General features: G+C 40.6%; 2 protein-coding genes and 2 long non-coding RNA genes across 18 annotated transcripts; 1 reads left to right on the plus strand and 3 right to left on the minus strand.

Annotated features, from left to right (window-relative positions):
• Positions 1-1,021: 1,021 nt before the first annotated feature.
• Positions 1,022-18,734, minus strand: LOC136360933 (uncharacterized). Its single transcript, XR_010743549.1, has 3 exons — positions 18,042-18,734; positions 2,615-2,686; positions 1,022-1,112 (listed from the first exon to the last, which is right to left on the minus strand). It is a non-coding gene; the product is annotated as an uncharacterized lncRNA (long non-coding RNA).
• A 24,066-nt stretch (positions 18,735-42,800) lies between these two features.
• BICD1 (BICD cargo adaptor 1) lies at positions 42,801-209,966 on the minus strand. Of its 8 annotated transcripts, XM_066319749.1 has the most exons (11): positions 209,681-209,966; positions 125,378-125,590; positions 92,872-93,024; positions 89,304-89,741; positions 82,404-83,498; positions 76,073-76,224; positions 69,062-69,379; positions 67,913-68,103; positions 59,930-59,938; positions 54,482-54,557; positions 48,426-48,605 (listed from the first exon to the last, which is right to left on the minus strand). In XM_066319749.1, the coding sequence occupies exons 1-11, from the start codon at positions 209,891-209,893 to the stop codon at positions 48,518-48,520; spliced, it is 2,946 nt and encodes a 981-aa protein (XP_066175846.1). In that variant the 5' UTR covers positions 209,894-209,966; the 3' UTR covers positions 48,426-48,517. The 8 variants fall into 8 exon arrangements, 7 of the variants coding, with proteins under 7 accessions (XP_066175846.1, XP_066175840.1, XP_066175844.1 ...); XR_010743673.1 differs by lacking the exons at positions 54,482-54,557; positions 59,930-59,938 and adding an exon at positions 42,801-44,442 and having other exon boundaries at positions 44,478-48,605; XM_066319751.1 differs by lacking the exon at positions 59,930-59,938 and having other exon boundaries at positions 48,524-48,605; positions 54,482-54,567.
• Positions 209,967-241,946: 31,980 nt separating this feature from the next.
• On the minus strand, positions 241,947-267,085 carry RESF1 (retroelement silencing factor 1). 8 transcript variants are annotated; one of them, XM_066319740.1, is made up of 7 exons: positions 266,944-267,085; positions 258,592-258,769; positions 252,534-252,629; positions 252,231-252,335; positions 245,112-250,441; positions 244,285-244,359; positions 241,947-243,134 (listed from the first exon to the last, which is right to left on the minus strand). In XM_066319740.1, the coding sequence occupies exons 5-7, from the start codon at positions 250,399-250,401 to the stop codon at positions 242,992-242,994; spliced, it is 5,508 nt and encodes a 1,835-aa protein (XP_066175837.1). In that variant the 5' UTR covers positions 250,402-250,441; positions 252,231-252,335; positions 252,534-252,629; positions 258,592-258,769; positions 266,944-267,085; the 3' UTR covers positions 241,947-242,991. The 8 variants fall into 8 exon arrangements, with proteins under 8 accessions (XP_066175837.1, XP_066175835.1, XP_066175833.1 ...); XM_066319738.1 differs by lacking the exon at positions 258,592-258,769 and adding an exon at positions 266,378-266,483; XM_066319736.1 differs by lacking the exon at positions 258,592-258,769.
• LOC136361679 (uncharacterized) lies at positions 259,238-260,447 on the plus strand. The gene is made up of 2 exons (XR_010743674.1): positions 259,238-259,747; positions 260,055-260,447. It is a non-coding gene; the product is annotated as an uncharacterized lncRNA (long non-coding RNA).
• Positions 267,086-288,358: the final 21,273 nt, after the last annotated feature.

A 288,358-nucleotide genomic window follows, 5' to 3' on the forward strand; every position in this document is an offset into this window, starting at 1 on the left:
CGCTTCCCTGAGCAGCCTCCAATGCTTGATAACCCTGTCAGTGAAGAATTTTTTCCTGAAATCCAATCTAAACTGCCCCTGGTGGAAACTGAAGGCCAGTCACTGGTTACCTGGGAGAAGAGCCAGAACCCTACCTTGCTATAACCTCCTTTCAGGTGGTTGTAAAGAGTGATAAGGTCTCCCCAGAGCCTCCTTTTCTCCAGGCTGAACACCCCCAGCTCCCTCAGCTGCTCCTCACAGGACTTGTGCTCCAGACCCTTCCCCAGCTCCACTGCCCTTCTCAGGACTCACTCCAGCACCTCAATGTCTTTCTCACAGTAAGAGGCCCAGAACTGAATGTAGTATTCGAGGTGCAGCCCCACCAGTGCCAAGCACAGGGGCACAAAATTGTCATATATTCCTTTTAGCTCCAAGCCATCCAGTGCTGAAGAAGTGCACCTCATGGGAAACAGAATTTTTATACTCTCAAAAATTTACATTTTTAAGAGTATAAAAGCATGTATCTATTCCTGTAAGCAAGCATAAAGATTGAAATTTGCAAAATTTCTTCTTACTTTTTTAAAATCCCAAGATTTAACGATTTTTGTGATAAGCACAGAAGGGTCAATGCTTCCACACTTCCACTGCCTCTCCTGCCTTATCTCAGCTGGCTGTTTTCTTAAAAAGCATGGTACTTAGCAGCAGGAAAGCAATGAATTGAGCGCTGCAGACAGCCAATGACTCCTCAGCAGCAGCTCTGAAGATGCAGGAGGAGACCTCAAGCCTGGGGAGCTGCACTCCTGTTACTGCCCCCGTGCTCCTCAGTGCCACAAAAAACAAGACTGTGGCATTTATTTTTCTTCCACAGGGTGCCCTGAGAGGAGATGTGTGCTGGCCCTGGAAAAAAGGGCAGCTGTTTTGCTTTTGTTCTTACAGGCAGCGTTTGATTCGCGTGATGTCAGTGATAAACCTTTCCCTTCCAAACCGCTACTGTTTACAGAAGGGAGATTTGCAGCTGAGATGAACTATCTCCTTCTCTCCACCTCAGTGACGCTGTCTTTATCCCCTGCAGCAAGCCTCCTTCCAATGTTACGACAGCTGTTCCTGTGGACGTTTATTTTTGGCAACTGTCACTGAAGGACAACAAAGAAACATGGACAGAAGTTGTATTCGGCCATCTGAGTGACCTGTTTGATCCACAAGCCTGGAAGTTGTCCTTCCTTCTTCGGCAGTTCTCCAGAATAACTTTCAACAGCAACATAAGAAACAAGACTTTTACTTGTTATGTCTTCAAAGACTGTTATTTTCAGATCAGGCACAGAACCAGCCTGATACACTGAAACGCATTCTGTAAACCAGAGTTCCTTTCATTTCCAAGCAGTTTGTGGCACCTCTCCCACTGAGCTGTATCAGTAGCGCTTTCGAGTTACTAATGCCTGTAGCAAAGATACTGTTTCTTCCTAAAGCCAATACTAAAGCATATCTAGAGTTATCCAGGCACACCGATGAATATAGTTTTCAAGTATTATGGAAAGTAAATTATATAAAATCTAATTTCAAGAAAATCCAGCCGTCGAAAGGCTCTAGATTTCAGCCCCTTCCTCTAGTAAAGAAAATGCTCTTGCTAACTGCTGATAATAAAGACACAGCTAATTAACAGAATTTAACGTTATAAACGCTGAAATTTTTTTTGTCAACAGCAAAATGCAGTGCATAGAAGAATGGTTAAGGAGAATGGACAATGGTCCAGGCTGCCTCAAGAGCACAGTGCAGCTCAGGCACCTTGCACATGTGAGGCATGAAACAGCTCATACTGGTGGTACCTACCCAGAAGTGGTGGATCTGGTTCTGCAAGTTGTGCATGAACAGAGAGAGATGGAAAGCCAACATCAAGAGGTTTGCCTCACAACAGCAGAATAAGCTGTCACACTAATGCATTCAATTAAAAAAAAAAAAAAAAAAAAAAAAAAAAAAAAAAAAAAAAAAGAGAGAGAGAGAGACAAGAGGTATGATGACAAAAGTAGAGCAGATTTCAGCTAAAAACTCAGTCTGTCAAGGTAGGACAATTCAGTTCACTGTCTGGAAGCACCCAACAATAGGGCACAGCAACCAGCAGACGTGCCTGATTATTTCTGCAATCTCACAGAGTGTTTCCATGGAAAAGCAGCAGCCTCCTAGGTTTGACATTCAGCGTCTGACAGCTGAGCCAGCCAAAGCTCAGACTCACAAGGCTCAAAGAGAGATCACAGACAGCTCTTTGGATGTGGGTCTGAGCAATGCAAGAGTAAATCCAGCTCTGGGGAAGAGCCCAACCCCAGGGGTTCTGCTCTGTGCTTTTTATTTACCAGTTAAGTTCCCAATGAAAGCAGAGCAGACATCAGAGCAGCACATGGGTGGGAACTGTGCCCACGGGGCTTTCCTTTCTCCTTAGGCTTCACTAAAGAGTTCATGAACAGTCTGTACAGGAACTGAAGGACTGCTCTTGGACAGAACTGGCAAAACAAAGACAGAAATGCTGGAAAATGAATAGCCTGTGCATTGCCTCCTCTATGAATTATCCTACAGTACTGACCAAGATCGGTAGGAGAGTAAGGAAATGTAGAGAAACCAATGCTACCACAATGAAGTAACTCACGACATTATGGGTATTCAGTGAGCTTGTCTCCTCCATGCAGATACAGGAAGCTCTCATACTTCATCACTCAAACTTGGAAAGAAAGAAAAGTTGTTATAACGTCAGAACTCAAAGTTAGGCTTTGCATAGGTCACGTGAGGTGCAGCAGGAGCAGTGGTATTTGAGCAGTACTAAATATTACATCATGCTTTAGCCCACTGCATGTGGATAACTTCTTCGTGGCAAAGAATGCAGAAAAAAATTCATAAAATGCATTTAGCAGATTCACTCATATAATACACATTGATTTGATTTAAAATCCTCTCTGAACTCAACAGGCACCGCTTTGCCAGGGGTTTCTAAGGTCTGGAGACACAGGTGCCAGATCCAACCCAAACAAGCACTTTTCTGGGCAGTCTGTAACAGCTTTCAGAACAACACCACATTCATTTTACAACACACTTTGCCTTTCTCTACACAAGTTCCTTCCACAGGTTGACTGAGCACAAAGCCATCTAAAGAAACCTCATTTTGGATGGTATTTGATAGGACAAACCTGGAGCATGCCCACAATTGACAGCTCCACTGACAAGAGGAAGGAAAAGCAGCATCACAAGATTTACTGATAACTGATGAGACAACACCAACAAAACCTAAAAATTCCACCCACCTCCCATGGTACCTTACACAAGAGAGGTAGCTTTTTTACAACCCAAATTTACAGGGCCACTTAAGCCAACAGTAGCTGTGTGTTCCACTGGAGCCACTCTGGGTGGCTCCTGGGATTATATTCCCAGGTTTGATTTTTGGAAAATAAATTTTCTGGAAAATACTCCTGAGTTTTATTTTTGTTTATATTTCAAAGGCTCAAAGAATTCTTTGCAGTCTACCTCCCCCCCAGAAGAATATGCAACCAGTTTCACAGCTGGAGGAGAAAAAAATAAAAGGAAAAGGAGGTTTTGCCAGAAACTGCTTAGAAAATCCTGAGGAATACTGGAGGTCTTGGTCACAGTTAGGGCTTCCAGGTGGACTCCTGACAAATATATGGCACTAGAGGCATACAGTGGGTTATCTCTATTTCAGATTATTTTCTGTAAAAGTAATCCGCCTAGTACAGCCTATTGCTGTACAGTATTGCTGGCAGCAAGCACCTTGTGAAGGTGTGTATTATTATTGCTATTAACATATAATGCAACAAAGAGGGATCTTGCAAGGATTTTATTAATTAGCTACAAGGAAACACAAAGGAGTTTAGCACGTGAGTCACTGCAGTGCCTTGAAAGTCTAGAATGTTCATCGTTTGCCTTTAATTGCACTTACTACACAGAAGGATAAGGAAAAAAAATAAGCAGCATAAATCAAGACACATCGACAAAGAAAGACTCCACACATTCTGAGAAATGAGCAAGACTGACACATGCAGAAAACAGAACAAATAAACTGATCTTGTTGGCTAAAAAAAAAATTTTGGAGACACTTCTGAAGTTTCAACTGTCTTTGGACTGGTGAGAAAAACGAGTCCAGAGAATGCAATACGAGCAGGGAGGAATAATTAACTGCATTTCAATGTTCCTTAACGAATACAATATAGTACAAATGTGGATATATAGTGTATCTATGAACTACAATAAAGCATTTTCTATCCAGTCTGCCTGTAGTTACATTTTAAATAGCTAGGATATATTTTATATTTATATATATATAAATGTATATAAAAATACATGCTTATATACATGTACAACACTCTAGTAAATGTGTCCCCTAAACTTTGCCTTCAGGAAGATAAAACCTTTGGCAATGCAATGCAAGGTAATGATGTGAGGGGGAGCTATAATGACACTCACCCATTGTCTCCCATCCATAATTTCAAAGATCATCACTATTCTCAGACAGCATGTGACAGAAAAATAGGAAGGAAAGCTCAGGAAGATGTCAGAAGCCAAGTTCAAATTTAAAGACAAGTCTGTGGTGTACAGTGAGGAAGGTCACAAGCCTCTATTTCTCTTTGTAGGGGTTACTGCCTTGGATCAACACATTCTTGGTCTGTTCCTGCTGCTGTTCTCATCCAAGCCATGAGAATTCAGTTTAGTGCAAGTGCCCTTGAACGCTGGCAGATGACTTGGTCCTCAACAGCAGCAAGAAACAAGATTTCTTTCTGATATCAGCAGAAAAACTAGATCTAGACCACAGATTCACTCTTGCACAGAAAAGTTTGGTCACAGGCTACTTAGAGAGGTTACTGCCTCCTGCTGATCTCTATTTCTTCTCTAGAGATCTATACACTTATCAGCTACAGGCCAGGATGAGAAAAACTGTGTATGTCTTGGTTTTCAAATATTTCTGAGACTCACCCACAGGACATCTATTTACCTCTAAACCAGTAACTGTTAAAGAAAAACCCCCACAAAAACAAAAGACAAGTACTTACAGCTACCCATGCCTTATAAAGGAATGCCAGTGCCACAAGCAGAAGTTCTTACATTCCAGTGATTTTGTGCAAGTGAAACTGCTTATTTGGGGGACAATGCTTAAACTGGACATAGAATGAGCCTTATCAACTCATTCTATGAAAAGGGAAGTTCTGAATTTCATAACTTAGTGACACAGCTCAGGAAATAAGAAACAAGAAGTATTTCAACACAGACTAACAGCAGATTGTGTTGAGTGGGTACCTATGTCAAAGGAAATGTATCTTCAACATTTTTCTTTAACAAGAAAAAAAATCCTTTCATGTCAGGATTCGTTTGTCTCAGTGGCATAGAAAAAGAAAATAGTTATTTTCTTTTCCACATTATGGAAGCCATATTCTAATCTCACCTTTAAGGCCTTCTGGGAACCCTCAGTTCTTAAGAAAATAATGACCAGCTCTGGTAAAGCAGAATGTCTGTCACTCTGTAGAACAGCAGTCCTGCATTTTAGTTTGTTAAGAACTAGAAACACATTTATAAATTCAGAGAAAGGATATCTATAAATTACTTTCACTTGTAGCCTCACTATTTTTTTTACAGTAATAAACTGTCTAGTAGTAAGTTATAATTTTCCTGTAGCAGGAAACCTGTAAATGAGACAGGTCTTGTAATTTCCTCCTCCATTTTTGCTTCTCATCCTTGTAGGTTTTATATCCAGTTCAGCAGGAGGCCTCCAACCCTTCTACTGCTACATATTTGCACCATGTAGAATTCAGCACAGAAACAATCAAGCCCTGACTGCCAAAAGCTCCTGAGTCCTTTCTGCATTGCCTGTTATATTATTGAAATGGTATGAGATAATTTTCAGGCAGAATAAAGAGACTTGACAATTTCCACCACATCTCAATTTAAAAAAAAACCCTCTAAAGATAAATCCCATAGCATCAGGCATGGATGATGCCAGCAGCTTTCTAGACAGCTGGACACTCATGTGCTCATGTGTCACTCACTCCATGCAGCTTCTTTAGAAGTCCATTCCTCAATCTGATTTTTTTAAAAACAGGACAAACTAAGAGTTCTAAGAAAAAGGGGGGTATGTGTCTTCATGAAGTGTGAGAAATACACGTCAGAAAATTAATATTTAATGATCAATGAGAGTTCTATAAGTACATGAATAGAAGACATAACAGGAGACTACATGGTCCAACACCCAGCCCTGAAGCATAATTGGCTTGTCTAATCCATCCTGGGGGGATAAATATGAGAAAACCACATTATCTGAAGTGTGCACTATACCTCTCTCAGCTTAATAGAAGAGAAAGAAGAATACAGAAGAATACTTTTTAACAGGCTGATGCTGCCAGTGTAAATCAACTGCTCTCATTTTCTCCTAACTACCAGCAGGGCAAAGATCCTCAGCATTCTCATGAAAAAAAAATGGAGTTTAAACATCATCATCTCTCAATACTGTCCCTTATTTCACACAGAAACCCTTCTGACCCTTTTATTCAAGCTCTGAACTTATAATTTGAAAGCTCAGTATGAATTATAACAATCTTTTTGGTAATATTACTTCCTGCAACTTTAAAAGCACAAACATTAAATTTTTACACTCTTTCCTCTCAAAATTTCAAGTTACAAAAGCAAGTGAGAACTCAACAGAAACTAATGAAAGCAAAATTGTAGTTTTCAGAGTTTGTGGTTTGCAGAATTACCTTTGACTTCAGCATTATAACCATGAGGACTGATTGCTGTCATCCACAGGAAAGCAGCTGCATCCCACAGGCTGCAAAGAGCACTTACTCATCTGGACTACAGTTACTTAGCATTCAGTAGCAATATATCATATGTTACCTCGCCATCTATTTAAACTTATGATATTTTGTTTAAACTTCCATTAAGCTTTTTATGACAAATAATTAAGGCTATATTGTAAGACTGGGATTTTTTTTTTTTCTCTTGAAATAGTCTGTTTCCATTGGTTCAGGAAATTGTAATCTAATATCTAATTTTAAGGCAATCCCACAGTATCATGGAACAAAATAACAAAATCTGTAGTCAAACAGTTTTCAGATTTAGCTTTTAATCAGTCCCTCTCTTCCATTACAAGTAGAAACATTAGTAAGTTTTGACATTCATATCTGGAAGCTACAAAATTAAGACAAAGCACCCCAGAAAAGACTTTCAGTTCAGTCCTACGTGATCCAAAACAACCAAACTCCAAAATGCATCCACTCCCCAACTCAGAAGAAATCACATTCAAATTTAAGACACGCATTTGTCACAGCAAAGACATCTACATATGTGATTTATCAGAAGTGATGTTAAAAGTGGATATAAATACTCCAGCTGACTCAACACAGCACAGCAGCAGTCTATGGCTGCCAAACTGACCTCGAGTATGTTCCTCTGAACACAACACACATCCTGTACCTCTGCCACCTCCCTCTAAAGCAGCAGCTGGCTGCTGGAAACACCTATGTGCCCTATTCAATCGGGAGACTGTTTGCTATTTTACTCTAAAAGGGAAAATTCAGCCATTTTGTTTTCACAAAGAGCTTGAGAAACACTAACGATACAGCTATAAGAGATTCTAGTCACAATTATTTAGACTATGAGGACACTGTGAACCACAAGAAGCCTTACTGTCTTCCTCAGTGATCTCCCTGGGGATTTGAGGGATTATGATGCTTAGATTTGGAAGCAAAAGGATCTGACAAGTTCTTTTGAGATATACAGGAAGCCTACGTACTAAGCGCAGTACATGATGGTAAACTGCTTGCTTTTTACTCTCTCCCATTTGACAGCAAGGATCTCCACTGAATGCTGATTTAGAAAGGCTGCCAACCTCTAACCCAAAATAAGCAAAAGTGTTATGTGTGTTCAGAGGAATGTTGACTTGTTCACACTATGGTCTCTCCCATTTCCAGGAATATAACAGAACAATAGCTATGTTTGATTATATTCAAAAAACTTTAATTTTTAAATAAACAGCCAAAATTTATGTGTATTTTGGGGTTAGAATTGTTGCTCATACACCACATCACAGCAAAGGGACAAAGCTTCAGACATTCTGGAAACAGTAGCTTAACACAATTTTACCCTCATCTACTCAATGTCCAGTTTCAGTAGAGCAGCCAATAGGAAAAAAAAAAGTGTTAACTCCTTGAAACAGAAAAAATTGATAACAAAACTGAAACTCCTCCAGTCCATAATTTGGCTCAGATTTGGAAGCAAGAAAGCAGAAGAGGAGCTGCTGGAAAACACTGACATGCACATAAGCACAGAGGTTCTTTAGTATTAGAGCAGGTGAGAAGATGGGGGGATGGGGTGTTGGGGGTGAGGCTGTTTGGCTGGTTGGTTTGAAGTCTATAAACAAGCCAGGCCCTGCAGAATTATTATGAATCATGATCAAATCACATCAAGTTGTCAACATCTGATTGCCCTTACACTTGTACATTCTGTACATGTCCCTCTGAATTAAAATGGTAAAATATTAATCAGCAGCGGCAGCACACAAGATATTTTCATGCAGGAAGAATCAAATAAAGTGGAAATTACTCACAGAGCAAAGCAAGAACAAAAGCTCTTTACTCAAAGTTTGCTTTGTGCCAAAATCTTCATGCAATCCATATTATTATTCAGCCAGTGCACAGTGGATTTTTTTTCTGAATTTTCTTTTAAATAAAGATGTGTTTACATGAGTAATGCCATAAAAGAAAAAAAAAAAAAAAAAACAAAACAACGAAGTACACCTACACAAAAAAAAGAAGATACACACTTTAATTTGGGTCATTCTCCTTTTACTGCAGATTATTAACAGCTGCCCAGCATTTTGCCAAGTCCATGGCCACATGTGCCCATGACTCTGACTCACCATTTTAGCCTGCAAACACTGCTACATAGTCTCTTTAGTGCTTCCTAATCTTTTTATGGTTTAGGGCATCCTCATTGTGACTCTGAAATGAGTTGCACAGAGAAAGACACACTGAAGCCAGAACAGCTCTGTGGTGTACACTTACACCGTTAAAAACTAAAAATAACAGAAGGGTTTACAAACCACAAAAAAGAAAAAAAAAAAAGAAAAAGAAAAAGAAAAAAAAAAAAAAAAACCCAACAAACAAAAACCCCCATCAACCCAACAGCAGTTCAGTTTTGCCTTCTCCAAGGACTTCTTTGTCCTCTTCTGTACAGGGCTGGAACATCTTCATTATCTTGCAACATGTCCAAGGCATCCCTCAGAATTTTTTGCTAAGCTTTTCTATCAGCTACCATGACTGACATGACACAGGGTGGGTGGAGTGGAAGTGGGGGTGGAAATAATGACTTTTTACCTTTTCCAGAACTGAAACTATTAATATGAATGATGGTATTCTCATAAGACTTTCAAAGCAGGTGTATGAAGCTGGGAAATCAATTCAAAATCAAGGAAATAAATACCCAGCTACAACAGGCATGTATTTGCTGCTCCACCTTGAGGAATACACTTTTGCAAGATTTGTATCCTAGAGCTCATTATCACCTTATCTGTTGCTTTTATTATGTACCTGAACTCCTAGAAGGAAAAATGAAAAAATGACTATTCAAGAATAAATTCTATCTTAAGTCTATAGTTCCTTCAGGACAGAAGCTCACAGTAACTTAAAAAATGAGGAAGATGTCTCAAGATATGATATCACATATTATATGATATATTTCATGAGGATATAACTTAAGTTCTTGCATCTATGGAGCTGAACTGCAGGAAGCGGGAATCATGACCAAAACATGATTTCTTTTGCTATCCAAGACAAAGCAGTTTGTGCATATTTTTCTCCTTTAGGGGGCAAAACAACTACTTTATTTGCCTTACAAAGAACAGCAACCAACAGCAAAGATTATTTCAGTAGGCCCATGCTTTGGGCCAAACAGCAAAGCATCTAAACTCTTACAGGAACATTTGCAGATAATCTAACATTAGATTGCAGGCAATCTAACAAGTGTTGTCAGATGCTCTCTGGGTGAAGCTGCACCACCTGCTGCCTTAACTCATGCAGTAGTCTAGTTTTGAAGGAATCATAGAAAGTTTGAGTTGGAAGAAAACCACCTTAAAAACCACCTGGTTCCAGCCCCCTTCCATGGGCAGGGACACCTTCCACTACACCAGATTGATCACAGCCTCATCCAACCTGGCCCTGAACGCTTCCTGGGATGAGGCATTCACAACTTCTCTGCGCAGCCTTTTCCAGTGTCTCTCCACATTCACAGTAAAGAATTTCCTCTTAACATCCACCTAAACTGGAGGCAATACTCCAGATGTAGTCTGACCACTAACAGGCTCACTTTCCATGACCCAGCACAGCACAAAGACACATTATTGTCTCATAATCTCCCCCTGTGTGCATTGCTCTCCAAGCACCAGCTTCTGCTATTGCACAGAGATTTTTCCAACAGGGACAGTAAAATTTTATTTTGCCCATAATGAACTGCATGGAGGTTTTCTCAATCCATTTTCCCAATCTGACAAAATCCTTCTGAAAAGCATCTCTACCCATATCAATTGCTCCCCCTCCATGCAATATCATCCCCAAAGTTGCTGAAGATGCTCTGCTTTCCATTGCCCAGGTAGTGCACAGCAGTATGGAACAGTATCATGGTCAGGGTTAAGCCAGGAAAAAAGGGATTCCTTTTCTTTCCCTGTCTGCCATTTGGCTGGCCTCATACCAACAGACCAGTGTCTTCCAAAGGACTACTGAAAGTGCTTTGGGAGTCAAAGCCACCTCCACAATAACTGTCTGACCACGTTGTTCATATCCAAAGGGCAACATCCCATAAATGTAAGTACAACAGCGTAAGATGGCTCCTACTCTAAGCTCAAATACCAGTTTACCTCTGGGCAAATTGCTTTACTTCGAGCATAATTTAAACTAAAAGAATCTCATCAGTAACTGTTAGTCTTTATCTGTCGCCATCTGCTACTTTTCAAGTGTTTAAAGTTCTTTCCTGTCCTGAACTGTTTGTGTACAGGACAGAATGAAAACATAAACAACAAAGGAGACAAGAAGAACTTTGCAAAGCTCTTCTGGTGGGTTTCTTTCCCAAGGGTCCTTTGAAGACCTTTTGAGTTCAGTAACTTCATAGAATGGAAAGCATGTTTACATTTTTGGTGTATGAAGGCATGGCACAACTATTTGTATAAAAATAAATGGATGTAATAAATGTCAGAATAACATGTTAGGTTTGGGTTCTTTGGCTGTTTTTATTCGGAGAGGGGCAGGGATTAGGAAAAGGCAGGAAAACATAATAGCAATATCAATTTATCATTATTCACAGGGAAAAAGTTTGCAGATCATTTCCATAGATGAAGTGCAGCACCACTTTGGACCTTGCTAAAGTCATATGCAAACTGGTGATACATATGGTGCCCCAGGGGATTTAGAAGCTCACAAGAACAGCTGCTGAAATATCCCTTCAAACAATGCAGTTCATACCACAGGAAAAAACCCTATTTTGGACTCTTTCACTAATCTGTAATTTTTACTTTTGGCTGACTATGAAATCTTGTGGTTTATTTAGGGTGGAGAGGAGCACTCTGGGGAAATAGAGAAATTAAGTTTAGATGAGAGATTAAGTTTAGTCAAGAGATCATAGATTATCAAGAAGACACCATAGAAACACGTAAAGTTAGTTTAATAAATCTTTCCATTCAGAAAAGTGGCTTCACCTTCTGTGAGATAAATGAGCTCCATTAGAATCTAGGACGTGCTACTCCTTTTCAAAGAAGAAAATTCACTCTCACCACTGTGTCCTTCTCACATTCAAGAGCAAAATCAATTTAGAGATATCTGCATTTGTCACAGAGATGCTTTGAAAGAAAAGAAGAAAAGAAACAAAACCAAACCCAAACAAACTATTAACAAAGAAACCTGGGAAATATGGTCATTCAAACAGGAAACAATGATGGAATTACGATGATATCCTGCATGGAGAACTTAAAACCTAAAAATTCCTATGGTAAGCTACTGAATTGCTTCAAGAAATCTAAATTCAAAATCTTTGTCTCTACAATTAATTTTTTTTTGTCCTCAACATATTCCTCAATTCTCTGCGCAGGCTTCTATGTGCACAACCCCAGCATTAATAAACCCACTGGCCAAGAACACAGGAGGAAGAAACAGTCATTAATAACTTGAGGCTGTGCAGATATTTTTAAGGCAAGGAAAATGAACATGAAGTTCTTGATGGCACCCATGGTGTTTCTAGGCAGTCATACAGGAGAGGAAAAAAAAAAAAAAAAGGGAACTCAGGAATCAAAATAAAAATCGGAATTTGTTCTAATACGGGATAAAGGAAACTGCTTTCCCATTAGAGGACAAATAAATATCACCAACTGCCTGACACAAAAGGGAAGAGGAAAACAACAGGAAAACTTGCCAGCTGAGGAAAGCGGTAATCAGCTGCCAAGGATCATTTTAGGGCTGCAGCTGCTTGTCTCTGCCAAGTTGAAAGAGTTCGCTACTCTAAAAGTATATTTAAGATTGCCACTAGGGAGTTTAAATACTGACCTTGTATGGAAAAATTCCACTGAGAAGACAGCAAATTTCCAGGATCTCGGGAATTTTGTTAAATGTCATCTCATGATTTCCCAGGTTCAGCATCAAAAGAGCTATTCCAAAAATGCAACCAATGTTGCTTTTTTCCCCGCTCACATCCCTACCCACAGGGTTGCCAGTCTCTCATGTGCCTGTCTGGATTTAGTTCTGCACATCCCACTCCAAAGGGAACAACTTCCAGACTGAGAATTTTGCTGCTACTATATCATCAGTAATCTATTTTTACTGGGTGATGCACAGGGCTTCTGGGAAGACAGCAGATATAACATTTCTCTCGGTATTTTAAGATTATTCATGTACAGGGCTCTCAGCAATACTCCTTGTTGATATTTTAGAGAAGCATTGCCGATAAGCTCACAAGTATTTTAGGATTTAAAAGGGCTAAGTATAGTGAAAAAACCCAAACAAACAAACAAAAAAACAAGAAAAAAGCAGCAAGGTTTTCTTCATATAATGGTGTGCCTCAAGCTAAACTACTTTCTTCAGATTAAGTATTTTTAATGGAAAAATCTGTCTGTATGGGACAGCACTGATATCAAGAGACATGAAGGAAGATCAAACCCCCTTTGTGATATTTGAGAGTTTAACAGAAACCCCCTCAAACAGGTGATGAAGGAAGAAGTGATGTAAAGGTGCACAAACCCCCAAAAGAAGTGATTCATTATATAACATCTGCATCTAGGTTTCAAACATATCACATAGCATATCAGCTGGAAAAAGCATATAGCAAAGTCAGCTGCAGGAAGAAACCCAGATCCATAAGGACAGTGTCACATCCTTTAACACCTCCACAATCAGCTGACATTTATTTTAAGCACTCAAGACAACCAGGAAGCATTTATTCCAGATTACAAACTTTTAGCCAGGAATTCTGCCACCCTTTCTCTTGAATCAGAAGCAACCAAATGACCTAAAATTTACTACTTTTGAAGGAAGAGACAGATGCAATTTTGTTCCTCTGTAGTAACAAGGTGAGTAGTACCCAATGTGTGTGGGGAGCTACTCTGCACTGAAAGTGATTATTTGCTAAAAGACAAGATGACTGTCATCAGGTATTGCTAAAAAAGCTTAAATACCTATGTAGCAAACATGACAAAAAAATAGAAGCCACTGGAAACCACGAGCATTATACTAAACAAAGAGCAGAATTCTACTGGAAGCTGGCAGTTCATAATTTTGTAGTACTCCCCTCCACCATTATCCCAACAGCAGCAATTCAGTCATGGTTATTGTATTTCACTGCTGTTTCAGAGCAATCAGCATGGATGTTACTTTCAGTGACAGATAAATCTCTAAGGCAGTATAAACTTCCTGATGAAAACGTGGCCAGCCAACCATTTACTGCCCTATTTACAGAACAAACTAGTCCATGAAACAGGAACCTCAATATCCTACTTCAGCCTCAAAAGTCTTACCAAGGAACACAGAAGGAGAGAGAAAAACTAAATACAGAATAGGACATCACAGAAGCTTTTTGTAGGTACAGAGTAGCTTGATGACGTTTAAGAGAAATTTTTAAAAAATAACATTCACACTGCAAAAGTCAGTTAAAATGTGCTTTCTTAAGAAAAGATATGTTTCTTAACCTATTCTTTCCACTGTGCTAATACATGTACATCAATGAAATTTAAAAGTTCAAGTGTCAAGAAGTGTAAAAGTGCAAAGAAAGTTTATCAAGTTTACAATTATCTATCAGATGCTCACTGGATCTTCAGGAGGCATGAAGATAAGAACATATCTGGAATACATTCAAGAAAAAGACAGAAGTTTTACAAATAAACCTAATTTTAGACACTGCCACTGGCTCACCAGTTTCATTTTGACTATTTTAGAGACATAAAGTACTAATGAGGAACGCTTATTTTCTTTTTGTTGTTTGTTTGTTTTGTTTAAAAACGGACACAAGTTTCATAAAAGACCCCAAGCTGTTCTCTGAGATACCTGAGTGATCACTGGGAACTGGGAACTACATAAGGTCTGTATTTTATTAAATTTGATTCTCACCACAGTTACAGTGGTGTGTATCACAGTCCTTATGTTCCACAGATCTTACAGTTATGGTGCAGTCTGACTTAAAAAAAAAGAAATAAAATAGAATTACCATGAGCTATTTCTGGACAATATCAGGATCCTAAAGACAAAAATTCACAGGAAGATCACATATCGAGGCAGTAGAGAAAAGAGCACAGAGATAGGACTTCTTGAACTGCTGCAGATATCTCAAATAAGAGGACTTCCAAGAGTCCCAGGAGAGAACAAAAACCTGTATGGCCAGCTCAGATCATTGAGGAAATCAGAAGGAAAGAAGAAATAAGAGTGAAAAAGAGCACGTGACAGAACCACTTTAGCAGACTGAACTTTGCAGAAAAGGTGTATCTAGGAGAACCTGAGAGACATCAGCTGCACAGGAGCAGCCCTCACACCTCCTACATCAGCCTCCGAGGAAAGGCTCAGGAACAGCTGAGGCTGAGAATGGAAACAAACACAGCGAGTCTAAAACCCAGGTAAACTTGTTATATACCCCCACCGTGTGTAAATTACAGTTCTCTGACTGTAGTTGGCTTGGTTTGTCTTGGTTACTTTAGACATACAAGAGGAAGCTTGTAGGAGGATGAGAAGGTTGTTTTTTTCAAATGTGTGACAGACAACACTTCAGCTAGAAACAGTAAGTGCAGCAGTCATCTGTGCTTTGTTTTTTTGGATTTACAAAACCAAAACTGGACTCTCCTACCCCAGCCTGGCTTCTGTAAAATTTACAGAACTGAAATGAGCAACATTACTTTAATATACTTTCTTATAAGCACGCAAGTGGAAATATAAATCTGAACAGCAGCATTCAGTCTTGGTGGTGTTCAGTGTACTCAAAACCTTGACTTCCTACCCTTTTTACTCTCCCCAGATGTACCAATGTAGAAGACACTGCCTTTCCTATGGCTCTGGCCTGGCTGAAGTCTTAACCCCCTATTTTTGAGCACAGAAGTGATGTTTGAAGTGGGCTCCACATTCAGGTCCCACCCCACTGAGTTTAGTGCAGAAAATGTAAACGACTGTGAACACCAGTACATAAATCGTCCACAAGGAAAACCATTGATAAAGAGAGGTCAACAAGTGGTTTCAGTATACCTCCAGGTAAAACCCACTTACGTTTATGTGGCCATCTTGCAAAGACCACGGCAAAGAAGTTTTAAATGTCTATTGGATTAGATGGCAATCTAAAACCCACCACCAGCACCAGTGGTCTGTCACTGACCATCCTGCAACTCCTAAGTTAGAGCAGTCCTGACAGAAGTCACTTCCAAAAAGACTTTTCTATTTCAACAGTAATGGAAATTAGGACATTAAGTGTTCATCGTTCCAAATATAAATTGAGAAATAAAATATTTTCAATAACTGAAGCATTTTTAAAGAACAAAAGAAGTCAATCCACATAGGTCAGTGCAGGCTTCCAAGTGATAGATTTGGGAATTATGAACATTGTGAGCCCAGGAGTTAGCAGAAGGAAGGAATGTCTTACTCTATGCAAAGCAGCTCTGAGTACTGTGAGATATCAGGACCTTACCCAGCATGTTTAGAGAGTGCTGTAAGAGCTTCTGAGAACAGTCTTGATCACTACCAAATCATGTTACTAAGTATAAAAAGCATGAGGAATTGAAGAAGCAGAATCTGGGGGGTGAATATACTTGTTTTTCCTGTGCATGGCAACATACCTACACTGAACAAAATTGGTTAAAACAATGTACTAACATTTCATAGAAGAATTCCCAAAAGTTGTCCCTTTCATTTACCTTGCTCTAAAAGAAAATAAGTCGTAGTTTTGCCTTTTCATGGGAAAATGAGCAGCTCTCCATCTTTGGTATTTTCTCCCATAATTGTGGAACTAAAGAGCATAGCAGAGACCTCAGTGACACGTTCTTCATCTTAAGCCAGATTTAGAATAGCCTTGAAAGGAATGCCACGCAGAAACTCGTTTTCTAATAGAGCCCCCTTTCTCCATCTTTGATCCTCACAAACTCACTCTGACAGCTACAACACAGAAGAGGTCAGCACCACAAGCTGGCTATTCTGATCACCTCCAAGAGGCTGGCACCCCAGGAAAGATTCAGGAAAGCAGTTCATGGGAACAGCACAAATAAAGGAGCAGACAAAATGGAAATTCAAGAGCAGTGACATGCCTGGCTACAGCACAGTCATGTCATACAGTTAATGGAATTATGTGGCAGCAGTCTTTCCCAGAGAAGTAAATCACTGAAATATTTCTGAAGCATGTCTGCCAAACACCTCATATTTCATTTATTATCCTTTCACAGCAGCAAGCTGTTCACAGACTAAATTTCTCTCATTAAAGTTACACATGAACCCTTTAGACTGATCTATTTAACAAAAATGAAAGTCACATTTTAAAAAAATAGAGAAATTGTCCTTAAAAGGCCTCTATTGGAACTTGTAAATCCCACCAAAACCTCTTGCAATTGTAGACACACATTATGTACCCATACACCTTGCAGTCTCAAGCACCTTCCATCTTTCCTGGCCTATTTCCAGCACTTTTGGAAAATAGGTTATTTATTCTTAAAGAAAGCACGTCCTTTATCCCATGGATGAGCAGAGGGGCTGCTGCAGCAGGTCAATAAGGCACTGCAGGAAGGGCAGCACTGCTCTGCTCCCCCTTCAAAGACAGATCAAAGCACTGCCTTCGTTAGCAAGTATTGACTGCCCTCTCTAATTACTGCATTCTAGACCTCGCATTTTCATTGCAGAACAAACTTCAGCTGCCCACAGGAGCCACTTGCTCAGCAGCTTACATTTAGCTTTTACTGACAATTTCACATGCTGAAAAGGGGCACAAACCATTTTTTTTTATACAAAAGCACTTCTGGGTTTCTAAAAATAGTTAAAATACCTAGAAATGTACTTGCTGATATTAATCCACCAAATTAGGCACCTGAACCTCTTGGTTTACGCGTCTAAAGTTAGAAATAAAAATCCAGTATTCAGACTTGTAAATTAATGAAGCAGTTTTCAGAAGATCTCAATACCTCAGAAAAATAGAATATTTAGCTGTTACATTTGTACGTAAAATCCTGGCTGCAGAGTGGAAAACTTTAAACTTGCTCTTACAACTCTGATTAAGCCCACTGAGTAATACCTTTGCTTTTTCCTATGCATAATTTAGCAACAGACAATCAACCCCAATTAACTGCAGGCAGGAATTTAATTCTGAATCCCATTGTTGTCAGAATAGAATACTGCTCTTCTATTTTTCCCCTCGCTTTCTTTTTGTCCTTCAGTGTTTCTCAGTAAACAAAACCCTGATTACTTTTCCCTTAAATATTTGCTGCATTAAATATTTGCCTGAAGGAAAGAAGGTCTATAGAAAATTATGATATCCTCACCCTACCCTATTTTCCTGAAGGATTACTGTCTACATAGAGCAACTTAATTACTTACCAGTGAAGATATCTATGAGCATTTGGTAAGAAATCAGGGATACACATTTTTTCCTTCGGTCAAAAGAGATACTTTCTACACCAGGTTTCGTGCTATATCCTCAGAACTACCACCTAAGGTGACTGCACAACCTAGAGACTGAAGGGCTCGCTGTCTCTTTCACTTCCTTTTGTGGTTTTCAAGGCCAAAATGAGAGGGAGAGTTGTTTTTTCCACCAGAATATTGCACCCTTCACTTGTTTTATGAATATGTGAAAAGGTTTTGAAAGTGAGAGCTTTATTCTTACTTTTTGCTCTGATCTGTGGATGCAGAAAAAGATGGCAAAACCTCACACAAGCTCAGAACACCTCCACTTTATGCTTACTCTTTTGTCTGCATGCACAACCTCCTCCAGAAAGCAGACACTTCAGTATCTGAATAGTAAAACTCTACCCAGACAAAAGGAAAGCACAGCACTGTGGCTACCACAGGAATATATTGTTAAGACTACACTCATTATTCCCTGCAGAGCAGTATCATTGCCTGCTGAGCATTTCCTACCCTTTCCACAGGAAAGAGTGAGCTGACAACTATAGAAAGTGGGATTTTTGTCACCCATACCCAATCCTTGCCAGTTTATCTGCAAAAATCTAAAATAATTACAATATGGCCATAAATGCACTTCATCTTATTCCAGCCACTTGGTAGAAGGAAGAAGTCTTTTTGTTGTTGTTGTTTTTGTTGGTTTGTTGGTGTTGTTGGGTTTTTTTGGGGGTTGGGGTTTTTGCTGGTTTTTTTGTTGTTGGGGTTTTGTTTGTTTGTTTGTTTTTTGTTTGTGGGTTTTTTGTTTGTTGGTTTGGTTTGGTTTTTGGTTTTGTTTTTGAGATACAGGACATCAAGAAAGCTCAGCTTATAGCAATTGCTTCTCAGTTTTGCAAGTATATTCATGAGCTCAAATAAACAGTTTTGGAATAGTCCTGCAGCTGAAATATTCTGTGTTCATTTCACACTGGGTCAGTGTTTTGAAAGATGTCTCTTCATAACACTGCTCTCCAAGCAAACTCAGTATCAGCAGAGCAGACCAAAAGCAATAATCTGATAAGTAGCTCTTGTATCTCTAATTTAATAGTCTGTGGTATAAAAACACCCTAAAAATATAGAATCATCACCTGCAATCTTTCTGTTCCATAGTCCTTTCCAGTGGATTATACAGCAATATGATGCTTCAGTGATTATTTGTGCAATAAGATGGAGATATCAATCAAAAAAAACCCATAGTAGCTGCCTCCTTTTTTTGCAGGGAAATGGAGTTCTGGTCCTTTAAACCTTCTTTTGCAGAAAACACAATTCTGAAGGTAAAACTATACTTATCACACAGACTAAGATAAATAGGTCAAAAATATTTTATCAAAGGAAATACTTTCAAAACCTTTGAAGGCTGATGATTTACTCCTGAGATGAAAAATACATATACAAATGAGAACATTACAAATGAAAACATTATGGGTTTGAAGAAATAGGTTGTAAAGAACCTCAATCCATTCAAAACTGTATTACTTGTTATACAGGGCTGCTTGAAAATAAAATAAAAACATACAAAAATGTGATGGTAACACAAAAATTTTCTAAATTTGGGACATGATATAGTACAGGATCTAGTGTTTTGGCTTACAATTTGACAAAACAGTCCCAGGAATCCTTTGTTCTTATTTAGATGGAAGCACACTGGACAAGTACATCTGCCTCACATATCCAAAAAACTACAGCAAATAACTTGTATATCATTTCTTGCCAAGCAGCTCAGTCAAAAAGAGGAGGGACAGGGAAGAAAGTTGCCGAGACAGATTTTGTCAACCATCAGCAGAGTCACTAAGGGATTTAGAGAAGCATTCAACAGGCTCTTTGAGCAGTCTCTGAAGGTGAATGTTAAGTTGCACAGGCACTGGGAAAACGAGAAGTGCATCTGTACTTACTTTCGGGATTTTTGGTTTTGCTTTTTAGAGCATCTATTGCCATGGATGCAGAAAGCAAAACTGAGTTTTAGAAAGGTTTCACTACCCAACATAAGTAACCACACTGCAGATATGAAAAGCATAGTGCAGGAATTACAGTAAAACCACTAAAATGTTAAGAATATTTTACCTTTTATCCATTTCCATAGGCAATTTATCCTCAATTGCAAATTTTCATCATTGATCCCCAGCTCACAATTAGCCACTTTTAAAGAAAGAAATATGCAGGTGAATTGCTCTGGTTTCATACTAGACTTTGAAATAAGGATAGAAAACTATCATGTTCAGCTATTGGTCCTCGTAACCATTTTACAATTCCTCACAGATTGATCTGTCAAAGAGAGACCTTTTGAATGAAGTCTGTGGGAAACAAACCTATGTTCTACATGGTCATATTTCTTTCACCTGACCATAAAAAAGACCAGACCTGATTTTAGGTAAACATGCATCAGAGAGGTCAGAAATCCCCTCACCTTTCATGTGACATGGCCAATTTACTCAGAATAACCATTTCTACTGAATTACAGCATTATGAGGTGTCGCCCTGATTTTCAGCCTTCTGATTGTTTTCTATTCTTGTATTAGAGCTCTCACGCATTGAAACATAAACCAAGTAGATTGTTTTCACACTCCTCTCTGTGATAAACTGCTGGTTTGACCACTGGGTGATGGTCAAAGGGGTGCTCCTCTTGTCCCCCAATCCTTGACCAGTCCCAAAAACTATGCAAGTTAAGATTCCCAAAATAAAGTCCTTTTTTCTCACTCTCAAGGTAACAAGTAAGTGTCTTTCTTTTTGTGTCATCTTGTGACAATGAGGGACAGGATATTTGCAAACAATTCACAGTTAAACAATACCTTAGAGAAATTAACCTGATTTACTAGCTGTAGGTCAGTACTCAACACTTTCAAAGAGAGTTCAAGAAAGTTCAGTGTATGAACATCCATAAAATCATAGAATGGTTTGGGTTGGAAGGGACTTTAAAGATCATCTAGTTTCAAGCCCCCCACCATGGGCAGGTACAACTTCCACCAGACCAGGTTGTTCAGAGCCCAAACCAAACTGGCCTTTTGTGTTGGCCAAACCAACACAACTTCTCCAGGCAACCCGTGCCAGTGCCTCATCACCCTATGAATACATAATGTGTTCCTAACATCTAATCTAAATCTCCTCCTTTTTTAGTTCAAAATTGTTCCCCTTGTCCTACCACCTTGTGTATTAAGTGCTCTCCCATGTAAGTCAGCTCACTGTTTTGATAAAAACGGTGCTGAAGTGAGGAGCTGCATCTGAAGATACCTATAAAAGAAGATAGAAGAAATAGAAGAAAGGATATACAACTAATGCTGTTATCAGTTGGCCTTTTTTTTTTTATTATTTTCTGAATATGAAAAGCTCAAGACCTCTAAGGAGTTCAATATTATACCCCTACACACTGTTAAATCACAGCACTGTCTGTAGCTCAAGCCTGTAATGGCTAGTGCAGGAAGGAAAACCAGACCAGCTTTGCTGTGCCACAGCCAGCTGGAGAGTCACAGCAGTCCCTGCTGCCAGAACACAGCACTGCTATGGCCCAAGGGATCCAGCAGGATGGAGAACTTTGATAGTCTAACCTCTGAATCCTGCCATCCCCACTGCTGCACATTCACAGCTGCTGTGGTGAACGTGCTGTAGCCTTCCCTTCCTGGTTCCAGCACAGAAGCAATTTATTATGCTTTTTTTAGTAAAGGTTAGTGGAGAATTCAGTGAGATACCATGAGGGAAAGAAGGTTTTAAATTCTATTACAATGTAAAAAAATTACTGTGTTTATTTTGACTGCCTGTTTCGAGCCTATCAAGAGCAGGAATCCCTACTCAAGTCTGTATGCAAACATGGAGTTAAATATTCATCTGTCAAGACTTGCATGTTGTTTTATTGATATTTGTCAATAAAGAGCAATATGCAGCTGCTCATATCTTAAGCTTACCTAAGTATCATATACTAGGATGTAATATTCACATTTTCAACACAGGGCATAATTCTGTGTGTAAACCAACATGGGTAATGTTTTGAAAGATACTGAAGTAGATTAAAGTTATTAAATATAAATTACCTTATTAACTTTTTATTAAAATTACCTTAGCAGAAGTAGAATAAAATTCTGCTTTAGATTTCAAAACTTGTATTCTTGTCATAGATACGATGTTGTTAAAGTTACCTCCCTTTTAATCTCTGAGAAGATGTAAAATACCGGTGTGCTTTTATCTTATTTTTTAAATTCAAACACCTGAATTAGAATTAATAGAAATAATTCCTTTTTTAATATTAAATAAATGAATCAGAGAAGCCATGCAGCCATTCCCCACAATCTACTAATCAAGAAATAAGCATTATACATCTTTTCAGAAAGTTATTTTGCCTTTATATTCCTAAATGTATCTGCTAATTAGTCCTAAGTAGGGAAGAGAACAGCATTTTAAAATAACAAACAAACACACACACACCACAAACCCAAAATCCCACACCCACTAAGTTAAAAAATAGAAAAGAATAAAAGAGTTGATTTTCCACACTCAACAACTAATTACTTACACAATCATAATTTAAACTGCAGATTGTTTAACGTTATAACATCCACATATAGAAAAAAAAAGGGAGGAGAAGCATACATCCCACACAAAATTTGGTTCTGTATTTGAACATATGTAATTCAAAAGTGTATGGTAAAAATGGAAATACTTCTTCATGACCAGAGTTTCATTATCTAGTCATTTCCTTAGTTACTGAATAGCTCCTGCTTTTCTAATCCCATCCTTTGTGTACTATAACTGAAAAAAACTCCATATCCGAAAGCTGATCCTGCTTCTATATCCTGTGCCACAGAAAATACTGTATTTTAACTTCAAACAACCTGCTCTTCCACACATATAAATAAATAAAATAAAATAAAAAAAAAAATTTAAAAAAACAAAACAAAACAAACAAAAAAAACCAACCAACCAACAAATCCAAGAATCCAAGTGCAGGACTTAAGATCCCCTAGCTCTGTGTACTTCAGTTTCCAGCTCTGCTAGCCTTACCCACATTTAGTGTTGCCTGTCAGCTCACTGACTATAATAAGCATGTGGTCCTTGTCAGTCTCAGGAAGGATAATATATTCTCATTTCTCATATTTGAAAAGCACTTTTCCTTCCTGAAACTGAAGCTAGCGTTTGACAGCAAGCAGCTACTTTCTTTGACTTCCTGAAAGAGGAAAAGTACTTGGAGAAATTCCTCCGTTTCCATCCCAAACTATAGATTCAGAGTGCTAGAGGAGCACAAAGAACTACCTGAGAATCCTGAGAATGAACGTATGGGAAGTAGAGAGGGGCAGAAGTAATTCTTTTCTTCCATAAGTACTTTTGTACAAGCAAACGGAGCCCAGTGGAGTACTGTTGAAAATGATGATTACTAAATATATGTACTCTCATGGTGTCCACAGAGAACAATTCATCTACTTCTGTGCAGGTCTCTAATCTCCTTCCCTGCAGTGAGAGGAAGGAAAGAGTGAAAGATTTTTTTTATTATTATTATTTTATTTTTTTTTTTGTTAAGCCAGCAACAGTGTGAGCAATAATACTGTACATACAGGGCAGCAGACGGAACAGAATTATTTTTCCTGCAGAAAACTTTCCCCAAAAAAGCACTCTAACACACAATTCTGTAAATTTTTTCCCTGATATATTGACCACCTCTATCTCTAGGCAAAAGGAAACAACTGGAAAGGCTGGTGCTGCAAAGGAACACTTGTGACACTTTATGGGTCTCAGCACAGTAACTGGAGTTTTGGCTTGCACTGCTCTAGAATCACCTCTCTGCAAGGGAGAGTTTGGATCGTGTAACTTCACCATATTTGAGTATTCATAATATCACACCTAAACAAATTAACTGGAAAAGAATTATAAACTGTTGTGCCCTGGAGCTGTTCCCTATTGCAGCTACTTTAGCAGAATTACCAACCCAGGCTTCTAGACATCAGTCATTTTCTCTGTGTCAATTTAAAACCTCTTTGTTATTTGAAAGGACTACATTATCATTTTCTAAGAAAAACATTGCGAAAATAATGAGTTTTTAGAGAATAAGATTCTGAAATATCTGCATCAAAGTAGTTTTAGAAGACTGTGAAGGCTTTTTGATGTCTCCTATACCAGAATCCTGGTCCTGCTCACCATTGTCATATACTGCATGCTATTTCAGATAAATGCTGGTCACAGATACCTTGACCTCAGCAGAACACAAGCAGTAAAGGGCTTGGCAGATGCCTTTGATCAACATGGTTTAGCCCTGTGGGGGAGAAAAGTAATGTGACAATTTAAGATGCATGCCACACCCCTAAAACACTCCTGTTTTCTAAATGATGTAAGCCTTTAAATCAACAAATCATAAGACATGCACAGTGAAACTACTTGATCCCTTTTTCATTTAGAACCTACTGCTGTCCTATCTCAACATTTTCTGTTGGCTACATGAGGCACAAAACTCAATTAAGATTAATTTTAACCAGCATCCAGTCTCATGCAAGACCTAGATGGCACTTGGCGCCTAGCAAAGAGGGCACAATATTCACAGAGATAAGTTACATGACACATGCCATGTTATAACACCCTGATGATACTCAGGTTATAAAAGGGTGAGCCTACTTTTCTCCAGCAGCTCAACTGCAGCCCCGAAAAATCCCTTAGAAAACCAGTGAACTGTACAGTTGGCATTGGCCACCTGAGAAAAGCAACCATAATAATATTAAAAGGTAACAATTGTTAAAACCAGGAAGTAATAATTCTTCACCGTTATGATGAACAGACACTTGTTTGCTTAAGCTCCATGAAAATCCTTTGAAGAGGTAACTCACTTGGGTTTTGAAGTTCCTTTAAATTCCTTATTAACACACACAATGTTAATATTGTTCTCATTTCTATGAACAAAAAGCTTTTCATATATCCCATGCACAAGCAGCCCTTATACAGAAAATAAATAAAATGAACAGTTGAAGGGGGAATTCTCCATGCTGAAGTTGAAGACCAAGGGCAGCCCATGCCAGCACCAGCCAGGTCTCCTTCTGGCTATCCACAGCAGTTGGGTATTTCTCTCACCCTTGAGCACATGTCAGGAATGTTGTTCTAAAGACACCCTCTCTGCTTGATCCAGGACAGGGAAAGGATGTAGGGGAGTTGAGGAGCACGTGTACACCCCACATCTTGGGCTGCCGTGTTTTGACTTGCTTACATCCCTCCACAAACACGAAAGCCAGGGCAATTTCCCCCTGCAGCCTCACCTACCTTGTCAGGCTTAAAAAGCACCTCAACAGCCAGCTCAGGCACCTGCACGTCCTTCACTTGCAGGCCTGGTGAGCCTGTTTGTCCCCAGGATCAGTTACAGATTAATAGATTAGAAGAACACTGTTTACTGCACTATCATGCATGACTCGAGAGCACAAGGAGGTAATTCCAGAGCAGCAGTTGGATCAGAGTACCAGAATGTGGTCAACTCCTGCAGTGCTGCTGCACTACAACCACTCTGCTTTCTAAAATGGACAACGACTTTGAGCAGCAAAGTGATGCAACTTGCTCTCAAGTTTAAAGTACACCTTAATAAAAATCACACTCCTCTATATTTATAATTAAAATAAGCCAAAATACAAATGCTGAATAGTTTTATGCACTGATAGCAATTCTGATTTTATTGTGCATATCATAAAAACCAGATGTTTTGCAAAGCCTTCACCAGAACTACATTTTACGCAACAATTTCCAAGCTTTTTATTTAAAGACATTAAAGGCCTCTTTTAAAGTTTTAAGAATTAAGATTTTTTCAGGCTTTTGAAAGCCATCCCCAGGTACCTCATCTCATGAAACTTTCTTGAATGCTCTAGTACTGGTAATTCATAGGAGAATAACTGAAGTACAAAAGGATTCTACCCTCACAGATGAAATGCAAGCACTTAATAAGGAGAGTTAATGTCAGACTGAATGTACAGTAAGTTTGTATTAAGTCATGGACATTTTGGCAAGAGTCAGTTGAAGAAAAGGCTGATAGCAGTATAATTCCATAAAACTGAGAAAAATTTCGATTCTATCAAAAACAATTTACTTTTTCTGTGTCGCTGACTTGGCTTTGATTCTTAACTCACGAGTTCTGAAGAGAGGCCTAATTAGCCAGTAAGTTTCATTTCCTAACTGAGTTACTGATGTTAATATAAATGATGCATATGGACTAGTATTCAGTTAGGGAAGTGAAATATCACAAGATAGTAAATGATGGCAAGAGATGGCAAAGAGGAAAAACATTTTAATAACTCACTGCAACAAGTTGTCATCAAGCCCTTGTGATATAGGAAAAATGCTTTAGAAGCAACCTATCTTCAAATACTATTTGCTTTAACAATTTTACAATTCAGGGAATTTATGGAATTTGGAGTTTTTGAAGTCTGCTGTAGACACTAACTATGATTTTTGATTTAGAATACCTGTTTCATGGTAGAAGAGAAACTAGGAGCCTTCTCTCCTGTAAGCTGGCAATACTACATGGCATTCAAAAAAATTATGTCGCATAGGACAGACTCCTGAGCTTAAACAACCAAATAGCCTAGTAGGAAGATGAAGCCTTAAGTAAATAAAAAATCATCCTGCCCCAGCTTTCTAACTAGAGCTTAAAGACTGGGCAGCTCCCACAAGGAGCAGCAACTGGTCAGGTCAGGATGCTCAGCCAGAAGCAGCAGCAGTGCCAGGGAGCTCTACACTCTAGATCCCTTTATCTTCTACCTTGAGAAGCCACCAGGAATGGGCAGGGGGATCTGCTCTCAAGTTCTCCTTGAACTTGAGGAGCAGAGCACGAGGCTGAGGCTTCTCGTGCTCCACAGAAACAGAGGACACACTGAAGATGCAGTTAGAAGCTTCTCTGTTGACTTCTGCTTCTAAAGTGCCCCAAAGTCCCCAACAGTGACCAGCAGAGTCAAAAGCCTGGCACAGAAACATCATGTGCTCAGCTAATGGAAGGGCCAACCCTCAAAAGGGCCAGAGGAAATTCAGACAGTGATTTTTAATCACTGTTCACCATTGTCTCTCTCCTAGCCTTATCTAATTCTGGACACACCAGCATCTACGTGAGAGGGAGGGAAAATGCCCGCAGTTACCCATGAGGGGAAGGCTACACATCTAAGCTATAGTATTGCCTGTGCTGCAAGACATTTGTTCAGAAGTCATTAATAGATCGCAGAATTTCACATGTCACACTACAGTTCCACCACATTTTTCCTTCTTTACAGGCTATTTAACTTGTTTCACATTAACATCTGACATACTTAGCATTAATACTTATAATGAATGCTATTTCATTGCTCTGACCTACCTTCCACTCAGTGTCTTTTGCCTCTAATTTTAACACATTTAATGCTCCATTTTACTGAGTTTCAGTGCAATCAGAGGTGTCAAATTGCTCTGAAACTCATTAGAGATACATTTCTTTACATGCCTAGCTTTGCAGACTACTGTAGCAATAATTTTCCTTCTCTCCTGTTTTTTACTCAATTCTCCATGTGTTCTGATATCACCTTACTGCTGTGTATCTGCACCCTGGGACCACATCTGATATCTACATTGCTTGCCAACCTTTCAACAGAACCCCATCCTCCCATCCCTACATTTACTTCAAAAGTCTTTTCTTCTGCTAAAGGCTTATCTCTGTTAAAATGCTATTTCCAAGGCAGCTAGTTGAAGAAACTATTAAAAATTCCTCTCTCAGTTTCCTCCTCTGTGCTCAGGTTATTTACACAATCTGGTGCTCTGGGGATACACTCCCTAAGCAGCATTCTCTCTCTCTCTCTCTTTCTGTCAGGAGTACAGAGGTTTGTTGACAATGGCTTGAATATATCGAGCTGTCCTCTGCTACACATTTGATTAAAATGTTTTGACCATCAGTAGCCAGAGGCAAAGTTTATTCACAGATTTAACACGATGAAAAGGATCATTCTGATCACCTAAGTGTAAATATTCATCCCAGATCGCTTTATATTTAGGACAGCTAATATACACAGTATCCCATTATGGAACAGATCCATTTTTCCCTCTCATAGAAATGCAGTTTCAGCTACAAAATTCACAGCAATTTGATTAAAAACTGACAGAAATGTTTTGAAGAGAATCTACCCAATATATAAGAGAACTAAAGGAAAAAGTCCACAAGTGCCTAATTTTAAAACTTCCTTGCTTTGTATTTTTCCTTTCCCTCTGAAAAATCCTTCATCCTGGGAAGACAACTTACCGTATACATCTAATAACACTACTTTGTAACACTACTTTAAGACACAACAGTGCAAAACACAGCAGTTGGAGGGCTTCATCACAGATCTCACTGTACCCAAGACATGCCAACAAACAGTGCCAAATACTGCCCAGTTATGAACAGGATTTTGACTGGAATGCAGGAGATTAAATAGCCTCTCACTGGAACTTAAGAAGTGGGGGAAAAGTCTGATAACTGTGGTGTTGACAAAAAAAAGGAACAAAATAATAGCCAAAGGCAAATCACTTTTTTTTTTTTTTATTAACAGCTTCCTTTGTCAGTATTTGATTTTACTTGTTACCCAAAAGTAACACATTCCTTGAAAAAGCCCTCCTTTTCCAATCCAGGAATCTCCCAACCACATTTATTAATTTATCTACAAAAAGAAACCAATTCCTATGAATCTGTACAACAAACTAATTGTACTGGGTGTGCAAATTATTACTTTCCCAGTTTCAGCAATGCTTAGAAGCATTTCAGTAATGGTACTTACCAGAACCTCAGTGATTTGGCCTCTCAGGCTATACATAAAAAGCCTCTAGAGCAAGGAGCAGACAATTTTCAGCAAACCCATGTCAAATTGCACCTATCCTTTGAAATCTTTTGTGCATTGTCACTTGAAAGTCAATCAGTGAACACAAATTTAACTTATTTCAGGAAATCAACATCCAGATCACCAGAAAGTCAATTACAAGTCCAACAAGAATTATTGGGTAAAGTAGGCATTGTCAGACAAGAGTTAATTAGAAACATCACGCCAACTCAAAATACATATAGACATGACTGGATAGTGTATGGACTAAACAGTACTCTCTTACTGGCTATAAGGGGATTAATTTGATCCTAAATGTTTGGAGGAGAGGTGGGGGAAGAAACAGCAAAAGAAAAGTTGCATTTCTTGTCACTTTCCCATGTTTACTTCAATAAGAGGCAGAGGTGATTAATTTGACCCACAGAAACAGGAAGCTTTCTAATGAAAGAAAAATGTATTTTCATGCAAGTTCTGCATAAAGCAAATTGTTCGTGCTTTACTTTTCCTCATTTTTGAAGGAAGAAGAATATTTGGAAGCAGTTTCTTCCTATTCACCTTCCTCTCTCAATATTTTAAAGTACCAACTCTCCTTGATAAAGCTCAACTTCAGTAAAGCATCAAAAAGCCTCCAACCCAGGAAGGCTTGTAAAACAGCTATTTTTCTTTGGCAGGGTTCTTTAATGCACCTAGAAATGCAAATCACTGCCAAGATTAGCCCTAATGATTGCATAGGTTTTCCCTGAACATGCTGCATAGCAAATTTTCCATCGCCGCAGACCAGTCAACAAAATGCAGTGGGTTATTCAAAGCCAGGAACAAGAAGAATCAAAATCCAATGTTCATTACTGTATTTTCACAGGTAAAACAACAACAGTGAGAAGCTGTCAGGCGGGGCATGGTTGTCCTTCTGGCATTTAAAAAATAAACAACAAAGACATTTTTCAAAGACTAGAGCAGCATGCTATTAGTGTCTCATTTCGCTATCTCCTACTGCAAGGTGGAAACCCAAAAGATTACTGAAGTTTCTTTAACATAATCTCATCATTTCATACTCATTTACAGGCAGAGATACCACAGCAGCAGCGGGGAACTATTTTTTTTACTGTCAGTGCTAGAAGACACCTTGCTGCAGTGAGTGCTGTCCTGAATGCAAATCACCTCAGCTTCCCACGAGGCACTCTGCAATGTCTGAGACTGCCAACAGACAGCACAGTGCCAGCAGATGTACATTTAGAAGTGGTGGTCAGAGGAAAACTTTCCAGAAAGGGTGAAAATTTGCACTGCAGCGTGCAAAGCCAGGGAAGCAGTGCGAGATTTGAATGCTGCAAAAATTAATCTGGTTGATGTGCAGCGAGGCCAGAGGTGACTGTGCTGAAGACAGGAGGAAGCTATTTAAAGTGAGTTACTGTGTCCCTGTATTCTGATTGATGGCTTCACACCTTAATTAAGTCGGCTAAGTGGAAACAGAAGCTCCTAGGACGTGATCCTCTGCAGAGTCAAAGTGGTGCCACACTCACACCTTGCAGAGCTCTCAGCTGGTCAAAGTGCTGAATAAGCAAGCTGTGGCCTGCACCTGTTTCTTGGCAGGAGGCTAATTTTGAGTTAACATGCACACAAGTTTGAAGTAAAGATTTGGTCAAGTGACACAAACTCTGAATACTAATTTATCAGGAAGGAAAAAAAAAAGACACCAAATCCACAACTGTTATTCTCTTCAAAAACAGATTGTTAATCACGTTACTCCACACAACGCCCTTCTCTAAACTGTCTCCAGATACCAGGTTTGACATTTTCCATCCATTTCAAAGTATATCTGAAAAATCAAGTACTCTTTTGTCTAAACTTTTAAATTAATGTCAACTTCTAACAAGATAAATTTTGCTTTGTCCTGTAGGCAGTTAAACGCACCAAGATTTTTCAAACTCACAGGTTAATAAAATGTAATTGCCACTTTTCACATGACAATAAAGGTGAATTTGGGCTATAGTATGTGGAAGAGCAGAAAGGTTTTTCTGTTACACGTGAGACACTGATTGCAGTGCACAACAAAAGGCTGATGCTGTAACAGAAAACTTCAGCAGCTCATCTCAGCATCACGCATGTTTTCAAGCAACACCAAGAATGGAAACACTCCTTGATCTTCTGCCTCCCAGCACATAAAAGCTTTGACATTCCCTCCTTCATCAGTCCAATGTCAAAAGGTGTGAGGCGGCTATTGAGTGTACAGGAGTTACAATAGTCTTTATTATGTAGTTGCACTAATTAAAATACAATTTACTAGTTTGAGAAGAGTTTTGATATTCTTGCCATATGCATCATCCAGGATTGTTTCAAGTGCATTTACAGCTTGTAAAACAGATCTACTTTCTCCAGTTCCTTTCCAGATAGAGATCTGAGACAACTGCCTGAGTAGTGTCCCCCAGGCAGTATTGTCAGTAATTCTCATATTGCACAACACTTGGCAGAGTCAAGGATTGGAGATGGGCCACATTAACTCCTTTCCTGTAAGATTTTCAAGCAGGTCAAAGGTGTAGTGCTGCATTAGAAAACCCTTTTCAGTATTTTACAAACCAGAAAATCATTAACACCCACCTTCCTTTTTTAATAGAAGAAAGAACACATCTAGCTTCATGTTGCAACTGTGAATTGCAGAATCAAAGCAGTCTGGTGAGCTTTTGTCAGCCACAGAAGTGAGTGCAGTCATATTCTGACTACAGAGAGGGAAGCTGCAAAGCTATCCTGGGTTTACAGGATGCTAAAGCACTTGCTCCAGCAGTTTCTGCAAGAGGAAGAGAAGACTGGGAGCCAAAGTTCCACTCTGAGAACAGAAGTCATGTTCAGAAGGTTTCTTCATCTCATTTTCTGGGAGAAATGGTCTATGAATGGGGAAAAAAGTGAGGCTTTATGCACTTACATGGAGAAATCATCACCTAATCTCCCTTTCATTTCCCACATATTTGGAATTAATTTCCTGATCTTAATTTGTGAGGTTTTCATACTCAGAAGTCACAAGAAAGTACTGTGAGTTTGGTTAGTGCAGTGCAGGGACAGTTGATTAGCAGGATATTGTTCCTGTCATGGCTCTCACAACCTTCCTTCAACTCAAAAGCCGACAAGAATGGTCACACTGAAAGGCTACATCTTGCACAAGTGTTTAGTAAATAAGTCACCTGGTGGCTTTGGTGTGAGCACAAACGAAAGGAGCGACAATAAACAGATTGTAGATGAATATAAAAACACTATCCAGGAGTCTAAGGTAATAGAGAGCAACTGCAGCAGACTAAAGAAACTGAATTACAAACTAACAGAAAACACAGAGTCCTGGTTGCAAGTACACCTCTATTTGAGGAGATTAAAAATCCAAGCGTACGTGCTGCAAACACAATTACCAATTCCTCTTTCCCAATGGAAACAAACACATAAAGCCTCAGGAAAAAAACAAACAAACAAACAAAAAAACCCCACACACCACCAATAAAAAAATTGTGGTTTCATGCACAAATCCAAAGTCACTACACACTGAAGCTAAAACAAAGGATCCCGCGAACAGCTTTGTGATAGTCTGTTCTTCTCTGCGTATACTCTTTGTTAAATTAAGCAGGCCTCTTGCCCAGGAGGTCATGGAAAGACTGTCTCCAAGCAAAATATCCCATCCTAGTATTTGGCATGTCGTCATTCCCAACACCATAACAACCATATGGCAGAGATTTCAAGCTTCATTTCACCTGCTTTGCCCTTACACAGCCATAAAACCAGGACGCTGTGACACCACAAACACGAGGCCAGCGCATCGCGCTTGTCACACGGCGGAGTTCAGACCCAGAACTGCGTGCGCCTTCACCTGCTGACAAAGGACAACTCGAGAAAGTTCAGATTTGACCACAGTACTCCTTCAGGGTGGCCGAGGTACCAGAGGTAGCCGGCCTAAGCCGGGCTGTCCCTTGCGACATTATGCAGCCGCCTTCTGAGGCGGAACGTGTCAAACGAGTCTAGCACGGGCCAAAGGGGGAAAAGAGAGAGGCACTGGGGAGGGGCGGCCGCAAGAGCCGGTCTGTGACGGGGGGAACATCGCTTTCCTGCCGTCCGAAGAACTGCCAGTACTAAAGTATTTTAGATATAAAAATGTAAGTATACGTTGTAATACTCTAATGCGTAACAATGTAACACGCATGGATAGGAATAAAAAGTACAACTTGAGTACATTTCGTGCTGAAGTTATGACCTCCGAAGGCCCGGGTGGGGCTTTCTCCTCATAAGCCCAGAGCTGACCCCTACGAACAGCGGCCCGCAGCCCCCCAGCCACAGCCGCGCACGGCAGAATTTGGTAGGGGAAGGTGCCCCGGCTTCGGCAGGTGAGCAGCAGCTTCTGTCCGTCCCCGGGAGCGCAGCGAGCCCACGGAGGAGCCCGCCCCCAGCCCGGGCCGGAGCGATGCTCCCCGCCGTCCCGCCGCGCTGTTACCTGCGGCCGTGCTCCGGGCCGAGGGTCCCGCGGCGCCGCCGGGCGCTGCTCCGCCGGGAGCGGCGCTGGATTTCCTGCGGATCGCCACCCTGCTGAAGTGCGCGCCCTCGGCTCCGCTCGTCCTCGGGGCGGCGGAGAAACGGAGATAGGCGGATGGCGGGAGGCGCCGGGGGGTCCGCAGAGCCCCCCGCTCTGCGCCCAGGCCAGCGCCTCCCTCGCCGCCCGCCTGCATCGCTCGGCCTCACCTGCCGCCGCTCCCCGCTCCGCCCTGCCCTTCCCTCGCCGGCGCTTGGCCGGGCACCGCCTCCCGCAGCCCTGAGCTGCTACCTGCCCAGCGGCCGGGCGAGGCTCCCCGCCTGCACGGCGAGTCACAGCCCTCCGCGCCCGGCCCGGGGATGCGCGGAGACTTTCTCCGAGCGAGTTCCCCCCGCGGGCACCGCACCTGCTCCGCTTCCTCCCGGGGCCTCGCCGGGACACCCCGGGCCCGTTCCGTTCCCGTTCCCGCGGGCGAGCTCCGCGCTCTCCCCGCCCGATGCCTGCCCTGCGAGGGGAGGCCCTACTCCTGCCGGACGTGTCAGGGTACATCGGACAAGCTGGCCGTAATGCAGTCCCCCGTGAATTGTCCGACGAGAATATTCTCAAAGGCATCTCGGAGTCCCAGCGCTTAAAATTGGGTTTTGATGCCAAGGATGGAGCTGCAATACTTTCATCAACAGTAATTCCATCCAGGCCAAAGCGCTTGCCTCTTTGCCGAAGTCTCAAATTTTTGTCAGTGAGAAAGGCAATCAGCTGGCTGTGCTGCTTTGAGATTACAATCACTTCTACAGCAACAGTGTCTGAAAGCACCTGTATACCGGTTCAAAACATGATGCTCAGAGGAAGAACATCTCCACCTGTGCCATTGTGAGAGCTGTTAAGAGTTTGAAGTCTGTGAGAGAACTTGATGAGGTGCAGTTTGGGGCAAACCAGTCGATAAGCAGTGCTCCCATTACCAAGGGATTTCCTCACCTTTAGAAACCCAACGTTTTAGGGCTTCCCTAGAGGTAACCTGTTTTGGAACATGCTGCCTCATTTGCCATCAGCTGTTGAAGGTTTTCCTCATAAAAGAGGAGCACACTCAGTTACACTCCAGGATTGATATCCCTTTGCCAGCAGTCCAACACGACCTTTAGTAGCCAGGAAACACATGAATTGCTGAGGCTTGGGAGAATATTCTGGGGAAGTACCTCTCTGTACTTACCCTGCTCTTACATCTCTTTTTGACCACTGTCAGAGATGGGAAGTGGGCAGGCAAGACCTTCCACTTGACACATACAGCCACTTTTAGGCGTTTTACATATTCCAACATGAGATTTTATGGATTGCTCAGGCAAACTGCTGACTTCACAACTTCCTTGACTCCCAAGAGACAAGGATACCTTTTGTCAGCACCCACAGAGTCGTGTACAGTGCAGCCACATCTGCAGGGGGGAACACGACATGGGGCATCACCTTCCTCCAAGTCCTGTGCTACAGGGTGAGGCTCGTGCTGAGTCTTTTCCAGGAGGCTTTCTTGGCCTGCAGGACAGTAACACACCACCTGCTAAAGCACAAGCAGTGTCTGACCCCTGGGAGGCATGGCAGGAGAGAGAGGATGACGTGGCTCTTCCCATACCACAAATGCAGCAGTGAAGGATCATGAGGTGGAAGCCAAATAAGTGCATCTTCTGCTTTCAGTGTCAGCAGTGAGCAGGGGGGGGAAGATGTGCAGCTGGGACGCCTGCCACTGCGTGCCAATGATCTCATGAAGCAGCTTGATATCTTACAGCCACTCCCTCCAGTTCCTGATAAAATGAAACAGCCAGATCACTTCCTGGATCTTTTTTGTCTGTTTGCAATTGCAAACATTAGGTTTGACTTCTGTAAACATGAAAAAAAAAAAAGAAAAAAAAAAAAAAGAAAAAAAAAAAAAAAAAAAAAAAAAAAAAAAAAAAAAAAGCAGTGACTCAGAGGTAAAAGACCAATTTATGTCCTGCCTTCAGTCACCTGACTAGGGCTGGGCATATGGATATGCATATATCACTCATTACTGAACTTTGTACTTACCTCTTTAAACACAGAGCTCTGCTAGAAAGACAGCAGCTAAGGAAGCAAGGGCAAACACACCCTACAAACCTTAACCAAATGGTAGGAACTGTGCTAATTTTGTTTTCTGTGATGTTATCAGTGAGTGGTAACTTATTACAGTGTCACTCTGGAAAATAAAGGTCACCTCAGAAAAGAGAATCATGCCAACTCCGTGGAATCAGAAAAGTGGGCACAAAAGCTCCTTTCCTTGAGAAAATCTCCCTGAAGCACACTGACGTACTTTAAGTGGTGAGGTGACAGCCTGTGATAGAAGAAACCCAGGCAGAGAGTAAATTCACAGTAATTGCAGAGCATTTGTATGCTGCAGTGTGCTGCAGGGTTCCCAGAGTAGCTTACTGTTTCCTTTTCAGTTACACACAGACCTGGAGCAGCAGGTTCAGGCTGGTTCTGAGCTGCTGTACACCAGCAACTGCTCTGTTCCCTTGCTCTGACAGGGTAAAAACTTCCGCCCCTTTTGGCACGACCTTCCTCCTTTTCTGTACACTCTCAATCCCTCTTGTTCTCCATCTCCGGGCACAGACAGAGAGCCCTTTGGCAACATCAGCAAAAGGAAAAACATTTTAAGAGTAAAAGGTCAATCAGAGATAGGTATTATCTTGGAAAATATCACCCTAAATGATTAAAAGATTAGTGTAATAACTGGAGAAGAGATCTGAGAACAGAAAAATAAGCTCACATGTAGACAGTACTGCCAAGGCTACTTAAAATATATCAAGGTCAGAAAACGGCAGTGCTTGGCTAAGAGCCTTGCAGCACACCTCCCACTCCAGGGAAAGTGCAGGAGGAGTTACATACTCCTCTGGTGCCTGGTCACCAGCAAGCCACAGCCAATCCATCACATGGGCAATAGCTGGGCCATCTAACGCCAAGGTTTTTGTGGGAGTGGTGAGAAATGCAGTGGTGGAGACTTGATTTAACTGTACTTTATTTGCACGTGGGAGGAACAACAGGAGCCCTGCAGAAGCACACAGAGGTGGAGAAGGAGAGCAAGGAGAGCTGGCAAGACAGCCTCAAGGAAAAGTTTAAAGAGCCCTTCTGGTGTGTGGAAGTCTTAGAAGCATTCATCTCGTGCTGCTGGAGACCTAAAGCATCCAGGGAAACGGGGCTTTATGGGCAATCTTTGTTTAGTTTTTGAGAAAACAAATGCATCACTTTGCATGTAAACCATTGTTCCTCCAGTAAACCTGTTTGCATTAACCTTTTACTAATGGAAGCAACCTTCAGAAGACTTGATTTTTACTAATTCCTTGAGTGAGACCATTTCTGTTGTTGCCATTGGTCAAGATTCTTTATTTCTGCTGGAATTTAACTTGACTTTCTCCATAGTTGCACTATAAATCTGTTTATGATCCTTTGATTTCTCTGAGTACTGTCTTGTGCTGTACCTCACAGAAAATCTGTGTAGTAACATTTTTTCAGAGCATTAATCCACAGGACTCTGAGAAAGAAGTTGCATGAACTCAGCACCTAACATGAGAACATTTACAAAATTTTCTAAACATCAAAAGTATAAACTTGTTTAGAGTTTATTTCAAACTGATTTAGTACCTTCTCAGAGGTCTGAGAGAAAGCTGCCTTTCTGTTTCAGTATGAGACTCCAAATAAAAACTTAATTAGAATGTAGGATATAATATAGAAAATTCATATTAAATACATAGATAACCAAGCCAGGTCCTGCCTAAGTTACTGCTTAACTCATCAAACAGTTTGAATCTTCCGTGAACTGCATTTAAGCCACAGACCAGTTCTGCCAGCAGGGAAGTATAATGAAGAACAAGAACCGGTGGAGCAAAAGACTGAGTAGGATACTAATTAGAGAAGAATTTCACTCATCTCAGACCCTCATGCACATTCCAGATCAAAAGTCTCTTCCAATAGCAGCAACAATGCACAAAGCCACTGCAGTGTGTGAAACTGATACACAGACTAAGTTAGTGAATTTGAGGCAGATAACTCAGCCTCCCTCAAATCGTGATGCAGGCAAACACGGGACCCAGCACTCAATGACATAATGTGACTTTCAGCCTAGGGCTGCAGGCTCTGCTTCTTAGCCTGGGGAGTGGCTTACAAAGAGGAGAGGGACTCAGGCCTGGTGCTTGTTCCCTGCACAGCAACCCAGTGTGTGTGTCAGAGCAGAGTGAGGAGCCTCACTGTGTGGCACTGTGCTGGTTTCCACCAAAAAATGCACTTGGAGCTATTTAGTTCCTGACTGCTGTATCTCAGGAAGACGCTGCAGGGTCAACAGTGGGAATTGGAGTTAAAGATCAGAAGTAACCCACAACAAGCAATCTAAGAGGGGTCAGATAAATCCCAAGTATTAACTGCTGGAACAAAATTGGATGGGTAGATAGCCCTTAGAAGAAAATCCATGGCAGGCTTCTTTCTCCCAAACAATGCTTCTAATAAAATATAATACAAATCTCTATTCTGCTGTGCATGACTGTGTAAGAACAATATTGTGCTAAATCTCCTTCTCCCTGTTGTCATTTTGGGCCCCAATGAAAATAATGATAGGGACAATCCAGCAGCAGGTTTTGTCCACTTCCATAATAAAGAATCCTATTTAAATCACTCTAGAGCCAAGGTTTCTCCCTCTATCACACAGATGGGTGCTAACATGTGGCTTGCAAGAACAGCAGTAGGATAATTAAAGGAAGAAGCATCCCTGCTACCTATTGACTTGTTGGTAATTTTGTCTCACCCCTCTTTTTGTGGCACAGAAGCATTTGGTCTACTGCAAGAAAAATCTTGGAATTTACTGAAAATACGTTGAGATAAAGGTATCAAACACCTCCTTTAGTTTTACTGAAGGATTGCTGCTTAGAGCGAATAACTGGAACTCTAATCAGTTTTGTTAGATAAGTCTTGCAGAACAGCACTCATTTAACAGAGGCTGATTGCTTTTAGAGGTTGGAATATTCTTCATTATCATCACCACATATTAATGAAATGTGTCTCACTATCCAACTGATGTCAGTCATTTAGATACCATTAGCAACAGTACTTAGTTTTGATTTGCATTAACTACAGGTGAAAACAAACTTCTATAACGTCATGTTAGCAGAAAGGAGAGAGAAAGCAAGCAGCAAGCCACGCCCCAGAAAATGTTCTACTTTTCTATTTCATCTTTTATTCTGTAGTGACAACCAACAGACACATAAAAAAAAAAAATTACAAAGACATGGTAGTTTGAGACACTTCAGTGGGGTTTAGCGGGGAGATGCTCTAGGATTTCCTTGAAGCCTTCTGCCCTCCAGGCTGAACAACCCCAACTCCCTCCATCTGTCTCCACAGGAGAGGTGCTTGGATTGAAGTGATTTACTGCTAAGGTGCTGGATGCATTAAATATTAACCATTGTCCCTCAGTGAATGCTTACCTAAACAGTAAAGCAAAATGTTTTGGTTCTCTGCTTAGCAAATCAACACAGACAGAGCATATGACTGATAAAACATGTTGTGAAAATAAAGGCCTAATTAAAACTTCCAGCTCCAGAAGAAAAGACACCGATGTTGCAATACTGCTTTAACTTTTTTCCTTGTTGTAAAAACCAAGCTGTCAGGTACTTTGTATTATTTCTAAAAAGGCATATGGTACATGCACAGGAGTTTCAGCATGCTTCTTAATAATTTATGGTGACTTAAAACAAAGACTTCAAAGCTGCTGGCTGCTGCTGCATTTGCAGACTCCTCTTAAGTTTTCCTCCCTTGTTTTCCTCCATTCTGTTCTGCATTCCACAGACTCCCTTGGAGGTTTCTGGGATGAAATGATATTATTATATAACTTTGAAAGAATATAAATGCTGCTTGTATTCCACTTAAAATTGCTATTTTATCCTGGAAAAAACCATTCTATTCATACTTACAGTTTTTAAAACTTATTTTTACCCTCAGAGATCTAACATTGTCTAATTTTGGAACTTTGTACTTCAAACAATCTTTGTAATGTATATCTATGCAAGGCTTTATGGACTGCAAATGGCTGTACCTTTCCATACTGAAATGTGCCATGTACTTATATTCCAGCAGAGATAAACTAAGCACAACTGCACAGATGAGGGGTCTGAAACCTCAGAACCTCCAGAATCTTCATTTGTGCTTTGTCACAGATTTATATTAATGGTTTTGAACACCCTTTTAATGGGTTGTAGTAATGTTGTTCACTTAAAAGGAAATTTGTGTTCTTAACCAGAATAAGAGCATCTATATTTTACTGAGCTAACATTGTTGGGGAAAGAAAAGTTTTCCCACGTCCAGGCACTATTTTTGTCTTGGGTCTGGTGAGTCAAATTGCCATTTTGGTTTACAAGCCTAGCAGACAGTCAGAAGCAGGGCATAGGTCCACAGAAATTAAAACCAGCAAGAGGATGTTAAACTCCAGCTATTTATAGTGAGGCTTTATTAATACTAAGTACTGCAGAAACAGGAAACAAGCTCTGAACCAACTCTGGCACTTGGGTAGTGCAGGCTCTGGGGCAGTGTATGTACTACATGGAGTAAATACCTCACCTTCCCACCCACATCTAAAACCACTTCGGTATTTCAGTGACTGCAGGGTGAGGTATGTGGAGAGGTGAAGGATTACACGTAATCACTTTATTTTGATGTTTTCCCATCACACACTCCCTCATTTGTCTATCTGTAGGTGAGAGATAACAGCACCCAATTTGCAAAGATGCTTCGTGAAATAATTAATATGCAGAGAGTGCTGTGAAGATAAAAAGAGTTATTCTGCATTTGTCTAAGATAACAAAAACCTTTGAAAGCCATGGTGGCTTCACAGAAGCATTTTCTTTTTCAGTAGTGTAGGACTTTGAGATTGTTGGTATTTGTATCAAGTGTGTTTATATAGGTTTTAATGTTATGGCCTGCAAGGCTGAAGTTGAATAACAAACTGGTCACCAAATATTGGGCTCACATCCTCTACATTCAGAATTTGCTCTTCAAGGGAGTTCTGCACTCAATGTCACTTTCCATATCACATTTCCAATTGGAATAAATTACTTCAGTTTTAATACCTCAACCAATATGACAGCAAAAATCAATTTCCTTGAGAGACATAATCAATGCTTAAAAATACGAAAACCCTCCACAGGTAGGAAGTCCTATGAATTAATTTAAATGGATACAACTGTCTCCTTATTTATTTCCAAAGTTTCCTCATAACTCACTTAAAGGATATGAAAGTCCTTCTTTCCCCCTCTCATACAAAACTTTCTCACAAATAATATTTTCTCAATCATAATTTGTTATTACAATAAATTAAACTTTTTTTTTTGTCTAAAAGAAGCCAAGAAATCATACTTTTGAAGTATCATATACTTCAACTATGACACAAGAGAAGATATAAATAACAATGAAGGAAATATGTGCTTTCTATTATACCACCCTAGTCAAGAAGGAAAGAAGAAAATCCTTCTTGCAAAGGTCAATATTTTTACTGGGTTATTAAGCTTCTGCTGAGTTGACAACTATAGCACTGAGCCTTATTTTTGGGCAAAGTTAAGACTTTCTTCTTCCATCGAGGTAATCACTCAAACTTTCTACTGAGAAGAAAGCAGTTGTGCCTGTGCCTTTACCATAAACAAACAGATGAGAACTGGCTTTATTCCAAATAATTTTTCCCAGGATGCACATAATTATGACTATCTATTTTAGCTCCATCTTTCCCCTCTATCTTGTTCTATATATAAAATCTATGTTTGTCAGTCATAGGCTGCTAGAAGATGTGGCTGTCAGGTCCTCTTCATAATTAGTATCTCTGTTCTTATTATTGGTCAAATAAAACCTGGCTTTCAACGTTGTTCAAAATTATGCAGTAATTTTTTTCCTGCATGCCTCACTTACCAGTGCCCTGTCAGTGTTTTATAGTGTTGGGAGAGTCAAACCACAGCTCCTGCTGCCTTTAGGTACAACTGGAAGTGCTCTGTATTTCTTTATGTATAACTGCAGGATTTATTAAGGAAGGTATCCAGAAACCAAGACTTGCTGTGACAGTCACTGTAAACTTTAGCTTCAGGAACTTTTCCATCAAAATCTGGCATATACATAGCTGAAAACCAACAGTTCAATGGTCAGAAGTTACCTCCTGCACCAGTATATGGAGTAATGGTTCTTCCCAAAGCAGAAATTACACAGACCTTTTCTTTGGAAAAAAAGTTACATTTTTTGAGGGTTTTTTTCAGTTTGTTGGGTTTTTCCCCCAGTTTATTTTAATGACCTTACTCATACTATTGCCTCTCAGAGCCCTGACCAGCTGAAGGGATGACACAGAGGAAGGTGAAAGGGAAGGAGCAATATGGGTTAGAAGTTTCTCAAAGCATCTTTAAAATCAGAACATTCCCACAAGAGGTCGTCCCCTGTGAAACTGCTTTCAGAACACGCTGAAGACGTTTGAGAAGTCAGCTTTCCCCTTCTTTTTTCAACTCACAGAAGCTCTTAATTCAAAACTGAAAAAAGGAGTACCCAGTGTAAAAGTTCTAGCAGTCACACTTCTTCTGAATGATTGTGGAACACTTGCTCAAGGCATTTTTGCAATGAGCAAAGATTATATGGGAGAACAACCCCTGATGGTGAGAAAAAGGAAGAAAAGAGACAAGTGGGAAGAACCTAGGCAAATAACAGCTCTCAGACTCCATTTCTGTCACCATGCACAATTTGTGTTACTATCCAAAGCACCTCCCCAGCCAGCCAAAAACCAATCCAGCTGTCCAGTATTTCCCATTGAACCAAACATCACAGCAGGCTTGGAGATGCAATCCTTCCTCCATAATCTTCCTGACCAACTTCTAAAGCTAGACATCTTCTACCCCTCAGGGACCCTGTGAACAGCAAGGTACACTGGAGGAGCTGCAGCAGCCACCCTCTTGCCAGGGCTGAGCTCCTGGATCAGTGCACGGTGATTTTCACCTCTTTGCTCTCAGAACGTGGCTCTTCTGCATGGGAAAAGGATAATTCTTACTGTAAAAAAGCAGGTATGGTACAGCTTTTTCAAGCCACATTCATGTTGATTACAGCTCTTTTGCTTCCACATCCCCTGAGGATGGGGGTTTGCATCTTACAGAGTATTCTTGCACTGAAAGTTTATGCAGATGTTGCAGCATTTCAGAGATCACTCAAATATGCTGGAAGCACTATATGGGGAAACTGTATTTTAGTATCTGCCTCAAACTCAGAAAACAGAGGAAGCATCTTGGCTTTAATTGATTCCCTTTTCCTTCAATGTTGATTTCCCTTCTTTCCCTTTTCCTCTTTGATACCTTTAAATTTACAATCATTTTCTCTGAGAGCTAAATAATTGTGAAAGTCTAAGCCAAGTCGAAGCACTGCAAACTGTTGTAAATAGAAGCAGACCAGACAGAATTGTGTTAAATGAACAAAAATGGCCAGTTTATTCACTGGAACAGTTATGCATTACACTGTAATTTTAATTGGAACATAAAGATGTAAGAATCAGTATATCAGCTTCTTTTAATTAGTTTCTTCAGCACTAGAGTGTTTTTCCCAACCATTTGACTGCATGATCATATTACACATGTACAAGCACAGACTTTATGAATCCCTCACAAGGTATTAATCTAGGATTGTCTACAAGGACAAGGAAAAGTTAACATGAGAATTACTTCAATTTTAAAAATAAACAATGCATTTCTGGAAAGAAGAATTATTTTAACTTTTTTGCCTTTAGCATAAAGTAGCAACAAGAAGAGTTTCCAATACTCAGTCTTTAGCAAATGAACATAGATACTTTTATATTCTTCACGACCTAGAAACACTTCATCATTTAACCCCAAGAAGGCAGGACAACATAATGTCAATTCAACGTAGGAGTAGCTGAGTTATTACAGCAATAAACATACAGTATACAAATTTGTGTTTATCACAAACTCCACCAATGCTAAAACTCTTTTGAAAGGAACACAGCAATCTGTATGGTTCATTAAATACAGAACATCATGCAAATGGAGACATTCAATAGATTACAAAAGTCACAAAACATCAGTTTTTTCTTTTTTTTTTTTTTGTTTACAAAGGATCGAGTTAATTAACCCCTTAACAGTCAAACCACAGGGCTGAAAATCAACAGGGCAATAAGTAATAAAATGGACTTAATTTAACCACTGGCACAGTCCACACAGCCATATCTGTGAAAGAAATAATAATAAAATAAGCTAGATTACTCTTATTTCTTGTTCATAGCTGTTAAAATACCAACTAGCTAGCAAGCCAGTCTACTTGAAACTTTTATCAAATGCTTCTGTTGACTGATTTTCCAAAATATTTTTGAAATCAAGTAACCACAAATTCAATAAAGACTCAGATCACTAACACTGAGAAAAAACATGGACTCTTTCCACTCTTTTATAGCAGATCATGATAATAAAACAAATAGAAAGCTTTGTAGAAAGATACTTTTGAAAAACAGAAGGCTCCATCACCCAGAGTCTGCCCACACATTAACTCCTGTAATGAAATATTGGATTTGTCCTTTACCTTTTGTCACTTTGTCACTTGGTTGCCATTACATTTTACAAAGGGGATTTTCACGAACTCCACAGGAAACAGATTAAAAACCAATAAGGATTTAAGCTGTGTGCCTCCAAATGAAAGACATAGACTCTCTGTGGTAGTTCTCTTGCCCTTCTAGCAAGAGGAATATGCATATCACACAAGAAATAAGAATTTTCTAGCTAAGTTATGGATATGGATAAGCTACACGATGTTAACAATGTCATGCACACATTTTCCATTGCATATTTGATGTATTTGTGCCTGAAGGCAGAAGGCAATTGCTTTTTTAAATTCTTTTCCACAGGATGTTTAATTACACTAAAAAAAAACCCTTAATGGTTAAAAAAGTCTGAATAGTATCTGTCCCTTTCAGACTCACTGCACACATAGCAAAGGAAAACTGAAGAAAAAGTGATGACTGGAATTTTTAAAGAGGTAACTATAGCAATTATCCTACTTCAAAGGTAAAACATCACTCCCTGCCATTCTCAAACTAAGATTTCTGAGGAACAAAAGAAAGAAATTTACCGAAGATTTCTGAAGAACACAAGAAAGAGATTTAGTGTAACCTCAGTGGATATGCATCTTCTGCCAAAGAAAGGAACAGACCTCAGAAAAGCTGATGCAATCTATACCTTATGATGACGATGATCAATCCAGCTGTAAGTGGAGCTGGCAGCACAGCTACTGACTTTGGCATTGCAGGATGAATGATAAGGTTGGTACCAAAATTGGGTTCTGGACTCTGGGTGTCGCTCCCAGTGGGATAAGGACTGGGTCAGATTTTACTAACAAGTAAAATTAAGTATTTCCAACATAATTATGGTGAGCAGCCTTGAGAGGTGAGGTCATATTGCATAAGTGAGGTTTTATTTCATAACATAATCTCCTTTATGTACACACATTAATATGGTAAATGGCATAAACAACTTCGTCACTGTTTTTAAAGTTAAAAAAAACAAACTGAAAATCAACTTGGCATTAAAATTTGGAAAATTAGTTACAGTTTCATTCTACGAACTCTGCTGTATAGCTATGATTACATTAATTTGCTGTGAAAAATGTGGATAGAGAAAGCACAGAGATGCCAACCTGTCAATCAGATCAATCAGAAAGAATATCACTATTGCCTCTATTTCGAAGGCAGAAAATTCTATATGATTAGCATGAAAAATGGTTATGTCCTCTTTCTGTAAAACCTCCATATATGTTCTGATCGATAGAAAATATATTTTCCCATACTATTACATTTTACAATTTATTTTTCATCTTTTTTTTCCTTTATATTTGTTTTTATTTCTATTTCTTTCCTTTTCTTCTTTTCCTTACACATTTCCTATGAACTGGATTTCCACAAGCAGATCATTTCACTGAACAAGGAATAACTTTTCACTACATCAGAAAACAAAACCCAAACCAAAATGCCTCTGTTTTTACCTAAATGACTCTATTTTGAGTAGGCTGTTTCAAATCCAAAGAAACTTCAAGGCCATCATAAAGAACAAAAGTTGTGCTTCAGACACAAAAGTCAGAGCAGGATTTGAATTGCTTCCTTACGGAGTAGAACACATCATAGTGTTTCTAAGTACCCTCAACCATTACAAATATATGTATCATTTTTTCTTAATCCTTAAAAATCTGAATTGATATCAACACAACATTAACTAATTTTAAATGGGAAAAATGTAATATTTTGCAACCCTTAATAACCCCCAGACTTTTGTTTCTGGTTTTGTCGGTATGCAAATATTTCCTACAAAATCTCTCACAGTTTTATGTTATCAATCAATATATAATAAAGAAGAAATTTTCATCTTAAGTTCAAGGTATGTATTTTATTTTATTTTATACTGGTTAACTGACAAAAGTTGTCCCAGGGACCTACAGAGTTTTTTAACTTACAATGCAATAACAACCATTTGTACATCGATATTAGTTTGTTTCTAGTTCTCTCACATTTCCAACAATTACATTTTATTACATATTTAAAAATGTAAATTGAAAACTTAAAACTTTAAGAGAATAAAAAAATTTATTTCTATAAAACAGGGCCACAACTTCTATATCACTGAATGTTCTTTCATAACTCTTGATCCAGATGGACATGCATATGTTTCTAAACTGTCTTGATACCCTTTTTTTTCCCAATAAATTTGTATCTATATAGAAAGGAAATGTATTTCGCTGAACTACTGCTTAACTAAAGTTTAGGAAAATGCCTTTGATTTGGATATGAAAATAGGAAAAATTATTCTGAGTGCAGCCAGTGGTAACTGTATTCAAAGTGCTACCCAAATTCCTTCTCTTACTATCACTGTACTGTAGCTGTCTTTGTTGGATATTGCAGATATTCATTCATACACCAGTCAGACAAGGTCAGGAATCTGGAGATGCTTTCTGAAAGCTGAATTTGCCTCAGACGAAATAGTGTGGGGTTTTTGTAAAAAAAAAAATCAAAATAGCAGCTAAACTCATTGTCAGACATCATGACAGAGCTGAACAAGGTTTCACTTGACCTTTCTATGACAAGACAACAGGCAGTTTTATTATATACTGAATGGCAATGTAAAGATATATAAAAAGAATCATGTGAACCTCATGGAAACCAAAGTCAAAACACTGCTGAGTGTTATCTATCTGATCTGATCAGGACCGGGTATCAGTTTGTTCCTATTTTCTCTATCTCTGAGTGTTTTGTTACAATAGCTCAGCTGCTTTGCCAAGGTTACACGACAGACATTGTTGATGACGTTAAATATTATTATTTACAGCACCTTTGTTCTTGGTACTATGGTAATAATGATTTGTTAGGCACACTGAGTGGTCACCGATTCTTTCCGCTGCTGATGTTTTCTGTATTGTAACATTTGGTAAGCACTGTTACTAAAAAAACAGACTTAGTTTTCTCAGACTCAGGCAGAATTTGAAAGAATTGTTCCAGCCACACCTGCAGCATTATTTTTTTCCCCCCAGCTGCCCCATACCTTAGGCTGTACTGTGTTTCCCACTTGTTTGTCACACTTCTGCTGCAGAGAAGGAATAAAGACATGTGGAAATATCTAAGCCTCTCTTCTGTAAATAAATTAAGGCCACCAAACAAAACAAGGAGCCTGCTAGGTAGCAGCAAGTAGGCAGCACTGCAGCACTGTTTCTCTAGCTGACGACAAGATGGGAAACCCAAAGATGCTGAACCACAAACCTCTGCTTAGCCACTTGCCTTGCTGCCAGGTACCGTGCAAAATGAATTCCTCTATTCTTGATTTTGTTCTGAAACTCACTGCTTTTAAGAAAAAAAAACCAGGCTTACTCAGCTTTTACAGGAAAGAATCTTTAACTAGGAACACTGTGCACTGTTGCGATAGAGTCTGTGTAGTGTTGATCACCTGAGTATTTGTCATAAACTGACATGAGCTAAGGTTCTGTGTCTGTTGATTTTTGGCAAGGAAAAAATGCACTACAGTAAAGTCCTGCTGACTTTGATCCACACCATCAATCCTACCTGCATGAGTTCTTTCACTACAGAATAAATAATAGTTCACACGAAATGCACACGACTTCCCCATTCAAGCTAGCCTTTCCTGGTAAGGCCTCGAGCTAGGATCCTGAATATGGGAGTGAGAGGAAAAAATGTTTTTAATTAGCACACAGCATTTTACTCGTTTTAGATTTTCTTTCTCAGATACCAAATAGAAAGTAATCCCAAAAAACAGCACCAATTCATGATGCAAGAAGTATAATTACAATGCAAGCAAACAACTGAAAACAAATCAGTACATTATCCTTTCATCTCCTTCTTAGGCTTAATAATTATCTTTCAGTGAAGAGCTAGAACAAAACCAGAAGCTAGTGTAATAGGAATTAAAAAAACAAGTGCATAAACAATATCAGTGCAGTAGCAAAATATACAGTCATTGTTAACATTCCAATTCAACCCATTTCCAACATTTTTGTGCAATAAAAAGTGGCCATATGCTGGCCAATGCAACAAGCCTCTTTAATATTAACACAGTCATTCTTCACTGAAGCTATTTCTGCTTGGATTTTTAAAATAAAATTTGTTAAATACAACTCTCACAGAAAAAAAAAAAAAAGACTATTTTATAAACACAAAAATCTGGTGCAAACGAAGAAAGAAATAAATATCACACCCTTGAAGACAAAAGGAAATTTGAACTGGTTACTATGGCTGAACTTAGAGGATGTGAGGGTAGGAGTTTTGTAACATATATTTTTAACATTGGCTTAAGTCTCTCATCATTCCAGAGGTAAAGCCAAGCAGCTGGGAGGAACAGTTTAGTCGAGATGTTAAATTTCACTACACTTCAGTTGTGATAGCACAGTTTTGAGTACAATCAGAGGAACCATAAAAAGTCTTCTCGATAGGTTGGGCTCTGTGCTTTGTGTTCTTCTTCTCAACCTTCCCTCAGTTGCCAGAGCAGGGGATATGAATCCAGACTTGCCAATGCAGCAACAAGGCAGGATTGTCCACCCGCCTGCTGGGAACAACCCCAGCCTTTGTTGCGTGAGCTCCACTCTGTTTGCATTTTCTCTTACGTTGCATATGAAGATTAGGGGTAAGGAGGAGGCTTAGAGAGACAGTTGAGAGGGGCACACTGAGAGCTGGAATGTGGCTGCTCTTCTGGAAGAGCATTAGGACTGAAAATTAAAAAGAAAAGAGAAAAAGTGCTTAAAACACAAGGCAAACTTTTTACAAGCATGTAAATAGTACAGAGCTGGATATGAACTTTTAAAGGGGGTGAAGCCTCATCTCTAAATCCAAATCCTCAGATGCACAGGTTACATCAAGAAAGCTCTCAGTTCATAGCAAGTCAGTGACACCTGGATGCATTTATGAGGTGGTCCAGATCTCCCACTTCACAGCTCCTGTATACAATGGATGTTTGTATGCTGGGATGACAAAGATCATGTAGAGAAAAGATGTGTCAGTGAAATGGGGCAGCAAATCTGAAGGACAATATGCAGGTGCCATTTTTACATGAGTATTCAAGATTTTCTATATGCAGCTGATTCACTGTTGGAAATGAAGGACAGTGCCAGGCTGGAAATCAGGTTTCACAGCTTTGTGAAAATGTGATGTCCTACTGAATTTGATCTATTTAATATTTCATTTGTACAAATACAGTGTAGCTTTCATCAGTCCCCTTAACCATTACATATTTTGTAACTGACACTCCCGAAGTGCAGGGATTTCTTATGCTTTGTTTTCTTTGGAGTTTTGTGCTCTTTGAATAATTTTGATTCTGTCATATACTTTTGTCATTTGACTGTTTTTCATGTACAATTTTTCTGGTAACAGCATTCACCTGTTAAGGATGCTAGAGTGCATTTGTAGCATTCACTGGCATAGAGTGCCATATAGATCTGAACCAGCTTACAGGGGCTGGAGTAGCAGCAAAGAAAAGGGGCAGCTAACACAAACACACCCCAGTTCTTGGTGCAGAGCTGTAGAAAATCAAGATACCAAAACAAATGCAAGAAAGTGTCATTTATAAAGAGAAGGGGGGGGGAAAGAAAAAAAAATAAGGAAGAAAAACACCACAAACCCCAGTTCTTTAATGTGTCTGGGAAGAGGTTTTTTTTTTTCCCCTAATGCTTCAAATGTTCTACAGTGTTGAAGTTATTCCAGGCTCAACAGTGTGATGTGTGATAAAGCACCATCATTTATATCTCTGTCTTCAAGAAAATTTGCCTTGTCTGTTTTCCTTCCTTAGAAACTGTTCTTTTACATATTATCTCTGCAGCACAGACTATTGGAGTGCTGGCTGAGGGAATGCAATTAGCCTATTGCTGGAAACGAATCAATTTGAAATGCCAGAGGCGTTTGGAAAACTGCTACTGGAAATGCCAATGGTACTGAAAATGTCTCTTTAGTTTCCACATGTAGCATTTACTTAAGGAAACAAAGAGATGACATTGTGTTTGACTGAAGAAAGAAAGAAGTGTGCACCATCACCATTAAGTAATTTGATGGCAATATCCGTATTTTCAAATCAGAGAAATCTGGGAGGCTTTGACCACAAATATACAGGTATTACAATTCAGCAGGAGCTACAGTCCTTGCACCTCTGGGCTTATTTGGAGCTGATAGAATCAGCTTTAAAAAATCATTTTTCAAAGCATGTCTTAAGTTAAATTCTGTTTCCCATTTATGCTCCTCAAGATGAGTTTCCTGATTGCAAAGTGGATGGTGAGAGGGGTTATAGAAGCTCAGGATTCCACAAAAAAAGTTTTATGCTCAGCTATCTAATAGTTCAGTCTCGCAGTGTGTAGTGCTATGGACCATGATCCCCCAGAAGAAGTCATTCTTTCCATGGCCATATCCATCCTTTCCTTCTGTCATATTCTGCCACATGCAGATGCAGCATCCACAGAGAGATCTCACTAAGATCTTTACCTGTTCCACACTAATGACTGTGTCAGGAGGGACTGCAGATTGACCCAAAAGGTCTGTATTTACTCTCAAATTGAGCTACTCATCAAGAGCCAGCTCCTGGCTTCAGCAACTCCTAAGTTTTCAAGATAGGCTTAAGAGAAGCACTAGTCTTAATTCCTTCAGAGACAGAAAACTGAATTATAATCTTAACATCACTTTTGGGGAAGATAAACAAGGAGGTGATTATACAACACTACCAAGACTGGCTTACTCTTCTCCCTTGCTGCCTTGTTTCTTTTTAAACAGGACTCCTATAATTGCCAGAGAGGAACAGAAACTCAACACACACATTCCTTGCTCGTTAGCAGAGATGTGTTTGTCTTTTGGGGCTTCCTTCCTAACTTTAAAAAAAGGCAACAAAAGATGCTCATGCTCTGAGGGAGAGGCCTGGTGAGGAAATGGCTGTAGTTACAACTAGTTATGTATAGCATGAGTGGCCTCAAAGAACCTCTCGGAGACACGTAAGATTCTCCTCTACACAAATATAAACAACCATAATAACTTTACTGCATGACCTTCAGTATAAAGCCAGCCATGACTGTAAAAACTGTATTACAGACTATCTCAGGCTATGCTCAGATTAGCAATTCTAAGCACTGTGCTTAGAGTTATAGTCATTTTCTTTCCCCAGTAATTCTGCACTGCTTCTTACTTTGAAATACAAGCACACGTTGTGCACAGAAGAAATAGAAAAATTTGTCTCGCTTTTCCTTTTCAACCAATAATAAATATTAGGGGCATTTGGAAGAGAAAAAAAATTTCAAGGCTATCAGGCACCACCTTTATAGCAGCATATATAACACATCACCTGCAGCTCCAATAGATTTAAATCTTTTTCTAAAACTCTGCTGTTATACCTTCCTCTCTTTAGAAACAAAATTCATCCAGTTCATTAATGCAGATTACTGTAGCAGTACATAAGCTAAAAATACATCAGAATCAGCAAGTGATACATGGCATTCAATGTGCTTTTTATGGCAGTAAAGGTGCTGGTGGCAGCAGGTCCTGGAGCTGAGCTATCAGACACATTGACAGTCACAGACAGCAGAGGATGGCACAGCAGATTAATAACACAAAGCAAGAGAGAGACATTGAAGAACTTGAGTTTTTGATTATAAACAGAGAAGAAGGAAGGACATTGTTACATTCACCCAATGGGATATGTATAGTTTTAAAAACATTTGGTTTTTTGCAGATTTTTTGTGAACATCTCTTTAAGTGCCAGTATCATTTGGGGATGTATTCATTCTATTAATGAATAAAGTCTGTGCAATTTTTTCGTGTTAGTATTATTGTCTGGCTTTATGCAGCTCTTTAATTTTTTTCCTGGCACTCAATACATTAATCATGTATTTCTAAAATTAACTAGAAAATAGTGTGCAAGGCCTTTCAGTGTTTGCAAGTACTCTGTTCTGGCTTAGAGATGTCATTCACATGCAACATTGTCTGGCACTGATTGTAACTGTAACAAATCAGCAAAGGAAAATATAAACAGACCAATGATATTTTCACAATGCAGAAAATTTGCATGCGTTAAGTCACATATTTTACCTTTTAAAAAAGATTATTTCCTATTTTATAAAAGTATTATTTCATATTAAAAGGCAATATTAATTTAATTTGAGGTACTGGGCAGTTGTGGTTTGTTTTTTTTATTAATAGATAATTTGGGCCTAGAGTTTTGGGCTCAGATAATGAATATGAGGTTTTTACTGCATTCAACAGAATTTTTAATCTTTGTAATATTGGATAATGATCAATATTTTAGCCTTGTCCAATACTGTCCATCAGACAGGTAGCTACAGGTGCTGGGAAGAGGGAACAGCATCCAGGAATTTTCAGGGCAGGCCTGGATTTGGTTGCTTGCCCCATATCCCTAGACCTAGAAATTGAGGTAATGCATGGAGGGCAGAGTGAGACTTTCATGCACTGTTGCATCAGTTTAGTTAAAAAAATCTCTTAAAGAAAGTTCTCACAGATCCTCCAACCAAGTTTCAGTTAAAACATGCAGATTCAAGCAAAAAAAAAACCCCAATATAAAGATAAAATAAATTGATGAGACCTGCCCTGGAGTCTCATTTGGCTTGAAACTGCATTGCTTATCTAGTGAGATTTACAAAAGCCTATACACTGGAATCACAATTACTAAAAATGCCAGAGTTACACAAGTCCCACTTAAAATCCATCGTATAGATAACGAATGAGGGAAAGCTTTCTGTGAATCTACCTGTGCTGTGGTCAGGTATGTTAACTGGTTTAAACACAATTAGACATTACAGCATGTGGAAAACATCTGTGTGAAGCACATGCCTTAACCAGCTCTTATTTAGTCCTGAGTGAAATGCCAGAGATGACATTACTGCAGGGATTGTGTCAGAGAGTTGAAAAACAAGCACAGCTCTCTCTTAAAAGGGGTGATTTCAGGGCTGGGCAGGGTGATGCTCAGTTGGCATCACTCTGTGACACAAATCATATGTGCCATCCCAGTAGGGACCGTGAGAGGACAAGGAAGGGTTGGACAAGCTCCTGGCTTTCTTCTCTGCTCCATTTAGAAAATCCAAACCTCAGTAAGTCTAATTGGTCCTTAAATGCCCTCAAATTTTACTCCAGATTCCAATTACTTTATTTAAACAACTCAGCAATTTATGTCATCATGCTGACTTGCATTAAATCCATTGTTATGCTTCACTGTTTTACAGAGCTGGGCAGGCAAAGTGGCTGAGGCAAGTAAGGCAGCAGTGTGAATATATCAAAATCAGTGTTGTTTTGACTTCACCAGATGAGTACAAATCTAGTGGTAAAAAACAGTAGCCACTTGAAAGTTAATTTTTCAGCTAAGCGTGTAAGATGCGTGTTGCTCATAGGATGACTGACCCGAAGTTTTTAAAATATTAACCACATTTTACATTATCAGAAGAAGGAAATGTTTGCAGATAAATGTACACCAGCAGGAAATCAGGAGGCTTTCCATTCTGAGATGTTTTAAAATTACAGAAGCAATAGTTGGCTAGCATTTAGAGAGGGATGGTAGTTGAGCATATTCTCCACTAGGAGAGTAGCTCTGGAAGGAACAGAATAACCTTTAATTTAATTAAATAGGGTTAAAATAAGACTTGTTGACATTAACCTTCCATGTTTCCAAAGCACCTATTGCTAATCTGAAATTACTCTAACATCTAAAATACAGCAGCATCATTTTACTGGTGGATTAAGGATTTAAAATGTAACTTGTAAACTTTTTTTCAGTGAGCTGTAGAACTGCAAACTGCACATCAGTAAATTATACTTTTCAGTTATAATGAGTTTACACCAACTTCTCAGTAAAATTTTCATATTGCTCTTACATAGTAAAGAGGATAATATTACTTCCACTTTGTAGACAATAAAAGAGAGGTACTAGCTTGGTCACTAGAGTTCAGGCAAAGGCCTAAAAATTATGTAACTTATTTCAAATGAGAGCATAGACATAAGTGAATATTTGCACAGAATACACCAAGAACAGATAAAATTATTGTAACGTCCTTTTGCTTTACTTAGGTTTGGGGTTGTGCCTTGATGAACTCAGCCATCCCCAGAAGCATGATGTGGCCTTTGCACCACCTATGAGCAAGGGCACCAGGAGTTTGCTTTTAAAAACAAGATTAAAAATCCACTGCCTTGGGTCTGACTTTCCAAGCCAGGGAGTAAAATGCCTTTAAAATGCCCCCTTCCCAAAAGGGAAGCCTACACCTACCCCTGAAATGAAGAGTCCTCCATTTAAGTAAACCTTTCTAGCAAGAAAATAAATTCATTGCTATTTTGGCATCCTTGAGAAACTGCATAAAATTTCAAATGAGAGCTGTATGATCCAGCTTTGCCTTTTTTCCATATTTTTACAGGGAAGCAAGTGCATGAATGCTGTGACTCATGTTGGTACTGTCACTGCAGAAATTACCACGATTCCTCAAGCTGTTAAAAGTTTGCTGTTAGGAAAAAGTGAAGAGCTTTTTTTCTGAGGAGGAGGAGGAGGAGGAGGAGGAGGAGGGTGGCAGGCGTGCATGCAGCTATGTGCAAAGAGAGGAGAGTTAGTGGAGTTTACCTGACAGTCTGGCAATCTGGCCCCCTGGCTAGTTGTGAGCCGTGTGGCGGTATGGAGGCAGCAGGCTGCTGACAATCTACAAGAAACTGATAAATTAGACATATATACAGAGAGATTACAGAGCAAGGGGTTAGTAACGGCAGTACACAGGCTACGCATCTCAGGGAGAGATTTAGTGAGGAATGTGCTCTTGGTGCCTTATCTGACAGAAACACCTTTTTCTCTGATCGCAGTGACATCGGCTGTTGCCTTTTTCTCCTGTTCAGAAGAAGCACTGGAAACATTTTTGTTTGTTTTTCCTTAGCACTGACAAATTTTTTGTTTAAGCAGACAGCAGTAACGGGCTGTATTCAGGATCTGGGTTTAAACCTTGTACTTCTCATTCTTCTGCTCATCATGAAGTTGTTTTGCTCACATCTAACATGAAAAAAATCAATACAGCTACTCAAAATTTATCCAAAAACTTCTATCTATATAAAAACAATGTCATCTCATTACAACATACAAGAAAGAGCTGTAAGAAAGTCTTTTCAATTTCTGAACAATGCTTGTGAGATTGGGGCTTTTTGTAGGGAAAAGGGAGAACTTGATACGGTCAGTTTCATTGTTTTGTCTCAATTATTTTATCAATTCTCTGTCAAAGAAGTTGCCACATTAATCACTGGCAAAGTTGTGTTATGGTTATTAATTTATTAAATAACAGTAAAGCCAAATAATCCCTCATTGCTGTGTTTTCCTGTGACATACAAAATATGAAGACAGCTTTAGGCTGGATAATACTTGTGGAGCTTCACGAAAGTAGTTCAACAAGACAACCCTGCTTTCTAAGTCAGTAGTGCTTACTGAGATTTACAGATCTCAAGATTTCCTCATTTTCCCTGGAGCACTCTGGCCTTTCATTCCACTGTGTGATTTCAGATTGGCACACAACAGAGTCATCAGGATCTTTTCAAAACATTAGAATCAGTGAGTGAAATTCTGACCCAACAGAAAACTACTGGAGATTACCTTTTGTCTCCAGCAGGATTTGCAGACCTATCATCCTTCCTGCTTGCTTCAACCTGATTCTCAACCTGTTTGGTGGAATAGGGTTATTTTTCCCTAAACCATAAAAACAAGACAAGGGAGCTCCATGTACCTGGAAAGAATTGGATTTTTTTTAAACTGGCTGCTACTTCAAGCTCAATGCCAATAATTAATTCTCTTTACAATGTAGATGTCTCAAACCCCCCTTCTATTCTTTGTCTCAATCAATAGAAGAACATGCAAGTAATTTGCTGTCAAGGGTGTTGAGATGACATCAGATACTGTAGAGCAACACACTTTCATAGCACACTGAGCTTCATATCCACTATTATAACATTTCCCTTTCACATCAGCCCACAGGGCTTCTCCCTAGCTCCTGTGAAGATCTGTGCTGACCTCCAGTGGGTAAGAAGCATGTGTACCCAAATCACTGGTTTCTTCCTGCTTCAGCAAAGAGGAGAAGGGTTTGGACCTACTGTCTAGTACATGGGTTAGAAAAATACATGCAGAGTTTGTGCCAGCACTATTGTGTCTGGAAGCAGAAATGGAATCAGAAAGAATACTCTGCCACTCTCATTTAGCAGGATTGTCTCTGCAGAGGAGTGCAAGAGCTGGCAATGTGTTTGAGTCACAAACAGAAGGGTCTGTCATTTCAGCACAAAGCTCAACTAAAATAAGCAGCGTCTGAGCAACAGATAGATCAGGCTAACTGCAGACACAAAATGACAGAAAAAAAAAAAAGAAATTAATGCTTTATTCTAAATAAAACAGTTTGCAGAAGTCCAAAGTAAAGTGAACCTTGACAGGTTATAAAAGGTTGTCAGTGAGGAAAGAAATAAGGATAGAATGCTGTGTGATAAAAAGGTACGGAAAGGTTTCACTAATTCAGAAGAAACTGTTCTGACAGGCTTTTCCAGAACAACATAAATGCCTGATTTATGATCCTGTTCTAATATCTCAAACATGGTGCAAACATTTTATGATGCATCTTGATCTGCTACATTTGGCAGAATACTTGAATAGTGAGCCAGGTTCTGGGAGGATTATGCAAAATGAGTAATAACTTCTGGTGTGAGCGCACTCCCTTGACTTTGTGTGAAACACCATTCTAGCTGGCATCAGCAAAGCTCATGGAGCCTGGCTCATGTTCAGATCAGGACCAGATCTAGTGATCCACACGTCTTAGGATGACTGAATTGTTCTGCATCCTCCAGGAGTGAAAATTCTGAGGAATATGCTAGGAAAGAGCTAAGCAGAATGCATAAGGCTTACATAGACACATTTCAAATTCAAAGGAGCTTCTTATCTTCTTATGTCCTTATGCTTAGCTGTGCAAGAGCTAACTTTATTCCTTCTATATTTAATCCTTTTAAGTATTTTGGAGGATTTATAACACCCTTCTCTAATGTCATGACAATCATAAAATGACTTCTTTCTACTAAGGAACTCCTGCGTGTATTAAGTAAATGTTTGTTTCTTTTTGAAATACTCTGCTGAAGGTTAAAAGTCTCATAAAAGTCTTTACTAATTCAAATGCCACATGCTATATAGGCAAGGTAAGAAAGACATGTTCTCTTGTACTAGCAAAAGGAAAAACAAATTTTAAAATCACACTGAAAGAAGCCTGTTACCTGTACTTTTCAAATATCATGGCCTGTCAGTCAAGCTACAGAGTGAAAGGACAGCGTGTCATTTATGTAGAAGGTACTTGGGGTACAGACAGATTACACTTTTTAGTGTGTCTTCTGACACTACCAAGAAAATCATCAATAAAGTCATTAAATACAGACTATCTTATTTTTCCACCACCTTCACTTGCTGCTAGGAAATAGAACACTTTGGGGCAGGGGATGAGCTGGCTGATCTCAAGTTCTTTTACAATTCCATGAACCCATAACAAAGAAATTAATTTTAGCGCTCATTTCAACCAGAGATGGCAAAGAGGAGCTATTGTACACAGAAATTCACATGCCAGTTTTCACTGAATTCAGCAGGACTTGTGTTTGCAGAGTGTTGTGACACTATCCAACAACACCTACCACTGGCTCTATAGGAAATTTGAGGTTTGACTTGTGCTGTATGTTAGCCCTGTTTCAATTTTTCATTTCCTGACATTTTAGCCACTTGCACAATGATGATGTAAAGGGCTCAGAGATCTCCTCTCTCACAGATTAGCCACTGCTGATTTTCCTTTGGAACCTAAAGCCTAGTCCTAATCAGGCTAATCGACTCCTGATGTAAGAGCATTAAAAAAAAAAAAAAAAAAAAAAAAAAAAGGCTCAGAGAAACTACATCTGCTCACATGAGCACTGAATGTGCTGCTATAAATTTTCTGCTGAGAGCAAATCTCACCAAAAAGAGAGTATTTTCCTGTGCCTCCCTTTGGCTCAGCCACAAAAACAACAAATTTCCCTGGTGTCACAAGATGTGCTCTGCCCTCCAGTCTGTGAACTGGGTGACTCTAACCAACACAGGTCTGCTTTACTGGGTTATTTGTGTCTGAGATGGGCTTGCCTTCTGTTGACATCAGCATTGTCCTCAGTGAAAAATCTACACGCAAGCATTTCCAGTCCCACCTGCTCAGAACCCATGAACATTTCAGCACATTTTGACTCTCAGTAAATTCCTAATCTCTACTCGGTGCTCTCAAACACCAAAACTACTCAGAATCCCTAGATAAGCATAACAGACTTTTAACTGCATTTGGTTCAGTTAATCAATGAAAAAAAAATTTCCCCTTTTATCTGAAAGGGTAAAATTGAGAGCCAAACAGCAAAACAATCAGCAGGTACTGTTACATACTTCGCATTTCTGATATGAAAACATTGGGGAAAATCTGTTCTTGACAAATGAAAATCTGCCAGTAAATGTTTATGACCAAATGTGTGATTGAGGCTTTTTCAGTCTGTTAAAACAAACCTTTCCTAGCATCCCACTGATCACTTGAGGCCAACAAAACTCCTTCTTTCCTGGGCAAAATTTTTCAGGCTATTTGTCTTTGTGTTATGCTACCCAATGTCAACTGAACTTGCTCCACCAAGTCTGAGGAATTTGATAACGTGTCTATGAAGCGGTTATTGACTTTACTTGAAAAGAGAAGTTGTCTCCATTAATATGGTTATGAATTGTTTTCATCCATGAAATGTTGATTTAATGGGAAAGAATGAAGGGTTAATAGCATGAGTTGAAAGTACTGGGCAAAGAACAGAGCAGTAACTTTCTAGCTGAGCAGATTTGAAAATGTATTACATCACAGAGCAAGATCTACGAAGACAATAAATCAATCCTCTCTGCTCAAAGGTGAGGAACAAAGAAAATTTCCAAACCAAAAGACAAATGTGAGATGTCAAGAAGAATGGGGCAGAGGGTACTAAGATGCTTGCCCTCCTTGCTGAGATTTATAGAGATGCTTTCAAGTTGCAATCTAACAGGATGAGAAAAGGATGAGAAAAGTCCCTGAATTGTTTATATACAGGAGTGACAAGGACCAACTTATAAACTTAATTTTATACAATTATTTGACAGTTGGTTTCACTTGTAATTTATCTTCATTTTTCCAATGAATGCCAAGAAAACTTTGACCTTCCTCAAGGCCAAGAGGAACGTTAAGAGGTAACAGTTATCTCAAAGAACAGCTGGTGAGACAACAGCTGTGATTTACCTTTGGAAAAAGCCAAAAACAATGGCACAAGTCAAAGATTAGAAGAGTCTCTCCCTTCTCCTGCTTTCAGGGTCAGTTTGAGTCTGTAAATAACAGTTACGTCTGCCCTACACACAGCTCCAGCACACTGGTCTGTCAGCTGAAAACTGGACACAGCTCCATGTTCCTGCAAGCTGCCCTGGAAGGAGAGGGGCAGGGTAGAGCAGCCACTGGGGTTCCATCTGGAGCCTGGCTGGCCTTATTAACCCCAGCTTCCTCAGAGCAGGATCAACTCAGCTTGTTCTGGCCTGTGAGCAAAAATAGCAGTACAGGAGGACTTGTGCAGAGGCAATTTACCACTGCATGAGAGCCAGCCCCATCCTGGCACAGCTGCACACTGGCAGCCAAATAAAGTTCACCAGGTGCTGCTTAGTTCCTGTACATTTTCCAGCACCCACATTATCTGCAATTTCCCACTGTCTGAAATTTTACCTCAGTTCCATTAAACTGAATAATCAATCATTGACTGCAGATAGAGAAATGTGTCAATCAACTATCATTTTCAGCTTTTTTCATGGTAAAGGTAATCTACTATGAAATGCCTGCATTGAGAGTGCAAGTACACAGGTAACTCACATCTTAGACTTGCTATTCAGGAAACTTAATAGCTTAGATTACTTCTGATTGGAGAAGTTACAAGAACAATTAATTCTTCCACTACATATTTCTTAATCTTCTTAAAAACTGTTTGAAGAACAAGAGATGTGAGCATGTTCCTGAACTCCTCTTAACTACCACTACCTATTGCCCTAAGATACAGTAGGCCTGCAGTAGGATGCATCTAAACCCCTCATCTCCTGTCATCTCCCCATGCCCATCTTCTTTGTCTTGGAAAACAGGCTCAGGAATGTCTCACTGTTTCTACAATCACAAGCTCCTCCTCCTCTGAGCACTTTAGGACAAGGTGAGGCAGACTAAACCTAACAGAGGGCTTGCTGTTAAATGCTTCTCAAGAGTAAGAGCAGGTAGGGAGTTTAACTGCTGTTTTCTTATGGCACTCAGGGAAATACTGTCTGTCTTGGCGATTTCCACAAACAGACTTGTGGAGCATCACTGACAACTTCACACACACAGCACGGACAGCCATGATTTTGTAGGTCACTGATTCAGGGAGTTTCCAGAACATGTCAGGTTTCTTGGCTATGTCCTACTGAGCTCTTTCATCTATACAGCAACTACACTATACAGAGTGCTTTTACCCTTCATTTCCTTATTCTGCATGACTTCACCTGTATTTTCTTTTTGGACCTGAATTATGCCAACTCTAGAGAGCTGCTGCCCCATCAGTCTACATGTTTCAGTGGTAATGTGCCTGCTAGCTAAAAGCATAGTGATAAAGCCATATCCCAGCCTTGCCTTTTCCTGTAGCTCATATTAAGAATAGCTTTTAAAAAAGAAATAATACCTCATCATTAACAAAATTCGTGAAATGCATTTTTCTCCAGCTACAGACTCAGAAAGTTAAGAGGTTTCTTGTCAGCTCCATAGGCTTTTTCACTCTTTCTATATCATGAAGTGTTTATGTTATTTCTCAAATGGTTTCTGCGAATGCTTCAAGTAATTCCTCATTAAATCTACTGAGAAGCTAAATAATGGGTTAGTAAAACACCAGAAATGGAAATGGCATAAGCTGAAAAATATATCTTCAGTTCCTTTCTTTTGCACACAGTTCATAAAAAGCACATTTAGAAAGGTCTGATGATTCATGAAACACTAAAAGACACAAACATTTGAAACATTTCAAAAGAGGAAAAGAAAGGTCTTAAAATTACATAAATCATCACATTTCAATCTTGTTGTTTACCATGGAAACATAAGGATACATTTCAGATCACAAAATCATCCAGAGCAAAAATACTTGCACTATTATACGGATAAAGAAGAGCCTGATCCAAAGTTTGAGGTCAGTGGGAACAGTAACTTTAGTAGGCTTTGGAAGAAACAACATAAATTATGATTATAAGGTTCTGTGCCCCTAAAAAATGCAGACAGGGAGATAGTTACAAACAAGGACACTAGTCATGATAAAAGAACTGCTGTGAGCTTCCTCCAGACCTCACAACATCCCAAGGAACTGCTCTACTAGAGAGAGCTAAAGTGTCAGCCTGTCTAATTTAAACAGAGACTCACTTTTATTTTGCCTAATTTATGAGGTAAAAGGCACAATACTTAACATTACTGTGCATTTGATGGCAAAAATCAGCAAGTCGTGGAGCCACATTAAATCTTGTCATAAAAGATGACTTTTGGCACCGAGATTGTAAGGATATTTCAATCTGTTTTAGTTAACTGATAGGACTGGATTCCAAAGCCCAAATTTTTCAGAGAAAGCAACAAATATGTGGTAAAATGCCTTAAAGATTTGATGTGTCACCTCTACACCTGTTTAGCTAGGAAAAAACAGAAGTCTAAATAAGACGTTACTGAAAACTTCAGCAAATTATGCTAATGTAAACCACTCCTTCCAGCAATGATGTCACAGCTTAGATAGAGAGGAAAAAACATCAATAATCTTTAAATGAAAATATACAGCAGAAAGGCATGGATTTCACTGCAATCTTTTTTTTTTTTTTTTTTTTTAATGTTTTATCAAACAAATTATGGCTTCTATGAAAAACTGATTTTGTTTCAGTTATAGTGAAAAAAAACCACCTAAACTTGTAGATCTGCAGTGAATTCATGCCATAAGAGCTAAATCATATTGAAGTAGCTAAATTATATTGATCAGCATGAAATGTATGGATTTGGTCTCATCAGTGGCAACTGGAAAGCTAATTGCAAGAGAGGAAAAGCACAGAGTGAAAAGGTCCTGTTCACAGTGGCACCAAGAGGTAAAAGTACATTTAGCCAGCTGAATTCTTCATCAGTTACAGCCAACCAATGCCCTTGGCAAGGACACTGTTCCTCAAATTCAAAACAGCCTCCACAGGGACAACACACCATGCTTGAAATGGCATAAATATGCAGTGCTCATTAAGCTGAGATAAATGAGCACATCAGATGCAGGACACAGCCCTGAGAGCAGGAAGATATATACATGTATCTGTATATATGCACTGATACTGCTCATCAAACAATGAACACACACAGACACACGGCATGTTTACAGAACCCACAGAAAATAGGACAATGCAGAACAAAAAAAAAAAAAAAGAACACAGATAATAAGTAAATAATGACTGAATTATCCCTTTTGTGAAGAGCATCATATTCAGGTTTAAAAAAACCCTTACACATGATTTTTAAAAAAAAACCTACTAAAAACATATAAAATCCATTTTTCATGAAGAGCAGAGACAGATTAAACCAATATTGCATGAGTCTGAAAACAGCCAGTGGCCTGTCTGATTGCACAAGCTCAGAGACATCTTCCAGGTACAGGATCATCATCAACACGAGTATATTCCCAGTAGACAAAAATGCAACATACTTCCTCAGAAGAATCATCCATGGATCTCTAATGAAGTAAAGTGCAATTTGTATTCAGACTAAATTTGTGTTACTGGAATAAAATTGTGGGATTTTTTTAAAAATAGTGGTTCTGCAGAACTTCCATGCTTTGAATTGCTTGGATAGAGGAAATCAAACTTTCCTGAGTGAACAATTCAGAACAGACCAGACTAACAAGTTAAATACTATATGGCTGCATATCTTATATAACAGTGGTGGCTTGGTTAACCACCTCTCTTCTCCTGCCTTTCAAGAATAATATCTTTCACTTAATGTACAGAAAAATACACATTGTGAAGAACTCAGTATAAAAGTATCTAGCTTAAAATCAGCACATAAAGATGTATTAGATCATGTTGATTTTCCTCTTCATCAGTCTATAAAATCCCTTCACAAAGGAGAAGAAATATTTAAAACTCTTCACTGTGTGACCTGAGCAATCACAAAGATCTAAAAGGCACTGTCCTGACAAAACTTGTTCCTGAGCTGGGTGCTCCTCAGAGAACTTCCTCCACAACCATTTTTAAAAGAAGTTGTGCCTTCTGTGTTCAGATTTCTAAAAGTCCTTCTGTTTCAAAATTGAGAAGTGCATAAAAGAGCAAATTTGAGATATTGAAGTAATACAACAGCAAGGCTTAGAAATTTGTGAGGTGCTTTCTGACATTGGCACTTCAGCTCAAAAGCAAAGCTGGAACTGTTTCTAGCAAAATATTCCTAAACAAACAAAAAATGTGCAAAGCTAAAGACCTTAAATTGCAAACGTTTTTCATCACAAAAGGAAAGTAGACACAAACCTGCTATCAAAAATGTATTTCTCTGACCTTTACACAGGCACATCTCTCCAGACAGCCTCCTCTGAGCAGAGAGGTGTCGGCCTGAAAAATCTCTGATCCTTTTCCTAACCCCTACATCCAAAAGGGGAGAGTAAGGCAGCTTCTACTCACAACACACCTTTTGAAGAGGATTTTCCATATCTTCACATTTCCTAAACAAGATGAAGAAGCAACAATCTTGCCTCACATGCCAAGTTCCACTTTAAGGTTATTTAAAGAAAAAATCCAGAAGGAACATGAGCTTCTGATTACACACAGAATAACTTTTTATAGGATATCCCGGAAAGTCACATCTAAAACACTGCACTTTAAAAAAAGCTCAAAATCTAGAAAGAACAAATACTTTAGAACAGCATGAGAGTGTATTCCTCATCCCTTGAGCCAAGAGGGGTTACTCAACACTTCACATGGCCTATCAAAAGCCCTTAATTCTGTATAACACTTAGAACCACTCTGCTCAGAACATCCGCTTCTCCATGTTTGTGCTACTTCAAAGAGATCAATGCATTCCCAGGTTTCTTACCTATTCTTCATATTTTAAATTACTTTCAGTGTAAAGGCAAGGAGCAAAAACAACTCTTCAGCAATTTCCTATGAGTTCTAGCTTAAAGATTTAATTATAAGACTTCTTAGGACCTCAATATTTGAGTCATTGAGATTTTTTATTTTCATTTTCCTTATTAGCTTTAAAAAATACTTTCCTACAGATGTTGTAAATTAGGTCTTGGTGACACTCTAGGAATAGAGAGCCTTTGTGATAGAGTTTTTACGAATGAAGTTAAATTTTATGGCAAGAATGCAAACCAACAAACAAGAGCTAGTTATCTGCACCATATAGTGATTCATATTTGATTTACTGTAAGTATAGAACTATGTCAGAAATTAATCTTGGATTATTTTTTCAGTAAGAGTAACTATTATGTACTCTTAATTACCTATGGTAGGTGGTGAGCTTAGTGCCTGAGCAGTTGCTATACTATTATGTGCCATTCTTTGTGCTGTCTTTATCTTCCACATTACTTTCTTCTTGTGGGAATTAAATGCCAGGCTGTAAATCATTATTGAAAGACAGCTGAAAAGCAAGCATGCCTTCAGATTTAATGTGCTTTCAGAAATGAGCAATCCTACAAACCCACCTATTTTTGCAGGTGATTTTTTTTTGTTTGGTCGGGGGTTTTTTTACAGGTTTTTAGAAGAGCCATTTTATGAAACAGTTTGCAACAATGAAGAACAAAAAATACAAACTTTGGATCACAGCAAACTAGCATAGTTCTGTTGAAATCCATGGGTCTATCCTGGCTTGGATCTACCAAATATCTGACCTCAGCAGAATCTGAGGCTTGAAACTTGAGGGAAATGTGTTACATTTAAGGCTGCTACCTTCCTGTGATGGTTTTATTTTCTTCCATTGTGATAAAATAAAATAGATATGACTGTAGAGATTTCTCTAATAGGATTGCGCATTATGATCTTGTGATGTGTATTTCTTCAAAATATGAAATACTTTACTTTTGACAGTGTTTTCCTGAGTGGGATTTTAAATACTAAGCATAATAAACAGGAGAAAGAAGCATCCACCACATTTTGTTTGGAGAGCGCTCCAATAGAGGAGATTCTCGCGTAGTTTGGTGTTAATTCTGAGTGAGAACTTCAGCCACTGGTTACTGTCCTTTTCATAACCTGTTGGGAAACCTTTTACTTCAGGTACCTCTTCTACACAAGGATCTTGATTTAATTTTAAGCTCAACTAGCAGAACTTTATATTCAGTTTTTTGGATTAAGAGGTACCTAATGACTTCGTATTCAAGGAGTTTGAACGCAACTGCAAAGGGAAAATTTTTCTGGACTTTTTCATGTATTAGGAGAACAAAAAGAAACACTTCCAAAGGTGGGCTGGGGCTGGAATTGTGCTGGGCACGTACTGGCTGTTATCAGAATAAAGACTTGAAAGTGTAAAAACACGTGTCAGCAGAATAGAAGCAAAGAAGAAACAAACAACAAAGCTAAATGCATGCCATTACCTAGGAGAAATAGAACATGATACTTTGGAAAAGCACCGAGGGGTATTTTTAGCCCCTGCGGGCAGTTCAGAGCTATTAGTTCAATTAGAAAGCCCAGATCAAGTCTTGCTGTCGCAGCTTTGTGTCAGAGGTTCCTTCATACTGATCTACAGCTGAGGGCATCCAAATGGAAATCGAGCAGGACATGACAATTTCTAGCTTAAGAGGTCTTCAATTCAGCTGGTGTTCCTCTGCAGAAGGCTCCCAAAAGCAGTCCAGCGTTCCCTCTCCAGGCATCCAGCAGCAAAGGCAAGGCAGCCTCTCCTGCCAAGCACCAAGCCCAGAAGGAGCAGGAGAAACACAGCCACAGCTTGCCACTGCACGGGGCTCATGGGCAGAGCCACCTGGCCTGTCTCTCCTGCCACCAACTTCAGCTATTTCGGCCCTTGGTCTTCCATCTCCAACCAAATACATTCCCAGTTACATCCCCCCGGTCCCCACATCCCTGGGAGCTCATGAAAGGACAGGGAAGATCTCACATCACGCAGGTGAAAAATTCTTGTGCAGGAAATAGCTCACAAATTTAAAGTAACCAAACCAAAACGTGCTTCCATTTAATGTAGGTTTGATTAATTCTTACTCCACTCCTGCGGATTCAGCCTCAAGCCAAGCTACATTTTCCTCCACAGCGTTTGAGTTTGGATGCTTGCTTTTTTGCACCCTCTCTGACAAAGAAGCAAGTGTGGGTTGCTACACTTCACGCTGCCTTGCCTGACTGCACAATCATCTGGGAACAGAAGCTCTTTGTGAGACAAAGCTTTTAAACATTCTCAATAAAAGCAGCAGAATAATATTCTTCACTGTACCTTACTTTCAGGAAACAGATCATTAGAGAGATAGCAAAAAATTCCTACTTGGTTCATGATTCCTTTCATTTGTTAACAACAGTAAGAAATCTTCCAGAAACTGGTAAAAACAATGATGAATAATTCCCTGCTTAATCCTCAACTTGGTGGTTCTAACCTGGTCCTGCCAAGACTGGAATCTGAATGCTCAGAAAAAATCTCAGGTTTGGACCTGTCAGTGTCACAGGCTGAGACAAAATTCTGACAAATGCATTCAGAAAGCTGAGATTGTTGCAGATTCATAAGTACGACTGTAACATAAATCAGTTACCCTGTCTCAAGACCCTTATACTCAAATATGTAGAGATGTACCTAATGTGACAGGTAAGCACCAGAAAAACATAATTTTCTGGACAATTCTACCTTTCAGACTGCTTCTTCCTTTGGTCTCTGTTACTGGACAAAAAGACTGTCAGTATTTCTCAATCTGTGGTCCACACATCTGTGATATTCCGTGAGATATCAGATGCTTCTTTCCCCCCATTCCCATGTTTTTCTCCTCAGGAGACAGCTCTTTGATTTATTTACTGCAACACACCCTAGGAAATTGTCTTGTTTAGACTCTCTGCAGTTTTACACTTGTCCTCTGAGTGGGTGTTACTTGCATGGCACTACTCAAAGGCAGCTCTGTCACTGATGGCACTAGGTGAGAAATATAACTGCCACAGGGTACGGCTCAGCTTCCCAGAATAAACACTTACTCGAGCAGAAACTACTTATGGGGTTTAGCTTTCATATTTTCTACTTATGCTTTATGTGTACAACACATTTCAAAACAAAGAATGAACAAAATTACCACCAGGCAAGACTGTGCCCAGTTAAAGGCTAAAGGTCCTGCTCAGGTGCAGAAAATAAGATAGAAGATCTTATCTCAGGTGCAGAAGATAACAGCTAAGATGATTATTAGCTGTTCTCTCAGGAGAAGAAAGTTATCACACCTCTGAAATGTCATCCCTGTTTGCATTTCCTTTCTACGCCTCCTTCGAAGCAAATGCTACATTTTGGCAGGAAATTAAGAGCAAAGCCTTCCTGCAGAGATTAACTTCATGACTCAATTTGTATAAACTAAGCCCTTGGCGAGTTGAACATGGCGCTTTGGAAAACCCTGACCGAATGCTCCAGGGTGAGAAGACAGGTGCTGCAGAGGCTCCTGCACACTCCCAGCCCCTCCCTCACTGGTCCTTACACATCTGACTCCTCTATCCTGTGGGATTTGTGTCTTCCAGGGGACTACCAATGCCACCACCAGGCTAAGCTCCACCCAGGCACAGGGGTGCAGCCTCTGTGGATGCCAGTGGGACTGCACCCACATATACCACAGCAGGACTTTCCACACTGCATCTGAAACCAGTTTGGGCCACTGCCGGCAGAATGTCATCTCCTGCCACCTTCGACACAGGAGGAGACATTATGCTTTTCAAGAAGGTGCCCAAATTAAATCGCATCTGCAGTGCTGGGAGGGTCCCCTGCTCTGCTAGCCACTCAGCACCACATGCACCCAAGGAAAAAGTGTTTACCTGGTATGGCCACGGTTAACCTTTTTTCCTTGCTGAGACGGTGCCCATGGATGAATTCACTCATGGAAGGGGGGCCCCTCAGAAGGTATGATTCTGTAGAGGCGGGATGAGGGGGGGCTCTTAATAATTTCTGGAGGTAGGTCCCTGAAGTCCTGGGATGGCTCTGATCACAAAGGGAAGGTGAGAATAGTCTTGCAGGAGATCCAAGAAAAATACATATGGAAACAAAAGAGTTTTACTTTAATTACCTTTCAACGCCTCACAAATGACAATATCAACTTAACTCGCTTAACAGGTAAAAATCAACTATCGTTGACACCCATGTCATTTCCAGAGCAGGACACCTTGCCTGCATTGGAAATCCCTCATTCACCTTAGGGAAGGAGGAGATGAAGTTGGGTTATATCTCAGCATCCTCAAGTCAGCTTGTGCAAGGTTCCCTGATTGTTCTCTTGGTTTTGCATTGTGATTAGAGCATACAAGAAAAGGGGATGATTATCTAGGACTTCTCTAAGAGAGTCCTCTTCATCTTCAACACCATGGAGATGCCCACACCTAGAGAGTTTTAGCAGGGGCAGGCACAAGACATGAGCTCACTGCTTGAATATTGGCATTAGGTTATGAATGGCAGCCATCCCCTTCAAAAGGTTTCTTGCTCCCATGTAGAAAAACTGATCTAAGTGAACACATCCATATTCTTTTCACACTGAAAAAGAATAAGTGAGCACCAGAGCTTAACAAAGAAATGCAGTTTCTTTCACGTTAAGCACTAAAATGCTCATAGAGCACAACCCTTTTATTTCAGATGCTCATTACGGAAAACCATAGGGAAAAGTTAAAGAAAACTTGTTAAAAAAATACATTCACACTTAATATTAAAGACATACAAGATGCACTGAGACACTGACAGAATATAGTTCAAAACACTGCATTCAGAAGGAGGAAATAACAGTGAGTAGGTGAATCAGAACCACATGTTGCCAGGCTTTGAATTTCATACTCATATCCTCCCCGCCTCCTTCTCCCCAGTCAAAGTACGGAAAGAAAAAATAAAACTAAAAAAAGGAATCATTATGTTTATAATTCAGTGAACGACTTTAATGCAAGTCTGGCTACTGCACTGTATTGTAAAGATCACTGCATGCATACCTTTTCCTCTGAGTGCCACTGCTGACCAGTAAGTTTGGTTGCTGTGGGCCCTGACTATGCAGGAGGAAAGTGTCTATGCTTGGCACGGTGGCTGATGCCTCCTCACTTACTTTAGGGCTGCCGATCTTGCTCTTTCCCAGCTTGCCTTTGCTGCGTCGGGATTGCTCGTGGTCGAACTCTAAATCCTCCAGTCGCTGGGTCAGGGCAAGTTTTTGCTGGATAGCCATGCGCAGCAGAGAGTTCAGGGTCTTCTTCTCATCCTCCGCAGCCGCCAGCTGCCTCTGCATCTCATCCAGCTGCGTGACGTACTCATCACACCTGCAGAAAAACAGGGCAGGAGTCTGGAGAGACAGCCCAAGAACTGACTCTAGCACTGAGCACATTCCTGGGCTTCAGTTACAGAGCCGGACTCAGATCCCAGCTTTTGCTGACCCTAATCCTGGCAGCAGGCAGCCTGAGTTCTTCTGTTCCCACTTGGAATAAATTTGGACTCGGATATGAATGTCAACACTTCCCATTCAGCAAGACAACCTGCGCCTACATTAACACAGTCTATGACAATGTAACATGTTTCTGATGCAGATAAAAAGCAATTGGAGGGGAGGTATGGGATTATTTCCAGTTTAGACCACAAATAATAATTTTGGGTGCTGCTTCTCCTAGTAGCTCACCATGGATAACAACATGTACCAATTAGAAAATACTATTTTCCACAGGCAGTAATGTCCACTTCAAGAAAGTATAACAAAGGAAGACTGCAAGTAGTTTCAACACTCGACCCATCAGATTTTGTGAAATGAGAAACCTTCAGTCATTTACCCTTGTTAACCATTTATTAGCATGATTACCTTTAGGTACCATTGATTAAAAGGATACTATTCAGGAAACCCCACACCTGGAAGCTATCTCACACTTATTGTTGAATCTCTTGGAGGTGTTTTCATTGCTATGGTCACCCACTCCTTTTTAATCCTCAGCCTTTTTTACCCACATGAAAAATTATCTTTTCATTTGCTTTAGATCTCTGAGAACTAAAACCACCTTTCTTATGATTTTGATAAAATTAAGACCAAATTCAATTTCTTTTTGCTTTTAGCAATACTTCCCAAAGTTAAAAGGAAAATTAAGGCATTTCAAAATTGTCTTAAAACACTTCTTGAAGTGAAACAGCTTCAGTTTGATAGCAATAGACCATCTAATCAGTAAGAACAAAGAGTAATAAAAATAAATGTATCCCAGCAGTGAGATGCTTCACAGACAGCAGTGCTGCCTGACCATCAGACATTTGTGGAAATACCCAAGGATTTTTCACGCTGAATGCGGCAGCTTTCACCAGGTCCCCTTCCTACAAGAGCTCGGTGAATCTAAGCAGCTTTGCTGTGTAATTGCAATTGTGTAGGATGTAACTTTATCAGTATCACTTACAAAAAGCAAGCACAGAAAAGTATTTTAGTCTTCCTCATCAAAATGTGCGATGCAGGAAACCTTTGAATTATTGCAAATTGAGGGACAAAACTTAAATTTCACTGAAATTTTAATCTTCCCCTTGGGAAACAGAAACAAAGTATACTTGAAAATATGTAGTTAGTTATTCTTCTGACACAAATACTTATACATATATAGTACTCCCCTTTTGAACAATTCAGGCACTGCAAGCAAAATTACTAAGTCAGATACAGGTTCATCTACAGTATTATCTTTCTTCTACAGGACCTTAATAAGCATGATTGTTGCTACCTAAGCCTTGAGGAAAAGAGATACTTATGAAATGCCAACTTGCACACCTATTTCTGCTCCAAGCTGTGCGATGCGTGTTGATGCCTGACAGAGACATGAAATCAGCATTCTGAATATTACAGTAATTCCTGTTCCTAATTAATTTACTTTAATGTCTGTGCCATCAGAGTTTTAAAGCCTCATTCTAGTAACCAGATGGGTCCAATTGTATCCATGCCCTTTATTCTCTCCTGCTTTCCTCTTTGTCCAGTAGACCTCTTTTGTTTCCAAATATGCTTCCCGTTGAAAATTTTTAGACGTAACACCTGCAGCAACACCTGTAGCACACTGCCACTAGAAGAATGAACTGCCTTCCTTTAATATGCTAATAAATCCATTTTGGTTTTGGAAAAAGATTGATTTTTTTCAAGCCTTAGGAGGTGTTCTTTGTATTTGCACATCTGATTTGTAAAACAGCCCAAGCAAACAGTTAGGAAAGCAGTGCCATGAAGGTGGATATTACTAAAGCAACCTTAGACAAATCTGTATGAGAAATCTGGATATACTAGATGCTGTTAGCTGGTCTCATACTTGAGACAAAACCAATCTCCTAAACACATTTTCCAACTGGTTTGATTAATTACATGTCTTTCCTAGAAGTGTCCCAGTAAGAGCAAACCCCCATTTCTGAGAGTTCACTGCAGTGTTTGGGTGGTTTCAGTCATCTGACCTCCACCATGACTTGAAGTTTATAATTATTTTTCACAAACACATGCTCTATTGTCTCTGGGTTCTGCTGCTCTAGCACCTTTTTTGCTTTTTGAGAAACTGTTCAGAAAGGTTAAATCTAAATCACCCAAGTAAAGGCCTTAATTAACTTTAGAAACTGCTGAATTAACAGCCTCACATCTCCTAGAATTTTGCAGCAGTGAAGGTTATTCCGTGTAGAGGGAAGTAACTACTGCCTGCAGCCACAGCATTTCCCTTCACTAGAATATTCCCAGCTTTGTGCAAGTAAGGGATAAAAGGAGAAGTGTTTCCAATTAAAAAAGAAAAAAGCATTGCACACATCTATACTGCCTTTTGCCCACACATTTGATAAACTCCTCAAGTCTCACAGAATGAAGAAAAAGGTTAAAGATCTCCTAAAAGAAAAAGGTAAAAAGCTCCTACAAAAGATGACTTCTGGCATGGCAAAGATCATTGCAAGGTTCCAGGATACTCTAGGGCTTGGAATGGGTCTTACAGGAGGGTTCAAATAGTGATACCAAAAGTTAGATTATGTCCTTCTGAGTCAGAACTCTTCCCCAGTTTCCCTCTTGCCCCAGGACAGGTTTTAAACTGCAAGTGACTATTAAATAAACAGCACTGTTTTCTTGCCGTCTGCTGGTGTACTTATAGTTAGGGCAAAAATCAAGGTTTCACCTATTTTTCATTTCCCTCATCTCAGGAAGGAAGCAGACAGACACATAAGCCCACTTATTTTTTATGAACTGATCCGAGAAGCTTATATAGGATTTTAAGGGATTTCTGGTTCCATCTATCCCTCTCGTCTAGGAACATAAAGCAAATACCAAATCAGGCTTATGTGTAATTTAGGAAACATAAATCATAGCAGAGCTTGAGCTAAAACCTGGTGACACTGACAGTGACAGGTCCCTGCTCTAACCATATAATCATAATTCTCTTCTGTTCACAAATGTTTTCTCAGCTCCAGGATCTGCCCAATCTTCCTACTCCATCTCTTCATCACAGATTTTTCTTCAAAAATTATCATAAGAAAATATTTTGATGGATGAAGAATAAAATCCATGCATGCAGTGTCAGGACTATGGCAATACCACAAGCAATATTTCCTGCTCTCTCCTGTTACATATCTCTATACAGGCTGGGAAAGCAAAGCAGTGTAAGGACTCAGTGAAGTTTGCTTCCTAAACCACATTAGGATCGTGTTTAAAAGTAGTTCTTTCTCTCCTTCAGCACAGGACTTCCCCTCACAGGGCAACACCTGCTCTAGACTAATGTTTCAAATAATTATTTATTGTTCCTCTGGATGAGGGATGCTCACTGCTTCACACACCCACAGCTCTCACCCTGAGTCAGCAACTCAGGGTTAGAGTGAGGGAAAACAACAAGAGGGGCAGAAAAGGCTTCTCTGGGAATTCCTCATTTTCTCTGGGAATACCAGAAGCAGGCCATGACAAAATAAGCAGGTTAAAGACGGCACACGGCCCTGGCATCTAACAAAAACTTCAGCTCTGCTTTGCCAACCCCTTGAAAACCACAAGAGATTTTATATGCTGTTGCTTTCTTTTTCTAAGAGAGGTGCTCTGGGAAATATTCTTGACAGGTCCAAAGCACATAAATCCCAGAAAGGGAGCACAAGGCTAAAGAAAAGGGAATGAGGAAGCTGTAGAGATCAGAATCTCAGAGATTTTTGGGTCAAATAAGCTCCAGAAGGAAAAAGGGCAAAAGTAGAGGGACAAGCAGAACAGAAAGACTTTTGAGACAAAGAACTGAAGAAAGATCTTAAGGAGTGAAGGATGAACAAATGCCAGGAAAAACACAGAAAAAAGGAAGGCAGGCTCCTGCTTTCTGCACAGGGGAGCTTTGGAGGAAAGCGACAACTTTGCTGTTCAGACCAGAAATGGATTTGCTGTGCTCTCTTTATAACATGTGCCATGACCTTTATCCAAGTGTATCTGAGGAAGGAGCCATACAGTTCAGCACCAGATGAACATCCACTTGGGGACCAAAGTGATGGTTTATGGAAAGAGAAAGGATATTGTTCTATCAAACAGTATAAGCAACCATTTCTAGATCTATAATACAATTCTACTATGATGGATGATCTTCCCATGGTAGAAATTCAGGAGTAAGTACTATGTGATGCATAACCATGGAAACCACTTTTATTCAGCTAAAGACTAAACAATTGCTTTTTTATGCTAAAGGTTGCTACTGCATCTAAGGTTACTGCACAAAAATCTTACAGCCTTGTATTTTCAAACAGATTTCTCTTCTTCAATAGACTTTTAGAGTATATCAACTCTGTCATTTAAACAAATGCTCTTCCAAATGGACTATTTGGAATGAGTCAATGATTTGACCATTTAGGAAGATTGATGTAATTATAAAGGCCATTAAACTCCATGACAGGGAAGAAAAATGAATATTTTACAACAGAAAAATCTATAGGAGCATAATGATGTGGAAGACCTCGCAGTGAATAATTTTTTATAACTGTGCTCAGAAAACACTGGGCAAAACTTAGGACCTCAAGTACAGGGATATATTCCATATACATTGAGTGTTTAATACATGGAGCTTACCAACAGCAGTAAATTCTTTGGGTGGAGTTTATCTCTACTAACATTAGAAAATTTTAAACTAAAAGTGTGTAATTCAGCAGGTCACACAGACTCCCTTTATAGTTCATAGAAGAGGAACAGAAGTTTCTTTGTATCCTACACACCAGGCACCTAGAAAAGATACCTGGATGAGTGGCATCAGTGAAGCCTAATTTTCATGGAGAGGATGCTGCTGCCTCCTGTCAGCTCTAGTATATGCCTTGAACTCAACAGAAGTCTGCACTCAGGATGCCCAAACTGGGAGAGGAGCATTCAGTACACCAACAATCTAATGTTTCCTTTAATTAACTTCTAAAGCTTTGCAAACTACTTTTACCTCGTATGTTCATGACTTATGGCCCATGCAAGAGCCTTGTTTGCTTTATGCTCATGATGCCATTCCTCTGCTTTGGAGCTACGTGCCTCCCATGAGCTTTTACAGAATTAGAACGTTCCTGTGGCTCCTAGAATACAGAGCTAGCAAGAAAAGGTCAACACACGCATTTGCAACACACACACACAACTCTTTTTCCTGGAAGAAAATCTTTAGAGGCCAATGAATTCAATCAGGCTACCTTGGTTCACACCACCTCCTGAGCTGGGTCTTCACTTCCATTATGTCGCTACATGCACTCCTCTGACGATGGACCTACGATGAATTTGTACACAGCACCAACGTCACGACATATAAATGCCCCTTTTCTCCTTCCTCCTCACTTCTCCCAGCTGCTGCTGCCACTGTCTCTAAGCAAAAAAGCACCTTAGAAGGCTGGAAGTAGTGAGATGGCATTGCTGGCAGCACTGAAGAGATATTGGCAGAAGGCATAAAGATGTCTTATCGTTTATGGACTAAAGCACAAACAAAAAAATCTGTACTGCGTTTTGACATAAAAGGGGGGGGGGAAGTCTTTCTTGTGTATTTCCAAAATAAGAATTTATTGATAAAAATGCTGAATCTTTTAAAAAAATATATTTTTAGGTAACCTTTTAAAAAGCAGCTCAAGTGAGAAGACAGAGTCTTGAGCTGTGCCTAGGTGGTCATTAGGAAGAACTTCTTCACAGAAAGGGCTATTAGACATTGGAGTGAACTGCCCAGGGAGATGGTGAAGTCACCATCCCTGGGGGTGTCCAAGGAAAGCCTGGACAAGACTCAGTGCCATGGTTTGGATCAGAAGGTGGTGCTGGGTCACGGGTTGGACTCAATCTCAGAAGTATTTTCCAACCTAGTTGACTCTGTGATTCCATGTAAAACCAAAAGCTCTTCTGAAGAAGATAGGGGAGAAAGAAAGATGAAAGTTGATTAATTACTATCCTGCCAGGAGGAACTATGTTACAGAAGATAAGTGAAGCTTTTTCCTATGAAGGAGAAGATAATAAATTGAACATCACAGTGGGAGAAAATAAGAATTTATGCTGGAGTGGGAAATTATAGGGCCTTACAATTATTAGCACTGGATTACAGCATAGGCTGGTTGATTAAATAGATTTTACTACTGGTAGGTAATAAATCTCACTCCAATGAAAATGTGGGGTTCTGAAGATCATAATTAACCATACGATAGCTTTACATGACAGAATCACTGCGTACTTCTGAATGGGAAAATCAGCCACATAAATCCACTCCTTGATTTTCACTTTAAAAAACCCTATAAATGCAAATATGCTGGAGGCATATATTGTCATTTGCAACCCTTTACTCAAGGTTGTATTGACATTGCTATTATTTTTCAGCTTTATTTTCCAAGGCACGCATCTCAGCAGCACTTGCAAGTTTTGCACAGTGTGCATTCTAGGACTCATTCACCTTCATCCAGCAAAGCCCTGACCATGCAGAAAATAATTTCTCTATCCTCCTTAGCACCCAATATACACAGTTAAGTGTGCTCTCACTTAGTACACACATGTTTACAGTGCTGACCCAGATGGCGACACTCTTTTCCCTTACCTAGTTGCAAACATTGCTCTCAAAGATGAGAAGGTTGCTGCATCTTCCTTCAGAGCCTTTAGTTCATTCCGTAGTTTGGTCATGGTCTCAGTCACCATTGCTTTTTCATTCTCGTATTTGTTCTTCAAATTGGCCAGTGCCACTTCAGCTGTCTAAAAACACAAACAAGGATATGTGCTTATGAGACAGAGATCTGAGAACAGCTAAAATCCCATGCCTGATTTGGTTTTGATGTCCTTCATTCACACAGTAAAAGAAATTAAACCTGATCTTCTGGGCTGGACTGCACATTTTAACATCTTCTTTTAAGTTGTACTCCATGGAACCAGGAAAAGGAGAAAACAGTTGTAAGGACAAAGCCCATTTCAATGGCAAGTGGCAACAACTCAGCACCTCAATTGTCTCTGCAAAACTGTGCAGCTTTATGTGGAGGACTCAGACAAGAGAGTAAAGTTACTACAGGAGCTGCTACCATGCGTTCCAGCTGCAATAAACAACCAAGGGTGTCCCCATGTCACTTTGCAAACAGGACACAGAGCACATGAGGCTCAGCCTCTACAGCCAAGTTGTGAATCACTGTGTTTGGCCTCAAGCCTCCTGCTGGCTGAGGCTTTCTTTGGGCACACAGACAGCCAGGTCCTGGCAGCTTGATTTACATCTGAGAACTGGCAATGCTCACTGCTGGGCCAAACAGCATTATTTTAGCAATTTTAACCACTAACAAAAAAGGAGAGAATAAATAGCGCAAATTACAGTTTTCATTTAAGAGGAAAGCAAGGTTTTGTATTTGTCCCATTCCTAAATTTTTTGCTGCTCCCTTCTTTCTGTTTTCAATTTCATACATTAAATTTCTTTAACTTACTACTGAACTGCTTTTAATAGTTACATTTGTCTCATCTTTGCAAGACTTGAACATTCTGCTTTACCTATGAATTTAGTATCCTTCTGAAGTTATTAAAAATACATAGTTTTATAGAGGCTTTATACCTACTGCTGCTTGAGATATTTAAAATACTTCGTTTGAATGAAATGAAGAAAAATTTGTTTCCTTTTACATTTATTCAGAGGGTGTTATGGATGTTTTTTGAACTTCATTTACTGTATAATATGTTTCAGCAATTCACACAGGCAATCAATTTCCCCTGTCGATCTTATGGGCTCTTGAGCCACCACCAGGGGAGAGAAGTTTAGAAGAACATTAGGTTAAAGCAACCAGCAAGGGAACAGGACAAAAGATGGTAATGACCAAACAGCTGGAAACCTGTTTCAAACTCAGTTTTCTGAAACTCAATACATTTCCCACTAACAATGTCACTTAACAAAAGGACACATTCGAATTTTCTACTAAATTACAACATTATTCATTTGTGTCTTGTTAAATAACAGCATTAAAATATTTTTAATTGTACACCAATAATATTTTCTTACTTTTACACCAATTTACATTAAGAAAACAGATTTTTAAAGTAGTAGTAACTACCTATCACTTTAAATAGATGCATTTTTCCAATCTAGATTTGAAATCATCAGCAATATATGTTAAAATTATCAATCACTTAGGGATCTATTTCAATCCATTCTGCTGTTTTTCAACCTTGATGACATCTGCTTTGCTGCTGTGTAGGATGGCAGACACCAGCCTATGTCTGTGCAGGATAAAGCAGAAATAATCAGATTTTTGTCTGTTTTCAGCCATGACCAAAAATGTACAGTCATAAATTAACAATAATTTGCACATCAATGGAACTGTGCACAATGATCAGACATATTGTGACCCCCCCGTTTTAGTGTATATCAGGGTAAATTAAATGGACATGCAACACTACAGGAAAAAAAATACAGTTTACTTGGTGAATAAAAGTAACAGAGGAAGGACTGTGTCAATTCTTCAAACATTTTTTTCTTCCTATTAAAGGCTCCTATAAAACAACATAGAGAAAACAAAGTGTAAGTTTCAAATTCAACAGGAAATGCTTCATGGCTCTCCATGCACCAGCCAAGGTACTGAGGATCTCCCTCCTCAAAGTCTCCTCAGAGAAGAACAAATTGGCACAAGTGCTCTGCTAGAGAAGCAAATAAACCTAACGAAAATCGTGGATTTAGTAGCAAAAGAAAGAAAGGGAGCACAAGCTGAGGAAGCTTCTCTTGGAAATTTGGGGAGCCTGAAGACACAGGAAACTTGCCTGAATCCTGAAAACACCCTGAATGCTTAATTCAGGAGTGTGAGGCAGGGGATAGAAGAGGAACTCAGCTTCCATCTATCAGAGACACTTAAGAGTGTCTGGTCACCTCAGTTGTACTGTCACACTGTGCCAAAATAACAGGAACAAAATGAACTGAAGACACAGCCTCAGGTTACTCCTCCTCCAGTGCCAGCTCTTGTTGAAATTATTTCTATTTGGTCCCCATCTCAGCCAATCCCCAAAATTGTACCCATTGAGCCATATATGCCTGATTATGCCTGTAACCAGTTCTGTAGAATAATCTAGATTTAGGTAATCTAGAGCAGCGTATAACAGCATTCTCTGAAAGGAAAGATGGGGCAAACAAAAGCCTTTGTCTCCAAGTAGTGGGTGCCACAAGGAAGCAGATGTCCAGGATGTGGATTTAACAGCTCTTTCTGATGTATTTGTTTTAAAGCTGTGGTTAAAGAAAAGAAATTTTATCAGGAAAAGCAGAGAACTTTTTTTCTCCACATAAAAATGCAGTCTCTCAACACAAAAGTAGATGGGGAGCACAAGAAAAATGATGAAAACACAGGACAACAACAACAAAAAAAAGCATGAATATTCTTCAGTGAAGTAAATAATCCAGTAAGACAGCAGAGGTGCTCATGACACTCTTGTCAGACCAGTCATGCCAAAGAACTGGGCAAATGAACTACCCAGGCTCTCAGCCAGCCACCTGCAGACATGGATTGATGGCTCATGTAGCATTCACTATGCAGAAGAAGTCACCTGGAATTGACAGCAATGCCCGGGGGAGCAGAGAGCTCCAATGCCTGAACTCCAGCGGGGTGTGAAATACCAGCAAGGGAAAGAGAGCTGGGAACACACAGAATTCAGCTCCCTCCCCATCCCCAAATCCCAGCCCTGCAGGTGAACAGGCCAAGATGGGCACACACCCAAGCCCAGGACCTCAAGCACTGCCAGAACTAACAGTATCCCTAGAGAAGAGATGTTTGCCCAAACTCAGCCTAAAAGTTGCCATCTTCATCCTGAAATTTATGAACAAATCTCATTTTCTAAGACAGCTTTGTATCCCATTTACTTTATATCAGCAGTGTGAGAAACAGACCAGCTAAATTAATTGTTAATAAACATTAAATGCTACACTGGTAGGATTTTTATTTCACACATGAAAACAGAAAACTAGCCTGCATTTTTAGAGCAGAAGTTGTACATGGTACCGGGTCTTTTCATCAAGCCTCTCTTTCACAGCAGAAATTCTACTGTGTTCTGTCCATATAATATCAGGGCATTTGTTTATAGATGAAATTCTGTATGTCTGGAGTTATCAAAGTACTTTTTCTGAAGGATTTTTATGGGTATTGCAGTTATGGGAGCTGGATTCACCATAGTTACAGCTAATGCAAACATGAAGGTCTTGCTGACTCAATTCTGTCTCATTGAACTATTTACTTATGAAAGCAACTGATCAGCTTTCCATCAGAAACTTCAGGGTATTCAATTCCCATCAAAGGCAGCTTGGCTTTCTGACTGCTATTAGAAATCAAAATCAATTGAACTGGTCCTAAAAGTTACTGCATCATTACCTTGATTTTACTTTCTCATTTATGCTACTTGTTAATGTTTATTCCACCAGTCTGGAGCAGATGTAGTAATTTGGGCTATGAACAAATGGATACATAAATCCAGACAAGGTAAGCAAGCAAGCCAACAAGATCTATGTGCCTTGCTTTCTTGGGCAATTGATTTAATAATCCACTTTCACGGACTTAGGTTTGCATCTTCTTACCCCAAATCTTGCTCTCTTTTTCCTGCTAGAGCTTTGTGAAATCTAAAATGCTTATTTACAAATACTACTGACATACCAACTGTGCTTCCCTAGTGTAAGGGTGTTTTTCACAAAAGTACAGTCCCAAATACCAGACCCAAGGAAGGGTCCCCCAAGGGAAGAACATTCCTAGCCTTTCGCTGCTTAGAAACTTACTCTTTTGAAGGGGAAGACCTCAAGAGAATAAATCTCAACTCCTGTTTTTTTGAACATGAGTCAAAACACGAATTTGGGTTCTGGGATACACCCACCATTGAGGCTGGCACATGATAAACCACCCTTCCCCTCTCCAGCATTAAATTTCTCCTTCCCTTTGCATTATTATGTCTTTTAGCCTGAAAGTCTGAGGAAGAGGATATCAGGTTTGCATGAAAAACTATTGCAAGTTTTTGTACCCCGTTGTACAATTACCAATATCTGTGCTGCTATCTAATACATAAAACATTAGTTAATAGCAGCTCCTTAGTCAGCAAATCTATCCTTTCCATTTCAGTGAGCATGCCTTGGGATAATGCATTATTTCTGACAGCAATAAAAGAGTAAGACTGAGATAGATCTTCTGGTAGTAGCAAAAAATAAATGATAGCTCTATGCTAATGGGAAAAATCTTTAATTCGGAATCACAGAATGTATACCCACATACATCAATTTAATCCAAATTACATTTTAATTACATGGAAAATCCACATATAATTGCTCAGAGCTATTACTGCTTAGCTAGAGATGATATTTAATTACTTGAGTTAATATTTAACACGTGTTGTATCAGGGAGGGGGGGGATGCTATATAAGACTCGATATATGTTGAAATATTGCTTCAGTTTAAAAATCCCCAGTTACAGAGACAACAGTCAATTACACTTGAAACTTTAACTTCAGAATAGTTGACTATTGGGAATTTTAACACTGAAATCCCACCACCGTCAACAGCTAATAGTGTGCCAAGCTGTTAACCAGGATTGAAGCCCCCATGTGGTGATCACTGCACTGTGTTCAGACGAGGAAAGTGCCAGGGAACCTAGAACAAAATCACTGCTGCTGCAGCCTTTTGCATTCAGATTTAACTCTGGGCAAAAGGAGATGCATCAAAGTAAATAAAACTATTTGCATGTTTATATTTAGATTTTTTTAACAGTGTTTTCAGGCCTGGAATCTAATGGATGCCAAGGGCTTGCAAACATATATACTATGCAAAGAAAATTGACAGCACTGTTATAAAACATAGCATTAAGATGGATTTCTTTTAGCATTTGATATTAAGTACTATAACATCTGTATTCTTTTCATTGGTGAAACATCAAAAATAAAGTGGTTGGATGAATTTCTCTGAAGATTTGAAAAAACCCAAAATAATACTCTGAAGGTTTTTATTCTCCTAAACAGAAGAACACACTGCTGAGAGCCTCTCCAGGTACATTCTATTTTGTTTTCTAACCCTGGCAATCTTAAACAGTTTGTGATAATACCAGCAACATGCCTGGGCAGTAGTTGGTCCACCACTGCTGAATGAATGGTGGGTGCTGAGAAGAGCACTGAAGTGCTTAAAGAAGAGGCTGGGAGGAGAGGGCACAAAGATGGGTCCTTGCTGTGACTGAGTGAGAGGCTAAATAACCTGTTGGGACATTAATTTTGAAGAATGAAGGACTTTAGGTAAACTAGATATTTCTGAGGTAGACTTCCCTTTTCTAACTAGATGTTGTTGACGTAAACTTCCCTTTGTTAATAGAAGCTGGATTTAAGGAACTGATAAATCAGGAGACCTGTCAACTTAATCAATAGATTCCAAGAACACAATGTGATCATAAATCAGATAGTCTTGAGAAAACAGGATCCAGGGGTCACCAACACTAAAAGGTTAAAAAGTCAAAGCGAGGAAGACCCATCTTACTTCATCATTTTGAGACCCCACCCCATAAGAAGGACCACCGACCCATTTCAAAGAACAAACTACGCATGCTTAATTGCTTTTTGGCTAATTACCATACGAAGCGGGGAATGGGATGGATGAGAGTTATGAATATGCATTTGTGTTTTGGGTATTCAATACTCCTGTACATAAAAAGACCCTGTGATCATCTGTGAATTGTGGTGTGTATTTGGGAGCTATCCCAGCGTTGTAATAAACACACACTTTCTAACTTCAAACTGTTAGAGAGTCTTTGTCCGTCATAGCTGGATATCGGTATTAGACCAATATCCATATTTTTTTTAATAAATCACTGTGAGTAAAACCTCTCCTCTAAAATACCCCTGGGAAAGCTTGTAAGCGACCTGCCTAAATAATACTTCCCTGAGTGTTTTGTGAGCACCTTACCTGCTTGTTGGCCTTCAGCACTGCTCTCAAGGTGGCAATCTGCTCTCGCTTCGTGCTCAGGAGCGACTTCAGCTTCAGGATCTCCTCCATTAAGGCCTCCTTGTCTTTGTCGATCATGGGTGCCAGCTCACGGGCCGCAGCCCGCTGCCGCGACAGCTGCAGAGACCGGTCCACGGCCTTCTGCAAGTGCTTGATTTGGTCCCTTATGATGGCGTTGAGGTTGTAGATGTTCATAGGCTCTTTGCGAATGTCACTGGTGTCAGAGACAGGGGAGGAAGGAGGGGCTGTGATGACGGGAGAAATGGAAGGTGTTTTTGTTGGGCTCTGCTCCTTGCCAGGCTCTGTGGTCTCTTTTGTCACCTGCTCCGTCGGGGTCCTGGCTTCCACGGGCGATGCCACCCCCCGCCTGGCAAGCCGTGGGGAAAGGAGGCCTCGAGGGTCATCGGGCCCCTTCAGGCTCCCGCTGCGGGTCACTCTGCTCTGCCTGTAGTAGTCCAACATGACCCTGTTCGGCGTCTCGTTGTTGCACAGGCAGACGTGGTGGTAGAGCTGAGCCAGCTCCTCGCTGAACGTCACCAGCTCGTCCTGGGCAGTGTTAAGGGTATTGTGGTTTTCATTTGCTATGCTCGTCATCCTTTGTAACTCCTTTTCCATGTGGACCATTTTTTCCTGGCTTTCCTTGGTCGACTTCTCCAGGCTTGTCACTTGCTCATCATATGTCTGGATTCTGCTCTCATACTTGGCCTTCTCTTCGGTGTAGTTTTCGACATACTTATTATATTTCTCCTTTAAGGCCTTGATTTCTGCTTTAAGGTCTATCACCTCAGTAACAGCTACTTTGTATTTACATTCCAGAATCTCCAAGCCATTGATGTCCACTTCATAGTCGTGTGCTTCCCCACTGGTATCTCGGCCCTTCTCACAGTCAAGCTCAACTTTCAGCTCCTTGTTGCTCTGCAGCCCCCTCATGGCGTTGACGTGCTCCGTGAGCCTGTGCACACGCTCGTGCTGCTCTGTCAGGGCTCCCTTGGTGTGCTCCAGCTGCGTCTGAGACTCCTGGAGGTTGGCCAGGAGAATGGCCTTCTCTCGCTCCACCTGCAACAGAGTCAGAGTGAGAAACCCAGGATCTCATCCTACCCATGCTGAGCACCAAACTCTGCAGTCAGCGCCATCTCCTCCACCCCACCGCTGCCTACAGCTTGAGGGCTTCTGAGAGATTTTAGCCACATAGACCTAAACCATGAAGTTAACTTACAAAGCACCGTGTAACTCTCAGAGGTTTAGGAAGTCCCAGCCTCTGTTCCAACTTTCAATACCACTAGGATACAATTCTACACATTGCCCACTGAAGAATTACTGAGTGTTCAAGCACAGTCTCATCAGCTAGAGTGATGATACAGGATTTATTAGGACATATGTTCCCTGAACACAGAAACTGCACCACTGTCAAATGTAAGCCATTTCTCAACAGAGTTTGAATTTACATTTCCCTTTAACAGTTCTACCAATCTTTCACAATATTCATTCATATCTTTGAACTGCTGCACACTTCCATTAAGGCAAACACAGTAAAATCTAGGCGTGTACATTGCCACAGATTGAATAACCTAGTGCGTGGAAACATAGCACAGATCAGGGCACTGAGCACATGCAACTCCCAGCACTGCCCATCCCCAGCACTTGTCCGTAAGCAAAATCCATCTGTTTAAATTCAAGCCAGGAAAAGCAGCACTTGTGGTGTAATGAACAACCCACTCACTGGTTGTGACCTAGTAAGTTTCTTTCCAAATATCCACAGAGAAATGTGGACATTGAACAACAGAAGACATCATGAATGACACCTCTAGAAATTTTAATGCACAGCATTTTAAAGCAAGTGAACAAGACAAACTTACAAGTTTGATCTGCTCAGGTATTTGCTACTCATCACAATACTCCAGAAAAACTCCCATTTCAAGTTTTAAGTGTAATGCTCCAACTTTTTCCCGTGCCTTTGTCCTGTCCTGAACTGGGAAGCAGAGGAAAGCTCATGGAGACAGGATCCTTCTTCCTGTCATGGCTTTTACAATAGGACCTTGAGCCTATCGGGTCTACTGCACCTCTCTCTCCCCCACTGCAGTATCTCAGCAAATGCAGTAAAAATGGCTCTTCCCTCGATGAGTGCTGGAATTATTAATTCTGAGAATTTAAAGCTTTCAGTTATGAAGAAACCATACACAACCTGTCCTTCCCTATCAGTAGCAAGTAAAAGAAACTCAAGTGAGCCACCATGGATCCTAGCAAAGGAAAAGAAAAGCCTTTGAGAAACTGAGAAGGTATTAATACCATCTCACAAAATGTTCTGAGCAGTGCTTCAAACTCTTGTTTCCTCTTAAGCAGGCTTTTGAGTCATGACTACTGCTCAGAAGTACTAAGACATTGGAGTACACAGTGATCCCTTGGTTTCACAGACAGGCTCTCAAAACGTAGCCTCCACCAAGATCTGCAACCAATTGCAGGCAGGAACTTTTGTTTACAAATAAAAATAGAAGCCGTGATAAAAATATCTAAAAAAAAAAGCCTACTTTTCCTGTGTACAGGTAACTGATGCCTTAAGAATTAAAAAAAAATGGCCAACCCTCATCATTATTTCATGATGCAGGAAGAGTCTATCTCTTTAGATATGAAGTGTTCCACTTTCGCCACTACATCATCAGTGCAGAAGAGGACAGCCAAAAACCACAAGTATTTTGGTATCCTCCATTTTTCATTCTCCTGTTGCTATCCCAATATGTTTGCTGCCCTAATTGTTGCTCAGCCCCCATGTCAGCCCACTCTCGTTGAGAGAATCCAAAATAGGGTAAACTTCCCTTCTGCCAAGTGCATCTTCTTAAAAGTGACCACCTTCTACAGATCTCCTGGTCAGGCCTGTCCTGGGCGCCCTCAGAGATCAACCCAACAGGAGTCTCCTCACCAGCTTTCCTCATTTTTCTCATCAAGCTGCCTGGCCCAGGTCTGTTCTTCCTAGAAACCTTCAGCTGAACTCCAGTTGTTACCACTTGGTAGAGCAAGCTTATAGTTACACTGCCATCATCAGCTGAAGGTATTTATGCCTTCAGGCTGGTAAGGTGAGTTATGAATATGCACCAAAAATCTGGGGTTTGGCCAATGAAAGGAGCATCTCACTTGATAGTGAGAAATTGTACTGATAATAAAGAACCACGTATCACACACCAAAGGCAGTTGGCTTATTGAAGTGTATGGGTCCACTGTGGGCATGGTTACACTAAAGAAGCCAATTCACTGCAGATAACACCCATGTAAAAATAAATATTTATTTTTAATAATATTTATTTAAAATAAAACCTTTCCTTTGAGAAAATACCTGTGTGTTAAAGCAGCACAGTGTTTCAGTGCCTGCTTAAAATAATCAGACAGAATTGGTCCTGCAGGACTACTGATGTGAGCCATTATAACTTATCACAAAGTAAAACAGTAGCAGAGCTAATTTGGATCTTGATAACAATTTCTCTTCTGAACATGTGTTCTGGAAACACTCGTTTCAAACAGAAAGGATTCTTTCCAGAAAAAACATTTTAAACTTTTAAAACCCATATATCAACTTGCACAGCAGGCAAAAGGAAATACACAGACCTACTCAATTTTATTTATTCTGGACCAGCAATAATGGATTAAGCTAATCCCCTTCTGTTTAAAACCATAAATACATGCTCTTACTGCCAAGGGAAAAAACCCAAAGCTCCAGCTCAGTCCTGAGCACACCTTTTGCATATTAATGACTCTGCTGTTCCCAAATACGATAATATTTCCTGTTCTAGGCAATACTATACTCTTATTTCCACCACAGCTAACTTAGGGCAATTCCAGGTCTTTTTCAGTCCAGTTGGTGCATTTTTTTGGCACTGAAATTGGTAGCTGCAGTGAGGATTTTCATAATCTTAAAATGAAAAAAAAAAAAAAAAGGCAATTCAAAAGTAGCTGTATCTATTTTGCAATGCATCCTTCCCTCCAGCGATTTCAGCCTGAGATTTCCGTCTCAATTTGCATCTATAGTTTGCAATTATGAAAAGCAATTTAACCATAGCCATTTATGTCCCCACCTTTTTTTTTTTTTTAAACATCGGAATTTCAGTGAACAATTCCTAGTGGAGACTGGAACAAAATAACAGAACTCATCTCAAGAACTCTGAAGCTCAGCTACAGCATATTTGCCACAAAAGCATGAGGCAGTTAAAGAAGAGTGTCAGAAATTGAGCTGCAGGAATTTTTGATTTTTCTGCCTTGTTGAAGAGAATTTAATCTAGGTTTTCCAAATACAATTATTGGCCTCAGAAAAAGAGAAAACATGACCATGGGAAGGAAAAGGAGCCCTAGACTTCAAAGATGATATAGAGAATTCTTTCCACTGGACAATAAACAGGAAGAAAGAGTGCAAAGCCCTGAGCTTTTCTAAGAAAATCTCAAAATATGAAAATTTTCAGCAAGACATTTGTTACATGGCAGATATATGTATGGAAAGGGAATAGGTGCAATTATATCTCTCCTAGGGACCAGCACAGCCCTTGAAGCAGCAGCATCCAAAATCTGTAGAAAGAATTCTATTTGTCATACTGTTTCAGTGAAGTCTTCTTTATGAGACTGAGGAGCAAAAACAATTTGCCAGACACTTAAAAAATGGCAAATCTGAAGTTCACCTTTACCCTAAAAAGGAACCTGATGTCCTATAGTCATAAAAATAGTTCCCAATAAATTATCAGTTCCTTCAGAAACTCTGCCCTAGAACAGCCTCTTCACAGAAAATAGGAGGAACTCATACCAAATATTGAGACACAGCTGAATGAACACCATATAGCAAAGACACTTTAGAAGAAAAAAAAAATCCAATTTTGCTGATGATTTACTTTTTTGTCAGCTTTTAAACCTGATTAAGTCTCCCATCTACCACACAGAAAACTTTTGCCGGAATATTTCACATTTAATTTGTATGATCCAAATTTAATTTGTGTGATGTGAACTGATGTAACTCAACAGAGAAGATCACTTTGTAAAATGTCAGCACTTTGCAGTGAGTCTTTAGAGTATTTAAAGAAGCCGGGCTTTCATTGAGGTCTAGTCTGTCTTTTTAAACCATGAACCTTTTAACAGATGTAAATGCCAAAAAATACTGGCCACCACTGGCAGAGATGTGCTGGGGCCCAGCACCAAAAAATGCTATGACCGAAAATATTTATAATTTTTTTTTTAGGGTCCTAAGTTTGCTCCTAGAAACTGTGAGAAGGCTGCCTCTTTGTTTGAGAGATGTAAGGTTTTTTACCTCAGAGAAGATAAAGACAATTACAGTATCTTTCAAGTAGAAGTTTGCTAACTCATCATGCCCAATATTTAATTTATTAAAACCAAGAAAATGCACACCCAAAGCAATCTTTTTTTTTTTTTTTTTTTTTTAATTTTTCCATTTCTAAGCAACTTTCACCACAAATTGATATTGTATTTCATTGTAAATTATGGTTTAAAAGACATACTGGGTATTTTTGAAATGCAAACATTTCAAAGCATTTTTTCTTTTGAAACTGTGCTTTTAGAATTTTTAACATTGTATTTCTGAATCAAATTAGAAGCTGCATACAATGTATATGTAATATTATATGTTAATCATATATGTCACATATTATTTATATATACTTGTATATGTTCTTCCAGGTGCATATTTGTACATATGGCATGTACATATAACATATACTCTCTTTAAAACTAGGAAAAATTAACAGAATTTATCATGTAAATAAAATCCTAAATTTCAAGCTTTCACACTTAAATGATGTGTGCTCTGTGTCAAAGTTATTGGTGCAAAGTACTAGATGTCATCCATGTTCATCATGTCACAGCTCAGATCAAAGCCTCCTGCAGTGAATTTGGCAGTGAGATAAATAAAACAATTAACTCTTCAGCAAATAGGACAGACCACATAGGGTTTTGTTGTTCTCTAGCAAGCACTGAAAACTGGTTTTGCTCTATTTCACTTCCAAACCTTCTTTTACATTTCGAGCAGCAAAGGGTTCATATTTACTCTTTTTAGAAGAAATGCTTTTCAGAAGCCAGAAAATGCTGGGGGTTTCCTTGACGGTGCCAAACCCTTGCAAGGTTTCTGCTGTGGCAGACGAGATGCTCACCAGCTTGGGCAGCAAGACCCTTTCTCTGCGTGGCGCTGCCCCCCTTCTGAGAGGATGGCAACGCTGGGGCTGGCAGCTTGAGCTCTCATCTGGCTGGCATCCCGGGCTCCTCTTCTGGCTGGGCACGGAGGAGCAGGGAACAAACGCTGGCTGTCCCAGCCCAGGCACCGCCAGCGGGACACGGGCACTGTGTGACAGCCCACACGCCACATGCTCCCGGGGCACGGCTGTCGAGGGGAGCACTGCCCTCCTTTTGTTCTCTCCTGACCGTGTGCCAAACCCTGCTCGAGCTGAGTTTACAGCAGGGACTCCCTCTGACTTGCAAGGGAGCATAATCAAATCTGTACGTGCAGGTGTTTTTTAATGAGGTTTTTTCCAGATCACTTTAGTCGTATTGAAGAATACCTTATTTCATTTGCAATTTCAGGGACATTTACCATTATGAAAGCAGGAAAAAATTAATCTAACCTTCTGTAACCCTAGCATCCACATCCCTTTCTCCTCTTTGCGCTATCTATCTGCTCAGGTCACACTGACCCTTTGTGCAGCCATGTACTCTGTGTACTAGGGATATTTCTGATAAAACCTGGATAGGAAAAAACATGAAAGCAGAAGTCTGGAAAATGGACATATATGGCCAAGAACATCGCCAGGAAGGAGCACTGCAAAACTGGCACAAGGGTTCCCAGGATGTGCGTAAACACTCCAGGACATTAAATTCAGCCCTTACCTGCATGAGTTGCTGCTTCAGTTTCTGTATCTCTGATATGTTGAGCTCACTGAAGAGGTCAGAGACGGGGTGCAGAGATTCCCCTTTCCTACTCGTGGGAGTTCTGTAGTCACCGTTGAGTTTCACAAGAGGCCCGTGGATGTGTCCGTTCATTTTGTCGTCATTGTTGGGCTCACCCCCGTCCTCTGAAAACTTCAACCCATCTACTGATATATTAATATGGTTATTATACATACTATCATTGAGGTTGATATACTGGGACAGTTCCTTTCTCAGATTGTTCTTTTGCTCTCTTTCGTTTTTTAAAGTTTCCAGAGCTTCCTCCAGCTGATGCTCAGCAATCTCCTTCAGCCGGATGGCATCTTCCAGCTGGCTATTAAGCAACACTGTCTCCTCCTCAAATCGTTTAATCTCATGCTTTAAGCCTTCGTATTCAACCTGAATTAGACAAGACAAAGAACATTCATAATACTAAAACTTGAGTTGTGAAAATCTGCCATTTATCAGCCCTGTTGAGATAGGTGTTAGAGGAACTGTGGTTTGGAGTACCAGACATTGCCTGCTGCTGCAAAGAACTGACTGAACGAAAAGTGCAAGTGAAGCTCACTCTGTTAAATACTCCAGTGCTCAGTTTTTCAGCATGCAAGACTCAAGAAATAGAAAACTTCTTTCTGAACAATTTATGATAAGCAATGAAATTTCATGGGAAGAAGTTTCTTATTAGTAGTTTTCCTGATAATAATAGATTTACTATGAATTGCCATAAGCAATGATGATATATTATGGTATTCATGGCCTGATTTATGATTTGCAAATATTCTGAAGATGACCTCATATCTCAATTCCTACTAGATATAAAGTCACTTAGGTACAGATACTCTCAAGTACCTTGGTAGCTTTCAAAGATACAGATGGAAGGTACAAAAACAGTAGAAGAGCTTCAATTCTCTTCTCTGTACTTTACAAGGCTCTCTATTATCCCAGAGACATTTAATTTTAAAAATCAAACAGGAATCTATTTGTACAGTCAGTTTAAACTCTTAGATGGTCCAAAACTGCTTGAGTTTTTAAACTACCAGAAGAATGCAGCAAACAGCTGATTCAGGCCCCCACAGCCCCTGGACTGTGTGTAGGGATGGGATGTCCCTCTGGAGCACACAGGAACCTGTTCCTCCAACCACAGTGCCTGAAATGTGGGCCAGTGACACCCTTTGGCAGCACTGGAGGGGCTCAGTGTTCTGTCCTTAGAGGGCAGCTCCGTGCCCCACACCAAGGTGTGGTATTTTATCCAAGTATTTATGGGCATCATAAGCTGAGCTAAACAGCAGCTTCTTCTCTGCCTTTAGAGGCAGCTCCTTTGTTCATCCTTTCCATTTCACTTCACAAGAAACAAAGCCTGGAAAACCCCAGCCTAGCTGGAGAGTCAATCAGCAATACCTAGACAGTGCAAGAGATCCTCACTGCAGAATGCTTCCCATTTGCTGACCTTTATATTCCTTTTCCCTGTTGGAAAACCCCACAGCAATGAAAAGGAAGAGCTTTGTTTGTGAAAGTCCATGTCCACAATTGACCAGCACTCCTGGTAAAAATGATGACACCTGGATTTTTTAAAATTTAATTCTAATCGTGTTAGCCATCTGCATCTTAATTTCAAAATGAAAAAAAAAATCTCATTATCAGGTGAAATAATTTAATAGCTTGGTGAAAGAGGAAAAAAGTACAGAATTTTCATGTTTCCACAAAAACTCACATTTTTTGCAGTTGATGCTTTTATAATTCAAACACGTTACTATCTGCAATCTTAATGCATTGCATAAAATTCTTATATTTGACATGTATGGATTTTTAATCAAACTAAAATGAGGGCAAAAATAAAATGGCAAAAAAAATCCACCATCTCTATTGAAGTAGAATATTTATCAACCTGCCAAAAGTCTTTGACTCATAAACCTTTAAAAAGGCAAACTTCAAAACCAAAACACTAATCTTCAAAGCCAGAAACTGGAAACATGTCAAACAACAAAGTCCCAAAGTCATATTGGGCATTCTTAAATAGAAAAGGAAAATCCATGAGATCTTCAAATCTGCATTTGGCAATTCAATATCTTTGCCCATTGGAGGAACAGGTCCATCTGGAAAAATTATGAAATGCAATCAAAGTAGCCGTGTTTATAACTTAAGGACATGAAAAAAACCAAACCAAACCAAATAATCAAGACTTTTTCAATTTTAAATACATATGAAAACTAGAGGTCTATATCTCTATGGTTACCTCTTACTTCAAAAAGCAACAAAAAAACCGACATGTAGATAATGACCTTTAGCACTGAGATTTATAACATATGGTTTTGTAAATTCAACGATTAAGGTAAAAAATACTCTTAAACTTTTAGCTTGTAGATTAAAGTAATTTTAGGAATCACAAGTGCATGGATCTGTGATGCAAAACGACTGATTTTTAAAGCCCTTCAAAATGTGGCCATGCTTTTTCTCTCCACAGACTGTTGGCTTTTGTTTCTGTTAGAATGAAATATTATGACAAATACAAACACTTGCAATCAGATTTCATTTTAGGGGAAAACTAGGACAGTCCATAAAGGGGTCGTTTACTTTCTGAAAATGTGACAATGACTCCTATGAGGTTGATGAGAAAAAAACTCCATGCCACAAAGGAGGAATTTGCTGTCTGGGTAAATAACTCTGGCAACTAAGATGATCTGCTATAAATTCCACTTCAGGGGTGTGAAAGACCAGGCATCTTCATAAATAAGGAAATTATGCACCCATTTCCACTACCTGTGTATTCCCTGCAGCACAGCTCTATTGTTTTAAGTGTTTCAATGGCATTTGTGCAGGAGCAGTAAAAAAGCAGTAAAAGTGCTGAAATAGCACTACTTATTCTTGCAGGAATAAGGCAGCTTTGTTCCCAGGCTGCCATCAGAAACTGTGACAGGGCTGGTTCTTCCACAGAAGCCCCACTAGCAGCAGGCAATAGGCCAGGGCACAAGCAGGGGCTGCAGTGCAGAGCTGTGACCCTCTGAGAGCAGGTGAGAAAAGGGTGTTATGAAGTGCAATGTTACAATGGTCTAGACAGCCCCTAAAAGGCAGCAAGTGCTATACCATCCAACCTAGATATTAAAATTTTCATCACCACAAGTTAACTCCTCTGACGAGAGACCAAATCTCTTTTGCTCACTTGAAAGGACAACTGGCCACTGAGCACTGAGTTTCTGAGGAACAGGAAAAGCATGAAGCAAAAACATGCAACTCTGTATCTTTTAATAATTCCTCTGTGATTCCATAGTTCTGCAATGAAATATTCCATCACAATTCTTCAAAACTGAAGTAAGAGCCTCCCCCATTTAAAAAATGGTCAGTAACACCATTTTAGAATAAATGATCAGAAAAAAAAAAAAAAACTCGGAAAAAAAAAAAAAAAAACAATAAAAAAAACCAAACCAAGCATACAAATAAACTTCTACCAAAGTGCTCTGCAGGATCACATTATGGAAATTGGAGAAAATAGTGATAATTTAAAGCACAGTGCATTGAATCTTTCAATGCTTACTTGATTCTGTTTCAGTGTGGACACCAGTTTCTGTAGAGTGATGTTTTCTTCCTCCAGCTCAGTGTAGTCCTGCAGCAGTCTCGCCTCCCGGAACTTGTACTCTCGAATCTCATCCTTCATTCGTATCCTCTGCAGTTCCACCATTTCGTTATTCTGACAAGAGAAAACACAAGCAAATTACAATTCACACACAGCCACTATGATGCTGAACGCTGCCTTCAGAAAAGGCCAAACAAAAATTAATCCTAAAATAGAAATGATTGAACAGTGCACATCAGAACACCATCACCTATTAATTTGAAGCCAAGCAACCATTTCAGGTGGGTGCTGGCAATGCAGAAATGAGAACATCTGATAGACAAACCCTGATTAAAACAGTTTCAAGATTAGATGCTTATTGAAATGGAAACCCCGGAAAGGCTGTAGTATATCTCATTAGTTTCATTGGTCTACAATACAGCAGATTTAAATAAAATTACCACCTGTTTTCCACAGAAGGATGCGTTTTACATTCATACAGAAAAGCAGTGAGTACTGACATCTGTTCTCCAAAGACACGTGCTAGGGAGCAAGGTGCACTCACATTTGCATCTGCAGGCACTAGAGAGGCTCACAGGCAGGCACAGGGTGGAAAGCAGCACTTATCAAAAGCCTGACAAACACCTGGCTGGGCTGAGCAGGATCATACCCAGCACTCTAGGTACACACAAGGTCACCATTTTATTTTTCCCATTAGCACGTTCAGCCCAGACAGCCTTATGAGAGTGAACACGAGGGATTAGTTTCACCAAAAATCAATTCCAGCTCTGACTGACTTTGACATCAAGGGTCAGGTCATTCTGGAAAGACTCTGCTGGCACAACCACGATGTAAAAGGCACTACAAGAAGATGGAGTTAACAACACACACAGCTGGAAGAGAACAGTGACCCATACAGCTGGTTGGGAGGAGCAATCTCCTGCCCTGCTTTGAAGAGAAGCCTGCATTTATCTGCATGGTCAATCACATCTCCTTTCCTGCAGGAGGATCCTGAGCATTGCCACAGCGGCTGGTGGAGAGACCTTACTGATGGAGCAGGGCCCCCTCACTGCTGGGATGTCAGAGAGCACACCTGGGAAGAAGGAATGAGTTTCTGTAAAAGATTCCAGTGCGAAGAGGGAAGCAATCACTGCCCTGATAGATATCCTAAAAAAAAAAAAAGTTTAAGCAGAAATTGTAGTCAGGGAGCTCTAAATCAACCAATCTGCACCCTCACTCTCTGGTACATGAAGGACAAAAGCCCGCATTCTGAATTAAGGATAAACAGAACTTTGCTTAGCATTTTGGTTAAATAATTACAAACCCCTGGAAAAGAACTTCTCGAAGCATTAAATAAATAAATAAATAAATAAATAAAAATTGATGCAACCCTCAGCAAAAGGGTTTTTTAAAAGGAAAACTCTTTGTTAGAAAAAACTAAAATCCATCACCTTCCTCTTAGCAGCTATTCAAAAAATAAAGAAACGACCTGATTCCTGAACTGAAAACAGCTGAAAAGACTCTCAGCAGAAGAGACATAGAGCACTAGATAAAAGTAAATATCCCTGCCTTCATCACTGCCTAATAAACTCCTGAACAAACTGTAAGAGCAACACCACAGATGATTAGAAAAGGGGAAGGCATTTTATACCTTTTGTTTTGTCACGCCACATTCCCAGCTATGGCAGGTGTGGATTTGGACAACACCAAATGCACAACTCTGCCACGTCAAGGATAAATGAAGCTGCTCTCCAACTCTCCCAGTGTTTGAGGATGACCAGCCCAGGGAATGAGCTGGCTGACATCCATCCAACCCTGCCAGGATCCCAGAAGAGCACAGCGAGCCATTCCCAGCTGCACTGCCTGCACCTCACCAAGGTGAGACCACCAGCAGCAGCAACCAGGACAGATGTGTTCATGACCCAAACTGCCTCTGCCATCAGCAGTGCTGAGGAAAGGAGAGCCTCCCCAAAAGGCCAGGCTAGATGGGGCCTTTTTGGGGCCCCAAAAGGCCTGCCTAGACCAGAGCACCCTGGTCTAGCAGGAGGTGTCCTTGTTCACGGCGGGGGCATTAGAACTACCCAGTCTTTAAGGTCCTTTTTAACACAATCCACTTTCTGATTCTGTGGTTCTAAAAAGGAAGAATGAAAAAGGTGGCCAGGAATGGACGACATGAGCAAGGAATTTTCACAGAATCCTGACACAGTAGGTTCCTTCATAGACTACAAAGCAGAGTAGCTTAAAAAGCCTTGAAAATTCATTCTGTAAGATGTGAGTACTCCTTTGTCTCTCCTGTCATTGCAAACTGCAACAGAAAACATATGCTTTCACCTTGCTGGAGTGCACCACCGTTTATTTAAGAGATACCACATTCCTTCACCATTTATAACTGCTGCTTCCTACATAATCTTGGAGATATAAACAGAACCATCTATCGTTCTCCTCTTCCCACACATAGAGAAACTCTTTCTGCAGTGCGGCCTCTATTTGTCCTTACTCATGGCATTTCATCAAGGAAAAAAAACAGCAGGAAAAAAGATGATTTGCCAGCTGGAGCATCCCATGTTCCATGTCTGCCCAAACACTGCCTACCACACTTCCCATAGTCAGGGCCAAGGCCTTTACTGGAAGCAACAGTAAGCAACTCTGCTCTGACGCAGGGGCAAAACCAACTCAGCACACTACATCACCTTCTCACAGCAATATAAAATGTGTTTTTTGTCACTGCAAACACCCAGGAGTTATCCTCCATGCTTCAGATACCTCCTTCTACCTGCAAACATCTGCATTGTGCTGGCAAACATCCAGCTGCAAAGCACTCCAGTGCTCTCCATGCCTGCCAGGAAAGACAGTGATTCCACTCCACAGGCCCAAAACCTGATGGTTCAGAGGTTTACAAGTGAGTAGCCATGGATATGTGGAGGGCTACTCTGATTTCCTTTATGTAAGACCTCTGTGTATTTTCTGGAAGTGAACTAGTCCTGAACGTATTTTAAAAAATAATCACATTGATTTTATTCTCTTTTACTGTTGGTATGATGGATTTCATCACATGCTTTTGTTTCATCAAATGCTTTGATTAAATATATTAACTTCTCACAGGCCTATTGTTATTTTGAACAATTTAAAATAAGCATTTTGAAGCAAAACATATAATATATTATTAATATAAATATATTAAGCAAAATATCTGCAGTTATAGAGGTGAGCTCTTGCTGCACTGATACAATGGCAGCAAGAAGCAATTTTTTTTTTTTTTATTTGGCAGACTTGTATGAAAAGAATATGACAGGATTTAAAAACACAAGGCAAAAGGATTTTGCCAGCAGGGCAGTTATCTACATGAGCCACTAGAGGACAATGTAACCCAAATTATCAGCAAAGTAATTTGTAATTAAACTTAGCTACTCATCAAGCACTGAACTTGCAGGACAAAGCAATTGAGCCAGATGCTTTTACCAGGGCACTGCCTCAGGACTTTTTACATTCCCAGAGAGAATTCCCCTATGAACTACGTACTGGATCTGCAAAAGCCAAATTAATCCAAGAGGTGGAGCTGATGACACACCAGCAAAGAAAGTTTCAATGGCTGAAAATTATTTTCAATCCCAGCCACCAGCTGAACATGGCGCAACAGCTTTAATGGATTGGTGCCAAAGAAGGAGGAAAAGGTCTCTCAGTGAAACTATAGAAAACAAGAGAGTCCTTGTCAGCATTGCATCTCATTACACACGAGCACTAATTGTGGAAGATGTCAGCCCTGCAGCACCTCTAATGAACATACACACCACAGAGTAGACCATGGCAAATGAAAAACAGGAGGCTCAGTCCAGAAAAAGTCTGTTCAGGTCACCTATTTACTGGTACTTGGATATATTTTCAGAACTGCAATATATGAAAAGTGAAAGACATCTCCTGGTTTTGCAGAGGCAAGGACCATGTCTGTATACTACCAGCCATCAATCCTGACAGGTCTCTGAGCATCCGTGGAATATTAAATAATAGAAGTTCATACTTCTTAGCAAATTAAATGTTATAAGTATTAATACATTATTAACTTTTGATTCTGCGTAGACATTTAAAATGCTTTATTTCACATACAAAGCACGTTGTATTAATCATGTGTGGTTACATTGCAATACATTGCGTAATATCAAATTGCAAGTGAGAAGGTATTTTCAAATGAAGGAGTGGAAAAGGCTAATGTTGAAGACTATGAAAAAATACACGATTTTGACATCAAAACACTCCCAAGTGCTGCTCTAGGAAGCCACTTGTTATGCTCTTGTGGCCTATCAATCCACCTAAAGAAAACAAACTGGGCAAGGAAGGGATCCCTAAAGCTGAGTACCTCTCACCTCCAAGGTAAGAGGTGAGCTCCATTGGCTTGTGAAAAAAACCACACAGTTTCTTGAAAAGTGGCAGCGTTTTGAAGCCTTCTTTTTAAACTGAATGCAGTCCCACTAACTATTTTGCTCCCCTCCTGTGCTGGAGTACATAAAAGACTTTTTTTTAAATTTCTGTATTTTGTCTCCTGCTTTTTATCCCCTCCCAAAAAACTGTGGAACTAGTGTTTGGGCTTTTCCCATGCATCCTATTCAAACAAATGTTCGTTAAGAGCTTTCAGGTTCTTACTGCAATAAAACATACTATTTTTTACACTGCAAACCAGCCTTAATTATATTAATACATCAATTAATTATACTCCTCAAACTACCCAGATTAAATCCCTACTTATACATTGGAATATGCTGTACACAGCTTTTTAATTTTCCCAAGAGAGCAAGAGAACAATGGTATATTGTATACACTCAAATTGTATACTTACAATTTAACGGCACTGCTTTCTAGCTGATACAGGATAAAATCCCATTTGATCTGATGACAGTTTTATTGCACTAGTAGTAAATTGAATACAAGGGAAAGTTTATGCTCAGCCTAATGTCCATGATCTTATGTGTTTGCTGACAAGTCTCACTGTAAATTTGTATGTCATGTTTTATTCTGCAGAGGAAAATAAGAGATGCATTTTTTATGAAGAACAGTAAGAGTGATAGAAAATTCAATTTAACAGGGACTGAGAGAAGAGAATGAAAGCGGCAATAGAAGAGCAAAAACCATTTTCTTTTTTTGTCATTAAGTGCTTTATTTATGTGTCATTAAGTGTCATTATCTCCCCAGAGCCCTCCACACTAGCCTTAAAGTTTCCCTCCCTCATATACCAGGAATTTTCCATGCTTCCAGGTATATTTCAAAGCATTAAGGAATTTTGTGGATGACGTAAAGTGACTCTTTTGCAGAATTTGCACCCCAGTCCTCCAGATTCATACATCCAGATGCCCAGCTAAGCAGGACTGGAGCACCTCTTACAGAACTATTTTTGCTCTTTCTGTACACAGATATCCCTACATCCCAAAATAAACTATTTCAAAGATTCCTTTTCACCACTGTCAGAAGTCTGCATCCTCCTTTTTAACCTGAATTTTTCTGATCTCATCCTTCATAAAGCTTCATTCAGGTGGCTTTATGTTAGACTTCATTATATTGTGTCTGCTCTAAGCAGCTGTATTGGTATCCTACTTTAAGAACACAAATACAGCTCCAATTGTCCAAACCTAGAAATCACTGACTTTTGTAATGATGTACAATTCTGACATTCCTTAGCTTCAGATATGTCACTCATTGTCTAAAAATCAGAAAAAAAATTATGCTAACGTGCCAAGATATTTTTGAAAATTTATCTGTAGCATAGCGTAAGAACTTGCAATTTTTCCCTTCTGTGGACATACTTACAGAATGACAGCTCTATCAAAGGGAAGGATGAAAAAAGCCATATAGCCAACAAATTTGGCTATAGCTTACAGATTAGAAGCCAGATCATAATGTATGCTTCAAGTTCTTTCACCAGCAACAAATCTCTAATAAAGCTTTCACAATACATCTTATAATTAAATCATCTGAAACACACGGTGCATTTAATTGCAATAGCCAAATCTAAAGAAGTAGGGTGAATTTGTATCAAGGGCAATTAAATGGTCCATTTATGTACTTGCCACAGGGTTTGAAATCCATAATATTTAATGTTGTAAATCCTGCTACATATAAAGCCGTACAAAGTAGCTATTTTATGACTTCCATGTATAATTATATATAAAAAGATAGAACTAAGGAATGTTCTGGTAGTTCAGGTATTAAATTTTCCTACTGAATATCACAGGAACATAATATTATGATGACTCCTTTCTAAGATGGTATGAACCACAAATCTCTAGTCATGCAAATTATCTGAAAAATAATGGTTTGATTGACAGCATTTATAGCAATTAATGCATTACTTTTAGTGCAACAATGGTACATAAATTCTCTCTCGATGTATTAATTATACTCATTTATAATTAATATCAGCACTCTGTAAAAAATACTGCTATAAATGTTCTTAATTCCTTCAGAAGACAAAAAACTTCACCGAATTAAACCTTATTAAAACAGTGTGAGAGAAAATTCAGACTCAAGAGTTACAGCACTGTTCTGTTCAGATTCTTCTACATATCTGTGGAATGGCTTCATGCATGAACACACTATCATTGCAAAGAGCACAATATCGATTATCTAGAACAAATTTTGCCATGAGAAGGACATTGTGGATGCAATGTGAGCATCCAGACAGGTCCTCCTGCAATTCCCACCTGGTGTACTTTACCTGAGATAAACCACATTCCCTGTCCTGGATGGCAAGGGAGAGAGGGTGCTGGTGAAGACCAAAGATCTGACAAGACCATGTTCCATCCCCAGCACATCAAGGCCACTGCTAAACCACATCCAGAAGTACAAGATTCCAAGATTCACAGATCTTTTAGTTACACCTCCAGCATTTGTGACTCAACCACTTCCCTAAGCAGCTTGTTCCAGTGCTTGACAACCCTTTTGGTGAAGAAATCTTTTCCTAGTATCTAATCTAAACTGGTGCAACTTGAGGCCTTTTCCTCTTATCCTGTCCATCTTTAGTTGGGGAGATGAGCCTGACCCTCACCTGGCTACAACCTCCCTTCAGATAGTTCTGAAGAGCAAAAAGGTCTCTCCTGAGCCTCCTTTTCTTCAGGTCTGTACTCTCTGAAGCAGGGACTGTTGTCCACTCCACATCTTCCAGTCACCACACAGCAAAATGAGTAGTAGTATAAAGATATCAAACCTAAATTTCTCTTGACAGATCAGTTAAAAAAAAAATAAAAAAAAGAAGGGTATATCTGGGGCACTTTGGACTGAATGGATTTTTATTTTTTTTTGCCCAGTTATAACCTTTCCTATTACACTGTCACTTTCTATATACAATTTAAGAACCCAACAGCAGTGATTCTACAAGACAAAGCCTCAAGGCAAGCTTTTTGATGGAGAAGCTGCACAGGCCCTTTCAAGCTCATCAAGAGGCCAAGAGCTGGTTTTAAAGCCTAACTGATCACTTAGTAGAAGCATCTGCCAGTTATATGTATCTCTTTGAGAGGCCATCTGTCAGGTCCGAAATGCCAAATTTCCTTCCAGACCCAAAAGGGGCACTGGCTAACCAACAAAAGAAAAGTTATGCTAACAGAATGTGGGGCTGTGATCAGTTTAAGCTCATCAGTCCCACAGCTGCTGTGCCCAGGTCCTGACCCTCCCTTGGGCCAGTGCTACCTTCCATATCACCAGCCACATCAAGGGCAGCAAGCCACTCCAGAAAACAAAGATAGTTTTAATGGTGTTTATGCTTTACCCTGACTTTACTGACAGGCTGGACACACAGGCACTAGTGCTAGCAGGAGGCAGAGAATAGGAAAACATGCAATTTCTAATTTGGGTCTGCTTGCTACTCAGCAACAACTGCATGCATGATCTTTTCCAAGTTCCAGAGGTAGAAACCCAGTGCCATGGATGTAAATTATAAAATTACTTCAGCCTTCAGCAGGACAAAGATTTCACAGTACACACTGAAACACTGAGGAGCCAGGAGCAATAACGTGAATACCTCAAGGTGGAAAGGAGGAAAGAGAAAAAACACTAATGCACCCAGATTAGAGGTGTGAGCTCTACTATTTTAGGCTGCATATGCTTGGTTGGTATAAAAAAATACATGCCTGTTTATTGGCTGCTTGCTTCACATCCCTTCTTGTGTCTTTCCCCAGATTTTGCTGTCAGGATGGCTCCAGGGCTCCCTGTGGTAACCTGTCTCCAGGCATGCTGGGCAGTGGCTCCACTGGCACAGGTTTCAGGCACAGAGTTATGCTCCTTGTAAGCTTTCCATTCCCCATGGTGACTGCTTCTCCTCTTCAGGACTATTTTAATTACAGCTGGCTGCTAGCTCAGTCCTCCCTTCCCTCTATTCCTTACACCAGTAATCAAGCCGTGCTGCCAAGGGATGCATGTGCCAGGTCAGGGCTCTCAGCTCACTCTCTACTACCCAAGCTCTGCTTTTTCCAATTTGTACACCAAACCAATCTTTGGTCTTGTGAACACCAGCTAGACATTGCAACACCCATGTCTATGAGCAGCTGTCTCTGCCCTCCCCTGCTGCGGGCAGGCTGTGCTGCAGGACTGAGTGAGAGCACAGAAAGATGAGAGAGTTGACATGTAGAGGGCTGGCCTGCAGTACCAATAAATCTGGTCCCTGGGACACTGCAGTTAAATTAGTAGGGGGCTGAGTTCAAATTAATCAGACATGTAACTAATCCTGATCCTCAGCTTAGCAAAGATCATAAAAGTAATAAAAAATGGATCTCAAAAGGGACCCCTGGGCAGTATCTAGTAGTCCATTTATCTTTCCCAGGATAAGAGCAACTACATCTATGTAATTACTGATACCCATCTAATGTCTTGTTAAAGACTTCCAACAATCTCATCACCTTCCCCAGAAACTTGCTTCCTGGCTTTACTTTTCCTTTTGCCACATATCTATTTTGAATGTCGAGTCTGAAGCAGTCTTTCACACTGGAAGACGAAAACAGCATTTCTTCTCCTACCCACAGACCACAAGAAACAAATGCATCTGTTCTTCTCTGCAGGAGACTTCCATTTGCCCCCTCTATCCACCTTCAGCCTTCTCTCTGTCCTCTACAACCAGAAGAGCAGGTAAGAAATGAGGATTCCAGATAGCTCCCATACAGAGCAAACTCTTTAGATGCCCTTGCATGACATGCAGGGAGATGGGCAATGAACTACAACAAAAAGTAGATATTTGGGAGGTGGAAAAAGGAGACCCTAAATAATATAGTATTCCTTTACTGTTTCTCACACTGGATGAGAAATACATTGAAAGAAAGAAGAAACCTTTAATACTTTCTACATAGTGGAGTGAAAAAGTGGCTAATGGAAATGAAAAAAAAACTCTTCACAGGTACAAATCTATTTCAAGGAGTCATCTGCTGGCACATTCTCTATTTTGCTGCAGAGGAGCTGTGAGAGCTCAACATCAAAGGAGCACTGTAAGCCCGTGCTCATAGCAGAGCATCCCTCAACAAAATCATTCCTGCAGCTCATCAGCTGCAGAGGTGTTTTAAAAGCTCTGTGAATCAACACCCACCACTTTCCCAATGACAACTGGCTCTTTCAAGTTCCCCTTGAGAAATATCCATACAGTATAAAGGGTTGCTATGAAAGGAGGAATAAGAAGAGAGTTAAACTTCAGTAATTATTCTTCTCCAGATGGGCAGAGGCATGGCATCTTTAAACAAACACATCTGAACCACAAAATTTAAATATAATTATGTGGCCAAATCTGTCATTAAGGGAGAGTATTTCCTCAAAGTCAGGAGCAATTGCAGTAATTAAAATCCACGTAACATTACCCATCTGCTGCAAAAAGCAGCACAGCATTCTGCAGCTGATTTGACCTTGTGTGCAGAGCACCCACCCACCCCCTCTAATTCTTCTGTGACATGAGGAGAAACATCAATTCAGAAACAGCAACTGATTAATATTAAAAAGATGAACATGGCTTGATGACTAATGGCTTTCTTTCATCAGATACTTAAAGTTTTTATTTTAGAGCATATATTTGAGTGACCTAGGTAGCAAACAAAGTCAAAGGTAAGTACCTCATCTGTCTGTACGCTACAACTTTTAGGACCGAATTTTACACAATTTTTACTTATTACAGCACACACAGTGATGTTTGAATACAAATGCCCACATAAAAGATTTGGGAAAGTAAACTGTGCTGAAGGTTACTTGAATTTATTGATATGGACAGTGAAAATACCTGTACTCAGGAAGTGTGGCTGTAACAGTATAGTACTCTTCACTATTCAATATAAATTGGTTTGAAACCTCATCTTAGCTTTTACAATCTGCCTTTTTTTTTTTCCTCATTCTAATACAGTTCTAATACAGACCATAAATTTCACACACTTATTTTATACATATGTATATTTTTATCTATTTACAGTCAACAGTAGTAATTTTCATGCTGACAGTTTTCTATCTTTTCCTTGAAAGCCTGCACAAACAAGATGCTTGCTGCTCAGCATGCAGGACAGAAATGCAGATGTAATACATGCCATAAGAACACAGTGCAAGGACTGACTATTAATGCTGCAGTTCTCACACAGATTATTGAAGCGTGTTGCCTATCGCTGCACAGCTTTAGGATTAAATTATTCCTTTGGGAATTGAATAAACACTGGGTATCATTAACTGCCTGCAATGCATCAAAATGGGCAAAAAAAAGCTATAAAATTCTGTATTTGCTCAGGGAGGGAAATATCAAGCAAGTTATGGGATTGTTTAGCTATGGGTATAAAAAATACGTTTATATCTATTTTTTTCTACTCTCTTGTGTTCCCCCTTAAAACCACTGCTATTTTCCTTTCACCACTTGTTTATTCTGGACTTTCACCCAGTTCAGGATGGGTATTAGTCTGATCACAGAAGCCTTCTCCTAAAACAGATTATTGATACATTAATAAGATATAGATGAAAGAACTAACTGGGAACACCCACAGAAATCCTCAGGAAACAGTCCTTCAGAAATCTAAAAGATAAAGCCACCCACCTAAAGCAATAATAATTTTCTATAAACACCTCGTGGCATGATAAGGACAGTGGCAAATATCACGTAATCTTGATGATCATTATAGCACGTGTGAGAAAAGGGGCAGCCCTCAGCAGCTCTGAGGGCTCAGCTGCAGCAAGAAAAAGGAGTTTTCTTGTCCTTGCTGAAGCTGTGCTCAAGGACCTTGATAAATGAAGAGCTGCTTGCTTTCCAGATTTACAGAAATCTAGAAAAACAGGTCCACGTGAAAATCAGAGGGGAAAACGAATTTCAAAGACACCAAAGCCTCATCTATGTCAATATTAGTGCTCCCAAATTCTGAACTGAGCCTTCTCACGAGCCTTCAAGACTGCCAGTGACAGCTGGGTGAAATGGGGTGCCAGATGGGCCCCACTGGTGGCCCTGGGAGATCAGGGCAGTGTGACAGCTCCCCCATCCATCACTCAGCCATGCCCCCAAGGGGCAAGGGCACCCATGGATAACAGGGGAGTGCTGGACTGTAAATCTCCAGGTACAGTTAAGAAACTTCCCTGGCAGTGAAGGATTGCAGTCCAAAGTTTTAATTGCTCCCTCCGCTTCCTACCCTCCCATTAGATCACTGCTGATTTATAGCTTAAGCTTCCTTTGTTTATTTATAACTTATTTTTGATACAAAACATAACAAAACATTAAAGGACGGCTCCAAATTCATTACAGTGTTTTTAAATTTTCTTTGAGTTCTAAAAGCACTCAACCATGACCTCAACATGCCATCACTACTAATGAAATTCAGTATCAGTTTCAGCAAATTACTATTTAAATGCAAGTTTTTTAGTTCTGATTCTGTTGTATGCCCAATGGCCTGATACAGCACAACAGAACTCAGTTACATGGTGCAAAAAAGTGCAGCAGAATAATCAATCTAATAAAATGACAGCTAACCTCAGGGAGAAAAACCATCACATCTGAACCAGGTCAGAATTCAGACAAGCAACAGGAATAAGGTGAAATGTATGAACTCCCCTTCCTAAACTGATCAATATATTCTATGTCATACCTACACAGCTGTGGACTATTGTCTGGTTTTTCATCACTGAAATACTGCTACCAGCGTCTATAGGGAAAACAATCCAGGCTGCAACAATTCCTTGGGCTCTTCGTTATCACACTGAGGGTGAGTCTACCCAGCATATCAATCAGAGGATTGATTTGGCACCTTCCTGATCCTGTGTGCCTCGCTATAAATATGTGTATGGATGATGGAATACACAGTACACCTGCAGCATGCTCTCTGTGCAGGGCAGTGTAGGACATTGCCAAATACAAGGAAAGTATGGGGAAAAGCTCCTCAGAACTTCTAGTGTAATTACAACACTGCATTACCCCTTGTTTAATGCTCTCTGCCTTTGATCTCATCAGAAATTCCATAACATAGGTAATTTTCCTTCAGCCTGTACAGTACCTCTTGGGAAAGACAGAAACAACAAGGAGAAAAGATTAACCTTACCATCTGTCTCTTCTTTGCCCTCATCCTCCCTCTTCAGTTAATGGAGGATCCTTGAGATCAAGTGGCCAAACTGTCCCAGTATTTGAAAAAGTGCTACGTATTTTAATGTTCCAGAGTAGGGTGGCCATTGCTCTGCAGCAGTTTGGTGCCTACTGCAGGAGTGCTGCTGAGCTGCTCTAGGAAAGGAAAATTCCCATTACAAATCAGACGCATTGATTGTGCACCTTGAGAGGTACCAAGTCAAAATCCCTGTGTTTCCATAAAGTAACGAATTATTTCTATGTGCAGTTGAAAGCTTCAAGTTTTAGCTAGAAGTCCATTTCTGGCCTTGATCCACAGAAAGTGGGAACCATCACTTTCCCTGTGACCTTTCCAATTATCATCACTAAACGGGAACCTTTTGAAGACAGCTCTCACACAGCAACAAAAGGACAAGACATGAGCCTTTCAATCCTAAATTATTTTCCCCACACTCCTGAGTCCCTCAGAGATGAGCTGAGATTCAGGAGCATCTAGACAGAATGCAGACGTGCTCTTATTAACCGGCTCAGCACACTGTGGTACCACACCCCCCTTCTACCAGGACCATTTTTGTAAATGAATGCATCACAAAGCCTAAATATTTTCCTCACTCCACCCCATGGAGCTACTGCAGCCCTGTTCTGACTCTCATTTTTTCTCATTCTCTCAGTGAAGTGTTTGGGTGACACAGAGAAATTCCAGTAAACCTTTTCTTAAATCTAACTAAACATTGTACTGAAAGCTTTTCCTGCCCTAATTTGTTCTAAACTCAGCAATAAAGACATACCACCCTGCCTAACATCATCACCAATTCCCTTTTTGCTCTCACTACCATTTCTGGTCCTTTTTCTTCCCACTAAAGACTGTCAAAATGTTTTGTTCTTTTGCCCCTCTAACCTTTACTTCTTATTCATCATTCTTTTAGAGACATCAGTGTGCTGAACTTGCATCAAATACTAATGTCTCCCCAATATCTGACATTTGGGTTAAACAGAGGTTAATGAAAAACATACAAATAATGTTTAATAGCTAAATTAAAAGTTGCAAGGAAATAAAGATTGCTAATTTTGCAGATTGATATTTTGCCAAACCCCATCAATAAAATGCATTCATATCTCAGTCTTGACAAATGTTTTGAGGTGTCTATTTATTGGCTAAAACAGAAGAAAATATCACACCTCAATAACAAAAACCAGAAACACACCAATAGCAGCAGTCTGTGTCACTGTGTTGTCTGTCTCACGGACAGAGAGACAAACCAGTCTCCAAAAATCTTTTGTGAGCCTCAGGGTATCTTGTGGCAATCAAATGCCTCTTTTTTTTTTTTTTTTTTAACTAAAATGTTCTCCTAAGTGAGACATTAATTTTGAAGAATAAAGGACTTTAGTTAAACTAGATATTGCTGAGGTAGACTTCCCTTCGCTCACAGGATATTGTTGAGGTAAACTTCCCTTTGTTAACAGAAGATGGATTTAAGGAACCGATAAATCAGGAGGCCTGTCAACTTAATCAATAGACTCCGAGAACACAATGTGATCATAAATCAGATAGTCTGGAGAAAACAGGATCCAGGTGCCACCAACACTAAAAGGTTAAAAAGTCAAAGCGAGGAAGACCCATCTTACTTCATCATTTTGAGACTCCATCCCATAAAAAGGACCACCGACTCATTTCAAAGAACAAACTACACATGCTTAATTGCTTTTTGGCTAATTACCATACGAAGCGGGGAATGGGATGGACCAGAATTATGAATATGCATTTGTGTTTTGGGTATTCAACACTCCTGTACATAAAAAGACCCTGTGATCATCTGTGAATTGTGGTGTGTATTTGGGAGCTATCCCACACGCTGCCCGGCGTCGTAATAAACAGACACTTTCTAACTTCAAACTGTTAGAGAGTCTTTGTCCGTCATAGTTGGATATTGGTATTAGACCAATATCCATATTTTTTTTAACAAATCATAAGTTTTCTCTTCATTTTAAGATCACGGGTGAGAATGCATATTTTTAACACATACCAGTTAGTGTGAGTTAATCAACCCACATTAAAAGCATACAAGGAGACAGTCAATCACAATACCATATATATGATATATGACAGATATCCTGTTATATGTATATAATAAAGGGGCGGAGGGGTTGACAAGGCCCTGAATGTTTGCTTGAGATGAAGGGTAATAAATCAAAACTAGTCTTGAAAAAACTAGAACTTGATTAATCACAGGCAATTTTTTTTCCGTTATTATAGAGCTTATTATTGTGCTTAGGTCTAACAGACCACGGTAAGAGACAACCCCTGCCACAAGCTCCAGCATCATCTCCTTCTTTTTCTACACAGAAATCCTAAGTCTGACCCAAATCCAAGACAACCAGGGGAGGAACTCAAAAAGGAAACTCTCACACACTGTCAGTTTGGTGAGCTCTGAATAGGATCCCATGTTTGTCTGCAGAGTGCAGGACTGGAAGGGATGGGCAGGAGGGCAGCAGGGCTCACAGCCTACACCAGCCTGCGGCACAGATATCTCACTGCACCACCATGAGATCAAGCATCAACTCTCTGCCAGGCTCTGCACAAAGCCCCAGGGCTTCTCCCAGCCCTGGACATAGCTCAGAGACAGCCCCACTTGAGGCAGTACCACGTATTTCATCACCCCAACACCGGTGCTGATAAGGACAATCAAGGCTCTGCACAACTCTTGGAAAAACACTGGAATGCCCCAGGACCTGTTTCAGATGGGAACTCTTCTTTGTTTTCCAAGGTGAAAGGGGCCTGTTTTATATAAGGCAGTTTCCACTAAGTATGGGCTTTCACAGGAGAACAAAAGCCAATGATGCAACTTTTCCTGCCTAGAATCTGAATTAGAGACTTGGATTTAGCATTGGTACACGGCTTTGAAAGTAAATGGGAAAAGGAACAGAAGAGTTTATGTAGAAGGGATTTCTTAAAGTGCAAAAACCTTTCTTTAAAGAGAAAGACACTTGTAATGCCCTGTAACTGAAAAACAAACCAAAAAAGGATGGGATATTCTTTAAATACTCCATCAGGGAAAGTGCTGAGTGTTGCTAGTGATTTCCATGTTTAAACACACGTAAAAGAGTGGCTACATGACCAAATCTGGGTCGTCTTTTGCAATATATAAAGAAAAATCAAACAGATTCATATTAGCTCTGTCCAAAGCTCTTCAATATTAGGAGCGCTGGAAAGAAGATTACAAGTTTTGAACTTTGGGTAAAGTTCAATGACTTGGGAAAGCAGTACACTTCAATTAGTATTAGAAGTGTGAGAATACTAGGAATTTCTGAGCTTTAGGATTCGACACAAACTTCCTCCCTCATCTCACACAGATAACCAAGTGTCAAAGAACCCAAAAAACGCAAGAGGGTAACCAGTTACTAAAAATGGAGATCTGAGCCTCAGCGCCTCAACATCCCATTACAGGAAAAAAACCCCACCTCATTATAACAAATCTGAACACCTTAAACTAGAGCACATTTAAAACAGTGCAGATTTCCTATTAGCAGTCAAAACAATGCACGCATTTCTACAGAGAGGTAGGAAATTGGCAAAACACGTCCTGGTTTAAAAAAATATTGTTATTGCAAACAGAATCTATTTCCACAGTATTTTATTCCTCATATGAATAAGATATGTGTGTGCTATAGGAACAGACTGGTAAAATTATCTCACCAAGCAGGCAGGGAGCTGAACAGATGGCAGCACCAGGCATCACTAGACCTCTCTTATAGAGATGATCTTTATCATTTCCATAAGATTAGAAAATTACTCTCCTATCAAATACGACATTCTGAGGGTGAGGCAGAAATATTTTTTGTTTCCCACGGAACCAAAGACTATCCTGCTGGACTATGGACTGTCCACCAGGATAATGCTAATGGTTCTAAAAGGAGACCCCATACAGAGACAGCTCATTTCTGCTAATCTGTCTGCTGGTAACTAGTTTGGATTTAATTTCTTCGTAGGCAGGGTGTTCTTTTGGAGAAGATTACCTTGAACTGCACATACATCATCTTACCCATAAAAAAGACAAGTTTAGAGCATGCTTAAGTGTGCCCAGCCACAACATGTGTGACAGCATCTATAGGTAGCAAATCCCTTAAGTCACAGAAGTCAAACCGTGGCTGGTTTGGGCTCTTTTTGAATTAATAAAATTGCCTCTCTCTCCAACCAAAGCACTTTTTCCCCACTGTGTGTTTCATACAAAGCTTCCTTCTTCCTGCCTGTTTATCCCATCCTGCCATATGTTCCAAAGGAGAAAGGTTTTAATTACAGTAGTTACTGAAGCACTTCCCTGCTTACAGAGCACAGCAGAGCCTTTTTAGAAGAAAAAAGAATTGGTTTTATCACTATGATCATTGACAGCTAAAAACTCCATTTGTGAGCTCTAAGCGTTGCACACAGAGGACAAGAAAACTCATCCAGTTCTACAGAATGGAAAAGAGAGGCACTGATGGTTTGTGTGGTTGTTTTTTCCTTTGACTTAGCATGTCATCACGCAACTGGTTAAACATGGAGCAATTTTTAGTAGCAATTTTCAAACAATGAGGCAAATATATCTGCTAGATATGGCTGTGCTGATATCAAAGAGGGGGAGGGGGGAAAGCACAATCAGTTAACGTCTCAAAAACTTACCCCTCACGTAAACCTTAGAAAAGAAGCAGCCAAGTAAGACCACAGACTGGAGCAGAGCTTCTCAAGTCTGGTCTGGCACCAAGTAAGATGCTCCTTGAAGCCAGCTGGCTGTACCTTACAGGGAAAAAAAGCTTCCTGGGGTAACTCCTGCAATATAAGAAGGTTGGAAATGTTTTCTGCGCTGCAGAACTTCAGTCCAATGCAAATCTTGCATTCATTTTTTGGCAATTGCTCTGAGGTTTAACAGCCTTGAATCAGGGGAAGTGCACAAAGCTGAGAGACGGTGATTTTTTTCTATAATGGCACAATGCTGGAGGGCATAACCACTGCATTCCCTGCATAAGGAAATTCTTAACAAAGTTGAAGATGCAGTACATGCCTGAGTTTGCCTTCAGGCTATTTTTACATTGAAAATAGTTGAAATGCACATATCTGGCCTGAGTAGGAAATAAAATTATTAAAAGTACAAGGTTGTAAAATACACTGAAAGTCAATAATGCACAGGTAAAGAATGGAAGACACTCCTCCTGGGAGAGGATGCACAGGAAAGATGTTTGAATCCACAAGAGAAGACATATCCATATCTCCCTTTACTCAGAAACAATGAGTGACATCTGCAAAAGCCACTTCCTGGCTGAAAAGAAGACCTGGAATCAGGGGTTTTTTTTTATTACCTCCTTTTAAAACACCAACTCCAATCCTACTTCCCTTACCCAGCAGCAATCCTGACAAACAAGCAAAAGCCTAGTATCCCATCAATACAGAGACAAGGCCCAAATACAACCTCTTCGTGTTCATTATCTTAATCAGGAAAGATGCTGTATTAGTGCTTTTGGTTTCCTTTTATATCCATGTCCCCTCATAACTCGACTGCTGTTCTGCTTATCCACTCCCAGAAAAGCCACTCTGGAGCCACAGGAAATTCGTCCATCTCCTCTGGGTGAACAATCCTCTGCAAATAAGCCCCATGTGCTGCCAGCCAGCCACTCAACAGCACAGGAAACCTCTGCTAGCACCACATTTCTTGCAGCCAGTGCCCTCTAAAAGCCCAGCCATGTACGAGGGAGCTCAGCACAGCCAGACACATCTCCATGAGCACAGGTAAACCTCCCAGGACAGCTGCATCTTAGACCTGGCTGGATTTAATGGAAGGGGGTGAGACGTTGCTTAGGCTGTGTGACAGTGATACGTGATGAACAATTTGCCCTAAAGGTAGTTTGAGGCCTCTTTTGAAAAAAATTAAGTAAGTAAGTAAGTATAGAAAAATGTTCACCTTGGGAAAACTATCGCTGCTATTAAAAGAATTTGCTTATTCTTTATCTAGCTGCAGAAGTTCTTGAAATAAATGACATTTTTATGTTTCAGCAAAGCTTCTCACGCCAAGGTATGTGCAAGTTCTGTATACTGGTACTGCAGTGGACCTGCTGTTCAGCTAGCCAGCTGCATGAACACCACACACATCAGCAGCAGCTGCAGCACAGGATGAAAGGTGAGAGTGAGAGACACTTCCTATTAGAGGTGCACTTTGCTGAAGGGTCAAATTACTGTTTCAGTGCTTCTTGGTATTTTCTAAATGAAAAATAGTGACCACTCCATGAAAATGCTACTTTTTTATTTTAGTCTATTCTTCTGGAGAACAAGAAAGTGCTTCCTAAAACCAAAATCAAAACGTCCACTTCATATACAATCTCCCTCAGACCAAATTAATTTTCCTCGCCCTTGGTTGCACAATAATAGGCTATCAAGGTTGTGCAATAAAACCCCACATGATAAATTGAAAATTACAGCAAGGAAAAAAAACTCAATCCAGCTAGAGAATATTCTAGCTGAAAAAACAGGTTCCATCTCAGTATTCATGAGAAAAAGTAGCAATAAATCATGTTTAGAAGTTAACCTCAATCATGCTGAAATAATGAAAGTCTCTAGTGGATTACAGGCAGGACATGGAAAGAGAAAGCCAGAAGAGGAGAAGGCACATGGCTCCTCACCCCAACAGACGCTGAATTATGTGCTTCAGTGGAGGAAGTGACATCTGTGTATTTTACTTCACTGTTGTTTTCACTACCCATTTTACCATCCCACTGAATTACACCTTTATAGGGTCTGAACTGTTTTTCAGGTGCAGCACTAGATTTAAAAATAACTTGACCTTCTAGACATCAGATGGGAATGATGCTTACAGCTGCCTCCACTATTACAAGGCACAATTAAGAGAAGTAATTTCCTTATAAAACTCAGCCTTACAAAAACCCTGTTAAAGAAAAATGCTTCAACACATGTAACAAAACTTGTGGTTTTAGGTTTCAGTAAGAAGACAAGTACTGCAAGATGGTGTGGCTTGTAACAGATGTAGTTAATATATCTTACTGCAGTGTTGGACAGAAAAGAAATAATCATGGCTAAATTTCCTTAAGCAGGGGCATGTAATAAAGAAGAAACCAGCCTATTTTGGTTTTAACATCTTGGACTTGCTTACAACCCCTGAGGAAGAGGTCACTGCAACATGATATGAAAAACAGAACCATAAACCAATCTTTGCATTTGCTTCTTGATGGAAAGAAAGATTCTCTCCAATTCACTCTGAGTTATTGCCAACATTTTTAATGAAATGACAACAGGGATGAAAACAATCTCCAATATAGTTGCAACCTTGCAACCGGAAAGCAAGGAGCTTTCCAGTTGCAGTCAAAACCCAATGTTTTTTGCTAACTATCCTGTCTTTAAATAGGTGATTCTGGCTTTTTCTGCCTCAAGGCACAGAGTTACAGAGGCTGTAGCAGTGGTTATTTTGACTGTGCCAAGAATCAGTATCTTTGATATTTCTGAATGCAGCTAAAAACAAAAATATAGACTGTGGTGGGGGAACTCTGAGTTTCATTTTGCAACATACAGTTACTGGGTATGAAAAGGAAATATGATTCCCCAAAGTATATGGTAAAAGAATGATTAATTTACATAACTCTTGCTGAAGCTGAGCTGGTGGTAGATTTGCCTTGCCTTTCTGATAGCTGCAGTAAGAAGCCAGGTATTAGCATGCACTGAATTCCTGAAAATGGGTCCTTAGCTCACCCAGGCAATCCACAGCCTGAACTCAATGCAGGGGGTGCAGCTGCCTTGTGTTAGAGCTGATCACAAAATAAGAGTTCATTAATCTTGATAAAATGCTAAAAGGTGACGGTTTTCTTAAACAGAAACACCACCAAGGCTGTGCATTTCTCATTTTAAGACCCATCTAGTTTTATTTTTCCTTCCTAATACTATAAAATCTTTCACTTTTTAAACTTCAATACATGCACTGTCATTACTTCTTTCCCTTGAAGATGTTAATATAATTTCAAGTGGGCTAACAATACAGAGGCATTTTTAAATTCTATTAGCAATTTAAAGTTCAATTACACTTAGAGCTGATAAAGTGATTTATTTTAAAACAGAGTTATGACAGTTATGACTGTGCCATAAAGCTCCATCTCACAACAGATTTGGTTGGAAGAAATTAAGTAGGTTAAGAGGAAGAAAGAGTAAATCAAAAATTCTAGAGGGCAAGAAAAGTGTGCAATGCAAAACTCACAATAGGCTTTTTTGAAGTATTTTCAATGGATAAAAACATAAAATTGCAAAAAATACATGAAAGCTGTCATGAGGCTGACTTAAATCACCACTGACATTTACAGAGCACTGGCAAACCAGGTTGCATGAGAAACAGCTGTACATCGTAGCCTCCAAAATGAAAATATTCTGATGATAACACAAAGATCTTCAATAAAATTATTATCAAGAATACACCAACCATATAAATCTACATCTCTAGCCATGTCTTACCTGCTTAGCTGATTTAAGGGGTTAAAAAAGCTAAGATTTTAGCTGGAGGGATAGAAGCAATTTATACTGGTTAAGAGTCTCGTTAGAAGAATAGAAGCAATGTAGGATGGTTAATCATTAGCAGATGGACCTAGTCAGAGCAAAGACGTATCTTTTGCTTGACTTAGTTGTGCTTGTAGAAGGAGACAAGAAAAATGAGCCATTGTGAAGATGAAGGAACCATGGCTGCTCCTGGGCCCCAAAATATCCAGTTTTTGCTTTAATACATTCCCATTTATTTGACAGCCAACCCCCATCCATATCTATTTTTTGGAATTTTTTTACTTTTTTTGGAATTTTTTACTTTTCCTTCCCTGCTTTTCTCATGCATCTCTCTGTGTGCCTCATGTGGGAAGGGCAGATATGAGAGAGAAGCTGTTTGTGAAAGAAACACTTTCCTTCCTCCACACTGACCCAGAATTTTGCCCTTGCCACTTTAATCACATGCAGCTACTACTAAGCAAAGAACCAGAATCCTGTATCTTCTCATTGCTGTGGTGTTGCCACTTCCCTCGGGAAAACAAGACACAAAGGACCCCAAGAAACAAATGCAAAAACCCTGTATCATGAGCCAAACCTCACAGAGCTGCATTAGAGAAGAGCATGGCCTCTGGATCCCCTTTTCGTGACTAGGTGTGCAAGGCTGGTGGGAAATGACCCATTTTTAACCCACCCCACTCCGAGCTGACACTGTAATGCCACAGCCACTCTTCACTCAGAGTTCACAGAGAGTATCAGAGCAGACAGCCTGACCATTTCACTGAAGGGAAAAATCACAGCTCTACGATGATGCCTTCAAGGCACATTTAGCTGAAAGGGCCAACACACTGTGCTTCAGGAGGAGAGGAAAGGCTACATAGGCAGAATGAATGAGCAGTGAAGGCAAAAATTGCATTCATATCTAGTCCTACCTATTTCATGGTGGTTTTTTTTAACAATAACATCATAGAAGCAGACGAGCTCTGATTATGTATGCGCATCTGCACGTACACATCTAAAACATTAGCCAGCAAAAGTGCATTTCTCTCAATCCTAAAGCTTAAGAGTGGATTTGACCATCACAATGGAAGGGTGATAACACTGTCTGACCTCTGCCTGACTTGCTGCCCACCTCCTGGATGCTGACTGGCACTGACTGTTGAGAATAACTAAAAATAACCAGCTTGTGTCATATATTGTAATAAGGGCAAAGGGAGAAAAAGAGGCAGCATGTTTGAGGCTCTTGCTGTTCACCCTTCTGTCACCTTCCTCTGATAAATTTTCCCCTTGAGAGCAGAGTTTGTTGTAGAAAGCACAATTAGTAGAGATGATGGGAGCCAAGAAGCTACTAATGATTTCATACCAATGACAAACTCGTAATGAGTTTAAGGTTTTGAAGCAGTAGTGGGGAACTGAAGAGAAGAACCTGTCCCACAGAGGACCATACTTCAGGACAGCCTCAGGCTGCCCCACAGAACAGACTTCAGATTTCTAAGATGTAGTCTGAATGAATCCAAATGAGAAAATATCAGCATAAAGAGCACAAAAATATAAGCCCCAAAGATGCTGACTTTCAGTATCTTTGCTGAAATATTTTTCAGGGTTTCACAGGTTTTGATTCTACACAGTTTCTTTCTTTTTGTTTGGTGGGGGATTTTTGCCAAAGATCTCTTTAGTAGTTGCTTACAATCTAAAGGCATAATTTAGATGTGTTTTGCTCCATCTCACTCTGATTGCACCTTGCAAATCATGCACTTCTGGGGTCAGGTCACAGGCAATGCTCCATGTCCTGACAGCCAAGACATATACCCCAGGAAAAGGTAAATCCCATTTCCAAAAATTACCTACTAAATCCCAGGAGAAATCCTTACAAATAAATCAGTATTGATTAAAAAAAAAAAAAAACAAGACAAAAAATCGACTGAAAATAAATGTGGGTTTTGAACAAATAAGAGCAGATGTTGAAGCTCGAGCACCTTGGCTGATAATTACCGTCCACATAGATATAGGTCCAGTAGATATAATTGGATTTTTCAGTTTTGTTTGGTGGATCTCATCTCTGAACCAGTGACCAGTTAGAGCCGTCCATTCTACACTGCTTAATAATGAGGAAGGAAAACAGGCAGTGATGCATCCACATGCAGGGAAGAGGAGAAAATCAACAGCAGAAGGTACCATCATGCAGGGCTACAGTGCATCTGTGGATTCCCAGGAGAGGAGAAATGTCACCACACTGTTTGTGTACTGATGGCTGGGAATACATCCAGATTCCTGTTCTGTAATTCCAATGAGATCCCAATGAGTACTGAAGGCATAAAACATTCAACAATTACCAGGCACATTCTAACACTGAATGACTTGGAAGAACATTAGTCTCTCAGGGAAGCATTAACTTTTTTTTTTTTTTTTTTTACTGAACACTGCTCAGGGTATTGAAAAAAAAAAGTCAAAGGAAATTAATTGGAACAGAGGCTGCAAATTTACCTTCATTTGTTGTTTAATATGATTTATCAGTTATGCCACGACAATTTATGCCCTATTTGCTTATGCACTCAGGCAGTGAGGGCTTTCAGCAAAAATTTCACCTTTTCTTTATGCCTTCACATAATCTGGAAGGCTGCTTAAGCTTTTAGGCTCAAGTTTCAGAAAGTCTGGCACCCAGAGTATTCTTCCTTTCCCACTTAATCCCAGGCAAATGAATGAAGTCACAAGGTACAAGTCAACACAACTCCTAGGCTCTTGCTCCTGAGAATCCAGATCACATTGCAAGGATTCTGTAAAAACTGGCAACACAGCTAATCCCAGCAATGCCAGAAACCATCTTACTCCACACCACTTAAATAGACAAAAGCCCAAGTTATTTTTAACCAGCAAATTAATGCTGGAAAGAATGAGTCAGCACAAGAAGTCCTTAAGAGGGCTTCCTCATCTAGAAATAAAAGCAAGGCAAAAAAGTTACGCATTTTAAAAATGCAGAGGCCACAAGCAAAAACAAAATAATGTTTTGGCAAGTTCAGAGAGCTTCCAGCCCAATATCCAAACATCCCCTGGTGTGTGATATCTGAGAAATAGAGATATTATATGAAGATGCTTTCCCTGGCATCCCCTCCCAGCCCTGGGCACTGGGACTGGATCTTCAGGTTTCAGCAGTACTGATGGCCCAACCCTTCATTAATTTTGCCTCACTCTGCTTTAAACCCAGGTAAGACCTCTGGCTTCCAGAGCTGTCCTCTCAGCATGTGCTCACTCAATACCCTGCACAAAGGGGGACACAAAGGGCTTGGAAACACCACACCTCGGCATAAATAAGGGGTCATTATTTCAAAGAACTTATGTAAGACCCAGCACTGCCAGATCCAGATTTGATTAATTACTGCCCAAAGATGACCAAGGGCAGCTGAAAGTGCACCCTCCTTCATTTTCTATTTGAGGTCACTTTTCTGAAAGAAGAAGCTGGGAATTTAAGTATTTTTAATAAGGCACTTGGTATTTATGCAACAATCCCTTGGTTATGCTCCATTATCCCACTTGGCCTTTTTTTGACCTCTCTAGTGTCCATTGTTTGACTCTGCTATTCCCAGCAGAGCTAAATGCCTGAGCCTTGCCAAAGAAAACAGTGTCCAGAATGTGTCAAATCCCAAATTTGTATCCAAAATCTATGTTTGGGCTCATTAACAGCAAACACAACCACTCAAGGATGCTTTAGGCGGCTTTGCAAGTATATTTGAGGGTAAGAACAGCAAAACAACAAGCTGATCACCCTAAGAAAACAGTGCCATGTGAAAATGTAATTATCCTGAACTCTTGACCTTCCTGTTCTATTACAGTTGGTGCTTATGAGGAGTATGAACTTGGAAACACAACCATCCTATGAGTAATTATAACAATTTGGGATTATAGACCAACATTTCAGGAAACAAAAAGGTGACTCTCACCATAGGCACCTTTGGTTTCACCTGAGTGGTTTGTCAGGCAAATTGTGAAGCAGGAACCCAAAGAAAGCGTTTGGTGGTAACTAAGTTGGAAGACAGAGTTGAATGGCAGATTTTTAATTAAATCTTTGTTAATAGGAACACTCAGAAGCAGTCAACAGTGGTCTTGCTGCCTACACTCAAAGCTCTTTCTCTCACAGAGAGACAGCATCAGTCTATTAGTATGCCCATTAATTTCACAGCATGAAGAGAGATTTGGTAGGATCACAAGTCACAGCTTGCTGTATTTTTCTGTCTCCAAGACAAAGAAAATAATTTTGTTTCTTTTCAGAAGTCTTGTGAACAGGGAAAGTACATGTACAGAGCAGAGGAAACCATTTAACAAGCTTTTGGACTAAGATCCATCTGAAATTTTTTGTGAAAGCAGACTGGAGTGAAACAATGTATTTTTAGCAAATTTCATAGCCTCTTAAGGCAAAACCATCACCCATTAACACTATCAGCAAAGGAGGGAGAAACATTCACGAGGGTCATCTGGCAGAATCTCTCTATGGCTGGTTTTTCTAAACACAGGAAAGAGAAAATAAAAACACTCCTCAGTGGGGGGGGTCAAAATAACATATATATTATAAGCCTAATTTCGAGCTGGTTCTAACCAGCTGGCAGTAACTTCCAAACCAAAGGAACATAAATAATGTCAGCTCTACTGATTATGCTAAAAATGCCCTAAATTGAGATGTGAGCACTCTTCTGACAGGAGGAACAGCTCTGCCATCTCTCTATCACACTCAGCTCCACTTTGTTTCTCAGACACCTCTGACGCCCACAGTCATCTCCATGGGTTGCATGGACATGACTGTGGTGTATCCAGCATCTCACTCCTCCACTTTCTTTTCAAAAACCATTAAGGTCCATTAGGATCAAAACACCATTAACGATGTCCATATGGAACACTTCAGCATATTTTCTTAATTATTCTCCCTCTAAAAAAAATCAGAGAATCATTTGGGTTAGAAAACACCTTGATGATCAAGTCCAACCATTAACCCAGCATGGCCAGTACACCATTAAACCACACACACAAAGAACATATTTATGTGTGTTTTAAATCCCACCGGGGTTGTTGACTCCACCATCTCCCTGGGCAGCATGTTCCAGTGCTTGGCCATTCTTGTGGTGAAGAAATTTTTCCTTAATATTCAATCTAAACTCCCCAGGCAACATCTTGAGGCCATTTCCTCTTGTCCTACTGCTTGTCACTTAGGAGAAGAGACCAATCCCCATCTTGCTACAACTTCTTTCCAGAAGTCATAAAGAGTGATAAAGGCTCCTCTGAGCCTCCTTTTCTCCACACTAAACACCCCCAGCTCCCTCAGCTGTTCCTCACTGGACTTGTGCTCCAGACCCTTCATCAGATCCATTGCCCTTCTCTGGACTTGCTCTAGCACCTCAATGTCCCTGTTGTCATGACTTTCATGTCACTAAACTGGACACAGGAATTGAGGTGTGGCCTCACCAGTGCTGAGTACAAAGGGACCATCACAGCCCTGGCCACACTGCTGCTGATACAGGCCAGGCTGTCACTGGCCTTCTTGGCCACCTGGGCCCACTGCTGGCACATGTTCAGCGGCTGTCAAACCAGCACCTCCAAGTTCTTTTCCACCAGGCAGCTTTCCAGCCACTGTCTTCCAAGCCTACAGTGATGCATAGGGCTGTTGTGGCCCAAGGGCATGACTTTGCCTTGTTGAACCTAATCGTATCAACCCAGCCTGTCCAGATCCCTCTGCAGAGCCTTCCTGCTCTTCAGCAGATCAACATTTCTGCCCGGTTTGGTGTTGTCTTCAAACTGGCTGAAGATGCACTTGATCCCCTTGTCCAGGTCGCAATACAAAGCCATTGCTGCAAGAGCCACCTTAATATTAGCAAGCAGATAAATATTTATAATGCAAGCTTTCTTTAACTGGCATAAATGCCAAAACAAACTTCCATTCTGGGGTAGACTGAGTGGGATAAGGCTGTGGATGCAGACACTGGAATGCATGGGACAACAACACAGGGGAGCAGATGAGATCATGCAAGGATGCTGTGCTGCACAGTCAACATTGCAGTCACTTAAATCACTTCATTGCCTGGGGTAAACACCAGAGCACAATCACAGGCTCCCATTTATGAAGGAAATTAGACAATTACTAGAACAGCAAGCTAACAAAAGTGAGGTAAGTTCACTAGCTTTGGCACTATAGCCAGGTAGCTAAAAGGTGCTTCCTGCAGTATGTAATTCCTAGCAGTGATTCCTCTCCCAGACTTAGCTTCTCTGTCTCTTTTCAATGCACTTGGTAGAAGTCACCTCACTTGGTTACCCGGAGTTACGTCCCTCCAAGTGCTCATCAGTCAGGCCACCAGTCTTGGGACAGGCAGGCTGAGGGACCATGCCCTGAGGGATGGAGACAGCCTTTGCTGAGGGCTGCCACCTCACAGAGGAGAGACTGTGGTCTCTGACTCAATTAATATTTAAGTATTTCTCATCCAACATTAATTTAAATAGGGACTAGAACTTGTTCCCATCTGAGTGGTTTAGCCTTTAGGCTACAGTCATTCTTACCAGCTTGCTCAGTCCCACAAAACACTACCTCCCAACACTGTGGAACAGCTTCATCTGCAGGAGCAAAGAACCCGCCAACCAACTGCTAGGGCACTTTCTTCAGAGAAAGTAGATTCACAAATCCTAGGACAGAGGACAAACTGGAGCCCCAAACCTCGCCACAATCATGCAACCAGAGAGTGGAAAGACATCCTGGTCAGCCAGGAAACCTCCCCTTGGAAGATCCCAGTAGCTCCTCCAGCAGGGCAGCAACAGGGTAGTGACAGACCTCAGGCCAAGCCAGACCTTTAGATGGACAGAAAATTTTACAAAAGGTACAAACTGAAGCACAATGTCTGCAGAAGCTTCCAGCAGTAGATGACACTTGAATGTACAAAGGATCTAAGGACATCCTCCATTATACAAGACGCACTATGTACCCAAATCTAAACCCAGAGCAGCAAAACAAGAATCTGAAATTAGTGTGTTTGCCTTGGTTACACCATGACAGGGTACTGACTACATATGTTCACATTTAAAGGTTTTAGGTTTTACTCAAAATAGTAAGAGAAAAAACCCATGAGTTTTCAGATTGAAAAAAATATAATTTCTAACAGGAAACAGCAAAATTTAAGCCACATTCAATATAGGAAGTCCAGCTTTTAATATAACTTTTTAGATGGAAGTCAGCTTGAAGACGGTTATTGTAATTTTTTTCTGTTTGCAAACATTAGTTCCCCTCAAAAAAATCCAGGCTATCATGCCCACAGGTTTTTCTGATTAGCATGAAGTGCAAGATTTTTGTACTGCTGGAGGGAATAAGTGTTCAGCTGTTGATTTCAAGGGCAGGACAACTCCACCTTAGACATTTTTTCCACCTGCTTTCAGCAAATAATACATCACAAAAGTCTATTTTTCTTTCCCCCCACTCTTCCACTGCCCTCATTCCTGTTTTTGCCCTCCAGAAACCCAGGTGTGTGCTGTTTCCCTGACCCATTAATATTGTCATCACATAAACCTCCCTGTTCATCTGTTCTCTCACAGGCTGCAGGTACCCAGCTGCCCATTTCTTTCTGCAGTCCCTGCAGCCACTGCAGTGGCTTTTAGTAGAGAGCCTATGAGTTTTAATCCTTTTCTTCCTGCCTTTCTTCTTTGCACTAGTCTTAATGGGAAGGAAGAGCTGATCCATACCTGCCAGCCCCTTCAGACACCAAGAAATTCACCTATCCACCCCAAACAACTCATTAGCCTAGTCTCCTAACACCTACAAATCTTGAACTGTACCATCACTCATCATCTCCAGTTTTTACAGTCTCACCTACTTAATCTTTGCCTCATTCTCTTTCCCTTCCACTTGCCACCTGTTTGGAGTCAGATGCCCAGCTCCAAGGTATTCAGCCTTCCCATGATGGAGGAATATATACAGACATGACCTCAATAAGGAGATTTCCTGTCTATGGGCATGGAGAACTTTCTCCAGCGTCTGAGCCAGGTAATCTGGGCTTTCATAACCACTGCTGCCAGTTATCAGCTTCTCAAGGTAGTGATTTCATCTCTATACACCAATAATACTTATGGTTATTATGAGAAGAGATTTTTTTTCCACTGGCACAAATGGAAAAAAGTTACTCATCTCCCAGCTGTAAGTGAACAGTGCTTTTAAATAGAAAAAAAAAAAATAAAACAGACTCCAGAAAATTAGAAGATGATACAAGGTTGTCTCTTAAAAAGATGGGGTTTTTTAAGAAAACTGTTTTTTCACATTTCTAATAAATGAGGGAAATTTATACACTGTTTGAGAAATTTACATGATCTAATAACCATAATGATCTCTCCATACAGAGAAGCCACCCCCATAAACTGTGTGATGCCTAACATGCAGATTTCATAAATTTAGTCTCTGACTGCTAAGTTATCTCTCTAGCCTCAGTTTTAAAATCTGTATAGTTTTGATTCAAATTAAACAGCCTACATTCCCTATCTGAGGCCTTGGTGGGAGAAAAAATAGTCTACCAGGTTTCCAAAAAGCATCTTTTATTTAGGTGATAGTTAAAAAGACTCCTATCCAACACTCCAGGGATTTTTATTACATCAAAAATAAAGCTGGTGGTGTTTCACTCCTTTAATCATTTTAACATGGAGTAGAGATTCCTGCCTCATTATTCCCTATCAGGGTGAAGCACATGATCAAGTCCTTAAAAAAAAAAAATCTTTTCCAATATATGGGTACTGAAATCAGTTTGTTTGTTTTGCAGTCTAAGGTGCATAATTCTCCAGAGACCTGAGCCTGATACATTCCCTTTTATAGCAGGGGAGATCCAGGTCAAGCTGCCCTGCAGACATCAGCTGTGACTGCAAGGCAGATACTTGCTAAAATGCATGAATTTTTCAACTCCAGGGCTATGGAATTCCCAGGATTGCTAAAAGTCATCAGCATTCATGTGAGCATATTCTGATGGTTCAGAAAATGCTCATACACATTCATATGACTATGGATTTCTGTGCAAATTCAGAGAACAGAATGAGTTCCTCAGATAACTCCCGCAACAGGCTGGAGAGTGGAGAAGCACTGACTGTATTATTTAGGAATGTGACACCAATAACAGGGGTCACTTTTGTAAAACCTATCTATCAGTCTTCAGTATCCTAAGTGAATGAGTGCATGGAGAAACAACCATACATTTGTGTCAGCCATGCAAAAACACTATTCCCAGAACCACATAGCAGTTATTCAAACCATTATACTAAGACTGAAGGGGAAAGAAATTATTTTTGTTTGTTTGTTTAGTTTATAAGATGTCTTATTAATGCCTAAAAAACAGCTATAAAGCATGTTTTCCTAAGGGAAAGAGGTAGTGGGCAGGGAGGGGAAAAGACAGATACAATCAGGTAACTTATGTCCAGAATCTACCCATCTATCTTTGCATCACTCAGTACAGAGGTCCACATGAAGGCCGCCTTTCTTTCATTTTTTCCCTCTAATTTAGGCAGATTTACTGCCTAAAGAGGCAAATTTCTTCCTCATTGTAGCAATCTGCTCACAGCAGCATCTAATCCTGGCTTTCCCCCAAAACATACCAGACACTTCATACTTATCTTCCTCACCTTCGTAGCTGTCAAGATTTGGAATGAGTTTAGCCTGCTTTTCCCTGCTTGTAGGAGGCAGAACGAAGCAGACAAAATTCATAAACATTTGATTTATGGCCATGTCCTTTCAGCAGGCACTTGGACATCACCAAGTGATACCAGGCTGGGAACAAGAGTGAGACTCCTTTGAGCACAAGGTGAAAAACCAGCATAATTCAGTGTGAAAAGATCACAAAGAGCCTGAAGTAGGTGTCAATCTCTCTCTCTTATTATTATTCAAGTAATTAATCATAATAGCTCGTGGTGTAATGAACTGACTGCACTAATCCCATTTATGCTTAAGTACCTTGATTGTAGTAACATGAAATAAAAGTTCCACACAGTCAAGGACTCAATACTTGGGGTACAACATCATCTTCACAATAACAATCTGTTTATCAGCCTTATTTTTATTCAAGTAAATTCCTTTATTGCACTTTAATTAACTACCACGGCTTGTTTCTACTTAGCATTAGAGCAGGAAATAATTGCAGCTGGCTTCACACTAGGGGTTACTATTATCTCCAAGGAAATGAGGACAATCAATATTCCAGGGAGGACAGGTACTGAAACTGCCTCCTGAACAAATTGCAGATCAATAACCATGATAGAAAATGGAAGGGAGATTTGCATTTGAAGGAATCCCAAGGAGACCCCAGAGGAAAAGAATGGAGTACAAAGACAAATGTGTATTTTCTCTAACTTAACTGTTCACTTGTGTCTGAACACCAAGTCACCTATGAGCTAAACCAAATAGGTATGCCTGTCAGCAGCTGGTCGTCTGTCACCAAGAAGATTTTAGGATAGCATTCTAGGACAAGTAAACCAAAAATAATTAAAAGATATATTTGATTTTCTTTTGTTAACCACTGCAACAGCAATTACAACCACGTATTTTAACTGGAATATGTGAACAACTGGCACATGTGTACTTCTTTCTGAAACCTGACCTGCATCATGGGCAAGTGCAGTACAACCATTAAATAAGAAAAGTTGAATGGGAGTAAAGGCCTCAGTTCCAGGGATACTCTATTCCAGGGCTTTCTGTAGGTTAAAAGGATCCATTCCATTCAGCTACAGAAAACATGGTAACTGTTAATATTAAAGAATTAACACATTAAGGAATCACTTTCCAGAATCACAGAGGAAATATCTCCTTCAGCAGCTGGACAGTGGGGAGAATCCCTATGTCTAAGCATTCCCAGGGAATGCAGGGAAGACATGGGCTCATTTCCAAATGCTGCCTTCCCCTACATGTAGTTGCTCTGCTACATTCCATAACTTCTAGGTTCCAAGGCGGAAAGAAAGGCAAGTTATTTAATATTACTTAATTCTCCATCAAAATTATTCAATGTATCATATGGTCAACAACTACACCTGACTTCCTTACTGCTATCCATTTTCTAAACACAAGCATGTGTTTTAATTTAGCAGTAAACCAGCAAAAGCTTCATTTAATTTTAGGAAGTCCAGAATACCTGAGAAGTTACATAAATGCTGAGAAAGAGAAGAGTTGCATGAAGCATACAAAAAAATATGTTGATGTAAAATTAAGTACTATAAAATACAAGGCAAAATGCTAAGGATACTTAGGAAATTACAGCTTCTTGAATTGGGTTTTACTATGTTTGTAAGGTGGCAGTGTTGCTTAAATACAACAAAAGTGATATTTTCTCCTTTCTAAAGGAGTTGTATTTTCTCCTTTCTTCTCAGGCCATGTGTTTCTGGTAAGATCACAGACTCGGAGGTGAGCACTGTCATTTCCTGTAATATTGTGTTTACTCAGAGCCATCCTAACCATGACACTAACCAAATTCAGCCCCATTTACCTCTTTCAAGTCCTGGACAATAGCAGTGAGCCTCTCATTCTCTGCCTGAACATTGGTGACCACGGTCCTGCTCTGCTTGAGCTCGTTCTGCATCTCCAAAATCTTGCCAAGGTAATAGGCTTCCTTGGATGCAGACTCCTGCAGGAGAGTCTCCTCCCGTGTCTCGCCATCTTCGGCCACTTTGCGGTGAACAGAGAAGGACTGCCCAAAAGCCTGCAAGGGAAAACAGCACAGTAAAATAATACTGAAGCCCTAGAACAATGACCAGCAGTACTGAGCCTAGCCAGCAGGAATGGGATAGATCTCCAAACCCCAAGCTCTAGCCCACGAAACACTGTCCCAGCAGCTGAGGGCCACCATCTCACTTGGCTAAAATGCAGCATCTTGAAGCTCCTCCTGTTTGCAGTCTGGATTTATGGCCCCCATCCAGTTGGCCTCCACTGAGATCAAGATGGTGCTCTACTAACTGGCCATTAATTAGAGCCAATGTTTAATCCTCCTGCACGAGGCCAGCCCGTAATTCATCAATTCCTTTCTTCTCCGGTTCTGCAAAAACACGCGTGGTTTGTTTCAGTTTAAAGAGCATAAATAGCTGACAAATCTTACTGAATTGCTTTCCATTCCCAACCTTTTCCTATAGGAGCTCATCTCCTGGTATGGAAAAAACATTCCTATAATCTGGAAGAAAAATAAATGAGCTGAGAAGCAAGCAGTGGCCACCTACACCTCTGGGATGCTAAGCACAGAGTGTGTCAGCCCCTTCATTTCATTTATACTCAGTGGGTTTTGCTTCTGTTGGATATTTAACTGTTGGAGAAGCGTCTAAATACAGAGGCAATTTCAGTGTTTGTCTTCTTGTTACTGGCTTACACTGATCAATTTAAAAAGACAGTACTTCTCAGTGACAATTTCTGATGTTATTTTTGACAGCTCTGGAGCAACCTGGAAGAAAGCAAAGTACAAGCCATGATAGTAGACATGGCAGAGATATAATTTAACTATAAAAAAATGGGGCAAACCCCAGCAGTAACATAAAAATAATGTCACAAAATAATAGATACAAAAAGAAAATAAAAATGGCAATAAAATACAAAGAAAAATAAAAGCAAACCCTGATCTGAGTGTATTATCTTCTAAAAAAAAATGGCATTTAGTTGAAAATTACATTACCTGATTCTGGAAAAAGACAAAAGAGGGCTTCTAACGTGAAGAATATTTAGCCTAACACAGGCAGAAGTTCTCTCATGTATCTTAAATCCAAATGAACATATCTGAAAGATCACAATCTTTTTTTTTCCTCCTAATACGAGAGAGAAACTTAAGCCATGGTAAATGCTATTTCAGTGAAAAATTCTCTCTAATAGCCTCATTTCTACCCAGCTCTATAAAACCACAGCACACATTTGTACCCACTGTAAGCTGTGGCCTCCTTTGCCTTCCCATAGATAAGACTTGCCAAATTAAATCCATTGTTTTCCTGCTGCTATTTATAGCCTTTCAGAACACATTCTAAGCTTTACTGGCACTAGAACTGAGGTAGCCCCATAGAAACTTCAAAGTAAAACTCTCTTCAAAAACTCCTCAGCTTTTAAGTCTACTTCACTTGGAGAATCCTGTGAACTCAGCATTAAAGGATTCTAAAAATATTCAATAATGTATTAACGCAGCTGTCTTCTCAAAAAGCTCTAAGTTACAGAAATAGCAAGTGCCAGCAACTTGCCAAATAGGATTTTCCAACTACCAAGAAATTCAATTTAATGAAACTTAAGCACTGATATTGTGAACCTAAGACAACTGGTTTGGGAACTCTGCTAACAAATTAACTTCCTCTACATACTTATATTCAATCACTCACTCTTCCTAGCTTGAGACTGAGCAAAAAGCACCAGTCAAAGACCCTACAAGGCAAATATAAAGGCCACTTATCCAGGGGTAAAATCAAAACATCGTTAGAGCAGGTAGGACTTGCAGGGACGGAGAAGCTCATGAATAAATGTTACCTGGAGCCCTCTCTACCAGAAAGCTACAGTACTCGGCAATGACAGCCTTCTAGATGCATGCCAGGTTTTCTTGCATGTACTTTGAAGATGCATTTTTAGCATGTGTGATGTTCGAGAACAAGCTGTGAATATAGATTTTGGGGAGGGTGCATAGCATAGTGGAAAATTCCTGCATACTCCACATTTCCTTGTACCTATGATTACAAAAAAATATAAAAACTTTTTTTCCCTATGAAACCAATTTGAACTTTACTGTACCACAGAATGGGTCAGGTTGGGAGGGATCACAGTGGGTCATCTGGTCCAACCTCCCTGCTCGAGCAGGGTCACCCCTGAGCACATGGCACAGGATTGCATTCTGACAGGTCTTGAATAGTTCCAGTGAGGGAGACTCCCTAAACTCTGAGCAATCTGTCCCAGTGCTAAGTCACCTGTAAAGAATTTCTTCCTCATTTCTTTGATGGCCAAGCCCAACTCATCCATATCACAATATTTAATTTCTTTCTTAAACTGCTATCAAGATGGTAAAAAGCAAGGGAAGGAAAGCAAGCAAGCATAGCTCACTTTTGATATTGATGGTAATTCTGCAGATCCATGCAACAAGGAGATGAACATGAAGTACCTTTTAATTATAAGAATGCAAAAAGTTTGGCTTCTCTATTTCAGAGAACACAACACCAAAAAGTTCAATTTTTCCAGACATACCCTGTTAAAGTCTTCCATGAGATCGATTTGAACTTAAAATTTTAAAGTAAACCACATACCAATACTTTTCAGCTGGTAGCCAAATATCTGCTCTATTTTGATTTTATGTTGTAATAATTCGCTTCATATATTCACTTATCTACAAAACCCTACAGCCTTGCTATGGTGTGAAATATTTCAAGTAACTGTGGTCACAGGAGAAGGTGATGACCTGAACTGCAAGTTAAAGGAAGTTCACTTGCATTTGGGTCATGTGTTGGATGCAAACTGGTTTACTGAATAGATCTGTATATCAGGGAGTACCAGCCTGCCATGGAAGCCTGAGTGGAGAAAGAGCTTTCCTGTGATTTGACACCGAGGCAGAGGAAGAACTATGCAAAAGCAAAGCAGATGTTCTGTGCATTCACCATTGAATAAGATTTTGGTATTTCCATAGAATTGTCCCAGGTATTCTGAGTAGGTGCTGTACTACACTATGCAAATGAATCAGTTAATTACTCCTGTTCTTTTCAGCATGGTGCTGCTTGGTGGGACTCCTCATTAAAACCACTTAGAAATTACTATTGGTCCCTTGATGGCTCTTTGTTTCCCTAATCACAGCGTGGAGCTTTCCTGACATCTTCCATATTCAAGTTTGGACTCAGAAGGGGCTGTGCAGCCCTTCAGGGCTTCTGTTTCCTTGAGAAACTCCCTCCCAGAGTAGGCACAATAGCTTAAATCAGCTACAAAGACTGAGGCAAGCTTGCTGCTTCAACAAAGACTATCCTAAGAGAGAGCAGTCAGATTTTCACTTTACATTGGTCCCATCACTCCTCTCAAAATTTTGTTTGAAAAGATGCTCTTGATCGAGTTAGAAGATACTTTTTTATATATATATAAATTGGTCCTTTTTTCATAATTTGGTCATAAAAGTCGAGTAACAAGATACCATCAAACTATGAATCTATATCTCTCCTGAAACCTCAGAACTGTGCAACACTACTATGGCTTTTCAAAGGCTTTTTAAAATTTCAATTTGAGAACAACAAAATAGTGATAACAAATTGAGGTCATGAAAAAGGATGGTGAAAGTGGGTGCACACAAGGAAGAGATCAATTTGATCATGCAGAAAAGGTGCAACTTGGGAGGAAAAACACATTTACTGTTGAACTCTAAGTAACCCCAGATGGAAATTCCGATGTCAGAAGCAAACAAGTATGACAGAAATAATGCTGTGAACAAAATGGGCACAGATATGCAAAGGAACAATAGAAAAATGACTGCTCCAAACATCATATTTATATGATAAACATAAACAGCAGTAGAAAGCTAATGTGCAGTGACATAAAATGATGTATAAAAAATTATATTTAGCACTTCAAGAAAGAAAGGAAAAAGAAGGTACATTTCTAATTTAGGTGTAGAAAGCAGCACACATCCAAAAGATCAGTTTAAAACATAAGTAGGCAATGAAGGCTGCTATTCCTGAATTTCACTTTTATTTCTACTAATGACCTCCTGGGGCTGGGGTTTTTAAATGCTTCACAGAAGTTCATTCTTTTACTCTGGAATGATAAATAAGCAATAAACATGACCTGACTGCTACCAGGAGAAGCAGGCAGCCTACCTTTATGGCTGTGACACTGAATGTAGTTTTTTCTGATGCATAACGCAACAGCATTGAACTTGTTCAAACGATGACCTATTTGAGCTGCTAACTTGCTGCAAAGCAGAATGTATTATGTATTAGTTACCTCCACATTCATGGCACAAAAGCAGGGGAAAAACAGCCTGGATTATCCAAGAGGGTGGCATATTTCCTAGCCAAAAGCCAGTATGGCATCACGGATGGAAATCTTTGCTCAGGATGCTCAGGGTTAATGCCAGGAACAGGCCTTATTTTGTTGCACAACTTGAATGCCCATTTATCATTGAATATTCCTTTAGTCACTTCCAATTCTGTGTCTCTCAGATAAGGCTTTTTTTTTTTTTTTTTTTTTTTTTAAAGTTTACTTCTATATGGGGATTTGGTTTTTTTTTTTTTTTTTTATTCTCCAAAATTCATTGACAAAGGCTCAGGTTTCTTTGAAAATTTATACTGAGGAGCAATCAGTGGCAGACAGAGGTCTGTGAGAAAATCTCCTCTAGGGAAGGCTGGAGCAGAGGAGCAGCATCTGAGCAGGGTCTGCTTCTTCCCTCAAACTCAGTTGGTACAAAACTTGTTCCTCCATAACTTGTGAAGTGACACCAAATCTAAGTCCACTACGTTTCTCAGCCATGCAACAGCAAAAAGCACCCTTGCAGAGGTAACTGATGGGTTTTAGTCATATTATATCTGCTTTCCTAAAACTTTTCCAAGTTTTAGGCCTCTAAATTTTGTCATAATGTAGACTAAATCTTTATGCAGCTGTCATGACCTTCTCATGTTCATTTAAGGTGGCTGAGACAGGTCAACAGTTTCTTTTTGGAAGCCAATACTCAAGTGATTAAAGCCTTCAAAGGCAAATACTTGGCATACTGCATGCTTAATGATGACAGAATAAAAAATTAACAGGCATTGTGTGGATAGTGCATGTGAGATGGACAGCACATGCAGGGAAGCAGATTGAAAACTCAAAACCAGATTGAGAACACAGCCTGAATCAGCATGGGCGCATAGGCAAGAAAACTAGATCATGAACTTCTGGGTTGACAGACGAGCTGAAAACAGCTGATTGTCTGATTCCTCCTGCATTCAGCAAAGCAGGATACTGAACTCTTCTGCTGAGGCAGAAGATTGAGCATCTATCTCATCACTAATTCAGCTTTCAGCTCAGAACACCAAACAAGATTTCTAGACTTAACCTGTTCCCCAGTCAAAAGGAATGAGACAATAGATCAAAATTCAATTGTACCTAAGCACTGGAAGTTTCCAAATATTCCAGACTCAAGATGATCAGTTTTATGTTCTATGGAAGATGAACAGTATTTTTGTGCGATTCAGTTTTATCTTCTTAACGTAACAATATACCTTTTAGTTCATTTGCCCCATTCTTGCAGAAACAAAAAAGTTAAATGTTTTGCAGTCAGTATGAAGCAAGCTAACAAACCAGGAGTTTATTTGTTCTTATAAAGCAGTCTGCCTTCTAAAAATGGTAAAAATTAAACTTGAAAGGACATGGGTTTTTTTTCAATTCATACTTTTCTACAGATAATTGAGGAAGCTCAAGTTCCCATTTGAAAACTACAGTTATGACAGGACAAGAGGAGATCACCCCAAGCTGTGCCAGGGGAGGTTCAGATTGAATATCAAGAATTTCTTCACTGAAAGGGTGCTCAGGCTTTGGAAACAGGCTGCGGAGTCACCATCCCTGGAAGTGTTTAAGAAATGACTGGACATGGCACTCGGTGCTATGGTTTGGTTGACATGGTGGTAGTTGGTCTGAGTTGGATTTTACCTCAGATATTTTCTCCAACCTCAACAACTCTATAAGCATGGTACAGGCAACTGAGAAATCTACAAATGATACTTGAAGAAGCTAGCACCTAAAGGCAAAAAGCATTCGGCTTTGTTTCCAAATTACTTAATTCAACTCTCTTCAATAAAAATGCAAATGCTGTTGCACTGATAAAGTCAATATTTGCATAGGAGATTTCACTTGTAAAAGGGACTTGCAAGCCAAGGTGGTTTTAGCTATGCCAGAAATGCTAAGGAGATCAGATACATGGAAAACATGACTAATTCTGAGTCTGTTTACTGATGTAGAGCAGTAGGACAAATGTCAACAATTCACAGGCTTTTCCCCAAGGACAATTTCAGTATAAGAGTGAACAAGGCAGATGCTTCTGTTTGTTCTCAGTGGATCCCTTCAGTATCTACAGTCCTCTTGAAATTCATATATCAGATGCTAATCAACAAAGCCTTTAGAAAACACAGAGAAATTTATATTCAGCTCAGCTACAGAGACAGCCATGCTTCTGCAGTCCCAGTACACATTGTGCTGATTTCCATCAATATATGTGAGGCCTCAGGCAAGCACTCTGCCTTTTTATAAATAAGGAACAAAACCACTTCTAAATGTGATGGTTAGGAAATATTTATAGACAAGAAGAAAGCACTACCATGAAAATGAACATTCAATGCCAATATCCATTGTTCATCTGCAGCCCAGCAAAGGGGGAGTGAATAAGAATTTCCATTTAATTGCCTTTGACTACACTCTAGATGGGGATTTCAATTTCCCAGCCTTGAGCATTCCCTCTAGGCACAGCAAACACAAGAAGGGGGAAGCTTGTAACAAAGACCACCACTTATCTACAACAAAACAAATTTGTTTCATGCTGGTAATTTTAAAGCAGCTCTGTTCAAAATTCCTACGGCAAATAATTAAGCTATTTCTATAAATAAAATAATTTGTATCTTGTTAATGAAACACAAGGTGGCTTACAATTTTGCACAAATTACTATCACAACATCCAGCTATTACAAAATTTCAATTAAAACCAATAGAAGCATTACCAGAACAAGCATGTAAGACTGGAAGAGATTTTTACGGTTTTTTAAACAAAATGTGCCTGAATGCAGAGATGATTTTTACAAAGACTTAATTTTTCTTTTTCTCTGACTCATTTTCTTCTTTTTTTCTAACTGTGCAATGGCTGAAATAATCGTAATTCTATCTCCTGTGCTTGCTTGAATAAAGCAGCAGAGAGTTAATGCCAAAAGCCAGTTCTTTAGGAGTTGCCAACCAGCTGGAACATTCTAGTGATTTCACATTAGCTCCTCACATGTAAAGCCACATTCCATAGTCAGAGCACATTCATAGAGCATTTTAGGAGTGGTCTAAGCAAAGTCATGCTGGTAGTGAATAATAAAAATAAAACCCAGTTGCTGAGTGAATCACCTGAAAGCTTTAAATTACCTTGGGCCTCACTTCATGAGGGTGGCGGCTTCTTTCTCATATTTTGAAAAAAATTGTATTCTTTTGCTGCAAAACACTGAGCTATATTTAAATATATTCTAGAAGCCACAGAACATGTACTTTATTTCGATCCTTTTCTTTTAATATTTCTTAGTGTTTTCTGTCAATTAAAAAGAAAATGACAGAAAGGTTCCTTCCAAACCAAACCATTTTATAAATCTATTAAAAAAAACTAGATATCAAAACTAGATATCAAAACTGCTGAGTATAGGGTAAGTAGTGGTATTTTTGCTAAGCAGCAAAATTAAGGATTTGTTTCTCAAAGAACAGGAACTTCCTATCACTGAATAAGAAAACAAGTAATATAGTTATCACCTTGTCTTCAAAGCACTGTAAAATGTCTGTCTCAGGCAGAAGCTTATGGTCAGAAAAATTATTTGTCATTCAAACAAAATAAATTAGAAGCTACAATGGTTATTTCCACATTTTCACAGAGGACAAAAAGCCCTACCTCCTTTAAGGTATTTTTGAAGACCACAAGAAAGGCCTTAGACAATCAAAACAGCACTATATTGTCCTTGAAGTGACATTTACATAAGCATAAAGACTGCTCTGCTCTTCTTCATGTTTCCCAACCTTTTTCAAAAAAGGCCATTACAGCTGGCCTATCTCAGTGAGTCACCAAGTAGATGGGAAGAGAACTGACCACAATCATGAACACCTAAAGAGGCTGATTTCTACAGTTTTTTTGTAAATGAAACTGAAGAATAGAAAGCGAGTTCAATTTGGGGCCCATTGTCATAATATCCCAGTGGAACAAGCAGCTCTGGAAGAGGAGAAGTCAGGAAAGCAGAGTGAATTTCAAGGGTATCTGCCAGTTTCCCTAGAGAACAGAAAAAGGAACTAGGGTTTTTTTGTTTAGCACAAGTAGAATAGATTCAGAAAATGAAGACCTATTTGCATTCTATTCTTGACTGATGGCGGATAGAGGAGAGAGTCAGACCCTTCTCAGCAGTGCACAGGAAAGGGGCAAGATACAAGGTCACAATCTGTAACCAAGGAAATTCAAATAAAACAAGGGAAAATCCACCCTGAGAGTGGCACAGCAGCAAAATAAGTGCCCAGAGTGGCTGTGTATCCTCCATCCTTGGAGACTCAAAACTCACCAAGGACAAGACCCTGAACAACACTTAACTCTGAACTTTGGTCAGGTGATGGACAAGATCATCTTCAGGAGAATGCAAACTAAATTCCATCATGATTCAGGGAGCAGCTCTCTGTGATGGAAGGACTGGTAGGCACTACACTTGTTATGGACCATGTAGCTGAAAGAGCTGACCATTTTCTCAGGTATCTTCAACACCAGCCCAAAACTGAAGATGACCAAAAGCAAAACCACTGGTTTTACTGTAATAAACAAACCTAATTATTTAAACGGAGCTACAGAGACATGAAGTTTTAATGCCATGAGCACAAAGGGACTTGGAGTTTTACCTATTTGTGCCACCAGCACTCTCAACCAGTTTTATTGCAGCAGTCATACAAATATGACCCTGAGAGCAAGGCTCAGTCTAAGCCAAAATCAGAGTAACAAGGCAAGATAAGCCTTGGGTCTCTAGCAGTCAGGACAGAAAAATGTCCTCCAAAACAAGAATTCCATTAACAACTATACTTAAAGAATACATGTTTTCTCTATATCCCACTAAAGTAATCATACTCATTAATTTTAAAGCCTTAATTTGCCTGGCTACACTTATATTCCTATTCTCTGCAGTTCTTCATGTAAATTGCTAGCACAGCAGTTCTGATAATTCCACAGGTGACTAAAGAATAAGCTCTCTCCTTGTAATCACACATGATTGGCTTAATGTCAGTATGCAGAAACCAGAATTGTGCTTAGCAAGTACCTTGGACAATGGAATGCAAGGAAAGAGCTCTACATTCCAGTTCCTGGAGATGGAGTATAAGCTGGCATGAGGCACACATTAACTTCCAGAACAATAATTTTTCAAACCAAATGTTTGAAAGGAGAAAAATTATCCAGGTATTTTTACTGCCTCAAGCATTTATAGAAACTCCTCAAAACTTAAGTTGGAAAAGTCTCTAAATAAAAGCATGCCCTTCAGAACAAGAGGCCAAAATTACAGACCTCTCACTTAGTTTCAAAGGAAGGTTTCATTAAAGTGCTGCCAGTCACAACCTCATCATGGGGAACTTCATGCTTCCATTGGCATTGATCAATGCAGTACACACAACTGTTTCACAGAATGCTGTTGCAGCTCCCAATTCAGGGAGCTCACTGCAAGTGCTGGAAAATCTCATGTCTCCAGAGCAAATGAGATTTTAAGGTGTATGGTGGTACTGATAATCATGTTACAGCAACAACAGCTTGCCTACTCAACACACCCAAAAAAGTGAGACTTGAAGCATGGGATTTCCATAAACTGTTCCACTGTAATCCTCAAAGCACTTTAATTCATTCTGCATGGGCTAAGAAGAAAAAAACCCCAAAACACCAAGCAAACAAAAAACACCCAACTCAAAAAAAACCCTGTCCATTTATCCAACCAAAACAGAGACACTAATGAAAAGAACTCAGTGCACACTGGTGGCCAGAAGATCTGCTCAGGAGGAGAGAGGGACATGTCTAACACAGGAGGTTGAGTGAGAAGGTGGATGGCCTGGCTCTCCTCCAAGCACTGCTGCATCCACACGTGTCTGTCTCAAGCCAAGTTAACAATAAATTGAAGAAGGCAGGCCGTGCCCCAAGCTGTGCATCTATACACCTACATGTCCAACTGCAGCAGGGCTCCAGACTGATCCCATTTGTCACCCCAACAGAAGCAAAACGCAGTAGTCCAGCAAAGATTTGGCTTTACAAGCAAGAAATCTGCAACCCAAGCCATGTGTTCAGCTACAGCTTTCCCCGTGCTTTTGCCCAAGGGCTCAGATCTCCCTCCACTACTTGCCTTTTCCTGCATGAACACAGAGGAACTCAGATGCAGAGAGGATGGGATTTGAAACCACACACAAAACAATGAGACCTGGAGTCAGAGGCAGCATCCAAGGCTGCAGGCATATTTATAGGTCTTAGCTCAACCAAAATCTGAAGTAGTTCCCAGCCTTGTTCCCTGACAGTGTCAAATACATAATACTGCCCAATGATGAGAACTCCTATTTATGAAATACATTGTCTCCCAGTAAGCAATTTGCAAAGGATAACAAGTTTTAGAGGGTAATATGCTTTTGCTTTGTCAGCAGCTTTATCTCAGGGTGACCTATCTCTTCCCAAACGTAAGATAACTACAGAAGCCTATGCAAATTGAGCATCCATGACTTACCTACTTCTACTTGAAGAGTAACCAGAGATTTCACAGGCTTCAGTGAAGCCCAGATTTTACCCTTGGCTATTTATTTCTGGATGATATACTGTATTCTGGCTCCTGATCCACTGCATTTGCTCAGGTGGAAGTTGCCATCAAATTACAAACCACTTAAATAATGAACCTTGAAAAACAGCAAAACCTGTTACTCCAAGCTCTTTCAGTAACCATCTTACCTTCACAGAGGCCTTCAAACCACTTGACCAGCATCACCAAGACTTCCCCTCTAGAATCTTGCTTCTCACAACAGTTTTCCTGAGATGGTAAGTCTTTCCCGCCTTGACAGTGTTATAAATGCCTATTATAAAGTTGGCTTTTCACAAGATGTGTGCTCTATGATTAATAACTTTGTGGTAAGGATATAAGTTTTTATTTCTGCTGTTAGTAAAGAAAATTAGGCAGAGTGGTAGTAGTGATATAGTATGCTTAAACTGTCTGTTTGGCTGGGATAACATCCAGTGAACATGTAAAGAACACTGCTATTGATACACCAGCTATCAGCATCTCCCAGCTGAAGAAAGCAAGGACCAAGGCCCAATCTGGAGGTGATAATGAAGACACAGCCCAGAAACACACAGCTCTAAAAAGGCGGACCCAAGGAGGGGCCATGCAAAACAGTCCCTGGAATATGGAAACTAGTTTATGGAAAAATATGAATATTCAACAGACTGATACAACAGAAAGGGTATTTAAAGAAAGCCTGTGAAAGAGCAGTTTGTGGACTTGGCTAAATGCCAAGTCACCCGGCTGGCCGTACTTTGCTTTTTCCTTATCTCCTAATTGTCTTATCTTTTATTAAACCTATTTCTTAAAATCTACCAAAAAAGTGAATCTTGTTTTTCACAATAGCAATCCACAGGAGTACGGCCGGCGGAGCAGAGGATCAGCAGCACAGACAGGAGAACACCTCAGTCAGCAGCCAGCGAGGGAGGCAGTGCTTAGCTGGCTGCCTAAATCTGTCCTGGCGCCAGAGCTGTCCTTTTCTTTTCCACGAGGGAAGCTTTCACACGTCTCTGCACTCAGGACTTCACAAACTGTCACAGAACGCATCACTGATGGCCATTTGCACAATTGCAGCAGGAGAATGCAAATATCAATGCCTGCTACAAATGAAGGTGCATGATTTCCTGCTTGTCAAAAGAGATTTAAAGCGAAACAATTAAACATCAGGGCCAATTAAATACAGAAAAACGTTTATACCTGTCTGCACATGTGCTCACACGCACACAACAGGAAACAGCAGGACACGGGTTAAAAGTCAGCAGTTAGTTGCTACAGTATCATAGATGTGATTTCATGCAAAAGGAAAGGAAGAAGGGGCTGACTCAAAGATAAGGCGTTAAGATAATGAAGAACTGGAGCGGAGTCACAAAATATCCAGATAAAGACAACAGGGAAAGTCACTCTCCTGGAGGAATAAAATATGATGCACAATATCAAACCCACCACGCACTCCTAATGCACAAAACCAGTTTGTCATAACCAGTCAGTAAGACACATGCTAAGGACTTGATGTTCCCTGTCCCACATCACACAAATACTCCTGATGTGACCAGCTGTGCAAATATACACGCCTTATACATTCTTACTCTCAAGAACTAAGTGTGAAAGAATTAAATCCATAAAATAAAATAAAAAAAAAATAAAGGAGCGCAGGTAGGTAGAACTCAGACATCCGATTCATTCTACAAAATCAACATCACCTACACACTCCATAAGGTCTCCAGAAGCACAAATAGTTTGCCTCAGTTGGCATATGACTTTTCTTAAAATTTAGAAAGTCTACCTTTGCTAACCATAGAGACCCACTGTAAGACCTCTTCATATTACCAGAGCCACACAGGCTCACTGGGTGGGTAACACAGTGAGTACTTTGCCAAAAGCACACCTCACAACTCACAAGTTTAATTCATTCTCCAGTGTTGTAGTGAGTGGTGAGGCTGGAAAACTGTGGTCTGCAGTCAGTGACAGACAACTTTTCCTCCTCTGCACGTGTGTGTGGTCCCTGTAACACACCACACCAGCCTGCCACGGCAGACTAACCACCACGACTGCTCCCGTGCATGCCTCAGACACTGTGTGGCTGCTCTACACAACGTCAGAATTAGAGTACACAAAATCAAGGTGCATACGTACAATATATACTCAGCTGTAAGTCTACGTAAAGGCATTGTCATGTCCTTGAAATAGTATATGCACCTGTACAAGCAGCTATAATTTTATTGATAGAAGATAATGGAGCAAATCATCCAAGAGGCTTTTCAAAGCAAAGCCCTTCTTCCAAACTTGACCACTATCAGTGATTGACAAACGTGTTATCACCAAGACCCTGAAGAATTCCAGGTGAACAGAAAGGCTGGTGACACTCAGCACGGATGGAAGGGACACAGGATGCTCTGTGCCATCCTGGACTCACCTCAGTGCCACAGCAGGCAGGGTCCCAGTGTCAGGAGGGATGCAAGACTGCTACTGTTCACTGTAATACCCATCTGTCATTGTGTAATTTAAGATACCCAATGGCTGTTTATATTTCTTACCGGGATCCCAAAAGAACCAGGATCACCTCAGTGCAAAACAAGCTGTAAGCAATTTCCATTCATTGTTAGCCTCTCATACTCTGTGTTACAAAACACTTCCATTACTGAAAAAGAATTTCTAATCTACATTTGTCATTTGCTCTGTATCATATTTGATGATTCTTTAGATGAAAAAATGCTATTACAACATGACACCTGACAGAGATCCAGCTTTGCTATAGGGATGCTCATTTTCAATTCATTGCTTTACAAAGAGCCTTTTGGGAGTGTCAGACAAATCCACATTGGAAAGATGTGTCAGTTGATTTAAGCATTTTACATTTGAAGGGGACAAAGAGCTCCCTATTTGCCTCCCACTTTGAGGCAATCCCTGAGAGACTTGACGGTTTCTTTTCTGTTTATCTTAAACTTGAACCTCTGAACTGCAGCAGGTCTGAGTTAATTTGTAGGGAACCCAGATCATTAGAAGAAGCAGCATTAAGTGAAAATACAGCGTCATCAAACAACATATTTCTTTTGCAAAGGATTCATAGATACTCCCTTGAGTCAAAACACAGTTGCAACAACCTTTACTGTTGGGAATCTCTAAGCCAGACTTCTAAAAACAGCGGTAACTTCAAATGAAATCTGTGCAGATGACACTTGAGTCAAACTTCACTCAGCATAGCTTAGAAGGACAAATCAAGTAAAGAAGAATGGAATGAACTGTTTTCCATAAATTTCTAGTATAAGGTTATCATACATTTCTGCCCTAATGCAAATTTAAAAGGCTGTCACAGTATGGAGAACTCAGACTTACAGTGCTAGATATTTGAAAAAAATTTGATTAAGAATGAATTAAAAAAAAAAGAAAAGAACTGAACACATCATGACTCTGCTGGTTAAGACAGAAATAGCATAAAGACACTGTGCTGTGTACTCACATGCACATACACCTAGTTACACAGGAGTGTTGGTGATTTCAGAACACTCCAAGGAGATTGATTTATTGCAGCATTGTTTACACCTGGTGGGTTGATACAACAATAATTTTGCAAAATCATTAGCCTATGGAACCGTACAATCAAAACTATGATAAACATTGACCAAGGAAAGGAATAAAACTACACTTCACTGACCTAAGGAAGCATAAATTAATGAACTACACCACTTATGTCGACTTTCCTCCTAATTTGGAAAACAGCACTGAGTTCATGGGGCTGTCAAAGTGTAAATTCAGGGTCACCAGCCACCAGGAACCACTGGAGGAATCCCTAGGAAAAGGGAACACGTGCCATGGGGAGAAAATATATGCTAATGACTCTGGGGAAATGGTTGTCACAGGAATGCTTCTTCTGGGAAAAACCTATGAATATGTATGTCAAAACCAGTACAGAAACAGGAGCCTGTTCTGTCCTCAGCACACACAATATACAGAGGAAATATCCCCTCATGCATCCAGCACTGAATAAAGAATTCCTGTTTCTAATGCTACATTGGCGTTAAAGAGTTCTTATTACCAACTTCTGGTAACTATTCTTTTTCTTAATTAAGAAGCTTGTCCAAAACTCTAAAACCGCTTTGAAAATAGCAACTCATAGGGGTTGTTTTTAGGCTTACTCAATCCATTTTTACTGACATGCTCCAAGTAAACTCATGCAGGTCTACTCGGTAGGAGCATGTTACAGCTCAGCTGAGCCAGCACTGTCATACTGTTACCAAATATCAGAAAATCGTATAGCTGTAGTTATGCTAAGGCTTCTTGGCTAGCATTAGGGCACTAGGCCTTGGGAAGGTAGCCTGGGAATGTGCTGGGTCTGTGGAAACAATAATCAAAGGGATTAGCAAAGCATGAAGAACATGCTGAAAGGGCAAACCGTCTTAAAGATAAAGTTGGAAATATTACTAGGAGGGGGTCTAGTGACGGGGAAAAGTAAATTTTGGTAATTAACCTATAGTTTTAAATAAGACAAGCATGTAGAATTTATTACTTTAGAAGTCTGTTACCTAGTAGATGAACGTCATTGCTTTGATCAAAGAATTTTTCTGTTTGTCACGTAATATGATGAAGTAATCTTTGTAAAAAGGTATAAAAACCTGAGTCTTGATGAGGGTCTTTGGGAATCCTGATTTGGGACGCTGGTCCCCAGGACCCTGGGCCCCGAATAAAGCATGACATAAACTGACTCCTTGTTGGTTTGTGTTTTCACTTCGTTTCGGGCAACAATACCACAGCTGATAAACACAGGCATGGGATGAAACTGTGCCCAGAGACATTACAGGAATAGCAATAAAAGGGAGAAAAATCAAGGATCCAGAACCTCATCACAGCCATGTATGTGTAGGGTAAAGCCCACCACATATTCTAATGACAGAGATGATAAAGATAATGGAAAATGGGTGAAAAAAAAGAAATAATCATGTAGTATAAGAGAAGATACTTGAATTCCTGCCCTTAAAAACTCTTCCAGATAATACCTGGCATGCTGCAATTTATGACTCTAAAACTCATGTAGATACCAAGACTCAAACTATAACCTACTAAGTTTATTAGGCTGTGCTCAAAAAAATCCCATCACTTCAGGGGATTAAAAGAGCAGCAAAATGTTCAAGTGTTTAAAATATTTGACTTCTTGGAAATATAGCAAACAACTGAGACAGCTCTGCTGTCCTAGCAGTATATTTATTATGAGGCTAGTCCCAATGGGTGAAAAGGTTAAATGTCTGAGCCACTGTGAGAATTACAGGAGGCAGGAAACAATTTCATTAGATCCCAAGATAATCACGTTTCATTGCTGACCCTGGCAATGCAGTGCAGGTCACAAATATTAGAATGACAGCACACAGCAACCCTCACTGACAAAGAACAGGTGTATTTGGGAAAAAAACAGGGATTTGAGCTTTTAACTTCAGTGAAATATAAGTGAGGAAGGTCCAGGGTTTGGTCAAGGTCAGAGTAAGAAGATAACATATTTTGTGTGCAAACACTATAATGCCATTTGTTGAATGCTCTCTTGGGGTGGGGTTCTTATAACAAAAAAAAAAAAAAAAAAACAACAAAACAAAACAAAAAAAAAAAAAAAAAAAAAAAACAAAAAAAAAAAAAAAAAAAAAACCCTGAAAATCACAGAAAGAAGTGGCAATATTTCAATATTTCATCTTGTGATACCAGCATAAAAATTGCTTCTATTCAGACTGAGATTATGTGCTCAATATAGAGCAAGAGCAAGGTTTTACATGCCCTGTGCTATGCAGAAGTTTAGACCAAACTTTTGTAACAATTATAAAAAACTGAGTTATTCTCAGTTGTAACCTACATTGCTTGAAGCATTTCCTACATAAAAGATTCCAAACGGTAGCACACAGAAGTGCATTTCTAATGAAAAAGCAATTTATTAGCTTTCTTTTACTGGGGTTACCAACGATAGTACGCCTGTCTAGCAACAGTAATTCCTTGCTATGGAAAATAAGTTAAATACCTGGGAACATATTATTTACTTGATCTCTCTAAGAAACAGCAGCATTGCACATGAATTACCAGCCTGGTCCAGCAGGGACCTGGCCAAGTCCCTTAAATGGACTGAAGTGGTCACTCAGGTCCTGTCACTGGCCACCTTCTTTGTCCACCACACCTCTGAAAGAAACCCAAACTTTTCAACTATGAAAACTACGTATTATGACTACCACTGCATGAAAGAGGGGATGGAAATAAAACCCACCAAACAAAACCAAAACCAAAGAAACAAATAAAGAGAAGTACATTTTTCATTTCTGCTTTGATAGAAGTAACCAGTTATAAGCTTTTGCTTTCACTGTTTCACTGCAGAGTATTTGGAAACATTCAAGTAATCTACATGACAGCGCTTTGAAATGACCCAGGGGATGGTAACCTGACCAGTAACACCCTGAAAACACAGATGGAAAGGTCTCCATCTTTCCTCTTGCCATCACAGATAAAGGGCAAAGTAAATTCTCAGTTAGAAGCACTGCCACAGAAGCTGAAGGAAATTCAAAGAGCCAGAACAGCAACACCTAACAAGCATCACATCTTGCAGTACTGTACAGCATACATGCTCTCCCCACACACCACTGGAACAAATAACTCAAATGCCAAAACTTTGTGAAAGAGAATATTATTAAATACAGAGAGGCAGGGACCATGAGCAAAGCAGAAATGAGCAAATTATTACTGAAATAAAAGTAGATGCCAATCAAGTTAGAACTGTACCAAATTTCGTTAAGCTTTTAAACGGGGAGACGTGAGTGATTTGCAATGGAAAGGTAAAATACAGATCAAAACCAATTTGCTCAAGGAACCAGAGTAATGGGTGACAGGGTTGGACTCAACTCAGAAATGCAAGCTAATCTAGTAACTAAAAATGAGCTAACAAGATGGACTTGATGAGTCCTGCAGTGCTTTAAAGGCTTTGCTATATCAAGATCATCTTACTCCCTCAGATCTCAGTCTTTCTTAGCACTCCTCACAAAAAAGTAACTGCTGGGAACTGCAGCTGCATTTGTGCTTAAGAACAAGAGGGAACATAAGTAAAATGAAGACAGCCTCAAACTAACAGTGAAAGAAGGATGAAGTCACCTTTTAAGGTGACCATTAGCCCAGCAGACATAAAGAGCTCTCTTGTGTGAATTTGCAGTTAATGTCTGAAAGATGGAAACACTTTACAGGAAGACTGAGGTGGATTTGTGCATGCTTTTTTCAAAAGGATGAAGATGACCCTGTTCAAGTGATAATATTTTATAATAGATATAATAGATTCTATGATTTACTCAAGTTGGGCAATAATGCCCAACCCCAAAAGAAGCAGAAAGGTGGGAGGTGTCAAGTGAATGTACTTATCACTGGTCAAGCTCCACAGTGCCATTACAGATATCTAACAGAGCTGGAGGGACTGTAGTTTATAACAGAAAGCAGCTCAGGCAGCAGCTCTGCACTACACGCAGCTCTGCAGTCTCACTGAGGCATGAACTTTAAAAGAAATTAAGATTTTAGTTAAGATTTCAGCTAAAGATAGGCTTTGCTAGAAGTAGTTAGAGTGGATAGATAGGCTTTGCTGGAAATAATTAAGAGTTAACAGTTAGTTGAAAGAAGCTGGATTTAAGATAGTTATCCCGATTTAAATAACTAATTGCTTGTCACTTTATGTTTGTTTAGCTGTGTTAATAAAGAGAAACAGAAAAATTGATAAATAGATCTAAAAAGAACATAGACAATTGCAAATTTCTATACCTGGAAACCCATTCAAAAGTCAAGGAGAGAGGAAATGTGAGTTCTCCCAGAGCTCATTTGTATTGTCATCTATTGATGAGGCTGAAAGTTCAGAACGAGGAAAACTTGCCCTACTTCCTCTTTCTATGACCCCTCTCCATAAAAGGGACCACCAACCCAATTCAGGGAGCAAACTCTGCATGCTTAATTGCCTTTAAAGGTAATTACCATACAAAACCAAGAATGAGAGGTGTTACTGTTATCAATATGTGTTAGTATTTTGGATATTCAAGACTTCTGTAAATAAATAAACTCTGGAAATGCTTGTAACTTTGCAGTGTGTATTAGGGAACTATCCCATGCAGCTGCTTGGATCGAATTAAACATACAATTTCTAACTCTGAAATGTTGGAGAGTCTTCTGTCAGAGTTGGGTATTGATATTAGATCAATATCCATATTTAATAAGTCATGGTCAGTGCTGCAGCAGGCAGGAGATTGAATCCTAAATACACAGAATAGTCCCAAATCCAACAGAACAAGTCCTAAACCCTTCCACTTCACAAACAGTTTCACTTGCAGCTAAATCACTAAAACCACATTAGTCAGACATAAGCTTTTAAATTCAACAGAAAAAATTATTATGACATTTTATTGCCTGTATTTAAGAGCAAATAGAGAAAATTGATACAACAGTCTCTTCCAGCCTACAGATTACTTAATCTGAGCAGTCCTGGCCTTTTCAACACACATCTGAATAAAGCTCATTAACCTTTCTCTTTCCATAAATTCAACACTGAAGAACCTACAACAGTAACTACTGAGTTGATTCCAGTTAACAGAAAGTAACAGTTTAATATCAAATTATTATGACACTGTCACTATCCTTAAAAGCCTATCCTTTAGCTAAGATATTAAGATAATTCAACAGTAAAGAATGCTTTCCATGTAGAAATCAGTCATCTGTGACTTTTCACAGACAAGAATTAAAAGTTAGACAGGAGTTACAAGGTAAGTAAAAAAGAAATAAGAAACTATACTGGTAAATGCAGGAAAACTTCCTCTGTAACCACACTCATTTTGCATCACCTCTCTGCATGCATCAACCCTCTCCACTAAATTAATTATTCATTAACTTACAAAAATTCCTCTTCCTCCTCAGATAGCTGAACCTTACAGATACCACTTCAGTATGAATAAATGATAACACATTGACAGGAATATGGTGTTCATACGGGCAGGAGGATGGTGCAGACAGAACAGTGCCCAATTTATACATTAGGTAGGTACCACAACAATCGTGGCTTTATGGATCACCACAGAGTTTTGAAGGCAATACCCAACATTTTTCAAAGAGCAGCAAGTATCTACTTTGTGCCTCAAAGTATCTATTTTGTGCCTCAAAGGCATTTGTATTTTATAATCCAGGCAGTCAGTACTTTCTAAATATCAAGTCCCCTGGAACCTAGTTTCAAACTGGGCACTCATAAGTAATTCATTCTGTTGTTATTTTGGAAGCTTCCTGGAAAGGTTAATGCTAGTTAGTATTTCCCCTCAAAAAAATGGAGGGGAAACCTTTCTTTATCCAGGACACTTCATACTTTTAAATGAAAAAAAACATGCATGCCTTTCTATTTGAAGAGTATGGGATCTGATAAAGGGGGAAAAAATCCTAATTCTTTCCCCACACTCATTTTGACAACCTGGCTGTGTAAACATTTTCTGTGTAAACAGTTCTCAAAAGAGGTTATTTTATCATACTTTTATCAGGTATTACCATACTTGGATTTTGCTGTTCAAATTATCAAATAGGACATGGCAGGGTTAATGTTTTCAACCTGGCAGCTTAATTTACTATGGAACTTCTGTTAAGGGCAGTCCCAAAACAGAAGTTGTTAGTCTGTTTCTAACTAGACACATGCTGTAAACCTTATTAACATCAAACACAGCAAAATACAATTGCTTACACACTAAAGAAAGAGTTATGTGCCCTTTTTAAGTGAGCTAGCAAAACCCATTTTGCTTAAAAAGCAAATAAGCCAGGAACTTTATGATCACTCATCACAAAAAAAACCACAAAAAACAAAAAAAACACCTTATTTTTTAAGTAGTTTGTTTGTGTGTGTGTATTCTCAATTGATGCTGCAATTGTGTATTTTTACTGACATTTCAAAACACTTCAGAAAAACCTACAAATCTTTGAGTGTAAATCATATATATCAAGAAAAACAGAAATGCTACTGTGATTCTCTGTTGAAACAGCTGTGGTCCCAGTAGGTTAAAAAAAAAACAAAACACCACAAAAAAACCCACCAAACAAAATTATACAACCAATTTTAATGCTGCTGAAATAGCCTCACAAATCAGAGAAAATCTCCCCGATTTTCCCCCAAAGTACTGTTCATGTCACCTGTGACTATTACTCAAACCATAAGGGTTAGTGCATTTCTGTATACAGAACTTAAATTGGCACCCCTACTACAGAGAGCAGTTCTGAGATAAACTAATTAGATTTTAAGCTGTTAAAACGCTGACAGTGAGTGATGGCCAGGCTGCTTGCCCTATTATTTCTGCTGAACCAGAAAGAAACCCTTATGTTAATAACAGCACTTTACTAGAAGTGTTTTAAGGTAAGACGCTACCTGTAATAAGGAGGTCCCATTAGAGCAATCTCCAAATGCTTTTACAAAGGTCCCTGAAAGATCAGCAAATGACAGTTTGTGTTAAAAGCCAGCACTGGTGACATTCACTCAGTTGATCATGAAGGACAGCTCTGAAATTACAAAGCTTCCCAAAAGCTAGGTAGAAACAGGTAGAACAAGTAGAAATCAACTTCCATCACTGATGTTTGGACATTATTCTATAAAATAACACAGTTATTTTTTACTAAATTTCTCTTGCTTTATTTTCATTTCAAATAGCTCACCAAGAAGGCAAAAGGTAATAGTCACGAGGAAAGTGAAATGAGGAAAAAATAAATTATATTTTGTACTTGAATATTTTACCAAAAATCTTTACCATATCTTCAGTAGTCACAAAATTAGAGCCTAAAAACCTATCATTAGTTTAAATACTAGATAATGCTACTACAACCTTGTATTTATACACAAGCACCCATGTAAGTATATTTAGAGAAGGAAAAACTATATTAATGTCAGAAGTCTGAACCCATCAACAGGACAGAGTTCCAAGAGTGTCACCTACAAACATGTCCCACTTTCTTCACTGGGACTGCAAATAAATTATTCCTTTTTAAAATTAGGCAACTTGGCTGAAAATATACATTTTGATGGTAGTTTCTATCTCTTCATGGACAAGGATCAATAGCATTGGCCCAAATTTCTTCCCAGCATATGTAACCATGGCAAGAGAACCCAGATCTCCTAGTCCCATGGGAAATTATTTGTATCAGTCGTAAGGAAGCAGGAAGGGTAACAGGCAAATCAGCAGGAAATGCTATGGGAGGTGGGAGGGAAGAGAAGAAATGAACCTCAGTACTGCAAAACAGAGATCCTCTCAGATCCATAACTTTCCCACTCCTGTGACAGATGCTCTGAGCAAGACTAATCCTAATTTTGGAGTACACAGGACACACAGCGCTGTAAGAACCCCAAATGAGCTTCAACTCGAAAAGAAAGACTCACTGAATTTCCAGAGGCCAGATCTTTGCCTTCCCCCTTTTCTCACTAATGGCACATCTAACACCCAATTTGTGAGAAGAGCAAAGTGCTTGTCCAGGATGCACAGACTACTCCATGGCAATGGCAATTAATCTCCTCACATGGCAGAGACAGCAGTATATTTGTGAATCCTAACACCCTGATCAATTTTATTGAATAAAGCTGCTGCCCCTTCTAAAACTGCATCTGAAGGAAATATCCTGAACTGCTTCTCTACACCAGATCCTTTAGCATAGGTTACTTGTGATTTTTGAGGTGAAACAAGGAGTGAGGCTCAAACATTTAAAGCCACATTTCTTCATCCACAAAAGCATCCTCAACTCTTCAGTGATGTGGGGTGCTAGGCAGCTTCTTATAAGTACACAAGGTGCTGATACAGACAGCTAAAGCAAATTCAGTTTCAAGGCTGGTTAGGTTTCAATGTACATTTTAGCCTATTGAAAAGCACTGAAAAACTACATTCCTGAAAAAATATAGGAACAATAAGGAGAAAAACATTCAGTAATTCTAAGCACATTTCTGACAACTGCAGACCAATTTTCTGCTGTTACTGATGAAATGCCACTCAAATCCTGCATGCCAAGGACTTCATCTGAAGCTGAAACATAAGTCTGGAATCTCACAGCACATGAGATAAAATGAAAAGCTCCCACAAAGATGATCATTGCCCTACATTAAAACTGCACCTGATATCTGGGTCAGCTGGAAAATGACCACATCTAACATATGCCCACAGAGTCAGCATGGTGGGCAAGTCAGCCTGCAATCTGTCATTTTAACACTAAAAATCAAAATATCTTTGTAAAAAAAAAAAAAAAAAAACCACAAAAACCAAGTATTTTGCTTTCCATTTACTGTCTCTTCTTTCCTTGCTAGGAGCCAATTAGAGACCCATCAATTATATTTTCAAGCTGCTTTGTGATAAGTGTGCTTTCACACCTAATTACTCTGCTTACTCTATCAGCCAGAAAACATCTCATTTCCTTTTGCAGGTACCCTTCTGGGTTTATTCACAATACCTTCTGTAATGGTCTGGGACTGAATTTATCTTCCCTGACTAAACAAGCTGGTTTAAATCACCCATCCTTTTTCTGTTATTTCCAAATGTCTTTGCTCTTATTCCATGGAGGTTTCATGCCTGCACATCCTGTATTTTCTGAGCATCAAATTGACAGCAAATTGACAGGTTTGGGGAATTTTCCTTCTATATACCATTTTTTGTTTTCAATTTTTTCCCCTTCTATGTATCAGCAGCATCCTAAAAAATAAAAAAAACAGGCTGAAATGCCATAAATAGTTGCTTTATGGCAAAGGTAAGGAATACTTTTCAATATTCATAGATAGAGTTATGCATGGATATGTACGCACATGTAGCAATTATAAACAGGGATATTTACTGCAGTGAGTATGCAAACACATTTAAAGCAGTTGGATCTCATCCCTCGTTGAGATGGGGGAGGGAGGCAGGGGAAGGGCTGCTTTTAAGAACTCCCCTCCCTGCTTGGATTTTGTCCAAGTTGACAGCATGTAATATAGAGTAGCCTAATGAAATACTAAAGATTATTTTCCATGCATGTATTAAGCACAAATGGCTTTTAGCTTTTTTTGGAAAAGAAAAAAAAAAAAAAATCACATGGCTTATCTACAGAACAACCATACTTGGATATTATATCCTGCACATTTCAAGTTCATTTTGTAGTTGGTGCTGCTCACTTCTATAGTTATTTGCTTAGCTATTTTAAAGAATACATTTTTCATTAAAGAAAAAAAAAAAAAAAAAAGGCCACAACAAAGAAGTGTTTTCCCTCCCAATCACTCCCCTACACAATTTATTCATTCAGCAGTCCTGGAAATTCAGTGGGGAATTATCAGCCTTCTGTTCAGCTACAGACCAGCTCCAGGGATATAAGTAGGAGGGTAAAAAAAAAGGCAGCTATGAATTGTGGCTGCCATCAACACCAAACCTGACTGAATGACCTTTCTGATAAATTGCAGAAAAGATAAGACAAAAAAATAATTTTCTTTACTGATAAATGTTAAAGAAATAAGATGACAAAACCAACCTGATACTACAAGCAAATTGAGCCGTTAAATAAAAATGAGCTCTGTATGACTTAGGAAATCAAACCAATTGCTCTGAATCCCAAACACTACAAGTATCTACTGTACATATCTTTGTGCTAAAGAAAGAGAGGGCACAGCCTTACCACTGCCAGGGGAGGAAGGGCAGCCTGTGATAGATGTCAGTCCTCTGCCTCTCAGCTGGTGCCTTGGCCATGGGTGGGCAAGGAGCACACAGATAGAGGAGGGGGCACTGGCTCAACTGCTGACACCTCCAACAAGAAGTATTTCTAGGAAGAACAAGTCACTGAACCTAAAGCAGCTCTCAGACATTGCCTCCAGGGGTGGCCACAGGAGACCCATGGCCCAAGGAACAGACTGACCTACTGAACTGACAAAAGCTGCAGCCTCCAAGAACATTCTCCAAGGGAAGAGTGAGCATGAAGTGCCACCCACAGATAAAAATCTGGCACAACATCAGCATGCTCACCGTTTCTTAGCTAGAAGAAAGAAGTCTGGGCAAAGAACACTTGCCTTTTGCTGCTTTGGGTTGGGTGTTTTGTTTGCTGTGGGTTCTGAGATTAATTTCTTTTTACATTATCCCAGAGATAAAAAAAGATAAAAGCTACGTTGTGAGTGACACAAAAGCTTTGCTTACAGCTCAAAGAGACAGGCTGCCCTTATGTCAGCCTCCACCAACAGGATAGGGTCCATGGGGATATCACTGACAGCACACAGCACAGTGAGATATAAAACACTGTTCAGTGCTATACAGATGCACCCAGTTAGCTGGGAATGAGCTAGCTCAGACACCAAACTGAGTGTGAGCTTTGCTTGGTATACTGTTCCCCTACAAACTCTCAGATGTCTCCAGGTTCTTGGGTAAAGCAGCTTTCAAGTAAACGATGAAACACAGGTTTTCATACCTACAGCTTGCATTTGAGGGCTCAGGGTAAGGAATATATGGATTTTGAGGTGCCTAACTTTAGAAAAGGAAATGCATCTACCCATCTGAAGTCAGCGATGCTACAGAGCAGCAAGGAAAGAACAAGAACATTTCTAATGATGTCTCTAACAAAGCTTTTTTAACTCATTCCAGAAAGCCAAGACAGGCAACTGTTGTTCCTACATGAGAAAATATCCTTGCCAAAAAATGGATTACATAGTCATATGAACTTTACCAAAAACAAGAAACTGGAATATCTGCCCATATTTATCACTGACTCAAGACCACTTTTACCACCCCTCATATTTGCTATCTTGGAACAGATTTATCCATAGGGTTTTGAGATTCCACAGACTTCCCGCATTTTTCTTCTTCCAGGTACCTGTAAGAACTGCACTGCAGAGTGAACTTAAGTCAACTGACATCAAGACTACATTTATTTACATCTGTTACTCACCTCTTAAGAGAAGTCACTTCAAAGCTGTAAGGCATCCCTACTTCATGCATTCAGAGCCACTCACATGGTCTCATTAAGGCAGCTGGATTATGTGAAACATTACTACACAAATCTTTAAGAGTTACTGGGATCCACAGATTTCATCTTCTATGTTTTCCTTTTGGTCATGAAATGAAGTTTCACTGTGAATAAATTGCTAAGGTCAAGTAACACAACTTAAAGAATGATTAATTCCATTCCAGAGGCAGCATCTCCCAGCAGGGAAACATCACCTTTAACTCACCCCTTCCAAAAAAATCCCCAACCACAAACAAATACACCTTCCCACCACACAACTTTTCATTAAAAATGTTCCTCCTCTATAACAGAAACAGCTAACATCCCCTATTCTATAGATATGATTTACAGATACATTTTTTTTTGTGATATAAAATCTCATTCCTAAAGGAAGCAGATGCAGTAATTACTATACTTGCTTAAATAAACACATTGATCAAAGTCTTTAGAGGGAGCTGGATTCATCCCACTGCCTTAGGCCCAGCATTAATCACAGGTGAGGTCACATATACCCTTCAGAAATCTTGACTAGTAACTACTCACAGTTTGAATTTGCATAGTAAAACAGCTGCTTAACTCCCTAGCAGCCCAAGATGTAAGGGTAAGTACATACACATTAATCTTGTAAAGTATTGTCCTGAAGAAGCACATTAAAAAACCTAAACATGCTTTCTTTTCATCTGTCCCCACTTTTCCTCTCCCCCAAGTACAACTAATGTTTCTGTCAAACATGATTTTTATCTTAACCTGGACCTAGAGAATGACAGCTATTCTGAAGCATCTCAGGACTAAAGCGGATTTTAGAAATTTCAGCCCTATCAAATTCAAATAGAAGTTCAAGACATCTCAGCTGATGTTTTAAGATGCAGATTTACTCTCCTACCTGATAAAATATACAAATTTAATGGCCATGTGAAGTAGTAGTGATTTTATTCAGCATGTAAGGTGAATGTAAACATAAAAAAGGTTCCCTGCACTGGCATGGTCAGGGATATCATTGTTCTTTAAGTGTAAGCAAAGCATTTCACCCTAAAAGGGTTGGAAAAAAAGGAATCAGGTTCACTTCAAGTCACAAAGAACAATAAAAGCAATGCAAAAAAGACTCAGCATTAGTAAGGAAAAGCAGCAGCACTGCAAAACCTGTTTCAGGAGCCAAAATGGGAAAGAGATTGCTCCAGTTTTTTTTTAAGTGGATTTTCAATAAAGGTGCAAAAGAATTCTCAATCCAGGAAGGCACTTCAGCACATGATAACCTTAGCATGTGAATGGGTCTCCAGATTTCCATGGCACTAATAACAAAGATGTTTCATTGGATTAGGACAGAACTCCTTATTTTCTCCTTGCAGCTACTCAAGTAATTATTTTGGGCTGAATAAGGTCTGAGTTATTAACAGACAGATTCACTATTATCTGGAAAAAAAAAAAACAAACAAATCAGTCAGATATACCAACCAATATATTATCCAGAGTGGTTTTTTTTACAATCCGAAAACTGAAAATGTCTTAGTTATTACAGAGGATAACTAAGTTTTCAAGGAAACTCACATCACCTCTGAATACACCAGTAATACAGTATAATCTAGAAACAACCTTTCTTTAAGCTATTAAAAAAAGGTGATGTAACACAATTCTGACACTTCTATTATATTTAGCCTACCCTAAGCAGTATTTTGGAAGAATCAGATAACAAGCTTTCAAAACAGCCAATCTTCCAACTATGTTTTAGAGACAGTAATATGCAATAATGGATATTTCACAGAAGAAATGGGTTCTTGGTCTGTTTCCCCCTGTGAAGCTCAGTGTTGTTTAATACAGAAAGACAAATGCAAGCCTGCTCTGTAACAAAACTCCACGCCATTAGCAAATTAGGGAACGATCTCAAAAGACTATGTTATCTTTTTTGACCAATTGACTTTATTCACCATCTGCAGCATTATCAAAAGCATAACAGCACAGCTGCAATCAAAGAAAAAGCTGAAGCCTTGTAGACAAAAATTCAAAACAAATTAATTTGTTTTCCACCAGCAACAGCAACAAATTTAGGAAATAAATGATCCTGAGCAAAACATGCACTCAAGTTTCTACCCCGTCTGTCCCACTGTGCATCACAGCCAAAGGCAATCACTTTGTCTTTACTTCACCTATCAGCTCCAAGTAATTTTCCTCATGCAGTTCTCTCCCAAAAAACTACCCAGGAGCAGATATGCTAGAAATAAAAGTGAAACAGGCTATCTTTAAGAATTTTATAATGAACTACATTTAATTACTTAAGGATCATTTGACTGTTATTTTAGCTGGTTTTGGCTGAGTGTCAGTAGAAAACACTGAGAAATTACCTCACTGCACCTGCTGAAAGGAACTCCATGGACCAACACCCTTTAGAGAACAGCTGAAGAACAAAATTCAATAAAGAACTGTTTAATCGTTGTTATATAACCAGAGATGAATTAGATATCATAGAAGAAGAAAGATATCTGGAGAGAATCACAGACTCAAAGGCCTACACACTCCAGAAAACTTGATTAATACACTGCAGGTACAGCAAGGGAGCCACTTCACAGGCTTCCACACTTCAAAAAATTAATCAATAGTAACTGTCTAACCAGGACAGTAAATTCAATAAAGCACTATTTAGCTGCATAAAACTTGAGTTCTCTATTAAACAAAGACATATGAGATATTCCCGTAGCAATTAAAAGAAACACCTATATCACAGTGCAATAAACTGGGTGTACTTTTGGGAGTGTCTATAAAAAAAAAATCTTGGATGTTACGGTATATATAAATAACTGGAAATTGTTGTTTCTTTGAACATGGCAAATAAATTCCTGTTAGGTTCTCAATTTTGACTCAAAATTGTTATTAGGAATGTTCATCTGACAGCTTTTTGCTGTTTTTGCTGATTTAATCTAGACCAAGCTCTCTTCAAATGCACAAAAGGCTATTTTAACCTCTCTACATTCCTCTCAGTAGAGGAGAGAGCAGCACAAGAGTTCCTCTATGGCTTCTTCCAGAGAAAACAACAAACAAAACGAAGTATTTTGAAGCACTGTATGTAACAGAAACAATTTCACACATTATCTTTAACAAGAAAAGCTCTTAATGTTAATATTATGTATTTACTGAGGGGATCCAGAATAAACCCCTAGAATAGAGCCACATCAATATAGTCAATGAATATTTTATATTTCTAATGTAATCCAAGCTTCTTGAACTCAGTGAAACTTCCTGTTTTCCGTGCATAACCTGAAATCACTTCTCCTGTAATAAGATACAGGCTAAAAATTCATCAGGTTCCTCATTTTGGTACAATCATCTATTTACTCCTCCTAAAGGCCAAACTACAGCAGATTTTAAAGTGATCAATGTGGAAAATGTAATAGCTCTGTGAATCAATAAGGGTGAGAATAAAGGACAGCCACTGTCTGGAGATCATGGTCCAAGGATTCTTTCTCCTGCACCTCTCATTTATCTAACACCTACCTGTGATGAGAGCTTTTCCCTGGGCCAATTTATTCTTTTCTAATCTCTCTGGTGTTACAGTCAGCTAACTTACAGAACTTGATGCTACAAGAGAGAATCGCATGAGAAATATATTTGCATTGATTTTACTAACACTCATCCAGCAGGATCAGAGAAAGCCTTCAGTCAGCTGGCAAAATGTTTCACTCAACTTGCATACTTTTGGCACATGTCTACAATTCCCCTTCTCCCTCCTTGATTAAAAATGCAACCAAGTACACAAGTGAAAGCAAATTGTCCAGCAACTTCCTTCAGGAGAGAGGCAGTATGTTTGACAGTTGTCTAATCTGAAAATCTTTCCCCTCAGAAAACACTTAATGAATCACCATCTCTCAATATTTCTAAGAAGGCATATGGAGATTAATTTGCATCTTTAATTCAGGAGCGTAGAGCAAATAACAGGAGAGTTGCAGTTGCTGCCTACACACCCATTTCTCTCATTTAGCAGTCACATGTTCTCCAAAAGCATCTATTAGGTTTCAAATGCTCTCGTACACTTCCCCATTCCAATTCAAATGAATCAGGTTAATCTGATTATAAATGTTTTAGGCCTTTATTAACGTAACTAATATTCATTGTGTTGCTGCTATGGCTCATGGAAGGGAATAAAACTCTGTAGTGTTTTTAAGTTAAAAAAGTTTAAAATCTATACATTTTTAATCCATTTTTGAATTCTGACCTAAGGTTACAGCCAGCCAGCTCCAGCAAAGACACTGGGTTGACCCCCAAGTCTGGCAAGAGCCAACAGCTGTAGGATGACATTGTTGAGACAGATGAGCAACTGAGATCCTACTATTTGCTAGTACAGAGAATAGATGTTTGGGGATTTTAGGGGGAAGAATTAACTCCAAAGTCAAGAAGACTAGCTTTTTATTAACTCAAACGTATGGAACTAACATCTTCTGTACTTAGAACTGAAACACATCTGTATTAATAGCCAGTTTAAGAAGCAAAAGAAAATTACACACAGGTAATCTTTGGGGGAACATGCTAGTAACATGAGATTATAGAAAAGCACCACAAAACAAGCCCCTCAGTGCCCACAATCTGTTTGTGGAGATACCATCCGTGAGACACACTCAGTATGACGGCTGTTGATTATAAGGAACGGATTCTTTTCCATCTTCACAAGGACATACTTCAATTACAGCCAGAAAAACGCAGCAGCAAAGTGCCCTCTGCCTGTCAGCTTCTTTCTGTAACAAGTCTAAGCACTAGACAAAAATAAAGATGAAAATATAATTCATTCCCCTGAAGAAAAAGGATTTGATTACAGCACCCACAGCCGTGTACCAGCTGTATGCATAAACCTTGATTTAATTGGCAGAAGTGGAAGATTTAAGAAGTCATAATGATAAATACACAGACATGAAATAAACTCCTAGGCAGTGTTTCTGTCTGAAGAAAAATGAGATAATACACTGAATAGCGAGCTTTCCTGTTACTGAGGTTTTGATGGTGAGATCACCAAGGTTATTGCCTACTCAGGTATTTAGTAAACTTAAGAGTCCAAACCCACAGACACCAAACAGGAGGGAAGCAATGCAGTAAGGGTTTTACAGCACAGATGAAGATCCTTGGATTAGCCTGAGCTAGCACAAAACTGATCATGCAAGGAAGAAGCCTTGTCCAGGGGACAGATCTGCCACGGCTGGTGGGTGGCTGATCAATATTCCCTTCCATAACTGGGATTCACATCTATAATCACAGCGCTGATGGGTTCATGTCACACACACTGTCTTGCATAAACTCCTGCCTTAAGTGGGTTGCAGCTCAATCTGTCTTGAAGTTCAAAAACAGTCCTTAAAACACTTAAGGTTAGAGTAACATAGAAGAAAAAATAAAACAAGCTATGATTTCCTTGCACAAAAATCCCCCAAGTTACTAATTTCACATAGTTTATGGACGAAGAGCTGGGTATTTCATTCTTCCCTCTTCTTCTACATGCTTCAGGGGGTCAGTGACAGTGGAATACATCTGAAGCTACTCAAAGCCTGTTGTTTTCTTAAAATGATTCTTTCCATTGCAGCATGAACATGTTTTCAGTCTGTTTGAAGAAGGAGCCCTCTCCCGTGCCCTCTCCCTCGCCATTGTCCTCTTATGTCTAAACTCTTAATTTTTCTGGGAAAAAAAAAAAAAAAGGCAAAAACAATACTAGCTGCAGATCTGATAGCTCTGTTTTTCTCTCACCCAAATGACAAAATTCATATTTCCTTTTTATCCTTAAGATCCTCTCAGAACTGGCATTTTCACTGCCTTGACTGAGACATTCAAAGTAAAGGCTTTAGCAGAAGTTGCATGATTTTTCCATCTTGTAAACAGAGCTGATAAAAATCACATTTATTTAGAGGAAGAGTCACAGCACATGGATCATGTCGGATGGATAACTCCCAGCATGACTGGAGTTTTCAGTAAACACAGCAAATGACATACTAATAAAGCAGATGATAAAAACCCTCTGAGTGCCAAATCGTTTTTTTAAGTCCATTCTTCCTTCTCCCCTTTTTTTTCCACTGGCAATCTTTTCCTCTACAGCATACAGAAATTAGACTAAGGAAAGATCAAATGCCCTGCCAAGGACTACTCAATAACATGGGCAGGCTTCCACCTGGCTCTTCACTGATCCCCAACTAAAACGATTAATTAGTTACAAACACCATTATGGAAAACCATATTGAAGCCCAACCTAAAATCTAGTCACTTTGTTCTTTAGGAAGTATTTTTATTTTTTCTTGCACCATCCTCCACATCCCAAGTCCCAGCCATCTCTACGTTCATAAGGACTGCATCCCTGCAATATCACTAAAGACAAAATGCCAATCCAATTTTAGCTCCTGAGACTCTGCAGTGATGGCTTGTGACAAGGTAATCCAGGCATGGTATGATCTCAGGATGTTAGATCTGAGCTGGCAGCCCTGGGTAATGTCAGCTCTGCTGCTCCAAGCATCCCCAGACAGGACAACACAACATCCCTTGTGTCCTTCCAGTCACACACTGCTCATGCCTTCCCTTGCCTTTACCCCTCCTGGAGCTGCCAATCTCCCTTGCTTGCTCTGTTTGCAAATCTGAATTTAGCTCGTGCCTGAGTTTGACACCTGCCCTGCTCGTTTACCAATCCTCAGGGCTTCTCTTGTCACAAGTGCACCTCAAGAGCTTCTGCTGCCTCGGGGATTGCTCCCCATGACACTCTCAGCCCTTTGTCTTCAGCCTGACCCTTTTGTCCTTCCTGTTGTAAAACTGTCTGTGACTGAACTCAGGCAAAAATAATTTTGATTTAAAAAGGCAGGAGAGATGAAAATCAGCTCTTTGTACTCACTCATTTGTGTTTCAGCCCATTATTGGATTTTGATGATAATCTGTTTGCTTCTCTTCAGATCAGGAGATTACTTTTTCCTTTTCAGACCATGGTAATGAAAACGTTCTCTCTCTTTTAACCATTTGAAAACCACAACTAAAATGTAAAATAGGGGCTGAGCTACGGAACTTGTCTGTTCAAGTTAAATGCATTTTTAACCTGACTCAGATTCTTCAGTTTAAACGGTATTGAGACATGCAACAGTATCTGTCCACATGAACACAAACACACAAAAACCCACATTTCAGCCATACAGAATGAGGTGCACTCCAAAATGCCACTGAAATTACTGATTTCACCTAAATCTAGAGCACATCATATATCACCATCTGCATATACCCTAATGAAAAGATGATGGATGCCAGCAGGGAATCCTTTCTTTACTTTGGAGAATATGAACTCAGCCCCCAGTGTTGTCCTTGCAAATATCCTCATTTGCTGATTCTGGCCAGCAGGTGACATGAAATGGAGAGAGATGGATATCAAATAACAGATAAAAACCATTCACTCAGAATACACCAAAAAAATGGATTTTTTTTTTTATGTTTAAAGAACATACACATGCAAAATGTATATTCACCCACAGTTAGTCTCTTGCAACTCCAAGCTTCCCCTGAAAGAATAACTTCCATCTGCTTTAGCAATATCTGAGATTAAAAACTGGCTTGATTACATCTTTTCAGCATGAAGACGTTGACACATACATAAGTCAAAAAGTGAAATTTGCATTTTAAGTTCAAAATAACTGCCAAACCACTAAATACAGAAAGGCAGCCTTTACCTCAGTCTGAAGCTGTCCTCAGAGGCAGAGCCAGTGAGAGTGGTGGGTGGACAAAGTTCAGCCAAGCACTCCCACAGATAGAGAGGAAGAGAAGCAAGACTTTTGTTTCCCTACCTGATCTCAAACTTACTTGAGAGCATGGGATGGCATTGTTATTGACTGCCCCAAAAGAAAAATCATTCCACCCTTGACAGAAGGAATGAATCCCCATTAACTTTATTATTTACCTTTACAGTTTTAAATCTAAGAGCATGTCAGACAGCAAAAAAATCCCAAACTGCTGCTTTCTCACTCCCTCCTCCAGTGGGATGGAGGAGAGAATTTTAAGGGTAAAAAGGGAAAAAAACCCTCATGGTTTGAGAGAAAAGACAGTTTAACAACCAAAGCAATATTCATGTACACAAGCAAAGCAGAACAAGGAATTCTTTCACCACTTCCCATTGGTGGCAGGTGTTCAGCCATCCTGAGGACAGCAGGGCTCCATCACACATAACTGGTTTTAGAAGACAAATGTCATCACTCTGAACATCCTCCCCTTCACGCTGCTGCTTCTCCTCCCTAGTTTATACACTGAGCACAATGCCATATGGTCTGGAATACCCTTTGGGTCAGCTGGGATCCATGTCCCAGCTGTGTCCATTCCAACTCCTTGTGCAGCCCAGCCCACTCATTGGTGACGTTGGGCAAGAGGCAAAAAAAAAGGCTCTGACTGTGTGTCAGTCCTGCTCAGCAATAACCAAAGCACCCCTCAGTTATCACCACTGTTTTGGTCACAAATCCAAACAGCCCCAAACCAGCTACTCTGAAGAAAAGAACCTCTGTCCCAACCCAAACCAGGACATTCTGTTTCAGCTTAAAGGGGAATTAAGGGTACGCACCAAGCTTACTAATAAAACAGTTAATTGTCAAGAATTATGCTAATCAACTTGACTACGAGGAAAGGAGAGGAAAATGCACAAGATTAACATTTTAAACCTCATAACTGCAAGACCAATTTCTCATGCTTAACTGAGGATACAAGGTTTGAAGTAGCAGCAGAACATCCTCATGAAGTTGAGATAACCATCAGACCTCCTCCAACCACACAGTAAAGCACAGTAATTATAGACGGCAGAGAACCAGGAAGCTGCACCTCACCAGCAACACTTACACAAACCCTTAAACAGGCTAAGTCTCTCATTCTACCTCTCCCATTAATTGTATTGCTATACCTCCCCATCTTTCCACAGGACTCAAAGTACTACTTAAAGAAATGTATCAAATAGATCCTGACATTAAATCCTTCGTTACCTGGATCTTGAATAGGCTTGCCAAAATCAATTCTCAATAAAAGTCAAGAAGATCCAAAAAGTCAAGAAGGTACAAACGCAGAAATTTTCTGCTTATTAGATTCATTCTCCACTTGCTTTAGTGGATGCAGAACCAGCCTTATTTCCAGGAATCCCTTGCATCATTGCAGTGAACAAGTTACAGACACATGGCACTGAAAATAAGCTAATCAGTTTTTCTTAAATCATTTGCAGAACCATCTAGAAGCATGTCAACATTCCAAGTGCACGTTCCCAAGACCTATTAGAATGCCTAAACCCAGATCTCCAGCAGATATGCATCTGCTTTTCCTCATCTTGCAGTGTCACTTTTCTGCTGTTGGAAGATCAATAATAGAATTATTAGATCAACATTGTATTTCCTACATAATTTCTCTTCTGTACTATTTCAACAGAGGAAGTGCTAGACAGTCTGTTAAATGGGAGACTACTCAACTACCGATAGCTTGCCTCAGTCAACCTGTAGGACTGGCCATTAAGATAGTGTTACCCCAAATTTGTATCAAAATTCACCCTCTCATGGAACTGTTCTTGCAGATTGCAGTGGCCATGACACATATGACATCCTCCCAAGTCTTCCCAAGAAGAGATAAAGGAAAAAGCAATTCCACAAAGTCTGGAGAGCAATCCACATAAGAGAAATAACACAACAAACAACACGGCAAAGACAGGTGTAGGGAAACAGATTCTTGCACAGACAGAGCACCAGCCTGCTCTGTACCCTTAATTAGGCAGGGGGGAAGTTAAACACACCTTCTTCCTTTCCACAACCTCCTGGTTTTCTCAAGAAGCAGCCTTCTGTGACAGACCTTAAACAAAATACACACCTTTTCTCCGCCTCAAGGTCACCCATTCGCATCAGTGAGGCCTAAAAAGATGTGGCTAAAGAGAATCAAAAAAGTGCAAACAGGAGCAGCATTCAACAGGTTGTGTCTCCTTTGACATAGCACTTGCTGAATTTAAGATCACCTTTAGGGAGACAGATCAAAGAGCAAGGAAAAATCTGCAAAAGTCCTTAACTTAAACCTCCAAACTCACGTTAATTCTGAGCTATCATGGTGTTCTTAAAATCTTACGCAAACTCTCTTTTTTACTGCAGTAGAAGCAAAAACAAAAGGGAGAAAAGCACACTGGCATCTTCCACAAAAAACTATTTTCAATATTCCAAGTAAAAGTTTATCCAGCTGCTGAACACAGCATTACATCCTCTGCATCAATGAACTCTAATTTAACTTTTATTCCAGGTCTAACCAAGGAAACAGAGCAAGACTACAGTATCTTAGTTAATGCACGTAGAGAGCTGTAATATCCACAATCATATGAGAACTGAAGAGTGGAAACAGACTCCCACTAAGGCTGTCAGTGAAGCACAATATATTAGGTGTTATCATGAATGGAGTGTACATGAAGAATGTTTCATTTTATGTGACATGATAAATTTCCATCCTAGTGAATTAATATGGTATTAAAAAAGGTGTTATAGAGCTCCTGCATCTGAACCTTTCCACACAAAATCCATCTATAAAACCATCTGAACATCATCCATACCTAAGAAAAAAAAAAAAAAAGAATGAAAAAATATTCCAGCAAAGAAATTTGCATGTTTGGCAAAAGAAAAAGTATGAAGCTTGCATTTATTAAAAGGAACCATTTTTTTCTATTACTTCCATTTCATCTGCTCCAATTCTGCATCTCCGAGTAACAAAAAGGAAACAAAGTATTTTCTTTTTACCTGCTACTCACAGTTACCATAAGTGAAACAAAACTTTCACATTAAAAATTGCTCTTCATTAAATATTAGCTTAGAGATGCTGCTACTGAATGTATCTTCAAATTAACCATACAGTGGTATACTGGGATGGAGTTAACCTTCTTCACAGCAGCCCAGATGCTGCTAGGTTTTATATCTGTGGCTAAAACAGTGTTGGCCAATTCACCAGTATTTTTGCAACTGCTGAGCAGTGCTTGTAGAGCATCAAGGTCACTTTTCCCCCCCCCAATGAGTGGGGTGGGCTGGAGGGTGGGAGGAAATACAGCTGGGACAGCTGACCCCGACTGCCCAAAGGAGTAACCCAGGCCACAGGACACCAAACTGGGTTGAAACTGGGGACAGTCTGCCTAAAGCAGCCATTGCTTATCAGTCTGATGGTGGGAGGTACCCAGGTTTATCTTTCTCTTCCTAATCAGAATGCAGTAAATCAGCGTTCCTTTTCAATTTGTTTTCTGATTTAGTTCTTGTGGCAGTGTACAAAAGGCCACAGAACTGTGTTGTGCCACGGAATGGAAGAAACTCAAAGGGCAGCCAAACAGGAGCATCTCTCAACAAAAACTACAACCATGCCCTAGGAAGTCAGGGAACATTCATTTTAGGCAACAAAACCTGTAATTTAAATTAGGGGAGCCAGCAGCTCATCTGCACACAGAGTGAGTAGGGCTGCACAAACTCTGCTGGACACACATCATGCTAAACACAAGGAGACCTCACCTTCAGACAAGGCTATCAAATAACTGTTTCAATCAGAATCTGAGTCAAACTCAACTCTCAACTATTTCTAGTCCTCATCAAGCTGAAGCTCCCTGAGTGACCGAGGCTGAAAATTCAGTTTCCTTCCCAGCTCTGCCTCTGATCTGATCTAGGCATAAATTGAAATCCATCAGAGCATGACCAATTAGCAAAGTGAGTGTGCAGTGCCACAGCCTCACTGCTGGGTTCCACCTCCAGGTCTGCACCACCTCCTTACACAGGTGTGGAACTGCCTAAGGAGACAGTGTGGTGACTGCTCTGCTTGGCGACTGACAGCTATCAGATCCCCAGAGCATGGTCAAATTCACACTGATTTAATCTTTAAAGACAGAAGTAACACATACTGCTCTCCAAAACCACAACATATTTTTTTTCTTTACTGATGGGCAATTTCAAAGTAAACAAACATGTCTTTTACTACAACAGAAAATATGCTAGTAAACAGTTGTTATGTCATATCAACATATCATTATGCTATATCCTGATTTCAGGGATCTAATGCTTTTACCTACACAAATAAATAGTTGTAAGCAAAGAACAGCGGAGTCCAGGTCTTCCATGTCTACTTCTCCTCTGCCCTCAATTCACTTTGTTTATTCCATTTCTGTCTTGAAGAGATTACTATCTATTTTATACCATAATCTTGCAAAGAGATTCCAGGATCCAACAATAACAAAAAAGCATTATTAATAGTAAAATAACTTCTATCAGAGCCAGAACAAGTCTTCACCTGAGCAGTTTTTTAAACCTCTTCTCTACAGGATTAAAACCTTATATATATAGCATATGTACATAAATATTTGCATAACTATAAATGTGTCCATGTAAGTACTCATATATGCACACCCCATACATATTTGATATATATAAAATCTACAGTTTTATAAATATTGCATATAGAACTTAAAACATTTACAGATATACATATGCTTCTTATATATTCCAGCATATATAATGGTGACTGGTCACCTGTTTCCTCCAGACTGTTAAATCCATTTCTCTGTAGAGAAGCAATTCCTTTTTCCAAAGGAAAAAACGCTTAGGGTGGTGCCAAAAAGCAGAAAGTGACAGAAAAGTCCAGAAGCTGAGAAGATAACCAAGCACACTTGCCAGCAGGAGGGCAGGAGCAGAGGCCCAGAGTACTGAGGACTGGGAAGTTTGTGTGGATCCCACCACTAGACTCAGGAGCCTCAGCCCACACTGTCCCTGTGGGGGATGACAGCAATGACTGGGAAGCCCATAGAGAACATTCCAAACAGAACAGTGGGAAAGAGTCCAAAATGGACTGTTCCAGAACAGAAAACTTGCCTTAATAACTCTCCCACCAGCCTTATTACCTCCCTTTTCAATTTGCTGCTTTATAAACCAAAGATGAAGCACTAAAATGGTCTATTTATGGACTCGGTGGTGCTGCATAAGCTTATAACTCAGAAGACTTTATGACTGCAAGTCATTTGTATTGATTTATTTACTTCATTAGTGAGGGGAAGATGTAATTCTGCATTGATGGAGAATCAAACTGAAGAACAAATAGCTGATTAGGCATTTTAAAATCACATTTTGTAGTCAAGTTTTATAATGGCGCATCCAAAACTAAATCTAAGAGTATAAACAATCTAAATCTAAGTCAGAAACTTAAATTATTGTCTGATCTGTAGACAAAAGAATTACAGAGCTGCTTTACAAACTCTTACCTTACCTCCCCTTGTCTTGGTTTGGGAAGACAGGGATCTGCCAGGGAAAGCCGGAGCTCCCCTTGGAATGGAGAATGTAAACAACCACTACCAGCACCCTTCCTCCCAATTATAATTTTTTCAGTTAAAAGCTTTTAGGCAAAAGGTTTTGGAAATAGAAATAGCAATTCTTTACTAATCTATAACAAAACAAACAAACACACACAACTACAGCATTGATAACAAAAACAGTACCAAGAACTTCTAGGGCAGTTTGATTTCGGTGCCTTTGCAGGATCCTCAAAGCACCAAGCTGGGAACAGTGGAAAATGAGTCTTGGTAGCTGTGAAGTGGCAGAAACGTCCCTTCAAAGGACAATGGCAAGGCAGAGGGATGCAGGGTTGCTGAAGCAAGAGGAGCAGCACTGATGGAACCACCACAGCAGGGCAGGGCTGGCCCAGCTCTCGCAGGGCGACAGAGGAGCTCAGAATTCCAGGGTGAGCAGATGATGGCAGATTTCCCAACACTGGAACCAGTGAAATCCGCCAACCCAGCCAGTACCAACCCAGCCGTGCTTTCCCCCTGGACAATGAAAACCAGCCAGCCTGGCTACCTGAAACTCTGTCCTTTTTTCTGCCCCAAAACCCCACACCCCTCCGAGCTTTTGGCCATCCCTTTGTTTTGTTAAATAGTCTTAGGTACGACATTTAGTCTCCTTGGTAACTTACGGGAAAAAATTCTTTAGAGTAAAAAGGAACAAAACCTAACCCCCAACACCCCTATTGACCAAGTTTTTCAAGGTGTGCTAATGAAACTATGAAAACCCTTTAACTGCATGAACAACACTGCCAGTTTTCACTCCTGGGCTTTGAAAGCACTGTGTTGATTCAGTTTGCTATAAACATAGCTGGACACTCAGGGAAGTCCCTTCCACCAGCCACTGTATACAATACAGAAAAAAAAACTGTGTCTTTGAGTCCCAAACCATTTTGGCATTTTCCTTCAATGCGTGTTAGAATACTTATCATTAAAGCAAAAATTTGGCAAGCATGAAACATCATCTTTAAGTGGGAAATTAATCTTTCCAGACTAAGAGACAAATATTTAATTCTAAGGAAGAAAAATTAATACAAGAAGTTGGAAAAAGACTCGAGTCTATTAATAACAATACCCATCACCTTTCTGCTGGGCATCTCAAAGTAGCATTAAAGGATAAATAAGCATTTTCTTGATTTACCTACAGGGGAAGTTGGGTGCAAATTGCTCAAGGCCACAGAGAGAGACAGAGATGGAACTAAGGAGCAAAGCTGAGGCTCTTTAGTCCCAGCTCCAGTACCCTGCTATTGCACCACACCTCAGCCATGCAAATCACAGAGGCAACAGCAGAGAAATCTCCTGTCCTGTTGGCCCCCTCCGCATCACCCTTCCTCTGCTGGCTCCCTGCAGACCTCTTCCCACCTACCTTCCCCTTTTTGCATAACTCAGCCATCTGGTAAGGCCTGCCAGGAGCATCCCAGGCAGCACCACGGCCAGGGCATAGCAGCTCTGGTGGCTATAGCACCGTGGGAGGAGGATCTCCTGAGAGACTGAACTTCTCAGGAGGGCTGAGTCAGCTCCACCACTACCTCATGGAGATCCAGGAACGGGCATAATGAAACATGTCGTCAGCACTCAGAGAAAATAATCTGTCACACCAACCTAATGCAGACTGAATCTTTAATGCAATATTGATTCCGCTAATGTTCCTCCACGCTGCCATCTAGAAGCCAAATACTTCTTTGTTATATAGTAAGTCATACTCAGGGTCATGCAGGACAGTAGCCAGTATCACTATGAAGAAGGTTTTGTTTTGTTGCTGGGGTTTTTTGAGTTTTGTTGTTGCCTTTTTTTTTTCCCCTGCAGAGCAAAGATACTTAAACTGCATTCAAACGCAGTCACTAATATTATTGGCAATAAGAGAAGAGCTGGTCATGCCTAATTCCAGTCATTTGGTCTTCCATCATCGAAGGAAAAGATAGCTCCACGTGGCAGGCATGTCCTAAGAAAGAGGTGAAAGGAAGACTGGCAGAGCTGCAAGAGTTACAGAACAAGGTGCTGCAACACCAAATCAACATTTCAGTTCTCGCTTCAAGGGCTCTTGTGGTTAGAATATTTGTTCTTTTTTTCCATCTCACTATTCAATTATTTTCTTCCACCAAATGGCTAATCTTACATTTTAAGACTGCCTCATTTAAATATGCTGAACGTGGACCATTTTCCACTGATTTGGTGAGAGGTGTGTTATTTTCTGTCACCACACTGCAGACACAAGAAGCTCAGAACTAATTGCAAAGATCCAGCAAATTCTAGTAGCAAAAGGTTTTGCTACTAAACTCCTGCACCAAAACTCAAACCCTTTTCTTCCCAATCCCCTGCAGGATAAGGACAAACTTCAGCACAATTCCTTTCCCTCCCTCAAATCACAGCCAGCTCTCAGCCATCTTGTATCATCATTATTAAACAGAATTATGATTCTAATAAGGAAAAGAGAGGTTAACCTTTATTTTGGATGCAACACCATCAGGTGTCTAAACAACTGCCTTGTGTCTAGGTCTTAAAGACAGCAGCATTTGTGGTTATTCATCATCTTTACCTTTTATGCTGAAACTGCAAGCAAATGGGCTCATTATTCACCGTTTTCTGCTTAATCTCACACATCTCATTATGATGTATTTGGGGCTGTTGCCTGCTTCCTCCACCACTTTCGAAACGTGCTACCCCTCTTGTTGACCTTCTCAGCAAACAGCAGAGACCACAGCACGCTTGGAGCTATAACAATGCACCTGTGATCCACCTGCCTCTTTTTTGGAAATCCAGAGCTGGTCCCAGAGCAAGATCCCACTTAAAGTGGGGCAATTATTTCTTTAAGTGCTGAGAAAAAAATCTTCATCTGGAAGACAGCTGTGATAACTCCTCTGAGTGAATAAATTATGAAATGCCTCCTGGAAAAGTGTTATAACTATAGTTAGACTATACAAGATGACTCAATGCTGAAAAAGGATACCCCCATCTGTCAGATTCAAAAAGCCAGGAAACTTCATTTAGAAATCACAGAACTTTCCTTCAACTTTCCTCTCCTGCCAAATCTTTTCCAAAATTGCAACCTGCCTTGTTCTACAGCTCAGAACACTATTTCTGGATGATGCCTCACTACAAAATTGGAATATTTTGTTTTATTTATGCTTTACCTGGCTTCAAACAGGTAAAAGCCTGGGGGGTAAAAGTAATTATTGGTTGTCAGTGGAAGGGCCTCTGCCAGGTGGCCAAAATGAAGAATGGAGTGGAAAAAACACATTTCATCTCTGAAGGAACTTAACTGTGCTAATGTTCCTCTACTACTACTCTGTACTTGAAAAAACTATGGTGTTAATAAGCTGTCCTATTTTCTTCAGAAATGCATACGGAAAACTAATTGTGAAGAATAATGATCAGGTGCAGTCAAATTTTAACATGCTCTCACATAGGACATGGATTTTTGGCGAACCACAGGGATGTTTTGGGGTTTTTTTGCTTGTTTTTAAAGGTGGCAAATGCTCTTAAGCAAAGAAAGCCTTGTGGACATCAAAGCTTCACTGCTCCCAGGAGTTCCTGCTGTAAAAATATAAATATTGATATGGTACACTTTAGGAAACACTTCAAAAAAAACTCTGCTGTTTAAATGCTATCCAAATAGTTACATTATCACTGAACTGATGCTGCAGAGAAGATGCATTTGAAAAATGTTTATGCTGCGACCATAAGACCTACAATAACAACTACAGATCTCATGATGGAGAGAAAAAGTGATTTCACTGAACCATTTCACAATTTTTTCTTCCAAAAAAAAAATTTAATTCTCAAAAACATCCCAATATTCACAAAGCACCATCTCTCTGCTTCTGGGATCTGTGGCGACCTAAAAATGCTTTAGTGCTTTGATTTTGGCTGGATTTTGTCACAGCTGTGCAGGAAAAACTACCAGTGAGTCCTCAGATGCCCTCCACCTCTCCATTTTAGTTAAGCCAGTCAGATTTGGCTCCCCTATATATCACAATTCAAGTGTTTCAAAGAGTCCATTTCTTTTTCACTGAAGCGAGGACAGAAAAAAAAATAATTGGAATATTTTGTACAAAGAATTGTCTGGGTCATGACAGAGTCAGCACACCTTGAGGAAAATGAAGTCACTCATAAAACAAGAACTTTATACAAGAAGATTCTATAAACAAATTCAGTCGTTTGTTATATATGAAGCTGAGTCACAGAGTTTCTATAGTAAAGGAAGTTGAAGCATAATTTAAAAATAAATTTTAAAAATCCATCTACTACAGTATCAGTCTTCATTCCCGCTATTTAATTCCTCAGAGCTTCCACTGTTTCCAACCTTTCAAGGGATCAGGTAGCTCCTGCCACAGAGTACTTAGAATTTTTTTCTTTTTCCATTTTATTTACAACCAGATTCATTCATTTTTTTTATCACAATTTCAAGGGGAAGCAAAAAGCAAAATCAGAAAACATTTCTAGTAGTTTCACAGGACAGCAAAAAAGCAGCAAGAGAGCTTGGATAGGCAGAAATGTCAGCAGTGTAATTCAATCAAGATGTACTTTGCAGCACAAGTAATGGGTTTCAGGGCACCTTGCAGTAGTAAAGGAACCCATGAGTTGATGGAGAGGGAAAGGTCTCCCTCAGATTCCAGCTCAACAATGTAAAGAGCTTCACAGACCTTTGCCATGGGTAGAGTTGATAAAAGAAATTGAATTAGTCACGCTAGCTCAATTAAGTACACACAAAATTAGGCTAGGAGAATTAGTGAAAAACCACTACAAAGCTCATTATATGTTAAGCATTAGCTACTAAGAACATTAACATGATGAATTACTATAATGATTATTTTAAATCTGAACAATTAGTATTTTCTTCTGTAGGTCTCCATTATTAGCACTACCTTGTAAATGCTATCAGCATTTATACATTACTTTGAAAGTTCTGCTTTTGAAGAGATGCATATTTTTTTAATCGTTTTTTTTTAAAGAAAAAAAAATTATGGTGATTAGGTTAATTCAAAACCAGGATTTTTAACTTGCCCATTTTGTATGTACATACCCTGTAACAAGTCAGTTTCCAGCACTCTAAATTCCCACGTGCCATTTCAACAGGAACAGACTTTTACCACGTGTTTAAGGGATGACAACACACTTTTCAATGCTGTACTGGAAAACACTTTGCTATAAAAAAACCACTATTTCATACATCACCACTCCTAATTAGCTGCTGGCAATATTTGCATTATTTAAAGCTGCTTCACTGCTAAGCAGTGAGATTCTGCAAATCATGCAACTTTTCTTTAAGCTCACCAAAGGACTTCTATTAACCACTGCCCCTTCCTCAGATGAGCTTCTCTGCTTCCCAGACACTTCCCTTCCTGGGCCAAGAGAGAGATGCACATGTCACACTCCTGTTATCTCTGCAGCTGATATTCTGGGGCACCCAGAGTTACCTCGGGGCAATGGGGAACATTGACCTATTTTGTATGAAGAAAAGGGCCTGTCTCTTCCTATATTTCCTAGTACCAGTCTTATTCTTCTGTTCTGCTCTGCAAACACCAAAAATAGAAATCATTTAAAGAGTCCAGCTCTTTAAACAGTTGCTAGGTCACATTCTCAATGAAAGAGCATGAAAGATTTCTAAAGAAGCTTTCCTGAAGCTTCTGAGCCCCATGGCAGTACAGATACAAAGTATTCGCAACCTAACTGAAAAATTGCTTATTTTAAAACTCCTATTGTAAAACTGCTGCAAAAACTTCTTTCATTCATTATAACTGGGTAGGTTTTAGCCACATTTTAGAGATATTATTTACTCATGTAAGCTAAGCCAGTAGCCAACAGGTTCACATAGGTTTATGAAACTCTGCTTATTTTATGCCAGTTTTCAAAAGATCAAAGCAATTTTGATTGAATAAATACAAATTTTGAGCAAAGATTGTGTGTTTGTACTTCCCACAAGCAGGCCAAGCTGCACAGCCTAACAGTATAAGCCAAGCTCAATCTGCTTCCACGAAGAGCCTTCCCTGGTCCTGCTTCTCTTCTTCTGCCTTCCACAGCCCCATCATCAATGGGATGCATGGAACTGTGCCAGATGAGGGATCCAAAAAAGCCAACCCAGTACATAACTCAAAAAAAACCCAAAGAAGGAAGCCTTAAATTCCCTTTTCAGTCACCAGTGATCCTGACTACTATTTGCTGAGGTCAAATAAGCTTGATCTAGAGCCCTACCTGTTTTACCTACAAATAAGTAGAGCTCTCATCTGCTTCTTTCAAGGCAGCAGCTCTAAAGTAGCCTGAGAAACATAAGGGATCAAGAGGATTTGTTGACAATTACTACTGTAAACCACAAAGTGTACACAATAGCAGTGTAACTCACACGTACTTGTCATGCATTCTTGTTTTCTGTTTTCAGTGAGGTATGAAAAGCTGTACAAGCCAGGCAAGAGCCCACTTTGGCTGTCAAACAGCCAGCAGCAGCAGAGCCCCTGGGAATCTGCTCATAAAGAGGCAAAGCATGTACCACCATGTCCTCAGAACATACCCTAGCTGGTGAGGCTGGGGCTTTGAGCCAGAAATACCCTTTTCCTATTTAACAGCCTTCAGTAGATGGTCCTGAAACCTATTCTGTCCCTTTGTCACCCAGTGCAGAGGGCCATGTGACAGCTACACAGCCACTGTGCAAAGCATTTCTTTGCTGTGCTTTAAACCTGCAGCCAGCCAGCCACACTGGATGCTCTTCACTGGACAACACAGCAGCACCCATTCCCCAGGTATCTCCTGCAGTCACAGACCTCCATCACATCCATCACTGCAGCTTCTTTCCAGCCTGAAGGATTATGTTTTAGTTCATCACGCCACTTTCAGAAACCATCCTTTGCCTTTAATCCCCCTTGTTTCTCTTGCCCACATCTCCTCCAGTTAGGCTGTCATTTTAGACACAACCACACCTCCTGATTTCAGGTTCGGGGTGAGGTTTTGGACCATTACTGAGGCTGCCTTCGTAAGAACATCTCCTACAATCTTAAGGCATTACTTATGAAGGCAAACTGGCAGTTCAAATCAATACATTGATTTTTCCCATGACCTTCTGCTGCTCAGTTGCTCAACCTCATAAAGCCTGTCTGCAATTTCTCAGTTAGGTCCCAGTCTGACTACCTTGAATACTTAAGTATCATCAGCAGCTCGTTCACTTCACTGTTCCCTGTCTTTTCCAAGTTATCCATCAATATATCGAGCTGCACAGGCTCCAGCTGGGACCTCTGCAGTCCTTTACTGGTGGCTTCATTTCCACAACGAGATTTGCCTGTTGGTTACTGATACCTGCATTCTGCCGTTTTTCATCCATTATTAATTCATTTGAAGATTTACCTCACTGGTCCACTGCAGTGCTTGGAGGGGGGTTTCAATCATTTTTTTTTAATGAAGTGTGGTTGATGATTCTGTCAAATACCTATGGAAAATCCCAGTATATCACCTCACCCATCAATCATCTTTGTTCACATATTCACCATGTGCTGCAAAGAACTCCAATAAATAAACAGGGCAAGCCTTGTCGTTGCAAAAGCCACTCTGACTACTCTGCTATCTATTATGTTCACCAAAAGGTGAATTCTGAAATTAAAAGTAAATGCAAATAATCTTCCAGATAAGAACAATGGGCTTTTTGAGCTTCCCTGGAAACCCTGCTTCCCCCTTGCCCTTTACCATCCTTTTAGTCTTCTGAAGGTGCAAAATCATATTAAGTGCATCATATTAGAGTGAGCAGTTATATATCACAAGTAATTTTTCTGTCCTGCAAGACACACCACACTACAGTGATGACATGTCAATCTATTTTAGTTATGTTATCCCTCCAGTCACCTTTTCTACAGGCACCAAGACAAATCCTTTGGTATCTGTCTCCCTCACCGGGGAGATTTTGGGGCATTTATAACTCCCACATTCGTCACTGGGATGGCAAAAGTAATACAATAATTTGATTTTATTATTGCAACTTAAATCTTCAAATGGTTTTGAAAAAAGAACAGATATGCACATCACAGAACAGAGTCTGTTAGAGAAACCCATTTCCTTGGAGTCTCCTACACTAAGTCTTTAAATCATCACAAAGATTTGACCCTTAACTACTCCTTTCAGTATTTGTTTTAAAAAACAAAAAAGAACAACCAAAAAAACAAACACTACAAACCAAAACCATGCTCCGCAACAAATATCATCTTCTGCTCTCTGAGTTATCTTCAACTTCTGGGACAGTCTCTTCTCCCTTTTGTTGCCCCTGCAGAGGTGCTGAATTTAGGCACACCATGGCTACAACCACAGACCAGCTTTACTGTGACATTTTTAATTGCTCTGCATGCTCAGGAAACCAGATGCTGCCTCTCCCATTAGGAATTCCCTCCCTGTGCAGCTGCCACTGACAGTGCTTAAAGGTTATTTGCAGCATCCCATCCCAATGTGACACAGCTGTTGCACCCCACCCCTTTACAGTCTCTCCCATTTTCCTCCACAGCACTGATGCCAATAACGTAATCCTATTACCCTATTTCTTTTCTATCCCTAAACTCACGGGGATTTTTCTGTTACCTATCAGCAGGCTGCTGATCTGACTTGACTTTAAACTTGAAAATCCAGCACAGTTACTCTGCCAGCTCAGCCGACTCCAGCTGTCTCTGTACTTTGACACTGCATTATCCCAGCATTTGTCACCCTCCTGCCACATTTGAGATGCATGTTATGTCAGTATCCTCTTTTAAAGACAAGCATTTAGCTGTGCATTTTAGTTCTTCGGTTTCTGGGATTAATGCAAAAATACATATAAAATGTATCAAAATACTTGGGTTTTGTTTTCCTCTGTGCATGTTTAAGTAGCACTTCATTGAGTTCCAGCCTTCCCTTCTGTTTCCTACCCAGTTACTGATAAAGGACAACACCGGACCCACACAGAGCAGGGCTGAGGAGTTACTGCCTAGGTTTTGTTTCCAGAATCCCTGGATTCACTGCACCAGGGATATAGGCAAGATGCCTTTGCCACTGAGTGCTCTCCTTGGCTTCCTAGGAACCTGTCCAAACACCCTGTCGTGCCCACCACCGCCTGAGTGCCCAACAAGTGGCTCACCAGACAGTCCTCACTTGAGTAACACAAGCTGGCTTTAATATTTCCCCCTTAATTTAATATTTCTTCCTACTTCCAAAAAGCCTGGGAATATATTTTCAGTGCAATGGCACATGTTACAAGGAGAAGGACTCATGATCACACTCGACTCCAAGTCACTCTTCACCACCAAGTCACCACCCTCCTGCTGCTGCTTTAGAGGTTGGACTGGCATCACTCAGCCCCGACATGTTCCTAAATGAGCTTCCCTGCCTCCTTTCCCCTTCCCTCGGCAAAACCAGCACTGCTGACCCAAAAGCAACCCCTCCCCAGAAACAGCAGCATCAGTGAGCCCCTCCATCCCCCAGCTTGCCTTCACATCAGCCACCCTTGACTCAGAAAAGCTTTGGCTCCAAGAACCCTGAGCTGTTCTGGGAAGCAAAGATAAACCACGTTTTGGAAAGTCAGAGCAGGAAATGGAGAAGTACAAACATGAAAGATTAAATATCCCTACTTCTGCCTGGCAGCAGATACTCCTAAATCCCCCATGACACCCCACACTGAACCTTTCATAAAAATTACAGTGGCATTCCATCATTGTGAACAATGTAAAACCACCATAAAAGTACACAGCAACACATCCTCCACACAGGATTCAGAGTAGCAATGTACAGACAAGGTCAAGGTGCTGTGAGAGAAGCCACAGCTCCCCATTGCCATTAGGATCTGGAGGAACAGGGATGGGAGTGGACTTTACTTCACTGTCACTGCACTTGTTTCTCCACAACACTAGCACTGCAACAACACCATCATGAAAGAAAGACACGACCTCTGTGTAAGTAATTCTGGGATGCTGGAGGAAAGCCCAGGTATCAGGAGTAGAAAGTTAATGTAGAGAAAGCTTTGAAAGAAAGAACTTAACAAAGAACTAAATTATTCATGCTACTGAGAGCAGAAAGAGGTGCTGACACAGGTGATTGCTTGGATGAGAGGCTTTCCAGTCTCCACCAGCCACACTGAACCTCTACTCTCAGATATATGTAAGAGGTCTTACCCTTGGATAGATGGTACATGAAGTGGTTACCTATCTACTCTGTATCTAAATTGCTTAAATTTTTTTAACTCCTCCAAGACTCCTGTGTGCTTATCTGAAAAAAAAAAAAATAGTAGATTGCCAGTTTTAGAGTTCTTTAGTTCATCTGATACTCACTGACATCCCTCCAGGTAGACACATGCATACTGAAGGAGACGTTTCCTTATTGATTTATCCCAGACCTCTGATCCAATAAGCCATTTATCACTGCCAAAAGGACAGGGACAAATAAATTTAACATGATGTGTTAAACACAAGGGCTATAAAATGATTGAACCTAATTTTCCAAGGGGCTTCTGCTCAACCTAAGAAATGTGGAAGCACGAGCTGCACTTGTATGACAGCCATACCACAGTTACACCTATTGCTTCTCCACAGAGGAAGAAGTTACAGGCACAGCAGCAGAAATTACTTAAAAAAAAACACCCCACAACACAGTTGGTTTAAGTCTCTTGGCAATGTGCTCCCAGTATTGACATAAAGCCATTTTCTTCTGAGGTATATGGGTTTTTTGCAGGTGGCTCTGATACCCTTGGAAAGCCTATAAACAGCCCTAGTGACAAATCTGGAATTTCATAAGTTACATGTATTTGTGACAGAGACCTAAATTACTGGAATTCTAAGACATCTTTTCTTGTCATCTCCAAAAGAAAAAACAAACAACCAAAAATCCAAACCCCTCCAAAAAAATTTAAAGAAAAAATCCCTACCACACAAGAAACAGAAAATGAACTGTGCTTTGCTCTCTGCCCAGGCTTTATCACATACTTCTAAACACGAACATTTGCTCCCAGATCTAGAAGCCCATTTTAAAAAGTCCCGCTGCAGGCCAATCATGGGGTTCCCCAATTAACTACATGTCTAAGCATAATATTATCCAATTCATCCATGGACATAACATAAAGTGCAACAAGTCTAAATACACTCTGAAAACCTCCTATTCTTAGGTACATTAGTATATTTAATTTTTTTAATTAAATTAATGTAACTTAACAAATTCACATAGTCTTAAAAAGAAAATATAACATGGATTTCAGCTAACATGAAATTCAATGCCATGTGAAGGCAGTCTACACTAAAGAGTACAGCACTCTGTCCTGATTTAGACACTACATTTGAAATTTAAATTTAGAGCACTATATTTGCCAGATGAAACAAGCATCTTCCTTGGAACGCTTCTTTACTTTTCACCACTTGTTCTACTCTAATAAGAGCTGTCACATTTCCTTCCTCGCCTCAATTCTTACAGCCTTACTAACATAACCATTACTTGGAAAACCTACTAAAAGTTCTAAGCTCTTTCCTGCAGCTTCCAAATCCAATAATACTGCTGTGCTCAGGATATAGAGTGCACACATGCTAGAAGCATAAGCACCACTCACTGTGGAATTACTTATTTTTTAAGACTACTTAGAAAGTTTAGCTTCATAGTAGCAATTTCTTTGCCCCACTTTGTGAAAATCAGAGGAATCCTATGAAGCCGCATTCAGCTTATTAGAATTCTTAAATAAATAATTGAATACATGTACAAACAGATTACATCACCTGCTGTGAATCAACACCGCAGCAGGATGCTCTGCAATTCTGATTAGTACATTTTTGTCTAATCATTATCACAGTCAATTGAAATCATTTATATAAACGTATTTGATTTGCCATCCTTAATCCTGCAGGACAAAACTGTATGGGGGTTCAATTACACTCCATAACTCTTCAGATATAAACACTGACTCAGTCTGGGGCGAGGATTGCATCCAGCTGCACCCAGACTCCTCTGTGAGGAGGGAGGTGTTGGGAAAGCAAGAGAGTCCTTCTGCATCTCATGACTCAGTGGGAGGCTCTGCCTGATGAACTTCTGAAGCTTCCATTCTGCCTGCAACACACATACATCTCCCCAGACAAGTTCTTGGGGCTACCCCACACAGCTGCACTGAACGCAAGCCACCAAACCCCCAGCGGTTTGGACCAAGCACTTCGTCACTGACACAACACTGTCACTGCTTTTTGGGGAAAAACCAACCACTTTCAAGAAGACAGGGAACAAGAGCAGAGAATTTGGCCATGGAACAGCTTTTCTGGCTGATAACACAGAAGGTAGGTCATTTGGGAAAGTCAGTGCACAACTAAAAATATATTAGGTATGCTAAATCACAATATAAAAGTTTTAATTATGGTTTCCAAATATTTATTGCCCGTCAAATGCTGCAAAGGTCACTTCACAATAACCCAAACATGCACAACTTGGATGGATTAGTCACATTAGTATGCCTCAAATGTAGCATTAGATTCTCCCTTTTAGTTCCTCATCATACTTTGTCTTTTAGTTTAAAATCCCAGTGTATATCAAACCTTCAAATCCAAATTCCCAAATATTGCAGATATTCCTATTTAGACAGCAAACTAAATCCCTGTGTGCCACCATCCCTAAGGTTCCCGCCTTTGCTTTTCTGAACTGGAATATGTAATACCTGCCCATCAGAAAAAAGACACTCACTTTTCCAAAAGCGAAGTGCAGATCAAACAAAATAGCCAACTCAAGAATTATTTCATCAGTTTGTTTTATAGTCACAACAACAACAATTTACTCATTGTAAAGGCATATTATATTAAGAATAATGGAAGAAGGAGCCATAAATGATTTTTTAAAAGGCTCAGGGTCTCAGGGCATTTGGAAGATGGAGACGGGGAAAAGCTCAGGAAGTTTTATTAATTGTTACTAGCTGGATCTCTAACACAGCTCTTGCTGCGCTAGATACTCTTTAAAAATACTAAGCTACAAGCTTCATGTTTCATTATGAATTACCAAAGATAGATACAGGCTGATAGGAACAGCAAGGCAACAATATTATATCCAAGAAGGATCATTAGCCTTAATGTTTAAGCCAAACAATGTTTTCTGACCGCTGAAGGCCACAATTTTCCTTGCTGCACAGAACAATACCAAATTTCAGACATGCTGATTCCTGCCTAAAATGACCATGAAAGGACCTAAGAGCAAACCTGCCCTGCAAGACCTGAGGGTTAACTACGGACAGAACACAATTAGAGTGGAAAAACCTTGGAAACATCTTGACGGGAGATTTCTAAGAGGTACTTCCAAAAGGCAGAGGTTTCCCTGACAGCCAGCATTCTCAAAGATGCATTTTCTAAATTAATGAGCTCTATCTTCTCCCCTCTCCGTGCTTTCAGCGAGGTTTGCAGGCTGACAGCACAAAGGCAGTAAAAGCACTGAGCAATCCAGGATCCTCTTTAAAGCCAAAAAGCACTACCAGAGACTCTCGGAGCCTTGAAAACTGCAGAGCTCAGCTGAAGGTGGTTCAGAAGGGTTTCTTTTGGCCCATGTGAGATGGCTATGGAGGAGACTGAAGACCCCACCCAGCACCTCCTCTGCAGCACCAGCCTCATCTCATGGACCACACACACAAGGAAACCCCAGCTGAGGATCACATAATGAAAGTGTCTGGAATTTTCTGCGCTGTGTTATAAACGCCTATTATAAAGTTGGCTTTTTGCAAGATGTGTGCTGTATGATTAATAACTTCGTGGTAAGGATATAAGTTTTTATTTTCTGCTGTTAGTAAAGAAAACTAGGCATAGTGGTAGCAGTGATATAGTATCCTTAAAGCATCTGTTTGGCTGGGATAACACCCAGTGAACATGTAAAGAAGATTTGCTATTGATACACCAGCTATCAGCATCTCCCATCTGAAGAAAGCACGGACCAAGGTCCAATCTGGAGGTGATGATGAAGACACAGCCAAGAAACACGCAGCTCTAAAAAGGCGGACCCAAGGAAGGGCCATGCAAAACAGCTCCTGGGATATGGAAACTAGTTTATGGAAAAATATGAATATTCAACAGACTGATACAACAGAAAGGGTATTTAAAGAAAGCCTGTGAAAGAGCAGTTTGTGGACTTGGCTAAATGCCAAGTCACCCGGCCGGCCGTACTTTGCTTTTTCCTTACCTCCTAATTGTCTTATCTTTTATTAAAACCTATTTCTTAAAATATACCAAAAAGTGAATTTCGTTTTTCACAGCTGTCTGTAGGACTCTGAGGTTCTATAACTCTTCTCTCCCTCTACAGGTGGTGTTGTTATCAGCAGGTAGAGGATTCACCCTGCAGCCCTAGGACAGGACTTGGAGGCAGAGAATCAAATCTCATACAATCTTTTGCTCTAGAGCTTGTAAATTTACAGTTACAATTCTCATAAACAAGTCCAAGATTATTTAAAACTACACTGTGGATGAAACTGGGCTCAAATTTCAGCTCAGCCTTCAGATATTAAGATCTGGTTTCCTTTTTCCAAAACCCTTATCAGAAAAGTCCTGCAGCAATCAGGTGTTACTTCCAAGTAACTTTGATTTTCACCTTCAGATCAGCCTGGGAGATACAAGTAATAACAACTGTGGGTACAAACCACCATTATCTATCCCTCAGATCAGATGCACAATAAAACATCTTAGAGGGTGACTAGAATTCCAATGATCTAGTATAACAGGTTTCTGTAGAGGATATAAATTAGAAGGGAGAATGAGCCATTAATTTCTGATATTGCCTAAAATATCACACATTAAAAAATTCCTTATTGTAATGGCTGATGTTGGAAAATTATCCAGCACTGTGGAAGAGCCAAAATGACTGAACAACAAACTACAGAAAACAGGAGCTAATTAAGATGCTTCCTCTCTACCCTGTACTTCCCATTAATCCTCCCCAAACCATTGATCTGCAGAAACATTATTTCCCATCAGTTCAAGGTGCTCATTCTTCTGACTCCCTGTGCATCTGTCTCATTAAGTTTTGGCACATTTGTCCCTCAGCCTCTTATTTGGTAATAAGCAACAAGTCCACATATCACCCTCTATGCCACAAGCCTTTTTTTTTTTTTTTTTTTTTTTTTTTTTTTTTTTTAAATTGAGGTAAAAACCAGAAAGCAAGGAGCCCTGCCTCTTCAGGTAGGTTTAGTGTAGAGAGCCAGGCTGGCAAGCAATATGCAGCCTTTGCTCCCAGCCAACCTCCTCCAGGCTCACAAGGGCTCTGTCCCCAGACCCTATTTCTCCCTTCTGGGATCTGGATATCAACAAATTCCAGCAGACACTCCATCACATCTCCCTCTGCCTCCACAAGGACAGACAAGTTGGTTACAGCTGCAGCAACTGCTTTACTGCATACTGGGAATTTCACTGTCATCCTTTGTGACCAAACATTCTCCAGCATGACTACTTCTGGCAGAGTTTTAAAGTGTTGACAGGTCAAACAGGGGCTGACCTTCAAGTACCTGAGCCCTTAAGATATTTACAAGTGCCCAACTCTGTTGCTGCAAACAAGCACTTGGCCAGCTGAAATTCTGGCTGTATCTTCACAGCTCAGGCTTAAGAAGTTGTGTTTTGTCACCAAAATCAGGGTAAAGAGTCGATTTTAAAGTAATAAATGAAAAAAACTTTCACCGTTGAAAAATGTGGACTATGTAAAATTTTTCTTAAGAAATTATGTTCTTTGATGTTTGATCTTGGTATACTTACAAGCCTAATCAACCCAATCAAAAAATAGAGATCTAATCTATGAAAGAGCAGCTAACAAGCAAGCTCTCAGTGAAGTCTGGGTGTCAGAAAAAACAGATTACTTGTTGGAAGAATTGCCTTGTTAAAGCTTAGGGCTTGATATGCTTCAATGATTTCAGACCGAGGGGTGGGTTAACAAACCTTGGAAAGAAGGATGCCAACTGATACTGGGCATGAAGAATGCAGAATTTATGGGCCACAAAGTCTCCAGGTGGAATTCTCAGGATAAGGAAGAAACTGATAAACCCAACAGAGCAACTGTGCTGAAATCAGCTCCAACTGGGTAAAAGGTCATTCCAGCAGGGGGAGATCAGGACCATCAACCCAAGAGGACTGGAAGACTGAGCATGTAGAGTAATCAGCATGAGAAGCAAGGGAATCATTAAGCAATAGAAAACAGGAATTGGTGTTCACTGGCTGCAAGTTCCATAGTTCTCCCAATATTCACTATTCTTTCCTTGCTAAAATGCATAAGTAGTAAAACACTTTGATAACTGATGTGCTTGATTTGTGGAATTCCAACAAAAACCTTGGATTACACAATTCTGAAATAAATAATCCATGTTTCTCTCCAGTGTTATTAATGGTTTCTTCCACTCCACAAAAAAAAAAAAAAAATCAGATTTTTGCAGACAGCACCATCACTTAAGATGCTAAACACTTTTGATATTATCCATAATTTTAAATAAACAGGTTACTTTCCCACTTGTCAATCATAAGTCACATCCTAGTATCCATTACCTAAGAACTAATTTCAAGTTCCACAAAGTCTTTTATTCCTTCTTATGTGGATAAAGACACTTGAAAGAGTGAAGAAAAAAAATCATGTCTTTTGATAAACATGCACCAAAATCTCATTATTTCCCAAAATGACAGGTAAGAGGTAAATCTTACACATGGATTTATATAATGACTTATGAGCTTCAGAAGTCCTCTAACTCCTCACTGCATCTGCCTCATTGGTATTCCAGCAATGCTGCATTGTCTGAAGACAGAAATACTAACACTCCAAGACAGCAGCAGATGATAATGTTGACATTTTAGTGTGGTAAACAAGTTTCAGCTGGACAATGTGGTTTGCATATATTAATCATCTTCCTTTAAGCAACTCATTCACTAGATGGAGTTTAAATGGCTTAAACAACTGGATACACAAATACATTTTTAGTAAACTAGAAGCAAGGCAGTTGTTGCTAATCTCCCCTTCTTTCCACAAGCCAGTCTGTAAAAAAGCAGAAGGCATGTGTTTTATGGAACGAGCTGCTGCCATGAGACAGGAGTTGCTTTTTTCCTTCATGTAACCCTGGCTCAGCTGGCATCACAGGACCAGAGTCACTGCACAATTCCAGATTAAAACTTGGATCTGGTTTGCAGCGTTATGGAGCCATCCCTTTGTCTGGCAAAGCCCTGCTGCAAGTTTAGGAAGCAAGGAGTCATCACTGAGGACTCCAGGGCCAGCAGGAAGCCACCACCACCACTCTGCTTAATTCTAAAGTGCTTGCTTAGGGTAGGGCTCCTCTCCAGAAACATCTAAGCAGGAGAGCTGGAGGTGGCTGGAAGGAAACCGGAAGCATTTTCAGGAAATCAGCTGTTTGGATGATGAGCAAAGAGATCCAGGCAGAGCTACTTAATTATATAGGAAACACAGAAATAGAAACCCTACAGACAAGGTAGGCTGCCATGACTACTTTACCTTCCTCCATTTCTGTAGCCTCATGCAGATACACAGAACCACTGGCTCCAGCATCACACAAGCATCTGCTGCTTGATTAAAGGAGTTGTAAGCAGATTTGTTCTTCCATGACTGACCCCTGCACTATCATTTGCAATGCTACAGATGGAAAGGAGGGTGCTTCCACAGAGGACAGGGGAAGAAATGGAAGAGCACAGCTATGCTGGAGAAATAAACCATCCATTCAAGGTGTTCAATGCAGAATAAACTACAGCAAGATATGAGATTTAACTGACAGGCACTGATTCCACACACTCCTCTCCTCATCTTTCACAGCCTCCTGGAAGGAAAAATTATACTTCAAAGAACAGCTCTTACAGATTCTGCCTTTTCCATAAGAAATCTGAAGCACTCAATTCCCATTATGATCAATTAAGGCAGTGTCTGACTGGAGACATCCTCTTCAGAGCCCATTTCCTCTGCCTAGATACATGAAGACTTCCAGCACAGAAACAATACATTACCACACACGAAAGAGCATCTTTATCATGTCTTGATTAAAAGAAAGAGCTATGAACTAGTTAAAGCATTTATCACTAGTCCTGTTATCTTCCACTCAACTTCATTCACACCACCTCTTCAAAACAGAGTCACTGCACAGCCTCACAGACCTGAGTCTTTTCTGGTGCTGACAAAGACTCTCACCTAAATGATGACGGCATATTCCTTATGGGCTAAAAAGCTTTGAGTTCGGCCAAAGCCTGAAGAAGGAAGGTCTGGAGATATGTACAAACCTGCTAATTTAGATGCTGCCACCTCCACCACACCTATGTGTGATCCCTTTTGTGATTCTCTCCTTTCCCAGTAGCAAAGTCTCCATTTGCCCTGCAGACTCTTTAATTAACTTCCAGTATACAATCTGGCACGCAGTTCCTTTAATACTTTATTTTCGTAACAGTTGATATTCTGCCTCTAGTACATTCATCACAGATTTCAATAAAAGCCTAAGTTTAAGCAGATAAACAGACCCAACAGAACCTCCTGCAAGAGCTTGCAGCTCTTTGTGGATGTTTTGGCAATGCTACTGAATTCATTCTGTCAAAGCAGGGCAGCAAGAAGAGGCTCACAGTAGTTTTCCCTTCCCTTGATGTTACAAGTACTTGTAACATCAGCCTTGTTGATGTAAGCCTGGGAAATAATCAAGTTCTGTACTTAACTGCATAGGGGATTGCTTAATAAGCAACATATGTCTCCATAAAAGAAAATTGAAAAGAAAAATAATTATAAACAAAAACATTGAAACTGCAGAAGAAAAAATATAAATTATAATCATGTGGTCCAGTGTTATCACTCTAATAGATTGTGCAATGCCATTAATCATTGAAATAACCAAGTTATTCTAAGAGCACTACAGAAAGCTGCTTGTTAGTACTGGCAAACCATTCCATCCTCCAAAATCAAAACCAAATTAAAATATTTTCAAGTTTTAAACCAGCCAACTCCCTTTTGCTGCAGCCAAAGGAAACAAAAACAACAAATGTGCTACTTCTATTTGAGGCAATCTCAGTTTAAGAAGCTAATGTACCTCTTGTTTGTCACAACAAAGGAGATACAAGGTCTCCTGTTTGCATGGCCAGTGAAATCCTTTGCAGCTTTGTCCAATTGCTTCACCAAAATCCAAACACAAGAAGAGTACATTGCCACTCAATATTTTTTTATTAGTGTGTGCATGCAGCACTCACCTGTAAAAGATATTTCAGAAGCAATAGACACATGAAAAACTACCAGTGCAAAAAAGGTGTACCCTAGGTCACCTACATTTAACCTCCAGGACATCAGTGAGCAACCAAAATGCAGAGAAATAGCAGCACTTGGATTTCTAACGGATCAGCAACACATGACACCAGGAACTAGCAACTAATTAGCTTCCAATTAGACTGTTGACATCCTTACTGAAGCGAAACAACTGCAATATTTCATCTTGTTTTAGAAAATAACCATTTACAGGCTATATAGAGCAGTGTTCTAGTTAACACACTATGCTTAAATTAATGACAGATTTGAATGCTAGGTTAAAAAAAAAACACAAACAAGAAAAAAAATCCCATGAAAATACCCACAAGACAACATATTTATGTGATTTAAATTATGGTTTGATTGCAAAGCTCATTAGCTTTGCAGAGCTAAAAACAGAGCTTGAAACAAACCAGGGCTTCCACACTGTGTTAACCAATCAGGCAGTTATCTTTAGACTCACAGGCTAAATTGCACCTGCATACAAACCTCTAGCTCACTGTCAAACCTGAGATATGCCAGTACAGAACTACCAGCACTCAAAGGGGTAAATAATCAGGGATTCATAAACTCTACAGATTTATTTCTGCTTCTACCCTCTTCTGCAAATCAGGTAGGGAAGCAATTGCTCCTGTGCAAACAGTTCCTCAGAAAAGATCTCCCCAAAGGGCTCTTGGCACTTTCCAATTAGTTTTTCCATTCTATCTCCATCCCATTTTCCTTACAGGAAGATTCCCCTGGAATCTGAGCCAAATTATTCCTTTCCAGCTGTGCAGCCCCTTGACAGAAAGCACAATGGAGTTGTCATGACTTCATTATATCCAACTGGGAATTCCAGGAAGACTGAGCTGCTTGTCCCCTTCTCCAAGTACACTTACATCCTGACTAACGATGGCCACAAGCCTTTTACCCTGGAAAATTTCCTTCTAAAAGTACAGAAGATGCTTCCTCTCTTGTTTCCTTCTGCATCAGGCTCCACAGCACATTTTTTTAAGTTTTCTAAGTATCAAAGTAGATAGTATAAATTTACATCCCCCCTCCTCCCCAGACAAACTTTCATAAAATAGGACAGATGCCTTGATGAAATTCCTGTGATAAGAGGAAAACTACTTTCTGATGACCTGCAAGGACAGGCAATTCTCTGCAGTCCTTCATTTGCTTCTTGGGAGAAAACAGTATGACTAGGGAAAGTGATGCTAGTGAGGGGTAAGTCTTGATATTGCAACTAAAGTATCAGTTTGAAAAAGGTTTTTCAACAGAATTCCAACACTAAGCATACCTGTGTGCTTGCCTGTAAAAATCTATTTATTCTGCTGCTCAAGCAAAATGTATACTTGAATTTGTTTCAAAAAGAAAAATGTGTTTTCAATTGAAATGAGATTCCTCTCAGCTTCCAGTTTATCCAACATTAGAAAAACTATTTCAGCAAAATTCAAGTGTTTTCATGCAAAAAACCTGACTCAAAAAAACGAACAGTTTTTTGGTTCGTAGTCTGAAGACCCACCCTGGTGAGGCCCCATGTGGGACACTGAATCCAGCTCTGAGGTCCCCAACCTAAGAAAGACATGGACCTGCTGGAGCAAGTCCAGAAGAGAACACAAAGATGCTCAGAGGGTTGGAGCACCTTTGCTAAGGAGCCAGGCTAGGAGGGCTGAGAGCGTTCAGCCTGGAGGAGAAAAGGCTCTGGGAAGACCTTAGAGCACCTTCCAGTGCCTCAAGGGGCTACAAGAGCTAGAGAGGGACTTTTTACAAGGGCATGGAGTAATGGGATGAGCTGCTGACTGCTTTCAACCGAAGGTAGGTTTAGATTGGATGCTAGGAAGAAAATTTTTACCATGAGGGTGGTGAGGCACTGGCACAAGTCGCCCAGAGAAGCTGGGAATGCCCCACCCTGGAAGCATACCAGGCCAGGCTGTAAAGGGCTTTAAATAACCTGATCCAGTAGGAGCTGGAACTGGGTGATCTTTAAAGACCCAACCCAAAGCATTCCATGATTTGAAGGATGTGAATTATCTCCTAGTCCTGTGCCTGCACAGGGTTTAGACCAGTGAGGTGCTACTCACACTCTGGTGGCATCCTGACAACCACCTGAGTTGCTATAACCATTAATTTGAAGTACCCAAGCTGGCTGGGGGTAAAATTAGAGAAAAGTGAAAAGTCATATTGCACTGAAGGAGCCCAGTGCAAATATGATACAAGTCGTGCTCCCGTTAATTTCTTCTCAGAAAAACAGAAAATGTCTGCTTAAGAGAGAGAGATTCAATTACCATCATTGAACTTGGCAAGTTTCATGTGAAACAGACATGGTGCCAAGGAAAAACTACTTTTGCATCTTAAGAGCACTGAGACATCTGCTAGTCACAAAGTTGCTCATAAAGAGCTGCCAGAACTTCTTTCAACCCTCAGCCCATTCCTTCTCTTCCTCAGCAAAAGGCGATTCCCACCTCAAAAAACTACAAAAACAATACAAAACAACAAACGAGAGAGAAAAGAAAAGATGATAGCACTGGCATTTTGCTTAATTTTGAAGTACAGGACTCCAGACATTTCAGACCACCATGATGGCATTGGTTCATCTGACATTATCTTTCCCTGCTAAATAAACTTAAATGCTCAGAAAGCCCAAATCGGTCCTGATTTAAGCTTCAGCATCCCCAAAATTGACTTCCTCCGTCCAAACAGCCCCAGATAACATTCATTATTTTGGATTGACATTCAAACACATTATATGAACACATAAACTCAGATAAACACCACCACCCCCATTTTACAGGGGATATGGTTAAGAAGTACATTACTACCCAAAAAGCTGTTTTCTCTCTTAGCTTAGTTAATTAACTTCATGTGATACACTACCAGTGACATAATGGTGTAGATAAATACACCACTCTTTTTAGGAGGTTACGGAGTTGGTTGGTTTGGTCTTTTTAAATTCATTGTGTACTTTTACAAAAGAAATTCTACAACCTTGGAATTCCCTAAAACATACAACCTTTTTACAATACTACAAAACTCCGCAAAAAATCATTATCTGCAGCCATAGAATGAGGAAGAATGAAGATACGAATCAATTTTTCATGCTGCTCTTTGAAAGATTTTACTACAACATTCATACTATTATATTTTTTTTCTTCATAATTCATTCTTTTGAAGAACAAGATAAAAATCTTGGAAATCAGCTATCAAAAAACCTTCATTTTCCTCAATTTAACAGTATTATCCAGGGAAAATTGCATAACTGCAGGCAGATGATATACAAGAGATGAAACACAGGGTCAAACATGCTTTTTCATTAAACTTTCACCACCATTTTCTATTGAAGGCTACAGGCTGCAGACTGTTTCTAATTAACAAAGCACAGGTCTGGCACTAGTCGGTATTTTTACGAATAATGTCAGCAGCCACAAAAGCTCTAAAGAGATATGACACATAGCAGAGGATGAGCAAGTAGCACAAGTCTCTATGTGATTCTTTGTCAGGAAAGAGCCAACAATCCTCAGATGCATAGAAAGGAATTAGGAAGCAAGAATGCAATTCTTCCCCCCAAGTAAGGCATTAGCTGCACAGATGTAGGATTAACCAAAAGTTCCAATAACTGACTTAAAAAGGACACCGAAAATCAGGAGATGATGCAGAGATTTACAATTCTGTCTCAAGGTTATATGAAAACAGCATTGAGGGTAAGGAGCTCTGTTTCAGAGATGAAAGCTGATAGCTGGGTGACACGACTACAACAACTAATAAAAAGAAAAAGGAAATAAGACAATCACCTCTGGCAGAAATTTCAATGTCCTTGAGGCTTTTTATTCAAGCAAAGAAAAGTATATAAAAAGGGAATTTTTAGCTATGATTTAAATTTAAAACCAAACACATTGAAATCTGAAATTAGACGCAGTTTTTAATCAGAAGGAGTTAACTACTAAAATTCAGACGGGATTTATCTTCCCCAACAGCAAGTCATCTAAAGGTTTGCTGCCCACCCTAAACAAGCCAGGAGCTCCTCAGAGCAGAAGCACTTCCAGAAGTGACCTCTTTCAGTCCAACCATGTTTCCCTCCCTTAGGTAAGGGGGCAGCCCCAAAGGCTACTCACTTAACATTTGGGAGGAAGAAGGTAAGCAAGATGAACAGATGCTTTCTTGACAGAATATAACACTATTAAAGTATATAAAAGCATGAATTGGTTACTCATTTCACTAAGAGCTCACATAGACAAACACAAAAATTTAAATACTCCTTTATGGATGTAAAAATAGCTAGCGAAGAAACGTTTCCTCTTCTAAAACAATCCCATTAATTTATTTGCCACTTAAATAGTCTCTGAATACAAGCCAAAAAAATACTTTGGAAAATCTAAACAGCTGTGCATGATGCAGTTTTCCAGAGATTTACTCCAGACATTTGAGAGAGAAAATCCTAGTAATTAGAAAAAGGGGATAAAGCAACTAAAGAACAAGAAATTGGAGTGACGAAAGTGGCACAGAAGGAAGACAGGACAGATAACACACATGCATCAACAATTATTTGTGATTTTAAACTATGCAAGAAGCATGTTTTATATGAGCCTTAGAGATAATTTCAAAGGACAGATACAGGGTTTCAGAAGTTTGAAAGAGAGGATGACAGAGGTCTCTCTTTGGTCAGAGGAAGTTGTTTGAAACATGAAAATTACAGTTAACCATTAAGCCCAGTTTTGAGGGCACATTTCTGCACCCTTGCAGGGAAGGCTCTTCAATTCCAGTCCCTGAGCTTTGAGATACAACTACAACTAAGGAAAAAAAAAAAAGGGGGGAGACCATAGACAATCTCACACCCACAAAAATCCAAACATTTCTTACAGTCCTTGAAAATACATTTGTAGCTTGAAAAGAATGACAAGATGATAAGCTGCCACCGAGCACACAAACTCCCCTCTCATCTTTTGAGAGGCAGCAAAAAAAAATCAGAAATGCAGTAAACAACACTGAAATACTGGCAAACCAGAGATTAGAAAAATTGCCTGCTAGCTAGTGTTTAGAAAAACCTACTACAATAGAAATTAAACCAGTATGAATTTCTATTTAATTTGTATCTCCAATATTAATGGCCTCCATAGTGCACCCTGGCATTTAAACCTAAGCAATAATTTGGAACGACAACTACATTTTAGATTTCTATGAACAGTTTGATCCATCCAGGCAAGTAGCAAGGACAAGACTAGAATTTCAAGCTTCCCAATAGACTCTTCTAAAACACAGGTCTAATCAATGGAAAATAAAACCATAACCTGGCAGTAATTTCTACTAGCAACGCCCTCTTATCAATAATTTTTAAAATAAAAAACACATGTTAACATGACAGCAGAAAATAATTTCTTCAGCACCATTTCCATTTAATCAGAGCCACTGGCACAGAGATTTGCTGCTGGGCAATAACCCTAAAGATTTGTAAGCATCCAGCACTATTTTATATCCCAGAAATCATCATAAACTTAGCAGCCTGTGCTATCCTTAAGGGAAAACTCACAGATTTAACATATACAAGTAGGCAGAAACAAATGGGACAGCACATAAAAGGCTGAGGCCTAAAAAGCCAGTTACTTTATGTCTGTAACTAATTTTGTACCCCAAACTACCAGTTTTCAAACTCTTTAAGACCATCCATGATGAACTGAGAGCTGCATCCAGCACCTTCTTGAGGCAAGGGGACACAAAACCCCTAACACTCAGCTCAAGTCCTTTGACCAACCCATCCAGCACATTACAAAGTACAGAAACCTCATTTATTAGACTAAGGCAGGATAATGCAGTAGGGGAAGGAAACACCATCAAAATCTTTATTTTCATACCTTCACTCCTGTAGAGCAGGCTACGAATGTTCATATTCATGCATTGCCTGACACAGAAAGATCACTAAATTGTCAGCTAACAAGCAGGAAAGTCAATCTCTGTTTCAATTCTATCACATATCTGACACTTGGTTAGCCCAGGGGATCAACTCAGACTGCAGCCAAAACAAAAGGGCAGTTTTGTGCTGAAATTACCAAGTCTTTTCTTCCACTGTTGCCTTTCTTGCCCTCAAAAAAGACAAAAATTTTTGACATTTCAGGAGTCTATGCTTAGAATGTTATGGGAGAGTTAACAAGAAAAAAAAAATAATGAGTTCTCTAAATACCATTCCCAACCACTTGCCAAGAGATAAGAATGTCACAGAGTTCATCCCTTCCCACACAGCCTCAAAAAAAAAAAAAAGATTCCAGAACTCAGTTACCACCCCCAAGTTACATTTCCACTGCTGAGCTATCAAAGCTGTAGAAGAGAAGAAACAGCATTATTTAAGACCTTACTTACCCAACTCAGGGCTGAGAATATTCTGATGTCTCTCAGGAGGCACCAGCAGAAGCAGCACAGTTTCCACAGCCCAGACACACAGCACAGCAGAGAGAAAGGCCATGCATGGCTGGGCAGCACAGTAATCCTGACCACATGGGAAACAACGCAAAGCCAGGTAAGCAGACACTGAAAAAAATCACAGAATTTCCTCCCGAGGTAAGCAGGACTCGTAGACCTGCAGAGACTCCCAGATATCCCAGCACAGCTCAGCCTCTGCTCTGGCACTCACCCAGCTGCCAGCAAAGGCCAAGATACCCTCCTTGGTTCTCTCCCTTCTCTGACAGAGAAAAGAGTCTCTCTATAGGACAGGCACAACCACCTCAAAAACCACAAGAACCCAGCACCAAAAAGGCAAGCAACCCCAAGAGCCCTCCCCCTGGGACAGGAAAATTTACAGCCCCTTCCTTAGTGTGAACCCATTTTCACCTGCAGCCAGAGCCCAGCAGCGCTGCTCCCTGCCATGGCAGCATCACTCCAGCACAGGCAGGGTGAACTCAAGCACAGCAGGCAGCTGGGGAGATGGTATATCTCATTTCTCTACTGCAAACACGGCAGGGTTGTTTATTTATTTGTTTCAACCTCCCTGAAGCATCGAAAACGTGATGGAATTTTCTTCAGAATAAGCATAGTAGACATGAGCCAAAGCTTAACCACGGCTCCTGTGCTGTCAGCTGGCCCTTATTGAGCTGGCCCAGCCTTCAGGGACACACAGCTGAAGCAGACAGACTGCCTGAAGCCTCAAACCCAGCTGCTCTGTACTTTGCATGGCACTGAAAACAGATCAAAGCAGCAGTTACCAACTCTGGTGTGAAAACTAAGGCAGGGAAATAGTTCTTTGAATATTACTTAGGAGCAGTCTGCAGCTTTTTAATCAGAATCCCCAGGACTTCTCTGTTATAACCACAGGACATCTCTGCCTCTCGAGACCTACCTCCTTTCCTTTCTCCTTTATAGCCTATTTTATTTCACAGCTGATCCTGTTGCTAAGCCATGCACAAAAAATGAAAAAATTAAATTAAAAATGTCCCAACGTATCTCTTTTCCATACAATATTGCTGAATTTTTTTAGTGAAAGATTGGAGACTTTCCTTTTCACATGATTTTTCCAGGGTTGCATTAAAGAACAATCAGCAGTGGGCAATGAGGGAGACCTCCATAGGTAAGGGTCAGTAAGTAAAGGCAGTAATCCCTTATTTTGGTAAAACAATAGCAGGAATAATGTGTATGACTGCAGGCTTAATTATTCCTGTGCTCTCACGGTGGGACTTCAGGGAGAGTGAGACTACCTGGTCTCTTTGAATTGCTGTAAATTCATTCCTGTAAACGCCAAATGTGCAGAAAAACTGGGTCAGCCTGGTTTTCTTCAAACACTCCAAACCAGCCTCTTATCCTGAGGTGCTCTCCCTGAGAAAAACGCTGTCAAAAATCCACATCTCTTTAATTATTCCTGCGTGCAGAAGATGGGGGACCCAGCCCAAACAGCACACACTGTGGCTTCACCTCCAGTAAGGCACCCAGCAATGCAGCAGAAGCCACCAGCAGATTTCATCTTCCCATGTACACAAATTCTTCCATCTCACGGCATGTTTGGCACTAAAACTGTCACTTTGCTCAGTATTGAATCCCTGTGAATTCAAAATGAGTTCCTTCGTGCCTGTGTATAGCTCTAATCAGAGATGTTATCACTCAGGACTTGTGGGAATGCCTGTGTCATTTATAAATTATGAAGGAGACTTCTTTAAGCCGTGGTAATTACTCCAGGTATGCAGCACCACGCAGAAATGCGATGTTTGCAGAGCAATGCTTCGCTAAAATGTCAATATTATTAAGCCTATAACTGATTAGATTATTCTGGAGGAGAACTTTCGCAGATATGAAACAAACCAGCTTTTTTTGATACTGACAGAGGCAGCACAATTTACCAACTGTAAACTACAGCTGTTTTTCTGCTGCTTTCTGGTCCTCTGTTGCATCCATTACAGAGAATGATTACTTGCAGATCTTACAAAGACTATCCTAGAAAATAGTCTTGCAAGGAAATTCACTTTCATTTGCAACTCCCTAAAAATATTTAAAGACAGGAGAAATATTTTGGGAATGTGTTGCATTATTATGGCTGAAACAAAACAAACAAATCAAAACTGTTGCAGAAGATACAAATACTATTTTGATCTGAAATGAATGCCTACTGCAATCTTTTACCCACCCCATATTTTTTCAAACTACTTTGTACTGCTATTACAAAGAAGGTAGAAACCCACCAAGTCTGAATGCCATAAACATGTACACAAAATTGATACAGCCTGGGAAATACAAAAGGTTTCCATTGGAATTGAAAGGCACAATTTATTTTAAATTACTTCAAGCTTAATTTAGAAATAGTTTCATTTCAGTCAGTTACAGGTGCAAGCCTAACTTGTAAATTAGGGCCAAAGTTATTGTGACCACAAATAGAACAGTGACGGCTGCAAACTAAGATTTTTACATCTGTTTGAGTTGCCATCTCATTCCAGTCCTGATGACATTCATATACTTCCTTATATCAGTGTGCATAGAGACAGAGAGGATAGGAGAGTTGCTGTTTATTTACTCTTGTTTGGTTGAGGGAAGAACACCAACATTGTCCATTTTCTGTCTTGGTAGTTGTGGTTGACAGCCCCCACAGAACAACCTGAATTACAGCCATGGCAGACCCAGCCCTGTGTATCTCAGGGGGAAGGATGTACATTTTGAGGATCCTGTTGGTCCATGAGTTATCTATCTGCCTTCTTAATGCTGTTTTTTCCTGTAGGATAAGGAGCCTGCATGTATCCAAGCTGTGTATTTAGATTACACTTATTGCTGCATAACGAGGAAAAATAACATGCCCAGCACTCTCCATCAAAGATACAGTTAAATAAACCTTTAGCAGTAAGTACATAAAAAAAAAAAAAAAAAAAAAAAAAAAAAAAAAAAAAAAAAAAAAAAAAAAAAACCAACCTAATTTACTGTGTTCATCTAACACCCAGTCCTGGCTAGTTCAGGAGGTCCTCCACAGGTATTAAAAATTAATTCTGCTGGGGACAATCCAGCGTGCAGCCTTGTCTGGTGAGATGCTCCTTTTACAAATGCGAGGTCTTGTTCTATATTCCTTTATCTCACCTTTTTGGATGTGATGAGGGAATTCAAACAAAGAGGCAAAGATCCTCCATGGATTTCACAGGTAACAGTGAGTTTTGAAGCGAATTCTAAGAGCTCCTTTACTTAGACTCACACCATAGCTGAAGAGGAAAGGACTTCTGGAGGTCATCTGCATTTTAGCAGGGAAGGTGAGCCAAGCTCAGAAACACAAATTTAGGCCTAACTATCCAGGGCAAGCAAAGAGCAATTCTTACCCTGTTTCCTATAGAAAACAAATGCCTTGATGGCAAATCATGACCAAATTTGACTGAAGGATACACATTGCAAAGGTGATTAATCTCCCCTACCAGCTCTGTAAAAACAGGCAGACAAGGGTAGCTATCTTGATATTAAATTTCCCAAAAAAAAAAAAAAAAGGACAGCAAGAATATTAATTTTCCTTTTCAAAAAGCAATATGCAATAACTTAATGAAAACAGAGGAGTTTACATCTGATAAAAACAATCAGAAAACTAAACTACAAACTGCACTGCCAGGACACTAGGTCATTTTTGACTCAGAGGGCAGAGCACTGTGCACTGAGTCACCAGTGCTTCCAGTCTGCTGCCAAGTCCTGCCATCAAAACACCTTATAGTTCTGGGAATGCCTTAATGAAGTCACTGTCAGAGTTGTGTGACTTGACACTATGAAGAACCAAGTTCTTTGCCAGCATAATTCTGGTGATTTCAGAAGAGGTGCTGCAGCAGAGAATTCAGATCATACTTCACAGTGCTGTCATGGAGTCCAATATTTTTACTGGAAAAAACAACCTGAAAAAATATTCTCTCTAACTGGCTCTGCATACCTAGTGAGAACAGATAAAAATCACATTCTGTATTAGCACCAGTGCTTCTGGCTGCAGACCATGACATGATCTTTATAAAAACAAACTGACCACCAGAAGAGATTTCGGGCATTAATATGTTGAAACACAAAATTCTAGTGTAATTACTATGGTTACCAGAGCAGAAATAGAACATGAATTAAAAAAACAATTCAGGGATGAATATCCTCCTCATCAGATACAACCTAGCAAGGACACTTGCATCCTTGCATTGCTTAGTGGGAGCCCAGTACTCCAAACCCCTGAATCATGACTGACATTGTGAGATTCTCAGTCATCTTCACCATCATGGTACCAGCTGTCAGGTTCCTGAAAATGTCAGGTTTGTGCTCACTGAAGGAAGAAGGTTCTTTTTAGTCATAGTAAAAAATTTGGAGGAATAACACACGCTTGGATACCTAAATTTAAATTTCAGAGTCATTGCCATCTTTTTTGGCAGAGGTCTGGCAAAGCATAAAAAGAAAGTTGTGAAAGAAGTGTCTGAAGGCCTCTACAGTTCAGCTTCCTTGACATCTGGGAAAGAAGATGGACAGGAGGAGCCTTCAGACCGCGATGAGCCATGTGGACGGGAGGAGCTGTGTCACACTGCTCCTTGCACTGTGCTCCCACCATTCAGAAGCCCACCTCCACAGCCAGATCCCACCCCTGCTGCCAAGGGGATGAGGAACAACTGTTGAAGGACTGTGATGTGACAAAGCAACCAAATGCTTCATCTCAGCTTTTGGCCCCAGATGGCAGGTTTCAGATCCACCATCATCTCACACACCACATCTGGGAACCAGAGCTTACCTCCTGCAGTTGCAGCAGCTGGATCACCTGGATCCAGCACAGCACAGCTGACCCTGTGTGTGCCATACATCAGCTGGGTGAAGAGCAACCAGGAGATCAGTACTTGTGCTTCTTTTCACCTCATTAAAAATCTGGACAGTTGAAACCCACTTTTAGTGAGAAGAGTCTTTAATCAAATCAGGGGTCCATTGCATAAGAGTTTGATGTTACAATAAAATGTGCACAAACCAGTGAACCATCCCACAATTTAGTTTTGTGATTTTCCACCACTGCCTACACAAACAGAGCTAAAGGTTTGTGACAGCTGCTTGTGTTTCGATTATCTCTTTCAGGATCTCAAAGTTCAAAACCACATTCTAGAGAAGCAACTGGCAGAAGGAAATTATTTCTAACAGCCCATCCACAGAAGAGGCCCCATTTTGTTATTAATTACTCATATTGCCATAGAACCTAATTGTCCCAGCCAAGAATAGAGGCTCACTGTGTTCATTCTGTACAAACAGGAGGGCAAGGGCAGGCCTTGTCCCAAGGACCTCACCCTCTACAAACTCCTGCTCCAAGCTCCACGTTAAACCACTGCCAGCTCTGCAAGAAGCCTCATCTAGTGCCCAACACACCCCACGAGATTTCAGCCAGCCTGAATTCCCAAAGAACTGCAGAAGTCACACCTCACAGATTTAAATGAAGGTTTTCCACGTATTCCCACTGTAAAGGTCGTCCCACAGGCTGGATCTCACTGCAATAAAGCCTGTCACTTAACTTTTCCCCATGCAGCAATAGGAACAAGGGGTATACTTTGTGGGATGAGGGTACCCACAGACAGCAGGCAAGGAGAGGCAGGATGCATTCCTTGCAGGGAGAGGTGGCAGGAATTTGGTTTCTCCCACCAGCAATGAACCACTAGGTGTATGGAAAGAGCAAAGGAAAAATGAAGCATTTCAACCAGCTGCAGGGATTAGTAAATGCTGATGTGAAAATCTCAGTCCCTGCAGAGAAGAGCTGTGGTTCAGGAAGAGATAAGTGGGAAGGCTGTAACAAATTGTGGGATGACAGCCAGAAACAGTCAGCCTCCAAAGGGGGAAAGAGCAAAGCAGAAAGGGCACCTCAGAGTGAGAGATGGGGATGTATTCCAGGATCCCAGGTACTTTCCACCTGCTCTGGATGAGCAGAATATGAGGGAGGGGGACCACAAAGGGATGGGACAGCCCACAGGGGACATGGCTCTCCGATGAGGTGCTGATGATCTCTAAGCACAAGGGCTTTTGCCACTGAAACAACTGCCAAATAATGAACTGAGAAACCAAAGAGTTCTATCTGAGTTTTTCATCCTCGTTTTTCCTTTAGTTTTGATTGTGATAAAGTAGCAAAACTACCACAACACCATTCCTGTAAATGGCCTTACTGGTCACCCTGGCACCAGTGGGAGACAGTGCCAGTGCACACCCCGGCCAGTGAGCACAGGGCAGTAGACTGCTTTGGCTTTCTGGTTGACCAGTTTTTTTAAATGGAAGCATTTGGAAGATAAATGATTGGACTAAATCTGAGAAAAATCTGTGCTTTCCTTGTGATTTAGTCACAGATTTCCTTTGAAATGATGGCTGAACAACCTATCCCACCACAGCTTCTAGGCCTCTATAACTTATCTTTAAATTCCTCTTATTATTCCTTAACACCAAATCCCTGACAAAGTCCTATTTCCACAGTAAAATCTCTCATCTTCTATTTATTGTGCCAGGCATCGCAGAATCCCCAGGTGTTAGTCAAGCAATAAATAACAATTTATCCCATCCTGCTGAGGCTCCTGCCAAACTGCAGCTCACAGAACAACAACATTCTGAATTTTCAGCCTGTTTCTGATTTCCCGGAGCGCAGTCTGTGCTGCCACAGGGTAACAAAGAACTAGACCTGCCTGCTAACAAAACTACCTTTTAATAACTACAACTGGCTTCAGCTGATGTTTTCACTACTCTGTGTGCAAGTGACACCTTTCAGACACACACGAGCAGTGGTTAATTATTCCAGCGGGTTTTACTGCACCAGAGTCTCTTTCCACTGAAGACCCCAACCAATGTCAGTGTCCCTGGAGGGCTGGATGTGATACTCATCCCTCTGGCAGCAGCCAAGGTCATGCTGACTCACTCCCTCTGGCTTTTCCCTGCATCCACCCAGTGCCAGTGCTCCGGTAAGTGCTTTACTATTCACTACACTGTCACTTGCAAAGCTGCAATTCCTTTCTCCACAGGCAGCACAAACCATTGGACTGCAGGCTGCTAAAAGTGTTGCTTATCAGGTTTTGGACACTTTTTTTCAAGGAGTAGATTACTTCCTGCTACAAAAATAACTGATGGCAGGAGAAGAAATCCCTGTTGCAGGGTTTGGGGGCAGAATGCAGGATCACCTTTCCCAAACCTGCTTCTTCAGACTGGAATATTTAATAACCACATCTTTGAGCAGTGGCAACAAAGCAGCAGTTCTCAGTACCCAGCCCAGCATCAGCTGGGGGTGCCCAACTCAAGCTCTCACTGGTTAGGAAACCAGGGGCTACATTTCAAGAAGCATCTTACAACTGAGAGACATTTATAGAATAAAAAGTGAGTACAGCATGGTCACCTGCAACTGTTCCTGCTATACCCAGGGAAAGGATTATTTATACCCAAACAAGGCTCATTTTATGTTTAAGTGTCTTCCCATCAGTCTAATCTGCTACAAAAGTAAATCCAACAACCATAAAAGCACAGGCATGACTCTGAGTGTCTCTAACAACAGCCCAAGGAACAGTGAGTCAAGCACTTTTCAAACACAAGTGCTAAAACTATGATCAAGGTATCACTGCATTTTCTGGTCTTAAATAAATATCCCTCCACAAGCAAGTAGACAGAAAATACTTTAAACTACAAATCATGATGCAGTATTAAATAACTACAGCAAAAGATATTTAAAGCTAGGAGTCTATGTGTGTATCACAACAACCACTCAGGTATGTGATCTGTAATTTCAAAGCATGTGGGCAAAAAGAAGTAATATAGGTTTTAATGCAAAGTTGCTCAGCCTGCTTAATAAAGCAAACCCAATGTTTTCCAATACAAATGAAATACAGACTCTGGGGACAAATTGCCCAATCTGATCTAAGTCTGATAATTCAGTTCTGATACTTCAATATAGATTTTATTTCATGAATAGAAACCATCTAAGAATCTACAGCATCACTGTAACATGAAATTCAGCACATTTAGAAAAAATGTTGTCCCTGAACTGTGTTGTTCCAGATTTGCTACTATTTTTACCCAGTTGAGCTTACAGCATCTTAAGTGAAAGATTTGTTATTATCAGATGGCAACCATCAGCCCTTATCTGGCAGAGAAATGAAAAGCTTACCTAATGCCCAAGAAATGGAATTACCTAATGCCCGAAGTAATGTACTCCTAACAATGCCATCTCCCTTATTGATATACACAGACAATTATAGTCCATCTAAATTCTGTTTCTCTTCTCTAATGTTATATATCATACACTTTATTTCACAGGAGTCCTTGGTACCGTATCCTTACAATTTACCCTAAAATTTGTCACCAAGGACCCATATTTATGACGGAGATTTTATGGATTAATAATTGATCTAGTGCATATTTTTAGCTTACTGCAGATGGAAGATCCATGTCAGCTGAAAACTCTTTCCTTCAGATTTCTGCTGTGTTCTGTGTTTGGTTGTGGGTTTGGTTTTTTTCACCTTGCTCTTACACATTTGGGGCTGGTCAAGTGCATGCACATGAGCAGTCACAGAAGCTCAGCAGAGTTATGACAACTCATTAAACAGCAAGAACAAGATCACATGCTTGAGACACAATAATTATAATTATGCCAGTTCTTCCTACTCTGGTGGGAAAAAATCCGAATTCTCAGCTTGTAACACATTTTATCACTTGCATGTTGATGACAGTGCTGTTTGCCGGCGGGTGGTAGGCAGAGATTCAACAATAAATCATGGCCCTCTTTTATCTTTGACTTACCCATGGAGGCAGGACTTCAGCATTGGTCTTCAAGTCACATCTGCTGCAAATGACCCTTAGGCACAATTCTGAATAGAGGATATATTGTTAGAGATAGCATTCTTCGCATGGGATGCTTAAATCCAACCTTTCCTAACTGTTTGTAGGTGGGAATTACAAACAGTTATCCAAGAAAGAAAGAAAGGACAGTGTAAATGTTCCCTTCAACTAAACTCAGGTGAACTCTGCATGTTTGCCATTGCTGTGCAGCCACCTGGAATTATCCAGAACCATGCAAACTTTTAATGCTTTGTAAAAGCTCTATGAGGAATTCAGGTATGAGCAAAAATTTTAAAGTTTTGCTACTCACCTTAAACAGAAAAGTCCCACGAGCTTGTCTTTATAAATACTATTTATTATAGGAACTACAAGCTACTGAGAGTACATATTTAATAAAAAAATCACATATTCAAGCTGGACAATTACAGTTGTTAAGTATCTTGGCTTAGCTATCAAATTGAGAACCAGAGGCAATGACTACACACCCACTTTAGCCCAATTGTGAAGTCTCCATCTGCCTCCAGACCAAGTGCTCCAGCTCTCTTAACACTCAAATGCCAAAAGGTTCAGAGTTCTACCTTTCTGGGCAGGGCCAGGATTCAGTGCAGTTCAGCATCCTGCACTTTGCCTTGTGGATGTGAGTAGACAATGTCTACTCCAGTCCTGGGGAGACAAAATCCAAATCATACTCTGTTCATGTTTGGCCAAGAGCCAAGCTTTTATAAATTAATGATTTCACCAAGCTACTTGTTCCCATTGCCTGACCCAAATTCCCATCTTTACCCTTAAAAGCTTGCTTTCGTCCTTCTATCTCAGCTTTATGACTACTAGGAGCTGGGTTTCCCCCTCTAAGTACCCAAAACAAAACTGCAGCTGTTAGCAGCTTCCAGCTTCCCTCCATGGGAATTAGTCATTAGCCAGTGATGACAAACAGCAGTTTGCACTTCATTCTCAGTACACTGACATTTAAATCCATCCAGAGTGACTAAGGCATCCAAGGAAAGCCTGTTTGATGCTGACAGACTTCCCAGAGTACAACTCAAATGCGTGTCACCTGTGAGCTCTGAAAGATCACAGAATTAAAAACAAACACAGACCAAAGAAACACAAACCACCCAGTGAAGTTTATGTAATTTAGCTGGAATGTCCCCAGAGGTGATTGACTGAAGTGAAAGGTGACTGACTCTGGTAACTGAAGATGTCTTTCATGCCTCCTGGCTCAGCACAGTGTTGTCTCTATCACTGGTAGAGAATTATTTGCTGTGTAGATGGGTTGAAGACAGTGCAGAGGTAACTTAGGTGTGATTCAGGGGAGGAGGGGTGATGGAGAAGGTACAGCAGCACCATGTGGATAATGGGCCCCATTCCCAGTGCTGACCAAAAAGTCTGAGCGCAGTATCTAACCTAACTGGGCATCAGTTGTCTTGTCTGGGCTTTAATAAGTAATTTCAGAAACCATAGGGTATTTTTTTTTTTAAATAAAGGGAGTTGAGTTTCCTAAAGCCTTATGGAAGGGTGTCTTCTTCCTATGCACCCACACAGCCAATCTGATTTTAAAGCTGCCCTAAAAGTGATTTTTCCAAGGATGATTTAAATGGTGAGGCTGCTACAAAGCAGAGGGGACAAATCCTGGGTTGTCTCATTTTCAGTCCATGCTAAAACAGCATTTTGAAGTATTTCTAGGAACCCCTCATGTCCTTACAACATCTGAGCATAGTATGGAAGACCTAGTCTGCCAAAAATGGCCAGATTTGTTACATTCATACAATGACAAGAAGGCTCTTTAATATAAAAAACTTCAGTTCCACATCTTGGAGAGCAGCAAATGAACACTAAGTAAGATATAGGGCAAAGATTGAAAAAAAAATGTGAAAGTACATAAACCATCATGAACAGGAGACAAACACTGTACAGGAATGAGGCTGCAGACAGAGAGGGAGAAAACCCAAGAGAGATGAAGAAAATGGGATTGGACACATTTCAGTCTTAGTGAAAGCCTTTTGATGTCTCATAGGTCTGTCCCAAAACCATAGATTTAGGACAGTGGCCTGCTCCTTCTTTTAACTATCAAGTTAATTAAATTTTGATAGTGAAAGAAATTTAGAAACATAGATATTATGATCTCAAAATTATTTTTAATACTTCCCTCTGCAGAGAAGTAGACATCCCCACAAAACACTAATCTGTAACCTAGCATAATTTCTGCCTAATTTCTACCTGGCTACTTCTGCTTTAGGCACCTGCCCTTGCTCAGGCACATTTTTCACCTTCTGACTAGTCCCAGCTACTTCCATCTGTAGCTAGTCTGTACTCACAGACATTCACTCATTGCATTCACAATACAGTACAAAAAAATTGCTGGTTTCTCCTCATAATTATCTGCTGTGAGTGATGCAAGTGATGAAAGGACAAAGGGCACATTCATGTCTCTACACACTATATCAATTCCTCTAAATTAGGAAAATACTCTCCTCCCACATAAAATTAGTGTTTTTGATTTCTCAAGGAAATTAGGAAAGAAGAGGGCTATGAAAGTCACAGAACAAATGTAAGACAGTTCAGCAGAAATGAATGTATGCTTTTCAGTCTCAGCCATTATAATTGAAAATCATCCCTCCCAAAAAAGAAAAAAAAGTACAGAATTGTACTGAATTAAACATTACCCCCTCAGGTATCACACAAAGAGGGAAGGAAAATACAGAGGCAAAGCCCTACAATGCTGCAGAGATGTGAGGGAAGCAGGAGCAAGCCAGATTTTACTCTCATTGTCCATATGGAGAAAACACTAATGCAAAAACATGAGAATGGGGTACTGAAGAAAAAACACATTCAATTTAACTTCAAGAAGAAACCTCTTCTTCTAGAAGGCCTCAATACAGCCAGAAAAACTCATGATCTTGTATGCATTATTCTCAAACTGCCAATTGCATAAGGTATATAAAAGTTGCCCAGGTGCAAATTCACTCTATTTGACTTTGAGAATGCTCCTCATTTTACCATGATGAATCCTCACAAATTACTGTTTCACGTCAAATCTTATTTCCCCGCCACTGTTTTGCCCCTCTTGCACTTTCAGTAAAGCCAGGTGTTCACTCTGAATGCTGTGGTGTATACAGACTGTACACACACATCCGGAGAAAGAAAATCCACTAGGCAACACAGAAGGGAAGGAAAAGTATTTCACCCAAAGGAAGGTGAAAAGATGGTAGCAAATTATTTCTTTTCTAATCCGCTATAAAAAGGCCTAAATCCAAACAGATGTGGACCTTCAGATTAAAATCTCTCCTGTGACCCCTTGTTTTACATTCATAAGCCTTTCACAGGAAGTAGTTCATAATAATAATGTCTGGCTCACCCATTAACACCTCAATCAGCCACATTAGATTTGGTACTAATGCAATATTTCCTAGAAAATCTATGGAAAATTTACTTTTCCGTGACAGAAAATCCAGTTCTAACTTCCATTTATTTCTGAGGAGTTCACCCAGATGACTGATTCAATCAGAATCGCTCAGATTAGGAAGAGATTTATTTGATGAAAGAGTAAAATGAAAAAAAATAGTTTACCTATTGGGAGAAAACAAACTGAAGTCTGTTTAGATTTGTTTAGTGAATATGTGAGCCCCCAGTGTTGAAAGCTGACCAGCCCTGCTAAAGGGCTGGCTATTATAGGAGGACTAATATTGCATGTTCATCTGTACTGGCTGCTAAGGATACAACACAATTACTGAGAGCCACTGGGAACACAAGTCCTTGGAAAAAAACCAAAAGGTTCATCTACATTTTTTTTTTTTTTTTGCGTGCTGCCAAAGCTCCAACAATAGTCCTAATTTCCCCTAACATGAATCCAGCTGCTTATGTTTTCTGTAGGCTAATGCACAGGATTCATTTCCTCTTGGAGGAATCAATCCCGATGTAATTTGATGAGCATCTCTCTTAACATCAGTACCCACTGCAGCAGCTCATCCTGACCCCCTCTTCCCCCCACATTCATTCCTCTCTTTGTGCTGACTTTTAGGCAAAGGTAAAACAGTTCACTGGGAGATATTGTGAATCAGATGATGAAACCAATCTGGGTTATAGACAGCAACAACCCCTCCTCGGTTATTTTTAACTGAGGTTAGTTTCCTACCCTGCTGTGACAGAATGAACAGTTGCACAGCTGAGAGCCAGAAAAGGGGCAGGAATGGCAGAAGGAGACGTAGGATTGTCTTGCTGAGACATGAGCACATCAAACTCCACCCTTAGTAACCCCAGGTCACTGCAGACTTAATAACAAGCAAGAGAAAATGAAATTCAAGCACTGAGTGAGGCTGTGGGCCTGCTGACAGTCATTGTTTCCAGGCAGGACTTTACTGTGTCTAGGGGAACTCACAGCAACCCACCACTCGAATTTAACTGTGCACAGTGGGCACCCTTCAGAGACTTTGCACTGCTCAAGGCCATGGCCGTCTGCCCCCTTTCTCCCCTAGTGCAACCTCCTCTCACAGCAAGACCAGCTCTGCACTCAGACCAGGTTCCTGAGGGCTATATCCAGTTGGGGCTTGAAAAGTTCCATGGGAAGAGACTGCACAACCTCTCTGGGCAACCTATGGGACCGCCCATGCTCACGGGGGAACAGATCTACCTTCAATTCAGTCTGAACCTCTGTAGTTTCAATTTATGTCAGTTATCTGTTGTCCTCCCACCCTTCACAGAATGGCTGCAGTTGGAAGGGACCACTGGAGGTCAGCTAGTCCAACCTCCCTTCCTCCAGGAAAGGAGATTCCACAACCATTCTGGGCAACCTCTTCCAGTGCTTGGTCACCTGCATAGTAAAGAAGTTCTCCCTCATGTTAAGGTGGAACTTGCTGTGCAATAATTTCAGCCCATTGCCTCTTGTCCTATTGCTCAGCACCACCAGGAAGAGCCTGGTCCATCCTCTTGACACCCTTTCCTTCAGATACTATTGACATTGATAAGGCCCCCTCTCATTTGTCTCTTCTCAAGGCTGAACAGACCCAGCTCCCTCAGCCTACCCCTGCAAAAGAGATACTCCTGTCCCTTCATCTTAGTCACCCTCTGCTGGACCTGCTCCAGGAGCTCCATGTCCATCTTCTCCTGAGGATCCCAAACCTGCACACTGCACTCCAGATGCACCTCACCAGAGCTGAGCAGAGGGGCAGGATCCCCTCCCTCCGCCTGATGGCAATGCTCTTCCTAATGCCCCTAATGCCCCCCAGGACGCCACTGGCCCCACAAGGGCACTTCTCTGGCTCATGGACAGCTTGTTTTCCAGCAGAACCCCCAGGTCCTTCTCTACAAAGCTGCTTCCCAGCAGGTCAGCACCCAGCCAGGCGCATGGGGTTATCCCCAGACACATGATCCTTGACTTGCCTTTTCTGAATTTCAGAAGGTTCTTCTGTGCCCATCTTTCCCATCTCTGTTGAGGTCCTTCTGAAGGGCTCACAGCCCTCTGGGCTATCAGCCACTCTTCCCAGCTTTGCCAGCAGTGAACTTGCTGAGGAGGTGTCTGCCCCTTCATCCAAGTCACTGAGTAAGAAGTTAAAATAATACTGGACCCAGTACTATCCCTTGGGAAAAACCACTGATGACAGGCCTCCAGCTAGAGGTAGAGAGCATTTCTGCAAAAAGCCTGGCTCTGGCACCTCAATACACTTTGTGTGATGGACAGACTGATGCTGGGTCCCTCACAGCCCTCTCTTTTCTAGGCTGAACAAGCTCAGCCACCTCAGCCTCTCCTCACAGGGCAAGCGCTTCAGCTCTTGACCATCTTGGTGGTCCTTTGCTGAATGCAGTCCAGTTTTTCCATGTCTTTTTCATATTAAGGGAGCCTGAACTGGATGCTGTTTTCTAGATGTGGTTTAACAACTGCCAGTTTCAAAGTGATAATCACTCCTCTCAATTTACCAGCTCTTCTTCTGCTACTAAAGGCTCAGGATGCCATTAGAATTCTCAGTGTCAGGACACATGGCTGTCCAACATTAAGCTCACTCTCCTCGAGGATTCCCAAATCCTTTGTCACAAACCTGACCCTCAGTGAGTCAGTCAGCCTGAACGCCCTCATCTCTGAGCTGGGTGCTGGGCAGCACAGCCTTCCTGAGTGACACAACATGAGCAGGCACCAAAGACCAAGTGGTGAGATCAGGATGAGATGCAAAAAATGTTTCGCCTCATCTGACACAAGCCCACAGATGCTGTCACTGGAAGGAGGTGTAAAGAAATACTGAGATGGCATCCCAAGCTCCGTGTTTGGAACACATTCAGCATTGGGGAGAATTTAGAACATCTCAGTGGGATTTATGAGCCACTTCACTTTCCTAAGCATCCTGTGATGTAGACAGGTGGGTATCAGAATGCATATTTAAGAGAGCTGTATTTGGGATGCTCCTTGGGACGAGTCTCCCCCTCTTCCAGCCTTTTTGGATCCAGAGAAGTCCCACCAAATGTACACTTCAAAGATGGAGGAGGCAGAGGTGATTCAGGCAGCAGAAGGACGAGAGGTTTTGGAGAACAGTGGGGGAGCTGGAGGGGCAGCGTCACTTCACAAGAGAGGAGAGATGGAGACTGAGTCACTTGTGCTGAAATAGTGCAAGAAAGAGCAGAACAGAAAAGAAGCTGCCAGAGAGACCTTCACCTCTACTCCTCAAAAAAACCTTTCAGAAACAGACCAAGAATTACTTCTGGAAGGCCTATTAGTAAAGGGAGTAAGCACTTCATAATCATTGATGCAACATTTCTGTGAGGTAAAGAAAATAAACACCTGCCAAGGACAAGGCTGCTCACCACCAGCCTAGTTTCCAATCATTTACCAGGGATAACTTGCTTTTAAGTAAAGCAAGCACGAAACTGCCTGGAAATAACATATCCAGTGCCATGTGCAGTCCAGTAGAAGAGTTTATCTCCACAGAATGAAATACATAAAAGCCAAGAAACCAAGTGAGACATTGCCTAAATTAGTCACAAAGGGAGTCAAGGAGAGGAACAGCTGCCATGTTCATGATTTGATTCCCAAAGAGAAATCTCTGCTAGGATTTCCCAGGCCTAACTCTTGCAGAATCGGACACCAAAGCCTTCCATCTCCATTTAATCATGAGCAGATATGACTGATATTTCTCTGCTTTTAAAACTTTCCAGACCATGAGTGCCCAGTAGCTGTTCAGAGAACCATGGAATGGCTGAGGTTGGAAGGGACCCCCATGCCAAAGCAGGGACAGCTCCTGCAAACAGGCAAAAAGATCAATACGGAGCCATTTTACACTTCCATTAAAAGAAACAGAACTAACAATACACATTATTCTTACAGCAAGTGCAGTGTGAACATGTAAGACCAGATATAATAAAACCACTGGAAGATGTTTTACATAAAATATGATGGTAAGTAAATTCCCAACTCAGCAAGACAATGAAAACATGCTACCTATAGCTACATAGCTATCCCATGGCTAATAGCAACAAGTCCTAGTCTCTGAATTTTTATTAAAATTAAAAGGCACATCAGCCGTAGTGACATTCTGAACAGGGGCCTAAAACTATAGTGTTTCACCAAAGACCCAAAATTCTACTAGACTGAGATGTAATTGACTGGAGAAATGTCATTTTCAGACTGGGAAAAAAACCCAAAAACCAAAACCCTATGAAAATTAATGAAGTCTTAAATAATAATAGTGGGTTTGCAACATAAGTTTATCTCATGGCCCAAAACATCAAAATCTTGGACTAAAGCAGAGACCTCTGAAGACAACAGAAGAAACATCAGAGGTTACTAAAACAATTCATATTGAAGGCTGGATAGTATATATCCTGCCTACAAGTATTAATATTTAATGTAATATATTGTAATTTGCTTTTACTTCAACATCCTATAATGGCCTTAGTTTCCCATTTCACTCTCCAGTGATGGAAATTATTGTATAGCTGAGGTATTGCCACTTATATGGAAAATGACTGCCGAAGTCCACTGGAGTTTTGGATTGCCAAAGAGGATGGGAGAAGACTTCAGATCCCAGCCTGCCAAACCATGGCTGAGTAGGTAAAGATAAGCTCTTCAACTGAATGAGGTCCTAACAGCAGAACACAAGAAATCAATAATAAAACTATTAAAAGACTTGCCTCCAAAAAAAAAAATCGACCCCAGTAACTGAATCTGTTCAGAGAAGGTCTGCAGAAGAAGAGGTAACTGTCCTAACATAATCCTGTGGCCACCCTCTTGCACCTACTACTCCTTGGGAATGGACAAACTACTTATTCTAACACAAACCCGAGGCCTAATTTCTATGCCCCAATATGGCTTCAAAGAGGATGCAAATGCAGTGAAGAGCAAAGCACAGATTCCTGCTAGTCAGTCAGTCAGCCTTGGCATTTGATGTCCTACCACTGGGCAGCATGTTCTTGCAAGGGCCTGCTGGACACAAAAGGACACAAAAACCCTCCTCCACACCTTTTGGATGGTGCTTTACTAAAACAAAAACGTGTCTTTGGACTTCTGTGCCCCCTCAAGAGCTTTCAGACAGAAGCCTACAGTCCCATGTCTACATTCCACAGGACAATTTGCCTGAACTACCTGAATTCTGCCTCACTGGGGCTGTCGGAGGCACCATTTGCTTGTGTCTCACTGTTACAGGTCTGGCTTGTGCTGAGGGAACTGTCATAATGGAGGTGCTAACACAGAAGCAGAAAACAGATCACAGTAACAAGAAAGGCTAAGAGAAAATTCTCCTTTACAGGGCGCATGTGCAGTAAGAATCAGTGTGGTTTCTGTTATAAAGGTTAAAAGCAAGTAAAAATTGCTTGTAGCCTAGGTGAGGAATGGAAATGCTGTAGCTGCTGCTAAGGAGAGCTCTGGAATTGAGAGCCCTGGGTCTGGATTGGGAACCTGAGAAGCTCCACTCTCACTTGGCATCAGGCAAGCTACGTGTTTTCTCCTGTTCCTCCCTCTGTGAATACCCCATCAGCATCCATGCTGTGGCTGGCACAGCATGAAGGCATGGCCCCACGGGAGATACTCTGGGCTGCAGAGCATGCAACCCCACTGACTTCAAGGGGCAGGTAAACAGGAAGAGAGTTTGTGCCCATCTTTGATTTCAATTAAATGCATTAATTAATCCCTCTAGTTTCATAATTTCAACTCATTTTCCTTGCCCTATCTCTTCTATCTGTGGTCACATGTGTCATCCTGGCTTCTCATCACTCTTCTTCTGTACATGACTATGGGGAGATAACAGCTAGCTGCAGCCTTGCTTATCTCCTTCTTCATATTCTTCTTCTTTTTTTCCCAAAAACTGCATTGCACTTTACCCTTTTAATTCTGTTCCTCTGTTACTGTCGGGTCATTTCCAACAGCACTGCCTTCATGCCAGTGCCAAATTGTGTATCTCTATCCCTCGCTGATTACTGATCTCAAAAGTCCTGAGCCTGCTCCATAGGCTCAGGGGGGCAGGGAGGCAGAGATCAAGTTTAAGGAGATCAATAATCAATAGATTTTTCTGAAAAACAGTTTTATTCTTCATATTGAAAATTTAATGTTCTCAACTCTTCTGGACACTGAATCAAGTCTGTAGCATAACTCACTTACCTGCAAGTAAAATGAAACCTTTATTTTATTAAAAATACTTCTAAAAGGGCATCAGTTAGTATTCTAAAAATATAAACCTAAATTATTTAAGTTTTTTAAGTGGATTCCCTCCATATGGAATATGTTCATGGTTTCTAAGAGAAATGTCATTAATTCTAACAGAATTTCTGCACATTCTACATAGCAGGGTTTTGTTTTGGAGTTTTTTTGTGGAACAAAAAGATACATTCTAAATTTGTGAGAATACCTGTTTGACGCTTTACCTTCTGTTCACAAAACCTAGTCAGTTACATCCTGAGGTGGTGATATAAAAACAGCATGAAGTGCCGAGCTGTGAGTGCTGCATACCTGTGCACACACCCCCTGTCCATATCCCCCAAGTGTACGTGCACTCTGTTAACAGTCTCAAGTTACTTCCCTTAAGGATGAACACAGGGAGGGCGATGATTTTTCGGAGTCATGTTTACCAGATCTGAAAGGTAAGGTGCAACACCCACCTACTGCATACTTCGAGTGTTACAAAAACACATTTGAAAGAAAACCTCAAATCACCCCTCCAAATAAACACTTCACCCTTTCAGCATGACGCAGAAGTTTAATTTCCAATGATGGGTGACCTCGAGACTGTTGTACACCCCTCCTTTCCCAACAGCAGCGATTCCCCTCACTGGTAGAATAAAGCGGGTCTATAAATAACTTCAAAAGGAATCGTCTCTCTCCTCACGCACTGCAGACAGCTGTTTACAGAGATTCCGACTCCTTATGCCCTGCGTTGGCCCAGCTCTCATCCTACTGTTTCCTTTGCTCTCCCTAAGAAAGCCTGGGGCGATGCGGCGCAGGCAGGATCGGGGGGACCCTCCACTGCCGCAAACGCCTGTTCCCACAACTTCAGGCTGCCGGCGGCAGGAGCCGGAGCGCGACCCCGGGGAAATTTCTCAGGGCAAAGGGTTTGCGATCTCGTGTAATCCGTCCTTAAGCTCCGCGCTCCCGGCTGATCCTCGGCCCCGGGAAACCCTCCTCCCCGCCGGCGCTCCGGGGCCACGGCAGCCCCGCTCTCCCTTCCACCCGCAGGGCCGGGCACGGAGAGGCGGGGGCGCCCCGCTGCCGCCCGCAGCCCCCGGCCCCGGGGCCGCACAAAAGCCCGGGCTGCCTCACCTCCTTCAGCTGCTCCAGCTCCTGCTTGAGGCCGTCATACTCCGCCTCCAGCTCATCGTACTGCTGCTTGAGGGTGAGCTTCTCCTCCAGCACCACCAGCCCATACTCCGCCGCCTGGATCTTCTCGTGGGTCGTCTCGGAGAGCTCCCGGGTCAGCCGCTCGATCTCGCTCTTGTAGTGGTCTGCGCCCTGCAGCACCTCCTCCGCAGCCATAGCCCCGCCGGCAGTGCCGCGCCGCCGGGCAGGCAGCCGGGGGGCGGGCGCGGCTGAGGGGCGGCACCGGCGGGGCCGGGGACGGAGCCGGAGCCGGGGCCGGGGCCGGAGCCGGGGCCGGGGCCGGGCTGTGGGGGCCGGGGCCGGGCTGTGGGGGCCGGGGCCGGGCTGTGGGGGCCGGGGCCGGGCTGTGGGGGCCGCCTGCGGCAGCCGCCGCCGAGCGCCGTCCGCCCCGCCGCAGCCGCGGCCCCTCGTCCCCCGCCGGCCGCCCGGGAGGCCGCGGCGCCTCTCCCGGCCCTGCGGCGGCCCCGGCGGCGGGCGGGCGGCCGAGCCCCGCTGGCCGGAGAGGCGGCGGCGCGCCGGAGGCCGGGGCGGCGAGCGGGGCGGCCGGGAGCGCGCCTTCGTGCGGCGGCTCCCGCAGAGATGCTGCTGCTGCTGCTGGCGCCCGCCTCCTCCCGCGGCGCCGGCACCGCCGCCTCCCTTGCACACGGTCCCTCCCCTGCGCTCTTTAAGATGACAGCGTCCTCAGGGCTGGCGGTGCCGCCGGGCGGGAGGGGAAGCGGCGCGGCGGCGGAGCGGCCGGAGCGGTGCGGAGCCGCGATGTGGGCACTGCTGTGGCTGCGGGGCTGCTCCCGCCCGGGCCCCCTCCCTGCCGCTGCCCTCCCGCCCCTCCGCCGCCGTGTCAGCGCCTCTGGGCTCCGCTCAGCGTGCTGCAGCCATGGCCGCAGCGCCTATAAGTAGAGAGGGAGATGGAGCCCAGCAAACTGCGGGGTGGCGGCCGCAAGTATTGCCCTGCTATTTCGGGAAACTGGGAAGGCAGTTAGCTGCTGTCTGCCCTGTCCTCGGTGAATGAGTGCGTTTGGGTATGGTCAAGGCAACCTGAACGCGAAACAGCAGCGGGGTCGGGGCGCTGGGCTGGGGCTGCTCTTCTATCACCATTAGCACAAGGTCTCAGTGCCGCCGATTAGACAGCAGGACAAAACTGATTCAGCTCAGAGGCGGTCACACCATTGTTTCTCTGTCAAATTAACCGGAGGACCTGATACATAGATTATGTCAGTTTTATGCTGGCTTTATGCTGGCTGCAGAAAGACAGACGCTACTTGTCCAGCATAAAATTGGAGTGGTGCAGACAGACAGTAACTGATCTCTTACAAAGCCTGCCAGTAAAAAGTTAACACACCAAATTAGGGTCATTTTACATATTTGAACTGGAAGACTGCGTTCATCCTGGGTCAGTGTCATAGCTTTTTGCTTGTGATTGTTTTTGGTTTTGGTTTTTTTGTGGGGTTTTTTGTTTGGTTGGTTTTGTGTTTTGTTTTGTTGTTTTTTTGTGGGTTTTTTTTTTTTTTTTTTTTTTTTTTTTTTTTTTTTTTTTTTTTTGTGTGTGTGTTTTTTGGTTGGTTGGTTGGTTGGTTGGTTTTTTATGTTTTTTTTTTTTTTTTAGTCAGTCCTAAACTCCAAATTACTGTTTCTTCAAACTATGGCCTGCAAATAGACTTAAATTGATATTGGTCAAGTTTTTCTTTAAGTACTAGCAGGACCTGTTTTTCGTGTTTTATAGACTTCTTTTATGTTTAAATTTACTTCTTTAAAATTGAGTTAGAATTTCCAAATGGAGGTGCTTGTTTTAAATAGAAGTTACCTGTAAGAAGATGGATGTCATTGTCCGCCAATGCAGCACCGTATAGGAAATCAAAGACATAGATTCCCTTTCTTGCTGACCTGATACTGTGGTTTTAAACAAGCCACATCCCCTTTCTACCATGGCTTCCCCATGACTAAGAAATAGATTAAAATTATTAGACTGCTCAGCAAAGTTCTTTGAGATCTACAAATGGAAGCACTAACACTAGTTATACAATATATGCATACAGTATATGGCATGTATCAATTTTATAAATATATGTGCATGTATACATTACTAATACATTGTAATCCAGTCTGCACGAAACTTCTCATTGCCTAGATAGCATATGTGGAAAAAGCATGCAAAGTAATGGAAGTTCTGTCAATTTTTAGCTTGAGAACCACTTCCAAAATGCACGGTTTTTTTTAAATTTTGCTGTAGAAGCAAGTGTGAATACAAATAGCACAAAAAAAAACACTGTGAATATTAATAGGTGAGAAGAGTGAGTGGCTCTCATCAATAACTGAATGTCAAAAGAGAGGAGAACATCAGCATCCCAGCTGTAATTACTGTGATACAGCTGATCTCAACATCATTGTCTTAAAAGACAAGGGAAAAAAAAAGGCCAGAATTCAAAGGAGAAGCAAAATGCTGTCTCAAGAGCTTTTACAAGTTCTAGTCTAGTGTTTCTCAACTTTGCACCTAAGCCACTGTGCAAGGAAATGTTTATTAAGCACAGGAATGGATCAGAAAACAAACATCTTTGGGACCAGTGCTAAAAATGAGTGGATGGGTCAACGATAGTGTGGAAACTGGCTGAAGCAACAAGATACCTACAACTAATCAAGCCTTGGTATATCTTCACTTATCTTTTGGTTGACAATCTCACTCACAACCCAAGGGCAGCCTCACCACACGTCTGAACATCTGCACCCCACAGGGGAAATCTGGTGTCAGTTTTTCTGCAACACCTCAAAGGGAAGTGCAGTGTGAAGGGCAGGTGTGGTGCCCTGTGCAGCAGTGCACAGTGACTGTGAGGTCCTCAAGCTACTCTGAATTCAGCTACTCTGAATTGCATAATTCTGTCTGAACCCAGACAACCATGATTTGCTGTGACTAGTGCCCATTTATTCCTATTCCTCCTCCTAAATGTAAGCAATATCAAACTTGGCTTCTTTGGTGATATTTGTCTTTGTTTTAAAAATCTTCTTCTTTAAAAGTCTTCTCTGAAAAATCCCCAGTTGTCAGGAGACTTTTGTTGTCAGTCGTTAGTTTCTCTGCACTGACTACACCTGGGCTGGGCAGCACACACATGGATACATTCAGACATACATATTTAACTGAGTGAAGCCCACCTTTCACTTCTCTATCTTTTCTTGGGCCTGAACACCAGCACCTACATTCCCTTGTCAAGATCCTCCATCTGTGCTTATGATGGCCTACTAAGGTCACTGATGGATCTGGAAAATATTCAAGCTCCTTTCCCTGTTATCAGGAGCTCCGTTTTGGCTGATTCCTGACTCTGTAGAGATGAGAAAAGATGGATGATCTTACAATATTAACAGCATCTAAGTTTTAGCCAAAGTCTTCATTAAAGAAGGAGGTGCTGCAGCATGACCCAAAGGTGGTTATTCCTTAGGGATTATCTCATAGCAGAGGGAGTGGGACCTCCTCTCTGGTTTTCTGGAGTGCCTATGATATGATAAACTATAGATTCAAGTTACTGTATGGTGATGCCAGCAAAGCCCGGGTCTCAGTCAAAGTTCTGGTACCTTTAGGAGCTCACTTATCAGTGCAGTTAGCTCTAAAACAATTATGTTGGCACTTTAAATAATTCCACTGCCCTGGTGTGATCACCTCACACTGGTTTAAGTCCTGCTACAATCGGCTACAATGCTCTTAAATTTTCTGCACCCCTCAGGCTCAAAAAGCATGCCCCTGTCTTGTTAAAGGTTGGCATATCACCCTGCATTGTTAGTTCTCCTTCCTTTTGCCCTGTCCATCACCTTCACATGAATATTTCAACCAAGTCTAAAGTAATTTCATCTACACATCATTTCACATACCTTCATAAAACAAGCTTCATTCTGATTGCATTCATTTCATGGGCATGAAACTGAATTCCTTTGAATTCCTGACATATGACACTAGTGGATTCCTAAACTAAGGCTCTCTTCCAGTACTGATTACACATTTCTTTAGACAATCAGATATTCAAGGACAGCGAAAATTATGCAATTCAAATCTTAGACAAGATACTATTTAAATTTCAGATCATTTAAGAAGCATTTAATGACCTACATGAAATGAATTATTGGTTCTATGCCTTAGTGGCAATGCAACTATAAAAGCAGCCCATACTGTATGGAAGAGGACTGAATCTGCACCCATGTCATGCACAGACATCCCTGTGAGTCCATTTGTATGAACATCTCAGACCACCAGAGCCCAAATCTAAGCAACTGCTAATTAGTAGTGTATAGCAGGCTTACCAGAGTGGCCAAAGTGAGGGGGGGGAACAACAGGAAAAATAAAGGTATGAGGACTAATCTGTCATTGTTAATGAAAATGGCATTGATTTCCTGAAAGGGAAAAATGTTGCAGCGTGGCGGGACGGTAGAAATGCTGCAACCTTCCTCGAAGTGTCTCCTTCAGAAACTCTAAGGTAGATTCTTCTAGGATAAAATGCAGAGGCTTCCCTGAGGGCTTCAAAGGTTTCCACAACTCCCCTGTTTTTTCTTGCTATGAAGACTGCTTCAATGGATTTCTGCAGACACTTAACAGGAAAACTGGAACTCTGGGCAGTGAGAATTTTAGACTTTCTGTGCTGACAGGCACTGACACTCAAGAAAACACTGCATTTGACCTGAAGCTGTGAAAAAGTCTTTCAAAACTGAATGATGGAACTGGGATTATGGGGGTGTAGTTTGAATAGAACTGTGTGATATCACATGGTGGAAAACTTAAAGAGTGTAAGGTTTTAGAATACAGGAATATATATAAAGCAAGATAAAGGTTTTAGGGCAGAGGCTACTCCTTCTTTTTCACCTTCTTCTTTATGGGTTTAGGTGGCATTTTGTGATTGGATAGAAAAAGTCTGCATTGAGGACCACAGGTGGCTGGTTATTGGGTTAAAAGTAAAAATAATTTAGGTGTCATTTCTTAATTGGACAATTTATCCTTAAAAGGCCTTGTAGAGAAAAAGATAGAAGCCATTTTTTACTTTGTTCAGTAGAAGTGCCATAGAACATGGCATGTGAGACCGTTTTATATCTTATAATATAGATAAGAATTAATAAACATCTGAGTCTGAACACGAAATACCATTTTGTGCATTTAATCCCAACTCTGGCAAAAAGCAACAGAAAACATAACTAAAATGATAAAAACAATGATTACAACCCACAGAATCTCTTCAATAAAAGATGAAACCCATCCTGTAAGCCCCCATTGTCCAAAAAGTTTATTGACCTAATCTGAGTTCTTCTCAAACTTTAAGTCCTTTACTTGCTCCCTCAGCCTCTGGATGTTTGTGTGGATAGATTTTGAGTGCAAAGAAAGGCTGAAGCAGCATATCCCTTCAAAGTCCTGGCAGACATGTCCATGGGCAAGCAGTAAAAAGTGTATTGCTGCTGGGTTTTGCCATGTTGTATGCTTGCTGTTATTAACATTTGTTACAGCTGACTCAGTGCCCAGGACGTAGCATTGGTGTGCCTACTCAACTAGCACTTTAAATTCTGTAGCATTTTTTTAAGAGCCCAAGGGTCAATACTGAGGCTGCTGTTCTCTTTACTTTGCTCCAAAGTTAATTTTGTTTTTGTAGTCAGATTCAAATTGATTGATAAATCTCTTGTGCATAATTTTCGGTCGCGAATTATGGCAATGTCAGGGGCTAGCATAGCAAGCCTCCCCAAGCTAACATGGTGTTTCAGCTGAGGAACTATTTATTTGCTGGTGGGGAGCAAGATTTCAAAGAGGCTGCATGGGGTGAGCCAAGGTCATCTTTTGGAGGATAACCAGTAAACAAATCTACAAGAAAAGAATTAAATTTTGATAGGCTGCAAGATTCAATAAAGACTAAGTATTCATCCTGTCTTTTCTTTGAGTTTTGCTGGGTTTTTCCTCTTGTTGGTGGTCTCAGTGTTCTTGCAATGGCTGCAGGTATGGCTTGATATTCTTAGTAGGGATTTATTGAGGTCTTCTGCCTGTTGAAATACAAGCATAACCTTTCTCCCAAGTGATTTAAAGAAAAGCACACGCTGTGCTCCAGCTGCCTGAGCAGCACCAAGCAGAACCCGCTGTGCCACATGGCCACAAAAGACAAAAGACCCAGACCGTGTGGTGCCCAGTGGTTAAGTAAGGGGTCAGCAGCCGATGACCTGAGGGCACAGGGGTGGTACAAAGGGCACAGCAAGGGGCAGTGACCTACAGAGGGGATGAGGGACGAACACTTGGGGCAGGGTCAACTGGCCAATAGGGGAAGCAATCTAAGGTAGATTGGCAATAGCTCTGCAGGGCACCATGGGGGAACTCTTTTCTTTCAGCCTAGGTGGAGAAGCTCTATGGTAGGTTCTCCCAGGGTAAAGCCTGGAGGCTTCCCCAAGGGCCTCAAAGGTTTCCACAGGAAAGCACCGAGGGAAGGCTCTATGGGAACTGTGCTGCCTCTGGTTTGGAAAAAAAAAAAAGTGGCTGTTACACTGCCAAAGCTTCGTCGTTCTCGAGCACTGAATATAAGCACCACCTTTGTAATGAATGGCCAGCCTAGAGATAAAAGGGAAACACTGGGAAGAAAATGAAATTTAAAAAGATATTTTGAGATCCTAGTCCAATAGAAATGGTAATAGGTTTTAAGAGAATTAGTTTATGGAGAATGTTAAGAGAAAGTAAAGGCAGGAGCTAATAAACAATACAAGAGCTTTCTTTTCATATCATTATATAATTACATATCATTATATAATAATTTTAATATAATGAAAAGTAATGATGTTTCTCGGATTAATGAGCATCAGTATTCAGAAGAAAGGCTCTCAAACACCAGTGTCCTTATGTGAGTCCTCTGTGAACTGCCTTTAAAGGATCTGCAAAGGTAAATAATTTAAATTTAATTTTAGTATTTTTCTTAAGCCTACTATCAGGTGGACTTAAATGTGATATACAGGAAACTGTAATTCCACTGGAATAATTTTGGGCTCCAAAAAGCTGGAGGTTGAAAACCACTTGTATAGAACATATGGAACCTGAAAGGAAAACAGAATAAAACAGAACAATTCAACAAGGAAATCAGGGAAAAGGCCTGCACAAAAATGGTTGGCAGGATGTTTTGTGTGTAGTGAGCAGAGGTTAGAGAATCAAATACGAGTTTTACAAGAAAACTACAAAAAATTAGGTGTAAGGACATTTAGAAAATACAGTCAGCAATAACTAAGCAGCCAACTGATACTTGCATATAGAAAAACTACAGACTACAGCAAAGAATGTGAATGACAACTGTTATACTGAATAATATCATTTCAGCCTGAAAGGGTGTTGCTTTCAGTGAGTGTTGCACATGGGTCTTGGTTCAGCTCCACAAAATGTAAGCTGAGTCTTTTAATTGACAGCATTGCCCTCAGGCTTGAGACCCAGGACACTGCTCTTCCACTTTATGCAGAGACTCAGAATACAAATAAAAAATGGCTGAAAGGAGCACAGAAGGGATTATTATGCCTGTTTAAACTACCGTGCATTTTCCTGTGACACAAGGAAGACCTGCCCACTGAGAATCCTTTGTGCAAACAACTTGTCAGCAATTCAGCCTAGATAAATCAGTGTCACAGTGTTCCTCACTGAACAGATGTAAACCTCAGAGGAGAAGGGAGAACATGGTTTATCTCAGATATACAGCAGAAACACTCCAAAAATTGCAAGTAGCTGGAGTGCTCCTCGGGGCCTGCCTGCTGTCCACAGTTCCTAGCTTTCCCTGCTTTGTAATGGCCATTCCCTCCCACTTCATCCTCTCACAGTCTCCATCAGCCCTGCTACAGCCTGGGGGCTCTGCCCCACTGACATCCCCCAGAGCAGTGATCTCAGTGCTTGGGGGCTGCCAAACTGCCCACCCCCTGCTCCCCAGCACCCTGAGTAAAGCTGTCACACTGTGGCCAAGCTGTCAGCAATGACCCGCCTGAGGTGGGTAAAGCAGCTGTGGGGATGACCAAAGGAGTTTTCTGTCTGAAACACCTGGTTCCTCCACAGAGCAGAGGTGCCCAAAGCCTCTCACGGCTGCTTACACCCCCAGCCAGCTGCTGTCCTCAATGCCAAAAGGGACAGGACAACGCCCTCTTTTCTTGGCAGTTCTATTCTGGTGCTTTTCAAAGCCTCTGGTTTGTTGTTGTTTTTTCCAGACTCTCACAAATCAATTTCTCAGTCATCTTTAGTGTGTTTCTGGGAACTGAAATGAGGTTATACATTATTCCTCCAGTCTCCTTCTTCCTTTTATTATGTCAAGTCACCACCAACATCTTTGGAGTGAGTGGATGTACAGAGCTGCTCTGTTTCCTGTGCTTCTTCCTACCACCACAGCATGGGCAAAAGCAGCTGGCAAACCCAGAATAATAGGTAGATGCCACATTTGCAATGTGATCTGACTATAAAGTAAGAACCAGAATGCAGGTTATGATCCCATTTTCTCTAGGTTTTCTCCTCAGATGTCATTAGCATGAGAGAATTTCTATAAAACGTGTCTTGTCTTGAAATTGAAAGCTGATAATCCACAGTGCACCTATTAAATATAGCTTCAAAAAGCACTTATTTCTGCTAAAGCTAGCATTTGCCTTACATTCCTTATTGAGCATCAATGACTAAAAACACTTACAGACAGTGATCACAGACAGAGAAACTGAAATTTTCATGTGGAATCTAATTGTAATGCTGTGTTGATAATACAAAGAAAATTTGATTCAGATACTAAAAAAAACCATATGATTTAGTGATATTTTTTTCAAGAGCTCTAAGCTAATATTTCAGCACTCACCCACATTACAATGAATGCAGAACACACAACACAGAGGAAATTTATGTTACATTTCTATTAAGTGAATGTGGCATTTTGGAAAGATACCAGGTTTATGACACTATCCTATAAACTTGGGTTTCATTAGGTTTTTATCAAAATACCTAATACGGAATGGGTGGCGTGTATTCAAAACACTAAAACAATGGATTACAAAGAAGGCATCTGGATCAAAGCTACAATTATTTTCCTCGGGTAAGAAAGGAGTCAAAGTCCAATTAGGAGATTAAGATCTTGAACTGGAGACTGACTTCCGTGGGAATTTGCCCAATCACTTCTGGTACATCTTGGATTAAATGATTGTTCTATCACAAAGCAGGGTACAGCAAACTTAACTACTTTAAAATCCTCTCTAAATTTTTTTTTTATAATTGCTTTTATACTATAAATGCTTCTTCTTAAAATAATCACATTATTCAACTTAGAGACATGGTTTGCAATAGCTGAAATAAGTACTGCATAAAATTATTTTATGTGAATTCTGTATTGTGACACCTAACCCTTAAAAAAATTGAATCGCATAAAACTTTCTAAGAATATTTTCTTTGTGGTTTGTTTTGCTGTAATATTTGGGGCCATTTTCATTTGCTTTATGCTTTCTGAGCCAGATCAAGATCGGCTGGTATTTTGTTCCAGATTTCCTTACAATCAAGAGCTTTATTCTTACAAAACCAAAAAAAAAAAAAAAAAAAAAACCACCACCACCAAAAAAACCTCCAACCTCCAACAGATTATTGAATGAACTTTTGAGGTCCAGGAGAGATGAATTCCAACTGCACCTGCAAAGTAGAAAGACATCATGATCATTCAACAGTTTCTAACCCTGACCTTACAGTCTCCAAATCATGACTGAATTCCTAGAGGTCTCCTGGAGGGGAACGTGGTATGGGGTTTTTGGGCAAAACGTTTTTCTTTCAAAATAAAGTCTCTTCAATGCAGATATGTAGAAAGGTCTTGTATTGTATATTAACAATAGCTACCTGACTGTATCTAGCTGGGAAACATTAATACAGTGTAAGATGAGAGTAAGACAGTGCCAGAGCCTTTCCTGATATATGCTACCATTTGGGAGGGGGATAAAGTTAATTGGGAGTTTCTGTGACGTTATCTTGGTAGGCTTTTTTTATTCCTTCTCAATGATCAGGAGTTTCTGAAGGCACAGCAGATGGAGCTTGGCATGTGGAGTATATGAAGTGGGAATACAGCCACCTTTGGGTGCTGAGTGCTACCCTTCCTCACGGTGGTACAAGGAGGGGGAAAGGCAAGAGGGACTGCTGCTATTTGCCTACATTTGTTTGCCCGACTGGGCAGCAAAGGATCAAGGGAGAATAGGAGAAACAGTGAAATTCTTGCCAGCAGTGCCCGAAATTGAGAAGAGAAATAACAGATGGCAAATCCTTTGATGCAAGGAACCCATCTGCTATTGCTCCCCCTTATGAGCTGCTGGGGATACTGTGTGGAAAAACTTCAGAAACAGGCTGTGAGAGGCAACTGTGAGTCTGGATCACATGGGAGAAGATGGAAGAGAGAGTAGCTCTGCTTGTGGAAGGGGACATTACAAGAGCTGTCCTTCTGCTCAGCTCTTGGTAAGTCCCAAAATAGGCTTGAGAAAAGTTGAAGCAACTCAGTTATACAGGACAACATGCAAAAGCAGCTGCTCCCTGATGTCCCACACTGAATACACGAGTGAGAATAGCTTGTGAAAACCTGGCTGTAAGGGAAGTCCACATGAAGCTCATACAATAGCTGTGGTACCAGGCTGCACAGTCTTGCAGAACTGCTCACTTCTGCCACTGACATCCTCTCTGATCACCTCTCACTCTGGCCTGCTTTGATGAGCACAGGTAATATATCTTGATATTATATAACATTGATGCCTGACAGCTACCATTTATTATTCCTTTTAAAATTAATAAGTTCATGAATCTTTCTGCTTTTCAGGCTGTCTGAGAACACAGGCAGCTTCTATGATCACATTTATCTACAGGATATGAATGGAACAATGTCTGCAAACATGGAGATGTCAACTTTCTTGTAAGAAAAATGATAGTCTGGAGCATTCAGTACAACCATAGGAAAACAAATGTGAGCACCTGATTGCCTTCTTGCTTCTTCCTGACTGACAGCTGCTGTGCTGCCAGCTGCAGATCACTCAATGCTGTCACTGACAGGCCACCAAAGAAATAGGAAACACCAATAAGATACCACCATGAAGAATGCAACACGAGCGCCCGGCTAAAAGGAGAAAATCAAATACTAACCCTCCACTCCTCCTTACTTTTCTTGAAGAGCAATCCCTCTCCTTAATACTGTGAGAAAATTGCAGCTGCTACATCTTAAGGGATTTGACAATTTACTGATAAATGCAGAGGGGAAGCTTGATTTGCAAACTTGTCACAGATTCTCTCTGCAGCAGAGAAAGTCATGTCAGAGCAGAAACATGTCTTGAAAGTGAATTAGCAGGATGTTACAGCAGGTGGAGGTGGTAGGGTGCTGCAGCCTTCCAGAAGCATCCCCAGTTAAGGAGTCGCTCGGCATCACAGGCACGCTCTCACACACACACACCAGAGAGCTTGTAAATCCACAACGGTAAACAAGCAGGAAGGCTCTTTATATGGGGTTCCACGGAGCAGGTTTATTCCAGCCACAAGTGAAGAGGTCCACAGACAAAGACAAAGCACAGGTGAGGAGCCAGGGTTTATCTATGGGGTAACAGGGGAGGCGTAAAGAGCAGGCTCCAATGGGTAGAGGTGAAAGTGGTGCAGAGGCAGAGTAAGGGACCAGGAAGACCAAGGGTGGGACAGGGGTGGAAGATTGCACCAAATGGGTACCAATGGGGACTCCAGGAAGGGAGAACACTCTAGGGAAGGGACATATAAGGGAGAAAAGGCGTGGGGAAGCCAATGGGCCAGCTGGGGAAGGAGAACTGGGGTACATTTGTATGTCAACCAAAAAATCCTGGGGGAAGACTCCTTTTCCTCACCCTGCCTTTAAAGGGACTTATCTGATCAAGGGAACAACCCCCCAAGGGGGCATCATGGATTCTGGTTTAGGAGGTGCACTGGCCTCCACAGCAGGATGAGGGAATTGTTTTGAATGTAGGAATGGTCAGGGCAGTGAAGTCTCTTGAATGACTTCTGTGGTCCTTGGCTGGCATCCTCAGACACCAGTCCACGGAAAGCTGGAACAGACTTGCACACACATACACTTCAAGGTTATCCAAAGACAAGGGCAAGCAGAATGTTTTTTTCATTGTCTTTTACAAAAAGCAGTTGAAATGTGGTGTTAAGTAAATATAAAACAAGACTTAAACAGCCACAGACACACATTTATTTATACACTGGTTTATAAATAATGATAGTACAGGAGAATCATGACTTTGCCTTGATTGAGGGTTGAGTTACTGAGCATCATACTGAGCTGTGGTTGATATGATAATACAAATATAGTGAGGTGAGCCTTGGAATGGACCATGGATCAAAAAGCCATTGGAGAACAGTATCTGAAACTGCTGGGAAGGTGGTATCATAGAGAGATTTGCTGGTAGGCTGTGTTGATATCCAGCCAGAAATAAATCCCTTAGTAGTACAGAATAACAGAGACTAGGGGGAGACATTGCTCTGAAAACATCCAATATCTCATGGAAGCAGATTTCTCCAGGTGGAACCATCTCATGTTGGCACTGAGGTACCCATTGCCCAACAAAGAGACAGACTGGGTGGAGCATTTTCACGTTCCTCTAGGACTGGCTGTGCCAACTCACTGTGCCTGGTGAAGATCCCAGATAATTCTCATGTGTGTGCCTTTTATGTGCAGCTTGTCTCTTGCTTGGGGAACTAAGAAGGTTGAGCTTGACAGTTTCATACTGGTGTTTCTCTTCCACCTATGATAGATGGGAACTAGAAAAATGGGGGGGGGGGGGGGGGGGAAGAAAAAGAGGGATGCAAGGATGTCTTTGTCAGTATGGCAGTAAGACAAAAACAAAATCAGGAAGTGTATGGGAAGTGTGGGAGACTTCAGTGACTGGCTGGGAATTGTGGGTAGATCAGAGACAGAACTGAGGGTGAAGGGAATTGTCCTCAGACATGGCAATCTGCCATCTGATCCTTGTCAGTAATGTCTGGATATATGACCACAGATTGAAACAGGTCCTCCCTTCCTGTCCCTTTGGAAAACACAGCCAACAGTACTTTGCTGCTGCCATACTCTTGGGGAATGGATGTCAGGAAAGAAGCTGCTAGGGATGACAAGCCAGCTGCCTGCTCCCCTGCACAGCTCTCTCTTCAGTCTGGGTCTGTGTGTGCTCCAGATTCTGCTGTCTTGATAGATGAGCTCGAACAAAAATATTAGGAGAAAACTTACTTGGGTGACTAAGCACTAAAAAATGAAATATAAGACTTATTATAGCCAGCCTGATAGATGAAATGATGTTGAAAAATGAGATTATATACGGGAAAGCTTTTGGCAGCCTAAAGGGAAAAGAAACCTCACTATCAAGCAAAGTTTCTTTTCAATTATTGCTATTAATAAGCTGTGGTTGTAATGACTGGATACAATAAATGTTGGTAGAAGTTACATTAGGTGCTCTGAGATTCCTGATTTTCCCTCTAACCAGTGATCTGTTTCAAGAGTAAAGCAAAATGCATTACAGGAGCCCAAAATTTGCTGGTGGATTATTTCCCCAACCCTGTTCAGTGCACAGCATCAGAATCTGCCAGGCTGGCTCAGGGAGCTGGGAGGATGGGGATGCTGGGATGCTGGGATCAGGCAATGCCTGAGGCACAGCTCCCCAGACACCCTTCCACCTAAACTGACAGGCTGTCCCAATTCTGGATTAGTTTGAGCATGGCTAAACCCCTTCCTCTGACTGCAGTCAACCTCCACATGAATAAATGCCTCAATCTTTGGAGCGTGAGGTACCGACTGTCAGTGTGAATTTTAAAAAAGCCTTTAAAGATAAAGGTCTCTGCAGTCTTTTGTTTCATTTTCTGCACATCACGCAGCTCTGATGTTTTCAGTGAATGGCTCTGAATTAATGGTGTTTATTCCTCGAGTGAAGAATAAGATCTGAAATAAATGAGTGTGTCTCTAAGCAATCCATGCTGAATGTTGCAGACCTGCCAATACATTTTAAAAATCCCATTTACCTGCTCCAGAGACTATCTCATCATCTTAATCACTAACCCAGCTCCACACTGACATGCAGGGATAAGAGCTCTGCAGTGCCCTGGGTGTTTGGTGTCTCAAATGGCCAGGGCAGATTTCTGTGCTACATTCCAGATGTGCTCCTGCACGTCACACTGCATCACTTGCAGACATTTCTGAACAACAGGGAGCAACAGCCAGGGCCAGCTCATGCCTACTGCAAGAATCATTTGCCATAGGCAGGGATGCCTTACATTTCTGCTCTCTGTTCTTCCTCGCAGGTTTATATGCCAGTAGTTCCAAGAAGCTTCAATTGGTTCTCTGGAAGTCAAAAAAAAAATCTTTTTTGGTCCTTGGGTAGCTTTGTTTTTTTTAAATCCCACTTTATGTAGCACTTTGTCCTCTCCCCATTCCCCTTTAAATTCTTTGCTTCCTCATGTTTTTCCTGCCACCCTACCACTGATACGATGTAGTTGTATAACAAAAGCTGCACTCTGCATGATTTAATTTCATATTTATACTGCATAGAACACAATAAAGATTTTTCACTATTTAAAAAGTGAAAAATCACAGTGTATCTATATATAAACTCCAAACTAAAAATACTGTCATTGCTGCTGGGTTCAGCTGCCATGTACTGACAGAGCACTGATAAAACACATGTGATGTATTTCCATCCTTAAAAACACATTTAAAAGAGCTATATACCAATGAGACCAATTATTGTTCACTCTGTATAATGAAATGTGCCAAAGCCAGCAAGGATTCATTGTGAACAAATTGATCCCATGTCTCAGGTTTTTCTGGTTGCAGCATCAGAGTTCTCAGACAGACTTCTCACTAGTAGCAGTTATTCTGCTATTCCTTGCAGCTCTTTTTATAGCCTGGTCTTGAAAATTTTGCCCATGGAGACTCCATAGGTATGTCAGGGAACCTTGCTGTAGTCTCTGCCTTCAGTTTATAACTGAAGGAGATGGTTTGTCTGAAAATTTGGAAGGTAAAGTAAGTTGGAAAATAAAAGAATTCTTATGTTTATTTTTGTTTCTTTCACTCCAGGGTGCTGAACAACTGGAATTAAACAGAAGGGGAGCAAAAGAAACTTTGAAAGGGATGTGACATGTAAACCTTCTATCACTTCTGGGTTTGGGTGTTTTTATCCAGAAGGGCTAGTGCTTCAGAGAGACAGCATTTAACTTGCTCGCCAGGAGTCACAGAAAGATCTGCCAGGACTGCCCAGCTAACAAAGCAGCAAGAGAAAAGCAGCACAGATGAATGCAGAGCAGTGCACACGGTGAAGTGACCTTAATTCTATGTTCCAAACAGCGAGTTCTCATGTCAGCTTTTGTCACCAGGCATTCTCCTACGTCACTGCAGACAGCACTTTGCAAGATGAAGCTTTCTGTCCCCTGACCAGCAAAAAGACCAGAAAGGGAATATAAATTATCTTTTGGCACTCTATAAGTCTATGGTGTACCCAGTCTTCTGCCCACTGCAAAAATGAGATTTTACAGCTACAGATAAGGAGAGGCAGATTGTTTCCTATTTCTGACCCATCTCTGCTGAAGAAGAAAGCAAAAAGATTTGGTTTCTTCATTTTGAAAAGAGAGATTAACTGAGGACACAATAGAGCTCTAGAAGAACATAACTGACATGGAGCAGGTAGCAAGGGAATGATTAGTTATTATTTTTCATGAGGCTAGAACCACGGGGCATTCAATGAAACCATCAAGCTGCAGGTCAAAGACAAATGAGAAAAAAAAAAGCTCTTGTACATGTAGTGCCTAATAGCATTGCAGGACATAACATCCTGTTTTCTAACATTCTGATTTGTTTGGATGCCCAAAGTATCAATAAATTTGAAAGCTACTTGATGGGATCCTAGAGGAAAGGTCTGTCAGGAACAGTTAGACAACATCACGTAGATAAAATTTCTAGATGAGAAAGCTTCTAAACTAAAACTTGCTGGAAAGTGGAGAAGTGTCTTGGAAAAAATACGAATCCAAGATCGGTTTTATGACTTTTTCTTTACTACCAGTGGCTGTAGGAGAAAGACAACACATCAGATGGGGTATATGTACATAGGACAGCTGTTTGTCTTCTATTTCATCAGAATGACTATTTACAAAAGCCATATAGTTAGAAATGGGAAATCATATTAGAATAATAGATACTGGTTGTTTCCATGAGAACATCAAGCATGCAAAAATAACACTACTTTTCCCCTAAAGAAAATCTGTGTATCTTGAACTGTAAAGAAAGTTAAAACTCTTAAAGTTGGAGGAGTGGAGACATGGGAACAACAGACATTTATACAAGTGAGGGGAAAAAAGGAGAACACAATGAAGTAGACCTTCTGTGAGGTTGATATATGCTCTCCAGTGAAACTGTGAGTTTTTCCATTATTTGTAGTATTGTTTTCATGTGCAGGATTAAATTTTGCAAGTAGTCCATAGGGCAAAATGATGAAATTTTCATATCTGTCATTTTTCTTCCTCATCAGAGATGGGAGGAAAAATTAGACTTTTTTTTCTAAAAGCTGACTAAGTCAGAATTTGGTAGTCAAATCATATAAACTGAGGAAATGTACAGAAATAAGAATAAAGAATGGAGCACTCATGTACAACTAATCATTTTCCTCACATTGTTTCTAAAGGTGATGCCAAGGAATTTAGGACAGGCTTAAATCAAAGTGTTGCCTTAAGCATCAGCATTTAATTTTCTTCCAGCTCATATCCCAGCCAGTGCCAAAGATATATTATGAATTTGATCAACAAGAGACTTGATTTCCATTTTGATAAGGAACTATAATTACTAGAACCATCCTGACAGATAGGTACTGTAAGAAATTAGTATTGCTGGAAAAGAAATTGGTTTCTTCAGCTAAAATAAAGAACTGGTTTTACTGGCTATAGAGGCATTGGTTACCTCGGTGCCTCTTTAACAGATTTTGAAAAAAGACTCTTCAAATTATACATGCCCAGGAAAGATTATAATGTTCATCTCCATTTACAAGACAACAAGGCTAATTATTTAAACCTAAAAATTATTGCAGATTATTCAGCTACACATTCTTTATATCTCCACTTGATCTTGCAACTTTAGAATGTTGTTGTTTAAAGGTGGTTATTGTTTGTAATTTTTGGTATTACACATCTTACTGAAATTTAAATCACATTACCAGGTATGAAGATCTAAGTAGTTTCTCAATACAATGCAACCTCAAGTTAATTGGTCCAGATACAAAGGGCAGTTTTGCTTCCATTTAATGTCTGTATATCTTTAATCTTTTCAGAGTCTAAAACTTAGGCAAAGGGATAGATATTTTATTTGGGTTTATTTCAGCATATTTCAACTGAAATGTTTCCGATGTTTTTTTCTTGGGAGTATGGGTTATGTGTAGCTTTTTTTTAATATATTAAGAGGGAATCCTAATAAATTCCATCAGCTTTTTTAAATGGGATTTTCTAGCCCCCAAAGACCTGTATTCTGGTGTCTGTGCCCAGACAGAAGGGTGTATGTGTATTCAAAAGACTCATTGGAAATGGAAGGAGTTCTTCTAAAATAACTTTTTTCAGCTGCATTTTTCTATACTCCTGTGATTTGCATTGTTATCAGACCTCACTCATGTCAGAAAAGCAGCAGGAATAGCTTTTATTTTCCAGCAGAAATTTCCATATGGGTCAGCCTTTTTGATCTTGTAATATTCTGCAGCACTGGAGAACAAACTCAGACAAATTATCATCAACACATGGAAGGTGGAGATAGATGACTGGAAGTTTTTTGGCCCCATTTTTTCTCTTATTCAGCCCAAACTACTTTATTTTTAGATTATGCTACTTTGTAACCCTTCCATAAATACTCCACTTTTCCCTTTGATTGTAAGTTCATAATTAATTTATATTAACACATTTGAATCCAGAACAGGCCCTCATATAATGATTCGCAGATTTTAATAGTTCTTTGCCATCTCCTGTCTCTTCTTCCATTTATCATCTACCTCACTATTTCTTAACAGAATTAATAAACTTTAAGCCAATTGGTAAAGCCTTGGATAAGCTTCACGTGCAAAACTTACAGTGCTGAGTTCAAACTTCCCTTTTCTTCTATCTTGTGCTAATAGGGGTGGCTGTTCATGGGTGCTGTGTCCTTCAGATCCAGGGCTCAGTTCCTAGCCAAATAAATGCTCTGTAGCCACCAATTTGATGTATTTCATTTGCCTGACCTAGAAAGCAGCTCCTGGCTCATCCATATCTTACCTTCAGCTTCTGCACAGCCCAAGAGTGCCCTAGGCTGTGAACACAGGCTGGGTCTGGGTTTTTTTGTTCGTGGGGGTGTGATAGAGCAAGTTCCTCACAGAGCCTTCAGAGGAGTATTTAAACACCAGATTTACTCAAAAAACTGATTGGGAAATGATACAAAGCTAAGGCTTGATAACAGTAACGCCGGCAAACAAATCCTTTCTTCAGCACTTTTCAACATTCCACCCCTCCAGTCCTCCACTTCCGGGGCAGGCAGCTTCAGCTCTGTTCCACCCAGTTCCAGGCCAGATCTCCACCTTACTCTCTCCAGAAATTGGTCATCAAACTCCTTTTTAAAAAAACCCTGCCTTTCTTCTACCAGCTGGCTTTCCTCGAGGACTTCCATGCCTTGCCAGGCAAGGCTTGTCTGCTCCTCAGATAGCAAAGTTATTCAGATTAGTTTAACTAGATCTTTGTCTATTTGCTCTGCAGAAAATATTAAAGTAACACCCAAATATCTAAGGTTCTAGTTAAAAGTAATTAATTACAACTCTTTCTGCTTTTGCAGGTATGTATTTTTCATCAAGCACCATCAAAGTGGCAATTAATGCATTTCTGACATTTTTTGGCCAATCAGAGCAACACAATTCCTACGTGCTAGTTTCCAAACCTAGATGCATCACTTTCTCATACCAACCTTACTTCAATTTTTCCAGCTCAAATGAAGTAGCTTTTGATAACTAGGTCAACAGGAGGACAATGTTTAATTACAGTTCAGAGTAGTCTTGATCATGTGTTTCCTTCTTTCTGATGAAACCCAAGTAAGATCATAGACTTCAGGTCTTATTTTCTGCCATATGGACCCTGTACTGAACAGTTGATTAAAAGTCTTTTTGGCATTAAAAAGTTGGCTCCTTTCCTAATATAAAAACAACTTTTGCAGAATCAAAATTTTCCACTAAGAAAACTTTCTGTTTACAATTAGAATAGTTGAAATATTATCTTCATTGTACTCAATGCATAATATACTGAAGTTGAACTTCAAGATTCTTCCAAGTTACCCAAAATTTCGTTCAAGTGCAAAAAAGCACTTCTACAATTAACTGCATTGTAGTGGTTTGAGTGCCCACTAGACTGACTTACTTTTTCGCTGCTGTAAGATAGAACTAAGAGAAGAGCAAAGCACCCTCAAGACTTAAAGGGTATAAAGAAACTTTTTTTAAACAGAACTGAAAGAAAAACAGTTAATAAGAATCAGAATAAAACTTCCAGAACACCTTCTCGTCCCTCCTCTCCCCCCCCCAGTCCTCCCCTCCTTCCTATGGACAATGTATAGACACAAAACCTGGGACTTAAGTCAGTTTATCACTTCTAAAATAGTTTCTCATCAGTCCTTCAGGGGCGAGGAGTCTCTCTTATGCTGTAGAGCCTTTTACAAGAAAAAGTAGTTCTCTTGTGGCTTTAATGTCACAGCAAACTAGCTGCCCAGGAAAGGAAAAAAAAACAACTGCAGTGTGAAGAGTCCCTCCCATGCTTTGCAGCTTTCCCAACGCTGCTTTTCATGGGCTTTGTAACTTATTGGGGTGCTGTTTTAAGGATGAGCTGCCCTAGCATAAAAACAAGTTTTTTTCACTCATCTCTAGGAGCAGAGGTCCTCTCTTTTCACTCCCAGGGTAAGGTTTTTCATTTCTCTCATCTCCCTCTGTTTCCCATTTAAGCATCCCACTGAACTACAGCTACTTTAATATTTGTTCACTGCAACACTGGTACCTCTGCTCACTACTATAGGAAGAAGGCTACACCTCCTCCCACCCCCCCAATGCATTACATAAATTTACAGGGGAAAAACCACAAACTCTGATATATCCTCATCACAGCTTCACGAAAGAACTTCAAACCAAAACCAAGGCACCCCCTCAATCCCTTCTGTTATAAATGAGTGTGCTGCTTACTTTTCAATTAAAAACAACAACAACAACAACAAAACAACAACAACAACAAAAAAACCACCTTGAAACAAAATTAAATGTAGCAACAAGTTTAATTTGAGCAGCTTAAAAGTTATAATAATTTGCTAATAATATTGGTTCTAAATAATAATACAAAAGCAAATTTATACTGCGGGACACATTCCCGCAGGGTACGGAGCAGGACTTGGTCTCCTGTCCCCCATACAAATAAGATGTTCTAAAATTAACCTTTTTATACTGTGGGTCACCTCCCATTCCCTCCTATTTTAATTTGTAAAATTTACATCACTGTTCTCATCACCGCCTATTTCCGCCTCCACTGCGCAGACTCCACCATCCCCTTTTTAGGAGTCTCCTCATTTTCGGGGGTCGCAGGGATGAAGGCTCTCCTCTTCCTCTTGTGTCCTTCCAATGAACCCATGGGTTACACATGCATACTAAGCCTATATTATGTCAGTAAATACTAGATATGCACATCCGAATAATTTCATGGTACACGGAGGCAATAAATTTAATATAATTACCACTTTTCTGGATTTTTACCAGGTTTTGCCTCTTCTTACCTTGGTTCTTTCCTGTTCTCCTACTTGTCACAGAACATCTGGAGACATCTGCAGGAGAAGGGAGGACACCCCTCCCTCTCCTCCTTGGCATTACACATTTAACTACTTATTTCCGTATTTTTAAAATATCGATAACTGCTTCAATTTTGTCAGCACGAATCATACCTATTTATCACACTTCTTACCTAGAATTTGATTTCCTTCTTTACTAACTTCAGTGTCCCACGATGTTCTCCCCACATAGTCCCTATCCCTTCCCTTTTCTACTTCAGGAGAGAACTGGTGTTCGCTAGTCTGCCTGTTCTCAAGTTTATCAATTAAAACAGTGTTTACAGGGTTGTGTAACGTGTTGTGGTTTGAAAACAAACCAAGTGAGAGGCTCTAAGTCAGAAATACAATTTAATGAGAAGAAAAGGAAAAAATAAAATAAAATAAAATAAATGCAACAATACAAAAAGAAAAACCACTGACAGAGTCAGAATACAACCTGATCAGGGTGATGGAAGCAGTCCAGACAAGGTGGTCTTCCTGAAACAGAAATCTTGTAGAAAGGTCTGGTAGCTCCAGTCCTCTGGAAATCCAGTGGGTGAAGACTGCTTCTACTGTCCCAAATCCCAGCTTATATCCAGGTGAGAATGCTTGGCTCCTCCCTGTGGGCGGAGCATCTCACAGTGGGATGATGAGTCATACAGGAGGTCCTTGATGGCCCATTAAAGAGAGATAACTCCCAGAGGGAGTTATCTGTGAGTCATGCACAAGGCATTGATGGGCCATTAACTGAAGATGGTGATAGAATACATCCTAAACTACAACCCAGGACATAATGCCAAAGGGCCAATCTCATCCTGTCTCTGAACAGAGATTGCTTGCCGTGTCTATCACTGCTGGGCACAAGGTCTCTGCAGACACTGTAGGAGCCATGCCGGCCACCGGCTTTACCCAGCGCCTGCCTTCATGTGGAGAACCAAAACAAGAGAAACTGCTGCTGCTGCTGTCTTTGTCCCTCAGTCCGCAGCATAGCTGCCTAAAACATGGCTCAGCAAATGACATGTTGTAAGTTTTGGAGAATTAATTTGCGTTTCATAGAAATATATGGTATAAAATCATTTTAAATCCACCAAATAAAAAATAATGGGGAAACTGCAGCCTCTGAGGGAACAGGGGAAGCAGCGCATTTGCAATAGAAAGAAGGGTGTCTCCACCAGGAGATGGGTCTCCTCCGAAGACCGGATTGCCAACGACCCAGTGATCAACACCTGATGGAAATCTTATCTGCATCGGCCCGGGTGTGCATCCCAGTGCAGAATTCCCATAAATGCAATCAGCCCTGCCCAGAAAACCATTCATAAACCGTTCATCGGACCGGCAGACAGAGAGAAAAGAAATATAAATATGGAACAACGACTGAGTGGGCAATGGGATGAGGCAACCTTCTTTCTGGCCGAAAAACTGTATATAACCCAGCCCTGCAAAAGCAGACTTTGTGAACTGGGTAGATTCGGTGCAAGAGAGAGAGAAAGAGGCTGAAACTGCAGTTCACCCAGCACCAATCCCAGGCTCGATGCTGTCTGTTACTTGTGGCTTTTTTGAGTTTCTATTTCACAACATTTCTTAATAAAATGGTTTATTGATAAAATTGGCTGATCACTTATTACAGACATCCACTGCGAGCCATGCCGAGGCAACCGTGGTTGGGCCACGCCGATCCCAGCAGGGCAATCCTGGCCATGCAGTTGCTCCTGGAGGGGATGGCAGCGGCCACTCTCAGCACAGGTCCTGGCTGCAGGATTGCTCCTGGCACCAGTGTATCCCCCTGGCCAGCACAGACCCGTGGGCTCTGCTAGGAAAGGCATGTGCCCAGCCTGGGCCAGCTGTTCAAAGGCCAGAAGCTGAGAGAGCTTTTCCTGGGGTTTGTTCTACTTTTAACTTGCATGTTTGCGGAGGTGCATCCAGCTCCCCAATCGGTTTAACATGTTGTCAATCAGTGCAAAACCAGCACACTGCAAATGCCAGTTGCAGTGCCTTGTATGATATGAATTAGAGCGTCAATCTCCATTCTTTCCTAATGTCTTCGTTTCCCTGACACAATTCAGTGCATTCTTTATTTAAAAAACATGACTGTTTCATTGTGGGAGCCACAGGGTTTTCACAGCATTATGGAAAATGTGTCTGACCAGAAAATTCTGTGTTACAGTTAGCAAGGTTATTCAAAAGCAACATGCAAGATGCAATGCACAATGTTGGAAAAACTGCACGTGATGAATCACTCTAAAGTATTTTTAAAATTGAGACCTATTTTTCAGACAATATGACTTGATCCTATGAAGTTATTCATGTGATTATTGTATAGTGCAGCAACATTCGCTGGTTATAGAATCAAATTCTGTTAGCAGTCACAACAACTTGACTCAAAGTGGGGCTGCACTACCTTATTTAAAACCAAAATTTGGTCTGTGTTACTGTAGTTTCATGAGAAGTTAGAGCAAACTCTGTTTCCCTTGCTCAGTGTCAAGCTGCTTTGTTTTGATGAAGATTTTAGCACTTCCACAACAAAATCTTGAAGGGAAAACACTTCATATTTGTATTTTTAAAAACTGACTAAAATTTGTATAAAGATCTGGTGTATATTAATCATTTTCTCTGAGAAGAAGATGCAAAATTAGATACTTCTTCAAAATCAGGATTTTTCCTAGTTACTTATTTAACTCTGTTCTGCTGGCCAATTATAAATTCTTTTGGCAGCATCATGCAGTCAAGTATTTGTAAGTTTATCACAATGCAAGGCTTTTTTATTTTCCAAGTGCCCAAATTAAGCATTTCCACATTCAGGAAGTACTTACCCTAGTAATTCTTAATCCATAAGTACCAAGAGATTTTACATCATGGAATTTTCTGCTCTTAAAGGGTCAGATTTTGCCCCTGCCTAAAAGCCACTGAGGTATGAATGATAGCAAGCTTGGCCTAGCTGAGCTGCTGTGACTGATGCACTGAAAAATAAAAGCAGATAAATGTAATAATCAGGGTGATGAGATGTTTGTCTGATCCCTGGGCAGGTAAGCTTTGGCCCTTGACTCTAGGAACAGGCTACCCAAGAAAGTGGCTGGGTTACCATCCCTGGAGATATTTAAAAGATGTGTAGATGTGACACCTGGGGATGTGGTTTTGTGGTGGGCTGGCAGTGCTGGGTTAATAGTTGGAGTCCATAATCTTAAAGATCTTTTCCAACCTTAATGATACCAGGATTCAGTGACTTCAGATCTTTGATGTACACAAACCACCCCCAGCTCTGTGCCCAGCACAGTTTTAAATATCTCCCTTGTGGCATCCCTCGATTTCTGCTTCATCAAGATAAGGCCAGGCTAGCTGAGAGAATAAAAATATTTTTTCCTGAAGTATCCACCATAACCTCATCCTCTCCAGTGATGTCTTTCATCATCGCTTCAACTACGGTATCTCATAAAGTGTCTTTTTAGTAAGAGTGAAAAGTCTTGTACTGCTACACAGTTCTGTGTGACAGGCAAGGAGACCCACATGCATCAATTGTTAGCCATCAGCAATGGCTTTCCTAGGGCCTGACACCTTCCCTGTGCACTCCACTGACAAAATGAATTTACAGCTTGGGTATTAGCAGACATCTCACTGGAAAATTAGGAAAAGGGCACCAGCCATGTGACAAACCCATCACAGACGCTGCCACAGTCCCAGGCTGTCCATTGCCCCTTCCAGAAGGAAGCAGTGCCACTCCAGAGGACTGTTTTTGGCTTTGTTGGGCTGGCGTCAGAAGATCCCTGCCCTTCTGAGTTTAAGGGTTCCAGAAGCAAAGCCCAAACGTTTGACGATTTGTAAAGACAAGGTTACTTTGTTTTCCATCCTAATTTTTCATTGCTTCGGCTGCTCTGCTGGCAGGCAATTTCATGAAGATACGGTCTGATAAACTGACTTTGAACACTGAATCAATTGTGTGATTTAAAGTAAGAGCCCAAACTCAGCCAGCAAGTCATAAAGCAAAAAATTCATTAGAAACAGAGCTGCAGTAAGCCACTCTAATAACGGGCATCCTAATAGTTTTATGTTCAAAGCACCCTTTAATGATAAATAATACTGTGTTTGAGAAGTAAAGAGACTGAAATAATTGTTTATGAAATTGCAATATATGGTTAATTTAGAAGAAAAGAAAGATTCACAGACATGCTGATTTTTAAATCCTTTTCCACAGAGCTGCCTGATACAAAGGCCAAGAAAGACTGGTTGTTATTAAGTGAGATCACTCATGACATTTGTTTTCCTCTTTTGAGCCACAGAAAAGGCACTAAGGAAAATTAGACTGACAAATCTTCCCCTAGATGGAAAGAAAAAGCAGAGCAAAAGAAAATCTATCTGTTCTCACTCTTAGAATTTCATGTTATCCCATATAAGGGCAAGTTTATGCAGCAAGTGCATCAAAAATCCTAACACCCTGGGTGTTATAAAAAAATCACCAGGACAACTGCCAAATGCCAGTTTCAAGGCATCTGTATGAGGCTAAGACAAGATTCAGGGCACTTTGGGATTCCAGTGCATGGGAAGCTGCACTAGAATAAATGGCACAACAGATTAATATTTCATGTCTCTCAAACGATGGCATCTTTTTTAATAGGGGAGAGACTCCGCAGAAGGGAAGGGCTGATCAGCTAAGCCTCACTGCCAGCAATGGGATGGTTTAGTGCCCTCTGACCAGTGTGTGGCCCCCAAACATTCCTGCCCTGGGAATTTCCCGGGGAAACTCCCACCACAGGAGGACCAGGAGACACAGAGCCCCATCCAAACTGACCTTGAATGTTTCCAAGGATGGGGCATTCATGACCTCTTTGGGCAACGTATGCAACTATCTCATCACCCTTGTATTTTCCTTTTATGTTGTCTGAATCTACCCTCTGCTATTTTAAAACCATTGCCCCTTGCCCTATCACAACAGGCTCTGCCAATAAGTCTGTCTCCCTCCATGCCTGGTTGCAAGGCACAGCAGAGAGAGATGGCAGGTGTCCCACCATCCTTCAGACCACTTTCCATTACCACTCCCCAAAAACAAGTCCCCAGACCTCTAGGCTTTGGAAAAAAAACCAGCCAGTGCCAGAGAAATGTTGATCAAGTCTTTCATGCCAGTGTTACCTTAGTGTTAGTACTGACAACCTTTCTATCCATTGACAGGGGTGAAGCCCCTGGGTGGGAGTAGAGGCACATTGAAAACTTTGGGTTTCTCGCAGTGAGACAATGGCAATGGGCCCTTACAGAGCAGACAGATGTTGCTGTAGCTCTGAATGCAGTCTCCACAGTGTCATCTAGTGGATTTAATGGTGACAGCCAGAGCTCAGTTTAATACCAAACTGTAATTTCAATGAACATAACTGCAGTTTGAACTTTTTTTTTTTTCTGTACACTTTCTGCCTTTTCTCACCCAGTTCTCCTGGGACTTCTCCTTTCTGAATTCCTTTTACAAAAATTTTATTCTCTTCATTTTAAACCTTTAACACAACAGTGCCTTTTTCTTTGGGTTACTGTAATTCCCAGGCAGGCTAGTTCCTCACTGCTAGCCAGTGACTGCAAGAATGTATTTTCCTTTCTTTTAGGAGACCCTATCTTTTCCTTAAATTAGCATAGAAATAAGTTTCTTGTGTGTGCAGGGTAGAATAAATGCCCTTAGAGAGATTTATTATGAGTGATGTAGGTGCCCTCCAGGCTTCAAAGGCTGAACACATGGGGTGGTCTGTAGCTATACAGTGCCTCTGCCTCTCTAGGTTCCAGTCCCACAGCTTGCAGGCTCCTGCTCTAAGAAATTGCCAGATAAATTCAAGTACTACAAACACAAGGAAAACACAATTATGCCAGTTACATTTGCCTAAACCTAACAAGTATGGAACTACGATAAACCTAGCAGAGTGCAGGTATGATAAATATTAGCAAAGTGGAGCATGACAAACACCCCAAAATCCTGAGTTCTCCCAGTTCAAGAGGGCCTGCAAGATGCAGCTGTTGGGTCCATGCTCATGAGGGGTGTCCCAGCTCATGTATCAAGGTGCCGTGGAGGCGTTTGTCTTTGTAGCTGTGGATTCCCAGAGAGTGGGATTTTCAATGCAGATCCTATTTAGCTAAGCCTACCTCTCGGTATTTACAGAGTCACAGAATGTGTAGGTTGGAAGAGACCTCCAAGATCATCGAATCCAACCCAACCCTAACCTCAACTAAACCATGGCACCAAGTGCCACATCTAGTCTTTTCTTAAACACATCCAGAGATGGTGAATGCACCACCTCCCCAGGCAGACCATTCCAATACTTTATTACCCTTTCTGTAAAAAAATCTTTTTCCTGATAACCAGCCTATATTTCCCTTGGCTGACTCTCATTTTGTCACTTGCTGCCTGGAGAAAGAGACCAACCCCCACCTGACTACAGCCAACTTTCAGTGAGTTGTAGAGAAATTTCATTTTCCCTTTCATCCTCTTGGTTGCAGTGACCTGTGACCTTCTGTACTTCCTCATTTATAGAGCCAGATTGTTCCTAATTTCTGGGGAGTCAGCTCTGAGTCTGTCCCAGAGGCAGCCCATCACTCCATCCACATCCCACAGCTGCCTTCCTGAGGAGTCAGCTCCCCAGGCTCACCCAGAGACAACTGATGCCTTCTCTCTTGCTCTGCAGCTGGTTCAAGCACTGGGATTTTGCAACATCAACCCTACGGTCTTACCAGATGTTAAATCAGCAATTAGCTAAATATATTATTTCCAGGTCAGCAATTCTCTCGCTACTTTGCAGTTATAGTAAGTCTGTGATTTGGCCAGTCTCTGTCCTACCAGAAGTAATGCTAAATATGTTTGTGCTGCTTTGGCAATTTTGTCACTGGCCCATCTCAGCTCAATGGTCCCTTTTCTGTGACCCTCTACTGTCTGCAGCTTCTCTTACAAAAACTGAGAAAGAAGGGAAAAGGATTTGTCAGAAGTTGTAAACATAGGATATGAGGCCATTGACAGGCAGCAGAAAGGAGAAATGCAACTTTAAACATTTAGTCTAACAGTTTACAAACCACACTCTAGACCAGCTTTTCTTTGCACGTGTGCTTCTGTATTCATACCAGAGGCTCTCTCAAAAACCTCTTGGATGAGTGCAGAGGCTATTTTTAACAAAAATTTTCAATTTAATAATCACTTTAATGAGCCTCTGGTGGAAAAAAAAAAAAAAGTATCTTCCACAGGCACCAGTATTGATCTATCAGGGAGAGAAACCCATTGCCACACTCTTGGCTGACTCCTAAATAAAATTCCCACACTGGGAGTGCAGGAATCAGTCAACCTCCTCTAGAGAAACTTGGGTTGGCTCCTTCAGCAATTTTCAATCATTTAGATCAACTCAAATGATTATAAGCAAATGAGGATGGAAATGACATAAAAAGGACGAAGAATTAGGAGCTAACAATAACAACTGCTGGAAATCAATCAATCTGTGTTAGACCTTGCTAACAGGCGGCCACTAGTCAAGTTTGAGCAGGCCAGCCGAGGAACAAGGGAGGTGCTGCTTGGTGTAAAGTAGTTTATTACATGGCTACATCAGTGTCACAAAGGTGGAGTGTTACAGCCCGTGCCGTTGTGCAAAAGCCTTCTAGCATAGAGTCCCCACGTCCCAAGCAGAAGCAGCAGCAGCAACAGCACCCACAATAAAATGCATTATATTCATAAATCATCCAACCAGCTCCAGACACGATGCTATTCCTGTCTTTTTGCACCTATCCTGGTCTAACACAGTTGTGGGACAATGGTCCTCATTTCTCACACAAGGCCTACCCTATAGCCTATCTATTCTGTCTAGCAATGTTAGTAATGCTATGCTATGTGCATGTCTAGGACTTAGTTAACTTTGTGGAAGGTAAGGCTACTGAACTTTAAAGTGGATTTTAGGGCTTTTCTAATAATTAATACAGTCTCTTATTTGCTTAAAGCATTTAAAGAGTATTTTTACTTACCTAAAACTTACATTCCCACTTCATGTCTGTGTGACTTTATGTAACTCAATTTCTCCAAGGGTTTCAAAGCAACCCCTGCATTCCTTTCTGCCTCTGAGCCTGTGTGCACTGGGCCCTGGGAGATTTTTATCTGTCTTCCAACAGCCATTCTCTTGGAGATAACAGCTAATCCACCCTGTCACCAAGCTTTTGACAGAAAACTGTCCATGTTGAAAGGGCCACTGAAGTAACAGAAGACAGGACAGGAAAACAGTTACTTCAGAACAGAATTCTACTTCTATATCTTATCATGAATACACAGACCAAGTCTCCCAAGTAAGACAAGCTGATATACTTACTTTGGTACTCGTGCTTAATCTCATTCTTGGGAGTGTGAGGAATCAGGTTGTGATTCATGCCAATCAAACAGCATGTGTGTCTGTGGGTAATGTGGACAGAGACCATGGGATTATTATAAAGAAGAGTTTTTTTTTAAAAATCAGCTAAGTAAGGCATGGAAGTGGAGTTTAACAAGGCAACTATACAAAGTAGGCTTTTAGCTAACAGTTTGTTTTAACAACAAAATTGTAATTGTTTGCAAGTTTGCCTTAAACTACCTTGTATGTAAGTTTTAAACTATCCTTTGTACAAGTTATAAATTGTTATTTTAGTATAGAAGAATTTGTAATCATTTAACAAGGGGAAGTAGAACTAACATAAACTGAGATGCTCTACAAAGATACTTTGAAACATGCTGACTCTAGGTTTTGTAATAACTATGAGAGGGGCCCCACAGGTGTTGAGGCATGCTAGCTTTGTGTAATGACTGAGAGGAGGCTTGCAAAATGTTTGCTGACCAACAGAATATGTATGCTTGCTTAAGTAAACTGTAAAACCAAAAATAATGCTAGTGGAAAAAGATATTTTAAAAGAAGAATGGGAGACTGGAGAGACAGCAGAAGACCATCTCGGATAACCTCCCCAACAGATCTTCAAAAACCACAACTGCTGATTATGAAGAAAAGCAAGTAAAAATTAACTGAAAATTTGGGGAAGTGAAGTGCCTAGAATGGTACAAGAGACCACTGTTTGAGAGCTGAATTTATGCGTTGCTTGGGGCAGAGCCCCCCGCGCACCCAGCGCTGCCACTTGCTCACCCTTTTATCGAACAAATTAATAAATTTGCTATACTGCTTGATGTATTGGCAAGTCTAGCCTTTCATTTATTACAGGGGGAAGCAGCATGATACCCTGTTCTGCACTCTCCAGCTCTCCAAATAGGTCTGTTTTACTCCCACTCCAGGCAGAGCATCCTGCTCTAGGGTGAGACTTGCCTCAGAGAATTTAATTTATTTCCAGTCAATAAAAACGTTTGAGTAGTCATTTGGATCTTTCTTTAAAAAAACCAAACCAACAACAACAACAACAAAAACAACCAAACTAATATTTATGCACAGGTAACCCTTTTCCTCCCCCATTCCAGGCCTGGCTTCACTCCATCACCCCAGGCACCTCTCCTCCCCCTCCTGCAATCACTGCAGGGTGCAATACACTCAGTTCTTTCATTGAGGTAATGAGCAGAGGAGGGCTACAAAAAGGCACCAGGGATATCTTCTGCTGGAATTCCAGGAAGACCTCTGGCCAGCTCCATATAGACAACAGCCCTTGCAGGCATAGCACCTGTGTCTAGTCCTTAGTAACTATGCATTTGGTCCTTCTGTTTCCAACACGCAGAACAATGGAGTGAGCGAGGTTCTCATCACAACACTGCGGAACAACTCTCTGCAGTTTCCATCTCCCTTGTCACAAAGCCTCCCTCCCAGAAGTACAGAAAAGCTGAAAGCCCCTTGCACTAATCCAGAGCAGTGCCTCCCTCCCAGGCAGCAGTGGGGCTTCTCATCTTACAACACTCTCTAATCCCTGAGAGCCTTTCTTTACACTGTGTATGGAAACCGATCATCACAGTACTAAATAAGTACAAGTCCACAAAATCAGTGAAGTTTACAGAGCCATTAAACTGTAAGAACTTACTGTATGTACTGAATACTCACCTCCAAATATTAAACATGTCAATTTTGTCCTTTGCCCTCTTTCCCATACTCGTTCTATAAAAAGAATATTTTTGTCATGACAACATTCTAAAATTTAAGGTTTAGGGAATCATGCATCTTTATCTGTAGCTCTTTAAGGTCCTGTCAGGGGGGGAAATTGCATTGGATGTACTTGCACATCAGAACAGGTTCAACCATAGTTAGTGCATGAGATGCAGAGCAGGAATGCTGAGAGGCTGCATCAGGCTTCCCTATGGAAAATTTTTCTTGTTAGCTCCTGTGACTGCTTATTTATCTTCTACTTGCTGGAGATGCCCACAAGGTGAAACAGGTAGTGCTAGAGACAGTTGTATCTGCTCTGGATCTGTCTGTCAAGCCAGCATGATCACAATAAGGTTTGGTGTTTACATGTGACATTTATGCACATATCCACAGTGCTCATTCTGTGGAGCAGATGGTCTCCAGGCTTCTCCCTGTAGGTACTCCTTGCAGCCCTAACACTGTTCCTTACAGATATTTTCCTTCCAGCAGCTGTCTGAATGGATAGTGGCCAACTTATGAACCAGTGCAATTTACTAGAGAGATTCCAGTATCAGCAAAAATTGCCATGATATGACTACACTGGAGACTGGAACTGCACAGGGCAGATGAAAATAACAGCAACCAGCTGAAAATGGCATCACTGACCCCAATGAGCCCGCTGAACCCACATTATGTCAAAGGACCTCATCCATTACTCTCCTGACTGTACAACAACCAACACAAGAACCAAGCAGAAGGTACATGGCCAATCTATCCAAAAGATCCCAGCCATGCCAGATCAGTGCAGACACAAGTCACCATGTAATCACTGTCATAAAGTCAAGAGTCACTTCTTGGTATAAGTGAGGAAGAAGACACGGTATTCACTGCGACTCAAACCTGCCATTCTTGCTTATTGCATGCACCGGGTCAGTGAGAAGACTTCTCCAAATATTTAGAACATAAACATCATGAGTCAATGGATTGAATAATTTCCTACTGAAAAGAATTCACTCAAGCATTTATGTCAGCTTCATATATCATTGTGCAGAACAAAACCCAGACTAAATTCCTGACAGGAACACTGTGTTGTTTGTACTGGGTACACTTAGGGCCACAATAAATCTTCATGCAGGCAATATATTACAGGTAACTAAACTCTCAAGAAAATGAAAAACCTTCTCAGAGTTGACAACATTATTATAAAAACCTCCAGTGGAAACATTCCCCACAGACTAAAAGTTTGGAATCCAGAGAGAAAAACAAACTAACAAATTTGTACCTACTTCCTTTTAACAAGAAAGATCCATCAATTATTTTAAAGCTGCATTTCATCTACAGGAATATCTTCAATGCCTATTTAACTAACTGCAGTAAGTACAACTTCATACTTTTAGAACAAAAAAAAAAAGACAAAAGTGTAGTCCTCAAAAGTTTATTTCAAGTATAAAAATCGTTCAGTAAAGTATCTACAGTTTTTTTGTTCAGCATAAAGGTTTAATAAGATAGAAAGAATCAAGTACCAAATCTCTGTAAAAATACGATCTGATTTTAAAGTTTGAATAACAGTGAAAAGGCACTTGAACAAAAGATAGCCAATGACAAATACAAGTTATGTCACAGTGACTGTGTAAACAAACATTATCTAACACTTTATAAACAATGAACTTACAGCTGAACTCAGACAAGAGTGAATTCGAACTCCCCTCACTTCAACAACAGCACTTTTCTTTGAAGTGCAAAGAAAGAGAGGAAGAAAAGCAAGAGAAGTCTTCAATAATCTAACGGCTTGCAGCACTGTGTCCAAACTAAGAACTCAGAGTTCAGTCCATACAAGCTCCATAAAAAGAAATGTAACAAAACTGGGTAGCAGCATAAATACTTCATAAATGCTCCAGATCTGTATGCTTGAATTGAGGGGTTTCTATTTCTATTCCCAGTTTAGGGAAAAAAAAAAGGTCTCTACAAAAACAGAAAGCCTTTTTAGAAGCAAAACAATTAGACTAACATAAGTGGGAAACAGAAGTGTGATGCTTGAGAATCCACTGCAATCCCTTTGCAGCAGAAATATTTTTCCACTGCCAGCAATGGAAAGTATAGCAAGTCGAAGTTTTTGAGAATCAGGAAAGAAAACAGGCTATGACAGTTTAAATGAGTTTGTTGGGTTTTTTGCTAAGATCCAATGAGCTACTCTATCTTAAAAAAAATAGGATGAAATATGCCAAAAGAAACAGTAAGTTTAAAACAGCATTTACAGCACCAAAGCATATTTGGACAATAAATACAGAATAAGTTCATAATTATTCACAAATATGAGGAAAATAGGGAAGGAAATTTTTAACACCCCCCAGAAAATTGATTTTTTACATTTATTCAGCAATATGAGGTAAACAGAAAAAAAAAATCATTTTAGTGTTGGCATTTTTTTCTCAGAGATGGTAAGACCTTTGATACAGGAGTGCTATCAAGACTTTTGCATCTTTTTTTCCAGATACATTTTCCTGTAGGTCTGAAACATCTCTTTTGAGTCTTTGACAGGAATGTGAAGAGTCTCTCCATCTCCATCCAGCATCTGTATAGCTGTATCAAGGGGAATACTGTCCTCAGCTGCAAGACAGACAAGGATGTTAAAGCAAGAGTCTCAAAGGACTCCACCTTATGCATGTGGTACCTTAGAACTTCCAGTGTCAAAAAGGATGCCACAAGCTTCCCTCCTAAAGCACCAGGCATATCAGATTTCAAACAATCTCCAATGCATCTTTAAGCACAAAATGGCTATTTGGGTGTCTTCACAAGAGAGATTTCTGGAGACAATTATTAAGAAAGGCATGACAGAAAGCGTGCATTTGTGAAAGGAAGAGAAGAAGCAAGAGGAAGGGTCAGAAAGATGGCAGACCAAACCCCAAGGACACAGACAACAGCAACAAAGGATGCAAAGTATGTTACTTGCGACGCCACAACACAAGTATCAGCATGCAAGCCCTCTGCTCTAAAGCGAAGCAGCAGATAGCAGAAAGGCTACAGATTGCATTCTGTTTCCTGTTAGACCACTAGAAAAACAAGACCAGACCTAGAGAAGTACCTAAAGCAAAAAAAAAAAAAAACAAGGACAGCTGGGAGGAACCTCACCCAAGATTTATAAAGGATGGAACAAACAAGATCCTGAGATGGAAGTTGCCACTGTTGTGACAGTTGACTCCTAGAGGGTATAAAAGACCATCTAAAAAGCAATTTGCCATTCAAGAGAAAAGAGGATGATGCTAACAGTGGCCCCACTTTTCCTCTGCCTGTCATACAGATTATCTTGTCCAGACTACTGGGATACACATGTCCTGGAACTTGTGAGCACAGGTGTTACGTGTGAACAGCAGCAACATACTATGAAAGCCAGAATTATTTTAAAAATCACTTTCTGTTTTTGCACTAGACTCTGCTATCACTTCCTATATTTTAAAGCATGAAAGAGTCTTTATATACACAATTTAAAACTGTATTTAAATGCTGTAACCAGTGCTACATCCAAGTTAACAGCACAGGAAATTTACAACATTTACAACAACATATTCATAAAGCAATAAAAAGCTACACAAATCTTTGAGACTTGTAAATCTATTCTATGGTATCCATTTAATCAGTAGAATGAGTAAATAATAATTTAAAATGCTTTATTAAGATTTACTACGATAAAGGAACATTTAAAACCAAGCAAAGAGGCTTTAACTTGTATTTCAAATGGGACATTCAGAAGTCACTTCACCTGTAGATATCTCTTCCAGTTTCTTTTGCTTCACTGGTTCACATTTTAACCAATCTTCTTTTTTACTCTTGACACCTAAAAAGAAATTTTCAAAAAATGTTTCTCAGGTTCCTATATCACAAGTTTTGGCCTCTACTCAGCATTAAATTCTAACACATATACTAGCACATGCAAAAGGAAATTTCCTTTGGGTATAAAAATGACTCCAAGGGCTGATATATACAGCTTAAGATTTGGGTTCATTTAAAAATCAAATACAACATTTGACATAAATATGCTTCAGAATACACCATGTAAAATGTTGAAAAATGGGGTAGGGGAGAAGGAAAACTGGATGCTTAAAGCGAAGACAGCCAAGGTTATGGGGACTATGGGCAGGATGTGTTTGGCCTAAGCCTGCTCTATTCCTCAACATCATGAAAGATCTCTCCCTCCTCTGCCCAGCCAGACTGAGGCACAACCAGGGGAACAGTGAATACAGATCAGATCACCTTTGGTAACCACGCCAGGTGAATCTACTTTCTACAACCAAGCCAAGCTAACTTCTGCAAGTACTTTAGAAAACCTTCTCCCAAAGTTACTTGAAACTGTCATGCCTTAAAGTATTCTAATTTCATTCTCTAAGACTTAAAAAAATGGCAGGAAAACTCCCATGTTCTTTTCCAGCGTAAGACACAGCTGTGGTCTGTCAGAGAGCAAGTTAGGATATCTCAGCCTTCAGCTTCTACAGTTCCATGTATTTGCTGTCTAATAGTTTTATGCAACATGAATTTAAAAATGAATTCAGAGTTTTAATTACAAATGAATAATCAAAGAGAGCATCATACCTTCTACAACGACTTTCTCTCTTTCTGGAGAATCCTTTGCAGCTAAGCTTTCTTCACTAGGGGCTGAATTCCTGAACAGTATATCTGGACATAGCTTGAACTCAAGGACTTCCTGTTTGCATGATTTCTCAACTGTTGAGACAGATACATCTCTTTTTGAGTCACTGCTTTTTGACACTTTGGTGGGTCTATGCCAGACAGGTCTGACAGGTGACGTCTCTAATTTTGTCAGATAGATACGCTCCTGCGCTGTACGTTTAAATCCCACTCTGTTCAGGTAGTGTTTTTTGGGTTCCTTTTGAAGATGCAGCTTTAGTCTGTTATTTCTTCTGTTTAGGTATAGAAGATTTTTATCATGAAACATTTTGTCAGAGCACTTGTCTTTGTTTTGACCATCAAGATGTCTTTCTTTGCTAGAAAAGTAGTTTTTAGACATGCTGGAAGATCGAGCCCTTTTCCTCTGCAATTTGAGCACAGAGCAATCTGCTAAGGAACTCCTTGGTTTCCAACCATTTTCTCCATTCAGTTTTTTAGCTTTGTCAGCATTTAGCATGCAATTGTGTGCAAGCTGCTTAGAACTCTTTGCTTCAGATTGTTTCAGTCTTTCCTCCTCTAGCTTTGCTTTCTTAAGTTCTCTCCCAACCATATTTTCCTTCATCTTCCGTTTGTATGTCTGCTCCTGCAAAGGATGAGCTTTTACAGATTTATGCGGAGAATATTTTGTGTGTCTTGATTTGAAGTCTACAGTGCTACTACCTGAGAATTTTACAGCATCAGCTCGGTAGCTGCTCAATTTTTTATGTTTTATTTCTGCTGGTAATTTTGCTTGCTCCTTGACGCTAGTTCCAACGTCTTGCCTGAGCATCTCCTTTTGTTTCCTACAGTTTTGTTCTTCAGCTGAGTTCTCTTCACAGGTTTTAATTTTTTGTCCTTGACTGACTTCAGGGTGCTTAATTTCAATCATTTCTGACTTCACAGATTGATCACTGTCTGTTTTGGATTTCATGGTCAAACCTGGTTTGGTTGTATCTTTTGAAAGGGATTCAGTTTTAAAAACACTCTCCTTCTTTATGGACAACTTTGCTACACTGTCTGCATACGTATGATCAGTTTTCTCTGGTAACTCTTGGGAGGCTATCTGGTGCTCTTTTTTGTCAGAATAAAATTCTTTACTTGACACTTGGATTCCTTTGTCAATTTGCAGATGCTCCTTCCAACTGCTGCTTTTGTATTTATCAGCATCCTGGTTTTCAAAGGGATTAATTGGTCCAATTTTTTCCTGCTGTGTTGTAGGCAGTTTGTATTCATTATCCACTTTCAACCTAGGTTTTTTGCTCACTGCAGAACTGTATTTGCAAATATCTTTATTTTTTCTAATACTCTCTGGCATTTTTTCAGAAATTGTCAGGTCTCCCACTGCACTGTTTTTCTTTTTCAAGGCATCAGACTGACTGTTGTTTTCCTCTGTCACTGCAGAGTCCGTATTTTCAGCTTTTGGAAGTTGACAATCATTTTTCTCTGAACCACATGTTTCTAATTGAGGAGGACAGTGCAGTGTTTTATGTGCTACAGATACATCACCCGTTAAGGAGGAGCAATCTTCACTTTTTTCACTGGGGTTAGAAGTTTCTTGTGGGTTTTTTTCCTTTTCACATAGATTCTGACTAGGCTGAACACTGCCTTCAAGGTTGTCCTTGTCAGCTGAAGCCTTTTCTGACTGTTGACTCACTTCTCTCTTGCTGTCACTAGAGGGACACTGGTTGTGTCCAGGAGACAGTTCTTGAACCTGATCAGAGCTTAACGCTGCAATTTTAGTCTGATTTACTGGGTCCTTTAAATGAGAATTCTTGTCACAAATTTTAACCTCTTTTTGAGACTGATTCTCTGTCCCTTGAGCTGATTGATTTTGTGCTGAAATCACGGAATGATTTTGTGCTGAAATCACGGAATGATTTTGTGCTGCTTCTTTTGTTAGCATATCAGCACGTTCAATGCCATATGGAAACTCTTTCACTAGAGCCAACAGTTGATCTTTCAGATATTTACTAGGTTCTGTAGGTTCTGTTCCAAGAAAGTTCACCTTCTTTTCTGTGCTATTTTTACTGGGCACGGAATTTTGTTTACTGTGGTCTCTTGGAAGTGGAGGTGCATTTGTTTTAGCAGTTCTGCTGAGAGAGAAATCTAGTGAATTTTGAGCTAACCTCCGGTTCATATTAACAAGATTTTCTAAGTAATTTTCAGGATGCTTGAAAGATGTCTTGAATGACGTGTTTTGTTCCGAGGTAGAAACTGCTTTAGGAGGATTGCCACTGCTTTCCTTCTCCAAATGGCTTGATGAGTCTTCCAACATTTTTAGCAGCAAGCTCTCTCTTTGGGAAGTGTTATTGCTCAGCTCAGTTTTATGCAAGTCTGAATGTTGCTCCTGTTGTCTAGTACCAGATACATTTCCTTCTGATGCATGTGTCTCATAGACTGACTTGAACATGCCTGCTATTTGTGGATTATAAAATTTATGACCTTCAACTAGAGAGCATACACTAGAAATACAAAACATGTCATTTTCCAGCACAGTTGTGGATCTATCTCCCGCCTCTGACACAGCTTGCTTGTCTTCATGGTCTCTCATACCTTCCTGAGACATTTGACTACAAAAATTTGTGCCTGATTTAGGAAGAGTAGCCTTGTTTTGCAATCCAAGCTGCAGATTCTGTTTTGCATCTTGTGCAGATTGACTAACTTTCCTTTGGTTTTCATCACCTAATTTCATCTGTTGCAAATCTGAGTCCACTTTTTGTTCCAGAACACAATCACTGGGTGATGACCAAGTGTTTTCTGTTGTTCCTTCAGCAGTATTTGCCACACTTACACCATTTTTCCCCTCTTCTTGCAAGCTATATGAGCTCCCCAAGTTGATGGCTGGAGAGGTTTTACCTTCAGGTGTTGGGATCTCGCCCACCTGCTCATTTGGTAGTCTTTGTTCACAAAGTACTAAAGGAGAGACAACTGCAACCTGAGGTTCAAAATTTTTTAATAATGTATCAAGTTTTTGTCCTACAGAGGTACTTGTAACAGCCTCATCCACGCTAGGGAGAACATTTTTTATTTCTGTCTTCTTTGTGTTTTGGTTGGAGGGTGAAACTTGATTTGCTGTGGGGCTTTCATTTGACTGTGTATTTTGCACACTTACAGATTCTGATGGAAATTTATCCCACAAGCGCAGGCATGCAGCCAGCTCTTCCATAGAGTAATTACAATTGCTCTGGTTACAGAAGGCATTTTCAGTAAACGGCGTTTTTTTCTGAGCTACCTCAGCCTGGAATTTAGCATCACCAGATGCAGTTGTTTCTGATGCAGGGGAGTTTGTGTGAGCCACGGACACCTGCTCACCTTCCAGACTTTCTACATTCTTCTCACTAGTGTTTTTTAGTATGCTTTCACCTGAGAGAGATGTATTGAGCAGTGGTTTTTCACTACGCAGGAGACTGGTCAGTATTTTATCAGCGGTAGCACCAGCTGTCTTCTCTTTCAGCGCATTTGTGCTGCTCAATACAAACTGAAGAAATGATGAGTTCTCTGGGCCAATCTGCACACTCTTTGATGCAGTCTTGACAGAGCTCCCTGCTTGAGTCAAACACAAAGCATTGTTTGAGGAAGTCACAGTTCCTTGAGAAGAGGCCAAAGCATGCACATCCCTTTGTTCCAAGGTGCTCTCAGGATTATTAAATTGAGCTGGGACTTTGCTCTGAGAGGGAACAGGAGTGAAGCTTGATGAAAGGCTTCCCTGCTCCACCTGAAGGTTACTTGGAGTCACCTCTAATCTTCTGTTATCAGCACTGACTAGGGTTTTGTCCCTTCTTTCTTCATGTGAAACCGTGAGCGTGGGCCTCTCTGTCCTCACTGCTTCAGATGGGGAAGGTGGAACATTTTGTTTGGGCACATATGGAAGACAACTGGCAGAAGAATATGGATAACTAGGAGGAGGAGGAGGAGTATTTTTGGCATGATAGATTCTTTTTTTATAATTATGAACTGTTTCCATCAGGACAACCCTTTTTTTAAGACTTTTCAGCTTTTCAGCTTCCCACGCTAGCCTCTCCTTTGTAATTTTTATTCCCTGTGTTGCTGTCACTGAAGAAATCTGAGCATTAACAGGCCCATTCATCAAACTACTAGTCTGGCTTTCTGGAACTGAAGCAGGATCACTGAGTGGCTGTGAGGAAAGAGCTTCTATTTCTTTCACAACATCAAGCAGCTCTTTGGGAATGCCAGGGGATGACATAGAGCTTTCATTCAAAGACCTATTTGCTGTCATACTTCCACTTGGATTATAGACATTTCTGACTGATTGACTGACTTCTCCAGATTGCTGCTGCAGACAGTGTTGCTGAATACTGTTAAACCCAGGAGCATTTTTTGGATCCAGAGAGCACCTCTGCTGGTTAATGTTGTATCCATTAGGTACATTTTGTACTTCCTGTGGTATGCTCATTGAAGATTGTGCTGCAGGTCTTGAAACACAGTTGGCAGGCAACAAAGATGGTGCAGAACATCCTCTAGAAGCTTCTGATGCCATCTGAGTCTGTTGAAATTGTGGCAGCTGTACGTTCATCCCAGTATTTTGATTCATTGAATAGGAAACTTTACCCTGTTGAGTGTTGGAATTAAACATTTGGGGTGGGACATGTTGCCCGGGAGTACCAAGAGGAAAAGAATTATTCTGGGGATGAATGCCACCTTGATGTAGCGTCGCAAGTCTCAGAGAATTATGCTGCTGCATTTCTGGCTGCACTGTGTAAGCGTTGGTATTGGCATACTGAGGCTCCCCAAGCAGGTTTCTTACATTATTCCCTGCGTTCACTTGAGAGGACAGAGGGGGTAAATTTCTGCAGGGATAACTGTAAGGATTAGAAACTGGCCAAGAAGTCGGAGTCATCTCTGGCCGCAAAGGTGAATTCTGAATGGGAGGCTTTAGAGCTGTTAAATGCATCTGCTGATGTCGTTTAACTGAGTATTTTGACATAAAAAAATTATTACCAGTTACAGATGCTCCTGGTGAGGTTTGATCTGGAGTTTTGAATCCTTCAGCATTTACAGCGGGGAAGGCAGGATTGACAGTTGGCACATACACTATTTGGTTATTTTCAGCATAAGTGCATGCATTTTTAGAGGAGTTGGCATTTGTCTGAGGAAAAGGATGTCCATTAGGAAGTAACTGGGTGAAACATGCTCCTTCACTTTGCAGGTTTGTATTTCCATCAGCATTCTGCACTGGCCTTAAATTCCAGTCCATCTTTTCCTGTTTTCTTTTTCTTCAGGCAAAACCAAAAATGCTAAAAAGAAATTGATAAAAATTACAATCTTTTGATCAAGACGTATTTCACTTACTAAGAAGTGATTTAGAATGCATCATGAACAGAGCTGTTGAACCTAAATTGCTGAGTAGGAGAGCAACCCCATTAGCACAACTTGTGGACAGCAATGCTGTCAATGTCAAGTTCCATAAACTGTTTCCCAGAACACAATTAAAATATGAAAAGAGAAGCAACTAACAACTGTATTGACTATCTAATGACTAGCAAAACCTTCAAACAGTTCTGCTAATTCTATAATCATTCAACCTTTTAATTTAACAACAGATTGCTGTATTTACCTTCTTCATCCAAAAACAATGGAGAAAAACCCCAAGGTATGTGTATAACATGACACAATAAACAATACTTAAGAGCTGAATATAAGAAACACCTATAGAATAAAATACAGGCCAGGGTTTTCAGATAAGACGACTCAATTTCAATTATACCTTCAAATACAACAAGATAAATGGAAAATTAATTTGGGTTTACTAAAAATATCTCATAATAATGTGGACCACTAGTTTAATTTTGAGAAATATAACTGTGCCTCTAGTAAGCTACAAGCAAAGCACCCACAATTATGCTGGCAGCATTAACTTACTCTGCTGGGAGAAAGCATGAAGCATAGAGATGACAGCAACACTTCTGCTACTGCAGTATTTACACCTACAGGAGGTGACAAAGTCACCTATCTCTAAGTCCTTGTGTTATATTCCAGAATGGACATGGATTACCAACAAACGCAAATGGGTGAGCATGTTACTCTCTAAAGTTATTAGAAACAGTGCCTTCAAAGCCAAACAATATTTCAGCCTTCAAAAATGCACAAAAAGCACAAAAACCCTCATGACAACCTACAAGAATGAATGCTTGTCTGCATCTCGATAAGTTCCTCCCAGTATGATCAAACTCAGCTAGGATAGAACAAACACCTTGCTTTGTGCAGGGTGTTAGTTTCTCAACAGAATGTGTTATAAGTAACTATGTAGTTGTTAGCTTTCACTACTATGTATTGGCTTTTGCAAACTATTATTAATCACAACGATTTTGATACAGTACAGTTTGTAATCACTTTTAACGGCTTTAATATAGTATAATTTGCCAGTTTTTGTGGCCAATGCCCTGGCCCAGTGTAGTTTATATATTATTGTGATAAACACTTATATATTAGTGTATATTATAGTTTAGGCTTTCACAAAATATTAAAATAGAGACTATGTAATATTAAAATAGCAAATGCCTTTATTTGTGTAACTAGCTGACGATGGTGAGAATAATTGAGATAATTCTGTCAAATAGCTAATGATTTAATATACTTGTAAGTATCTTTTCTGTATGATACGACAACATTGAAAATAATCAGGAAAATAAACATCAAAAGAAAGAATGCAAAGAGGAATTTACCACTGATCCTCCAATTATCAAGAACTGTCAAACCACGGAACAAAGGCCTCATGAAGAAATAAAACATATACATTTCATCTGCAGTATGGCAAGTACTTTAAGAAGACAAGTCAAAGGTTGAACCAAGCAAAAGAATTCCCAGAACATGTGAATTCAAAGAAATGTTTGAATATGTATAATATTCATGAATAGGCATTTGACCAATGTAATGAAAAAGTTTTTCAGGAAATTGTTTTTTGCTAACTGACATGCTTCTGGCAGTTGCCAAGCACTCAGTGCGCTGTTTACTGTCCCTTCGATCCCTTATTAAACTTTAAAAAATTTAAAGAGTGAGCCTTGTTTCTCACAGAATGTTTCATACCATTTCTCCCAGATCATTCAAGGTTCCTGACTTTCCTTCATGGGCTGTTTTATATTTTAAGACTCTTCTGATTTCAAATTTGAGAATGAGAAGTATCACTCATACCTAGCCGATAAAAAAATGAAAGACTCAGTGTTATAATTTTCCAGGTGTTATTTTCAAGATTCAAAGACAGCTCTAGCTTTTTTCACTCTTTTACTTTCTTTGCTCTCATAAGACAACAGTAATAAAAGAAGACAGCAAAACAAAGTGGCATATGAAATTCGTAAAAACCATCAACATCAGTGTCCAGGCAATACTTACAGTGATGCAGGAATCTTAGTGAAGAAAACACGCTTTTGCATCCAAGGTAAAGCTCTCAGGCTGCTACGGTTACACTGGGTATTTCCCGAAAAATGACTGAGGATAAAACAATCACATCCTTGAATTAGACAAATGCTGAAGAAAAAACTTAAGACATTTACATTTTCTGGGAACATAACAGTGAGAGAGGCAAACAAGACTAAGATGCCAACCTTGTAAAAAAATGTAACTGTAAGAAACTTTGACGACATGCAACATGCAACTTCACCAAGAGTAAAATCCAACTATTGTCACCAACAAGACCAAAAAAATTTAGGAACCCCTTGTTGCAACCAAGTTGGGGACAAGTGAAGCACGGATAGCAAGGACAAAATACCTTCCAACTGATTTAGTTAAAAGCAGATGTTTATTTCAGAGCTGGGCTCATGCTGGATCACTCCCAAAGGCATGAGCGACTCTCTACAGATTCAGCCTTCTATTTATTCATAAAAGTCATGCATATTCCAAAACACCTATGCATATTCATCAGCTGTCTCTGCCCATTCCCCACTTGGTTGCATATTCATTGCACCTGCGTGGTCCTCCTCCTTTTTTGGGTCAGTGGTCATTAAGATGAGTTGGAGGGTGGAGGGAGGAAGCAAGGAATGTCTCCCTTGCTTACTAAATTTTTCACCTCCATCCCGTTGCTGTGAATACTTGACCTGCTGATCTCTTCATTCTGGTCTTTATTAGTTTCAGTATCAAAATTTATAATGTATAGGTCTCTCTTGGCTGGCTCTGAGTGATATCCAATGTATATCAACTTCACTTAAATGTTTCCATATGTGCATTGGCCCCATTTTTGCTGGCTCTGAATGTTATCATATGTAAACCATTAATCTTGGTCAACTTCTAGTTCTTCTACTACATTCCTAACTCTTAGCTCCTAAGCTCTCTTAAAAAATTTGTTTCCTAAGCATCTATTTCTTTAAGCTTAACAGAATACCATGGTTCACAAGGGGAGGGATTCATTCCAATGTTAAGCTCTATAACCTGGCCCAAAAGGACCAAGGGGTGGAGATTCTAATGGATGTGCCTTGAAATTCTGTAAGCCATCATTCATGTGTTACAGGAATTACTGTAAGAAGAACCACACATGACCATCACCAAGAATCAACTGTTGTTCTGGATAAACTTTCATTCCTAAAGCTGTTGGTCTGATGTTTGTTACTATATTCCAAATCTAAACCACCAGGCTGCATCAAGTCCCTCCACTCCGATCACTTCATCACCTGGAAACCCCCCCAGCCCTTGGTTACCCAAACTTATCAGGCATACAGTTGGCACCCCAGACAGAACCTCGTGATCATTCTCAGGTGGCATGGAGGGCACACCGTACAGAGACTTCCCATTTGGAGGTAGATGCCACCATCAATGGCATCATCATCTGTATGTCCTCACAGGCAGTCAAAATCCTGCCTTCAGTTGATGACAATGGAGGGGACCATTTCTCTCACGCTCTGCAGTAGTCCACAGGTTCCAGGAGCCCCTTCAGCCCTTCCCAAGGTCAATCAAGTGTGACTTCTCTTAGAGCCAGCCAGTCTGAGAATCTGTTTTTGAAAGGTTCTAACTTCTGCTGTGGAGTAACTCCGACACAATTCTGGTCAGGTCTGCACAGCAGCAGTTTATCACTGCACGCAAGCTGCAGAGCTATGCACCACGAAAGAGCAGCCAAGAAACAGCTTCTGCTGAGCTGAACCTTGCCCAGCTGGGGCAGTGACAGAGCTTTTATTTACATACTTCTGCATTACATGCCTTGTTTTTCACAGGACTACAGGTGTATGTCAGATGAGCAAGATGCAGCAAGCTACCAGAAAGAATGGTAACACACAGATTACTTCAGGTAAGCTCCAGACAGTATATCCTTTCACAAGTACCTCCCTTCAATAAGGCCATTCTTATTCAGTGAGGCTATTAGGCAATGCTGCAGATATTTCTAACTGGAAAGGCCTATAAAGGCCTACAAGGCATTAGCATTTTTACTTCCACAGACAGAATTACTCACAGACCAGACCTTCCAAGATACACCAGGGAAGGTACAATCTCCTGGTACTTCTGAATCAAACTCTGCCTACTTTGGGGATTCTGAGAAGCACCTCCCCTACTTCCAGTGACCCATGCTGTTAATATCATGTGATCCTGCAAGCCCCAAAATTCAGCATATCTCTTCTCAGAGAACTGAAAAACCAGTGAGTATTCACTTGCACCCACTTCCCCTTTTAACAGCCCCAGCCAGTCAGCTCACAAGTCCAGTGGGTCCTGGCATCTGACCAGGGCTACTGGAGCAGGACATTCTGCCTCCATGGGAGTAAAGCAGCTCGAACAATACCCTGATTGTAAAAGTTATCAGTGATGGATGGAGAAGGGGGATCATGCTGCACTTGGTGTAGAAAAATGCTGAGACTAGCCTGATTCAATAATTCCAAAGTTGAACATTCTGGGGATGTGAGGAACAATGTTTCCTGGCAGAAACTGGCACACATGAGGATGTAACCAAGTTCCTGATAAAGCAACCAAGAAGTGACAGTACTACTGATAATTTACCTGACATTGCTGAGCTAAAGGCTACTGAGCTGAAACAGTTGGCCCAGAAATATCTGACTGACAGTCTATCACTATAAAAACCCAGTCCCAGTTTTTAACAGCAGGGACTTGCTACAAATACATAACTAAAGGTCTAGCACAGGATGCTCCAACGGTTTATTAACGGTACGTCCAGTTGCATTCAAAAGATCCAGCCAGGTTCACAAATACTATGGTTTATTAAATGCAACAAACATGGCTTTTTTAGAGTGTCAGCAATATCTTCATAAATTGCAGAGCAGCTAAATACAGCCCTAACAATACCACAGCAATCACAAGCTCACTTTCTCATGTCAAAACACTCAGCATAGCCAAAGACACAAGTCTGACCAAAAGGTGCCCCTTCTGCAGCGGGCAAGGAAAATGTGTCCCTACAATTTCCATATCAAATTCTCATCCCCCAGCTAAACACAAAATCAGGGTCCTTTTATACCTTATTAGCCATTATGGTGCAAAGTGCTGTGGGTGGTCAGATTTTCTGTTCTTAGTGGTTGTGTCCCATGCAGTATCTCTTTGTAGCAGGTATACCTGGTAGCAGCTGTACAAAACATTTCCTGGTATTGAGACTGCACTGCTCCCTTCCCACTTTACATTCCTACCCGATGCCATGGCAACAAAAACCTCCATCAGGTTCCCATGTCTCCTCTAATCACTGATGCTCTGATGTGTGGGCCCCATCTCATACTGAGCTTTGCTATTTTCTTCACTGTTTTATGCTTCCAACACTCTTAACATAACTCCTTCTATAAGTGTGTGTGGAGATTCCCCTCCTTTGAGTGGGGACACCCTCAAGATTATTTCCCAAGGCTGAGTTAAAGAGATATGCCTAGAGACTTTGGTATGACTGAGCAACATTAATCTCTACTTGATTTTTTTTTGCCAGCTTTAAAATTGTCACTGTAATTATAGTTAACTGTCTATACTGTGTAGTACCTAGTTCTGATTAAGGTCCTTTAGTCTAACTGGTGTTATGACCAATATTCTCATCAGTATTAACACCATAAAAATAAACAATTTTTTCATATTGCTTTGCCTTCCTTGATCCTGTGGAATGAAGTTATATAAAGATTCAGCTACATATGTGGAATTCTTTAGACATAAACCTTTGACTAAACCTGGAGCTAGAACTGGATCCCACAACACCCAGACTCCTCTCTGAGTAGGAGTGTAGAAAGCAACAGGATCCTTTCTGCACCCTCTGACTTAACAGGAGGGTACACATGATAAACCTTGTGTGAATCTTCCATTCTGCCTGTGACAGCTACCTAGGTATCAATTTTATTCCCTCTCTGACTCATACTTCCAGCCAAAAAAGCTGCCAAAACAATCAATGCCATTCACCTTTCCTCTTATCTATGCAGTCGGTTTGCACATTAAAGACATTCCTCCAGTGTCTCAATCACTGAGCCTATCAAGCTCACTTTGCTTGTACTTGGAATGGCATTAATTATACCTTTACTCACTTACCTCCAGGCTATGCCTATAGTCCTGCCATTGATGCCAAGGTAGCTAGAGCAGTATTAGCTGAAATTTCTCCCACTCCTGATGTCTCTCATCACCAGCACCTTGCTGACTTTCCTAGCACATATAGATGGGAATCTTACACAAAATATGATTCCAAATTTCAGCCCTCAAAGAACACCAGGAACTTTTTATTGCCCTGGTAAAAACCAAGGTCTTGCCCAGAATATAAAGTGTTGGGGTTATTTTTAAAGGAATCTTTTTGCATGCCAGTACCAAAGGTATTTCTGAAACTGTCCTGCAGTCTGTTTTCTTAACTCCATTTACTCCCTCCTCCTAATGCAAATATCGAGTCTCCTAGACTCTAAACTTTGGTCATGAAAGGCCCAGGTTTTAGTCAGCTGGCCTACTCTCTCTATTCCTTGCTCTGCACACACTGCACCTGGGACTGGAATATGAGCCACAAACACTTCCAACCCTTCTCCCAGAAGTATTCAACAATATCAGTATCCACTTGTGCAGTGGTATATAATAACCATTAATTATAATTATTATGCTAAGCAACTCATCAAATGACTGTACCCTTACCACTCACATGCAATACAACACACACTGATGACAGACACAAGAGGTAACTGTACTACCACTCTTTGAGTCAATGAAGTGGATTGATTCTAGTCATAGGGATGAGCTCAACTCCTTGACCAAATTATTGACAGTTTGGCTCAGGCTCACAAGGAGTTAAGGTGTAGGCCTTAAGGACTACACTGCAGGTCTGCAGGACTGCAGGTCAAGGACTTTTCTAGTTCCAGCCTATTCTTTGAAAACCCACGTAGGAACAGGGTGACACAAAGAGCTTTGATGCGTAAGAGCTGGGAACACCAGTCAAGCAAATAAGACATTAATAAGACATTAATAACAGGTAGTTCTTCCAGGACTTATTCGTAAGGAACAACTGAAGTTGTGGGTGCAAGGAATTTTCCATTGCATTTGACTATGAGTCAACCACTTTATTCCACAAATGTGAAAGCCCAGGTGACCCTTTTTTTAATCTCTCCCAGCTGCATAGTTGTAACATCTCCTTGAATTGGGTCACCTCCAAGATTCTCCTTGAGGCTGAAAGACCCTTTATCAACTGCAGATCTTGGATGATTGGTATCGTGCATAACTTTGTATTATAGGGCATTAAGACAAGGCATTAATACAATAACAGTAATAATTCAAAGGTATCTGTACAGCAAGATTAAACGTTGCCAGGGCACTTTCTTAAGCCTCAATTTTACATCATTTTACTTCAATAAAACCACTTTTCCAGCTACCTGTTCCAGTGGTCCCCTAAGTGGTCTAAATCTCCTCTTCAACAAGTGTAACTGAAGCACTCAGAATAGGTCTAAAATATTCTTATTCACTGCTAAAAGCTACCTTTAATAGAGCCTATAAAAACTCTATAAACATACACATTTCAATGCCAGCCACTGTGATCACAGCAATTTCATACCTCTGCAGAATGTAGTTCAGTAAACAGAAGATTCTAAGAATTGAAAGGACAAAAGTCCAGCTGCAGGCCAGCAAAACTTTGCTCTCCTGTTTCTGCTTCTGGACTTGAAGCGGCACGTCTCGTTTAATCCAAAGTATTTAAATCTCATTCAGCACATCTGACTTACGGTGTTATAGAAAGACAGCCTGAATCAACTAAAGGTACCCAAAGAAAAGAGTACAAAAACATCCGCAATTCTCATTTTCCTCTCTTTGTAACTGTAGTTTAGATGTCACAACAGAACCAGCACACGGTTTTCTTGCCTCAAAATTCTTAGCAATTCTTATGTAGGAGATAATTTGTTGGAAATGACTTAATCTCAGATTGCAAATCAATCACAGAATATTTACAGTAAACTTAAGCATATGAAGACTAGTAGTCACTCCTCTTTGCAGATTCCCATTTCACCATTTCCAACAGTGTATTTTCCCCTTTTACCTATCGACTTCAGACAAATCCTGATGGGATTCACCCAGTAATCTTCAAAGAGCTGCTGATGTCATCACAAAGTCTCTCTTGATGGTTTTTGAGTGATCTTGGGAACCCACAGAAGTCCCAGCTGACAGGAAGCTGGCGAACATTGTCCCAGTTTTTAAAAAAGGCAAGAAGGAGGACCCTGGAAAGTAGAGACCTGTCAGTATCACTTCAGTGTCTGGTAAAATCAAGGAGAACATTTTTTTGGAAGGTATTGAAAACCACTTGGAGGACAACAGTCATCAGTCACAGCCAGCATGGCTTCATGAGGGGAAAGCAACCTGATTTCCCTCTACGACAGGGTAACCCACTTGGTTGATCTAGGAAAGCCACTACATTAATCTTTCAGGACTTCAGTAAAATGTTCTGATAGTCATGTTTTACTCCTGTATCCTTCATGTTGCATCAGGCTCTCCTTCCCAGCCTTCCTTTCTGCTTTTAGCATTGTCTCCTCCAAACACTAGGACTCTTAATGTCATTTTATTCACTGTCGTCCAACACTGAATAAACAGTATTTCTCAGTTTGTTAGTGATGTTTTTTCTTTGGAAATGAAGTGAATACACTTTCTTCTCAAAGGCTTTAAAAGTTGAGCTGCTCAGGCAGAGCTCGCCTACAGCATGCCTTCTGGCTCTACTGACAACAGCAGCACCTCGGGAAGCTGCATTTCCCAATCAAAGCCTATTTCACAGTGAATTTTGAAAAACGTGCTGCACCCAGAGAAGCAGAGCAGCCTGCCTCCAGCTCTGTGTGTGTGGCAGGACGTCCCTCTCTACGACAGACAGCTGGTGCAGAAGGAAGAGATAACCCAGGCAAAGTCAAAGGTTGGCAGAGGGTTATCTCTGGTGCCAGAAGGGCTGAGACCCCCCAAGGAAGAATCAACATCTTGGTCTGGAGAGCAGATGTGGGAAGAGATAAAAAGAAGTAAATACCATTGATCAAAAGACACTGCTCTTTACAGCTATAAAAGCCACACTAAATATTATGGGGATAGAAGCCTCTTACACACTCCCTGGAAATGTGCTGAGCAGCCTGCCCTACAAAGCTTGGACGCATCTTTGTAGATACTTTTCCGGAAATTGAGAGGAAAGATTTGATGTATGAGCCATCAACAATGGGATGGTAAAATACATTGAATCCTAATCTATATTAATTCTTTGCTAGCCCTAACAAAGGGACTTTAATCACACTGTATTGTCTATCTACTAGCAGTGTCTCTTTGTTTATCCTGTATGGTAAGAAGTCTGGTTTAAGTCTTATGTCTGCTTTCCTTGGTCTATTCAATTAGTCATTTATTTTGTAATAGACCTAATCAGCCATTATTAAGAACTTGTGGAACAAGAGTGAGTTTTGGGGTGTTAGCCACCTCAATTAAGTCACTATCTACTGTCAAAGGTCTGGTTTAAGCCCCCTTCTTTATTTGTGACAGTGTGATGATCCCAGCCCACTAGCAGCCCACTAGCAGTGCCTGGCTCAGGCAAGAAGGCACTAAATCACATCAGCCCAGAGGCTTTGCCCTGCTGTCTTCTGCCAAGGAGAAGGCAAAGTCCCTCCACGAGTTCTAGCCCCTGACAGAGTACCAACCACTGGAGTTGCAATCACCAGAGAGATCAAGGGAGAGGGACTGTGGCCATTTTCCCTTTGTTTCCCCCATGGCAGGCATCATCTTGGGGAAGCGACTACTCCACCATTTTTAGTTTCTCTTTGTTCCCCGCGAGTCTAAGAGATTTCAGCAACTTTCTAAAAAAATGGTGTTCTTACTGTTATTTTTTGCCTATTCCTATTTTGGTTTTTTTTTAGTAAACTGTTATTTTTCCACTCATATCTCCTCTACTTGTTTCTCCTTGTTGGTGGAAAAGGATTGCTTAAAATTAAGGGGAAGTAACTCATTTTAGAGTGTTCCCCTTAAACTGACTTAAACAAAGGTTGGTCAAGCAGGACCTACATTTCCCAGGCTCATGCTGGCTTGGCCTGATCCTTTGGTTGTCCTATAGGTGCCACGTGATGTCATTCAGGATGATCTGCTCCATGATCTTCCTCAGTACAAAAGGCTATAACCATTCTTATAGTGGACTATTTATTAAATTGGTATTTTCAAAACTAGCTTAATAATTGTCAAGAAGAGATGGGTTTTGGTCACCCATACTCATGACCCCTGGGCAAATCTTTCACTCAGTCCCAGAGAGAGTTACACCACAAGAAGCATCCCCACTTAAAGGAAGAATCTCCATGCACACTCCTAGGAGTGTGCTGGAAATCCCTACCATAAGAAAGAAAGCTTGAGCTTTTATAGGATGTGATTGACTGTCAATCCGACATTGCCAGGCTAGCTCAGGAGAACATAATTAATTAAAAATGCATGATTAATATTACCACTCATTCCTTTTAGCAAGGAATATCTATCTCCAACATCCGTACCAGTTCCCATCAGGAAATAGCAGTCTTTTCACATCCTCATATTGTTTAATTTTGAGGTGTTTCGGTCAGGCTGATCTCAGCATTCTTCAACACCAAAACCAACATGACCACCCTCCCTCCATCACTGGTGATTTTTGCAAGTAGGGTGAAGTTCAAGCTGTTTCACCTCCACTTACAAAGAAAGAACATCCTGCTATGCTCACAGGTTTCCAATTTTATGTAAAAAAAAATTTGAAATTCAGTTTCAATAAGGATGCTTGATGCAGGACTACAGCTGCAGATTTCTACTTGTCATTTTTCATGATGATGACAACAGCGAAATGTTGAAGTACTAAGGCCTGAACAACAGACCTTGGGCGAAAGTTGACCTCTAGATGAACCTTCCAACCAAATGTTATATTTATGTGCTCATTGGCAAAACATTGTTTCAGTATTTAGAACCCAGGCAAGGCCAGATCTAGCCTTGGTTGGGAGTACAGGAACAAAGACAACTCCCTTGGTTCCTCCTTGAGCCCTAGCCAGGCTTTGGAAAAAACCCAGTAGGGGAAAGAAACCAGATGTTTCCACGCTATAAGTTATAGTAGCTTGTTTATTCAACAGAATAAAAACTGGACCCTCTCACAGCTAAGTCAGAAGCTTCGTTTCCTGTGGGTGGAAGCACCTGCAGGATTTCCCAGTTATCAGGAGTGGTTCTCCAGTCCTTTGCTGTGACAGTGGCTTCCCCCAGCTGATGCTTATCCCATCTTATTCTTTTGTAATTCTTTGCAGTTTCATATTATATTAAATTACACTATTCGTAAATTGGTCTGTGTCTTTTCTGACCATGCCCATCAGCAAAACAGATGCAGAAAAACAACGAAACAAGCATCAGTCTCTGACTCTGCCTTAAATCTTGGCAGGAACCTGCAGGAGAAACAGGCATCTGTACAACTAACTAATATGATTGAGCAGAAGATAAATTTATTGTTGACATTAAACTACAGTTATAGATTCTAAATTGTTTGTTCACACGTTCCTGCATCATCTCATTGGCCAGCTCGCCTTGTCTATGAAGTAGGCATGCATCCCTTAGGGAATGTGACTGGCTACAGTTTGGAGCCTCCATGGCCTCTTTCATCTTATTTCTGTTGTCTTGGCATTCTTGTTTCTCAGGCTCCTCTTCTCTTTTTTAGCCCTATTTTTCTCAGTAACTTTGATGAATTCCTGAGGGTTCTAATAACAAAACTGCAGGTGGTTTGATAAGATTACTTTCAAACAGTTTGGCTGGTGCATCAGAACAGCCTGTTATACAGATACATTACTACGGGAACCCAGAAATTCTGCAGTTGAGAAATTACAATTATGTAATTCCATTTTAAGACTTATTCAGGGGATAGCAAAAAATCAAAAAAATCAAGAAAAAGGCATTCCATGGCACCTGGTAGTGGTCCCAATCCACTATCCTAAAGCAACATTGCACCCAGCAACACTGTCACAAGTGTCATGGGAACTGTGGTCATAGTCAACAGGTCAAGAATAAAGAAGTCATTCTTCTCATCACGAATGAGCTAATGCAAATAAACACTATTCCACATATCAACAGCTGGAAGCACTAGACACAGAAAAATCAGAATTTCTCATAAGCAGAATCTAAACTGAGCTCTGAGAGGTTATTCTGAAAGATAAAAGTGATTCTTCTGCAAGCAGTACGGACACCAGGCATTTGGAGGAGCCATGCCCCATTAGAATTTTAACATTCTAGTTCTTCATGGCACCAAACAACACACCAACACCAGCAAAAGTGATGTCATTGTTCAGAACATAATGAAATCCTCAAGGTGGTATTTGATTGCTTGATTGTATCAACCAAGCATTTACTACCTACACTCCTCAGAGAAAAAAAAAAAAAAAAAAGTTCCCTTTGAGCAATAGCTGTAAGCCTGAGAAAGCAATTTTTAACAGAAAAGATTTGCAGGGAGAAGGCATTAATAATGGACAGGATTCATCAGACAAAGTGACATCACCAAATATACCATTCAGAACCCTACAAATGGAAGCTTTTCTAATGGTAGCATCAGACTCCTTCACACAGGAATATCCTCACCTCTACAGAAAAGTTCATGTACATAACTGAAACACACAGCTTTAAGTATTATCTACAGCTCATGCTCTTCTAGTTTTAAGTATTGCTATGATGGAAGAAGGTCAGCTAAAAATAAAGTGGAGTCCAAAGCTGCTTTTCCCAGATGGAACAACATTTTTTAAGAAATACCTATACTCCTACACTTCAACTGCAAATTTCTATTTACCATCACACTGTTCTGCCAGTGAACATGGTCAGCACAAAAGACAAAAGACCAACTTTAAGGAATAAGTGTCATTTACTGTAGTTTAAAACTACAAAGAATTACAAAAAGATAAGCTAAGCAATGCATCTAATCACTACTACAGAAGACTGTCTGTAATAATTAAAGGTGCATCATCTAATATTTTATTATCATCCAGATCTGCATTTCAGCTGGGGAGCTCCAACCACAGCAAGCAACTGGAGATCCACTCCTGGTAACTGGGAAATTCTTCAGGTAAATTCACCCACAGGTGAGGCCTCCATCTTCACTGTGAGAGGATCCAGCTTTTATGCTGTTGAATAAACAAGCTTCCATACCTTCTAGTGTAGGAACATCTGGTTTCATTCTTCTCTCGGTTACCACCCAAAGCCTGGCCAGAGCTCGAGGAGGAACCAAGAATTTGGCTTTGACCATGTCCCCACAGACAAGGCCAGGTATCTGATTTCATGGCCCTCACTGGCCTCTAAACACAGGAAGAAATATATTCTTATCACACTACATGCATCTTTCACTAATAAGTGGATACAAATATACGTTTGGTTGGAAGGGTTATTGACAGTCAGCTTTAGCTCAGGGCCTATTGTTCAGGCCTCAGTGCTTCACACACTTCACAGAAATAAGTGAAATGCACAGAAACCATAAATACGCTTCAACCTCTGAGGAATTTCCAAACTCCTTCCAAGTTTCAATGCACATTTAAAGAATCATCTTACATCCTCAGTAGTTGCAGATATCCCCTTTTATAAGTACTGTTCCCTAATCATCCAACACCTAACAACCACTCATTGGAGAAAAGTTAGCAATCTATGTACAGGATACTGACTGAAGTGGAAATTAAGACGTTAACTGAATTTTGGTCATTGAAATCTTCCACATACTAGAAGAGCTCTTTGGCATATCTGCATTTTATGAAGACCATTTATAACAAGCATGAAGACATAGAGATACCTTCAAGATTGCCAACATATATCAACAATATCACCAGTGTCTCCTATGTACCGATTACCAGTAATATATCAAAAGATCCCGTCAGATTTTGGATTGCAGTTTCCTGTGAAGCACCAATCTCCTTTCATTAGTGCCCATTAGCAGTTTAAAAAGGCGAAATTAGCATTACCTAATGCTAAAAATCATAATGGGTGTTTTCACCATTTTTTCCTTGCTTTTCTTTTTTCTTTCCTTTTAAGTGACCAGCAGGCTCCAAGGTTTTTCACAGGCTCTCATAGCTATGCTTAGCAAAGCAGGAGCTCCTCTAGTAATTAAGAGTATTGAACTGCACCTTCTTGCCTTTCTCCTCCCTCTTTTACTCCTTTTGCTGTCTTCATCCAGGCCTTTTAAATTATGGGGTGGGGAGTACTGCTCTCCCTCTGACAATTGTTAGTCTTCACTGCAGAGAAGAAAGGCTCAACATCAAACAGGTTAATTATTACAAGACCACAAATGCTATCTGAGAATCTCACATCTCCAATCCAGTGATAAGTCGCTCATGGCTGCAGCAAATGAAACCGAAAAAAAAAAAAAAAAAAAAGGACAAACAAAACAATTGGGAAAGGCTGATCTGCATAAATTTTTAAACATATAAAAATATTCTCCTACCAAAACACCTCAGCCCGCAGAAAACAATCCAAGTCAGCAATTTGTTGGTTTCTAAAGAGTCCATGTTTGAGGGACAGCCTCCTGCAAATCAGAGTATTTTACTGATTTACAACTATTTTTCTAAAGATTAGTAGGAAGGGCAAAAGCAAAAAAGCATCTGTGTTTTAAGCAGAAATCAGAACCATAACGACAAAAATGAAACTTCTAAAAATCTGGCAAGAAAAATGAACTGGAGAAAGTTTTATCTTTAATTTAGAAGAAAACCAAAACACTCCATAGCAGACTTGATATAAAGCATACTGTAATGTGGTTTTTTTAATCTTTTGCCAAAACATCAGACAATATATTATTTCCTAGGGAAAAAAATACTGTTCAAGCTTAAACTATAAAGAGGGCTGGATTCTTGAACTCACTGCAGTGAGCCACACAAACACTGAACTAACGGTTCCTGATAAACATCTTGGGAACTACCGTCATAAGTTTGCCAACACTTTGCACCTTGAGACTCAGGGGAACTCTTATACTGGCACAGGCATCAAGAATAAATTATTTAATTTTACAAACAGTAATATAAAAGTAATCATTATCACAAGTCTGTTTTCTCTGCCAGGAATGTCTATCTGAATGTTCCGGGACATCAGTCGGCTAGTTCAAGGGAACAGGGTGATAAGAGTTAGGAGTTTTTGATGTTTGTAACAAGTTTTACTCCCCATCATTCTCAGATGAGTATTTTCTCAGGAGAAAATATTTACCAGGAGTCACGACGAGCTGAGTTTGTTTCATTCTATTTTTAAGTCCTCCCAGGAGGCTAGTTAAGAGCAGGGAAATGCCCAAAGTTACCACGGAGCTCCTGGAAAGACTTGAGTCAGCCTCCCAACAACTTCTAGGAAAACAACTGCCAGCATTCCTATGGGCTTCTGAAACACAACCAGTGCTCCGGTGGAAAATCTACTCGTGTTCTACCTGATGCCTCTGGTTTTCACTGATGCCATAGACATAGAAAGCACATCTCCCATAGCACAGAAGGAAGTTGCTATGCGTTGATGGGGTACTTGCACTTTTTCCTCACGCTTTCATCTGCCTCTGCAGACGGAATAAACAAGTTATTTCTATCAGCTACACTACTCAGACAACGCAAAGCAAAAAAGCGAGCCTGTATCTCCTTAAATCCGTTTTTTTTTTTTTCTTTAATAGTATATAAACAGTTTCATCAGTACAACCACAATTCACGACTGCAGGTGTCCCTCTTACACAAAGCACAAAGCCCTCTTACACCGGCTCCTTAGCGCACAGCTTGTGATGCCTATTTGGGAGGCTGAAGCAAAAAAAAAATCACTAATGCTGGACTTTCATCGCAGAATTTAAACGCAGGGCACTCGAAACACCCGGTCTTCAATCCCGACAGTGTTACTTTCTCTTAGCGGCTTTGTTTTGGGCCGGGAGGAGGATTTCCTCGGTTTTGGTTTGTTGGGTTTTTATAAGTACCTTTCAGCCGAATCTCCCTCCATTGTCATACCCTACCGAGACATACAGCAAACAAACCTCTGCGTCCTTAAGGTGATCGGGGCGGGCGATGTTTCCGGAGCCTGCGCATCGCACTGTCCTTGTTCAAGCACTCGCAGGACACTCACTAATTGCTGTTAATTAGTTGTGCGAGACGAGCAGCGGACCGGCCGCCGTGTGCCGCGCTCCGCCCGGGCCCCCCGCGCCTCAGCGCCACACGCGGCCGCCCCGCGCTGCGCGACCCCCGCCGCTGCGGCGCCGCGGCCTCCGCTCCCCGCTCCCCGGCCGCGGACAGCGCTCTGCCCGCCCCGAGCCCTCCGCAGGGGCCCGCAGCTCCCGGGGAGCGGCTCCTGGCAGCCGCTGCGTGTCGTCCCCGCGGGCGGAAAGGAGGACAGCACGGCACGGCCCCCGGCACGGCCCTCGCTCCCTCCCTTCCTTCCTTCTCCCTGCCGCCGCCGCCGCACACGTCCTCACCGAAACCAGCGGCCGACTCGTCCGGGGCTCCACTGCCGACCCCGGCGGCAGCGGAAGGAGACCCTGACTCCGGGCAGCGGGGCGGGAGCTCCGGGGCGGGGCCGAGCCGGGCACGGGCGGGGCCGGCTCCACTGCCCGCCCAGCGCGGGGCTCACCGGGCGGGCTCACCGCCGCCATGGGCCGGGCCCCGCCGTGCTGCCATCCCTCCGGGCCGAGCCGGGCACGGGCGGGGCCGGCTCCACTGCCCGCCCAGCGCGGGGCTCACCGGGCGGGCTCACCGCCGCCATGGGCCGGGCCCCGCCGTGCTGCCATCCCTCCGGGCCGAGCCGGGCACGGGCGGGGCCGGCTCCACTGCCCGCCCAGCGCGGGGCTCACCGGGCGGGCTCACCGCCGCCATGGGCCGGGCCCCGCCGTGCTGCCATCCCTCCGGGCCGCGCCGCTCCTCCCTGCCCCTCTCCCTGCCTCCCTTCCAGCCTTCCCCGCTCTCCGGAGAAATGCCGCAGCGCCCTGCTTCAAGCGCGTCACATTTTGTTAAGAATAATAGAGTGGTCCTTTCGCATCCCGCCGCGAGCTGAGACTTCAGTTAGAAGAAATCTTATAAATATTCCGATAAGATAATCGATTTAATAATATAAAAGAGGTGAGTATGATTACAAGTAGGAAATTGTGAAGTATAATGTATAGGAATGTCGGGAGTGCTGTGTTTACAATATGCAGCAGAAACATCACCAAGAAGCTACTGGATGTCTTACATTTTGTTCAAGAAACTCTGCAGACCATCATGCAGACCAGTTATGCTGCTTGGAAACTCCCCTACCCTTCCCACCTTGATTGTAATATCAAGGATTCCAGTTGTGGTAAATAGGTATGATTCGTGCTGACAAAATTGAAACTAATGAATATTTTAAAATAATAAAATAGTAGTTAAAAGTGCAATGCCAAGGAGAGGGAGGGGGTTCTCCCCCTTCTCCTGCAGATGTTTAGTAAAGAGTTGAAAACAGGAAGGAACTAAGATAAGACTAGCTAAATTTGTCTGGGAGACAGGAGAATTTGAGGAAACTCCAGGAAAACTGTTAATTATATGAGATTTATTGCCTTAATGTTCAAACATGGTATTCGCTTATACAATACATAAAGTCATGCCTGCTTCTTAAAACTACATTGGTACTAAGGAGTTTTATTCCTTCACTTTGTGACAAATTGACAATGCTGAAGTAAAATATTCCGAGGATGTGAAGAACAGTATTTTCTGGCAGAAACTGGCACAGGTGAGGATGCAGCAGATAAATTTCTTTATAAAGCAACCAACAAGTGATAATACAGATAAGGTGTCTAAAGTTCCTGGGCTAACACAGCTGGCCTAGGAACATATGACAGGTAGTCAACAACTTTATAATATAAAAGCCTGGTCTTTCTTTTTTTTTTTTTTTTAGACATTTTCTATCACAATTTTGAAATATTAGCAGGCATTCTTTTCTTGAAGCACCACTGGTGAACTGGAGGGTATTTCCTCTAAGAGGGTGTGTCGTGACACTTTACAACAAAGCATTTACTCCACCATGCTCTTACATATGGATTACAGTGCACTTCCTGGATAAGACACAAACATCACTTTTCCTAGAACTAATTTCCATGCATCTGCCTCTTACTGGAAGTTATCTTGTGATCTTATGAGAGTTATCTTGAAGAGGATTCTGGTGGTCCTGCTCACCAAGTGCCCACAGCGTTACAGATGACCATGTCTTGAACTTCTCTTAGGGCATGTGCTGTTGCTTCTTGTTACATGGCTTTTCCCCAAAAGCCACTATATCCCTCATTATTTGATGATCCACTGGTTCCAGCTACATTTAGCATCTTGTGTGTCTACTTTTACATTCTGCTAACTGCTTCTTTGAAATTCTCTGTTCCCTTCTTTGGACCAGTAAGGCATCGATATGTCCCGTTCCTGGCTAGGCCTGTGTAGAAGCTGGGCTACCAAAGAGTTAATGTTCTGCTATGTCCAAAACAGCAGTAGCCACTATAGTGCAAGTGGGCAAATTGGAACAGGATGTGGCAGGAGAGGGGGTCTGTATGTAGCAAGAGCAGCACCTTTCTGGGGCTCACTTCCCTGTTCTGGTCCATGGAGACTACACACACAAAAGCAAGCTCCACAATGAGGTCAAACAGAGGGCATGAACTGTTGACCAAAAGACTGAGACCACAAAGACCCTCAAAATCCCACAACCCACTTCTAGAGAAGTCCTACAGAGAGATCTAGATTAACTGCAGAGCTTTGGCAATCATCCAGCTGTATGACTTTATCAAGAGAAAATGCTAAATTCATCACCTGGGATAGGGTAATCCTGGTTATATGTGCAAATTGCGGACTGTAAGGAGTTAAAAAGAACAGTTGCCTATCTGAAACACTGTTAAGGCTAGAGAAGAACTTGCAATAAGACAAACACAGAAAGAAGGAATTTGCAACAGGAAAGCTCCCATTCCAGGCCTGGTGGAGGATATATCTGGTTAGCACATCCTGGTTAAGGTATCCAGACAAAAAATTCTGCTGTGGCAAGATGTGTGAAAGGAAGCAACTACTCATACACATATCACTGGTCAAACTAAGATCACCCCATATTGTGGACAGACAGTACCTGTGACCAACAAAAGCCCCTCAAAACATTGGAGGAAGCATTCTCAGAAAGAGCACCTTGTCTACGCTCACTTTGGCATGCCATGAAGGCACACCCAACCTCACTTCACATGTAAATTAGGAACACTCCTCCATCAGTACTCAGAACATGGACTGTATAAAGGTGGTACCACCAAAAGAATGAGTATCACCCCACCACAGAGAAGCTCAGGGTGAGGAAGGACCAATAGGCCACCCCTGGATACATGGAAGGTGGATCTGCTTGATAACTCTCTCTCCCCCTCTCTCTTCTCTGTTTTCTAGTTCTTTTTCTATCTCTCTACCTCATGTTTGTTGTTAAATAAAACCCATATAGTCGACTCCAGCATGTGGAGTCAGGCAGAGGCATCTCTCACTAGTCGTAGAGATGCGAGGCTGAAGAACAGGCCCATGAAAAGAGATCTGGAGGTTTGGATTGATGGCAAATTGGCTATGAGTCAACAGTGTTCCCGGGTAACCAAAAGGGCCAACCACATCCTGGGATGGATATCAAGCACTGACTTTGAGCTGTTTGAGGGAGGTGGTTGTCCTGCTCTACTCTGAACTGGTGCCACCTCGCCTCTATAGGAAGAGTTGTGTGTGAGTTTTAGGCACCTCAATATAAGAATGACATCAAATTACTAGAGAATGACCAGAATAGAGTGACCAAGATGGCAAACGGCCTCAACTGTAACCTTTACAAAGAGTGGCAGAGGCCACTTGATTTCTTCAGCTTGGAGAGGACTGAGGGGTGTCTCCATTGCAGCCTACAACTTCCTTGAGGGGGATGTCATGAATGAGTATTTTGGCTACTTAAAGAATCATTATCGAAGTTATTAGTAAAGAAAGCTTTAATATGTATTTGTGAAAGCACGGCTTAACAGAGTTCAATGGCAAAGTTTTCTGCCACACAGAATTGTTATGAATAAGGTATGGTGATTGGCACATTCAGATGAGGAGGAGTTGTTGAGTATGGTGGGGAGAGGTTCCATTGGGGTTTGCAGTTCTTCTGATCTGTACTTTTGTTGTTACAGTACAGTTTTGAACCCTTTCCTGTTCTCCAATGCTCCCCTCCCCTTTTGTGGTTACTTCCTGACAGCTCTGGCTGACAGGGCTGTAAAAACATGTGGGGCAGGGTGTACACCTGTCCCTTGGAAGAGGCAGCAGAGAGTGGGGGACACTTGTTGCTGTGAGGCCCGGCAGGGTAACATGGCCCCACCAATCAGGATCTGAGAAGGGCTCCACCAATGAAAGACATGGATGGACTGATTGACAGGCCTTGGGCGGGGCCAAGTGTACATATATGGGCAAAGCTGTGGGCTGTGGGAGGGGCCAGAAAGACATAGCAGGACTGCTTATGAATATTAATACAATCTCAGGATATAAATGGCGGAGTGGCATTTTGTGAGCCGCACCTCTGGTGGGCAAGGGTCCCGTCCAGCTGCTAGTGCTGTTCGTTCCCCCCGCTTTGCTTTGTAATTTTAACGGATTTTAGTTAAATTTTATTTACTCATTCCCGTCTGGGCTTTGAGTAGTTTGTAACAGAAAGTATATAAAGAAAAAGCTGGACCAGAACATATGTAAAATAATTTTTGCAGACTCTGGGCTACAAAACAATGAGAGTGCTGAGGGAGGTACTTTAGGAGTAAGGGTAAGGGAGGCATTCCTGTTGGATCACAGTATTCAGCATGGATCCCCTCGCCCAACTTAGCCTCAGGCTAGCTGAAGGGTTTTATATCTACAGGATTTAGAAGCACTTAAATAATTATTTTAACACTTACAAAATTATTCAATAGAGTTTACTATAAGCAAAGTAACTGAACTATAAATCTAAGTTGGCAATTTTCATACTGTACATGCCATTCAGAGGCTTGTACACATAGACAGAAGGCAACAAGTAGAAAGGTACCTATTAAAAATTCCCCTCACACCGAGGTCAGTGAAATACTCATGTGGAATGCCTTTGCGTCTCTCAGCAGGCTGAGCCTTGAAGAGTGATGTATCAACCCAGGCCCCCTTGTCAGCTTTGGGTGATGGTCCACCAAGTATCTGAGTGTGTGTGAGCGCTGGCAGGCTCTGAGAGGTGTCCCACTTGGAGTGAGGCACTTGGACACACAGCCTGCTGACATCCAGGAGAGCTCTCAGAGTCTCACTTAAGGTTACTGCTTACAGGGTTGCAAAATGCTCGGCTTCAGTCATCTGTCACTCTCCAGGCTGATTTAGACAAGTAATGTTCCAAGGTTGTCAGGGCATGGCTGATTATCTCTTGTCCTTTGATAGGCAACAGAAGCTTCTGCTAAGGACAGTGCCTTCCCACCTTGTCATGCATGCAAGATTAAGGGAAGCTTCATTGCCTAAGTCATTCCTCAAGGCTTAGTCCTAAAGAGAATTCCTGAGATTGTAGATCAGCCTGAGGAGGAGAGGAATGTACTGCCAAAGGGAGCAGTGGAGGAGGAGATGCTAATCTCTTCTCTCTGGTGACCAGTAATACGAAATGAAAATGAAGTTGTGTGAGGGAAGTCCAGGCTGGACATTAGGAAAAGGTTCTTCAGAAAGGATGGCCATCCAATAAAAAAGCTTCCCAAAGAACTGTTTGTGGCTGCAATTCTGTCTGAATTCAAGGAGCATCTGAACAACACTCTTTGTCATAGGGTTTGTTTTTAGAAAGTCCTGTGAGGAGCAAAGAGTTGGAGTTGATGATCCTTATGAGTCCTTTCCAACTTGAGGTATACTATGATCATGTGATCTGAAAATCAGTTGCTACAGAGTTGAATATCCTTCTCGTCATGCCAAATGAGTTTCAAGAGCCCGTGCAAACGAGGAATTAAAACTTGTTTCTGAATTAAACTCAATATCATGCTACATTTCTAATTACCCTTGCACACATATCACACCCTCACAGGCACTTCACAACTTCCCATGATCACAGCAGAGATATCGGGAGTCTGTTGCAGCAGATATACTTGGGATGTTCATTGTGTATTTTTTTACTTGTTGTCCAAGGCTTTATGGTTTCCTTGCCATGGAGTGCCTGATCTTTAGAGGATCCTTGACCTTTGCATTCTCCAGATTCCAAGCTGTCAGAGCATGCCTCCCAGCCTAGTGCTGTTGGTGTGGAACCCCTGCCCCTTCCTCCACTGTCAGGTGAGGCCTCTCCTTGGTGAAGTATGTACACTTGCACAGTATCCTGTGCAAACAGGAGCTGCCTACAGTGAGGTGTACCAGCACTCTGTGAGTCGAGTTATCTGCCCCCCAGGCTGAATTTTCTCACCTTTTGTAAACATAACTGATGTTGTCAGATAACCTTTACAATAGAGATAGCTTAATAAAGAACTTTTGTTTTTTTAACTGATAAGATTCACTCAAATCACTCAAGCATTGTGTAAGATCACATCCCCTAATAAATATGCATTAAGTAGGCAGAGACTATGCATTAGATGGGTTCATGTGAATTTTACTTTGTAAAAGAGATAACTTTTTGTCCCTCTGTGTGCTTGATTTGTGGAAACCCACAGCTTGTACTCTGCAGGGATCAGATGTATCAAGCCCTGGTGTGTGCCATGGCTGAACTGTGGGCAGGAGAGCACTTTGAAAAAGTGAGGGAGTCCATGACACATAACCACCATGAATTAATTATTGGAAGGTGTTGTCAGGATGCCGAGTTATTCTTTAAGAGTTTAAAGAGTTAAGATTTTAGCTAAGGAATAGAAGCAATTTTTATTGATTAGGATTTAAGTTAGAAAAGTAGAGATGAAGTAGAAGAGTTAATAATTATTAGATGCTTATGCTAGAGCTCAGACAATATATCATTTGCTCATTTTAGTTGTGTTTGTAGAAGAAAACAAGATAGATGAACCATTGTGATAAAAAGGAAACCATGGCTGTACCTGGACACAGAAACTAATTGGAACCTGGCAGGTTCCCAAGAGGTCACATAGCCTGCCAAGAAGATTAACATAAAAAGTTCACTGAGAGGAAGACGTCTCTGATTTCATCCTTCAATACCACTGACCCATTTCAAATACCAACAACCCAATTTGAGAGAAGAATTATGCAGGCATAAAGGAGTTTGAGTTCATTTTAATAAGAAGCAGAGTAGGAGGTGCTAGGATTATGTGTAAGTGTTTTTGAGTAATTGAATGAATATATAAGACTTTTGTAGATACGTAGAGGGCTAGAGCTCTGTGATTTTTACACATCTTTGGGAGAATACTTCCTGTGTTGCCTGGCGGCCAAATAAACATACCACTTTCTAACTTTAACCAGTTAGAGTCCTTTGTCCATGACTTCACTGATTTTATTTGTTTCAGTGCTGTACCTGAAGGCTGATGCAGTCAAGCAGTAATATGCATTACACTGCATTGGGCCAAATTGCCAAGGTAACAGTGTTGGAAACACCAAGTTAAGAAGGAACATCAGGAGTAGCAGAATTAGGTAGGGCAAATTATGAATAATTACTATGTGGAGTGTTGGGGGTTTTGGGGAGGAATCTGGGCAGAGACAAGCAAGTGTGTGCAGCAACAGTGAAAAGAGCAAATGTGTGAGAAACAACTCTCGCTTTTAAAATTTTTAAGCTTTATTAAACATTAACAAAATACAAAAGATTGGATGAGGAGGAAGAGCAGCACTCAGAGTCGCTGTGACCAGCAATTACATGCTCTTGTGCAAAATGGACGCTTTGCTTTTTATAGTCTTAGCCCCGCCCAAAGCCCTGTCAGTCAACTCCTTCTTTGCCATCCATTGGTGGGGGTCACTTCCTTGGAATTTGATTGGAGACGAGGTGTTGCCATGGTAACAAGCCGGCCCACCCCAAATGCCCGGACTGCCAAGGTCATCCCCGGACAACAATACAGGGGAGGGAAAACAGGACTGTGGGAGGACGTGCCACAATAACATAACTGTGCATCTGCAAAACAACTTCTAACAATCTCATATACTTATCCCTTAATTGTGAGATCCAACCATCTCATTACTCATCTATAACGAATGCATAATTAGATATAATGTGAGGTAAAAAACAAGGGATTCTTTGGCACTAGGACTGGGAGTGACTATCAATCACTTTTAAAATGGAGGTACTATGGCATTTTAAAATGGAGGTACTATGGCCTAAACATGTTCTGGTTTCAATATCCATTCTGTCTTGGGTTCATAGGCAGTCCATGGCATGCATTATTTGTGTGTTTCAGCTCATCTACCCGCTTAGATTCCATTTATAATTGCTCTACACTATGTTGATTTTTGACAAGATTGAGTCTGACTAAACTGGTCAGATCACTATGTTTTGTAGTCCACACAAAGTTGATTTTATTCCAATCAAAACCCACCATCAGGTAACAGTATTGTTCCCTGCATTTTGAAACACCAAAAACATTAATGATCAATTGCACTAACTTTCCATAATTCTCAGAATAATGAAGGCACACATGAATTCTCAGAATAAGGAAGCTTCCAGAGATACTCCTCCACACTCCCACAATTGTTTTATTTCTGTGATCTTTGCCAATAATAGGTGGAAAGTCTGTTTTCACTGAAAGAAATAGTGTCTCACTTGTTACAGAGATGCTGTCAATCAGGATCCATTTTTTTATTACCTGGATCCACACCCTGTTGGGTCCATCCCCTGGCCCTTGCTGAGACACCCTGAGGCTGTGTCCGACCCAGCTGCCAGCCCTGCCCCACTGGCCATGGCAAAAGCAGACAGCTAGGCAGGCATTCAAGGTTCACCTCCGTGTTGTCCTCACCCCCAGTTACACACTCTTTCCTTTTTGACAGCAGATTATCACACCCACGCAGTTGCACATCAAACAATTCAATGTTGCACTAATTAGGAGCTGGGGTCACTGTGAACTGATGGTTGTCAGCAGGCACAGGATGTTCACATTTGTCAGCTGAGGCTAGATCATGCATACCAAGCCCTGTCCTTGACTCCTCACCAATATTTCCAAGTCCTCTCCTTGCAGTGAATAACATGGCTGTCAAATGGATATAAACCAGCAGAATATTTTTAGTAGTCTACCCGTTTTAACTGTGGTGCAAGTACTGATTTTTCATCATGGATTTTCATTGATTTTATATGACAGACGACCCATCCTATTTATAGCCACAGCAGGACCTTCACCTTTATACTGAAAACTGTGTTCTGTCAAAAACTTCAGACACAAAGCTGCATATACACATACTCAAAAGGGCACCTCCACTTCCATCATTTCAATGCTTGCATTTTCCTATTTTATTTTGCATCTCTGACCATTCCTGATGCAAGTCTGTTATCCAGGTTAAAATATCTCAGTCTGAATAAGTTTCTAGTGAAGTTGAGTGCATGATGAACAGCATCTGCTTTGCAGAAAAGGGTTTCAAAGACCTAAATCCCCAATGCCAACCAACCTGAGTTTCTTAAAACTGTCAAGATCAGGGATAACCAGTAATTTCAGCTCTTCCCACTCTTGTCTACTGTCTTTGTACCAACTCTGTAGCAGTTTTCATGCACCACTGATGCAGTCAGGATGGCTCAAGGTCAACGCTTGCAACTGATGTTGCTTCATCCTCAGACCTTGGAGACTGGTCATGGTCACTAAAACCTTGAAGGAAAGGCCTCCAGCTGAGTCAGTAACTTGTAGAGTCGCACATGTGGGGTGTGTTCCCAGTTTCCAGTTCCCTGTTTCTTAATCTTCATCTTTCTGTTGAGCACTGATGTTTGGTTTTGCTGACTGTATCACACGCCTCAGGCTGGCAGTCTTTCTAACAGACATATTCACTATTCTTTTATTTGGTTTCCTAATCCTGTTTCTCTGATGAGCTTTCACATCTGGTCCATAAATGGTTCCTAGACTGATTCACCCATTTATCAATCTCTTTACAGGGGTCCTTATTGAAATAATCTTCCTATTTCCCATCTCTCCACCACATTTTGGCTCAAGCAAATATCCAGAATCATAATCCCTGCACTCAGCAATCTGAATCTCAAACCACTCATCCTTTTATCACCTCCTGACCTCAGGCCTGCATTCTGGGATTATCTGCCCAGGAGTTCATCCCTGTGGATGTTGACAGCTGCACATCCAATGTACTTAACACTGAACTCCCAACAGTCAGCCACATTTTGTTTGTTACTGAAATTATAAATTCATGCTCCAAAGCCTTCTACCTACATGATATTCTTTTACAGTGGTTGTGCATTCTTGTTTTGGCCCTTCCTTACTACAGGCATGGAATCATGACCTGAACAGAATCAAATTAAAACTCATACCAGTACTATGTCATAATGAGACAGATATTAACGAAAAGCAGTTGAAAAGAAAAAAAAAAAGATGTTGTATGCATTTATTGCATTACTATTAATAAATAAAGTGACTTTTGAAGGGTTTGTTGAGTGTGCTAGGACTATTAGAACTCTACACCCAGGTAAAACTATCAAGATACAGTATATTAAAGTATATCAGGTTACATCAGAGAAAACATGAGCCATGCTGCCAGGGCATTGTATCTCAGTAGATGTAAAACCCATGGAGTCACAAATGGAAATGCTGTCAAGACACTGTGTTTTGATGGTGTAGCCTTGAAGACCAAGTAAATTGGTGTTATGTTTGCTGATACAGGGGCAGGAGGCTGCAGTTTAGTTCTGTACTGCTTCAAGGCTTCGATTTGCCAACTGTTGCTTTGTCTGAGCTTGTTTTGGCCTGCAAGGGACTCTGCATTTCTTTGTTTAGCTGTAACAGCAGTTGCCTAACAGTCAGATTACATATAGTGTTATCTAACTGGTTTTGACATTAGTTAACTTTGTGCAGTTGTACACTCTCCTGTTATAGAATGTTTTGTGCAACTATGGTTAGTGCAAATAGGTCATTATTCTGGGTCTGTGACCCAGAATTGCCTACAAGTGCAGGAATGCAGGATGATAGCAGAGGGCTTGAAAGTCCAGGCAAGTCATGATACCAGAGACCCCAGGGTCATAAACGTATTGCTGGTACTCAGTTATGGGTCCTTGGGTGCTAGATAAAACCAGTTTTAAGGGAAGAAAAAAAGGAGAGAGAACAAAGAGCAAATGCCTAACATAATATAAACTAAACCACAGACACTGAATTTTGTTATAATAAGGAATTGTGAAGCAATAAAGAAAGAGGAAGATATGGTGTGTGTTACAAAGTATGTAAGAATAAGTCCAAGCACAGACCCTAGAGGGAGGAAGTTTCCACCATCAGCATCAAATTTCTCCCAATGAAGAACAAGCAACACCAACAAATCTCCTATTTCACTGTTGACCTTTGGGGCCAGAGGGGTACTGGTTAGGTGATTCGAATACCAGAGAACAGGAACATCTACTAGGAAGTTTGCAAACAGCTAGTTTAACTGTGAATTAATGTGGCTCTTTCTGTAAAAATTATATTATTTAAACTATTAGTGTTACTACCATTGTCACCAGACTGACTGCAACGTTTTGCTGTTAAGACATTACTTATGTACGCAGTAAGTTGTACTAGTAGAATGTATTCCTTTAGTCCACAAAAATGGTACGTGTTGCAGCCCAATGTCAAAACCAAAACCTTGTAATTCAGACATCGCTCAAGGGACCTCAAACATGACCACGTGTAGGATCTGTTGAGGATATGTATGACTGGTATCAGAACAGAAATTGTCTCTAGACATATGCCTATGACTGCAACAACAACAAAACCCACATACCACAAGCAGGGTGACAGTAGTAACTCCAATATAATAATGAATACAGATGGCACAGGCACCACTGTCTCAGAATCAGGCGTACAGAATCAATCACTACCATTATATAATCATGCTGTCTATTTCAGTTTGACCTTAGTAAAAGCAAATATACCTCTGAGGTTTGTGTTATCTCTCATTACTTCCACTTGAAGCCTGTTGTAATGTGGATGCAACCATTTGGGCCAAGTCATGAATTTTCAGGAGTATTTGCTTGTTCAGGCAATACAAATCTAGGAAACTTTTTTTTTCCTCCCAGTCAATCTGATAAGCTATGCCTTAAAGGGGATTTCAAGATCTCTGACCATAAATACCTGGAATATTTGTTTTGTCTAAACATTTCCAAACATGGACTGTATCACCTGATTTGCAGCTGATTGGTTTTCTGGGGGTTGTAGCTGGGACTAGCTTGCCTTTCTGGGGTTTTTTGGGGGTGTTTTGTTTTGGGTTTTTGTTTTGTTTTGGGTTTTTTGGGGGGGTTTTTTTTGTTTGTTTGTTTCTTTTTTTTTTTTTTTTTTTTTTGGTAGCAAGACATTGCCTTTGGCAATGTGGTTGACATGGTGGCTAAGAAGGACATGTTGAATCTGGCATTTTTAATCTTGTGGCTTGAAAACTTGCCAATTTCAATTTTCTTGCAGCCTCTTCCTGCCTTGGACCACCAAATTAGTGGTTTCGCTTGCTTAAAGAATCACTATCAAAGGTTTTGGTGAAAGCAGATTTCAATATGAATTTGCAAAAGCACAACAAAGTTTGATGGCAAGGTTACCCTACTACTTATTACATGCACAATACATATAAACAAAAACCAAAATAGAACCAATTTAGAGCGATTTATAGGAGGTTAGGAATGTAAAAGGGGTAAGGCAGAAAAGGGTAAGGATGACCCTCTCTAAACTCCTTCTCAGAGAGGAGTCTGGGTGCAGCTGGTTACAAACTTAGGCTTGGACATGGTCAGTGGTTTATGTCTAAAGGATTTAGCAGCCCTTAAATTAACCAATAATCAATTACAATCATGACAACAATGACGGTTATGGGTTCAAGATAAAAACACGTATACAATATTTGCTGTAGAATGTTCAAGTCAATACACACACACAAAGATATGTATATGTACAAAGGCACACCTGTTGAAAATTTCTGTCAAGAATGAATGAAATAGCCACATCAAATGCCTTTTGGTGTTTCTTAATGGCAGGAGCTGAGCCTCGAGTAGCTGGAATATTACCCCAGGTCCTGTTACCAGCCAAAGGTCCTCCAAGTTTCACAAGTTTGGGAGTTCACACACTCTGAAAGGTCCCACTCAGAGGGAGATGCTGGTGCAGCTTACTGCAGTTCAGAGCTCAAAGGGTCTTCCTTAGGAATGCTGTTTATAGGGTTGTGAGATGGTTGGCTTCAGTCATCAGTTAATTTTCTGTCTGCAATCCAGGACTGGCAATTACTGAAATTTTCAAAATTCCAGTAAGGGTGGTACTGTTCCACTCAGGCTATATTTCAGATAAGGGATGTTTCCCGGCTGTCAGGGGATGAGAGGTTATTCCACTCTCCTCTCCCACCTTGGCCAGGCAGCAAGAGTTCATGGAGGGGTCAGTGCTGCCCCCACCTCAGCCTTGCATGAGTTCCCAGTACGGTCAATGGGTGCTTCACTGCTCTGCTGTCACACAAATGCCAGTGCCACAATTTTTGAGAGCAGATGCAAGCAGGCCAGGGAAAAGGGGATGAGGATGCACTCCCACATGACCCTATTCCCACTTATTAAATGCACCTGAGCAATGGTCACATGGTATTCATGAGCCTAACATGTGTAATTTAAAGATTGTGTAATTAATCAAAGTGTTCAATCATGAGCACATGTGCAGTGTGTTTTTCTGTCTGTGGGAAACACCGTGTGTCTGTGATCACCAGCTGCATTTATTCTTCCTAGGAACTGTATGATTATTAATGTAATAAGGATACTAGGATGTATTGCCAAGGAAGTTTCCAAGGCTAAGTTTCCACATCCCAAATCTGATTGCTATTGGGAATGAAGACATTGTAAGCAAAGCGCTCACTACAGGAGTGCACAGGTGACCAAAGAGCTGGCCACCCTTACTATGGGATAGGATCTGTGCAGTGTGCCATGCCGTCATCAGTCCAATGGCTAGGTCCCTGTTCTTCAGTTATAGTCAGGTGGGTGTCCCACCACACAACTTCTGTTTTCTCTTATTTATTTCTAAACCTATTTGTTAACAGCCAACACCTATAGATGTGCCCAGATCTTTTATTTTCCTAATTCAATAAACCACTTCTCAGTCTGTGTTGCTGCTAATGTATCAAAATGAGAACGAGAGGGTGCTTTTTGTTTTAAACAATACTGATTTAACTCACATTCATGTTCTTATAGCATCAAACACACAACCACTAAGAATACCTGTCATATTTCATTTGTCTTGGCCAGATCATTAAGAGAGTCTGTGGTCTGGCCAAGATGACTTGGATATGATGAGGGACTATCAGCTGAAGAGTGGTCTCTTTTGACTGGGGAAAAACAAGTGGTTTTTGAATGTGCCTTTCACTCTACAAGCTACTTCTGGAGGTGGCAGTGATTCTAAACTATTTTTTCATCCTGTCCAACCTTCCTGAACTACCTTTGCTGATACAGCCCTCTATGTATCTCCCTCTGGAGATTTTATGGATTAAATACAGTTCTTTATCTTCCTGCCATTCTCCACATCTTCAGTTCCTGTTGCTGGCGATGTGACTTGAACCAGACCAGCTGTGGTGGAATTGAAATAGGGATGGGAACGGTCAAGTAAGCCCAAAAAACAACTTTAATAATAGCCTGAGCCAACGAAAAAACATACTCCAAACACAGTATGGGGCAACCTCGAAAGACCCCACAATGGGGCAAACATAACAATATACAGCCTCTGTTACACAGCAGTGAACATTAACATTACCTTATATGTAAAGCATTGTTAACCAATCATAAACAAGAACTCAGAGCATAACCTTATATGGTGCAACTACATTAACATAACTATCCCCACAATCCCATCCTTCTCTCCGTGACCTAACAAGGCATTTCCCTTCCTAGCATCCCGTCTCCCATGGCCTCACATTGATGCCTACTTCACAGTCGGCCAAGGCCAACTCACTGTCAGGCCCTGCCAGCCCAATTCTCACAAGTTCCATCCTTCACTTTTCCAGTATGCTCACTGATATTCTGATGTCTTGGTAACAATCTGGTCTTTATGCTGCCAACAGTCACAATTCTTTTAACACTTCTGTTTTAACTGTTTCTGCTGGTGTTTCAGAGACATTTTGTATTTGCCCACCTTAGTGCTCCTACCACAAATCTCTGCATCAATACACCCAGCAACTATATAGAAATCAACTTTTTAATGCTCTGTTTAAATTAACAGTCACAATGTGTGGTTCTTACCTTTTCTTTCTTTTCCAGTGAATGAGTCTAACCACTTCCTTCTACAAAGAAGTGGTGGAAAGATCTCTTCTTGCCTTCTCACTTTGGATTCTCTGCTAACTTATATGGCAGTTAATGAAAATGAAACAAGACTCACTTCAAGACTACAGATAAGGAAAGTGATTTCTACTTCATAAAGCAGCTGTGTTTACTCATATTTTCACGAGCAGGAGTATCAGTATGTGTGTGTGTCCAGGTAATCCGGCCAGGGCAGTTCGTGCGCAACATGTTGGACAGGACATGCCGGTACTGAATCCTATCTATATTGCCTAAGTTCCTCTTCATTGCTAAAAGCAAACTGCTTGAGAGTCAACAGTTAATGTTATCTTGGTATTTAGTTTAACCACACATGAGTCTCAGACAACATTGCTGGGTCATTGTTTTGCTTTTGTTTTCCTTGTCTAGTTCCATTCTGGCTCCAGCCCCATTCCATTGTCCTCCTGTCATCTTATCTCATGGTTTCATTTTCTTGTTCTCTGGTCATTGAATGAAACCATTCACGGGTTGCCCTGTGATCCAGGTGAACTTCTGACCTTAGATAACAATATATGCGGTAGTTCTTGTTCTGCTGTTTCTTCTCATGTTTCTACTTGCCCAAGCACATTTCCACTTTCATTTCCAGAACAACCTGAGTATTCATGATGCAAATGTCTACAGAAGTTCCAAATAAAAGTTTGGGGTTCATTTGCAGATTAGGATTCCAAGTTGCTTTCTATTTGAATGCCATCAATCACTAACATAATGTATATAAGTTGAATTGCTAGTTGATTTGTCTATTCTGTTGCCAAACAAGTTCTAGCTGGACTCACCATAGGAAAGCTTTTGCTTCTGGGGTGTATTGTCTATTACACTTTCCAGTTCTTCTGGATCATTTTAGTAAGGATGCTTTCAATATAGGTTAGTACACTGTTTTAAAAGTTGCTAAGGCATATTCTAAGACATAAGTATTTGTGGACCTAGAAACCCAGGACTGTGTAGTGTCTTAAGAACAGAAGCTTACCAGATGCCCTAAAAGTAGTCTTACAGTTTTCTTGGGTCACCTCTCTGGAGGATATGTGTGTCATGCCCAATACTGCAGAGAACTTGAGACCTTACCGAGCGTTTTGTGACAAAATGAGAGCAAAACCAAGCTAGTGACTGCCAGCTACAACATCCCCAGTGCAGCCCCAAATATGGGTTTTACCCAGCGTGCAAGATGTCAGTTCCCACAGAGTTGAGATATTTATTTCGTACCTGCTCAGAGATGGGTGCAACATGGTAAATCCAAAGTTAGCACCCACTCAGTAGTCCAGCTACCCACTTTTATACACTTCAGACTGTGAAAGAGAAACATTTCCCCTACACACAACAGTCTAAACTCACATTCATTGTGAGCATATCTTCCCACCTTGGTGTAAAGGCACAGCACCATTTACTGTACCATGCATGCTTTGTGGGGAAGGGGCTTATTTGAATAAGAGGATGCTACAGCTTATGGATATGGGGAGGCAGCTGGCCAGTGGAGCAGAGAGTACTGGGGGTATGATGGATGGTGTGCACATCTTGTCTTTGGTTGCCCAGGAACCTTGGAAACTTCAAACAGAAATGTAAGGGAAGCAAAAAGGAATGTGGTGCTTTGTTTTAAGGAAGTCATGTAAGACTGCACCTGCAAGATTGTGGTTAAGAAATATTGCTAAGAAACATTAATAGCGTGATTATTTCTTGGCAGTGTCAAATTTTACCTAAAGCTGTAAGAGTATATAAATTGAGCTCTGTAAAAAATAGATGACTTCATAACTTCCTGCTTGCACCTAAGTGGAGTCCAGTCTCTCAATTGCCAACAATGGGTGTGTATTTTACTATGCAAATAACTAAAGGTTAGCACAAAAGTTCAACCAAAATTCTTCTTTGGCCTTATCAACAGTTTGTTCCAGTGTTATCTCCTTGTCTGGCAGATTTATGGTGTCATCTTTTCCTTGCTTCTCTGCAGTGAGGCCTTGATTACTGGGTTCTGATAGTTATCTTGCAGAGATAGGGTTTGTTACAACATCAGCCACCATTTGTTCAGCTCCTCTCTTGAGTTTCCATAATTTTCACAAGAGTCCCAGTGACAATATAGTCTGATGGAAATATTTCATCCTAAAGCTAGACTGGTAATGCTTTGCCTATTGAGGTCTAGGTTCAGAGGTAGTTCAGAGATCTATCCCTTTGCTGACTACAAACCCTCTTTAAACACACTTCCTTTTCTACTTAAATGCTAAACAGAATGCTGCCTTTCAAGGGCCAGTTTGCAGCCCTTTTTGGGAATTGGTTTCTTGAGAGAAGAGTCCGAGGTTGCCAGGAGTACCCCAGCTCTGAAGGGTGTACCTTTGCCATTTAGCCATTGATTCAGACAGGCTAAGATTGGCTGAAGCTTTTGTAGAGGATCAGCCTCTGGGATCTGTGGTAATTTAAAATGGTTTGATTTGATTTCTCTGCATCTCCATTAACCTGAGGATTTTCTAGTACCATAAAGTGTGTTTTATTACCTCCTTTTTTACAAATCAGTTTAACTAATTCCCTGAAGCTTGAGTGGATTTTATGGAAGGCTCTCCTCCGGAAACCATGTGTTCTGTCAAGTATGGAAGGGCATAAACCTTCATGCTGTCCTTTTCTAGGAGAGTTTCAATTTAGCTGGTAAATGATATAAACAAAGACAAGCAAACAGTTATTTCTCCTTGCTGTAGTTTGCAGGAACCCTGCATGGTGAAGAGCCTGGGTTTTGTGGTACTAAATCTTTATTCTCCTTTGTCTCATTAAAGCTGTGGCTTTTCTGATTAATTAAGCCTTAGGGCGCTGGAGTTTTCTTTCTCCTTTAGCGTAGGTATTTAGTGCTGGTTTGTTTTGGGCTTTTTTTTTTCCTGAGTGTAGGTATTTAGTGTTTGTTTGGAGCATTTTCAGGACTTTAACTCCTATCTGATATGACAAGTACAAGCAGCTTTCTCCTGTAAATTCCCTCCACTTCTCTGGGGTTTTAGAACCATGTGCACATATGTCATATAGAACATTTATGATGAGTTCTTTATATCATGTGACTAATCTTATGGTGTTTCTTGCAGGTAAATTTAGCCACAATGTACCTGTTTTAACCACATAACTTGAACAGATTTAGGCACAAAATTCTAAGTAGATGAGCAAGTGGAGGTTGGAAAGGTATTTTAAATCTCTTGCTGTGAAAGAAGTCACATGTGGTGGTGACTATAATCTTTCTCTGTCCCCTTCTCTTTCTCCCCTGCTTCTCCTCCTATTTCTGTCTCTCTACCTCACATTTATTGTCAGGTAAAATTTGTGCCATTGACTTTGGCATATGATCTGGTTTGCACCTCAGTTCAGTCAGAGGCCTCTTTTAATTATTGGACCCTAACATTATTCCAGAAGTGGGGTCCTAACATCATTCTGGTGGATCTTAACACTCCTTTTCCTCAGTTAAAAGCAAATCCACCACTTTCAAGTAAATACTCTCACTCTCACAAATCTATTACTTTTTAAGCAGCAGCATAAATTTTCAGCTCACTCTCCCTTGAACATCATCATTGTTCTAATTTTCTAGACACTGCAGTTCCTCTTCCAGGCACAGTACCACAAGTGCCTGGAGCTAGGAAGTGATTTTAGCTCGCTCAAAGAGCTGTTGGGGGAGGAAGGATCTTAGTTGTGTGGCTGAAGACAAACAGCTCTCTATCAATCAGGCCCCTAATCCCAACCTCGGAGGGAAAAATCAACCATTCTCACCGCAGGGGTGGAAGTGCCACTACAGTGTGGGTGTGAGACTGCAAGAAACATTGCTTGGATTCCTGCCTTCTTCAGGACTGGGTGTGCAGAACTCTGGAGCCTGATCAGCATTGCTACATATACGTGTCCTGTTATCACTGGAAGGAAAATTACTGCAGACATCCCAATGGGCAACTCAAACTCGTACATCAAGGAGAAATATTTCTAGTTCTTTACTGTAGTTTGCACAAAGTAGGGAGGTGTGTGGTAACGCCCAAAGGCTTGACTCCCCAGTCATCAAAACTTTACACTATTAACAAACACTTTACACATTTAACAAACAATTCAGCATGAATTGATTACAAATCACATAGTTTTTCATTATTTCGTGTGATAAATGTAATGTATAAATTCATGTATATAATATTGTATCAAAAGTTTGGACTATTAAAAGGCTACTCGAGGGCATCTCCGAGATTCCAAGGCCTATTGTGCAGCTGTGAAACCACAAAATTTGCAACAGAAACAACAGGGCTGGATTGGAGATGGCCCATTCATCAAGTGTAGGCCTCCAGGGCTGCTCAAGACCTGATATCAATCTTGGTGGAGGATCTGGAGGATGATCAAATCAACACCCCAAAGAAAGAATACAGGAGGACTCCTGAATTGTCTTTTCATACTTACAGGAACCCTTTCAAAACCTTACTTGGAAATAAAGAGATACATGAATATTTGGACTTTGAATAGACTTAACATCGGGACAAATAAACTGCATAAAATCTGAGACGCAGAATTCCTGGCAGGGTTGGATGGCACCTTTGCTGCTCTTACCCTGACCACCCAACATTCGATCGATGTTGTCCGATTTTATTGTGGCTTTTTAACTTGATCTTGGAAAATTGCTAAATAAATTCTTTTATTTTGAATTGGCTTCTAATAATTTATAACATTTAGCACTCAAACCTGTATCTGCTAATTTTTATCTCTCACTTCTGATGCTCATTAGTCCATGTGGGCAGTTCTTCCCTCCATTTGTGTTGGGGGTCCATTTTGAGGAGGTGGTCAATGGGTCAGTGGTTGCAATTCCTGTGCCAGAACTACTTTTCCCCAGTTACTGCTCAGTCCTGCTGACTTCACTACTGATGGCTCTCATCCAGACAGCCCATTCATCTCAGAATTGTGCTCTCTTTTCCTTAAAACAAAGGATTAGCCAAACCTACAAGTTTCTATAAGTTTCACAATGCAGCTGCTTGATCCTAACTGCCTAGATATAGCTACTGATTAACAACAAAAAAACATGCAAAGTTTGGTTCAGATAGTGAGACTAGGTGACTTTCTCCATCATTAAGGTAAAACAGGTAAAAAACCCAATCCAACAAATTTGGTAAGATACTGAAATCCTTTATATTAAAAAAAGGAACAATAAAAGAACACAAGGACTCTTCTTTTTTTTTTTTTTTTTTTTTTGAGTGCAGGTAATATTTAACACATTGCACAAAACATTACTATTAGAGACCAGCTCTATCACTTTGTTATGACTCATCATAACATCCTCTAAAATATTTGTAGTAATTTGACAATTTGCCTTGTCAAAGATGAATCGCGTAATTATCCCTCTGACCTTTTTCCCTGAAACCCACTGCAAGCTGACCTCTTATCAGGGACTCTGTTGATTCCCATGATATTTAACATATCAAAATGTCAACATTTAATTTTTAGGATATTAAAATGAGTTAGGAAACCATCCTGCTGTGCTGTATGTCAGAGTGGCATCTCAAAAACATACCTATGCAGGTTCATTTGTGTTGTGGGTAGAAAAGGAATAGGAGTACGTCACATCTGTAAAATGTTCATAACAGTTCAAAATGCTCACTTCCACACTTCTGATTTCCTCTTTGGATGATACTTGTGGAAATCTGACAGATTTGCTGTGTCAGGATTGATAATTGCTGTGATTTGCCAGCCAAAATTCACATAAAGAATTGATGAGGATGGTTGAGCAAAAACATGAGCTAAGCCATGCTTGTCTTGCACCTGGCTGGAGCAAGGCTCAACAAGAGAACATTGTCTGTGAGGAAGCAGAGGCCTCACAGCCCAGTGCTGTCTCTGTGAAGCACAGAACAACAACAGTGTCTCTGTACCAGCCTCAATCCCTTCATGCATGGGAGCCTGGTGATAGCTCTTGTCCTTTGAGGAGATGAGGATGCAAAGACTCTGGGGAGGGTCAGATGGCCTTTGCTGCTGCCTCACCTGGAGGAGGAGGATGCTGAAGTACCAAGGATCTGTTCTTTGTTTCTCTCTGTAAGTCACATAACTCTGTTTGACCAAAGGTAACCAAAGACCCTCATTGTCTCTAATTTGCATATTAAAAATATCCCACCAATATCAACAGGAGAAAACAGCTGTTCCCAAACTGAATCCTGCATTTGCAGGATATATTGTTCCTGAACCAGTCATATTTGACTACAGTCACATCTCCATTCTGCCAAAAGTATGAATTTGATATTTCAAATCATCTACTTTGAGAGAACAAGAATATGAGCCCACTTTGCAAACAAGACTGTGGGCTGGCTACTCTGTCGTCCCCAGAGCAGCAACACCTCTAGGTTAAGATCTGCACCTCCACCAAACTACACTGGAGTATATCTCAGAACACCTGTTCATAGCACTGTACACTTAAATTTTGCAGACCTAGTGCATTTATCACTGGTAATCTAAGAATCCATAACCTATTGCTTGAATAAAATACACTTTTTGGTTATCTGTGATCATGAAAGTTCTTATTGAATACAACCTGTTTTGTCAAATTGATTAAAATCAGAAATTTAAAACATGCCTCACCCAGCCCCTCTGATCTCTGA

The sequence above is a fragment of the Sylvia atricapilla genome, chromosome 5, assembly GCF_009819655.1.
Source record: "Sylvia atricapilla isolate bSylAtr1 chromosome 5, bSylAtr1.pri, whole genome shotgun sequence".
Lineage (NCBI taxonomy): Eukaryota > Metazoa > Chordata > Aves > Passeriformes > Sylviidae > Sylvia > Sylvia atricapilla.

Excerpts from the sequence above, each read along its gene's own strand:
- BICD1 (XM_066319749.1), bottom strand. The coding sequence starts at position 209,893 with ATGGCTGCGGAGGAGGTGCTGCAGGGCGCAGACCACTACAAGAGCGAG. Across the intron at positions 83,499-89,303 it reads TGAAGCAGCAACTCATGCAG|GTGGAGCGAGAGAAGGCCAT; the intron begins GTAAGGGCTGAA and ends ACTCTGTTGCAG. Across the intron at positions 68,104-69,061 it reads AGTGGCACTCAGAGGAAAAG|ACTATTCTCACCTTCCCTTT; the intron begins GTATGCATGCAG and ends ATCTCCTGCAAG.
- RESF1 (XM_066319741.1), bottom strand. The coding sequence starts at position 250,401 with ATGGACTGGAATTTAAGGCCAGTGCAGAATGCTGATGGAAATACAAAC. Across the intron at positions 244,360-245,111 it reads AGAGAAAGTCGTTGTAGAAG|GTGTCAAGAGTAAAAAAGAA; the intron begins GTATGATGCTCT and ends ATTTCTTTTTAG. Across the intron at positions 243,135-244,284 it reads ACTGGAAGAGATATCTACAG|CTGAGGACAGTATTCCCCTT; the intron begins GTGAAGTGACTT and ends TCTGTCTTGCAG.